This window comes from Pelecanus crispus, chromosome 12 (genome assembly GCF_030463565.1).
Source record: "Pelecanus crispus isolate bPelCri1 chromosome 12, bPelCri1.pri, whole genome shotgun sequence".
NCBI classification, from domain to species: domain Eukaryota; kingdom Metazoa; phylum Chordata; class Aves; order Pelecaniformes; family Pelecanidae; genus Pelecanus; species Pelecanus crispus.
In genome coordinates this window covers 6,491,134-6,744,981 of record NC_134654.1, presented here as the reverse complement: position 1 = coordinate 6,744,981, position 253,848 = coordinate 6,491,134, and the positions used below count along the sequence as shown (strand labels likewise).

Here is a 253,848-nt window from a genome sequence, read left to right as displayed (position 1 = left end):
GCGTTTCCTTATCATATTCTTAAATCCTTCTTACTTTGCAAACTCCTCACAGCAAGCACCCTTCTCCTAAATCATTTCCCTAAAGCACTAATGCATTTCAGAGAATCTGTTGTTATATTCTGGGATGTTGCCATCACTGGCACAAACGCCACTGGAGCTTGCTCACAAAACAGGCTCGTACACTAACAGCAACACCCAGGCACCCTCTCCTGTACTAGTGTTACAAACCGGGAACGCCGGACCCCCGCTGCAACGCTGTCGTCCAGCCCCAAAACCCTGCACAATGATGTAGATGACTTTTGCTGACTCACGTTGTCAGGTAGTTCCTTTCTGCTCCTTCTCAAGATATAATAGTGGTCAGAGCACAGGGACTGATGGCGTGCAGGGAGAAAAAATAAAAACAACCTCGGTCAGGAGAAAATTTAGCTTAAGTTTTGTTAAGGCAAGTTAATAAAGGCAAGACCCGCTGAAGTATAAATTTGGGCCCAAACGGGTGCAAATTCCCTCAGTCTGCAGTTGTTTAGACTTATCAATCATTTACAAATGTAGTTTTGCCTATTTCTGCAAGTTATAATCAGCTTCCTTCCTGAAAGCCCAGTGCCTGGGCACAAGTGATTGCATGAAACTAGCAGCTTTCAGAAAGAAAAATTAGCTCCTACAACTTGCTACTAGGAAATCTCAAATCCAGATCCACTCTAATGGCTCAAACACCACAAAGAAACATCATTTTAATCTCCGTTTTTATTTTATTTTTTCCAATTAGTCTCATGGTCTGGAAGGCCTGATTTCTAAGCTTTGAAAAAATTCAGTTTGGGAGGAATTCTGCAAATACTGTCATAAGTAATCTTTTTAAAATGCCCAAAACCTTCCAAGCCAATTCCTCCACACCTTCAGCAACGTGCTTTGTTGTCTTTTTCTACCCTGTTTGCCAAGGTTGAAGAGGAAAGGGATAAGTCCTGGAGAAGAAAGGTAGTGAGAGAAAGGACAACACTAGCAAAATAAATAGGGATTAATCATACAGAAATAAATTCTGCTTAGAAATTAGAATCCTTCGATCAGAGCAGTGCAATCCTGGAGCAGCTTTTGAACAAGGTAATGGGAACAAAGGCAAAACCAAAAGAAAATAACTAGTTTTCAAGTGGGTAAGTTTATGAATACAGTTTTAAAAGACAGCCGCTTCAAAAATGACCGAGGAGAAATTTCCACCCTCGCACAGTTAATCCAAGTTTATATAATCCTAAAGACTTTCACAGAAAACGTCACTTAGTAGTTTCAGCAGCTCTTTCATCAGCCACTCCCTCCAGCTCAGGACAAACTGATCCCAGCTGTACGCATCCAGAAGAAGCAATCTATCCTACTTACAACACAGAAAATTGCACTTCGGCCGCCTCCTCTGGGACAGGCATTTAAGGCTAAGTAGCTTTCAGTTTCCTCCACGCTTTTTTCTCCTCATTCAACTCCAACCTCTCTCCGTGAGAACAAAATAACTACCTGAAATTTTCGATCAGTTTTTTTTAAAAAAAAAAAAAACACCAAAACTAAATGCAACTTTTCAGCAATAATTAAATGTGACCAGGTTACCTAGTCGACATGACGCAGTCAGATTCTCCAGAATATAAACTTTAATCACAGTGGTGTACCCTCCCTAGCCTAAGCTCAATGCAAATATAAACCTCAGTCATAAACCACAGCTCAGCAATATGCACTTCTCTGTGCCAGCATTTGCTTGTTTGCTTTATTGCTTATGTCCAAGTCTACCACCAACTTAAAATGTCAACATTAACTATTTGACTGCCAATAACTTCAACGGATGCAATGCGAAAGGAGGTGAAAATAAATCCCTTTTGCAAAATGGAAATAGAACAGTAATTCAGAAGGAAGACAGTAAGGAAAGAAGGCACGATTTAGAAAAAATAATCACAATGATGACCATATGTTCCTACTGAATGATGAGTGTGACCATAAGGCACTGAATAAATTAAAATAACTAAAACGCTAGTTATTTTATGTTAGCAGGCAGACATCAAATCTGGTGGCTGTAAATTCATGCTAGAAAACCCAGTCTGGGGGGTTAAATATGTTACCGTGAAGCTAATTAACCATTAAAGCAGTTTGCCTATGGACAGGACTGGTTCCCTTAGGGTCTTTGCAGTGGATAGATTTATTTCTGCCAAAACGCCTCCGGCTGACGTAGAGTTCATTTACAACACCCTCTGCTCTGTGCTATGCAAGAGATCAGCTTGGACAACTCTGAAAGCCCTGCGGCAGGGAGGATGTATTCCAGATAATTAGGAGAATACAGGCTGCGAGGGTCTGATTAGACCCTTCCTTGTGAAAATTTCCTGGAGGCTGCTGGGGGAGTACAGCGGCAGACGAGCCGCTGGGGCAGCGCGGACCCAGGCGAAAGCGCCGTCCCACCGGCCTTAGCGCTTGTGCAATAAACTAGACTGGAAGTCTGACATGGATTAAAACTAACTCAGATTTTTTTTTTTTTTTTTTAAATTAATTCGGGTCATTTTCCCCGCACTGGTTCCACACGTAATCCCTCGCAATGGCCAACAGATACAGTGGCACAAGGCTGGGAACCGCGGGCGGGAGCAAGCGTTTCAGCAGCGGGGCCGGTTCCTGCCGCTTTTAAGTGCTCGTGAAGCTACCACCTAAGAGGCAAGTTAGGTGCAGTCTAAGGGCTCACCACCAAACCAAACACATCCCCTCCTTTGGACTTTGCCTCCCTGGCATGTGTTAACACAAGCAATTACACGTCTCGAAGCGGAACCTATGCAACTCACTACATCAGCAAAACGAACACCAGGAAAAAAGCAGCTGGTAGCTTTCTGTCAATGCAGCGAGCTGAATCACCTTATCATGGGATCAAGGCGAGTGTCAGACCCAGGGCAAGGAGGAAAGGGAGCACAGGTGCCCTTTTATAGCAACAGGCAGGTAGGTTAGCTCAGCCATGCGCAACTTCACCCTGCCTACAGGAAACAAAAGGAGGATCAGGCTAAGCATCCCAACCTTTGTAGGATACACCATGCTAACGCCACACCCAGCACAGGCTGCAAACAGGGAATTGCAAAAATCTGAGCAATCTCCATCTGACTTCAGTGCCTGTGGCCTTAGGAGCGCCTGTGTCTTCTCTCAAACCGGCCTTTTAGCCCGTAGTGAAATCACTGTCCTGCTGGTCACTCCTGCCTGAGAGGGTACAAGCTGACTTTTGCCGCTGCGTTTCTCAAACCCACCCTGAGGTGTACCTCAGCTCCAAGGGACTCATTCCCACACTATTTTAACCCACTCTTTGCTTTTAATCTCTTCTCCAGAGCCGTCAGCACAACAGTGGCTCACCGCCAGGAAAGGAAAAGCCGTCACTCCTGAATGGTGGGGACCAAGCCAGTGCAATTACCCAAGCCGTACTACTTCCACATGCCTTTTTCTTCTGTGTGATTAAATGCGGGGAACGACTTTCAGCTAGTGTAAATTGGTGCTGCTCAACGCAGCCTGCAGAGCCAGGTTTATGTTGGCTGAGGTTCCAGCCTTTCTTTGTATTCATACAACAGAGTCAACAAGACCAGAAAATACCCTTCACAAACAACTCCTGGGAGTACAAACGCACTCAAGACTATACCAAAGCGTTTCCTAAACCGAACTGGCAAGCCTCTGACACGTTATTGCGAAAGTGTAAAGAAATATTTTTTCTTTTAAATGATGCTAAATGCCAAAGGACAATAAAGACTTTCCTCTGCTTAGGACTTGGAGGTCTAATCACCTCAAAAATGAAAACCAAGACCTTTGCTCTGCACAACAAAATCCAAAGTACTCGAGTCAGTCTGAGCACATCGGGGAAATTTTCTTTTGTGACGGAAGATGGAGGGCAACTCTGCCACGAGCACAGTTCAGGGATGATGTGAACCAAGCAAGGAACCCCCCCCGCTGCTTTGTCCATCAACGGGTCTATGGCTGCGCGATACCCGGTACCCCAACATGCGCGAAGGAAGGAGTGTTACGCCAAAATTTCCCAGCCTTGATTTTCCCAGAGGGGCAACTGAATGGTCAGGGTTGGCACAGCAATTCCAGACACACAAGTGCTGCCGACCGCTGAGAGAACAGGCAGCACCTGGCAGCTCAGGCAGCTCTCACGCCTTCCTGGAGCATCCATGAGTGATGCAGGTGAAAACACCGGGAGCTCTCAAAGTGAATGGTCTTACATGGAGCAGGGAAGCTTTATAATAATCTGATTTAGAAAGAAAAGTCACACGATATAAACAAGATTTTCTGCTTCAACATCTAAAAATATATTTTTTAGTATCTTCCTCTGACAATGCATTTTTACAAATTAGCTCATATCCATTCAGCAGACCAGGAGACTTGCACTAAAACGACCGCAGGAAGCAGGAGCCGTATAAAAGAGGCAGGCATCTTTATCTTGGTATCAAGTGAAAGATGATTGATCTGCGGGTTCCAGAAATAGTTACAAAGCCGGGAACGGAAGAACGGGCAAGAACCAAATGGAAGTGGGAAGGGAAATTCAGATTAGATTCTGGAAGACAATAAGAAGTCTGAACCAAGAATGAACTTTTTGTGGGGAGGTGGCAGTTAAAACACATTTGTCTCCTGGATAGTATGACATTCTTCACTGCCATGCCAAAGCGGCAGGAAGGAAAGAAAAATCCTCTGATTTCTCCTCCACTCTACAGCCTGGGAAAGGGTTTGGACACGACATGGGCTAGACAGCAGAGCAGACAAAAATCAACTGTTTTATCCAGGGCCTCAATTCCTGAGGTGCGGAATGGGATAGCTCTTCTTTCCTTTTACATGGAGAAAGCAATAATGAAAACAACTGAGGTGGACCTGGACCAAGGGATCTTAGTCAAGCACTTGCCGCCTGCCAGCGAATCCCTGACAGATTGAAGTGCAGCCACTTAGGATCCTCCTCCCTTTTGCCACACTGAAAGTTAGCAGCGTATTTTGGACACAGAAAACTGTTAGCCAACAGCTGGGTTGGAAAGAGGGTTCCCTGACAGGCAGCTCCGTATCTCAGGTAAAAATCCTCTCCATCCAACCACATGGATTTAGCTGCGCTTTCTGAAGCCATCTGAGCTCAGACAATAATTTATATGACCCAAATCTCATGTATTGGACTTGTTTAATGAAAAAACGTAACAACAAAATGCAATGTTTTATTTTGCTTTTAATTATGTAAGCCCAATGAAGAGCGCGGCATTTCCCACGAGGTGGTAAGCTGTTCTGAGCAGGCAACTTGAGAAAAATCAGAACTGTCAGGTCAAATGGGATCAAAACCAGGTAACAACTCTGACGACACAGACTAGTAAAGGGAACAACTTCAACTCGCAAAAAAAGTTACCATGTCAGCAGCTGCCACTCAAGGACCATTTATAGCAGAATCAGTTTTTATTCTTGCTTCTTTTAGAGCAATACATCGCCAGCAAAGGAATGCCTGGAGTCAGGGAGCACTTGCCCATGCTCAGAACCTGGTTCTCTGTGTCTGATACTTCCCTCCCCATCCTAAAACACGTTAAATGGATTTAACTGTAGAACACACTATTCAAAAAATTATATTAAGGAGAGAGAATTGCCACTTCCTTGACTAATTTCTGTAAACAATTTATTTTGAAGTCTTCCATATTTTAAGTAGGGACAAACCAGAATACATTAAAACATAAAATAATTGGAAATACAGGGTAGGCAAGCTTATTCTTCTCTCACAAAGATTTGCTATGTCCCCACTAGCAAATTGCCTAGAAGTTAAAAAGTTCTGCCTCCCTCACTTTCCAAGCTAAGAACCATTCAACCTCCCACCTTAAAATGCAAAGCAGAATGGGAAATGTGAGCAATGTTATCACACTGTGTGCATTATTTTAAGTATCTATTAAATGCATGTAGGTCATGGGGAGTTAGAACCGTGAAAGCAAATATTTAATCTTTTGAAAAACTATTATGCAGAGCGTGGATGTTGCTGCAATTAATTATGACTCTTATGATATTAATCAATGACATCTGACAATTGCAGCATTTAGAATAGTAAGAATCCATGTCTAAGGAGCTCAAATGTAAATTAGAAATGCAAATCATGATGGACCAGAAACCAAAAAAAGTCATGGAGATTTGCATGGCAAGCAGGTATATCATTTGTTCAATGTTTATAACAATTCTATTTTCTAGACTTTTTTTGGAGGGGAAGGGTGAAGTACAAAGTGGGGGGTGAAGTATGTCACAAAGAAGGAGAAGCAATTAGTAGTGAAAAGAAAAAAGTAATTATAAGAACTGATTTGAAGGAGAAAAAAAATGTTTAGCCTTAAGAGGGGATGTTGATATTTCAATCAACAAGCCAAGTATAGAATACCAGTAAGAAAAATGAACTAGGCAAACCAGAAAGATCACCAAGGCTGGAAAAGTAAATACACTGAATGTCTATATTTAGGGAGTTGACATTTTTGCTCCTGAACAGATGAGAAAAAGCTGTTGCTCGTTAAAAGATGTTGCTGATCACAGTATACATAAGCAGTACTACCTGCGACCTCAAGTCACAGGCCTGTGCATCCCACAGTAGCTTCAGAAGACAAAGAGATGGCATAAAAAGCAAAAACTCAGATCGCTGCCCTTCCAAGTAAATTTTGCCATTAAGTTCCAGATCGGACCTAGCAAAACACTAGCCTACAGATAAGAATCACAGCATGCACTTGCTCCCCCTGCTTCCCAGCTTGCAGCAATGGGGTGCTGACCCTGCGCCCTGCGTTCCTTGGTAACTGCTGTTGTATTCCCCTCTAAATGCACACATCCTTCTGCCTCTCTCACTACCAAGACTGCGGGTCTCACACCCTTACTCTTGCAGCACTCTGCCCTTCCCCACACCGTATGTTCCCACCTTCTCCGCTATCCACGCCCCACACAACCATTTCAGACCATTATGTCTTTCAAAGATAGTAAACTTTCCAAACAGAACAAACACTCCAGTGCATTCTCAGGGCATGTGAAGGGCACTTCCACACCCACATGTTCTCTTGGAGAATATCAAGCACCACCCTAGACAACATCACTGCTTGTCATGCTCACGTGTATCGCATCTAAAACCCTTTCTCTATATCCACTGCTGTACAGAGGTTTGCTGGCTTCTACAGTCCTCCATGCCACCAGATATCCAAGCACAAGCCTCTCGAGCACCATCAGCTCCACCTTCAAATGTGCTGCCGCAGGGAGGGACTAGGTAGGTCCTCCGGAAGCTCTGTGCTTCCCTTCATCACTAAGACTCTTTCTCAGACAGTGGTAAACTAGACTATTCAGGAAAACATGCAAGGATCTCTAGATGGAGCAGGTATGGGATACTCCGGTCCCATGCTAACTCTTCTTCAACAGTGAGAACGCTTAAATCTACAGACATGACGTTTTCAATTCTTCTCTTCCTAAATTTGGTAAGTTTACCAATTAAAGCCTTGAACATCCTTATCCAGCCAAAAACTCACATACGCTCTTTTTTATAATGTTCCCTCATTCTTGACCTCAGCATCTTCCAGTGTCAGTGAATTCCCTGGCCCAAGTATGCATTGTAGGAAAATAATCTTTGCATCTCTTTGGCAACTTATAACTGAACTGAATGTCCCTCTTCCTATATGACAACACAGAAAAAGGGAGCTCACGATCTGCCTTTGCCATTATTGTATATTTTTTTTTTCCTCCTCTCTTACTCATCTCTTTCGACAGGTAACAATCCTAGCCTTCTCAATCTTTTGCCACATACTCATTTTTCTAAGCTCCCGGTGGTTGCCCTGCAACGCAGTACGCAGACCCAGGCTTTCTGGTTGCTGCTAAAACATGGACAAAGTTTTTCTAAAGTAAATACACCCTGGAGGAACTGAGTGGCAAAGAGTCCTTAAGCAGGTATTTCCTGCCATCCCCTAGGGTGGCAGTCACAGAGAAAGAAGCCCATGTCCCTGCGAAGGACACAAGCAGAGCCCAGCACCAGTACCCTACATTCACATCCTCATGTCCCTTCCACCCAAGCAAAAGCTCCACCCTTTCTTCTCCCCTAACGCCGTGCACGGCTTTCCCCCTCTTCTTCCCACTTTCTTAACTCCCACCTTGGCTTCCTCCTCAAAACATGTACCTCCTGGGATTTTTTTATCCTATTTCAACCCCTTTCCCATAACATTCCAATGAAGGGGTCCTTTGCAAAGCAGGCTGAAGCATTTCACTTTCCTGCTGAAACCTTGAAAATTTATCTCCCTTCTTCTCAGACTACATACACATCTGAAAGCTGCAAAACCACCAAAACAGTTGAATAAATCTTACCGCGCCTCTGAACTTCATTTCTGCCTCCTGCCAGCTCCCGCAGCACTTGCAGAGACTTAGTTTAAGCTGCTGCAAAAAGCAGGAATCTGAGGACAAGTTCTCTCTTCTGTCAGTTGCTTTTTTTTTTTCATGACATTTTCGGTGCAGTCAGAACTCCCTCCCTCCCACCAGCTCCTACTGGAGCATCCTGGAGAGGGCGTTTTCCAAGGAGAGGGAGAGGAACTCTCCTCCCCTCCCAAAGAGCAGAGACCGACGTGCCCAGATCATGAGAGGCAGGCCAGGAGAAGTCAGCTGTCCTCTGCCTGCAGCCTGCCTGCGGAGTCCCCGCTGCCCAATGACAGGGGAAAACGGAAAGAAAAGTAATCACAGGCACTGGAAAACCTGGTGCAGAGCCCAACACGCAAAACCACAGCGAACAGGACAGGAAGCAATATGCTCCATTACGGCAAGTTTTTGCACTGAAACAGCAGCAGCAGCAGCATCAAGAGGGCTCCCCCGAACCCACTCCCAACTCACCCCAACCACAGCAAAATCTCCTGGGCTTCCAACTACGCTTGCAGCCACTCTCTCAGCAAATCGAAGGACCACAAAGAGTCCAGGGGTAAGACAGTTTGCCTTGTCTGCCCTTGCAAAGACTTAGCATACTGGCTAACACCCACTCTACACAGAGGTCTTTGAGGTCCTCATCACAAAATAACCTGCACTACCAAGTAAGCCCCCTCCTAGCAGGACACAGTCAAGCCACTGTTGCCCTTAGTCTCCAGCCTTTGCAAACAGAAGTAGCACGTTTAGCTATCTCTGAGGCCATCAGGGTTTGGTCTCACACACAAAAAAAAAAATTCATGGCTATAGCAGTACCAAGAGGGTGAAAAACCACCACCACCCAGAGATAAGGGCATTCTGGCAAAAATCAAAATGTCTATGCAGCCTTTGTTAGCATTAGGTGGAAAGTGAAAGGACAAGAGGCAATGGACACAAGCTAGAAGAAGGGAATTTCCAATGAGATACTGGGAAATTTTTGTCACAACGAGTGCTGTCAAATACTGGAATAGGAGCCCCAAGAAGTTGTGAAACTCCATCTTTGGAGATATTTAAGACTCAACCAGACAATGCCTGAGCAATCTGATCTAAACTGGCCCTGCTTGGAAGTGGGGTTGGACCAGAGATGTCCACAGGTCCCTTTCAATCTAAAATTATTCTATGATGCTATTAATTATTTTGCTCCTCAATGGTCTAAGCTATGTATCCATCCTAAAACAAATTAACAGGCATAGCAAATAAAGCTAGAGGTCTGTTACAGATAGCACATTGCCCTAGCACAGGGCCCAGCCCAAGTACACCACCTACTACCTTCAGGTATTTCAGGTCACAAGTAGTTCACATTATGAGCATACAAAGCTGCTGTCTGGCAGCTGCACAGGAGGCCACGCAGACCCCTGAAGGAGGTGAGTTCTGCCCTGAGCCAAGGGACCTTCCATTTCCAAGCATCAGTGACTAAAAAATTACTCAGCCATTTGATCTCTTGTAGCAGTGAATGAAGATGATGGGTTTCTGTCCATGAGTCTCCCAACACAGATAATCACCACCTGCACAAAGCATATTGCCACCCATTTCTCCTCTATACCACCCTCCTAATGGACCCCTCTCCAAGTGATCTGTAATATGGGACTCTACAGTTAGCCAAGAGCATGGCCAATGGCTACCAACTAGATGCAGGTTTATCCACAGCGTACAAGGCCCTGCCCACACACACAAGGCAAAACACCAAACTTGCACTTGCAGTTAGGAGGTCTCAAACTTAGTCGAACACTACAAACTCATCAGCTGAATTTTCAGAAGTCATTTGCTCTAAATGCATGCAGCCACATCTGCACTGAGCAAACATCAGCCTGATCCAAACAACACCTGATTTTCCACCAGAACCTTATCAAAATTTATGGGAACATAATCCTTCCTGCTGTGTATCACCTTCTGAAGAGAGACTGCTGCAGACTCTCTCTTGCATCTGTTCAAATATTTCTAAAATTTAGGTATCACACTGAAGTCACTATCACGCCGCATGTCAGCTGTCATCACCAGTTCACTACCATACGCAGGTGAACAGAGGTGACAAACTGAATAATGCCCTTTCATCACCATAAAACTCTTTTGGAGGATATTATTTTTCTTTTCTTAACTGGGGAAGGTTTTTCTCATGATCACAGGATAACAGAAGAAAGCAGAAATAAACCAATTCTTTCTCTAAGGGCCAAAGAGCCTTTTTAGGTGTATTAGTCTCAGATCAGATAAGACTGCAGGACCCCAGGCAGCACACAGCACTATGGAGTAAGCCCTACTTCACGTATCTGCCCAGAACCAACATTTACAAGCACCTGCTGTTGGAATCCATTTAAAGTGGTCCCTCGTGGCAGTCATCACCCAAGTTTTGCAGCACCAAAAGGCAGGTTCTCTAACCACCGAACACACAGAGCCCTGAAATCGTTCCCAAGCTCGACTGCTGATATTTCATGACTGGCACTATCTGGAGTCAGCTCTGCTTAAGGAGGGTTGTTAGGTTTTGGGTTTTTTTTCTTATCAAAATGCATGCTTTTCAAATTCTATTACAGAAAGGGTAAAATCAAGCTTTAAAGTAAAAAGATTTAAATCAAAAAGCTACTTGCTTGACTTTAAAGCTTTTTAAAGTAAAACAAGACTGTGCATGGCCACTACTCAGATAGGAAGCTATTTAAAACCCAAGAAATGTAGCAGATGTTGTCAGTGGTTTGCTGCAGCACTCCTCTCTAATTAGCTCTGACCCAAGGCATTGATCCCAGAGAGCCTGCGCTGTGGTGGATGTCATTCGTCGCAGGAAGAAGGTGGCAGCGCTTACATGGGTTTGTGATGAAGCTTCGATAACGATTCTGAAGAGAGCTGTGGTGCCACCAGCTCTTCTGCCCTCATTAGATTCCATTTTGAAAAATTATTCGTAATACCTCTTGATTCTTGCACAACTATTTGGCATGATTTTTAATCACTTCTTACCATCAGCCAACTGAGGAGTTAGGTGAATTATTAACGGAGGCAGCCTCAGGACACATTTCAGAGGTGGGTTTAGCATTGGCCTATTTTAGAGCATTGAAAGAAATAGACAACACTCCAAAGTCCTGCTCCGTGCAGGAGCACAGGTAAGATCAAAGGTAATCTAAGCTACATTTCCCAAACTGACCCACATTAGCCATTACTGAATCACAACAGCAAGTCCTGAGCCAGGAGTTTTCCAAGTATAGAGCCGCCAGGCTACAGCTCTAATTCTTCAGGAGGAGAATGTCAGTCCTCCATCATAATTTCTCAAATCAGTCTAGTTGTAGCCAAACAACAGAGTCAATAAAACTCATGTTAAAATTGTACGTTATGTATTAGCACAGTTACCTTCACATTAACAACTTCCCTTCCCCTAGTTCACACCTCCTAACACTTTTCAGAACACATCACATCACTGAAAATGCCACGTAAGAGGAGAATATACAAGAGCCCAATATTCAGAAGTGCATTTTTTACACATTTCCCTTGGCTTTTTTTATGCAGGAGAACCCTTTTATTTATTTATTCACTGGGAAGACCTTTGCTCAAAACATTTTTTTTTTTTTTTTTTCTGTAGTCACACTACTGCCCAGCTCTTGTTGGCAAGGAAAACACTCCTGCGTGTGGGTTAGCCTAAATTAGGAAGGGAAAAAAATAATTGCAAAGCAGAAACAACCCAACATAATTTTTATTTAAAAGAGCTTGATCCCGGACTATTAAGGTGATAAAACCAGGCTCTTCCTTTCCAGCAACAGAGCCCAGCCCTTGTCTGTGATTTCTGCTGAGGATGGCTGGCTGGGTCTGTATCACTACTACAGGCAACTACAGGCAGAGGTATGATTCAAGTTTTCCAGGCCTCACCAGAAGTGACTCATATAAACCCTGGCTTAGAGCACTGGGATTGCTCTGCTCATTGCTGATAAGCAGCTGATTCCCTGCATACAATTTCACATTCAAAGCAAGGGGACTGGAAACCTTTCCTGTCAGCCCTGCTCCAGCAGGCTCACAGAGCAGTGCGTGACTTGCTAAGCTACACCCGCAAGCAGCGGCTCTACTGAAAAAAAGAGTTTGGCCCCATGAAACCGGCATCGGCAAACCAGTCTTCCCCTCTGCTGTGCAGATTCCACTGCGCAATATAAATCTGGAGGTCAGGGATGCTGGCTTGGGTTTATGCTACTCAAAAATCAATGTGGATCACATCTAAGTTATTCCAAAAGCAAAAGATTTAAGTTCATCTATGAATACGTTATCTTTTTTCTGGATTTTGATAATATGCATTATTTCTGCCTTGCACAAGAACTACAGAATAACACACATTCCATAATTAGAAAGCACTTGGCAAAAATACCATGGGAAACAAACCACCCTAAACAGGCCAGGAATTTGAGAGCCCTTCCTCTTGCAGGTCAGAGGAACATCTTAAACAAAAAATAGAAATTTCTTTAACCTATCACATGTGTCCTGCTGTCCAGACTGATCTAAAACTGATTAAAATGCCTCGCATTCCTAAGACACCCTATAGCAGAACTGGAGGTTCTGAGGGACATTTGGCCCATTGCTTAGGGAAAAAAAAAAAAAACCCTATTCCAGCAGGGGATGAACATCTGACTGCACGCTAACTGGATAAATCAATGCCCTGCCAAAGCACCAACTCTAAATATTGCAACAGGCTTGGTAACGAGGTAGAACATCTTCCCCATACCATTAGCTCTGCTAAGAATTGTCTGTATTCTACCCTCTTTTTGTTTATATTAATGCACCTCCTCTTTCCCCATGCAGAGAACCAGCTGTACCCCAAACAAGTAGTTAGGAGCAGAAGCCTGGACACAGGACATTGGTCCCTGGAGTCACAACATTCCCGGTCAGTTACGAAACTGCAGACCTGTAAAGGTTAAATCAAAAGCCCATTATACTCACTCAAAAGGTGTCTCAAGATGGTGAAGTTCCTTAATTTTACTGCAAACTTCATGACATCACGAGTTCTTAGATTCTATGTGAATGTGTTTGCACAATTATAGACAAAAGCCTAAAAATATGTTAGGTGTGGCCAAAAGGGTTCAAAAACCAGAAGACAATGAGTATTTAAATTATTAGTTTGGATTCTAATGTATGCTTTGTAATGCCTAAAACTGTCAATACTGGTTTTGTTTGTTTCAAGAAAGCTTCAGCAGTGAGAACACGAAACTTCTTTTCTTCCCAAGCTCAGTCTTTCACAAATAAACAATAGTATTACCAAAAGATGGAATATTACAAAAAATGAAGATGGAGATGGACGCCCCTCCTTGGACTCCTACACTTTCTCTGTAAGCGCTATTCACTATTTTGATAACTCCGATAGATGCATTTGAGAAACGGCAGGTTAAAAAGCACATACGCGGCGCTTGTATTTAGTTACGGCTCCCGCGCACACACAATAATTCCGGGTCTATGACGTGAGTGAAAACTGAAACTGGGTTAATCTAACAAATTAAGATAAATTTTCCTTGCTGTTGCTCTCTGCTGAACCACTGAAACAGAAATGGATGACCGGCTTTGACAGTGACCATGAGAACAAAGTCCCACTTTATAATTACCAGATGCCCTTAAGATGATGCCAGTTTGTGTCTCGCGTGTGGCTGCTCTCGCTTGTCCCACTCCCGCTGCCCTGTGTCACGGCTCTGTTGGTTGTTTTACAGGACTGCAAGACAGTCGCCTCTTCAGCTGATTTTACAAACACACGCTACCCATTCTCAATCTGACAGTAATTGTTGAACTAACTTCAATAGCAGAGAGTTTAGAAACAACAGTTAATTCAGTTTGATTGCTTTGCCCTTACTTTGATACGAGCATTTTAAGCAGCTCCCCTGCAGAGTCTGTGGCAGAACCAAGAGCCGCCGTTTTGACGGAGCTGTTAATACAAACAGCCTGACTCAGTTCAGCTGATGTGCATTCCTCCCAGCTGACTTTCTAAACAGTCACTCCCAGTGGCAGGACCTACATCTTCCTTTTAAGGGGAAAAAATGTTTTCACAGGAAAAATTAAGTGTTCAAAGCCTGTGCATATCTCTGTGCTTTCAGTGACCAGTCTCTCCTTTAAAAACACGTTCTCGTTGCACGCAAAACAAAAACTTCTCCCTCCTTAATATAAAGTTGTTCCTCTTTTTTAACACAGCCATTACCTTTCTGTCAACACTCTGGCAGACTCAGGTGAAACATCCTGTCCTACTATTTTTCACACAAGCCAACGTGAAAAAGAGAATTGGTTTTCCAAAGCATTAGGATGACTAAATCTGAGAGAGAAAAACACAGCTGAGAAAGAACAGGCAGAACTTACAGGCTGTAGACAACACTTCACAGCTCACATTGGTGGCTGACAGTTCCTATTCCTTCAAATTTCTTTTCCTGCATTTCTGAAAAGAGGTTTAGTGTTAGAAAGGGATTAAGACTGGAAAGCATATCATAACAAAAACTTCTTTTTCAATCAACACTAGATAAGGAAAGAGTGAACACTGGTGCTTTGCCTGCACGTTAGATGAAGGAAACAGGATTTCCCTCTGCTACTCCCTGAGCAAGATCCCAAGGAAATGTTTCTAATAATAGGAAATTACTATATAAGGCCAGATCAGCACTAAACTGTTTGCAGTCTGGAAAAGAAGAACATACAAGAGGACTGAGCAGGGACACCACTGGCAGAGCAGGGCTCTTCACACATCAGTATTCTCCGGGAAGGCAGCATGCAGTAACCTCAGGTTCCCCTCCGCAGAGATGGAGAGCATTTAACCTGTGACTCTTCTCTCCTGAGCAGAGAGGGGCCTCTCCCACAGCCCAAAATAGAAAACTAAACAGAAAACTAAATGTACAGATTAGAACCGCTATGTCCTTTTTCTATCATGCCCTTGGCTTTTCTTCATGGGAGGAAAAAGACAGAACAGACCTTTAAATGTACAAAATAGCACCTGCAAAGCAAGGCTGAGCACATCTCTGCTACGGAAAGGGCAGGAGAAGACACGGGCACGTCGTAAAGCATGACGTGGCCAGTGCTAATGCAGAGGGAAGGCTGACAGCTCCCGCTCCTCTACCTGCCCTTCCCGGGCAGCAGATCCATGGAGCACAATGGCTTGCTGCTGCGTTTGTGAACTGGACAGCTCTCTTACTCGTTTTGTTTTAAACTGTGAAGATGTTGGGCACCTGTGGAAGGAGCCTTTTAATTTAATTTTCCAAGTCTTCCCACATAATTGTATGCATTAACGTCTCACAGGCCAACAGTTTCGGCAGCAGTTGCGTATAGCTACAGCAAGCTGTGTGTGTCTCAGCAAAACTGTCAGACTGACTTCGGTCGGGAGCTGTGACTGTAGCTCCAACACACACTTTTTGCTACCACTTCAGCAGACACAAAACCTGCAAGCCCAGTTAAAGACAGATTTTCCTCCTTCTTATACAAAGGGAGTTCCTACAACGACGCTCACAAAGACCTCGTTTGGATAAAGTGATATAACTGGAACATTCCCCTGTGATCCCCAGTGAGGGCTATCTTTCCATCTCCGCTTTATCTTTGGGTAAGGCCAGAAGCTCTCATTTCCCAGTGCAGAGAAGCTTGCTGGGTAAAACGGTCCGACACAGTCCCATAGCTGCCACAGAAATGAGTACAATATACATTCCTAGACAGGTTTATCACCCAGACTTTTTTTTTTTTTCTGACAGCAACAGATGTTTGTGACAAAATGTACAAATAATTTTGTATCTAGAGCCCTGCTACATCCTCGCTCTCTTCTGTCTACAAATGCAGCCCCTGCAGAGTTGCACAGCTTCTGGAGGAACTTGAGGCCAAATCCCAGCCAAGATTTTCAATGTGTTAGCTGATAAGACCTCCTTGAGCCGAAACGGTCAGTTTGCCACAGCAAAGTTAGGCTGAGCGCCTTAAAAAAAAGCAAGCTAGGCTACCCTTATGAAAGACTCATTGATGAGCCAGTAAGACAGAGTTTTGACAGCAGCAGCGCTCTTCTACATCACAGCATCAGGAGCTTCGCAGTCCCGATGAGAACGTGGCCGAGATTTACAGTCCCCTGTAGTTCCAGAGGATTGCTCCAGTGTGACCAGGCTCTCAGGTAGGTTCTTCACCAGTTGCTCATACCTTGCCCTCGTCCCCGTACTACCTGGCCAGAAAAGGGTGCGCACTCAAGGGTGCGTTAAACTTTCCAGGGCATACAGCAATTCTGTCCCAAGAGGATGTTTCATATTTGACTTATCTTTAGGGACATCTTGATTTCTGAAGGTTTTTAAACTGACCTTTAATTTTTGTCCAATTAAATATTTCACATTCTTGCCTGCACAGCACGGGGGAAAACGAGTGCAGGCAACAGGCAGGTTTTTTTCAGAACCAGTAAACATAAGTGGTTATGACTCTTAGAGAAAGCCACCTACAAGAAAGCATCTATATTAAATACCCTTATGCCTCTTTTCTCATGTAATAACTGCTCCATAACAATTACAAAGCAATTCAGAAAGATGGCCTGTGCTGGTATTGCCTGTGGTCAGTGGTATCTGAGTTAATTAATTTTGGAAAAAACAACGTTTTGGGAACTAGCTCCCTGTGCATTTAAGTCAGTACGAAGTCTCAACTTTAAGCCCGGACCCTAACGCTGTTGTCTTCTCCACTTCTTTTTCATGCCAAGTCAAAGGATGCAGTCAGTAAGTTGTTTTTTCAGTTTCAAAAATTCTGCTCCAGGAGAAATAAGATATTTGTCTGGGCTCTAAAAAGCGAGAAGAATCGCAGGTATAAGACTAGGAGTCTGGAAGCAGAGCTCAACCATCCCTATTAATGTTATATTGATAGGATCCCAAGTTTCCCCCATACTGCCAATGATTCTTCTCTAAATATAGGAACTGTCTGTTTAAAACTGCTGACACCAAACCAGTAAGTTTAAGCTGCTTTATTTTCTTCAGTGGGTTAAATCTGAAACCTACGGAAGGCTATCTGAACGACGTGATTCTTAATTGTGTCAACACGCATCATTTTACAGAAATCCAAACAACAGATTTATCTACTATATCAGACTCCTTTATAGGAAACAACTAAACTTGACTGACTTGTCCTATGCTGTCCTTTTTAATTCACACCTTTCATCAATGCAGTTTTGCATTTAAAAAACCACACCCAAAACCAGACGATTTGGTACTGTGAAAAATAGTTTAAAAAGGAAATACCTCCCTCCAAAATAGCCAAATGAAATTGTTTCTTTTAGTTAATGTGAAGCTTTTCCTTTTCGTAAAGTCTGAATAAAGCTATTGTTGAACTCCTAGTTTGCTGTCAAAATCATGAACTTTTCTGCTATGCGGAGATGGGAGCACAGGTACTATCTAGATTATATTGGTATATTCAAGCTTCCAATGTCAGAAAAGTAAAGGACAAATGGCTAAAACTTACCTGACAAGCACAGGAGAAGGCATCACATATGGAATATATTTCCCCAAAATTTTTTTTTTTTTTTTTAAATAAAATAGCTTGTACATGAGTGATGCCCCAACAACTACTTCTACTCCCCTCTCCTGTTAGTGTAATAACAAAATCCCTAGTATGGAAAGTTTGTAGTAGCATAAAGATGTATATATCAGTATAATTTGTACCCCAAATTTAGGGAAATGTTGCTATGAGCAACATTTCGTATTGCTATAATGGCAGCTGTCACAGGTTTGTTCCATGTAACGTCTATAGGTTCCTAAAGGAAAAAACCCAACACACCAATCTGCAAGTATTCTTGCGACATTTCATTCTGATGCCAGAAGCGGGTGATACCTGGGAGAACCCGAGTTCTTATTTTCCTTCTGGGTGTGACTCTTTTTTAATGCAAACTTAGAAATGCTGTAAGCAAACTACAAACTACCAAGTGGAGCCAAGTTCTGTGAGCCCAGAAAAAGGGCACATTCAATGCTTTAGACATTCAAACAAGTGGAGTAGTTTTTAATTTGATGATTTATAAATGTAGAGTTTACAGGCACAATTTGTACTTCCACCACTTTTTTTTCCTCTGTCCCAAACTGACTTTGTTGGCCTAAGGCAGGCAGTTATTTTGGGACAGTGAAAAGTTATAAATAAGTTCTAATAAGACTATTAGGAACACATATGGTACTGAACTTCTCTCAAACCCTTCTTTGTAAGGGAACAAAGAGCATTTTACATTTATTGTGATGGCGTAAGTCCCCAATGAAAAGTTTAAGGAAAGAGTTTCAACAACAGTCTGGAGTAAAACTAGATCATGAACGCAAAATAAGAATATCCAATGATCTGTAGAAATTCCAGATTATGCTAAAAGCAATGGCCTAAGCAGTTTCCAAAAGCAGACGAGAGAAAAGTAGACACACAGTGCAGACGGGCTATCTGGCAGCGTGTCAGACTTGAGGCCTGGCAACCAAGAGGAGCACGTGGGCAGATGATATTGCAGCTGGCTTATGTCTGAGCTGCTTCCCTTTACCCTGCCTGTCCTGTTGCTTCTGAAAAGAAGGGTAAAAGCCACCAGATGAAGGGTATTGTCTGAGGTAATCTCCTTCGGACCAGGCCGACAGGACCCCAAAGATCCCACAGTGAACAAAGTCTTGAATGTTTTTGTGAATTGCAAACATTTTTATCCTAAAATACAGATTTCCTCAGTTAACAGTAAACAGGGAATGATGAGTTGCCATCATGCTGGCAGAAGTATTCCAGGACGCCTGGAAAATACAGACATCATTTCAGAAGGACATCCCACATCCACCGGCATCAGCTTGCACTCATCGAACGATCCAGAATATTGTTTTCCAACATTTTAAAAACTGATGCTCCTATTGAATCAAAACTAAAAAAAAATCTTGATTTAATGTAAAGTAAAAGAAGTAGTAATCACATTGATTTTTTTTTTTTTTTTAAGAAAAACCAACAAAACATTGGCTTGTAATTTAGTAAGCACTGTTTGAAGTGTAAGGAATATCTCCTCTCCAAGACATGGTTTCAACTCCCTGCTCACTCAGGAGAACTGCACTATCCTGCTCACAGCATTTTCAAGATTTTCTGCATTATCAAGGACATAGATTTAATAAAAAACAAAGACAAAATACACACTAAAGAATAATCAAGGAGCCCATTCCTTTGTGGTTCTCAGGAATGCATGTTCCACATCTGGATAAACATGGGCCTATGCAGTGAATGGAAACATTCATTCCCCAGCTGTGGCTAGGTCCAAATCCTTTCTTTTTCTCTCTCTGATTTACTTATAGTCCTACATTGGGTGGCTGAAAAACTGCGTAAATCCTGCTGGGGCAGACAAGATAGGTAGTCACAGGCAGGTCCAGCAATATTCCTATTGATCCTTTACATCTACCGTATAAACAAGAACTCCTTCTGGGCTGTGATCTCCAACTCGAATGAGAGATTCTGAAGCAATTCCCACAGCTCCTGTTACTTGGGTATAATCAGCTGGTTGTGACATTAACAGAAATACCAACAGCATTCTGTTCTCCATCAGAAGATGAGGACTGACACCCCTAAGAATAAGAGACAGGAAAGGGGAAGCATCCACTTGTGCCGATGCAGATGATGAGCACATCCTCGAAAAAGTGAAAGGCATCCTGCCTTGAGGCTACCAGTACGTAGGCGGGAATCCTTTCCACATAAGGCCACGTCCTTTGGAGATCTCATGGAAGTTAGATATCTTTTGATATTTTGTTCTGATGCTGCTTGAGCAAATCCTACTGTTCATGGCAGCCAGGATGACGACAGGAACTGTCAGAAGTCTCATCCCACTGGGAAGTAAACACTTTCTTTGCTCTGATTTGACATGCATAGATTCTCTAGGTCCCCTTGGGGAAAGTGATAGATCCAGGCCATGAGGGAATCCGAGCTTTAACCTGAAAGAAGGGTCCCAGAGTCTCAAGAATAGGTATCTCCAATAGAAAATCAGTACATGTTATCAAAGACTATAATGTAAGACATACATACAAAATGCAGGCAGCAGCTTTGGTTCCTTTCCTTAAATTTTCTGCTCTAACAGCTCTCAGATATTGCCAGGGCAGCATCATTTGCTATGGTAGCAACAACATGAGCCCAGCCTTAGCCACTCTACAATAACGAGACTGCAAAAAAATGAGAATGTGCATGGTAAGGCCTAGATTAACCCTGCTTCACAGAGGTCAGTGGGAGCTCTGCCATCAGCTTCAGTTGTGTTGGAGTACACCTGTGGCAGAAAAAAAGGTTATGCTCTTTTAAATCACCTAAAGAAAAAGCAAAGCATCAAAACTTGAGGGTTTGTTTCAGGAGCTATTGTTTGTATGGCTGAACTAGAAAAAGAGGGACTCGGGGAAGTTCATCGCTGTAAATTATTGATCCCTTGCTTTCTAGACATTGAAACTGGTAATTAAACAAATGGTAAAAAGATACTTCATCAATTATAGAGGTGTCACTTTAAATTACACTTGCTCCAGGATGAGTAAAACGCAGAGGTTAAATGCTAGGGGTACTTCTTCATGCTGGCTTCTTGTTCAAAATCCTCACTGCAATGCTGATTCTAATTCTTTTATATTGCTGCTTCAGAGCTGCATGCTCTTTGCACCTATTAAGCTAGATAAGGAGAAATGAGAGTTTTTGTTTCACCGATCTTTTTCACACAATGTCCAGAAAGCACAGTCCCATGGTCAGAGAGAAGATTTGGAGCTGAGACTAGTGGGATTAGTTATATGGCCATAAGTCAAGGCCACAGTGCCTGTGAAAACAGCCCTCCCTCAAAAATCAGAGAAAAAAAAAAAGTTTTGTCTACTAACAGTCGTGAAATCTGTGAAGTACTGGGCAGACGTTTGATACTGGTAGGTCTTATGGTTTTCAGAAAATATATACATGTACGCACCCTCCACAACCTGAAATAACACTGGAAGCTGCTTCTGAAGCAGTATGATGATGGCATCAATGATAACCTTTTAAGCAGAAATCATGTCACAACCGTAATGGCTGCTCAGATTTGATTTACGATGAATTTTTAAATCAGGGTGCATGCCTTACTGCATCAAGCTTTAAGTTGTCTCAATTTCACGTGTTAAATATTATATGAATGTAAAAATATACTTGCTCTAATACTCGTCTTGAAATAAAACCAACATCCAAAGAAGAGCTTGGCCATCTTGCAATTACTGGCACAGAGGCTCTCTAGAACCATTATTACATCTCTCAAACAGGTTTCACTCTGGGAAAGCATTTATTGAAGGCCGAGTTCATCAATTGATTGAAATAGGTCAGGGAGTATAAATACTCTAAGTGAAAGACCGCATACACAGCATAAGCAGACAGCTTAAAAGTGCATGCAAAAACCCCCTAACAGGTGGACACAGTTGGCATCCTTCACTGAGCAGACACAGCAGTGAAGCAATAATGCTAGGAGGCAAGATTAGGGAAACAGAAATTGCTGGTGGAGCCAGAACGATCCTAGAAGTCAAACAACTTGTGCTTGCCATGGTGAAGTGGGGAAGAAGTGATGGGATATCCAGGTGGGAGTTCGGTTCAGAGAGGAAAGAGAGAGGCCAAAGCGATGAACCACAGGAATATGCCGTGGAAGCTGGAGATGAATGCATCATCAGTTGGTGGAAACAAAGTGGGAGATGAAGGCTGGACAGTAGAATTTTTGTGAAGGAAAGAACACCAGCTCTTGGTATGGGGACAAAAGATTCAAAAGGCTGAGCTGACTCTCCCTACCACTCCCCAAATAATGAGGCTGAAGCGCAAGGAGAGCAAGCTCTCCTATGGGCCTGATGCCAAGTGCTCTATGAAGTTTTCCTTGCCTGTTCTAAGGAGAGTTAAACAACATAAGGCTTTATTCATAAGTGCCTGATGGCGTCCCGTGTACAACAGCTCCTACCAGCAGAACAGTGTTTGTGGGAAATGTTAGGAAGAGTGTCTAAGAGAGATAAAGCCTTTGAGTTGCAGACAAAGCTGCCAGCCCTCATTTCCAGCTTGTCAGAGCAAGTCCTTCTTGAAGTCAGCAGCCTGGAATGAAGAGAATCTGGCATTTGTGCATGTATGTATGGTTCAGACAGTCAGGGCGGAGCGGCTGACTTTAATCATACTTTCCACAATGGCTGGGGGGGGGAGTGGCAAAGTACGGTGAGTGATGGGCGTTATCTGCTATATATTCACAAATTCCTCCTTTGACTTTGTATTTCAAGCCTGACCTCCCTTCCTGCTTCACTAGCCCCTAGAGGAGGAGGGGAAGGGCAAGCACACAGAACTGGAATTTGAGAATCCTTCACATTCTCAGCATTCCTGGTGTCTCTGATAGGCAGCACACACTTGTCTGGTGATCTGACAAAATCCACGTTCGGGAGAATTACTGGAACAGCTGATGGGTCACAGGAGTAGCTACACGCAGGTACTACCCTTCCCTGCAAAGCTCAACCCCACTGTTCCTAAATTCACTAATCCAAGTGCTAACCCATTACTGCCTCTGCTGCTCCAGCTTGCCTGCTGGGTGATAACCTTTGTGTTTAGTATACACATTTTGAAGTTGTTTCTTTAATTGCCTTTTGCCAGAATATCTCTTTTCTGAGGAAGGAAAAATATCAATAGAGCATCTAAGAATATGGGCTTGCACTAGAAATTGCCAAGCTTTTTTAGCTTGTTCTGAAGCTTCTTTAACAAGAGTGGTAGTATGGTATCAAAAAGGAGTAAAGCTCCAAAATAGGTTAATCCAGCTGCCCACTACTGTGTTAGCAACAATACTCTAAAGAATTCCAGTTCAAACCACTTTTGGTTGCCTTCTACCCTCACAATAAGGCTACAGTCCACTAAATCACATGGAGCTGCAATTCTGTCTAGAAATAGCCTCTTGAAGTTTCTATTGCAGGATGGCATTCCCAAATTTTGTTTACTTGGGTGCCACTACTGGTGGTGACAGCAATAGCAGCTACAAATTGCAGGAACCTGCATGTATGCCCAGAAAGGGCACGGGTCCAGATCCAGCTTCTCGCACAAAAGGTTTTGGCAGCAAAATGAATTCCTTCTCCCTTACCCTTTCTGCCTGTGTCGGTCACAACGTCATGCTGATACCACAACACAGTAACCTTGTCCTACTACCCCACACATGCACCTTGCTAAAGAGTCCCACAGGGCCCCAAAGCCCTTTGAACCTTTAGACCCGTTGAAGAGCAGTGCAAAAGTGGGCATCCCTGCGTCCTCAGCTGGGCAGGGTGTCCTCCCTCCAGGTCCCCGTTGCACCGGCTCTCCCAACCTCCTTCCACAAAGGACAATGCCCTGGGAAGCGGCAGAGGTGTATCTGCTCCAGAGAGAGCAAAGCACACCAGACATCAGTGCCCAGCTGGACCCCTCTGACTTGGGCCGTGCTCCCCGCTTTGAACCCTGGCCACTCTGCTGCTCCTTAGGCACGAGGCGGAACAGACACCACATTCTCTTGACTCAATGGCTAAGCATGTTTACCCTGGCTGGCTGTACCAGCATTCATCAGTGCTGCTCTATTCCTGGCCTGACACCATGTTAATGGGCAACAGCAAGGCAGGCACTCCATGGGCAGATGGTTACTGTACTGCTTAGGAGCTATAATAAGTATTACAGCTTGGGAATCCCCATTACAAGAAGTGGAGTGGAGATGATAGTGTATTCTATTTGTAAATCTTAATAAAGCCAACATTTAGAAGACAACTAATTACCATTTATGTTCCAAACAGCTGGCCTAGCTCCACATCCACAGGCTGGGAGGTTTTAGTGCCAATCAGCCCACACACCAGGGCACAAAAGTCCCCCAGTATGACTGCAGAACCTTCTAGCAAACTCAAACTTCTCCTCACTACCACTGACTTCAAGGATCAAAAACCAGTAGCATAAGAAGAGAATGGCTACACGAGCCATCATTCCCACAGCATGACATTACAGACACTTCTCCAAGGTGAAAAGAGCACAGAAAGTGTCCTCCGGGTGCCGGAGTGCAGCCCCAGGCTGCTGTCAGTTGACCAACACAGCTGCCATTCCTGTGCTGCCGGCCATCCCCGTCCCCAGCTGTGTTTGTCCTGGCCCTCTCCCTCCTCTGTACTGGGCCCAATATCTGTTCAGCTCTGTGGCGACACAGTTCAGGGAACTAAACAAACAGAAAACTTTTTTTTTTTTTCTTTTTTTCATCATCCTTGTTCTCCAAACTTTGTTTCAATTGATTCACCAAAGGGTCAAATGGATGCTAGTGCAGGTACAAGGCAGGGAGTGGAGAACCGCAGCAAAACCAATTTAAATAAAACTTCATGTCAGTACAAGCTTATCTCAGATACTGGGGGAATACATCCTCCTGGCAGGCAGGTAAAGAAAGGGCATTTCATTGAGAGCGACGTGGATGAAGCTCTAAGACCCTCTGGCTGCTTGCTTGCTACCCTTTACACATATACATGCCTCCAAACGTTTAAAACCTTGAGAAGTAATGCACGTATATAATCACCGCTAGCAGCTTCCAGGACAAGGCCAGGAATGACACTAGAGGCTACAGGACTGTCAGCTGCAGTGTTCCACAATCAGGAAATCAACAATATAAATTACCTAACGATGCATGTGGGTCTGTATGTGACACCAGATTTGCCAGCAGAAACATGCCAAGCTAATACACTGGTCTGCTATCCCACAGGATTGTGAACAACCGACACTTTTTGGCAAGTGCCTTAGAAATGATGGCTGATGACTCTGCTTGCAAGCACAGTGGAGGGCGGGAGGGGGGAAGCTCCGTCACACACTCATCACTGTGCCCATTACTGACCCAAATGAACCGTCACATTCCCTATCAATCCGCAAATCTCAATGCTGCCCACGCTAAACACTGACTGATTTTTCTACTCTAACGAGCCACTGTGTCACATTTGTGTTGACTAACCATCAGTTCAGATAAGTGGTTTGCAATTAAGATAATTTGGTTTGCGGCCAGTGAAAGTATGGCCTGAAAAGCATTTTTGAGAGTTCAGCACAGTGCTAGAGAGATTAACCAGAGAAATTAACTTCTCCAAACAGAAGGCCAGGTACTAAGCTGACAGCTACTTTTAGACCTTTATACCAGAATTTACCTTTCCAGCCTATCCAAAATAAAAAGCAAGATTTGTCACAACACAACTTTTCCTCAGAAAGTAATAGCTTGCTTGGAAAATGCTCAGAAAAGATTTCTTTCTGGACACGCGCACTCAACCTGCAGCAACACTGATTTTCTTCCACTCAGGTGGAAGAGGCTTCCACAGAGGCTACCTATTTCTGATGGCAGACAATTAGTATTTCAGGCAAAAATGCATTCAGTGACAAATAGCCAACTTAATCAAAGCCTCTAGAAAAGAAGTAAACAGTTACATGAGCGCAGCTTTTGAGTTCCATGGACTTCAGCCTGGACATAGTTCACATTCTCATCCTACACAGAGCCACTTCGAGGAATTTTCCTCCCATTGCAAGCTGAGCTGAGAAAGTGGTTTGGATAGCAGCAGTTGCCAGGTAAATACATTCCGGGCTTAAGGTTGGAAGGAGCTCCCCTATGTCCCCACCTAGACACGGAATCATCAGAGCAGAAACAGACACTTGGCAACCGATCAGGTTTCAGTTTACAGACAAAAAGATCAACCCCCCCCCCCTCGCTCTGCAAGGTTTTTGCATACAGAACGTCACATCTCTTGCAACATTTCCTCTTCACATGGTGCCCTCATGACCAAGCTGCCAGAGCAGCACAGAAGCCCTCGCTCCCAACGCTCGCTACCTGCCAGGCTCTCGGCACCGCGCATCCCTGCTCTGGAAGCTCTCACCGACACAGTAGAGGACGGCCTCAAGGTGGTCACTGTCTACACTAACCTCCAGGAAGAGCTGCTCATCTTTGACTCTTTTTTCCTTATTGTTTTGCTCTCCTCTGCTTTATACTTCTGCCTTGTATTGGGTCACAATTCTCTCAAACCAGATTAGTTTATACTTGAGACAAATAATGTCTGAAAGCTTTCCCCAAATATATAAATGGCCCATAACCATCAACCCATGTGTTCTTTAATTATATGAGGCAAAAGAAAAGACATTGTGCTTGTATCATTATGTCATCACATGTTTTTCTTAAATGTTCCAGGGACTCTAACACACCTGTTTCAGAAATACCTCATAAATGCGCATAAATGATCCCTTCTATTATCCCAAATGGCTCCTCCTAGCTTTCTCCAATCCCTGCATAAGCAGTCATGAGAGCACTGTGTCTTCTGTGAATTGAGGAGACATCTTTTTGGTGATCTTAAAGGAGAGTATTTTAAGGTAGCCAACATCTAACTGACAGGCAGCGTTACTGCTCATCTGTACCTCTGTAACCACCAAGATTACAAACCATTTAAAGAAATGCTTTCTGCTGGAGACCAAAATTCTAAGTGCTGAAACTAAGCACCAACTGAAATAGTAAGAGAGCCAAGATACAGGCATTTGTCCTTAAGTTATTTCATAAGGCTGAGCTTTAATTTTCTTCAGCTCTGCTAATTATCTGTGGGTCCGCTACTTCAGGAGGCTGCAGAGACAAACTGAGAACAAAATAAAATCAGTTGGATCTATGATACAGGCTTATTTTGGCCTCCCAACCTTTTCTGCCTCCCACACCTTTTTATCCTCCCAAACTTTTCCAGCACCGCCTTCTTCTTGGCCTCTACTTTTCTTGCTGACCTCCCACTCCTTTTCGGTCTCTTCTTATCAGTCCCTCACCCCTTTTCAGTCTCTACTTTTCTTTCTGGCTTCCCACCCCTTTCCAGACTCCTACACCTTTCCAGACCTCACTTTTCTTTCTGGCCTCCCACACATTTTCGGTTTCTACTTTTCTTTTGGACTTGCACCCCTTCAGCCAGCACATAATGTTCAAATCCCCTTAAGGTTATGAATATGTAATTTCCCTATCCAATCAACAGTGTCTCACCTTGATATGTGCATCCATACTTTGACTTCTCCTTCTACACCCTAGCTGACCAGAAACAAGCTAGCTTCCGTCCAGACATCCTACAGTCGTAACAGCACGATTTTATGCCCAAGGAAACATGCTGGATCTCTCAGTAACTCCAAATCCTGCTAAGACTCTCATAGCATTGTACAGTTAATTGTGTTAATAGAGGTACAAAAAGTAAAACATGAGAAATTCTGAGATGGTAAAAATCAGAGTTTCAGAGAAACACTTTCGTAAGGTTTAGGGGTGAGGCAAACCCCCACCATGCTTGTTTAAACAAATAATAGATGTTCTAGCTTTGCTAACAGCTCCACAAGCTGCTGTTCCCAGGTCCTATTCACCAGCTTTCTGGACAGAAGATCAGCAAGATTGAAGTTAAAAATCATCTGCATTCCCACAGAGTGCTACGATCAGGCACACAAAAACACACTCTGTACTTCTCTGCAGAACTTGCTTTTGATCCCCTCCCCCAACTTTAAGAGCAACAAACCCATGCACAAATAAAATGGGGATTTTGGAAGTCATGTATTCTGTTCTTGCCCTCATTTGCACGAGACCTTAAGTTTTCCTTTCTATTTTCAAACAAAACTGTGGCCAGAAAAGCTTGTGACTTTAGGAGAAATCAGAAGCATACATTTTGAATACACTATTCAAAATGCAGTGTTTGCTTTACTTGAGAAATGTGATAGGTACTTTTTCATTTGTTGTTTTTGGATAGGTGCAACAGATATAAAAGCAGTTCTTCATTATACATTACTATGCTTTTCCAGTAATCATATTGCTCTGAATCTTCTCTTCCAAGGTGCAATATTTTTCTAATTACGTGGTACTTAGTAGCTCTGAAGGAAAAGGAAAGAGAACTGACCACAAAATTCAGAAATGGATAAATTCAAAAGGAAGATCTGAAATATCTTCAAAAGTTACATTTCAACAGTCCAAGCACTCTTCCCACACTGTCCCTTCACACGCAAGTCAGGCACGCTTAGCTGCCCCCACTTCATTCCCGCATGAACAAACCAATGGAGAAACCCTATTATATTGCATTGCGTGCACTTGGCATTGTTTGTTCAGTACACCAAAAAACAGTCAGGTATACAAACCCTGGCTGTTATTATAATCTTAATAGATGAATGGGTGGGTAGGAAAGCTACCTGTAGCATATTATTTTCTCATGGATGTTAACACAAAACAGCAGATAAACAGTCAAGAAAAGGCAGAAAACTGCTTGCAACTGAACCTCAGCGCTCACTTAAAATAAGGCAAAAGAAACATCTGGTTTGCCGTCTAAGCTCCAATTCTGTCAGAGAAAGAACTCCTGGCTTCCTGGTGCAAAGGTGTGGCTTTTCCTCCCAAGATGCAGAAGAGGTAATTCTGAACAGACTCCAAAATCCTAAGAGTATAAGACAACCTGTTATTTAAAACAACAAGATATGCGGACATAGAACAAGGCTTTCTGGTCTCTAATTTGGAAAGGTCAATAAAACTCTAGGAAAAAAAAACAACAATAATTTTGTGCAATAACCCTTCCTCTTCTCAAAACTGCATCATCGGACGCATCAGCCTTTGCTGCAGATCAAAACCTGAATTGCAGAAATACTACTTATGATGCAACATTGTGTGGTGTTGCAAATAGGTATCAATTTTTGGTTTTAAAAAATGATGATGATAGTGTGCTGCCTTATAATGCATGGAACTGCATATTTTAGTTATTAAAGTTAACAAACAAGTCTGGCTGTTGAAAGTCATTTCCCTGAGTAAACAATGACTCAGTGTGGACTGTATAATGTAGAAGTTATTAGTTACTGTTAGCAAGTTTAAAAAACACAACTCGCAACACTACACAAAGACATACTTCAGAATGGAAAATAGTTTTCCTCCTACTTCTATGGTTCCAGTTATACTGTTTCAGTAGAATTTAATTTTCTAAAAAGCTAAACAGATCACTATCTCCTTAATATATAACTGGACATTGACTTAACCGAACCCTTCAGCCATGAACAATAAGCACAGTGAGAGAGCCGAGTTTACCCTCTTTGCTGTTCTCAAGTTTGTCATAACTCTGAAGTAAAGATGATTTTTTTTTTTCTTGGACAGAAATATCCCATCTAGACTAGGCAGCAGGTAGTAATGAAAACAGACATAAAGACAACCACAAAGTATTGAGGATATGGTAATGAAGGGGAAAAAAAAATGCAATTGTAAGCTCACTGAAATCCTCTGGCAAACACTGGTCTCTAGTTGAATTACAGCTCCTTCAATAATCCTCCTCTTCATTAGGAAAATGGCCAAATACACCTGGTGATTGTCAGCTGGCGTAAGGCACCACAGATCACTCTAACTAATGAAATGCAACCTCAGCTGCTAAGACACAAAGGTTTCCCTGAAGTCTTAAAACCACTACAAAGGCTGTTCTCCAGCTATGAGTACAGACTGTCTCAAAGATTAGGACCACGTCTCCATATTACCTTTTGTAAGGGTGAAATCTCTGGTCAGACGTAAGAATACTACAACGAAATAGAGTCAAACATCCATGGTGAACTTTTACCAGAAAAGTGCCTCCAAAAGAAATTGCTGAAATCGTAATTTAAAGGCAGAGCCTTTTAAAGCAGCTCTAGCTTATAAGGTCCAGCCTGCATCCAAACAGCAGGCTGAATGCCGTCGTAATTGTCTTTCTGTCCACATGCACCTTTTTGCCTAGCAGCGATTTTAGAAAGCTCTTCTATGGAGAAAGAAAAAACCAAATCAAATCTGTTTGGGACAGTGTGGATGGAGAATTTTTTTTTTTTTGTCATTCATAGACTATCCATTTCCTGGCAAAAATCAGAACACATTTTGACATAACATTCTTTGCCACCAATAACTACACTGCCCATTTGGTTACAAAACTTTCCAGTAACTGCAGGCTGCCGTATGGTCCAGCCCCAGGACCTTACTGCCTAGAAGGCAAACACTGTAGCACTCCAAAGGTACTGGCAAATGCTAAAAACTCTATGTCCATTTATTATCAGCTGCTGAACTGAATTACAGGAAGGGCGGTGGCCAAGCTGGACCAAGGTCAACGTACCGGTTAAAGGGCTGCAAGTGTCCCAGTGAAGAACAGCTAGCTGGTCATTCACATGTGACCAAGTGCTTTCCTAAAGAAAAAAGCTGCCAGGGAGAGCTATCCATGCATGCATGAATGCCACAGAAGTTCTGAATACTAACCCTTATCACCTTCCAGTACAGGAATTTAATATAGGACAGACTGCACTGAAGATATATATTAAACAGAAAAGGTACTGGCCCTGCTGCTTCTTATTATATTGAATAGTATTTAAATAATGCAGGGCAGGGCTTTAAAGAATACTAGACCTTCCACCCCCACAGAGCATGACTCAGTTGCAACAAATTACTTGAGATTTGTCCGCTCAGAACCTTCTGTCGTAACAAACTTTTTTAGCCTTTCACATTGACTTCTGCTTGCTTACATCTTTATTAATGCTTCCTGGGAAGAGCTGGCCACCTACCCCACTAATGCATCAACAAGGAGTAAAGTATGCAGAGGAGGGCACAAAATGCACAGCAGGATATTTTCCAGCAGAGAGATCATTCAATCCAGACAGAGACACAGTGAAAGTGGCTCCCTCCGGGCAGAAAAACAACTGCGTTACAATCTCACAGAAAGACAACCCATGCAAACCTCATCCACTAGAAAAGATGATAGAAGGTTAGACGTATGGTTTCTAGTGAAGTCAGGAATACTAATCCTCGCCAAAGCCAACCACATCACTCACGAGTTGGTTATGAAGCAGTATATAACACAGTAAAACCCCCGATGGAAGACAAACACATGCTATAATTGCAATCGGTTTACGCCAGTACAAAGCACGGAGCAGTCCCCACCTGATCCCAGCCATTTCTTCCCGCACTGTCGTGTTCTTTGTGCAGGCGGAGATGTTCATGTGCTCGCACGGTGAACCGAGCTGGGAAACTGCTCCAGACAAATTACCTATTTGTTTTGCCTACTCAGGTTTAATTTGGATCAGTTCTGAAAAGTTAACCACATTTGACTGTCATCAATACAGGTAAGCCAAAGCACAATACAAACGGTTTTCCCCACAGCAACATTTTAGAAACATACAAATACGCCTTTATAAACGGTTCTTTAGCTTGTATGAAAGGACAAGTGCTTTAGTTACATTTGCATCACTTACAAAGGGCAGCAGGACACACCATCCTCGGGAAAATCTGCTGTACTTTAAGTTCTCTCCACCTCCTTTTCTGCAGCACCAGTAACACACTGCATTTTCCCAAATATAAATTTGTCCTACAGAAGGCGTTAGTTATTTGAAAGCACCCTGCGAACCATCCTCACTCGTTACTCCTTCAAACTGGGAGGCAAAGTGCTCTAGCCAAGTGATCCTCAACGTTTTGCATGCTGGAACTATTCAAAACTGCCAGGTAAGAGCGCTCGGCCGAGGGAGGGGGCAATGGGCCGAAACGCACGGGAGCTACAGTTCATAGGTTGCTCTGTGACTGTGGCCAGCTGCTGCAGTTAGTTACTCCTGCATTTGGTGCAGACTGTCCATTTTGACAAGGGTAAAGGAATTTGCACAGTTCCTAGAAAGCACGCAGTTCCCAACACAATAAGGCTAGGTCCTATAAGCAACATGACGCTATGAACAACAGAAAAATCCCCGAGGTCTCAACACTACTGGAGCAAGACTAATACTGTCTTACCTTTCCATAAAGGCATCCACAGAGTTTGAGCTTATTCATCAAAAGAAACACCATACTTAATCTGTTATTAAGCTTTCTTGGTCCCCAGTTTTTTACTGCCCTTCCTCCAGTGGGCTTAGATCAAATTAAAAGAAAAAGGAAAAGAAAAAAGTCTTCTACCTGGCTTGAATAATTTTGTCAGGATCTGTATAATTTCTCTTATCGATATTATAAATTCTGATGATGTATTATAAATTACAAGCTTCTTTGCTATTAGTTATGCAAAAGAGAACAGAAATTGCACGCTCTGGATCCTGAGTCACACGGGATCTCTCACTCTCTTAGTATGTTATGATTCAGACTTTTTTCTTTAAAATATCTATCCTTTATGTCATGATAAATTAGGATAGCATGCGTACAGTCTAGCACTCCATTGGTCCCTGCCAGGCAGAATAGAAGACAAGATTTATATTTATGCAGGCCCTCCCTAAACCACAGGATTATATCCAGTATCAAAACTGAAAATCTTCAAGCGTTATGACAGTGGTTGCCATACCAGGGCCTACTGTAAAAATTAAGAACCCGTCAGTTCTGTAAGCCTTAGGCAGTTTCTAAAAGAGTTTTGAAAAGGTGCTGACAGCTGGTAATTGTCTATTGCTCCAAAAGGAGATGAAAGAAAAATGCCTTTCTTCCCAGTTACTCTAAGATGTGGTTCTGCTTTCATGGCTTGTCCCACCAACCAAGCAAATTTTCTTATTTGTCACTTTCTAAAACTAGGCAGCTGCCATCTACAAGTATTTCCAGAGAAGCCTTCCATCTCAAGCAACTGTCATAGAAAGAATAAATACCAGAATAATCTGTGTGTTGTACCTCAGAATCATTTTTCTTCTGTAATCCCCCCAAACATGAGGATGCAAATAAGCCGGCTTACTTGGAAAGTTCAAGTTACTAGAATGAGACGTTCATTCAGCGCAGCCCCAGATTCCTTCCATAAATCACTGTCACTTAAAGCAGTTAACTCCAGGTATATTAGAAAAGGGAAAAACTTGCATCGAAAGTGGCACCACAGATGGGGACCCTTGGGTCTTAGTGGGGGGCCAGACCTGTGGTCTAAGCTGGAGAAGTTACGGTGTTTGATGATACCTCCACCTATGAGAGAGGACTAAAAATACCGAGCTTTCTTCATGAAGTGCTTTTAGGCACCTGTGCAAGCACTGGAAGAAATATTCCAGTGCGAACGTAAGCGCTATCTGCAGCGGGACGCAGCAGCACGAGAACCTACAGCACAGGTCCGGCGGGTACCGGAGGGCACCCCTCAGAAGGACGAGGGGGGAGCTCCCCGAGCCCCCGGCCGCCTTTCGGGGGCAGCAGCCCCCCTCTGCCCCCGGCCCCGGCTCCGCTCCGGGCGAGCGCTGGCCGGCGGGACCCCGTCCCCGGCGGGGAGCTCGCCGCGTCTGGGGCAGAGCAGGGAAGCGTTACCGGAGCGTGTTTAGGAACGTTACGGAAGGGGAGGGAGGGGAGGGAGGGACTCCTCCGGGCTGCCGGGGACACGCCGTGCAGCCGCCGGCATGCCGGCTGCTCTGAAAGGGTCGTTTGTTTCCACCGTGGAAATGTTAAGAGTTTCCGGGAAGGTCGCCGACTTCGGGGGAGCGGCCCGCTGCCCACCCCCCCAACCCCCCCGCCCTCCCGGGCGCCGTCCGGTGCCGCCCCCGGCTCCCGCTCCGCACCTCCCGGCGCAGCCCCCGCCAGCCCGCGGCCATGTGGCCGAGCCCCGGCGCCTTTCGGCGGGCACGGGGCGGCGGATCGCGGCCGCGGTCACCGCTCCCTCGGGCTGCGGCCGGCCCTGCCCTGCCCTGCCCTGCCCGCCGCCCCCCGCTCCCCGCCCCGCTCACCTGCGCTCCGCGCCCCGCCGGGGACGCGCGGCTCCGGGCCCTGCGGCGGCTCCGGGCGCGCCTGGGAGCCGAGTGCCCACGGGAGCCCGCGCCGCGCCGCGCCGCTAGTGAGCATGTCCGAGCGCCGGGCATGCGGAGTGCGGGCGGGGAGGCCGCGGCCCTGCCCCCGCCCTCACCTGCCGTCAGCTCGGCGGGGCGGGCCGCGGAGCCCGGCACCCCCGGCCGCGGAGCCCGGCACCCCCGCGGAGCTGCTGCGGGCAGGGTGGGAGCGCCGTGAGCCCTCCCGGGCCCCCCCGCCCGTCCCGGAGCGCAGGGCGCTGGGGCAGGAACCCGCCGGCAGCGATCGCACCGCTGGGGACAGCGGCATCCTGCTGATGGAGCCCCGCTACCACATGGCTTCGCGTTCCCGGTGCCTGGAATCGCGGGCGCACCTGGCTCCTCCGTGCACACGGATGAGAATTTGACCGTCCCCTCCCCACCGACGCCTGTTTGCGGGAATCATCGAAAGCCTGTCTTTCTGGGAAGGACGAAGGGTGAAGCTCCCTCCGGAGCGACCGCAGGGAACCATCCACTCCGCGCAGCAGCACGCATCTTGGTTCGTCTCACGTACGTGTGAAAGAGCTATCCACAGGGAATTCCGCCTATGATGGAGTTCTAACAGACTGAAGCAGACTGAGCTGAAATGGTAAAGCTCCGCGCTTCCCACTCCTGCAGCAGTTTAGTGTCTCCAACTAGAAGCTTCTGTTTGTAAAAGCACACTACACCAGAAACTACTTTTCTCTGGCCGCTCCCGCAGCACCAACAGCACTTGAGGAATACAGACTGCTGCTCTCAAAGTAGCAAATTACACTTTTATGGACTGGTAATGAGTATTTGAAACTTTTTAGAAAGCTGAACTAATAGCTTTTCTCTCTCTGATGTCTCCCCCAGGATCCTGGCACAGGCTATTCGGGATAAGGTTTAAAGGAACAGTTCCCTCTGGGAAAGACAATTCAGTCCAGCCCGTGGCCGCTACTTTCACTACAAATAAGTCAGCAACATTCCTGGACCATTTACTGGAAACCAAAGAATACCAGAATTGCCACTATCTTTTCTTCCAACAAGGCAGAGCTCTCAGGTTTTTCTGAAGCAAAATGACTCTACCTAACGATTGTGTAATGCACACAGCAAATGTCTTAGCTAATTTTCAGATCGAGTTTCAGATTACTTACTAGAAAGACAATGTTAGGAAACCGGAGCAACGTGCACAGATGTGTACGTCAGTACATGATGGCTCTGCCCAGAGCAATCTGCTACCAGAACTGAAGATACATTAAACAGTTTATAAGTACCTATAACAAAGAGATATAAATTCACAGTTGCATTTAGGTACATTTAAACATAAACATTTTAAAAGTTTTTACACAGTTCTTCCTCTTTAGACTCTTTTAATTAGCAAGTATACAACTCCAGTTAGGAAATGTGCTGAAGCAAAACGCACAGAAGGGCCACTCATTGCAAGTATTGAAAACTGAAATTATTCTTAGAAAAGTACTGTGTCTTTTTAACTACTTGCATCTACCATGTCAAACCAGAAATAATCATCTCATGGATTTTCCATTTGCTTACATACAAACCCTGAACCCAGGTCAATAAAAGTCACAAGTTAACAGAATACTCAGTTCCTCGAGACATTAGTAACAGTCCATTAATATGTTCCTCCACCACTGAATTTTTGATATGTGAACCTTCCTATAACATTCAGGGCACGAATCCACTGACAACACGAACAATTGATATTGAAGAGGATCAAAATACACTTTCTAGAGCTGTTTTCCTTCCTTTGTAGTTTGAAAGTGCTTCCAGAATTCTGATAGAATGAATACGGCCAGGCCAAACACCAACTGCAAGTCACGCCAACTTCGGTACACTGAAGGATTTCTACAGGAAATACACTTTAATAATTTTCTAAACTCCCAGTCACTTAATATTAACATTCATTGCTGCTAATTTCATCCTAGTGAGAGAAAACCGTGCACAACACAGCTACAGCCACTCCAGTGACCAACCAGTCTTGCAGAAGCCTCGTATTTTTGCGCTAGCGTTTCTCAGTTCAGAACAACGGTGACTAAGTTGGTTATCGCGTAACTCACACTACAAGAAGGGAAAAAGAGAACAATAAAAAACAGGCTTACAGTCTTGCGTTCTCCATTGCGACTAACCACGCGGATGATTTCTCCTGTAGGAATACGTTCGATTTGCAATTCCATTTTTCCAAGGTAAGTTAGTAAATCTCTCTATTCTTTACAGATCTGATTTCAAAGCACAGCAGCAGAACTCCCCGAGCAGTCTGGGAGAAGACCTTGACTAACTGCAATCTTTGGTTCAGAGCCCTGTTGTGAGAGGAAGAGATGAACCTCTGTATTTATACTAAGTGTAGGTGTGAGCTGAAACAACAATTAAGTTCAAGACTAGTTTCCACTAGTTACAATGTGTCAAGACAGTTCCAAGAAGCCTAAATTTATGTTCATGTTTATTGCCGCAAACTTTGTTGATGTTCCATTTTAGTCCCAACGGACTTAAAAAAGTCAAGTCGTGGCGGATGCCATTTCATAGGTATTAGCACGAAACAATTGTACAGTAGACTTCACAAATTTGCCAAGAGATTTTATGTAGCAAAGATTCTTCACCTTTGCCTCCAAGATACTTGGTTTAGAGACAGAGTAATAGAAAATACTGATTGCTCCCATGGTAACTACAGGAAGTTCTTCAAACTCCTGCAGAACTAAATCACTACTAATTGAATCCTTGAGAAGCTAACTTCATGACAAGGAAATTAACATGCACATGTTACTGCACAGAAATTCCTGCTATGACTATAAGAAAAATAATCTGGTGAACACTGGTTTAAGTGCAATTACAGAGCTTTACTATAGCCACGTCATCCGTTAATGCAGTATCTAGACCTATGACGCTCCCCGCCCCCAAACCCCTCAACAGAGGCAGATATCCTGCCAGTGACTGGGGGAAAAAAAAGATCAGGTTAAGTATCAGGTATTTTAAGGCTTGCTGTTCGGGGACAATTCCCTCTATCTTCTTGGAACAGCTAAATCTGAATTTTCAGTTCTACTATGAACCAATTCCAGATGATACCACTTGTCAAAAAAACTACCTAGATGTTAAGATTAACAAGTACCTGGCCATTCAAGAGCAGATACGTAGAACGCCATTCTGTTCAGTAACCAAAAAGAAATGGCCGGTCACTGTTCTGTGTCTGTATCTGGAATTATTCTTATACTTCCCTTAGCTGTTATAGACAAGATTGTTCCGGTCCAACAGTTGTTTCCTTGACCATTTACTTCCCAATATAGGCTTCTACTGAAAAAAAAAAAAATTATCACATTTAAAACAAACACCACTGTCACTTCCCCCCAAAAAACTGTCCTGCTCAGTAATATGGAGCAATACCTAGTCTATCTTATCTACCCTTCCCACAAAGAGAAATTACAAAGATTAGTAGTCTAGAACACAAGGGCTATTTAACTGGAATTATTTCTGTGATACAGATACCAGAATTATGTGGAAAAAAAACTGAAAATGGGCTACAAGTAAGTGAGAACAAGAGGAAAAAAGGAAAGGATAAAGAGGCTGAAGAAAAAAGTAGATATATATAAAAGAGAGAACAAAATAGAAGAGGGAAGAGAGGAACATGGTATGGTCTCTGCTGAGACCAAGCAGTACACCTTAAAACCACAGTTACAGTAAAGCTCATATTTGATAAACAATGCAGAAAAATTCCCTACTAGGGCTGATGCCTCTATTTGATAACTGCCAGTTTCAAACAAAGTGTGGTTAACAGGTTAAAATACTTGCTATTGTATTTTTCTTCTTTATGTGGCGCTAGTAAATTCTTATTTTCTGAATTTCTCCCGCACCTCTGCATTTCCTCCTGCCAGTTTGCATTCCCAGATCTCATACTTCTTCTGACTTCACTGTTTTCCTTCAGTGATTCTTCCAACCTGTGCTTCAAAAGCTCCCGCACAGGTCCTCTTGCTACTTTCTAGATTGCACATATGAGACGTTCTTACTTTTAATTGCAGAGACCTTGTAAGGGGAAGATGACAGTTCCACTGTAATACAGGGAGGTGGGATGTACACACAGATACATGACTTTTCTTAAGTTGAAGCAATTGAACAGACAAGTTCAGTCAGCATAGCTCCTGAATAGATCCGTTTCCAGGGTAACTCAATGTATACTGCATAGATTCATCAGGTTGTAAGTGTCACTGCCCTGGCTGAACAAAGCAGCCACACAAAGAGTAGCTTACTCTGCACTACTGTGTACTACACAACTCTAATGTTTGAGCGTCCGCCTGAAGAAAGAGAGTTAAAGATAAAAGGAAGCAAGCTGTGCATAGAGACAACTGGCCTCAAACACTTCCACCTTCACACAAAAATCTTTTTCTCCATTCTCTTTCAAGATTGGTATAAAGAAAAAACAGGTGCAAGGAAACTAGGATATTATCTGCTTAATGCATGAATTAAAGTTAAACAACATTGGTATTCATGCAGTGATGAGTACCAGGAACTTTCTGTGATCTCTGTATCTTGTTATTACAAAAGAAACTGCTTCATTTCAATCACTTTCAAATAGCAAATCCCTACATCCAAGGACAGAATGGGCCATCAGAAATATTCCTGTTAGTAATGCAGAGTTCTCAAAAAAGGCATCGTTTCCTCTCTCAAGGAAAACCTAATTCAAGCGTCGTTCAACTGGCCTTTCCACTGCAGTATATTAATTAAGACAAGTTCATCTGAGTGTCACTTAGTGTCCGAGAGCAGAGAAGGAAGTAGTGGTAGTAGAAACAATAGTCTTTATCAGAACATATTTTTAGGGTCTAACAAACACGCAAGACATCTTAGAAATATTTCCTGTTTACACAGAGCTGTACTATCTGTGTGCAATGATACACTGCACATCCTGAGGTTAGCTAGCAATCAGAAATATATGGAAGTTAAATAAGGCTACGCTGGACAACATTCCCTGGTAGACATATTTCCTATTTTAAAATAAATTCTCTAACAGCAGGGAATTACAAAAGTTACCCTTAGATGGAAAAGATTTGATAGCAAATTTATATTAAAACACAAAGTACAATGTAGCAGATCTTTCACAAAGACAAAAAGACATCTCAAATCATACTGTGAAAAAGTGAATTTAGAAGAACCTGTTCTTAAAAAGTAAGAAAGCAATTTAAGTGGCTTAAGCATCTTTACAAGGAAAATGTCAAAACCTCCTCAGTGGGCAAGGGGGGACAGAAAATCCAAACCAGAAGTCCATTTACTACTGGATTCATTTAAACAGGAAAAAAAAAAATTAGATGAAACTGCATTGTCCAAAAGAGAAACAGTACTTGTCCTTGCCCTTCTTTTCCAGTCCAAAGCCCTGCCGCGTATGTTATTACTGACATATTTCCATTCTAAAATACTGTTGTATCTGCACATTAAACATGACCAAAGTTTCTTGGAGAAAGGTTACCATGCACGAATTAATCCTCCCCACCCAAACCAATGTGTTCATTCTCAAGTTAACAGAGGCCATGTAGAACACTTCACTCCCAGGATTTATTTTAGTGGTACATGAAACGAAAACACATGAGTATAAAAACATTTCCAGTGATTGTAACATCCAATTAAAGGTGTTTTAAGAAAGATAAATTTCATCAGAAATTGCATCACTACAGGTCATGGAATAGTTTGAAAAGCTACCATAGGTAACAGTAGTAAACAAAAATGCTACTGTGTGCATAATACTTAAGAAAGAAGTATACAGTTCTGTGCAGCATCCTACTAACACACAAGCAGATTCAATCACAGCTGCTGTGGGCATTTTCAGTGAAGTCCCATGGTTCACAGGATTAGTTTACAAAACGCAGCTTCTACGTCCAGTGATTGAGAGGGTTATCCGCTCTCGTACAACACTAAGGATCTTGAGTTTCTTGCCCACGTAAAGCGGCTGTGTGGCTCCCCCTCTGAGCTGCTCATGAACAGCAGATGCACCCTGATCAGAAGAAACTGGATCTTGGTCCACAATAAATCGCCAGCTGTGGTCTGGAATTCAAAGACCACTGTTCTTTGAGCTCTCCACAGAATCTCCTTGCATGGAGTACGGTAATACAGTTACACAAGTAAAATCAGAAACAGAGTACAACTCAAGAACTGCAAGCTCTTTGCAATTCAGTAGGGGTTCGTCTGATGCCCTAATTGCCATGAAAAGTCACATATCTGAAAGATTTAGTGCAAAACAAATTCTTGTAAGACCGGTACAGATGTGAAAACTGTGTCTAATATTGTTCCAAAGTGTAATAGGAATGTACAAACTGTAAACCTCAAGGCAGTTTTAATCCATGCAACGAACACAGTATCCTCTGAACCTGCTATCGCTACTTACAACTGGAAACAGTTCCCAACACCAAGCATTAAGCTGGGATACAGCTAAATAAAATTTACAGAGGCCAGGTGTTCTTAAACCCCATACTGCTATCTAACCAGTTAACCTATGTTACAGTTTCCACAGTATACAAAGACACCAGGACCCCAGAAGATTTTATACAGTGAATGATATAAGCAAGTAACTGCAAAACAAATGTCATATCAAGGTGTTAACTTTCTATCTCAAAAGAATCCTGAAAAAACTAAGGCTTTGAGAAAAAGAGCAAAAAGGAATCCATTCCATTCTGAAGCAATATTCCAGCATAAACACACCAACATCCTTTGCTTTGCTCTTCCACTTGAACCAAATTTGCTCTTTTCCATCCATAACCAACATGACAGTGATTAGTAACTCACTTTACTTACCATACACAGTAGGTAGTTCGAAGCTGTGTATCTAGAACACGGGAGACTCACAAGTGCTCTTTTCCGGCACTGCAGTCTGAGATTCTGTGGAATGTTGGTGCCTCTTCCAAGCCTTTCCAAACAGCTCCATTTCCTCATCAAGAAACAAAACCATTTCTGAAGCTAACTACCTTTCAGGTTTTTAAAGATACATGACGTTTCTTATTCCATCTCCACCCTCAAGTGCATGGGATACATTAAGGTCTAAGCTTAATTAAGGTTAAGAAAAACAGAAGTTTTGCAGACCAATTGCTATAAATTGAATAGATTTACAATTTTGGTAGCATGGATTATGAACTTGTTCCACTGTAATTCTCCATTTATAATTCCCATCATCTCTGCAGTAAATGTAGCAATTATGTGGCAGGATGATATCAGGAAGTACTTAAATATGGCTTTAGCTTCCTAAATCCAATATGACAACAGAAAACAATCAGGGTTAGTACCATGATCACTGCCAACAAGTGCTTCATGAGCTGTGGTCTGCTCACCTATGCTAAAGCATTTCTCAACTTAAACAATTTCTTTCAGAAATTGTGGGATCCTGGTTAACTCTGAGCCAGGGACTAGTGTAAAAGTGGTTTTATCTTACTTTTTTTAAATCAGAGGGAGAAATGCAATAGGCAAATTGCTAATTTATTTTCTAAAAGAAGAATAAAAAAAATCAGGAGAAGTGTGTTTTGATAAAGGTATCTCAATTTGGAAAAATCAGAAATGGAAAATCCTACAAAAAGTTACTAGTAAGGCAGGAAGAAAAGGGATCTGCTACCAAAGGAGAATGTATACATTCCAAAGATTTTGTTTTCATGTGACTTGTTGCCACATGTGTTTCCCAAAAGGTAATTAGCTTACATTTTGAAGTCAAATAAAATTTTAAAACAAGCAAACTAGCTGTATCTAATAAATAATTTTTAAATAACTTCATTTAAACTCAAAATTTGGAAATCAACGATTCAGTGGTTACAGCATCGTAAATAAAATATCCTCTACAAAAAAGGAGGAAGCCTAAAAACCTATTACAGATCGCAACTTACTTAGGTTAAATCATTGTATTAGAAATGTCTATCACCTTAAAACATACAGCATTCATTAGGTGCTATTTTTACAGTTTGCATCCAGTGCAAGAGAGTTACTCCTCCCGTAACAATAAAAATATCTGTTTCCACAACAAATTATCTTCTATGAGCTTACAAAGTTTCTGAACGATCCTACCTGTCTTTCTTGCACTTCTAAGAGTAAAAGCTTATAATCACTAAGACATAAAGAATCATCTGACTCCTGAATCAGGACTACTAAATGCTCTTTCTGCCTTCAGAACTCATTATGCGATTCCAGATTGTCAGGTTTCTGCATCCAACTGTTCTCTTCCTGTGTCAGATCCTTTTCCATTAATGTTCTATTAGGCTGAACCTAGAAGAAAGACAGTAGTTAAAAAACAAATTAACACATTCAGAAACACTGTGTTGTTCTATACTATCAATATACCATTATATAAAGATGTCTTACATACTTGCTAGAAACAGAAAATTAGAAGTGACGCATCTATCCAGTAGTTATGAAATAATAATAAAAAAATAGTAAAAAACCACTAAACTGATATCAAAACATTAAGTGTCATGCAAAAAGAAAGGCATACGGTGTGTTGTATCCACATAAAAAATGACAACCATCCTGCAGAGTTTGTGGTAGATATGAAGCTCAGAGACAACTGAAAAACCAGACTCTGCAACATTTCTTACCAATATAGAAAGAAAAATATGAACAGTATCACTGAGATGTACCAGCCAGCCCAGCAACTTCCATTACTGTATCCCCCAAGGTAATGGAGTTTCACAGCCTTCTAAAACCCCTTCATCCAACAACAATGCAGAACTTCCACTTCAAACATTCTACAACACATTATTACAGCCATGACAGCATGGAAAATTATACACAAACAAAATGATTTTGGCAAAAAGTGCTTGTGTAGAAGCAGCAAAGCTTGGTCGCTTCACCTAGTCTGTGCAGGTTAAGTCATCCTTTCAGAAATTAAACAAAGCAGCCTGTTAAACAAATAACTTGAGTTCCAGTTGTCCTATCTTTCCCAAATTCAAATGACTAAATGTACAGGAAGCACTTCTGTGCAAATCTACCGCAGAACGGAGCACAAAGAGCTCACTTACAATCTGTCAGAAACTTGGCAGCGTTTAAATTGAGTTGAGTTCTCATCTTTACAGGAACTAGGGACCTAACTCACAGAGCCTGAAGTTCCAAAAATGAAAGCTGAGAGAGAGAAAAAAACTCTTATTTCATTACAACAACATGTTGCAAAAATAGCTACTCGGAGTCTTTTAGCATACCAGCAAATTCTTTTATGGGGTGTTAGCCAGCATGTATCCTTTTTGCAATTACTTCTGCTACCACCTCCCCCAGGATTAATATAGCTGCACACACCTCTGTTCAGACGCATATGAAAGCAGAAGAAATAAAAATCACATCAACATTAATCAAAGCTTCTAAATGTATTACCTGAAAAGGCTGGCTGATACCAACTATTGACTGCAAATTATTGCTATAATAACAAAGCAAAAATTCTCCTCCCATATCAGGAATTTCTGCAGCACTCATGTAAACCTGTCAACAAGAATAAGAACAGGCAATGGGCAATTTCCACAGAGAAAGAAGCTTACAAAAAAGTAGTCTCTGCCATTCAGGACACAATAAAATTTGGTATTCGCTATTTATAAGCAAATTTTTAAACGCATGCTAAAAAAGATGAGGACAGAAATAACTCATGAAACCATCTGAAAAGTAAGTCAGGGAGGAAAAGCAAATATCCTTCATCATGTCAGCAAGCTGAGTTGGTTCAGCAAGAAGTGAGAAGAAACCCAGCTGTTGCAAGGGAAGGGGCAAGGGCACACAAGCAGCAAGGAGGGAGATGACCTGCCTCCTGGTGGCAATAAGCTCTTACATGAAACAGCAGAGCAAACCCACCACCTCGGGTTTGCACTGTCCTAGAGATCCTAAACTGCAGCCCACACTATCCTGCTTAAACAACGCTCATAGTGCTTAGATTTTTAAGTTTAGTGATAGGAAAGCATGATATCAGAGAAATTTGTGATTTGGAATATTGATACAATACAATTTGGGCTCTTGCTGTAAACTTGGTGCTAACTTACATCATCTCTAACAACAAGTAACTGCTTTCCATTGCTGTCTGGAAAGTCTCATCCATCCTTCCACTCACTGTGTCTCCAAAATTAAATTTGAATTTCTGCTTGTTCAGATAAATACCTCTGGAAACAGATCATTCATATTCAAAATAAGTTTTGTTTGTTTGTTTGAAATCATTTTAGGTAATCACTACTAGAAAGCTATGTAACAAACAGCAGTTTTTAAAGAGGGACCAAAACACTCAATAGTCAAAACGAAGAAAAGAAACCCTAATATGTAGCTGTATTAGATATGTGGAACTAATTGTGTTAGTAACATTAGGTACTTACAACTGTAACAAAAATCACACAATAAATATTTAGGATACACTGAGCAACTTTGACAATCAGATGAAAAAATGGCCAGTTACTTATTTCAGTGGCAGAAAGAGACCAAAATATAAAATGACAGTAGTTTTTAATACAATGAAAAGTCACTACAGGAATAAAATGCTTTTTCATCAATTCCCTTAAGCAACATGATCACACCTGAGAAGGTGTGCTAGACTACCTGAAGATTAATAAGAATTAGGAAAAGGGATTTTAAACAATAATAGCACTCCCCATTAGCTTCAACTGGGAAAGAGGATACAGAACCCGTAAGAGGAAGGGCATATGGAACAAACAGACCTTGAATGCCACACTATGGAAAACTACATCAGAAAGAAATATAATTGGCTTACTTGTTTACTGTCTTTGTTAGAAGAAATTTCATCATCTTCTACCCAAGCATAAGTAACATAGTCATTAACATGCCTGAAAGCCACCTGCAAAGAAAGATGCAAACCATCAGCCTTCCGAAGGAAACAAAAACCATAGTACATGGAAAAGTCAAAGTTGTGAGAGAGATGTTTACTACTTCACTGAAGTAATTAAAACACTTCACATTTTGGGGGCATGCGCAAATCTTTTGTTTCTGAGAGGGTGCGAGCGCTCTGTTCTCTCACCCTTCCACTGACTTTTAATTTTGTTCTTTCTTTGCTGTATAAATCTTTTGAACAGCAGGCCAATTAACAGCAGGACAATTCCCTTTCACAGCTTCTGCACCATTTTACTTAAATAAATCACCACATTATCTTAGCAGAGAATTTAAAGGGTGTGAAAGAGCTCGGATGCTATGCAACTAAACTGTCGGCACACAGAAACTAAGGGCAATCAAGGATGCACGACTATTTCAGAGAGTTTTGCACTAGCAAGAATCACACTGTCCTGTGACAGAAGACTATCAACTACCTCCTCCAGTCATATTCACCACCTTCATTAAAGAGCCATGATGCAGTAACATTACCTTGAAGAGTCCAATCCAGTCCCAAGCACTGCTTGGGAATTCAGGCACTGCAGAATAGCTGATTAGAACGTCATGTTCTGCGCTCCACTCACCCTCAGGATGCAGCGTGACCAAAGGATCTGATAGAAGAGGCTTCAACTAGACAAAAGAACAGATTTTAAAGTCAGTCAAGTCTGTCATTCTTTCATTCTTTCAGTTATTCTTTTCAAGTTATTCTCTGCCACACCTGCTGTGGGACTCTTAACTGAATGGCAATAACCTGAAAGCAATTTGCTGCTTTCACTATAATCAGAATGAAACAGAGATTATGACCTACAAAGTTTAGAAAACCAGCTTCTCTAAGGCAAGTCTTAGTAAAACAAACTTTTTCTTAACAACAGAACTAGGACAGCACCTCAAGCCCAAAAGTTCCTGTAACAGGTTTGTGATCGCTGATGCCATAGCTCATGTGGCTGATATAGTTATTCAAAGTAACAGAAATTGTCTGTTCTTCTTCAGAGAATTCGCCTTCTTTTGATGCATGCCGGCAGAGACTTTTCACTCTCCAAAGAATTCTATCGGTCCACGCTGGCTTTCTTTTCTTCTCACTGCAAAAGTGTAAGATAAAAGTGAAATGAGAAGAAAAAACAGTTGCCAAAAGCTAAGAATACTGTGCAAAATCTACTCAAAGTTTAAAGACTGTCAGATACATATTAATAAAAGAAGGCAATCGCATCCAAGCTTCATTTTACAGCTCTGTTCAATATGCTTTACAACCAAGGTTTCCTTAATTTGAACTCAACTCCATTTACCACAGGTAAGTTTCATAGGTTTCTGAGAGGAGTAAAATGAAGGGGAGAAGGGCATTTCAATGGGTTAGTCAGCTTCGTACAGGAAATGATACTTTCTCCTAAAACATAAAAACATGCAAGAAAATTGAGATAACAGAGCAACTGCCCCAAGCTTCAAATGTATACTCATTCTGAGAAAAGGGGCATAAACTTAAGGAAGATATAGGAAGAGTCTGAATGATGTTTGAAATTATTCAAAACATTTGAGAACAAGTTTCTCCTAACAACAAAAAATGGACAAACTTAGGTAGCTTATACTAATCACAGGTGAGACAGCAATGCTTTATTTAAAGTTCCTCTAATGTGTGCTAGCCTGTATTTCAAGTCTGTAAGCTATTGCTGTCTCATAAAAAAGGCTTTAAAAATTCCATAATCAAGAAAGTTGCGTCTGCAACTGTGCAATACATCAAACTGTAATCATAATTCAGAGTTTCCTTTTATACCATATCAATAACAACAGAAGACATGAGCCTTTCGTGGTTCTCTCTGTAGTGGGAGGAAGACTTAACAGCAACTCTCTGTATGGATGTATCACTTCAAATTGAAATGGAGAAAAGATCATACCCTATGGAAGACGAATTAGAATGGACTGGATTGAATTATAAAAGTTAATGAGCAGGATGTGTAAGGAAAACTGTCAGTTTAATAACTTTGCATATCAAAATCATCATAAACTGGAAATGCCATTTAGTTCAATATTCAACATACTTTTGTTTTATCCCTTCCCATATACAAGTCTGACTTGCCTTTAATAAGGTGGAAAGATTTTAAATGACTAAGGGGCCATATCCCACTTACTCCAGTAATTATATAAACCGACAGAAATCTTTATGAGCTGCCATATGTCTGCTCTGCTGTGCAAGAAAATACCAAAAGAACAGTTTAAGTTAATACACTCACTATTTTACAGAAAACGGCATATTAGATGGGAAACAAAACCTCAAAATCCACATTCAAAAAGTATCAAAGATAACAAAATACCGCGTGCTCCACGTAAAGCACACTTTTCAAGGATGGGTGTCTTGAGGTCTACTGATCACCCCCCATCCATCTCTGCTAGCTTTAACAGCAGAATGCACACAGTATGCATAAGCATACTTTTTGCTCTTTAAATGAGCCAAAACTAAGCTATGAATCATTCTTAGAAAGTCTAGGTTTGGATTCTTATAAATATTTTTTGTTAACTGGATTTACTGATGGTCCCATTATATCTCTTCACACTCAATTAGGGAGCAAAATGTCTTTCGAGCCAAATGAATAAACTTCCAATATTAAGTGCAACAGCAGAGTAGATAACACAACAGCTTTCAGACAGGTTCAGAAAATCCCTGAAGAAAATCAGCTGTCATCTGATTTTCAAATATTTCATAAAAATCAAATCAAAAGCTCGGGAAGGAGCATTGTTTTGATTCTGAAATATTTACAAATCTATGAAATCCAGAAAGTTCTCTTCTTACTTAAACCAAAACAGGGACTTCTGCTCTCTGGAAGTAAAGAAAAAGATCAGTACAAAACCCCTATTTAGACAGGAACTTATCCTTCTGTCGAAACATAAGACTAATACTTAACAACAAACTTTAGTGTCAGAGAAAAACTCTGGAAACTTAAGATACTCCATTTTCAAGTTAAAAAAAAAAATCTATAAGGACACATTTACATTTATTTTCAAATACCAGCAGTATCAAATGGAATGCTTAAACAGAGAATGAAAACAAAAATTGCAATTACTTTTTTCCTTTTGCTTATTTCTGAGAACCAATGGGCACTTTTAGTATTAAAGAACAAAGAAGTGGCTTAAACAAGCATTGGTTTATTCTGCTAATGTGGTCTTTCAAAAAAAAAAAAAAATCCACCTGGGTTGTTTCACTACTTTCCTCATGCAATCAGCAGATTCAGGCTTCTTCAGTCAGAAATATTAATTTATTCAAATTTGACCACTGAATGAGCCTAACAGAATAGCACAATAGCCCCAGTTAACCAGTACATTCAGGAAATTCAGGTTTACTTACTAAAGTGATATTTAGTCAAGCACCACATTCACTCTAATATTCCACGTCTAAACTCATCTTACTATGCTTTTACCTTGTATCATATACATCCGAATAAAGGTCAAACTTGTAGGTGGGTTTAAACTGCAGGGGACCCTCTATGAATTCCTGAAGAAATGTTTCCTTCTTTTTTGCCATATTTAACTGCAGAAATAAAAAGTAACTTTTTAAGATTATGTTTAAAAATCAGAGCTTAAAGGGCATCCGGGAAAGGAGCTGAGAAAGCATCTTCCAAGAAGAATTCAACATCTCAGTCAGTACAACATATTTGGAAAGTGCCTCAGAAGTGCCTCTTTGTGACTGCCAGAAATCTTGACACAATCTGTTTTAAAAGTTTTGTAGAAGTTCTACTCAAAACAAATTCCAGAATAAGCTTCTCTTAAAAATAATTCTTGGGAGAGGAAAAAAGGAGGAGAAATTAAGGTGAGGAACAATTCACAAGCCATGAAGTTCAAAGAAAGCTTCGGTCAAACGCAAGCATTGCAAATGAGTAAGAAACTACACAAAAGCAGAAAAAGTTTGCAGTTAATTGGGACCGAGAAGTGAGAGAGCAAAGAGCTAAATCTGTTTCACCTCATGACTACACTGAATATGTGTTCTCCAACAGAAATTAGAAACTCAAGAGGTAATGTTAACTACTGTGTTGTGTTTGTATGTATTAAAAACAAAACAAACAAAACTCCCAAGCAGATTAAGACAACATACCTGGTCCTTTTCCCACAGCAGATTGTAACGCTTGTTATTTATTGATTCTCGGACAAAGTGTATGCCATAATCTGCTATCCGGAAGTTTAGATCTCCAAACCAGAAGAGAACACTTTAAAAAAAAAAAAAAAGAAGGCAAAAAACCCAAGGAAGATTTATAGGAATCCATTAACACAAGGGAAGAATTCAATAGAATATAAGCCATTACGCTAATTAGGCGCTCTAATCACTTATATTACTTAATCTAAACAGCTTAAACAGAAACTTTAAGTAGTTACAGATAAGCTTACACAGGGATAACCTGCTGCTAAAAAAATTTAAAGGAATTGCAATAATAAATTAAGTCTCCCTTGCATTCTTGCCGCTTGCTCATTACTGCCTGGGTATTAACTTATCCTGAGTCTCCTAACGACTTACATCTCTATTAGAGACAGATTTAGAATTAAATTTTAACAGTAGATAAAATAATTCACAAAATTCATGACCATACACCAGTTGGTTATGTTAATCCACTAACCCAGAGCTCTGGTTTAGTGCCTTGGGAAAGCAGGGATACATATTGGGTGTTCTATCGTTATTAGCAAAGAAAGTTATTATTATGAAGCACTGGAGTGTATTACCAGCAATGTTTTAAACAACAGGAAAGCTGTCTTTTCAAGTGAATTAAATTCTCTTTGAAAATCCCTACTTACAACGTTTTGTTCAGGGGTGGATACCCCAGACTTGATCTTATGGAAACAAAACTTTTATTTTAATGCCATTTGTAATTTCTTCTTAGAAGATGACAGTAGGTGATTTGGTACATGCCCATGCACATAATCAAGAAAATGAAACGCATTAAATTGAAATATCAAACAGTTATACTAAGGTAGGAAAAGTAATGATTTTGAAACTCGTGTGTCATACACTTTTACCTAATTTTAATGAACTCATTAACAATTAAAGTGATATTACATATCTATTCCAGATTTATCTGTCCTGGCAGTTTTATGGGTATTAAAAAAAAAAAACCACCACCAAACTAAAATGTTTTTCTCAACCCTTTTTTAAGTGGTTCTATTACCATCTTTAGGCTCCAGCACATGAAAACAATGTAACATACAAATAATTCCCAACAGAATTAAGGAACAACAGCTCAATTAGTGGTCAAAATCAGGTTTGTTTTGGGGTTTTTGTTGGTGTGACACCATATATTTCATATAGCTATGGAAATCATCAATCAAGGTTTTAAAGGCTGAGAAGCCCTCAGCCAGTACTAAAATATCACAACAGGAATAAAACAGGCCCAAAACATAACACAAATCTCCCCAGAAAAGGGAGGAAGATAAACATTTAATAGTGATCTAAAGGATTTTTGATATAAGCAGGCTTTAGCTTCTAAAGCTCTCCAGCACATCACATGTGCAGTACATATGCTAACAAATTTAATGTCATTTAAGACTGGAAGAGAACAGTCTTGCAAGATAGACCTCCATCTCTCAGGTTATCTTTTCCTCCCAGTATTCAGGGTCAAGGCTGAAAAGACATTTAACATAGAAGTGATGGATGAAAACTCCAAAACCAAACCCCTTCAGTGCATGAGTTTACCATATAACAGATAAAAACAATACAGACAGAATAGGGTCTGAACAACTCACTCATGATCCAAGGTACTTGGAATATTCTCTCCTTCAAACTGCATTTCCAGAATTTTCTCAAAGTCATCCAAGCGCTGCTCCGTGTTCTCCATGTGAGCTGGCAAGTGGCAGTTCATGAAACAAATCGTATGACCGTAGAGGGACATGCGAATGGTGACTCCTCCTTTATTCCCCTGGTATGGAATATTAACAATGTTCTCTGAAACTATAGTCAACACCTGCGAACGTAACTATTAACACTACCTATGAATTTTTAAATCTTGCCGTTTAGATTTAAATGAATACAATTTCTTCCTACATAAGTTGTTGTGTATCAGCTAATAAACTGATAAAATTACGGTCTGTGCTGCACACTTGCATACAAGGTTCAAACAAGTGAGCCTCAGTGCTTGTCAGTTTATTCATTTTTAAGTAAAACGTATATCCTTTCTCCCACCATGAAACTATTTAGAGGCACACACCACCATAAGCATAAGGAGCCAAGGCAATCAAGTCTCAGATACTTCCTTACCCAGTATCCATACAAGCCTGTGCGTGTGTAGTGGGTATGAATGTCCCGTATGAAAGGAAGGTGGACGTGCTTCACAAAGATCAGAAGTAGTAGTCCCTGCATGCGAACGGAGGAGAGCTGGAAGAGATATGAAAGAGGGAATGGTCATTTCCAGGGAGGTATTTGGAATTCCTTGGGTCTACTTCATAGGAGATTTTAGGTGAAGAATACCACAGCAGAAGTCATGCAATTCCCTCGCCAAGCCTGGCTTCAATGCTGTGACACAGTGAATGCAGACACATTTCAGTGCTGTAAAGAATACATTCTTATGGTAGACTTACTTATAAACAATTTTGATGAATCTCTCATCTGATTAACATTAGTTGTAACATTATACTACACATCTGAAGTTGACCTCAAAATGTGTGTATTTGCCCAGACATTTTTTTAAAGACCTTCCTTCTGCCTTGCCAGCCTCGTTTCTACCTTTAAGCATCCTGTTCATGAAGAACCTGATTTTTCACCTATAATGTTAATAGTGCACACCTACAAGTCCTCCAACAGGAGCAAGTTTTTCAAACTGAAACATCCTTCAGCATATAACTTATTATTCTAAATGCCATTAAAATGCCTAAAAAGCACAGCAGTTACTCCTAGGCATTTGCAAAAACAATGAGCTGCAAAGAGCAGTGACTCTTGCCTGCAATGCCTGTAAAAACTGATTTACCAAACACTTCCAAAGCAAAGATGCTTAGGGAGCACATAAGGCACTGTTTAAGCTTTAAGATACTGGGGGGTTTTGTGGTTTGGGTTTTTTTTGTGTGGGGGTGGAAACAGTCTAACAAAGATGTTCTTCATTAAAAATTTTTGAGCTTTACAATGTTCCTGGCATGAGACACAAAATTCATTTTAAATCTTTGTTTTAATGATGATTCAATTTAAAATTCAGACATTGAAATACAGTCATTCAATTTTATGCTGGATGAACTTAGAGAAAAACTACATTAGAATAAAGCCTGATATTAAGACTAACACTGACTATACAACTGCTGGAGAAGTACACAAACTCAGCCCAAAATTTAAACAGAATTCCTCCTTTCTTTACCTCGACATCTACACAAATAAATTATTTCAGAATATATGTTAATGTTTCCATTGTCCTTGAACCCAACGAAACACTAAACAGTACATTGAAACGATGGATCACAATTACTAGATAATGCATAAATATTTGTATCTGATCAGACATTTGGTGTAACCAGTATCCTCCTTTCCATAATTATGTTCGTGAGACACCAAAATCTTTCAGTCCCTTTATTATTTGCTACGTTTCATTCTGCTGTGGGCCAGTCCCCAAATATTTCTCAAGATCCATATGAAACCTCTTCTCTCTGTAGGTCTTGAACATCAAAACACAATGGATCCCTCCTCTGCTGGAACTAGCACTAGTCCCACCAATACGTAGTGCCAAATCAAGCAAAGGCCTTTCATAGAGGGGACGTGATTCTGTTTACGGTGAAGGAACTGACTGACTCCAACCAACTTAACACTCTGAAAATGCACCCTGTTATCGAAGGGACAGAATGCCCCAAGGATGACAACTACCCCTCTACACCCAACCTGGCCACAGGTCAGCAAAGAAGGCGTAACTGTTTGTCTCCTCCTCAGCCAACTTCCCAGGAAGTCTTAGCATAAGCTCTCCTCACTGCCTGTTTTCATTTTGACCTAGCCTGACAGTCCCCTCTTATTATTAGAGCTAATCAAGTCCTGCTGAAAACCATTAGGTGGCAGCATCCATTCATTAGTGTGTCCGAAGTGGCACATTTATAAATTAGAATTCAAAATCAACCATGCGTACCACTAGGAATTCTTTTTAACTGTCTGCATACAGGGCCTGAATGTCAGCCGACAGCCAGATTTTGAATGTTTATCAGCAAGGACTTACACTAGAATGAACAATGTTTTTTTTTCCTTTTTATAATTCCCAATGGGTCCTTTGTTTTCTTTAATTACAGTTAAAAGAATGGCACAACTACTGAGTCTAATTAGCATGCAGATAATGCAATCATCTCAGCAAAATCACCCTGAAATAATGCTTGACTTAGAAAACTAATACAACATTCAAAAGGCTTTTAATATTTATTAGAGAAATTCAGGATATCCTTCCCCGTTTGTTGTTTGCATTATTAAAATAGCTAGCACTTTAGCTGATCTTATGCCCCAAATATTACCAAAAATCATAGAACGCTTTGGGTTGGAAGGGGCCTTTAGAGACCATCTAGCCCAACCCCCCTGCAGTGAGCAGGGACATCTTTAACTGGATCAGGTTGCTCAGAGCCCCATCCAGCCTGACCTTGAATGTGTCTAGGGATGGGGCCTCCACTACCTCTCTGGGCAACCTGTTCCAGTGCTTCACCACCCTCACTGTAAAAAATTTCTTCCTTATATCTAGTCTAAATCTATTCTCCTTTGGTTTAAATCTTGTCAGTTAAACTACCATACAATGTTCTAGGTCTTCAATCAAAAATAAAGTCCTCAGAAAAATATATATACCCACTAAAATCCTGGTTTACATATATGCAATTTATTTCCACCTGCAAACAAGTTGGAAAAAAAAAAAAAAAAGAAAAAGAAACCTTACCAATCTTAACGAAAATCACTGCCATTGCTTGGGATATTTATAGTGAAAGCAGGTACTTAAGCAGACTACATTAGAAGCATCACAATACAGTTCCCCAATATTGCACAGAGCAAAAAAATTTTCTACAAACAAGAGAGAGATAGAGATATTGTGGCCACAAGAAACATGCTGTTGAGTGTAAGTTTACATCACATTTCATTTTAAATAATCTTCATTACTCTGTTCCATGAGAATGTATTCTTATTACAACAGGAATATTTTTCTATTTGTCACATGGTTCTACAGCACTTACACAGGCCATTGCCAGGATATCTGAACAGCTTCTTGCTGTTTGTCATCTGAGCTGCAAAAGCATCAAAACTGCCCAACTATTCCAAATGAGAAATGAAAAACTGTGCATCCAAATTTTACTGCTAAAATTAAGGACATTATTATTAAGAGAGAGATTAAAATTGCCTTTATCAACAAACCAGGGAAACACAAGTGTGGTGAAGAATCACTTCTAACATACATGTACCTATGGAAGTGACTGACACCATCAACTTATCTTTTATGGAGAGTTTGAGGGGAAAAAAAAATCTGGAGCTGGGGAAGACATTTTTCCTTCACTGCTGTGACACTTAAGAGATGTAAACAATTACCTTGATATATCCCAATGGAGACAATACAGTCATGAAAAAAATGCTCCATGGATCATCAAATGCCAAGTCAGACAGAAAATTTGTGATTCTTGAGTTCACCTCCTGTAAGCTGAATACATTGAGATTACTCACACTGTACCACCTGGTTTTGACAGAATTCATATCACCTTTTCGGAAAACAGACCACAACATCCTAACAGACCTCTCTGAGTGCAAGTCAGAAACTTCTTGCTGTTCAGTTTCTCATTTACAAGCAGTTTAACCCATCCACATATCTACACATCTAACACTGAGAAAAGCAAAGTTAAAGGAGCTTACGTACCCCCAAAGAGAGTTTAAGACAATGCTAGACTCGAGCTATGTTATGACAAATAACCTGACTGTCAGGTCTTTAAAATTTCAAGAAAGTTTGGAAAACTTGATGGTAGATTGTGCCTAATAAGCTTGCACCAATTTCTTTGAAACACACTGAATTTTGGATAACTTTCATATCAAAAGGAATACATCTCTACGTGCCAACAAATAAAACAGCAGCCAAAAACTTTTTGTACGTTTAGAAAAAAGATATTCTGTATTTTGTCACAGAACAACAGCAGAAAGAAGATTCTCTTGCTATAAATCATCTCTGTTTTAAGTCACTAACTCTAGTTAGACTTAACCTTCTGTTAGCAATAATGTTAAACCACCTCCCAGGCAGCGATCCACATAGCACAGTCCTCCCGCAACAGACTGTAAGCTGTTGAGACTTAGCAGTGTTGCAATAAACTTACAAAGCAAGTTCTCTAACATATACTTACCCTATAACATACATATCCATAGTTGGGCCCAGGGAATTGAGCTGAAGTAAACTAGTGACATCAGGAGGCGGAGAAGCTGTGCCCACATTCCAGGTAACTAAGTGTAGTCTGCAAACAAACAAAACCAACACAAAACCAATGCTAAAATTGACACGTGAACAGGTAGCCAACCCTAAGAGAATCTTATTTCCCACAGAATTTCCATCTGCAGAAAACAAAAGATTTTCTGTCACTTTTTATCAATCAGAAATCTATTTATTAGCTAGCATTAAAAAAAAACCCAACACAAAAGCAATCAACTAGAGGGAACAAAACCTGAATTCTTGCCGCTTATCCTTCAGCTTTTTCCCCCAGATAAGGAAAGCTTCATCTAGAGTGCGAGACACTTCTTCATGAATTTCGTCATCCGAACTGATGTCCTCTACACAAGCCATAAGCTGGGCTACCCGATGACGGAGCTGCAAGCGGCCACTGGACCCTGTGCTGCTGAAACTTGCAGAACGGCTGCGGAAGTTGTGCAGGCTTTCTAAATCATTTAGGGAGAGGGCGGCTGAATCTTGAAATGCATCTTCACTACTGAAGGATGCCATTTGCTCAAAAGAAAAGAATTACTACAATCTGAAGGACTAGCCCATTAAAATCCTAAGTATAAAAGAAACAGATGACTAAGGGTGTTCCAGATCAAGTTTTCACTCATGTGAAATTCAGCATTGCTTCTAACGCGAAAGGACAAATGTAGATGCAGCAATGCTGAAAAGAACTGTAGCATTACCATCACACTCAATGGGTTGTTACAAAAGCTGCAATCACATCCTACCTCACACAGTGAATTGTTTCTTCAGGATAGATTTAACGTGGTTAATTCTATAAGCTCAAGATTTAAAAGAATTTATTGTTTATTTGGATCAATCATGTGCCTCCATCTGTAGACTATTAGAAATATAATCTCCAGCTCCCAAACATACAAATACACAGTTCTGACCAAAACCAAGCAAAGCTACTGCTCCTCTCGAGCACGGTCACAAACATTTGCATGTGTCACAGGACATGTCTATTGTTTCTTTATAAGATGGTAATTTCAATATCAGAGCTTCTAAAAAGAGATTCACTTTACTGTCAGTCTTGTTACACATCAGACAGACTTCAACAATAAAAAGCCATTAATTTTTCATCCATCTTAGGGTCCTATAAGGACCTTATAAACACTGATAGTTAAATAGTGAATCCCACCAATACATCCATTATTAGGGCCATATTTTTATCCCTTAATCAACTGCCTGCTCAAGGTAACACACAATTTATGTGAAAGAGCTGGAAAGTGACCTTGCATACCAGACTAAAATGATCCATAATTTCTCTCACCAACAGTTTCTCTTTGTAAGACTACACTGAAGTCAGCCAAAAGCTATTCTAAAACAAATTTCGGGGGGGGGGGGGGGGGGGGGGGAAGGTATGTATGCTGCAGATCTAATTCTGCCATCAGAGATGTATCATTTGGGAACACTCTCCAGTTACTAATTTCGTAAGACAATTATCTGATTAAATAAAACTGAAATAAAATTGAAGTCATCAGTCATTACTGACAGAAATTAAATTTCTCAAAGTGCCCAGCAGCCACACTGCTGATAAGAACACAGGAGAGGCTGCAGTGCTAGAATTTACACCAAAAGAAAAAATAGTTGTGAAAATTTCAAGAACATCCTTAATAATGCAGTTGCACTGTAGGTTATGACTATATCTGCAGAAAAAACTTAATAGTGAGGAATGCACATGCACGTGCAAAGCAAACCACCTACAGCATTATGCAGTCCCAAAGGTCTACTGATGCTCCCAATTACTTCAGATGGCCGTACAAGTAGTGCCCACAGCGCGGAGGGGCGACCGGGGTGACACCAAGTTGCATCTGATGCCACAAAGACGGCCTTCACCAAAGGGAGGAGGATACTGCTCAAACTATTCTGGAAGCTTTGAGTACTACCGGAGTACAGCCTCAAGTATGCTTTCTGCAAACACATTCCTAAATACAAGCAAACTAATGGAGACGTTATTTAGCGTCACTGACTCATGAAATGATGCGATAGCAGAGAATTTTTTAGGGTCATAGTGTTTATAATACTGCGTTAAGATGACTTTCAAGACCTTTGAGCAAATGTTAGTGTTGTTTTTATTCTTCCTGTTAGACAGCTACTCGACTACCTTTTAAGTAGACTTCTCTAGTGAACCAAGCCCACAGCGTGCGACACCGCAACTTATCGCCACAGAAGACACAACATTAAGATGCAATGTAAAAACACCGCAAAGAGCAGAAACGAAAGACTTATTCAAGCTCCTTCCTTCTCACAAGCAGGGAATTTGAGGCACTAGATGCGTTAATAGCGAGCGCAGTAGCTCTCGCCCTCGTTAGAGGTAAGCAGGTCTCTGGGAAGTCCTGAGGACCCCAACAACACTCCATAAGGCTTCCTGGAACCCCTCGAGTACGGACCCCAACAATACTCCAGAAGCCTTCCTGAACCCCCCGAGCACGGACCCCAACAATACTCCAGAAGCCTTCCTGAACCCCCGAGCACGGACCCCAACAACACTCCAGAAGCCTTCCTGAACCCCTCAAGTACAGACCCCAACAACACTCCAGAAGCCTTCCTGAACCCCTCAAGTACAGACCCCAACAATACTCCAGAAGCCTTCTGGAACCCCTCGAGTACCGACGCTTTCAAATCCGAAAATCAGCTTTTCTTCTCCATTTCACATGACTACGTAACACCGCCAATTAGTCTAACTCCCCGTTAATAAGCAGAAACACAAGTTTCGCTAATTCTCCGCTAATTACGTAACGACTTAGCTACTTTTCTCCCGTTCTCGGCAAAGCCGCCCTCAGACCCGCGCCTCACGCCCAGCCGCTACTCCACGCCCGCCCGCTCACCTCAGCTCCCTCACGGCGCCGCGCCGCGCCGGGCCCGCCGGCTCCATGGCCAGGGTCGCGGCCGGGGGAAGCGCTGCGAAGGGGACAGCGGGGGCCCGGGCCCCGGCCTCGCCCGCCCCGGCCCGCGGCCTCCTCGCTCCCCGCGGCGGCGCCGCCCCCGCCCCCGCTGCCGGCAGCGCTCCGCGCCCATTGGCCCGCGTGACGGGGGCGGGGCGGGGCTGCGGAAGGACGGCGGCGCGCGGGGGACGCCGCCCGGCGCGCGGGAGGACCGCGGCGGCGCGTGCAGGCGGCTGGCAGCAGCGCGGCGGCCTGCGCACCCCCGGGGGGGGCACCCCGAGCCCCCCTCCCGGGGGGGGCCACCCCGAAGAAAGGAGGCGGAGGCGTAAAGCTCTGTCTAATATTTTATTAGATTTCGTTTCCAATATGCCTGTATTGGAAGATTAGGAGACAAAAAAGGCACAAACTCACATTTAAAGAAACGACGAGATAATCTAACCCATTCTACAAAGTGTGTGTTGCCAAAGGAAAGAGCACGATGAACCCATCAGAACGTGTCGGGGAGGTCCAGCGGGATGAACCCAGAGAGGTGCAGTGTGAGGGGGGGGCAAGCGGCCCCGCCAACAAACCGGCCTGACCTGGGCTGCGGCAAGGTACCTGCCTCCGGAGCCCCGAAACCCACCCAGCGAGGATCGGAGAGGGGGTCCCAGCGCAGCCCTTGCCCTAGAACAGCCCAACAGCCCAGCGATGACCCCTCCGGGAGCCGGCAGGTTGAGGGGTTCTTGCCAAAGCCAATGAAAGATACGGCACGGTAATGCTGCGCGGTCTTTGCTCTGCTCGCTAGCAGGAACCAAGCGTCGGGACTGAGAGGTCGTTGTAGGATTTGTCTATCCCAAGGCTGAGGGATGCTTTCACTTTGGATTCAATTGAAAGGAAAGAAAGCAAAGGGGCAGGGAGAGGGGAAGTATTCAGGCTGGAGTTCCTGCATATTCCACCCCCCACCCCCCCCCCCCCAGTTTTTCCACTAATCAGGAAAGCTTTGTGTAAAAGCTCTTACTCTGAAATCAGAGGATCAAAAAAGGATTGCACGGTGGAATGTTACAATCTGCTTCCATAGCGATTAGTGTCATTGGACAGAAAGCCTCTTGGATAACACAAATTGAAAGAACAAGTCTGCTATGTGTATTCTCAGGTTGTCCTCAAGTGTAAGAATCCCTCAAAACGTAACCGACAAACATGAACAGAAGCCAGTGCATAAATTCTCAGTTAAAAATACTTTAAACTGAAAGAACTATAAGTGGGGCCTACACTCCTAGAATACTTCTTGAACAGCTATAGAAGATGCCACGAAACATCCTGGTCCCAAATAGCCTCGCGGATTAAAATTTAGTTTCTTCACCTATTTTACAATAAATTTATTTTACTTCAGCCTGGTGAGATTGCTGAAAAAATCCCTCAAACCCCACCCCCACCCCGCAAAACCGTCTGAGGTCACTGAGAAGAGCCTGCCAGAGTTACTGGTACAATTCAGAGCTTATTGCACTTAGACATGAGTAAGGCAAAATAACAAACTAAAAATAAAGGGATAAACTGCCCCCTCCCCAGAAACCAAACGCCATCCTCTCCCTCCAGAGCATGCCTCGTCTTCCCTCGCACTGACAATAGTTCCGATCCCAGCACACACTTGTTCAGCGTGGCACAGGATCATTTCAGGATCTCCTGCTTGCAGGAATGTGAAGGGCTGAAGGAGTCGGATGTATTACAGAATGCCAAAAAGACTCCTCAAAAGTGGCGATACACCCACAACTGTGTTTGGCATTCAGTATTTCGTGTTAGTGCTGCCAAACATGGAAGTGGAAAATAAAGTGATTACTACTAGGGGGGAAAAAAAAAAAATCAAACATTGGGCCTTAGGCAAAAGTAAAGAAATTGTTTTTTTTTTCTCATATGTATTTAATAAAGCAGCATTTCTTTGATTCTGTTCTGCTTATTTGATTGTCTAAAGCTGATATCAACATAAGGATAGTTACAGCAAGTATTTCAGTTCATTAAATAACCAGAGATCTTTACATTGTTTAACAGTATCCTTTGTGACTTATAGTAACTGACAGATATACTAGAAAACAACTCAGGTCTTTATAAGTTGCTTTTTTATAGCACGAAAGGAGATATTTAGTCAGTCTTGCAATGGGAAGAATATTATTGCTGAGCAGAACCACCAACCCAGGCACCTGGATGTAATCAGATACCAAGACTTTACTTGTACACCAGCTCTTGCTACATCCTAATTTGTCCAGGGAGAATCACATTATTATTAGTCAAAATAATTTCAGCTTTGTTAAGTTATGGTAAGTCTTAGTAAATAAAGAACCAGGAAGTTGCAACATATGTCAAGCAACTTTTCAGAACAGTTTTGTAAGACTGACACGCACAGCTGAAGGACAACATAGCTACATGGGCCAAAGGGACCACGTACCACTAAATTGAAACTCAACAGTCATGTGCTGAAGGCCCTAGCATGGGGACGCTGAATGCAGCTTCTGTGCAGTCTTTAATTCATGTGTGCTAAGACAGAACAAAGTAATGCCGTGCAGAAGCCATATATCACGATTCATCACAGACCAAGAACTATATCTGGCTACTCCTGATTATGTATTCAGATTACATGCCATTAAATCTCTTACCCTGGGAGCAAGGGTCAGAGCATAGCATTTTGTGGAATAGTTTTGCACTCTAAAATACTGACAGTTTCCCTCTCCAAATAGACATTCAAAGAATGGTGAAGGGCTGGGCAGGAACAAAGGTGGCAGTTTATCCCACTTGGAAAAAAACAGGGGGGGGAAAAAAAAAAAAAATCTAAGTCACCACATCACAAGACTATTTTAGCTAAAAATGTCACTTGGAAATCAAACAGGGCCACATGGAAATTGGTCTGAACACAATGAAAAAAAAGGAGGGAGGAGTCGTAAATACAGCAATCTCTAAGTCACACATCTCCAAGGAGCTACCTCCTTCATGTATGTGCTAAAATTGGAGTGCTTAGTACCAGACAGTCTATTTGCTCACAATATTAAGGGGCATCTAGAATTAGCTATGGGAGATTTAAAATCGCCTGCCGATTGATCCAGAGATGGTCCGTCAGTCAAGAGTGTGGATTCCCCGGGCCTTCCTGATGACTGTCTTGCAAACTAAAATAAAGAAGACAACAGGAAAACATTTTAGAACCACTTTGGAAGAGCAGCGTGCCAAAAGAAGTGTCAGACTTCAGAAAGCAAATGGGAGACACACTGTCACCAGTGCAGACAACAGCAATACACCACTGCATCATTACATTTCAGCACTAATCCAGAGCAGAATTTCCAACACAGCCTAAAAATTACAAACAGAAATTGCAATTTAAACAATCGAACAAGTCCAGAGCCTACAATACAATTGAGATCACCAACTCATTTCTCTAAGAACTAGAGTAAATGTGAATGAAGAAACTAAAAAGGTTTAAGTTGCATTAAAAATTAAAATATATCTATCAGAAGACACCCCTTCAGACACTCCCTCACCTTGTGTTCCCCACTTACCACCAAACAACCAGCAGGTAACAGAGGACAAGCAAAGGTAAACAGTCAGTGCTTGATAAGGCTGTGGTTCTGCCCCACCCCATTCTTTCCAAGGATAGCTAGGATGGCATTTCACTGCCCTAGAAAAGTTGTGGCTAGTAAATTGGACTTCTCTACACAAATGGACAATTGCTTCTTTCTCCCCGCCTTCTTCCTTAATACTATACCACATTTTTGTACAGTGTCTAAGAAAAACCCACAAAAACCAAACCTCAAAATGATTACACAATTTAACAGAATAAGGTCCGACATTCTCAGCACTGCATACAGCCTATCATCCAGCACGCTGTCTAGAATATATCCTAGGGATCTGGCCAAAGGCAAATGCATATATGCTCTCCAGTATGATAGTCCCTCCCCTGCCAAGTTCGCATACGCATAGTGAAATAGATGAAAACCAAGTCAAAAGCTTTAAAATTGTCATTGCTGCTTCTCCTGCAACATGCAGGTGTTGCTCCAGGCCCCGGCCCATTAGTAAATACGGTTAACAAACAACATAAGAAATACATTTCAAGCATATTTGCAAGGAATTTTCAATTTCCAAATGTATTTATGTATTTGCAGGTCCAACTTATTCTTTTGGGACTGACAAAAGTTCCTCTGCCAGTCATGGAAAATAACGCATGGATTACAGCAAGGAGAATAGCACTAAAGTCTATAAAATGTTCTAATACGTTTTTCTTACACTTTCCACTCCGGCACTTCTTTAGAATAGTTCTGAAACAAGACAGTAAACTTACTCGTCAACTTGCCAGTGAAGCAGGTTCACTATAAAAACAATACCACAGATTTGCCTGCCAGAAGCTATGAACAGGATCGTTTCTTACATAAATGTATTTTTGCTCCTAAATAGAGCAATACAGAGTTTTGTCAAACTCTCTTGATACCTACAGTGCACAAGGAAGAAGTCATGTTAGTCATCTGCAGCCGTCATTCCTTTCACTGGATCTTTTTCTCTCATCTGAAAGAGAAAACACTATTCGAGTACCGATTCTCACGATATCTCAAAATTTATCGGTATGGAACACGTTAAGCTACCTCCTTTATGTAAGACACTGATTATATCTGAGCATCCCAAATCAGCGTTTGTGAGTATGCAACATGCAGGCACCTGCAGGTTGAGCTGCAGGTCCGCTAGGGATCTGGAACCATTATCCAAAGGACAGAGTGTACATGAAACTATAATGAAATATCCTGAGGCATGAAGGAATAGAAGGGTGCAGCGCAGGACGCAGATCATGGGACCATCATCATTACCAAATTCGTGTTTCTCATAGTAAGAACCCCATTACATACCCCCACTACCTGCTTATAATACTTAGAGCTAAAAATCCTTTTACTGAACTGGTTTTTGGAAACTAACGAGGTCAAAAATGACCATTCAGCTTTGGGTAAAAGCTAATAGAAGATATTAAAGTGGTAAATGAATCATTGCCACTCATACCCTGTGGTTCAATACATTTATTGGCGCAACAACAAACAGAAGGGGAAGTCCGTAATGATTAGAAGGAGATGCCAGCACAACAGAGTCACAGTCAATCATTCAAACCACAAGCAGCATGACCTAAATAGCAGGAGGACAATACACACTACGCTATGACAATGCAGCAGTCTTTCCTCTCTCTACTGTACCGGATAGAAACAGTTTCTCACACAACCCACACCTGCTCTGCTTTTCCACTGACCTCATCCAGCTGTCTCTTGGTCTCCTCCTCCATCCTACGAATGTCCTCCATAGTCAGATCAACCCACTTATCAAGCCAGCAAAAGAGCTGCCGATGGAAGTTTGTGAAGAGACGCTTTTCTTGCTGCAAAAGGAGGAGGAATAAAACATACAAGCAAGCTTACTCATAGGGCAATTAATATGGATCTAACCAGATCATAACACTGTTCAGAGATGTGTACACTGAAGAACCAGCTCCCTCACCCACCTTTCTATATAAGCTGCCACAATTGGGAACTGGAGCTAGCTAATTTTTATTCTTTTAACAGGATACCTAGAGCCTTGAATCCACAGAGAAATGCATTTTTTTTCAAGCCGAGACAGCAGCCTGCACAGTACATTGAAAGAATTAGTGAATGCTTTAGTAATTTCATTTGATTTGACAGTATTGTTCTGACTGAATAAAGTGCTCCACGTTAGGTTTACTTAGAACACAATACTTGGCCTGAAGGTGCAGAAGGAAGGAAAAAATAGAATAAAAGTATTTTTAAAATAATCCTTGACTTGCTAAAACCTGGAGGTTAGCAAGTGTAAAGGGTTGACATGCACCTATCTTGCTTTCTTCTTTTGCAGTGACCTGAAAAAAGCCTAAACTTGTTTTCCACAGCTGAAAACCTTTCAGCAGAGGCAACTATTGTGCACAAGCTACTTCAAGTTAGGAGCAATTTATTTCCATTTCATAGGAGATAAGCTGGACAAAATCATTATATTAGACAGTGGTATACAATGCCTTTTGGACAGTTCTCATTAAGGAAGGACACTTCAGTTTTACCAATTATGGTTTCACTTCTGATAACTTGCTCTCATCAAAAGCAGCTCAACTACTTTGACGCAAATGTGTAGCTGAAGAGACACTCATAAAGAGAAAGGGATTCAAGACACTGCTTTGTTCAGGGCTTTTGTTACAGGTATTTGAAGTCCTGCAGCAGCGTGGTCATTCCCCCTTAGAGTCCTCTTTAGATTATATCACCAGAGAATTGCTTTTGCAGAAGCAGCACTGTAGTTTATCAATATTAACCACTGAGAAGTCTCCATGATCTGAAGTCATAGGCATTTTATGAACATGGCATTGCCTGGAAAATTGCACACACCGATTCTGAGGTCTAGCATCCTGCTGCAGTTCATGGGTTATGAACTCTGCCACAGAAAAAGCTCTTTTCAGGATGCCAATTACTCAGCTGAACGTGAGCCAGCAGTGTGCCCAGGTGGCCAAGAAGACCAACAGCATCCTGGCTTGGATCAGGAATAGTGTGGCCAGCAGGAGCAGGGAGGTGATTGTGCCCCAGTACTCGGCACTGGTGAGGCCGCGCCTGGAATACGGTGTCCGGTTTTGGGCCCCTCAATACAAGACAGACATCGAGGTGCTGGAGAGTGTCCAGAGAAGGGCAACGAAGCTGGGGAAGGGTCTGGAGCACAGGCCTTATGAGGAGTGGCTGAGGGAACCAGGGTTGTTTAGCCTGGAGAAGAGGAGGCTGAGGGGAGGGAGACCTTATCGCTCTCTGCAGCTACCTGACAGGAGGGTGTAGTGAGGTGGGCGTTGGTCTCTTCTCCCAAGTAGTTAGCGATAGGACGAGAGGAAATGGGCTCAAGCTGCGCCAGGGGAGGTTTAGATTGGATATTAGGAAAAATTTCTTCACTGAAAGGGTAGTCAAGCATTGGAACAGGCTGCCCAGAGAGGTGGTGGAGTCACCATCCCTGGAAACGTTCCAAAAACAGGTAGACGTGGCACTTTGGGACATGGTTTAGTCTAGTCTACCCGTAATTGGTTTAGTGTGGACTTGGTGATGTTGGGTTAATGGTTGGACTGGATGATCTTAAAGGTCTTTTCCAACCTAAACGATTCTATGATTCAAGCTAATGATGTTTCCCACAATCTGCTTATTTTTTAACACGGGTTTTTCAAGCAGCAGACTGGGAGAGGAAAACATGACTAGAGCTCTAAGACTTGCCAGAAAGATCCTCAGCTGATTAGGATCAGATAACTGAAGCTGTAAGCTACTCCCTACAAAAACATGTCTTGCCCCTGACCAGAATAGCCCTAGTATACATGCATCATCTCATCATTCACAAATCAACTACCAAATGACTGCAATTCTCAGGCTGATCTATTAAACAAAGCAAAACAGCCAGTCTACCTTCATACATTAGAGTGAAAACAGTTCAATAGCCAATTCACAGAACAATCAGCCAGCCCTGCCCTTGGATTAGCAGCAAATTGAATCCAACTTTAACTGATTGCAGTACATCAGGCAGAGGCCTTGACTGTATTGCCTGAGGTGACATGACTGGGTTTCAAGTTAGTATCTCCAGGCAGAATACCCTATTAGAAGAAGCTGAGGTGCTAAAGCAGATGGGAGATGAAACACGCTTTATTTCCACATCTCTCCCCACCAAAGAGCTCACTTACCTTCTGTATAAAGTTCTCAACTTTATTTTGCAGACCCCACCACTTGAACTTGACTGTTACCAGTTTGTAAGCGCACATGTATGGACAATCTGTCTGTTTCCCCAACTCCTTCTGCAAAGACAAAGATATTCCCATCAGGACTCTGATCAAATGTCTCCAGGAAAGCAGCTCCTTTGGTCATAATTATGAAGTCTTTCCACAACTCCTCACAATCATCTTGCATCCTTACACCTTGCCTATCTTTTATCGACAAGTTTTGTGACATCTTTGCTCACCCCTTTTCCAGGGTATTTAAGACCATGATGAAAATAGACCCTAGTTTCCTCCACAGGTGGCCTTCCCTCCATTTTGAGAATGGACCATTCCTTCCTCTCCTCTGTTCTCCATTTTTTCTTTCATTAAATTTATGTCTTTCAGTATCTTCACTGTTATGCCATGGCTACTTAGTTTCCTTAAAAGTCTTCTGACAAAGTCCCTATCTAAAACATTTCAAAAATAGATTGTATCATGTGAATCATGTACATGATTATCAGGTGTTAAAGAAAACTCCACAAGGTTTGTAAGGTGGGCTTTCCTACTTCCTTTTACAAGAGCCATATCCACTCTTCCTAAGTGGATCATATCAACCCTAGCTTCTAAGTTTGCCTGCTAGAGATCAGACTTGCACACCCATAGCTCTCCAGATCTCATTCGGGGTCCCTTTTTAAAGACTGGTATCATATTTGCACTTCTAGAGTCTTCAGATTCCAATGATTTAAGTGAAAGGTTAAACACTGCTGCTCATAACTCAGCTTGGGTAAACTCTTGTGCTGAACACCAGACAGCTCTGGTGATTTCTTGGAACTCATTCTATCTATTTGTACTAAACTCTTCCATTTCCTTTAACTTCAGAACAGACCACCAGCCAAGTTCTGTGTTTCCTTCTACAGAAGTGAATCCAATGTTTTACATATGCCTGTGGCTCCAAGCCCGAATATCTATACTTCAGTCATGCAAGCTGATACAGTTCCTGAACTCATGCAATACACACCTTCCAGTTGGGACCCAGAGGTCCACGTCCAGTCTTGACAGATTTAAATTTTGCTGGATCTTCTTCTGCCTTGTAATCCTATTGGATAGACACATGAGATTAAACACAAATTATCCTACTGTTACCCAGCTGCTCACAGTCACAAAGGATTTATTTTTCTGGTGAGCAAAGACTAACCTCTAACTGCCTTCTCAAGAGCTACTGTTTTCAGACTTCAACATTAGGTCAGGCACTCTTCAAGGAAACATATTTCTCCCCCCTGTGCTGTGTCCTAGACCTATGTGAAGAAGTGGTAACAAACTGATATGACCTTTGGAAGGACTCCTTTGGGGTAAGACTATCAGAAGACCTGCAAACCCTCAGGATAGGTTTCCTGTAACCACTCGTTCTTTGGGAGCTAAGCACTGCTGCTGCAGGAAACAGCTATACTCTCCGGACCCCATGGTATCTAGTATTTTTCAAAGCACTATTTGTGTGATATGCGAATATGATGCTCGCATATTGCACACTAGAAAAAAAAGTACAGTCAAACTTGCAATACCACCAAAAAGAAAGAGACATTAGCTATCCCCCCTATTGCACAGCAAATGATTTGCAGCATTCCCTTCCTGCATGTTGGATTAAGACTGCGGTCGTGTTCTACTCCCACCCGCAATTCAATTAAAATGAAAACAACCTCAAATCGTCATCAGTTTAGTGCCAAAAGTGATCAATTGGTAGCATCTTCTTCAGGAGTCTTCTGCTCCACGTGAATTCTCCTTGCCATCTGGCAGCATTTAATTCAGAGTAGTTTGTATTTGCAGATACAGCTTAGTACCAGCCTAACCTATCAGAATCAGATGCTACTCACATTCTACCTAGTTCATCTTTATTGGAAAGAAAAACTAAAATAAGTACTAGTTCTGGTTTAATACCCAAGGCCAAGTTTGAGAACAGGTAAATTAGCTGTACTTGAATGGTATCAGAAATACTAAGTGGAGAAACTCAAATAACATTCCATCTTTATATGGTTGGGTTTTTTCCAATACAGTACAGAAACATCGCTTAGTTTCTTACAGTAACTGTAGTGATTCTTAGAACAAAGTATTAGTTACATGATTTCAAGACACACTTGTGAAGCCATGGGTCAGTTTCAAAAGGAGGCAGCTTAAAGATGTATGGAAAGGGCAGTGCCATTTCTTGTTATTCAAGCATTATAATCAGCTGCAGTGCTGCAGAACTACATATATACACAGTTACACGCACTGTAAGGCTAAGCAACACATTTTACAGACAGTACTGACACAGCTTTTAAAAGCACTCTTCCTCTAGCTTGCTTAAACACTTTTAAGGAATGCCTTTCCTCCTCTTTCCATCCTCTCATTTGTCCTATTACCTGTGACCATCCCTGGGAACACAGTTTGTACATTATCCCTCTTTTAGCACAAGGCCTCCCATACTAGGGAGCTCTTACCCACCTACCATACCTTGGGAAGTACTTGACTCCGATCAGCAATGTCTATATAAATAGCTTCTACGTTCTTCCATACATCTGGCTCCAGTTTATGAACCTGCAGTGAAAGTACAAGACTAACGTAACTAACGATTCAACTACAAAACACTCCCCTTCTAAGATCGTAAAATAACAGACGCAGATGCAGACACCCAGTGTTCCCCCTCCACGTACAGAGAGGACACCATGGTAAACACACAATGTAAGATCTTCTAAAGAAGCAAAGGTGCTCACACAGACCAAGTGTTTGGGGGACAATTTTATTCAGCATATATGAGGAGCTAACAGGAGAGAGTCTCTGCCTTGCTAGTGCAATAAGCCCTTCAAATCCAGGAACACAGCAAATAGACAGTTCCACATAACAGTTCTCTAATCTAGCATGGAAAGCAGCATTGTGACATTAAAGAGACGAATAAAACACACAAGTACTTACATTCTCTTGTGTTCCAAGATCTGATTTATGCCAGGTTTCAATTTTGATCAGGAAGTCATCCTTCATATACTCATTCTGTCATCAAAATAAAGCTTCTTGTTATTCTTTGGATATATAACTTGCCTTTTTATTAGCTAGACACACAGTAGGAAAGTCAACTCAAAGAATTCTAACTTGACTGGGGTTTGACTTAAGGAACTTCAGAATTATCTGTAAACAAATCATTGCTTTTAGAAAAATTGTTTGATCACTAAATACGTAAGATCAAATAAACCACAAGCTGTTCACTCAAAAAACATAAATTCCATTGTTTCAGTGAAACATTTGGAGTTTATAAATAGCTTTTTCTTTAAAGGACAATATCTGCCACTCTAAATAGTTTAGAAGGGGTAACAAGTTAACTAGGCAGAAACTGTCTTTTCAAAGACATTATTGATCTAGCACTGAGTACCTATTTGGATGCAACTCTTCAAATGAACAACAACATTGAACTGATGTGTTGAGAGAGCTTTTGCCACTGGAAAGGGAAGGGACAAGAAGCACAGTTCTGCCAAGTAAGCAAAAAACTTTCCGTTTCTCATTATTATTGTGAGTAGAAAAGGACTTCCAAAGGTAACTCTATCCTCCCTCAAGGGAGTAGAAATAAAAGCACAAGCCAGTGAAATACTCAGCATGTAAAAAGGAAATATCAAATTCAGAAGACAGATTACTCATAGGGACATAATGGTACGAGCTAACTTTCTTTTGATCAGTTTATCTATGCAATGGCACATTCCCATGTGTAAAGCTGAGCATTGCTGCAGTAAAGAAAGATCTCTGCCCCTAGTTACAAAGTGTTTATGGATATGCCACAGTTGGTAAGGGGGTTTAATCTACATGATCTTCCAATGACAAAAGCTAAAGTGCCTTTAGCTCAGACTAAAGAGCTTCTTATATCCAGAACACTTCATTTCAGACATTACGCATGCTTCCATAGATTATCAGTAAAAACAATACTTACTGTAATAACTGGTCCAAGAAATCAACACATGAAAAGAAAGAGATACAGTACTTTAGTGAAAAAAGAATGTACAGCAACCATTGCCCTCCTCCCCCTCTTAGCCAAACAGGGACAACTTCAGCTTCCCAGGGGGCTGCTGATACTACTGAGGAAAAAAACCCTGCAAGTCGATAAAAACAGCTAACTTCACCCTCTTCTCCTCTGGAAATTCTCAGACTTGAAGAAACCCAGAGGGGCAGCAATTAATTACGTACTGCCACTTCTGCTCTCTGGACTCCAGCCAGCTGGATGAGAAGATGGAATAAGTATGTTCAGCTGACAGCATTTTACCAATCCTTTCTCAGCTTGCCGATAAGAAACCTCTCCGTAGTTCTGAAACAAACACATGCTGAATTTCAGGCCAGTGCAGACCTCACCACTCCTGCACGCAGTAACCAGACCCTCTGCATCTCTACTGCTCATGGTAACTAAACTCCCTGGATAGTAAAACTCAATTATTCAACACAGAAAAGCAATTAAAGATCCTGTAACAGTCAGCATCTGTTCCACCTCAGCCAGAGTATGTTAGCAATTCTACTCTAAGAATAAGGATCTCTGAAGCTGGAGTTGAACTTTGGTGGTTTGTTCTGAAGTTTAACATGAGGGCTTTACTAAGAAGCCATTTTGTTTTAAAGATACTGTTACAATTTGTGAATCTCCAACCCAACACCCCGTAGACAGTACCATCCCTTATCACCTATCATGCACATCCAGCTACCGTAATTGCCTACTGCTGGGCTCTGGACTGCTCTAAACCCCTAACAATGTAAAAATTGCTTTTTACAGCAATTTACAGAAGGCTAATTATTTAGACTGACATGTTGGGGTGGAGGGAGAGAACAAGCAAGCAGAGCTGAGGCTAATTTTTAAAGGCTGAATTTCATCTCAAAGAACATTTCATTATTTCTGCAAGAAGGAGTTTTTTTCCTGCTAGTCCACACAAAATACTGAATAAACCAGTGGTAATTATAGACCAGAGCCTTCCCACTTTCCCATGACAAACTGCTTTTCCATGACTATGCAGCTGCCTAGAGAACAGGTTCCTTCACCTTCCTAATTTCTTCTCTGTGGGGAAGACTCCTCGTTTGTAAAGCAAACAAATTAATCTCTTTAGAAATGTCCATTAAAACTTAGATGCTCAGCTTGCTACAAATTACAGCCTGCACTTGAGGCATTACAGCAGCAACTCCTACACATTTCAGCTGCAGTTATAACTTCTCAATTTCTTGACATTTGGCCACAGGCATCTCACGCTGACACCCAGAAGACTGGAACACACATCAAACTGCTTATCTAAAAACATCTAAGTGACATTAATATTTAAGTCAGACTGCAGAAAAGAACCAAGAACACTGTTCTCCTTGGCACCAGCCCACAGTTATAACTATTAGGCAATCCTCACTTCATTTTGACTGCAGAAGTTGTAAATACATACAACGACTATCTCATTTACAGTTCATACTCTCAAAGGAGCAAAGCAAGGCTTCCATTCCAAGTACATAAAACCAACATATTACCGCACAAACAAGTGTGCAGAATTGCAGGAAGTTATAAGCTAGGCATTTAAATTCCCTCAGCCTTCAGTAATGTGCATATTAAAGTAATAATGGAGCTTTTCAGAGGAGATATAGGGAAATGTAAGAAGGATAACCTTGTATAATTAAAAAAAACCCTACCATGATGCACAATTAACTAGAAGTACTGCTTCATTCAAACTTAAAAGGCTCTATGTGATAGCTGATATGCAAGTAAGCAGTGCTCCAGAGAGCAGCACACTAATATCACCTTGGTATAGGAGGGCACAGGCAGAAGTACCACTAACTCCTACACAAACTAGGTTTAGTTCTTACTGTGTCCTTGGCTCTTAAGTTTCAAACTCTAGTGAGAGGACTGAAAGCCAGCATGGCATTTTATGTTGCACAAAGATTTCACATGAGGCCATCCAAGTCTTCTCACGTACGACCAAAATATCTGACCGTGTCCCAAAGTAAAATGATAATGCACAAGGCAGCCTACACCGCATACATGGGCTCTTCCCTCCTGCCCAGTACTAGCAAGTGAAGGTTTCAGCAACTTTTCTGAGCTTTTCTTGATTCACGTCAGGCTGGCAGATTCTCTAAACAGATTTGTCAGCCTCCGCATAAAAACTGCCTTCTGCTCCAACCCCCACAACAAAGCGCTTTCTATCTCATATTATATTGGTGCTTATTACAGCTGAGGATTTTTTTTTTGTTATGTTATCATTTCTAGCATACCAAAATCTGAAATTTCTTCTATTGCATTGGAAAGTCTTGTACTTTATTTTAGTATCACATTTTTTCCACTTAAGTAGAATGTTAGCAGTGTTTAATGAAGGATAAGTAGCTAAGAGTGACAAAGCAAGCTAACTCCACACCTTCATTTCAGAAATTGGTGGAGAAGAGAAAGAGGAGGATATAGCTAGGCATTATGTCTAACAAAACCTACTGGAGTCAACTTAGTCAGATCTGTTTCCATAATTTAAAGAATTAAAGAACTGTTTGTGTTTAAGCCAGTTCAGCATACTTAACGTGGAAATCAACTAGACATTTACTAGCTAATTTAAGTAATACGCAGCAAGAAAACAGCATAAAAATGAGAAAGATAAGTTGTAAATAATTCAAGATGCTGAAACAAAGTTATGTGACGCATTAAAAACTTACTCTGCAGTTGCTGATGACAGCATCTGAATTCTGTATTTGAAATACCCATTCCACTAGACTGCTACATGTAACTTCATGTACTGAAGTAATGTTATCCTCACCCACTGCAAAGCTTTTTCCTTCTTTTAAAACACTTGACTTAAAATTCTCTTAAGTAAATTGTTGAAAAATAAATTGTTCTATATTGAGTTTCAAGAATAGTTGTAATTTTTAAGTTTACAGTTCCCATAGCAACTGTACCACTACCAAAGAGCAGAAAATGTATCCGTCAAAGATACAAACAGCATAAAACACAGCCAAAAGTAAGTTTGGAGGCAAAGTCAAACTTGCAGTTCCTACAGCAACAAAGACCAGAAAATAGTAGTGTTAAACATTGTGGCTGATAACTTCAGTGAGTGAATAAGATACTAAACACTCCTGTAGGAAATGAGTTTGACATTATTTCACCACTTTGCACAGCTTCCAGAGCCTTATGCCAGACTTTACAGACGGAATCACTTTGCGCTTGTTGGGTGAGATTTAGACATCTGTGTCAAGCCCCGACCCCAGAACCAACTGTAGCATTACCTGTTCAACCTTCGCTAACCTGCAGTACTGCAATTGAGCAGATATCGATCGCATAATACTGCTGCTCCCATCAAACTGCACTAAGCAAGAGGCAACCGAGATCTTCCCTGTTCCCCTCTTGCTTCTTCCATTTTTTTCCCCACCAGACTATGCTGCACTTGAGTACATAAAATCATCCCTCATACGTTCATTTCACTAGTGTTATACATCTGTTCCTTTAGTAGGACTAACATTCATTTCTTGGTCTGTTCTTTTCCACTGTCATTCATTAGCAGCACATCAGGCAACAGCATTTCTTTTAACTCCACAGCACTGTATTTTGCTTTTCCTGACCACAGAAAGGGCTTAGAGAACAGAAATCTAAGATAAGAGCTGAAATAGCTTCCCTACTGCTTGCCTCCTTCATTATCCAGCTCCTACCCTCCCCCTCACCCCCAAGAAACCAAAAAGCCAGCAATCCTCAATCCTTCCCCACGCACTCACCAGTTCTGCAGTAGGGATAGGCATTCCATGCTTTTTCATGTATATTCAGAGCTCCTTCAGGGGCCAGCATTCTCACAAATGTTGGCACTTTGCTGCAGAATTTGGAAATACGAAGGAAGGCATTGATAAGAACGACATGTAATGACAACTATGGCCGAGACCCTCTGAGACAGACAGAATATCACCTGAAATGCAGAGACTAGAGTCTTGCACATGTGCACATTGGTGGAATTGGTGGGGTTCTCCCCACACCCAGTATGATGATTTCCAGAGACTGATGAATTGGACAGGTTAATCTAAACCTTCTTCACATAATGAAAGGAAAGAAAAAAAAAGGAAGTACATAAAATAAAAAAAAAAGAGGCTGAAACCAGGTTGAAATCTAGCAGGCATTTTGCTCTTTAGCCAAATTCAAGTATCTAAATACTGGGTAACAGGATTATATTTGCTTTGAAAAGCTTAGAGCCAGATTTTCTTGGGACAGCAGCCACGCTTACAGGGGCAGATAGGCGTACCAGTGATGCTCACTTCCAGCCGTACCATGTGCCAGCTGCTGTTATACTCCTGTCTTACCTCCACGTCTTTCAGCCTTTACGTAACCTGTGATTTACACAGTCGCTGCAACCCTATTGCTTCTTCCTCCAGTTCCTCTTGCCCAAGGAACCTTGCCCAACTCTGGGAATAAAATGTTCCACATACCTTTGTAAGTGGTAGATCTTGTGTGTATACTGCCCACGCTCTCCATCTCTTTCGTAGGGTTCGTTCACCAGGACCTCCACTCCTTCACCTCCACCAGTTTCATTTTTACTGGCTTCTGCCACAGAATACAGCTGTCCCACTTGATACTAAAGAAGTTAAAGACATATTACTGTGATAGCTATAATTTAGCAGAAGCAATAACTTTACCAGAAGCAGCCAAGGATAAATTTATTATCTGGGGAGAAGGCAGAGAAAAGGACATCCACTTGTGTGCCCAGATAAGCAGCTCATTTAATTTCATTTTGATACAGAAAGCTTGAGTGGTAGTTAGGAGGAAAGCACTGCCAATAGGATAGTTACCTTTAACCCTTAAATCTCAAGCTCCAAACCAACACAGACTGAGGAGAAAGTAAAGCAGATTAAAGGAGCATCAGGACAACATTTAAAGAAAACGCACGAGACCTCAGGCATACAGTAGCAAAATCCATTGTTTTTCAATCTTTTTGGCACACAGGTGTCCCAATTGTTCAGGTCAAATGGAGAACAATGCACTGCCAGTCCTAAATTAATAAGCATACAGTACTTTATCCAGAAGAATACCAAAGAACTTCACATTAAGTTTTTTGACAAAATGGCAGCATTATTTCCCAGGAATCACTCGAACTACTTCATACTACACAATTTCTTTCATCAGCAGCATGCTCAAATGTTTCACAGGGAAGAGTAGAGGAAAATCAAGAAAACGGAACATTCTTCGCTGCAGAGGATGTAAAGACTAATACACTCTTGCCTCTGCTCTGGTAGCTAGAAAAGGGGATGCAGAGCTCAAAAGAAATATGATCAAATGAAAAAAATTCACACAGGCCTTTTTGAGGCAAAGTCAGATGAGCAGACAAGGTTTGAGGATGAAGAAACTAAACCACTAAGCCAAAAGGAAGTGATCAAACTTAACAGTGTTCAGCCTTCAGAACTGAAGCGAACAAAACAGCAACTGTTGCCAAAGGCAGTACAGAGAGGCAGTCTGAAAGGGTAATCCACAAAGTGTTAGGCATCAGAAGTGCAATGGTTAAAAAAAAACCCAAACCCCAACAAAAAACCCCACCAAAACCCCCAAAAACTCCAGAGCGTAACTACAAAGCAATGGAACACTGTTTAGGCCTTCTTCCTTTTCCCCAGCACAGGGCTGCGCATCAGAAGCAGGAATGGCATGCACCACTCCTTCCACTGAAACCCAGGCTGGAAAAGTGGAATACTGCTCAGAGCTGACAACCCAGAAATACTTCACTGGGCTGGTACATCTTCAGCAATGAAGGAAGATTTCTACAGTGCTTAAGTTTTGTTGTCAGAATATCCAAAATAAAAAGAGTACCCAAGCTCTATGGTGTTTTGTACTATCTGGTGCTAACAAAGACCAAGAAAACATTTATTCCTATTGGAAGAGTAGTAGATGGTAAGCCAAAGTAATAAAGCTACATGTCCTGGCTCAGTTAATCTGCAGAAGGCAAAAAGCATACCAGAGGGATTTAAACAAGTGCTCTACACAGTCTCAAGTTCAACACATAGGCATATTAAGTAAGCCTGACTACCTGTTAGACTATCCCTGAAAACAAAACAAATGAAACAGCCATCCAGTAAAAGTAATCTATAAGAAAAGCAATCTACAGAACACTTTCAAGCTAAGAGCAACAGCTCTGCTCATTCTCTCCAGAAGGTACTGGCCTAGGTTATACAAGGACCCCTCACTTGGCTGGACAATTCCTGCACTGTCACCAGCAGATTGGGTTTCAGTCTGGATTTTGGGCTGCAATACAACTCTCTGCCTTCTGACATTTCATACACCACATTGCTTTCCTTATGACTCCCTACAGATGACCCATACAAAACAGAATACTGAACTCCCTCCAGAAGACCAAAACATGAGAGTTGTGAAATCTCAGAAGCAAGCTGATTTAGTAGAGTAAGAGCCACATGTACACTCATAGAGAAGAGAATTTATCATGACTTCGGCAACTACAGCATTAGAGGGGAGGACTGGATGGGTTTGACTGCTTTGCAGCGAGTCTCAGGACAGGTCTCCAAGGGCACAAACTCATTCCTCTTAGTAACACTCTCTCATTCATTCCTTCTCCCTTTTAAATACATGGGTCAAAGCTCAGATGCTAAGAGGATAAGCCCTTTGGTTTGGCACCTTCACCATTTAATCTTCCCTGTTATTTCTGATCCTCTAATCACATTGATAAAAGAGGAAAAGGCCCAAACAAAACTGTCCCAATGAACAAATCCCACAGCATCTGCCTGCAAAAGTTAGCAGAAAAACAGATTCTGGCTCCGTGAAGTCCAAAGTGTCAGGCACACCCATTCTTGCAGACCTGAGAGCTCCCAAAAACCTTCTTCTCTTCTGCAGGAAGCTTATCCCTCTTGATCTGTGCCACACCACTTCTTATACAGCTGACAGCATATCTTCATTACACCAAATTTCTTTCAGAAGGCCTGATCTCAATGTAACCATCTTCAAGAACAGTTATTCTCCTGAAAGCAGCTTTGAACACAATTAATAAATAAGAGTCCTTTGTGTTTGGCAAGCTCCTTCCCATGTGAGACGAACAAAGAGGCAGCACAGAATGTGTACACACAGCTCTAATCCATACCAGCATTTCAAAGCGGCAGCTGGCAAGACACCCACACAGCTGCTCAAGTCCATGCTCTCAAAGTTGGCACTGTGCAACGTGATGTTGGTCAAAGTACAAGAGTAAAGGTTAGCACCTAAGATACAAGAAGATTTTTTCTTTTTGCTCCCTGCAGTGCGACAATGTATAAAACAACACAGGAGTGCAGCTTGCAGCCTGCACTTGAGCAGGATCATATTTTGGCAGTGTTTCCTAGTAGAAGACAGTCTGCTACAGTGTAACTCCTACATCCTAGCCTTCAAATTTTAGTCATCACCAGGGCTTCTCCTCCACCATTTTGTTCCCATCTTAGTAGTTACTTGGCTAACTATTCAGCATTGATCTCTCTATTCATCAAGTCACATCTCCCCAGTGTCTTCCTGATCACTGGTTTTCTCTTGAATTCCTTACTATTGGTTAAGCTCCATTTGCTAGGAACACAAAATCCACTCAACACAAAATCCCCAGCATATCACAGAACGACACAGAAGACTCCCTCAGCCCTATTACAATGCCTCAAAGCCACGACTAATTTAATTCTCTGTCTTACGCATTAGCATCAGACTTTTGGCAGCAATTTACATGCTGAAGGCGTGAACTCTTAAGTCTTTTGAGCAAAAATTCCCTATATTGAAGTGAAATCAGAAGTCCTCTTGCTAGCCAGAGATGCTTAATGAGCAGCTACACAGTCAAGAGCCACAAGTCTCCAGAGCCCTATTTAAGAGTTTTGTGCACAAGGAAATCCTTGAAAGCAATGAAGTTGTAACAGCTGTTTTGTAGTACAGACAGCAGCATAGTGACCAAGTGATGCACAGATGTGTCAGCATCTTTCCACACAGGAAGGGGAATGAAGCAATACACAAACTCAAAGCAGTAGTCATCCTTTGAGTCAATACTGGAAATAACCTTTCTTCTTAAGCATATCTTTAAAACTACTATATCACATAAGTACATATGCAAAGCTAAGCAAACTTTAGAACTCTTACCGCTTAGGACCTGTTTCCTTGAATCTGGCCTATCACCTGAAAACCACCAGACCTTGAAAAGGGGCATCATTCAGGGGACATGGTGACAATGTGCAAGTTTGGTGAGAAATTAAGTTTAGTCAAGTTGGTGGTCTATCCACAATCCAAGAACATTAAGGTGTTCTCTCTAGTATTTTTGTTCCTTCTCTTCTAATTATGTTTATTTGCTCTTCACTTTATAGACTTTTCAGTAGGTTACTCAACTCTCTGGAACTCCTCCGATCCAGAGGAGAGGAATACACATTCTTAAACAGATGACCCCAGGGCATCCTCAGACAAGGAGGTTGCTAGAGACCGACAGATTTACATACTGCCTGAAACCTCAATTTTCCACACAGGCAGCCTACACACAAGGCTCAAATATGCCTGGCACTGAACAGCCAGCCAGGGAGGGAAAAGAGCATAGCGAGGGACTCGCTTTAACTGGATGAAGGTTAATCCTAGTATCAGAGAACTCAGAAAAGCCCTGTGCTGGGTTCCGTCCAGTCTAACTCCCTCAAGGAAACAATCTGCATAGTGATGCTTTGACTTTCTCTTTACACAGCCTGAAACCTAGGAGGCATATCACTACGAGGCAGGGCTCCTGCTATTCATGTGAAGGTCTTCCGTTTGTTTATCGAGCTCCAGAGTACCTTACCATTTACCCACCACTTTCTCTAAGTTTGCATCCTTTGCTTACTTGCTAAAGCTTATCACGTTAGTCCTTTCTTTGTCAAGGACTTCCCCACGCAAGTAGCACTCAGGGACAATAAAAGATCCAAACATACCTACTCTAATACTTTAGTCGGACTTCTGTTAAAACTGCTTGAAACAGATTCATGCAGAAAGCATATCATCTACAGGTAAGGAGTAGGCAGACAGACTTTTGGCATTAACAGTCTCATTAACATAGTATATAGACCTAAAAGCACTTTCTGATCAGAGGTCTAGGCTTTCTGTCAGCATGTGATGCCTTGTCACAGCAGACTGATCCACAGGAACAAGGAACTTGGCTTAGATATTGCTTTTCTTTTGCTAGCCAGTCTCATGGCTGTAGGAATACACTACGCCGAGTTCTAAACTGTGTTCTGTCAGAGGAGTAGAGAGTTATAAAAGGAATATGCTTAAAACAGTGCTGTCATGATCCAGCTCACCACTGTCTCTGCCACGGTAGCTGCTATGTTCAGGGGAAAAAAATGAACAAGCGTGCTGTTATCACAGCTCTCCCTACGAGTTAGAACAAGCCCTTGATCAGAGCTCACAAACAGAAGGCTTACAGCCAAGGATCACAAGGAAAAAAAAAAAAAAAAAAAAAAACCCAAACATCCAGAAGAAGGAATCCAGAATCAGTCATTTCAATTTCTCATCTACCTTGCTACTATGAACATTAAAAAATTGAAAACATTTATATGGTCAGATTCTCTGCAAGATTCCTGTTCAGTGCAGAAGGGAGGAAGGAAAGGTAAGCTGCAACTCCCAGAGAATACAGCACGGAATCGGCCACAGACTTTGCACAGCTATTCCATGGCCAGTTTGGCAATCAGAATGACCGCCTCCATTATAAACTACATTTCTTCTCTCAATTACAGCTTTACCTAAACAAAAAGAAAGTTTTCTTTCAGTAAAAGCTAGAGAAGACAGGTCTTAAAGAGTCTTAAGAAAGATATACACAATCTTTCTTTTGCTATACCAGCCTCACAAATCAGAAGAAATTGTTGCTCTTTGTCTAAGAGTTTAAAACAAAAGAGTTCCAGCAAAACACAGTTTAAATGGTAATGTGAATTTGTACTAAAGCTTTACTTTATGTTAAAAAAAAAAAGAGAACAATAGCATTAATCAAAAGGAAATTGCACTTTGGAACAGTTTGACAAGTCAAGGTTTGTAATCAACACATCTGAAAGTACTTTATAGGAGAGAGTATCAGTACCCTCAGGCTTAAAGAAATTCAATTATTTGGTCAAAATGATGGCGAATGAGTAACAGCACACAGAGTTCCTGAAGACAGCTATGTCCTTCTCTTGCATTTTCCAGTTTTTGTTCATACAAACTGCTTTGATCACAAGTTTATTTACAGTCCTAAAAAAAGGAAGCCACAAGAAAAGGACTTACCTCCTCCACAGACACAGGCAGGATAACACGGCTGAAAGGGAATACAGAAACAGAAAGTTAACAAATATCCCTGCAGCTGCCAAACTTACCTGACACATTCCTCACAGCAATGGTTACACTCTCTTCCCCCAGTATTCCAGCATCCACCTAGCACTAGCATCCTTAGCACTTATTCTTTAGTCCCAAGACTATTTATACAATAGCCTCAAAGAGAATCAATATATGATACAGCATAATTGCAATCCTATACCAAAACTGTGTAATTCTCATAAGACCCTTACTGTTAATATCTTACCAGCCTACAAATCTACACAGCATCAAAACAGTTGCATGTTCCTTCTCACTGCATCTTTTAAACAGTCACATATTATTTCACGTCAAGTTGTAGCGCTTCAACAATTTTGCAGATATCTGTGATAGTCACAAGCTATTGCAAGATTTCTTTAAATGTCCTATCCAGTAGGAAACAACACTAAATAGAGAACTATATGGCAGGCTTTCTCAGAGCTGACTGTGAAGGAAAGTATTGCCATTTCTATACAGGAATCACTTTTTTTTCACATTGTGGTTTCCTGAATGCCTCTTAGAATCAACTGACTATAGACTACAGAGCAAAAACTGCCAGAAGTCACACTGAGATTTTTTTGAAAAAGACAAGAATAAAACTAAATTTAAAGCTGATAAAGATGCATGCATGTTAAGGCCCTTAAAATTATTATATATATCTCTCTCTTCAAAACTGGATTTGTATTTGACCTCTGCTTTCAGAAAGGATGATGTTGAAACAAGGAACCAAAGCAAGATAAAGATATGAAATGAATACAGCTACTGTGGGTGGAAGAATTCCCAGTTCTTTGGGAATTAGTCTCAAAGAAATTAGGATATAATGGGTTCAGAAAAAAGTCCTCTTTATTAATAAACATTTTAAAAAGCAATACTGGTGAAATTTGAATTTTTTTTTCTACACTAGAGGAATGTTACCAATAAGATACCACAGGACAAACTGTAAGAGGGGCAAAAGTTTACAGATTATGCAAGATTACTTATGACAGCAACGCTTTATGCTGGCTGCAAAGTACTGCAGAAAGAGCTACCGAGAACTGCATATGAAGTTCAGTGTCAATAAAAGCAGAATAATGCACGACAGGCACTCATTTTCCCCAAACACGCGGGGTTAATTAGCCCCAAATTAGCTATCGCCATCAAATATCTTAGTGTCCTTATGGAAAAGCATCTGGAAACATCAGCTCAGCGGCAGTTCAAAAGTAAACACAACATCAGAAATTGGAACACCATACATATACACACACAAAAAAAGACAGTTACGCCACTATAGCCTCTCACGCATCAACATCTTGAATATTGCATATAGTTCTGGTCACCTCATCTAAAAGAGGATACCAAACAAGTGAGGGAAGGCAAAAAAGATGATTGGAGATGGGAAAAAGCTTCCATGTGAGAAGAAAGTAGTTAGACTAGGCTCTTCAGCTTGGAAGAAAAAACAATTAAAGGGTTAAGATATGGTAGAGCATTAGAGAGTCATGAATGGTGTGAAAAAGTGAATGGAGAAGGTACAATGACTATGTCTTACAACAGAACAACTCAGGACAGAATAAAAATCATTAGGCAGCAGACTTAAGACCAATCAAGTGTACTTCTTTACATCATGCATACTTAAGTTATGGGATTCCTTGCCAAACACAAGAAGTATAAGCAATTTTAAAATGGGATTTGATCAATTCATCTAAGTCCATATGCTACTTACTGGTAGGATACACTGAACAATAATCATTCTACTCACTATTTATATATTGTTTCCTAAAAATATCTGCTAGAAGGCAAGATGGAAGAGGACCTTTGGTCCAATTCAGTATGGTATTCCTTACATAAGGGGGAACAAAAACCAGAAAATGGATTTCCATAGGTAGACCGTGCCATCAAGCAAAACAATAGGTTAGTTAACTGGATAAAACTGCAGTAAGAATGAAAATAGGGATAGGGTGATAAGAAAAGGCAAAAGACCAAGAAACAGAAAAGAAACAATGGCTTTGAAATGGGTTCAATTATTTTTCTTTAGAAAACCTGGCATAAAAAGATTGAGGTAAGCTAATGAAATTCCATTTAGGAAACTGGAAGACACTAGATCTGAATATTTTCTTAGAGTTCAATGATCATGAATGGAGAAATAGAAACACAGAGTTAAATAGTTTACAATTCGTTTAGCCTAGCAAACAAAGAACGAAGGGGATGACTAACACAGGTAGTCAAGTGATAAAGATGGAGGAGGGAAGACTACTCAAGAGGATCCAGAGGAAAAGCTTTGCAGGAGCAGCAATGAGAACAAGAACTCCTAACTTTGGGACAGAACTTGATCAACTTATGAGAAATTATACAATGTGGTTGCCTGCCATATCAAAGGCCTGGAAATGATGAAGAACACTTAGGATCCCTTCCAGATTAAAATCTGCCTCAAATGACAGCAAAGGGAAGTACAGCTGCAGAGAAGGTCAGTGTCATTACCGTCACTTCACAGGAAAGGGAAGTGAGTCTCTAGGCTCTGATTCTCCTCAAGGTCTTCCGATGCAGTTTAAATCAAAATAGGGAGAGCAAGCAAGACCTCAACCAGCATTTACAAACCCTGCAGCCAAAAAAATACAATCTAACAAACGAACAAAACCCATGCAGCTTATCTGTAGTATGGATAGGTAGAAATAAAAGGTAAGTCTGAAAGACTGATAGGACATCAGATGACAATGTTAAAGCTATCACTGCACAACCATCAGTACAAGAAACGGTACAGAAAAGATGATACAGATTGTCTGACAATAAAAGATGTGATCAGGTTTTTGTTATATTGCTCTATTTCTGTAACACCTCCTAAAATACCTATGGAGCACATAATAACACCCATTTGATTTATCAGGGGATGTGACAAGGGGTCACAGAGATGGAAGAATAATCTGCTCAGATGACATGCAGTTACAGCTCACTTATATTTTTACCACCTACACTAGGTAGGCAGTAAGGTACCTGTATGCCGTGTTGGGGCAACCAGAACTAACGAAACAATAATAGCGAAGTACTTCAAATATCTAGGTCACACCAAAACAAGTAGTTTCTATGTGCCTTAAACAACTGTTTCCTGGAACACGAGATTTAGTCAAAAAACGTCTCAAATAGCATGTAAAATGGGCAACTTTCACATACAACATAAGGAAGATTTATACCAGAACTAATACAGTCACACAACTCAGAATGTGCAACTGATTGAGCTAGTCGGGAATCCCAGGAAGTCAAAAATAAATGTTCATTTCTAAAGGACAGAAGCAACCTTGACTGTCCTTAGAGCCACATGTGTCTTAATAAAAACACAGAGAAGGGAAGAAAAGAAACAGGACAACAGAGCTAATGACAAGACTTAAAAGGTTTGGTTGACCCTTCTGAAAATACAAATGGAAACCTGTAAAAAGAAACAAATTTAGTGATTCTGGTCTTTTAATCTTTAGTCGTAACATTTACACTTCACATTTTGTTTCTGGAACAGGCAGTGTGAAAAACCAGCAGATATGTTGATTCGGTGAGGTATATAATCATATCAAATAAAATGACTTTTGGAAGTGATGCTCATCAAAATTAATTTTTCATACTCTCAGAAAGCTGAAAATCCAAAGTACATGTTCCTATCTTTACGAGACGCCCTGTAGGCAGCATAGCTCACTGGCAAGTGAGCTTTACTGCAGTACAGGGCAAGAGATTGTAAGCAGATGCATGAAAAAGACACAAGAATGTGAATAGAAACAAACCAGACAGGTGCCGTAAGAGGAAAAGTACATTAACCAACTAAATTAATAGGAAAATATCAACAAAAAAGATGTTATAGAAGAACAAGTTAATTATCTTTTCATGCACCTGAAACTAAGCACTTAGCCCAGGTTTCTGTCTGCTATCCCGTTTAACTCTATGGAAGGTGACGGTGTCTCTGTGTTACAAAGACCAGCCGTGCTGCTGCTCTTAAATTCTACACCCCTATTGTTGGATAAAAATAGCAAGTGTTTAAGGATTGGTGGGAAAAAAAAAAAAAAAGATTAATCTTGATTAAAGACAACTACAGTGCTCAGTACAACCCCCCACATAGTTTTAATATTTAAATCCACACCATGATCCATGATCTGGCAAAGTAATTGCTATAAGGAGGACACTGTCATGTAGGTAAATGTATCTAAGAGAAGACCTGAAAACCCACTTTATCATTGGGATCACAGCTATCTTCCGTAAGGGGGAAAAAAAAGAAAAGAAAGAAAAAAAAGCCTCTTCCATCAGTCAAAAGAAGTTGAAAATGATAGAATGCACTTAAGTTAACTTTAAGAATTCGGGAAAGAAATATGTGCGGTGGTATGCGGAGCTGGAAGACACCTAGCCAAAGTGCACCGGTCCAAAAGAGCAAACCATATTAGCAAGCATAAAGCAGCCAAAGGAAAGACTACGAAAGGCGATGTGACTAATAGTTACACACGCACTCACGACAGATCGTCCAGCCCTGTTTTCCACCCCTTCTTCCCCATTATGGAGCAGAACAACCGCAGCAGCCTCAGGGACAGCAAAGAACTCCAAGTTGAGGTTTTCACATCAAAAAATATTTTGAAGCTATCTTGCTTCTGGCACATTCACTCTTGTTGGAGTCTCTAGTTAGAAATTGCACAGCTAAAGGAGAGGAGGGGGAGCAAAGCCCGGCTCGCCACTCTTACAAGGAGAGGGGGGGGAGATGCCGCTGCCTCGCACGGCACCGCTGGGCACTGACCCGGCGGCTCCCAGGCTCCGGCAAGGCCCTTGCCGCCATCAGCCCCCCCCGGGCCACCGGGAACACCCCCCCCCCAACGCCCCCCACCCACCCAGCGCGGGGCCGGCGGCGAGGACAGGGGGCCGGGGAGGCCATGCGGGGCACGAAGCGGGCCGCCCGCCGCAGGGCTCCCCGAGCCGCCCGGCCGGGCACCGGAGAGCCGCAGCGGCGGTGCGCAGAGGGGGAGAGCGGGAGGCGGGTGCCCGCCGGCTGCCCGAGCGGAGGGTGCCGCTGGCAGCCGCCGCTCCCGGGGCGCCCCCGCCCCGCCGCCGCCGCCGTGACCTTCACTCCCGCCCCACCGGCGCCGCGGCCCTCGCACGGCGCTCCCCCCTTCCTCGCCGCGGCCCCACGCCGGCCGCAGCGCAGGGCAAGGCCGGGCCGCCCCCCGCGGCTGGTCACCGCGCCAGGCCCGGGCGAGCGCCGGCGGGAGCGGACGGGGGTGACCGGGGCAGAGCCGGAGGGCTGAGGGGGGCCGGGGAGGGGGGAGCCCCCGCACTCACTATTCCTTGATGAGCACCATGGCGGCGCCGCCGCGCGCCTCCCGCCCGGGCCGGCCCCGCTGCAGGTGAGAGGCGCCTCCCGCCGCTCCGCCGGACCGGACCGCGCCGCACCGGGACGGGGAGGGGGGGGGGCGGGGGGGGGGGGGAGGCCGGGGTGGCGGGAGCAGGGGCGGGGCGTTTCTGCGGCAACGGCTGCGTCATGGCGCTACGCAGACGTCCTTACCTCAGCGGCGCGCGCGCCCGGGCGGGAGGACGTTAACGGCGGGGGGGGGGGGAAGCGGGCGCGAGAGCTTCCCGCCTTCCGCGCCGGCGGGCGCGAGCGTTCCCCTCAGCGCCCTCCCGCCGCCGCCCGCCCCCAGCCCGGCCTGAGGCAGACGCGCCCCCAGCACCGCCGGCTCCCGCTCGCCCCTGGGGGCTGGCGGCCCCTCTCTTTTCGGAGCGTGGGGAGGGGGGGGCTGGCAGGCGACGCGGGTGTGAACGCAGATAGCTAGGGAACAAGGCAAGGCTGCCGTCAGGTAGGGTACGTGCGTCTTCTGGGAACGGGGCTCCACCTTGTCACCGCGTCATGACTTACGGCGTTTTCAAGCCGTCTTTCATTTTCAGTGCTGCCGCCGAGCAGCAGCCACCAGAGCTGTACTTGGCATTAAGAACCCCAGATGTTGCTTAGAAGACAATTCCAAAAAACCCTTTTACGCGGCTTGTACTCAATAAAAAAAAAAAAAACCCACCAACCCAGCTAAAGAGCAGTAGTTTTAATACTTCGTCACTGGAATCAGAGAGCGAGGATTGTCTTTTATTTGATGGGAAAAATAAAACGCCATCCATCCAGCATCACCAAGCTCCGGCGTGGATAACGGAGATGTGCGGCTTCCCCAGACACCCTGCATCTCTCCTGTAGCACTCCCATCTAAGGCCACAGCTGTTCATCTTTCACTTTCTGCTACCAGTTCACCCTGTATAACAGCTTGATCTCTTTCTCAGCCTGCTGTCTACATAAATAAAATAAAGAGATGAACTTTTTCCCCCCTCAGCTACAGATGAGTTAAAATCTGGCTGTTAGCACCTAACCTAGAGAAGAAAAAGGTCAAGGAAACATTCAACGTGCAGCCAAGCAATGTGGCAGATAACACCGGGTACAGCATCCATGCTCGTTAGGAACCAAGCAATACCTTTATTATGTTCAGCCTCAAAAGGAAACCTAATGATTAACTTAACACCACATTTATTTTTAGATAGTACTGCAAGAGTGCACATCACCTGACACAGAAAAGATGACACAGGCCTGCTACAAGGAGCTTACAATTCAACTTCGACAAACACTACAAAAAAAATTTTGTGAACAGGAGGAGGTGGGGGAGGCTAATACGCTGTCAGGTTAAAAAGAGGGGGCTTTCTGAAAAGGGGGATTGTCCCAGGAATAAAAAGCGAGTGACAGAGGGTCAGGCACAGGGAAGTGACAAGCCGCAGTAGGAAGGATGTCAGCGTGGAGCACAGGACACTTGATAAAAACAGATTGCGCAGAGACAGGCTGGGCAGCACAGGTACAAAAACATGGACTCGTAGGGTTTATAATTAACACGTAAGAATGCACCCACATAACACATCATTGTTTCAGCTATTCCAGAGAAGATAACATTGTGAAATGTAAATCAGAAATGGCTTTTTTTTTAAATTAAACAAACAAACAAACAAGAAAACCAGTCCCTTTCCATCAGGAATCCTACTGTAATACTAGTTTCCATTATGAATACTTTGCACTTCTAAACTGGGAAGTAGGCAATACCAAAAGCTCTGCAGATGCAGAAAAGACTCAAAGGGAAAAAAAGTAACAAAAGTTGTAGTTTTAAAGATTTCATTCTTTTTACTGTATAGTATCTGCTTTATATTTTGTGGCATGTTTTCCAAATTAACCAGCCTGTCAAGAGGGACATCTCCTACTTTAAAATATTTTAGTCATTTGCTGACTTAGTTAAAATCTTAATATCCTACAATTTTCCTTTGTAGACAGAGCATAGAAGAGGCCAGGCTTTGGTGTGGGACTTCAACATTTCAATGGCTGTAGCAGCACTGCAGTTAAGTTGGAGTCTTAGCAAGATTTGTTGGGGTTTTTTTGGTTTGTGGTTTGTTTTTTTTTTCCCCCTCAGACATCTGTGTCCAGTTTCATCTCAAGGATCCAGATACTCTGACAGGAACTGAATAAAGTAATAAGTGTCCTATTAAGCAAAACAGCACAGATTTTCTCTGCTACTCTTGATAGCATCGTTGTGTTAGTGCTGTAAAGACTGCGTCAACAGGGCTTAGGTAGTGACAGATTAATGAAAGGAGAAAGCCGTCATCCTTCCCTTCCTCACTTTTTTTTTTTAAATACAGATGCATATAAAATGCATGTGAGAGTCGGTAGAAGCCAGGAACAGTGTTTCTAGAAGGTGCAATCACCTTTACACAGCAACACCCTCACCTCCGAGGGTCCCTACAAACAGCAAGTACTCACGGATCAGCTTTCTGCTTCATTACATTCAGTTGGGGATGCTTCTAGAGAGGAGACGAGGTCTTTCCCATGACCAGCCTCCTTGTACATCGCATATGGATGAGGGTAAGGGGGTGCAAGGGGCATAAAAAAACCCACCCCTACGAATTCTAGCATTTAGGAATTATGACAGTAGTTGAATACATTGACCTATATTTGAGCTATACAGGTAAATGCATTATTGATTTAAGCTGATGTGGCTCTCTAGTCTTTGGTAGCCCATTTATTTTTTCCACAAGGTGGCTCATGCACATAGAAGAGCGCATCAGGAATTTTCCTGGTCCTGCATCACTTGGCTAGAAAGCAGCAATGCTGTTCTCTACTCCAAACGCAGTAATCCACAACTACATTTCCATAAGCATCAAAGAACGAGGCAAACTGCCCACAAACTATCAGGTGTAACAGGACCATCCCAACAGTGTTTGTTTCCGCACCGGGCAAGACAACATTTAGAAGAGGCTGAAGCCACAATACTCTGTCCTCTGAGGGGCTCACCGCTGCAGGAGGTGCAGCATTTAAGCAGTTATGCCACAATCAGTAGAGTATTTGCACATCTTGCATGCAGATATAGGGTTTTTTTTTGATAGATAATTTTGAGACTGCTTTTAAAATTAGTTTGGTTCACAACTATCAGAGTAAATTAAACCCCACAAGATCAGACCAGTGTTTCACCTAGCCCAGCATGTATTTTCTCCATCTTTGACCAATTCTTAAGAGACAGAGCATGTAGAAAAGTAACTTTCCTTGGCATAACTTTCTTATTTACAGCAACTTAAAATCTCCCTGAGTTAGTGGATGCATCAGACCATTGTTTAACCAGCCCCTTTTTAAAAAAAGTTATACTTCTGTACGTTCTGCAGCAATGAATTCCACAGTTCGACTTTGCACTGCATGAGAATGCACTCCCATTTTTCTGTTCAACCCTGAACAACTAAAACTTCATTGTGTACCCAGTAGTCCTTGTGACTGCAAGCCAAAGGCACACTTTATTCTCAATCTGCAACCAGAACCCGAAGCTGTAACTCAAAGGCATGAGCTCTACTCCTCACAGCTGACCAGCAGCTTCTAAACACCATGGCACATCAGCAGAGACGCCAACCACATACCCACCATTTTATCAGATGAAACTGGGTTAGAGGATATTCCTAATAAAGGGCAGGAACTGGGAACTGCAGTAGGGAGGTAGACGGCAAGAATAAAAGGGTGTTCTTTGCTTAATTTAGCTGCACATACTTCAAAGGCAGCATCATCTCCACTGCGACTTCATGAAAATATGCCGCTCTGTATTCCACCATTTTGCAAAGACATTTATGTGAGGAATTCAAGTGACATAAGAGTGGAAGCTATCACGTTCAATGTTCTGAAACGGAGGTGGAAGTAATGCTGAGTTAGCACACTGACACCCTCCAACAGCTGTCTCTATTTTAAGACACTGTGAGTCTGAGGACTGTGGCTCAGACACTCACCTGTCTGAGGTCTTACTAAAAAAAAAGTACTTAATCTGTCATTGTCATGTCATAAATGTCTCAGAGCAATAGTAGGAATCATCTTCTCAAAATATTTAGAATTATAGTAATATGAAATGCAGAAATCTGCAGAAAGCCCTCTGGAAATGTAGGCAAGCTGTACTACTGCTGGTGGGTCTCTGAACATGTAGTTAAGAAAATGCCAGGTGAACAGGAAAATTAATCAAAACTCCGCCCCTTTAATTATTGCTTGACACAAAAGGAGCTGGGAAGGTCACTAAATCATCACCAAAGCCAGGGGCCGACAAAAGATAAAAATTAAGTTCTAGAAGAGTAAAATGTTGACAGCAGGCAGTAAGGCTGCCTTGGAACAAAACACATTTAATAAAGGCAACACATTAAAAAAAAAAATTCCACAACGTGTAAAATACTCAAGTGGCAAGTCATTTCCAAACGAGTGGCTGAAGACTAAAGGTACCGTGAGGTGGGGCAGCATCGGAACTGTGGGCGGGAGGCAGCGACTCGAGATGGCGCTGCTGCCCTGCACCGGCCAGGGGACCGCAGGGCTTCCCACCCTCCGGCGAGGCTCGCTGCTCAGGGAAGGTGAAGGCCTGGCTGGGCTGGGCATCTGCACGCTTCAAACCACCAGTAAGAGACTCAACACCCAGTTTCCAGGTAATTTCTCAAAGGAAGGTCCAAGTACGCTGTTGTTTCTAATCCCCGGCTTAGAGCGAATGGGGCAGGGATTGAGTCTTGTACTTTTCCAACCAGACATCAAGACGTTGAATGACTTACCCCCTGCCAGGCTTTGCAGGAACGCAGCAGTCGGCAGTTCAGAAAGCACCACCGCTACATCTTCAAAACTGTTTTATTTCTGCCCCCAACCTTCCCGCAGCCGCTAACTCAGCCCAGCCCAGATGTTCATCCTCAACGCTGCACAGTCCTGCTCCGAGCAGGTCCAAATGGTGCAGTGGTTAACGCTAGTCACAGGGCTACAGAGGCTGAGCTACCGACCTCAACAAGAAGGTTATGGGCAGAAAAGTCAACTTTAGACAAGACTTAGGAAAACCTCTATAAAAATAAGCAGGTTAAGAATTCCCTTTGTATTCCCTCCATGGTGAACAGGCCTGGGGCACGTTTACCCACATGTATTGCTCTGTAAGTCAGCTTCACCATACAATCAATCACCACATACTCTGTCCAGACAGAGCATCAACATTGTAGAAGGCTCTTAATACAGCCAAACCGGCAGCTTTTTGGTCAGTCACAGTAACCTGGTGTTCAGCAGCTTGGGGGTTATTGTCAGAACAATGTAAATAAGCTATGGCTGGAGGAAGAATGACATCACCACATCACCCTGCCATATGTCCACACGATCTAGTTACCAGACACAAAGGAGTGTTCTGCACTCTTGATTCTTTTCAACAGCAAGTCAGCTCAGGGCCTGTGAACACCAAGGTATTTGGAACCCCAGAACTCAGCTTCAAGAAGCTTCTCCACTTTAGTAAATACACACTTCTTCCCTCCAACATGACCCTTGGAGGGGAGCAGCAGAGACAAAAGGCAACAAGTCTCAAAGCACTTCATCGGTAAACAAGATCCAATTCCCATCTCAAAGGTTCCAGGACTGCAGACAGTTTAAAACACGTACAGGTGGTTTGCGGGCCAGCAGAAGAGGAATTCCAGGCCTTTGAAGGCTTGGTCTAGGACCAAGCAGTCCGCTAGGCTCTTCATTTCAGTGTGGAAGGCAGATCCATTGATCACAGTCTGTGTCGTTTGCAGTAATAAAAAGTTTGGGAGCTGCCAGTGCTAGCAGCCAACATTTAGCAATACACAGAAGCTGTGTTCATACACATAGGAATAAAATCCCCTTCCCTGCCTCAGAAACAGTCTGGGGTATGTCTGGATAGGCAGTAAAACTACCACTGGCTCCAGCAACATATCAAGCAGAAAGACCATTATAAAGCCTCAGGGAAGGAGGAGAGTGCAGCTTGCATCTGAGACAGTGTCAGCCAAGGTTGGGGGAAGAGGGGGAGAAAACAGACTTCACTGTGTTACATTTGCAAACTCAAATTACGGTCTTTCTTCCCTCTTCCCCCATCCCTCTATTCCTTCTCTCCCCAGTTTCCTATGCAGAGACTCTGCTGCTGGAGAGTGTGATTAAGGGATAATTTAAGACACAATATCTGTGTGGCCTTTATAAAAAGGAAAAGTGTCCTGTGTTCTGGAGTAAGGAGTGGGAAGTCTCCTCTTGCCATATATCTGAGGAAAGCTCAGTCATGATGTCTGTCCCTCACTCCAGTGAGGAGCAAAGACTGGCAGAGCCAGGAGATAAAAAGCCTGGCTTACACCACAGGTAGAACCCACGGATGTGGTAGGAACCTGTACAGGGGAGGTTGTATTTGAAGCACCAGTTTAAACAAAGGCTTCCTCATTGGGAGTGCCGTTGATTTTCAAGAAAAGTTTGCTATCATCCATCTTCTTTTTTTTTTCTCTCTCTAGCTTGCGTCTGTAGCAGACCAGGTAGATTGGAAGGCAGAAACCCAGCAAGCTCAGGCCAAGCAAGCCAACGTTCACCTGCAGGAAGGAAGGCAAAACAAAATTAGGCAGGCTAGGAAGACAACAACCCAGTCACGCATGCCAAAGTGTCAGAACCCAGCCCACATCGCCCAGCTGTGGGCAAACCAGAAGACACCCTGCTCAGTGTATTGGCAACAACCTCCACCATATTTATATTTATACCCCTGTGCCCAGAGCACCACGTGTATAAGCTAAATCCTGCAAGAATTTGTTGCTCTGGATCATGGCTGTGGGAGTCTTGTTCCACAGAACAGGCAGGGCTGTTTAAGCTGCAGCTCTTTTCCACCAAGTTTGCTGACTGAGGAGCAACAGCCTGCTGGGAGGGGCACATGTAGCCTAGAGACCAGGGACTCTCCCCAAGACCACCCATGTCATGATTTTAATGAGCTGCCCAGACAGACTCTCATAGAGACACCACATTAGCCCTGCCCTCAATCGCCACTTGACTTTTTGGACAGTAGCATCAGCAAAACAAAATTTACTGCTAATTGGAGCCAACAGCTCTCAAGGGAACAGAGTATTCCTGCTGCATTTTTAGGCCCACACAGATTCACTCGCTTTTACCTGACAGATTTTGGCTCACCACACAAACTGTTAGCAGGAAGCACTCATGCAGCCTTCTCCTTTCCTCCCTTTCCATATGGCAGGATAAGGGTTAATGGCTTTCCCTCCCAAAGAATCATTACTCACACAGGGAAGGGTCTCCTGGACAGCACCAAGATAACAGCAGACTGAGGGACATGTAAAATTCCAGCTGTTTTTAACCTTGGTCCATGCACAGGAGTCCTTTTGTTTTCAAAGAAATGAGCCAAAATCATCTTAACCACCAAGCCTTCACATTAAATTTTAGAAGAACTTGCCCAGAGAGGATCTCCTTCCAAAGGTCCCGTCAATGCCATGAAAAGAGGCTGCTGCAGAAGGGCGAAAAGGGCACTGATCAACGACTGCAACCCTGTCAAGCTGCCAAACTGAGTAGAGGGGTATCTGTCAACAGAGAAAGCAACAGCGTTATTATATGTCACCTTGACTGTTCACATCACCCAGATCAGATTACATTCCCAGTCAACTAACACAGAATACAGTCCTAAGACAGGCATAATATGAAAAACCTCCCTCTCCTGGACTTACGTATAACTACCTCTTTTTATAGAGTATTTCGCTCTACCCAATGGTGTGCACAATGCTCTCTAGAGCAGAATGCAGCTGGTGACAAGGCTGGAACTTTCCTCTCCAGACTATTCTCATCCTGAGCTCTCAAACTTAAGAAGTATCAGATCCAGCACTTGTTTTGTTTTGCAGCTGTACCATAGGCAGGTGGAAGCGCTTATACAGCTACTGTTCCTATTGCAAAGGGAAGAAGAGTATGGATATTTACAAGTTCAAATGCTGTCATCTAGATAAAGATGCCCTGCTTTTAAGGTGAGCAATTGTTTTCATCTGGTCACAATTTGCTCCCTTTAGAAGTGAGTGAAACCTGCACAACAGGTTAGTGTGTGTTTTCCTTTTTCAAGCACAAGTCTGATCCTATGTCAAACTAAACAATACTGTTGATTGGAAAGTGCTGAATATCAGATACTACTAATGGAAAAATAAATTTCAGGAACAGTCTAACATCTTTCTCTTTCCATGACTGAGCAGTGTTTAAAAAGGGTCAGGTTAAACTAAGCTTAGAAAGAAGTGGATCAAAACCTTCAAATATTCAAAGAAGTCACATTCGAAGCAAAAATACCTCACTCCAGGAAGTTCCAGAGAGTTGCAATGGTCAAACAGGATTCGTTTACAAGCAAGCTGATCTGTACAGCAACAGGCATTTACCTTGCCTAAGACAAAAATCTTTTGCTTCTAGCTGCCAGGGAACCAAAAGTTTATGCATTTTTGAAGCAGAGTCTTAGATGGGTTTTCTAGTCCGGATTCCCCAGACACTGGGACCAAAACCTTTGACAGAAAGATTCTGTGGAGTTGTGGAGTCTCTATCTGTGGAGATACTCAAAACCCAACTGGACAGAGTCCTGGGCAACCTGCTCTAGCTGACCCTGCTTGAGCATGAGGGTTAGACTAGATGGTCTCAAGAGGTCCTTTCCCACCTCAGCAATTCTGCAGGTCTCTGAAAGGCAACAGCTTCTTTTCTGTTCCTCTGTCCAACAGCTCGGGACAGAGGGGCAGATCTGTTTTCAAAACCAAAACCATTGCTTAATAAGGAAGAGAGTATTTAGGTTCAGCTATTGATAATTCTGGTAAGTTGGAAACAGGATGGATGATCTGTCCTGGGAAATGGAGCAGGCATCACTAATGGTATCTTGAGCAATGCTTTACCAATGTAATTTCAGAGCAGACCAGTAGCAATGTATTCAATTATGTTAATGTTTTACCTGGACACATGTACATAGCTACTCATTATAAGATAAAATGCCTTGAGTTTTTACTATATAACCTTAGTGTCGATAGCCTAGTCTCACCTGAGGCCCACATATATCTGGGCCTGTCTCACTGCAGTAGCTATGCCAAAGGGGTTAGCTGTTTCTAAACAAAGAAAGCATCAGCTAGGACTTCAGTCCAGCTACTGTCATATCCAGTGGTGACTGAGGAAACAAGTTGCATCATTTTTCCCCTCTGACGACAAAGACTTTGCTTCCTGATCTCCCTCTCACCTGGACATCTTATCATCCCAAACCAGTTTATCTGGCCAGCCACTTATAATAAGTAAGCAGAGACTTACACAGCTGCATAGAGGCCTCCCACAGCTGAGTGGATGAATCCTCTCACAATTGTGTGCAAAATGAAGGAAAGAATCTGGAAAGAGAAGCAGAAAAATGTCACATCCTCATCCTAGATACCACCCCGGTGTGCCAGACCCCAACATACAACCATCCTAAAAGCTCTTCTCCTTTCTAGTACAAAGGTGCGCTTGAGGAACCCAGAAACAAAACATGAAAGATCAGCACAAGGGAAGAAATTTGTACTCATCTCTAAAAGCACTGCTTTTCCTTACTTTGCAAAGGCTAACCTGTAGTGACCCCTGAGGTTAACCACACATAAGACCTATCTCATTTGTAGATGGCACCGCTGCAAGGACATGTCCCCAGCAACCTGTGGCCAGGGTTACAATGCTTTTTCACTGCACTTGTGGCCAATTTAGTTAATTTTCCACAAGTTATTGCGGACAATACGCAAGTATTAGCAAACTGTATCTGTTTGCCTACGTCAAGGCATGTTTAAGCATAGCATAAAATCACTAAACTCCTCTGCCAAAGCAGGTGGTGCCACAAAACAAATATTTTAACAGGTTTGCAATCCCACAGGTACCATTGGGCACAGCATTTGATGCAGAAATAACCTGCTGCATACATCAGTGTCATGCTTCTTACAACAACTCTTCTGACAGTCAGCAGCTTAAATCGAGCCCAGGTTAAATGCACAGGCACTGCTGAGAGGATCTCAGTAGGAAAACATTTGTTGTTACAGAGCTCAGCTGCAGAAACTTCTAAGTCTGAATAAACTATGGATCAACTCTGACATTTTAGCTATAGCTGATTCTTTAGGTTATCTCACAGAGATGTAAACTGCACGGTATTACTTGTTGCAGCTCAAAGACTGGGGTTCCCCAAAGCAGCACAGAGGTCTGCCAGCAATGCCAGAAAGCCCTCCTGCCACTAGCTGGTTCTGCTGGCTTGCAGGACCTCCTGGCACTGTTGTGCCTCTCATTTTGTCAGGACCCACGCTGCCAGCCCCTCCAGCACACCCATCCATTTGACCTATTCACCTGCAACGGTAGATTAGGAATAAGACAGGTGATTCCAAATCCAACCAGCAGGACATTTGTGAATGCAAAGGCATTGGTGGCATTGGTGATTTTCTGGATCTGACGATCACGTTTTTTCTTTTTCTTGTCACTTCTAGAAGGATAGCAAAATATATGTTACAAAAAGCACTTTCAGCAGCTATTGGAACTCACAGCAAGATTCTCCACATATCACTTCAACTCTGTCTAAACCACTTTGGCTAGAGGTCTGCCTAAGGAGGTGGTGGGATCCCCATCAGTGGAAGCTGAGGAAGATCTGGGCAATTATTTCAGTGCTGTTACTCTTACCATTAGGCTAGAAGGGAAGTCTGAGCCTCCCCTGCTACAATTTAAATTTGCTCTTCTTGATTGATCTTAGTGGACATGGAAGATAGTTTGGTCCTTTCCTCTGCAATTATCAAGTCTTCCACCAGGTTTTCTTTTCTATACTGAAGAACCAATATTCTTTTCAGTCTTTCATCACAAAACACATTACGTAGAACAGAGGGGCCCTGCTATGTAGCTGTATGTCCCATGTGGCGTACGCTACACACCGCTCAGCGTTGCTCTCCTCATTCTCTTCTGAGCCATCATCACATTCTTTCAGTCGCCAATCCATGATGTACCCAATCACAGGTGCTGTCAGCAAGCACAGCAGTTGCAATACCCCAAAAATGGAAGTGTAGAGAGCCACTGCAGAGAAGGGAGGAAAAAAAAAAGATTAAAAGTTGTCAGTCCAAGTGGTACCATAGCAGCAGCAGAAAAAGAGACTGAAAAAAACCCTGTTCCTCCCCATTGATCACTCTCTCATTAAGAGCCCAGACCCCACGTACTCACAGGCTAACAGACAGAGCTGAAGGAGCTGGGACACGAAAGTCCCACTTCATCATTTAGCCTCCCAGAGGCATGACATTAGAGTGGACATACCGGGCGCACTTGCTTCAACCATTCTGATCCTGTGCCAGTATTCTGAGCAGCATCAGCCCAAAACCAAATAGGGCTCCAGGAATGAGACCCAGCAATTGCTTAGTGCCAATGAGGTTCTTCGGGCTAGGACCAACAGGGAAAGTTCTTACAAGCAATATATCCTGCACAGCCAACCCTGCCTTAGTCATCTCCCCTCCTGCCTTGCTGGGAGCTCCAGCTGCATCTTTTCCAGCTGAGAAGCTCCAGCAAGGACAAGCCAGGCTGGGAAGGTGAGCACTTCCCATTTTGTGCAGAACAGACAAGTTTGGAGGCAGGGGGAGGGGAGATTAGCAGCAAAAAAACCCACAGCATCTAAGAGCAATCATTAAAAACTCAAACCAATGAAAATTCCCCATGTGTTAAAGATGGGAGAAGTGTCTGCGTGGCTTGCTAAGGGAAAGCTCATGCCAGCAGACTTAGAAGAAACTGTCCCCTCCTGTTACTGAACAGTTCCCCCACCCTGCAATGCTTTTTTCACTTCCTCTCTGCAGCCCACGTGACGGGATTTGTAGGCATCAGGCAGAAAGACTGGTGAGTCATGGTGTACCGCAGCTCTGAAATAAGGATGTAATTCTGAAACTGCTCATCTAAGCACAGAGTGCTTAGAAGTTACAGCTCTGTAAGCAAAACAACCAAAAACAATTTTAGTTTGTCCCTCCCAACACATTTCTAGATCTAGCCAATGCCGTACAGCCAGGACTTATACCAAAATCAACTTGGTAATGGAGAGAAGTTTCCAACAAGCCTTTCTCTCCTATGCAATTGTAGCAAATCCCAGCAGGGCTGTCTTGCTGTGCCCAGGCATGGCACCTGATGATACTTTCCTGGCTCCAGTTGCTGGCAAGGGAACTAAGAGGAACTTCCAGCTCCAACCTCCAAACTCACATTCATGCCCCCGTTACCTCCGCAAAGGCAAGCCCTGAAGTGGCCCCACATCCCATCTCATTATAGCAACTGCTGTAGCCAAGAGAGGCAGGTGGCATCACCCTCTACAAACACTCCTGGAGCTGATTTGCTGTTGTCTGGTTATTTTTTAATAGAGGGTAAGAAGCAAGCCACGCTTGCTCATGTTTTGCCTCTTCATGCTATTCTGAACACTTAATCTTGGGCTCTAAACAGCAAGAGCAGAAGCCAACTTGAAGCAGGGAATGAAATTTATGGGGTCAGCAAGAGGAGAAAAGGAGAGACAGTACCTGCTACAAAACAGGGCCTCCTTAATTTGTCTATCATCTTAAAAAACATTCTTTCTGGGGGGGTGGGTGGGGAAGAACAATACCTAACAAATACCAGCAGAAGTAGATATGGCAGAAGTAGAAGCCTGGATAGAGCAAACAGACAAAGGGCGCACATATGGGCACAACCCCTTATATCCACTGTTCTACATGTCTTTCCCTCAAAACTATCCTGAGCAAGCACCTCATACATCTGAGTTTTGCAGCCCACCCTGATTCTTCCCAAGGTCTCCAAGTATTACCACATTTGAAAGCAAGATAATTTATGAAAGATGTAGCCAAATTTCAAGTTCTAGACACAAGTCTACTCTCTCCTGCCTTCCTACAACACAATTACACAGTCATTTACAGAGCTACTGAACCCCTTAGCTTCTTCCCCATCTTTTGGGGGTTTTCAGAAGAAAAGTAGCCACAGGCTAACTGCTTTTGCCACCTCTAGGTTTCATGACAGGTCTAAGTCACCACCTGCACAGGAAGCAGGACTTTCAAGGATACAGCACCTCACTGCAACTTAAAGACTTTACTCCCTATCTGAATGATTTTCCCCACATCCTTCTCTCCTGTTCTGCTCACAGGAATATTTAAGTTTCCTTTGACCATAACACTTGCGGGATCGACTCCATTCTCTTCTTCCCTTGCTGAGTGCTCCTGAGAGCAGTTGCAGGTAGAGGGAGCTCTCTAAACAAATCACATTCAAGTAAATAAATAACTGCAAGAAGAATGAGAAATCCAAGGGAGCAGCATCCCATCCTCTCCTGATCTGCACAGATTACATTTCTAGAGAGCTGCACACATCTTAGAATTGCTCTTGCAGCCTGACACTGCTGCGACTAGACAATACCACTGTTTTGCTGATGCCATGGAAACAGCAAGACAGCGAGCAGACTTCGCTGCGAGCCCAGGCTACATTCAGGAGGAGGAGGGGGAAAATGGGAAGAAATCTCAAAGGTGCCACAGAAAAAACGCACTACACCCAAGGGGCACAATCCCTTTTTTAACACGGAGCTTGATTTAAACAGAATTGGCAGCATATATAGTTAATATTAATTCTAAAATACCAAGGAGGGGAGGAGAGGAAAAAAAAATGAAGGAGAAGTAACTAGAGCAAGCCAGGGTAAAAAGAAAGGAAAAGAAAAAAAAAAAATCAGTGTGAAAGAACTACAAGGTAAGCAGAAAACTAAGCAGGGTTGGGAAAAGTAGGCAGTGTGAAGTTTGTCCTGTTTGCCGTTTAATGTCTAAATTGGCTCTTGAGCCAGGAGATAAAGAGATGAATGCTGCAGGCTGTCAAAGGCTCAAGAAACAAAGCAATTCAGGGAATGCCAGGGCACTTGGAGTTTCCCGAGTTTCCTTCCCTCCCCCAGAGCTCACTCCTGTTTTCAGAGGAGTGCCTCTTGATTTATCAGCTTCATGCAATCCAGATTTAACAAGTTCAAACTGGATCTTACTACAAAGGAAAAAAAAAAAGCCTAAGTCTTGTTTTGCAATCCTGGGTATTTTCAACAACAGTAAACTAATGTACTCTTTCCTGTTTGCTCCATGTACTGAATCAGAGCTATAAATACAGACAAGTCCAGCGCAGTGAGCACCCTGAGCCTCCCCGACACACACCAAGCTGCACAAAACAGCTATGACTTCATTTCTCCCACCCCCGGTTGCTGGGCTGAGACACCTAGTCCAACCATTAGTCATGAGAGTCAGCTGCTCTGTACTCTGTGCTTGCTTAGGATAAGCAAAGCAAATACCTGATGAAATAGGTTTTCCAATTAAAAAGAAAAAAAAAATTATTGCAGTCCATCCTGAGAGGCTACTTTCAACAACCCATCTGGGGAAATAACATGGAATAGTATTTAACAGACACAGGGCTAAAATTAGCTTGACATTCAAGCGTCTACCTCGCTGCCCCTCTGTCCTGGGCCAGTTCCAGCCCTCCAGTAGACCCTACCGGCAGCTGTCAGCTGCACTCTGACACCACTAATTGCCATACACGGCGTATCTGCTGAGTAATCAGGCTCACTGGCCTCTCACAAGGACCAAATCTAGGTCAGGCACCAGTTCCAAGGTAGCAGATAAAAGTCTTCAGGTTACCCTACCTTGATCTTCATCTCCAGACAGAAACTCAAGGATGGTATTCATGGCCCCCATGTAGAAGATGAGCCGTAGCTGAGTGACACACATTGTGATAAGGCTGAGCAACAAAATAGGACTGAAGACACTCTTCATGAAGGAGGGAGAAGCTGCAGAAGGAATAATAGAGTCTCTGAAGAAGGCAACATACCTTCAGTTACAGTTTCAGAAGAGGCTTTGGCCTCTGGACTAGCAGGTCTTCTAGGCAGTCATTCAACACTGTGTGCCCATGGCAGCTCCAAGGAGTTCACAGTTAGCAACTACCTGGTGCCTTACAAACTTCCATCACGAACAGCTATAGATGGTTGGAGTTTGGCTACCAGTAACTGGGGCAAGGGGAACAGGAAGGAAGACTCGCCTAATTCTGTGGATTAGAGCAAAAGGAAGCTTCAATCTATTTCCTTTTGCCATACCCCTGAGTAAGGAAGGCTTGGTCATGATGGCAACGATCTACCTAAGAGACAGCAGTGACCAACTGCACTGTCCTTCTGCAGCCATACCAGGTACACATGCTGTTGTCCCCACCACTGGCAACAACATATGGTGTATTTAGGCAAGTATACAAGGACAGGGTTCCTTATATAACTGAATGCGTATTTAAATAATGGTGGCTGGCGTGTGGCCCTGGCAATGTATGGATCACATATCGCTATCTCATAAACAGGTCTGGAGCAGAGCAGAGAGGCCAACGGCCTTGTGCCAGCACAAGCGTCCCTGGGGCATTCATGGAACCACACCTGCATTGTCAGGCTGGCACTTCACTTCTAAGTCCACCGTAGACAGACAGAGCTTGTTGTTCTCTTGCAAGGCTGTCGGCTCCTTGGGGCCCTTCATGGAGCTCCCCACACTGAGACGGCGCCCCACAGTCGTTACTTGCTTGTAAAACTGCTTCCCAGTGATTTTGTGGTCAAATCCCAGCCAGCTGAACTTTATTTTCACCCTGTTGGGCAGTAAAGAGCATGAGAGCTGCAACACAGGGTGGGGAATCGGAGGCAGCAAAGTTGCAGGAGTCAGAAAGGCTATGTGTGGATTTAAGGCACTAGTTTCCATCTACAAACCACAAATGGTCTGGATCCAGAGCACAGAAAGATACTTCCCCTGGGCCAATTTGGCACAGGTTAATATAGAAATACTTATGACTACTGACAGATCATTTTCCTTCATAATTCCTACACTTTGGAAAGTTCAACTTTCCACAGATATTCACCAGTCAAGACATAACAATAATGGCAGACATAAATCCTCAACCTAAGAAGGAGTGACAGCAATAAACAACATGCAAGGGAGTTCCCCGTCCACTCCTCTAAATTAGCCACGCCAGCACTTTCTAGAGGATTAAGAATGGGATTAGCCCTCAAGGCCAGCCTAGAGGACACTTACGTATAGTCCATGTCTTCTGGTCCTGGGAAAGGCTCCAGTGGCCAATTGAAGAAACAGTTGAGGAAAACTAGTCCTGCACAGCTTGCCCAGACAAGCAGAATAAGGATGAAGGAGACCCCAAAGTCATATATAACCTGGAAATCACAAGGGAATATGGGTTTGGCCATAAGAGCAGAAAGATACTTCAATATTCTTTGAATGAGGTCTGAGAGGAAGCTGTAGGAAAGAACAACACGCTACATTTAAAATGGATTTAACTCAAGTGGTAACAATGAGCAGCTCTGGGACGTGCAGGCTTGGAAAGAGATGTATATGCACATCTTTAACAGCAGCTATAGCAACAACAACAACAACAACAGGATGTCCAGCTGGAATAGCATGCAGCTGTATTGCAGATGACTGCCATCAAAGGTTTTCATCTAGGACCTTCTCCTTGGAAAACCAGCAGGAACTTCCCTGCACACTTGAGACTGCCTTACCTTTACTATATCCCCATTACGCTAACTCCGCAATGAAACATTTCTGGTTCAGAACCACCAGCAATCTACCAAGGCAGCCCAAGTGACCAGCTCTCCTGTCCCTTCAGTACCATTGCTAGCTTTGAACTATGTTCAAAGCCTTCAAAGCCAACCATCGGTGACAGTCACACAGATTAAATATATACATGTATATTAAAAACACACATATATATACACACACTCCTTAGAGCTTAAAAAAAGCAACATTTCATTAAAAAAAATTACAGTTTTTCACTTTCACTTAGAACATTTAAATTTTACCATCTATTAGCAAACAGACCATTGTCTTTCAGTATTTGTTGCATTCTTGAGGCAGTCACTTGGGAAGTCTTCTGGCAGACAGGAACTGAATCTTGCAAATGTACATCTCTAAACAAGTGTTTTAACAAACAGTCCCTCTTTCTTGCCACATTATTGCTAAATGGTGCAAAACTCCAGTGCAACACCACCAGTCATAAGTCACAATCCCACAGCCTCACCTTGATTCCTGGAAAAGTCACCGCAGAGGAAGCATAGGAGCCAATCATCAGAGCAATGAACGTGGAACGAAGGTCACCAAACATGTTGGGCAGCTGGAGAAAGAAAAATTGGTTGAAACAGGCTGCTGCCAAGAGAAGGGAAGAAGAGGGAAGAAGGCTTTCTTGAGAAGACATAAAGCTAATGGCAGACATAAATCCCGCATTTAGGATTAAGACTTCTGGGTATCAGAATACAAAGCAGCCAGTTTCACTCAAGAATGACTTAGCTCTTCAGGATATTGCTCTGCAGGTTGCATTGGTGTCTCCAGTGTCAGGGAACATCTACAACCCAGGATTCATGTGCTTAATGACACTGCTTCTTTCCAGACTGACAGCATGCTTTGCATTGGTTACCTTTAACACAGGAGTGCTTGCTCCAGCCCTTGTGATTTCTTTCAGAGTTCCTTACCCCAAACCTGTAGCCACCACCTCTTTTCCCCTCCGAAAAATATGTGCCCAAGCTCTCTACATATCACCCTCTTTAGTCAATAGTTGTTAGACACAAGCTGCAATTGCTGCAGTCTTTAACACACCCTGCACCTTGAACTGCCAGGTTTGTTTATGCACCTTGGGTCAGCACCCAAATCTTTGCAGTAGACCAGAAAGTTCCTGTTTTAACAAGAAGGAACAGAGACAAACACGAACTGTGTTGGTGTTTGCAATTCCATTTCTAGCTAGGTCCCTGGCTCCATCTGTGAAAGCAGAATCTCTCTACAAGAGGGGCTAAAGCTGGTCATTTCTCCAACAGTTGGATGGCTCAGATGCCCAAGCACAGTAGCTTGGAGCTAGGTGCAGGAAGGCAATCACAAACACTAGATATCCAAGGCTTTATTGCCCGGTGCAGCTACAAAGCTGCTGAACTCTGCAGCAAGAAGCAGACAACAGCACCTCATGTTGCTATTCCTGCCACCCACCCCACTTTGCTGCCTGGGCTCCTGTCAGGTGTGATGGCATTGCTGAGAGCAGACCAGGCTGGTTCTGCAAGGATCTGTTGAGAAAGCAGAGCTCTCGGCAGGGGCAGCTAGAAGCAGCTCACAGCAGCCACTTCTGCCACCTCAACAGCAAAAGCACTCCCAGGCTGGCTCTCCAGCCCCTGCTTCCACTCAGGACCCAAAAGCAGATTGTAGCAGGCAGAAAGAGCTACGAGACCTTCCCACTTCTCCTGGGAAATGAGGAACTCCCCATTTTTCTAAACAACCAGATTGAACAAGTTTCCATTACCGACTAATGATGACCCACAAACTGGAAATTACAGGGAAAAGCTTTGAAGTTGTAGGCTACAGAGAGCTCAGCTGATACCTCTTGAAACTGGTCAACAGGCAGAGATTCTGCTGCAGGCAGGCAGACAGATTTCCCTTCCACCTCCTTTTTCAGGTCACTTACTCCCCAAATTCACTTGGGTATCACTACCACGTCAGCCTCAGAGGGCCTCAAAGCAGGACACTGTGGGTGCCTTCTAGGACTGAGAGCATAACCAGCATTTTATCTGTTTAAAGATGCTGCTGAACAAAATGATTCAGAGAACATTAGACCGAGTCTGAGCAAGCAAATGCTGTCATCACATTCCCCTTCCACTGCTGAAAAACAAATCCATCTTTCCCAGGAGTAGCATATAAGGCAAGCAAATCTGGCTTGTGTCACGGCAGGACCAGTGTGTTTACAACACAAGTATTCCTGTGCAGGAACACTCTAGGATCCATCTGGCTGTTTATCATCCCTCGGTCTCACTGCAGAGCTTCCTATGCAGTGCAGCCTCCAGGTCCTCAGATAACCCCAGCCAGAGAACAGCAGCAACGATGGGCCGAGCCTGATGCTGCTGGTGAACCCTGAGCAGACGCACACGGCAGAGGCAGAAAACACTGCACTCCTCTGCAGCAAGGATCCCCACACCCATCCCCAGATCCCTGCATGCGGGAGAGCTGCCAACAGGCTGCTTTCAGGAGCTGCAGACAGGAAATGGCAAAGGATCCAAAGGTCTGTTACCAGGCTCAAAAAATCTCTCCTTGGAAGCAGTGGCCTAAATACACACCCCAGAAAACAGCATCTGCAGATACGGTATCTGCAGGTTGCAAAAAGGCTAGTCACTGTCACCAGGCAGGGCATTCATTTCATCTCAAACACCCCAAACCTAAAATAATCTCCAGAAATTACAACAAACAGCTGTTCCTGCTGGGGAGCTCAGAGCAGGGCAAGAGCTCCACAAACACAGCTGCTTCTTGGCTCAGGCTGTTTTTCCCCAGAGCCCCAGAGATCACAAAAAGCCTTTTTCATACAGCAGACAAGCAACTCCCAGGTGGATCCTCCTGCTCTGAGGGCTGCTGGAGATACAGAGCAGGCCTGAAAGCAAGCAGTCGTGTCCAGGAAAACCCATGTTTGCTTCTGCCTCGACGGGCACAGAAGTCCTAGAAAGGCTAGAGATTTCCTAAAATCCTATTTGGCACCAAGCAAGCAGCTAGATTAAAAAAAAATTGGACCTAGGAGATTTAAGGTTTTGTCCAACCCAAATCAAAGCAGAAACTGCAAACACTGAACACTTTGGAGGAAAAGAAATCTGAGACTACCTGGAAGGGCAGAGGACAGGCGAAGTGAAAAATAGTCCATACCCAGACAGAAAACCTCTCACACTGCGAGTGCCAGCACTAGCAATGCCTGTGCAGGTCCCATCTAAAGACCAGCTACTAAAATAACACACAATATTTACTAAGCCATTTTTCATGCTATCTCTATAGCAGCAAGCATTGGAAAAAACGAACCATAGAGAAAAAAAACAAGCCACAGAGCAAGCGGGCTCCTTGTTTTTCTGCCACCAAAAAGATCTGATCCTCATTCTGATCTTATCCCTGCAGGCCAGAAGGGACTCCTCCACTAACTTCTGCCCATTCTGGTATGACAGCCCCAATTCTGCAAGACCTACAGTGACAGCAACTCTTAGGCCTTCTGTTTAAAGGTCAATAATACTCAATGTATTATTAACTTTACGCCCTGTCTGAAAGCTACTAACTTAATTTTGTCATACCACAACTGTCGTGTCGTCCCCCCCCCCCCCCCCCCCGAGTCCTTTATTACAGGTATGCAATCCTAAACTGATAAAATAATTTCCTCTTGCAGATTATTTTCTCATCTGCCCTATAGTGAGTTTAAGGCCTTCGATCATTTTTTACGATTTTTTCAGCTTTTTCCTGGAGACAATCCATATACAAATGATACCACAGTAGTATTACCAAACCCAGTTTTCCTCCTCTTACAAGGACTGTTTGAAAGAACAGTGGAAAAAGTCAACGGATTGAGAACTAGGCTACTGGAGAATGGTATTTTTGTTCAAGCTAGAGTTTGTTTTCCCTATGAGGGGTATATTTGGAAGTTATATAGACACTAAAAATATGTTCTTCAGGAAAGCCTCAAACTGCCTGCTTTGTCCAAAGCATATGGAAATTCCCGTTCCCAACAAACAAAAGATCAGAGCCCTAAGTTTTCCCCAATATTTCCAAGCAGAGAAAATCCCCCCGCCTCCAATTAAAGGGCACTGTTTGTAGCAGAAAATAAGAGCAAAGCAGCTGTAATTCTTTGAAAGGAAAACAGGACAGAAAACAATCTATAAAAGGCTCTTTGTGGTAATTTATCACACATGTTTATTTCTTTGCATGAAATAGCTTCGGAGCAGAATCAGCGCCAGATTCCTGTGTTGCTGTCAGAGCCACCAACACAGATCTGTTTCCATTTCCAATCTTCACTTATATTGGCTAAGACCAAGTCACAAGGCAGAAATCTCCCCTCTGCATTTTAACAACAGGCACAGTCTGACCTTGTTCCCAGAACTGGGAACAGCACCGCTCGCTCACTCCCCCTCCTCCCCAAGCCACAACACAAGGCACCCAGGAATGGCAGCTTGCTTTGGCTCTGCAGCTTGCCATGTGCTTTCATGATACCCTGGGGACTTGTTACTGAAAAAGACTTTAATCCCAAGAGGGAAAGCTTCGTGGAGTACCGTCCCAGGCTGTAATCCTCAGAGATCCCACTTATCCCTTGCACAGGCACCAAGGATCCCTGACTCCTGCCCTCCCATCAGATCACACCATGCCCACGCACACAGGTGTCCCAGAAGGTTTCAACAGCCGACGAAGCCCCACAAGCCGCAGCACCCAGGGAGCATCCCAACCCCACACGCTGCAGGGGCTCCCTTCACAGCCACCCTGCTACGAAGCAACAGCTGTAACCTGCCTGGGGTGGCAGAGGACCAGCTCATGCACGAGTGGGTTTGACCCATTTCCTGGAGCGCTTCAGGTCACTTGCGGCTGGCAGGAGAAGGAAGTCACCTTGCTTTGATTTGTGCGTGCACGTGTGCGCTCGGCAGTCAGTGCCTGTGTCAGCCAGAACAAGCTTACTTGGCACTAGAAGCTGATTAGCGCTCACCACCTCTGTGTAATGAATGTCCTTAAAAAGGTCTTCGAGTCTCCCCTTTCAGCACTTACTTCAGCCTCTCCTGGACACAATGCAGAGCACAGTGTGCGCGAGCCTCATCACCCGGAGCCCGCAAGCCATGGACCTGTCATCCCTGTGTCCCTCCCTTGCCACACTCCCTGTCTCCATGGGAGACACTCCATGTCTTCCACAGGTGGAAGGGACCCACAAGAGATCACCATGTCACCGCAGAAGATGGTTCTTGACACACCAGCTGCGAGCACCCCAGCCTGCAAGCAGAACCAGACAGGGACAAAACTGCTGCCAGTAAGATGCCAATGAGCAAAATACACCTGCTTTTAACAGTCACGACTACAGCTATGCTGTGATGTGGGTAAAGAAGTGCTTCCCTCTCACTTTATTTTTAATCACATTCACATGCTTCAGGTACTGAAATGCCTCTGTGCAGCTCTGCAGGGAGGTGCAAGCAGCTACATCTGAATCTGGATTTGAGAAGTCAGGCCTGAAGCCACCTCAGCTCTTTACAAAAGACACTGGTGTCTGGAGGGGATGGGCTCCACCTGAGGTCTCCCTGTGTGAGCTCACAGCATCGCTACTTACTTCAGACCTCCTCAAGGCTTGGATGTCTTCTTGGAAGATTTGACCTTTTTCCTGCCACTGTACTTCCTTAGTGCTGCGGAACTGTCTCACTAATGAGGGCGCTAATAAGTGGCTTTGCTTACTTCTGGTGCTAAAAGCCACAGTACAGCACATCCAATATATTTCTGCCCTATCCTTGCCCTCCCTCCTATCATCACCAGTGGCTCTAAAATAATCTGTGATCCCTTAATAACCACCCAGAGAGACAATGACCAGTGCTGGCAGCAGCAGGATGGGAATCCTCTCCTCTCCCACAGCAGTACTGATGTGCTCCTCTCTTCCTTGCTTTTATTTGAAGCATGGCAGGATGACATTTGCCCCATAGTTCTTTGGAACCATGGCCAAGGCTTCCAGTGAAGAACACTACATACAAAGGAGAGACCGACATCTGCACAGAGTTTTGAAAGCTTTGAATATATGAAAGCAACAGCAGCAGCAACATCACAGTACACACAGTGATCTGTAAACCCAGCCTCTGCCAAATTTAGGTCTCAGGAGTTCAGCCAGTGTCTGAGCCTTGTTAAATTAGAGGTAACCTTAACAGAAAGTTTTACTTCAACAGAAAGTTCAAGGTAATGCAGTCCAAATCTGAAATTTTTCAACCACAGCTCAAGAAACATCAGTGCTTCATAGACTTTTCTGAGGGACTTTCCACCCTGCCCTGTTTCAGCCACACTGACAAGGATCAGGGTAATGAGGTAGAAAATAAAAGCAGCTACTTGGAGGATGATACTGCTTCTGTCTCCAGGCAAAAAGAACACCAAAATGTAGAGATCCAGCTGACAGTTGTTGACCAATGCTTGCAATACAATCCCATGGACTACACAGATCTAAGCAGGCTGTGCAGATGGAGCTGGGTGCATTCAACAACGCAGCATTTCTAAGGAAACGTGGAAGGGACTCTCACTCTTCTGAGAGCAAAAGCTTTTGTGCTCAGGAACAACCATTTTCCTGGGGCAAGATGCAAACTGCATTTGCAGAAAGCTGGTCATACCCAGCTGCAAGGGTTTGTGCCCTGCTGATTCTTCCTGTAGTATGTCAATGCTAAATCCAGTGGAAACACATACCCAGCCTGTGCCAGGTAGCTGAGCACTGCATGTACAGGCATATGACAATTTGAGTCCTAGACAAAAACACTTCCCCCCCCCCGCTCCCTCACTTGAGATGCAAAGGGCAGGTAAAAAAAAAAGAGGACTGGGGGAAAAAAAGCCTTAGAATAACTACCTAGTACTCAGCCTTTCAGGTAAAAGAGTGACTGACCCTTTGTACCAAACAAAAACACATGCTATTCAAGCCACAGGCAAAAGATCCACTTTGTTCTTTCCTGCTAGCCCAGCTCACAGCTATAGTAAGAAATAAAATAGAGTCAGGTAATAACTCTTCACTCACCGTAAGCGATGTGAAGGTCATGCACATCCCACCAAAGCCGTTCAGAGCCAGCGCAATGAATATCAGCACAGACAGAGCTGCAACAATAAAAGAACGCCTTTAGCTTTTACTGGGGTGGACAGGGAAAGGAGACAGAGCCCTGAGGGCTTTGGTCCTGACACAAAAACCTCAGTGGATCAACACCCTCAGGACATGTCACCCCGCTCCTGACCCACCACCCACCTCCCCAGCCACACAGAGTGGGAGGACCAGGGCTCTCCTCCAAGACAGAGTTCAGGGATCATCTCTCTCCAGGATGGAAGGGTTTCTTGTCTCTAATGAACAGACTTGCTGATGCAGCTTGTCTGAATGGGTCTTAAAAGGAAGATTTACTTGAAAGAACTGGATTCAAAGTGTCATCTCACTATCTGGTCTTGAGGAGCAAGCTCCATCTGTCCCTGGTGAGAAAGCCAATTACACATCATGTGCTATTACCTATTTCCCAACTCTGAAAAAGCCAGTAACTTGTTTGGAATTGCTCCTTTACAGGACCTGGCCCTGCCCAAACACAAAGCCAAGAGACCTGGCTATCTCAGACATTTGGCCCTTGCTACACTGTCCACTTAAGGTTGTGAAACACCAGCCCTCTCCAGAGCCACTTAACCCCCACAGGCCATCAGATGCTTGGCTTGTGTCCTCAGCAAGACCCCAGCACAGCACTAGAGGTGTGACAGTCAAGAGCACGCAGTGCCATGGACGCTTGTCAGCTTCCCCAAAAAACTCCAAGCCACAGCTCCAAAGCTCTCCCAGCTCAGCAGAGAAAAGCCTACTTACAGTCTGGGTTACTGGCACCATACGCAATCAGCACACAGGACACAGCAAAGCAGGCGCTGAAAGGGAACCAAAACCATGAGTTTCTTACAGACAGCCTTACACGCAGTAAATTACATAGGCTTCTACCTCCTCAGCATCTTGTTAAGCAAGCACAGTATAATTTCTGTAAGAGGGAAGGAAGCTGGTGATTTGGAAAGAAAAATCCAGGGAAATACCCAAATATTACAGACAAACATTGCATAAGGGCTGAGGCAGCAACCTTTCCTCTCAGTACTGACGCAGCTCTTGCTGGACTCAAATTCCCTACTGGTTTTCCAGCATGGAGCTTTGCCAGCCCTCACCTCGAGGTGACCAAAGACAGCAGCAGCTTTTGTCCTGAGACACAGCTGTGGTCACAGCACTCACAGCCTTTACCTGCTCCTCTCTGGTAGGGTCTGAGTCAGAGACGTGCCCACTCTGCCTACAGGCCACTTTGGTTTCTGGTACAGTTCAGTGCATGAAAATTCAGTAGTGCTGGGGTCCACTATGCTGAACAAGTCATTAATCCCTACGTGCCGTGACAGAAGCAGCTAACAACCTTGCTATTTGAGGCAGAAGGCAACATACACCACATGGCAGAGAAGGGCCCTAGAAAAGGCAGGCAGGATGTGTTTATCCCCTAGTTAACTCCCCAGCTTGCAAACGATGATGTAACATCTTGGTTTTGTGCCTCTCAGGACATAGCTCCCAGCTCAAGGAAAAAACCTCCGTGACTCACAAGTGACTCCGCTCTTCTTCCAGGCTCCATCCGGCAAGGGAGCACAGAGCAACACTGGAGAGCTGAAGTGTGGACAGCGAAGTCCCAGGCCCTTCCCTTATGGAGCAATTCACTGTTCTGGCCAAAATCATCCCAGAGCTGCTCCAGTGCCCTGTGCGTGGCCAGCAGCTTCCAGTAGATCCCAGCCCCATCCCTCATACAGTTCCCGAGGCTGTAGGGACCCCGCAACAGGCACAGCACCCAAACAGCACCCATCTGCCCCAGACATGTGAATTCACCCCTCAGCCCACCTGGGGAGCCCAGGACACCGACCTGCCAAGCAGCCGCAGCTTGCGAGGGCCATACTTGTCCATGACAATTCCCAGGGGCAGCGTGATCGCACTGAGCAGGAAGGACCCAATGGTGAAGGCCAAGTTCAGCATTTCATCCTGGGCGTTGCAGGAAGGCCATTTCTGCTCTGAAGTGCTGTTCTCGTGTTCAGAGCTGCTGGTGGTGTTTTCTACACAGGATGATAGAGAATCATCATTGCAGTGTGTTAGGATGAGGCTTGCAGTGTTGCAGGAAGGAGGGAAGAGAAAAGCCCTGCACGCAGGGCGCCACAACACTCTGGGCATACACTCTCCACACCCCATTTTTTATTATAATCAGTGAGAAATGGAGAAGGGGAAGAAGAGCAGCAGCTGGGCAGTGGAAAAGGATGCACAGGCACCCAGGGGATATGTATCCCAAGCAGCAGCAGGGTAACAACCTAAGGACAGAGATTCATTATTTTATGAGAAAAACTATACAGCAAGGCCCTGGCAATTACAGGGGACTAAACCCAGCAGAACCTGAAGGGACTAATACAAAAATAAGGGCCTCCTAATCTACAACTGACATGTTCTCACAGATCTTTTCCCTAACTAAACTGGGAGCGATAACTACAACCAAATCAGTTATTTCAGGTCCAGGCACTGGGTTGACGAGGCCTGGCACAGAGCAACAGCCTGCTCAAACAAAAAGCTTCCTACCATCACTGCAGGCATCAGGATGAGAAATGGCTTTGCAGTAGCCACCCTGCTTCCTGACTGCCCTGGCTCTGAAAAATCCTTCCTGGATTTAACTACCCTGTTCCCAGGAGGGCTGGCAGCTCACCTGCCTTCTCCATTTGTTAAAGGATTGATGCATCTTTAACTTCTGCCCCATAATTAGCATTTTCTATTCTTTCCAAGTGGTTTTAGGTCATGCAGATCAATTATATCTCCAGCTTTCTGTTCTTGCCCTTACATGAGGAACTCTGCATGCAAGCTCCCATGCTGAACAGAGCCCATGTTGTATAACAGAGACAGAAACAGGACAGTTCAAAAAAAAAAGTATAGTTCCTTTGTCTTTGCAGCAGCAGTTTTACTGACTCATGTCAACTCTGCTCCTGTTACAAGCCTATCCCAAGGTGGCTTACAACTCCCCAAGCAAGCACGTGTGCCTTTAGACTTTCATTAACCCAGAGCTCTAGTGCATTCCACCTCTCCTTCTCCCAACGCTTATCTGACTGATAAGTAACCTTTGCTGGTATGACAAAGCACTTGCTTTCTAACTGCTGCTGCAAGCCAGTGACATAAACCACTCTCCTCCATATTTAATAATTGATCTGACAAAGTTCAATATTAAAGGAGGAATAGAGAAAAGTCACCTACGCAACCATCGGCATGAAGCGCGACTAGAGATTCCCAGCGAGCCCTGGTTAGTTAGTTAATTAGCAGGAATCCCTCACATACAAGTGACTTCACATTCACGGTTTGGTGCGGCTCATGGAGGAGATCCCCTTGGCTGCTCTTGCCCTCCCTGTGTCTCAGGAGATCACACAGCCCCATCTTGCAACTCCTTCCCTTCTACCCAAGCCTCAGCAACATTACAGTTACTGGTTTCACCCTGGTTCTCCTCGCTGGCCGAAACAACCCTCCCAGCTTTGTGTCCATTGCAAACAAATTACACTCCACCTTCCAGACATCAGGTATTAGCAGGAATTCAGACACTGGTATCTGAGGCTTACAAGCTGCCTGCAAACCTTCCTCTGTCCCCTCCCAGCACTCCAGGGAAGGTGCATTGCGTTTCTCTCCATTTACACAGCTCTCACCAACACCTTCACTAAGATGGTGTCAAACTGTCTGCAGGCAGTGATGACAGTTTGTTCCTTCCCTTTGCCATGTGCTCCTGATTGATAATTTAACCTGTCCCTTCTCTTGCCCTGCTAGTCACAGATAGCCAGAGTAAGCAACACAGATATCCCTAAAAGGCCACGTGTCCCATCAGCATCCCTTCTGCAGGGAGGACAGCACTCCAGCCTGAGGCTCCCAAGTGACATCCTTTAGAAATCAATCCTGGACAGACTTGGGAGGCTCTGCAGTTTTCACACTGCACCTCAGTCTTTTTTTTATCCATCTTTTCCTCACAGTCTCTTCTTGGTGTGGCCCAGGAACTTAAACACTGACTTCTGATAGCATCTCCATGAGGCAGGCACAGGCACACAGCTTCACCCACAGCATCAGGGCTTTTTGGGCTCTCCACAAAGATAAATTCATAGGAAACAGATGTGGGTGAGAGGTTAAACTTGGGAAAACAAGAGGGGGGGAAAAAAAAAAAAGTGTGACAAAGCAGTAGTGGTTTCCCTGTATCAGCACTCTACAGAGATAGCTCAGCTGTGAAGTGGAAGAAGGGTGGAGGGACATGGACAGTGCAGTGACCTTACAACCTCTGGCTGCACATGTTAAAGAGCCTGTCAACCTTCCCCAAAAGAGATCTCAAACCAGAAATATTCAGCATTTAAAGCTGGAGTAGATGAATTACTGTTAATGTATTGATGTGTACAGTTGCAACATGACCCCAAGGAGCTCCCACAGCACACGCCTGCTAGCAGACCCTCTGATGACATGCACGATGAGCAGCAACACCAAGAAGTGAAGAGGACACAGCTCAGAAACAGCAAGGAAAACTTGGCCCTCTCTGAAGACTTGCTGTAGCCAGGAAGGCTGGGAACAGTGCACCGAACTTCAGTCCCTGCTTGTACCAACCACCTTGTTTACAGCTGCTCGTCGCTAGCTCCAAGGAGGGGCCAGGCAACAGTGCTATGTGGAAATACAAATTGATTGTGAAAATAGAAGCAGCCCCTGAGCAACAAGAGAAGAGCCACTGAGGCGTAATGGAAATGATTCAAGCAGCCCTTGGCACCCTGACATCCTCCGATCCTTTGAGCCACCTCCATAAATAGAACATTTTGGAGGAGCTGCAGGTGTGTGCAGCATGCACAAGGTCCAGGCAAGGGCCATCTCATCGGGGAGCACAGATTCATGTGCCAGCAGGTCACCAGCACAGGAAAGCGAGTGGCAGCATATGACATGCAGCTAGGAGGAGATTAATGGGCAGAGAACCTGCCTAACTGCTCACCTACCTAATGCACCTGATTACAGCAAACAGCAGTTTCCCCTCAATCACAGCTCAGATCCAGTTCCAGATCAGTGCGCACCACACTGCTGGGGAACGTCTCCTACGTGCCTGGCTCCATCTGCAACAGTGCTCTGGGGAAGGGCTGTCTCTGTACTGACAGTGGTGCCCTTCCCAAATTCTCCTGCCAAGCCCACCTGCATGCAAGAGTGCCACTTGGGTAAGCCAGCAGCACAGGCTCAATCCATGTATGCTCACTGCTGTCTCACTGTCAAGCTAGAAGAAGCTGCAAGTCTTTATCAGCAATTACAAAAACATACTGCCTATTTTTACAGCGCTCCCCCTACAAGCAGCAGGATTTCTACTGCCCAATTAGTAGTTCAAGTTACTATTTAAAGAATGACAGCTTAGGTGAGAGGAAGGCTGCCTTGGTAATCATTTATGTCAAGCTCATCGCTGGGATTTGCTCAGGTTGTTACTGGAACATTTAAAGTCATCCTTTCTCCCAAATTAAGTGCTGTAGGTTTCATGAGAGGGTCAATCATTAACTACTCTTTGCTGACCCCTTCAAATCCCAGGCACAGACCACATTACCAGAGGAATGAGTCTGGCTTTTTCAAGAGTGCCTGCCATCTCAGATGGCAGAGAGGTTTCCTTTCATCTTGTTTCATGGATCAGACTGAGCCAAGCGGGCAAGACACCCCCAGCCACCCTGGCAATAGCTCTGTGGGACACAGCCTGCACAGCCTCACCTTCCTCTTTCAAAAATGAGGGAAAGAAAAAAATATTAAAAAAAAGATCAGGGCAAAAGAGTCTGGGAGCATTGGTTAAAAAAAAATATCACAGTGAAAGACATGTGCAAACAACTGATCTGCAGTCTGCCCACATGTTTTCTCTTTTCAGGATGGTGTCATACTTCTGGGAACTGGGAGGAGATGTTCTCGCTTTATACCACTGCAAATGCAATTAATCCGGGTTTCCCTCTTTGCCTGCCCACCCACTTGCACTTTCCAGGACCCCTCTCTGGGCACCCAGGTGAAAGCCTCATATAACTGAGGCACAGCCTCCAGTTAAACTCACATTCTCTCCCCAACCACAGTTTCATTTTGCAGCAGTTCTCACCCAGGGCTGCCACCTTCCTGTGCAGCTCTCCGATACTACCGACAGCTGCTAATCAACACAGCATACTTCCTGTAGAGATTGAACATTTATGACATTTACTCTTTTCCTGTTTACAGGGTCGCATGTGCAGCCTTTCCACAAGCCATCATCACATCTTACCAGCTTGGAAGGGACCTCCAGACTGCAAGTTCCCCACCACAGACCCGAAATAAGAGCAAAGAACTGTAAGGCACCACCTTCCTCCTATGCCCATGTTAGGGCACATTAACCTGCCCTAAGTGAGTTAGCTTATTGTCCTTAGCTTTTCTGCAGCCCTGTCTTAGAGGAGGGCCTCTGTCCAACTGGCTCCTTATCTCTGGTCTTTGTGAACAGATTATCAAGTTCAAGATTTTTTTTTTTTTTTAAACATGTCTCAGACCCAAGCCTCGAGCTTCCCAATCCCAGTAACATCACAGCAACGCAAAGACCCTGAACAGATCAAGTTCCCCAACAGCTGATAAGGCCCAAATCCTGATAAAGACTGCAGAATCAGCACTTGTACTGAATAAAAGATGCTGCTTCAGTTGGTTAAAGGCCAAGCAGTAGTGTAGTAAAATTAAAATGGGAACAAAGTGCCACTACCAGACTCTTCGTCAGCAGATTTCAAACATACCTCTCAGGATGTGGCCAAACCTGCCGCCCAGAACGGGTACAACCCCCCACTCAAACCCTGTTGCACAACTGCTTAACAAATATTTGTTATTTTGATGTGGATTTTTGTCTAGGTGTCCATCTCCACCCTCACACAACTGAGTTAAGAGTCTGGCGGACCCCACATGTTTGCCCAGTGGCTTGAGTAAAATCCAATACCAGAAGCCAAGGGCAGGCAGGGGAAGCGGGGGGGATTCAACAGGAAGACAAGGAGCCCTTCATGAATTGCAGTCACTTTCTGGGCAGCTGCTGCTACCTTCAGAGAAGAGTCTGCAGAAGGGACAAGGTCTAGTTTTCTCTTTCGTTGGAAGGCATCACAAAGTGCAAGAGCTTTTGCTGACAAACAAAAAGCCCTGCCAAGAACCTTTGGCTCATTAGGAAAAGTCTTTTTTTTTTTTTTTTTTTTTTTTTGCAATACTTACATGCACACAGCAGCATTAGGAACAAGAAGTGCCCAAAGGCTACTAGTCACAATTTGTTTGCACCAACCTGCCAGCCAAGCACCCACTCAGGCTGCAGGATTCAATAGGTTATGCTGAGAAGGGCAACCACTGGGCCATCCTAATCCCAGCAAAGGTCAAACTCAGCTTGGTGCCAGTCATTCAGTGGCCACTGCAGGGCAGCTGCAAGGGAGTCTGCTCTCCCCACACTTGGAGCGCTTCCCTACCAAATTGCCGAGATTATTATAATGAGGACAAAAACAGAGAAAGGAAAGTGAGTAAGCATGGATGAACGAGGAAACCAGCATAACTGGTCCTCGATGCTCATCACAAGCCATCGAGTTCAGCAGTTTGAGGACAAAGAGAACATTTGACTATATAAATTTCTTTTCAGGGATTAAGTTCTCCTGCCTCAAGGCACACGTTGGTCACTGGAAGGAAGAAACTGCCCCCAGGACAGCAATTTCACCACTATCCAAACATTTACATCTTCCCTGCGGTCTGTGGAACAGGAACTCCCAGAGGGAGAGCCAGACAGACCACAGATTGGCAAACATGGGTGAGAAGCCAGGGTGAATCTCGCTGATTTGGGGCAAAGGTGGACAAATTGAAAGCAATCAAAGCAAAGACTAGGAGGTGGGCCCCAAGTGAAGCGGAGCTTTTGTCAGCAGGGTGCATCTCAGGAAGCAGACAGGAAAACGGCTGCTTTTGGAGACAGTCAGCATTTACTTATCAGCTCTCATGTGTTTTATCTTGGTGGCAGAAAGCCTCCACCTGATAGGTTTAATGAGATCTCTTACACAGACCCATGACAAAGTCACCATGGCTTACTTAGCAAGAACAGAGCAGCCTTGAACAGAAGTCCTAAATGGTCTCCAGCTGCTCAGGACTCTCTCTCATGCAATCTGGAGCACCACTGGAGACCTAAGCGGCACAGACATGCTTGGAAGCATTGCACTATGAGCAAAGGAGGGGAATGAGATTAAGCAGCCAAGCAACAGCTAGTAGAAGACTCAAACATACATATCTGCCAGGCGCATCAACCCAGGCTCTACAAGACTGAGGCAACCGCCCACAGGCGCACAAAGGAGAGAAGACCGTAACAAGCAGCTGGTGAATGAGAAAAAAAACCCTGAAGTATCATCACAATTATTCATAGTCACTTTTTGCTTGGACTTTGTTTCCCCACATTTCAGATTTTCCCCACTATTCTCAGCCATCACCCACTGAGAGCTCTGGGGTCCAATGCTCTTATTTCCACCTCTTTCTTCCCCTACCGCTTCCTGCTCCATCTCTGTGCTCACCAGCCCTGAATGGGCTGATCCACCTTCTCATCTCATCCACCATCACGTATCTCTGGACCGAGCCCAAACACCTAGCTCCTGCCTCTCTGCACTCTGCTATTCCCTTCTCTGAGCACATGCAAACCTTCTGTCACTAAAGCAGCTTTCCAAATCCACGCCACACCTTTACCTTCAGGTTCCTTTTAACTCCGCTGCCCACCCTACCACACTGTGGGATTCCCCAGACCACAATCCTCTCCATGCCCAGTCTGGACATATATGTCCACCTACGTGCTGTTTTCCCCAGGGTTATCCTTCCCACACCACAAGATTGGCTCCTTCCCTACAAGGCAGTGTCTGCAACATGGATAACCACTTCCTCTGGCTAGGCCAGAAGGTGGATCTCAAGCCCTCATAGAGACACAGCCTGGCTTGAGCACATCCTAGGTGTTTGAAGAGGGAGAGGAACAAAGCATCAGTAGCATTTCCTTCCACAACTTCTCAACAGCAGCACTGGACTCCCCCAGTCTCATTTTCACCTATGCTCTTTTCTTTCCTGCCACTAAGGAAAGAGTGCCCATTGTTTCCTCCTGCAAACCCAGGACATCGTCCCCACAAATCACCATCTTCCAGAACCCACTGGGCCTTCCCTTGCAGAGATCAGCCAGGCCACCATGCAGAGGAAGAATTCGGGACACCCTTTTCCTCTTGGCCATGAGAAGCTTTACCTAATCTTTAAGGCTTCTTTTCCAATCACTCTGCAAAGCAAGAGCAACTACAGGCACCTTACACCATCACAAGGATACCATTAGTTTTTGAAAGGAGCACACATCCCTTCCTTGTACCCCAGGACTGACCTGGAGCTCAGCCCTACCCTAGCCAGTTCCACACCAGCAACCACACCAACAAATCTCAGCCCCAACTTATTTACACAAGTCTCCAGAGCATCCTTACCTGACTCATGGCACAGGTAGGAATAAAACCCTTCTGCTTTCAGCATGATGAGGAGGGACCCCCAGCCCAGCAGGACAGCAGAGAAGAGCAGGTTCTCAATGATGGCTGTGAATGCCATCCACCAGCGCCGGCGATGGGCGGTAGCGAGCGTGGGTGCCATCGTTGTGTAGGAAGGTGGTCTCGTTCAGAATCTCAACCTGCAGGGACCAGAATATCATAGAATCATAGAATCCTTTAGGTTGGAAAAGACCTTTAAGATCATCCAGTCCAACCATTAACCTAACACTACCAAGTCCACCACTAAACCAGTTAAGGGTAGAGTAGCATTTTCATGTTTTCTGGCTTGGTGGCTGGGTTATTTATAATGCATGAAAAAACTAGGAATCATTAAGATTAGAAAGCACCTCTAAGGTAATCAGTCCAACTGTTAACCCAACACCACCATGCCCACTAAACCATGTCCCAGAATGCCACGTCTACCCGTTTTTTGAACACTTCCAGGGACGGTGACTCCACCACCTCTCTAGGCAGGCAGTGAGTCCACAGACACAGCACATGCTGCTCAAAGAGTGCAAAAAAAGCATGGTTTAAGAAGAGAGTTCTCTACTGGAACTCAAGCAAGCCTGCCTGCTGAATTTAAGGCACTCAACTGTAAAACTCGTTTTTGCAGGTACCAGCTTGCCAAGTTACCTGGAGGGATGGGAGAGCACAGGTGCCCTTGGAGCAGCCCCTCCAATGCACACACCACGCGACAGAGGAGCATTCAAGGACTCCGTTCCACTTCCCGAGCAACAGGTATGAAAATGCAGCAAACATCAACTGCCTGGACCCCACTCCCCCATCACCTGTACACGGCAGGCAGCCCATTTGTAAGGCAGCAAGGAAACACGTGCCAGAGCAGAGGGCTTCAGCCAGCACCCCAATCTCCTGGCTGCTTGCAGGCAGAGGCTGGGACCGGGGAGGCAGCCCCACAGCCCTAAGGGTGGCTTTAGTGACCTACCGGGTCTGCTCTGCCCCACAAAGGAGCACAGATCTGCTCTGGAAGGTGAGCATGGGTCTATACATGCCATTGGTCCTATATATGTAGTCTATACCACAGATGGCTCAGCAAGGAGCACTTTTTGCTAACTGCCAGACCACCCAGCTGGGACACAAGGCGGGCCACATCCTGCCCCATCCTGGCTGTGCAGACAGCCACGTGCACTGGTCAGGACAGCCCAGGCACATCTCAGCACACTGGCATCCCTGGGCTGCCCCACAGATGCTGCGGCTGGATTAACTGTCTCCAGCTCCACCTGTCCCCATCCCTGGGGCCCACAAGAGTGAGCAGAAGATTCAGGAGCAGACCTGGCTGGCCAAGGGGCTGCTCCAGGGAGGCCAGAGGTGCACAGCACCCAGGGCCAACCCTGGGTCATAAGGCAGGTGGCCATTTTAGACAAGCTGAGCTTCTTCCCAGCCCAGAGCATGCCCCGATCAGGCGCTATGGGGAAATCAGCTGGCTACACACTGCAGCCCAAGACAGTTTCTCAGCACTTTCCATACAGCAGAGGCCCCAGCCCTGGGATGCTCTGGGGGGGCTGGAGTCTGGCCCAGCTCCCCGCAAGGGTGCCAGGAGGACAGGGCCACCCTCCAGCCACAGAAGCTGGCGCAGAGACCCCCTGCCCCAGGAAGCCAGCCTGCAGCCGTGCCTCCCCACGCACACCCACCCACCCACCACACAGGCCTGCTCCCCCAGCACAGCCCTCGACGCATTTCCTCCACCGCCTCCTCTTCCTCATCCCTGCACCCGCAAGCCCCCTCCCCACTCCCACACGCCCTTCCTCAGCACAGATCCCCTCCGTGGCAAGAGGTGCAGCCCCCCCTCTCCCCCACCAGTCACGGCCCCACGCACCCCACTCTTCCCCAACACACCCCCTCCCTACCCACAACCCCCCCACACCCCCAGCTCTCCCAAAACAGCCCCGCTGCACCCCACTCCCTCCTTCCCCAACGAACCCCGCAGCGCACCCCGCTCCCTACCCACAGCCCCCCCACGCACCCGGCTCTTCCCCATCAACCCCCCTCTTCCTCCCAGACATGCCACTCCCACGCACGACCCCCCATACACCCCCTCGCCCCCTGACCACCCCCCCCAACGCCCCCTGCTCCCCCGCTCCCTCCCCACAAACCCCCTCACGCACCCCCGCTGCCCCCCCTCCGATGCAAACCCCACCCCGCTCTCCCCCCACTCCCGCGCCCCCTCCCCGCCGCTCACCCTCCGCCGCGCCCCCGCTCCGCGCCGCCGCGCTCCCACCCGGGGTTTTTATCCGTCCTCTGAGGCAAACAGGCGCCGCCGCTGATTGGTCGTCGCCCCGGCCAATCACCGCGCCCGCTGCGGGGCCCCGAGCAGCGCGCGCCGCTGCCGCCGGGGCGCGTGCCGGACCGCGCGCCCCCCCGCTACACCACCCCCCCCCCCTTCCCTCCCGGTACCCACCCCCGTCCCCTCCCCCGGTGCCCCCCGTAGTCACGCACCGGGCTGCACCTGCCCTCTCCCGGCCGGGGCGGCCACACGCACCCCGGCGCAGAAACCGTTGTTCCCGCGGCCGGAGCCCGCGGCGGGGCTGGGCACGGGCAGGGCGGGAGGGGGGGGCACCCTCCGCGGGGAGCGTGAAACACACAGGCACCCCCCCCGAGGCTCCCCGCACCCCGGGGACCGCGACACCCGAGCGGCGATGGGACTCGCCGCCTTCCCGGGAAAAGGGAGGGAAACGGGGTCCCGCCGGCGGCGGGAGGCGATGCCGGGCGCGGAGCGGGACGAGGCCCCGCCGGCCCCGCCGCCCGCCCCGCCTGCCGGCACGGCGCGGTCCCGCAGGGCCAGCGGGAAATTCCCCGCGGGGTTTGGTGCCGGCTGCTGCCGGTCTCCGCCGGCCCCGGGCGGCAGCCGGGAGAGCCGCACCGCGCTCGCCACCGAACGGCTTTTGCTCGTACGGCCCCAGCCGAGCGCACGGAGCCATTTCGGTGACAGCGAACAGCACAACAACACCCCCGTTATTTCGCCGCCGCTACGGTTACGGGCACCGGACCCGTCCTGCGAAGCCCGCCCGCCCCGCTCCCCCGCCCGAGGAGGGAGCGGAGAAGCTGGCCCCCGTTAAAAAGCCATTTGGGGAGCAGGCAACCGACACACAGCCCGGGGCTGACCGCCGGCACGGCACGGCACGGCACGGCACGGCCGGGCTGGGGGCAACCAGCCCTGGAGATGCCCCGGCCCACGAGCACAGAGAGCAGTTTTGTGCAGTAAACGTAAAACCACTGCACGGCACGAGAGCGGCTTTGCATCCCAGCCCACCGGAGCTCTGCCCTCTTTTTATGCTAAATTATTTTTCACAGCGTTCCTCTGCGGGATTTCTAGTCCTGCTATAAACCCGTCGCTCGTCAGCGACGTCCTGGGCCAGAGGCGGTGGCCATATATCCCTGGAAATCATTACAGGGGATTTTTTCTCGGCCGAAGGAGATGAAAACAGCGCCTGTGGCAGGTACACATCTCTGAGTCACTCAACAAGGAGCTGAGAGCCCGGACAGACGGACATGCACCCGCCGCTGCATCCCTGAGAAAGGGGCAGGCTGCAGTGGGTGGGAGGAGGAAACTTCTGGGCCCCAGCTTGTGGGATAAGGGTCAAACCTTGCAACAGCTGGAAAGTGGATTTCAGCCAAAGCAAACAAACAAACAAAAAGCCCAAAGAAATCAAGGCAGCGTGGATCGGCACCGTGTTTTTAGCAGTGGTAGAGGAAGGCTGGGACAGCACGAGGCCCCGGGAGACCTCAGCACCCAGACCTGGGCACCGTGTCCAAGAAGCATGAACTGCGGCGGGAAGGAGCACGAGGAGGGCTCAGAGGCTGTTCGGGGACACGGGAACCCTTTGCTGCAGCGAGAGCGTGGGGAGCTCAGTTTTCCTATCCTAGAAGGAGAAAAGAAGCTATCAGGTGATCTGCTGCCATCTATAAATACACCCCGGGGACTGAGTAAACATCGTGGAGAGAAAAAACCATAAAGTGAAGCTGAAGAACAGCACTGGCACAAAGACACGTTTATAGAAACTGGCCGGGAATGAGTTTAGACTGGAAGGGAGGTGACAGCTCCTGCCTGGCCACGCAGGGAGGTCCTCAGCAGGCTCGGACAGAGCCACTGGGGTAAACGACGTGGTCCTCTTCGAAGGCAGAGCTCAGATGGTTTGGGAAAGGAGATGACAAGGCTGTGGTGACGGGGGACAGACCCCTGTGGCCACGGGGGATGGCTCGAACCTCTCTTCCTACCTCCAGGAGGCCAAGAGCTGCCCCAGCAGAGAGCACGGATGCCTGCATACTGGAACCGCTTCCCACCGGCTGGCTTCAAACCACTGCAGTGGGATTTGGAAAGTCAGACATCCAGCACGGGAAGACATTAACCCCTCCCTCACCCGCCAGCTCTGGCTCGCAGACCTTCCGCATCCAGAATTAAAACCACAGCAAAGCCAGCCCGAAGCATCCCTAACAAGAAGACACCAGCGCAACCATGCTGCAGGCGTGTGCATGGGCAGCCACACGCTGAAAATCCACCGCTTGTTTTGCTTGCACCGCCCAGACAGGGTGAAGATGCTTCATCTTCAGGCAGGGGAAACATCCTGCCTCACAGATCAGCCCCTGAACATGAAAGGTTCTTGCAGCAGCAGCAGCGTTTTCTCAAAGCTGGGTGCTTTTTTCAGCGTCAGGGAAGGCTGTTGGGCTGCTGTCAGCTATTTACACGCCGTACCCGCGGCAAACCGGCTCACGTGATATTCACTTCTGGCACAACGCTGCTCGGCTCACAGGCTGAAAATATCCAACCAATTAGGAAAAAATGGCTGCTTATAAATAAAATGTGGGACTGTCCCTGCCACTGTAATAAAACAGTGGCAAAATGGAAACTAGCCTGTGCAGAACAAAGGTCTGGTCAGGCTGCTGCTCCAGTCTTGCCAGGATGAGCATTTTTATTTGTATACCAGAATATTTGGTGTTACAGTCACGGCAGCGGGTGATACCAGGGAAGGAAGGAGCGCTGCATGCGCTCTGCAAAACTGGAAGCCTCACCCATGGGGGGATTTGATGCCTTGCACTGCGGAGAAGCACCTGCAAAAAGTCAAAGGGAAAAAGCAAAACCCACTTTGTTTTCTGAAACATCCCAAACCCCAGCTGAGCAGTGCTGGACCAGAAGGATTCACACGGAGCTCCACACATGACGCATGAGATGCAGCCTGCAACGTAGGTGCTCCAGGCGCTCACAGCCCACTTGCATTCCCTCCGGTCTCCAGTCTCCGGCACTGCTCTGGGCTCAGCTCCGTAAGTGAGAGTTCAGAATTCAACAGAACCAGAAAATTAAAAAAAAACCCAACCTGAAAGCCTAAGGCTGCTGACAGTTTCCACACAGAATGTTTCTGACCATGTCTTTGATTAGGAGGGCAGCTGGGAAACCCAGATCCTGAAGGGCTTTGGTAAAATTTAATTTTCATTCAGAGGCTTCCATGCCATGCAAAATAACAGAAAAATATAAAAGAAACTTCTACCACTTAGATACATCTAAAACCAGTTCACGCTGCAAATCCTCCTTGGCACCTCTACCTCCTTGCACGGGGGGCAGAGCCCTTGTGCCCGTCTCGCCCGTGCTGTCCGAGGTCCTCTGGCTGTGCTGGAGATGCTGCAGCACCTTCATTGCATCTCAGCCAGCCATGGTGACGTGTTGCAGCAGCAGGAACGAGGCGTGGGAGATAGCAGGAGCTTAGGGCACCCGCGGAAATGCCATTTTCCGTGCAGCCTTCGTCCTTATCAGGGCCAGCACAGCACCGGGTGCACAGGTTGACGGTCGCGCCCCAGCTGCCACATTTGCTCCTGCACAATTGCAGCTTGGTATCGCGTGGAGTTTAAAAGGCCGTTGATAAACCCCGTGCCATGCCACAAGCCTTTTCATGTGCTACGTGTGTACATAGACCAAAGGCAGCCAGAGCCTGCCACGAAAGCCAGAGCCACACAGATAAACCCCTGCAGACCCAGATACCCTCCGAGATAAGCAGCTAAAATTAATTTTCACGGAAGCCGTTTGTGACAGCCCATCATGTCTCCCCAGCCCAGCTCCATAAAATAATCCCCACCAGTGAGAAGCACCTTTACAGCAAAGGGTTCCGAGCAGCATGACCAGAGCTGGGACAGGGAAAGTGAAAGCTGATGGGGCGAAACTGGTTTTTGCCCGTGTGTTTCCCAGCTGAACTCCCAGCAGCCCTGCTCCCGTTTATGAGGAGGATACGTGTCCCCAGGCCCAATGCCGACAGGGACTAGAAGGTGCCACCACTGCGTCCAGAGCATCGCTGTCCCTCTGGGCTGTGGCAGACACAAAACGGGGCCCACAGGGCAGCGGGGAGCAGAAAACAGCCCTGAAGCACCGCAACGCCACGGGGCCGCCGCCGCTGCAGCTCGCAGCGTCTCCGGTCCTGCTGGCTGTGCCGGCCAGCGAGGGTCCACACTACCAAGGCAGCACGGAGGACAGGGGGGGCAATGGAAAGGCTTGATGCTTCTCCAGTTCACAGCTCAGAGGGGGACCTCAGCTCCCCCCATGCCAGGGTCGGAGGGGCCTCCCGGGCTCCTGCTGCCCCAGCCCCGGCGGTGGCGGCTCAGGTGGCTGCAGGGACAGCCGGTGGCTCCTTGGCAGGGCCAGGGGGTGAATTGGCACTGCCGCTGATCACATTTTCGTATTTTGGCTCTTCCTCCGGGGCAGCCTGTCCCTTCGTTTCGAGGCTGAGGACTAACTCAGGGCTTTTGCCTTTCTCCGTGGCACCTACAGCATCGCTGGCCCCATCCTGGGCCCCGGTGCTTTTCGGCGAGGGAGATGCGAGAAGGAAGGACTGTCTCTTTCCAGGGAGATGCTGGTGTTTGCCAGGGGATGGCTCAGCGGGAGCCCCCGGGACACTCTCCCTCTGCTTGCAGCTATTCACCGAGTCTCTGCACTGCGCCAGGGCCCGGCGGGGCGGTTTCTGGATGGCCTCGATGCTCCTCCTCACCTTGGGCTCCTCCTTTGCAGCCCACTTGCCCTTCTGCAAGCTGCCCAGCCGCTTGAGCACGGCCTGGACCGGTCCCTCACCACCCCCCTCTGCCTTGGGGTCCTGCCCGGTCGTTCCCACCATCATGTAGATGGTGGTGATGTTGGGCTCCTTCCCCTTTGCCTCCCAGCTGCTGGATTTTGCAGCCGCTTCGAGAGCCTCCACTCTCTGGGCCACGTGCCTGGTGCTCGAGACCACCCGCCGGCGTCCCCCCGGGGTGGCCCGGGGAGATGGCCGGTGGCTTTCCTCCCCCTTGCCAAGGGGCTCAGGGCTCTCGTAGCAATCGCTGGCTGGTCGTTCAGTGGGGGGCTCAGCTGCCACATCCCCCAGTGGTGGGGACAGCTTGGAGGGGCCCCATGGGGTCTTGGGCTTCCGCCCGGGGCTGGGGGTCTCCGCCGCCCCAAATTTTGTCCCCTCGGCAAAGGACACAGAGGGCCGCTTGGCCTTGGCGATGCTGGAAGTGCGGGGGATGGCAAAGGGCTGTGAGACGTCCTCGGAGTCGAAGGCAGATGGGTCCGGGAGCGCCTCGCCAAGGGGGGACACCCCGTCCTGCAGCTCGGCCCCCCCCAGCAGCGGGACGCCTGCGGGAGAAAGGGGCAAGGGTTAGGGCTGCCAGAGCTACACCCCTGCCCGGGGACACACTCGGGGACACTGGGACAGGGGCTGATGCAATAGGATTGTCCCTGGGAACGTTTCCCCGGCAGGAGGTTGTGAAATGGGGTTGCCCACACCAGGCACGTCCCATCACACGAGGCCACGCATGGCCCCAGTGTGTCCTTGCAGACAGGAAAATGAGGGTATGAAAGTAATTGCTGCCTGTGCCCAGCACCCAAGGTTAAAAACAGGGCAGGATTGACCCCAGGCAGCCCAGAAGGGCTGCGGTTGGCTGGGGAGAGGAGGAGCAGCCACGGACGTCACCTTCTCTGGGAGGGATGGAGTACTCGGGTCCCTCGTTGTCAGTGTCGAAGGAGGAGGAGAAGGAGCTGTCTGAAACCCACGCGGCTGACGGTGGCTCAATGAAGCTGGGGTTGAAGGGGATTTCTGTGTCGTGGTGGGAGACTGGAGAGAAGAAGACAGGCAGCTGAGCTCGGGCACCCTGGGGTGCTCAGGGCTGGGGTGGGAGAGCAACGCCTGCCCCAGCTGTGCAGTGGGGCGAGGGGCAGTGCAGGCTCCCCCCAAATGGTCACAATGCAAAGAGCACGGGGTGGGGGTGACATGCTGGAAGGGCTGTCGGCAGCTCTGGTTTTTTACCTGTGACTTTGGGAAGTTTGTAGCCACCCAGGGAAAAGCAAGGCATCATAGCGCTGAGGTTTGCCAGCACCCCCCGCACGTGGTGCTTCATGCGGGCCACGACGTCATCGTCCGGCACGGCCGCCCTGCGCAGGAGAGATGGGTGTGAAGGGACGTGGGAGACGGGGTTTTGCATCAAAGGTTGCAAAATATAACAAATACCTGTCTCTAGCATCCGCCGGGCCAGCTCCACAGCAACAGCAGGCGATGCAGAGCAGCAGCAGCAGGAGAGGGACGAGGATGGCGGCTGCCAGGGCCCCGTGGTCCTTAAAACCTGCATGGAGAAGATGGGTTGAGTCGGCGTGTCCTGTGGCTGCCGAGCCCATAGAGCTGCCCCGCACGGAGAGCGCAGGAGCTGGCAACTGGTGGTGGGGCCAGGAGGCTGCGTTGCAACCTCCCGGCACCTCCGTCCCCAGCAAGGATATTACAGTCCCTTGACCACTGCCAAGGAGTAAATTTGAGGTTGCTCTTACTCAACACGCAGTCACCACGCACAGGGTGGCAGGTCCCCCGGGAGCACTGGCAGGGCGAGGAACAGTTCACGCCAAAATAACCCTCCGGGCAGGTGTCGTTGCAGCTGGAAGAGAGAGGAAAGGAGGGGAAATGCCCCTGGGGAGAGCGGGGCCCCGGCCCTGCCCTGCTCCCGCATTACCTGGCTCCCCAGTGGCCCGCCTGGCAGATGCAATCTCCTGACACGGGGTCGCAGCTCCCCGCAACGCACTCGGGGCAGAGGAGCTGACATCCATTGCCAAAAGTGCCCGCGGGGCAGGAGCTGTTGCAGCTGTCAAGACAGAGAGCAAAGCATCAGCCCGCTGCGCCCCGGAGCAGGGACCCCCCACAAGGATCGGTGGCCCGATCCTGGGCATACCTGGGTCCCGTCCAGCCGGGCTCGCAGTGCGGGCAGGACCCGGTCTCTGGGTCGCAGACCTCCCCGCGCCGGCAGCGGGGACATGGCTGGAGGCAGTCCTCGCCGTGGAAGCCGGGTGCACAGGGCTCCTTGCAGAGGGTACCGTTCCAGCCGGGCTGGCAGGCCAGGCAGAAGCCATCCACAGGCGAGCAGGGCTGGCTGTGCTTGCAGCTCCCACAGCTGCACAGGCAGAGGGGCGGTGAGGTCTTGACACCCACCCCCGGTCCCCCCGAAATGCAGGTTTCACCCCACACCAGCATTCAGCATCAGTTTGGATCACGGGGAAATATTCTATAGCACTTAAGGCACTGTAGCAGCAACAGGGCAGGAGGCAAGCAGGGAGAGCTGCTGCGTTATCGCCCTGGGGAGCGGTACCGAGGATGAGCAGATTTTGGGGTGACCCCAGCGCTTTCTGCTGGCATTAGCAGATGTTTCTTTTGGGGCAGCACTGATGCTGCATCCAGCCAGGGACGCTCAAACCCCCCCAGAATGGGTCCTCCCTGCGCAGTCAAAGGGACAGACATGACTGTGATGACTTTCCCCCTAAGGTCTCACTGCAGCCCCTGGGTACCTGCAGGACCCCCGTGCTGCCCTTGGGTACCTGCAGGACCCCCCCGCTGCCCCCGGCTCACCTGTGCACACACTGAGACCCGTATTTCCCCGCCGGACAGGGTTCCTGGCAGCTTCTGCCCTGGTAGCCGGGGTTGCAGCTGCAGTGCCCGCTGAGGGGGCTGCAGGAGCCGTGCAAGCAGTTGCAGTGCCACTGGCACGCCGACCCCCAAAACCCAGCCTTGCATTCGCACTTGCCCGTCTCCTGGGCGCAGGGCGAGAGGTTGCAGGAGCATTTGAAGCTGCATCTCCTGCCCCACCAGCCCGGCAGGCAGCGGCAGTGGCCGGTGAGCGGGTCGCAGTGGGAGCTGGCGGGGTTGCACTGACATTGCTTCTTGCAGGTGGGTGCCCACCAGCCCGGCTGGCAGCGGCAGGCGCCGGTGAGGGGGTCACAGCGGCCGTGGGGGCCGCACTGGCAAGGGAACTGGCAGAGCCCTCCCCAGTGGTTGGGGTCGCAGGTGCAGCGCCCGCTCGCCGGGTCGCAGCGCCCGTTGGGGTGGCACTGGCATCTCCGCTTGCAGTCGGGGCCCCAGTACTGCTCGGGGCAGCCTGCGAAGGGAAGGAGACGGCGAGGATGGGGTGTGATGGGGAAGCCTGGCAGCCCCCCGCCGAGCATCCAGGCTGGCAAAGGGGGTGGTGAGGGCTGAGCCCTGAGGACATACTCACGGGAACTGCAGTCTGCTCCAAAGAAGCCGGGTTTGCAGAGGCAAAGCCCAGGTCTCACGCACACCTCGTCCACCCCGCAGGCATCCTCCCCCTCGCACAGTGCTGTCGGCGGCACGGCAGCCGTGTCAGCACACGACGGTGTCCCCCGGGCTCACACCACTCTGCCGGACCGCTCGCCACCCGGCCACCTCCCGCAGAGACAGCCTTCCCGGGGAAACCACCACCCCGCTTCCCGCTCCATCCATCCATCCAAGCCACAGCACCATTAGCAGCTTGCTCAGTGGGCGTTTGGGGGTCCCCATGGCGCAGGACCCCACCACCGCTGCTCGGGGAGAGCTGTAGGGCTTCCCCCAACACCCAGCGCCATGGAGGAGCCACCCGGCCGAGCGCAGCGACCCAGCTTTGGGCTTCGTCACCATCCATCACTCACCGGCCGTGCACTCCCGCCCTTCCTGCTTCCAGCCGGGACAGCACGCTGGGCCAGTGGAGAGCCTGCGGGAAAGACCCAGGGGCCGTCAGCTGGGGCGGGGGGTGCCGGGGCCGGCCTGCGTTCGCATGCAGCTTCGCAGCTTCGGTTAAGGCAAAGCGAACGCGGGTGCTCGCCCTGGCTGGGCCCGGTGGGTGTGGGGAGGCGGCGCGGCCCTGGGGGCATTGCTCCGGAAGGAAACCAGCAAAATAGAAGGAAATTTAAGAGGCTGCAGCCGGAGTGGGCGGTGGGGCTGGGCGGTGGGGCAGACCTGTCTGGCTCTGCCAGGAGACTGCCGCTACGGAGCCCGTGCTGGGTCCCTGATGCTCTGGGAGCAGCTCAAAGCTTCGCCAGCAACTCAGAAAAAAGACACTGAAGCGAAGGCAACCAAAGGCGCTGCCATTAATGGCAAGACCAACGGGAGAGGCAACGTAGCAGCAAAACGGAGGGGACGGCAGCTCCAAAAGCCCTTTTGGGGTTTGCTATGCCTGTGTTTCCCATCTGGTGCACGATGAAAGTTTTACCAACGCTCCCGCATCCCCGTTGCCCTGTGCACTGCAGGTGCATGAGAAATAACCCCTAGAGAAGGGGTCTGGGTGCCCCAAATACCTGTGTGTGCCCCAACCACACTCCCCAGCATCACCCCAGTCTCGGTGCCCACGCGATGCCAGGCTGCAGATCTCCGTCCATGGAAGGACAAACGGATGATGACCCCCTTGGGGCTACTGAGAGGCCCCAGGAGGTGGAGGGGCGTGAGCAGGGACCCCCATGGCACCTACCTGCAGACGTTCCTGCCATCGGGGTCAAGCTCCTGGGCAGAGCTCTGCACCCACAGCCACAGCTGGAGGCAGAGGATGGGCCGGGTGCTCCCCATCCTGATGGGGCACGAGGGCCCAAGTCCCGGCAGCTCCCCAGCCCCACACTGGCGTCCGTCTGTCCCGTCTGTCCCGTCCCTCCCGTGGTGCGGCCTCTTCCTCCCACCAGCCTTGGGTTTCTTCCTGAGGAAACGCGGGAGGAGGCGCCCCAATCCAGACGTCAGGGGTGCGGCGGGGAGGGGGAGGCAGGGAACACTGCCACACGGGCTATTTTTGGCCCTTGCTGCCACCCTGGTAGCAGGAACGGGTGGTCGGAGGCTTGGCACAGCTACATGGGTGTTGGCACCCACCCGAACACCTCACCTGCAGTCATCCTGCTCCCCCTGTGCCATCCTCCATTGCCCCAAAAAGTATTCTAACCAACGTCCCCCCCAACCCACATGAGGTGTCTGCTGCCTCCCCCTGCCCCGACCCCTGTGATCCTGCCCCACGGTGCTGCCGACCCCTGGCAGAGGCTGAGAAATGGGGTCCCCACGCCCCCCCCCCCAGGACACAGCATACCCCACGCTGGCCTTTGAGCCGCTGCTGGCCGCCATCCCACCTTGCTGTCTCCCCCAGAGCTTTGTGTCAGCAAATGCACAGGAAACACCTTTTTCCTACCCAAGGCCGGCTCAGCGGGGGGGGGGGGGGGCCCTGGGCTGGAAGCGCGCTGCTCCCCCCACCACGCAGGACTTAACTCGTCCGCGCCCAGCGCTGCAGCCCCTGTAGCCCCGCTCCCCATCGTAGCTGACACCCCCCCCCAAAAAGGGGGTCCAGGGTCTGGCACAGCACAGCCGGCCACAGCCCTTTGCATCGGCGCACGAAAAGCGACGGCTGCGCTGGAGAACTGCGCCCGAAGCCTGGCAGCATCACCCAGCCCTTCCCAAGCAAGGACAGAGCGGAGGCCGCAGCGGCTGCCTCGGAGGAGAAACAAGAGACATTTATTTCTGACTCCAGTTCTAGAGCTAGAAAGTACCTGACCCGAGGGGACCGACTCGCCCCTGTGAACACGAGGATTGTTCCAGTCTTCCAGTTCCCAGTAGCAGCAGGAAGAGGTCCCAGTACAAAACCAATTCACCCCACGCCTGAAAAGTGCAGGAGTGGCACTCGCGATGCTGATCCTGACTGCTCCCAGGCACGGGAGCACTTGGACACCCGGTGCAGCGTGCCCAGACCCTCCCAGCCACGCGGTGACCCTGGAACAGCACCCAGCCAGCCAGCCCAGGCAGCCCGACTTGACCTTCACGTTGCAGGAATAGCGGGGAGGTATGAGTGGAAAGGGGTGAAGTGAAATACCCCCGCAGGGCAGGATCCGGTGACGGGATCCTGGGCTGTGAGCAGAGGTGCTTGGCAGAAAGAGCTGCCAGCGGACGGAGAGAGCCCTTTGGGGTGCGGCAGCGGGAAGCGGGTGCAGATCCCCGCCGTGCTGAGCGGCATGGAGAAGCGGGGAGCGGAGGCACGGCTGTGCAGGACCCCCGTAGTTAAGCCGTGAGCACAACAAAAGGGTAGCCGATGGGCAGAGATGCCCGGAGGTGCCAAGCCGTCCCATGCCAGGCCAGCACCCCACGGCCGAATGTCCCGGTGGGTTTGCCGGAAGGCTGCCCACGCTGCGGCTTCGCCGTCACCAGGCTGTGAGGCCAGATCCGGCTCCCGTTCAGGTGGGGTCAGAGGGCCGGCGTGGCTCTGTCGGGGGAGCTGGCTGCCGGCTTGCTCTCTCCCTCTGGCTCCAGGTGTGTGTCCAGCGAATCGATGATTTCCCAGGCTCCAGAGCAGCTGGATGCGGGGGGGTCTTTGCTGCTGCCCTGATACCACAGCCCAAAACTGCAGGGAGAGGAGATAACAGCCGTGGGCGAGAAGAGCCTTCCCAGGGAAGCAGCCAGATCCCAACCTCCCTCCGCGTTTGGTAGCAGCAGTGGGACGCAGCTCGGCTGCGAGCCCCCGGGAGCGTGCAGCACCCCTGCGGCGGCAGCCAGGCCTGCCCATGCTGGCTTCCAAGGCAGATCCCCCCGAGCCAACCCCGCTGCGGCAGCATCCCTGCCAGCCCCACGGCGGGCAGCCCGGCTCCATCCCTGTCGTACCCTGCGGCACAGGCACCGGGCCCACAGCAGAGCCCCAAACCTCCTCTCCGCCGGCAAAGCCACCCATCCCCAGCAGCACCGGAGCATGGGAGCAAACTTACAAGCTCCTAATTTTGGATTCGGGAGGCTGAGCATCCACAGAGTCTGCACCGTGAGCTGGGAGCCAGGAGCCCTCATCTTCATCGCTGCAGCACAAAGGAGTGAAGGAAAAAACCTGCGCTGAGCCACAGGCTCGCCCGGAGCGAGTGCCAGAGCCACCCCGGGGCTCCCTCCCAAGCAGCGTCAGAGCCGCACGTGCGGAGGCAGCCGCGGAGCCAGGGGCACACGGACCGGAGCTGCTGTCCCCACGAATCCCCGCTGGGCTGTGACCTGCCACGAAGCCGCAGCCAGCTGTAGCCACGCTCGTGTCCCAGACACAGCCATGTGTCACGGCAAGCCCAGCCCTGGCTTGGTGATCTCTGCCACGGGGCTCTTCAGCTACCGGCTGCAAACCCCCGGCGCTTGGTCAGCGGACGCTGCGTCCCTGGTTGCCACAGCAGTGAAGTCTTTAGGCATCTCGCCCCACACGGCAAGCGCACGCTTCTCCAGGGGAACAACGTGACAATTGGCACCACCGGCCGTGGCTTGGGGCCGAGGCAGGTGACAGCCAGGCACCGAGGCAGGTGACAGCCAGGCCTTGAGCAGGGGAGCAGGGTGACACACGAGAGGCGACCACATGGCAGCAGCTATCCTCGCCAGGCAGGCAGGCGAGCAGGCAGGACCCAACACCCCCAGAGCCCCCCGCTGCCAGCAGAGACCCCCGACGCGAGCAAGCAGCAGGTTGCAGTAGCACAGAAGAGCTCAGCCCCCTTCAGACCTTTATTAAAGCCCCTAAAAGCCAGTGAGATCCAGCTCCCCCCGTGCCATACGGCAGCTCTAGCGCAGGCTTCGCTGCTCGCCGCTGACAGACACGCAGAGCCGGGGCTGGTGCCCGGCAGGGTCCTCCCCGCCCCATCGTGTGAAGTCTGTTGGAGCCAATGCTGCCCACGAACGTCTCGCGGAGCCTCCGAGGAACATCTCTACTGTCATCTTCAAAGGCTCTCTGCTGGACAGCCTCCACCCGTACGGCGCAGGGGCCAGCCTGCCTTGTCCCGTGGTGCCAGTGCCACCACCTCGCCTCCCTTTTGCCACGTCCATGCAGGGACGAGTGGCATTTGGCCAGGCCATGTGTGACTGGTGACAGGGACACGTGAGTGGCAGCAGAGAAAAGCCCAGCCCCTGCGGTGCTCCCAGGGCTAAGCCAGAGCAAGATATCCATTGCAGACAATAAACCTTTGATCTTTGGGAGGCAGGGAGGAGGCAGCTCTTGGCCTGGGGGAGTTCCCTTCCAGGGTGTCGCACCGCACAGAAATACCGGAGCCACCAGCTGGCATCCACCCTGCACAGGAGGCTCCGGTCCTCCCTCCTGGTGAGCAGGACTCACCTGCTCGCCGACTCCTCCACCGTTCCCAGCATTTTCGCTCTGATTTTTTTTCTCTGCCTTTTGATAGTCGACTTCATTGCATCCAAGAAGAAGCTGGGAACTCTCTCTTCGTTCAGCAGCTCCCTGCCAAAAAGCAGCCAGCTGGTTAACTGAGAGCCTGGCAAAGAAATCCGCCCCGACCGTGCCTCTGACGGGCCACGGGTGGTTGCAGGGACAGGAGGGACACAGCTCGCTGCCCCAGGCTGCCATGGCAGGACTCACCGCTGGTAATAGGCCAGCTCCTCCTGCACCAAGAACAGGTTGGTCTTGAGCTCGTTCCGCTCTTGCAGGATCTGCTGCAGCTCTTCCCTGGAGAAGCAGCAGTGAGCAGGGCTCCTGCCCGCGTCCACGTCCTGGTGCTGCGGCTCCTCCGCGGGTGACGGTGCTTCTTCCTGCAGGGACAGAGAGAGAGTCAGCAGGCAAATGGAGACCCCAAAGCCCCCGCCCAAAGGCTGGGTGCCACGTGCAGGCAGAGATGGAAGTCTCAGGAATGAGTTTGCTGGTCTGGAGCTGCCACAGCCCTCCACGGACCACGATGGCTCCCCAGCTCAGCCAGCACGTGCCACCCATCACCACACGTGGCAAACCCTCCTCATCCTCTGAGTCCCACCTGGCTTTTCCTCCCATCACCTCGCCTTGCTCGCTCCTGCCTCCACCCCTACCAATTTTTAGGGACAACGTATTATTGGCATTGCAGACACCGCACCGTTCAATTCACTGGTCAATTTTCAGCAGTGGGTCTTACTTGAGTGGCCGTGTCCTGCTGGCAGCCGGCAGGTCCAGGCGTGCCAGGAGCCCCACGCAGGACGGGAAGGTCGGATCAGCGTTAGCGATGCCCTGCAGCAGCAGGGCCAAGGGCTCGGACTCACCAGGCTGGGCTTTGGCTGCCGGATCTCAGAGGTGGTCCTGCTCCTCCTGCTCATTTCCCTCTGGGTTTGCAGCATCGCGGCCTCCAGGTCTGACTTCTTCTCCAGCGCACTCTTGAGCTGAGCCTGCACCACGGCCACCTTGTGACGCAGGTCCTCGTTCATGGCCATGAAGCGATGCAGTTGCTCCTGCAGCTGGAGGACCCGGGGCAGCCGAGAGTTGAGGCACGGCATCAGCTCTGGGCCCCCACCCAGGGACAGCAGCGCATGGAGAGCCACGGGAAAGGCATGTGCCCCAGCAGGCTCACCAGCCACTGCGACAGCCCCAGGGCGAGGTGACATCAAAGCAGGTCCCCAGGCCCTTCGCACACCACACCCGCGAGCTCCCACACGCTCACCGCCTCTGTGTCTCGGCTCTTGCAGATGATCTCGTGGGCCTGGGCACGAAGCTCATCCCTCTGCTTGTCCACCACCTCCTTCAGCCGCAGCATCACCTCCCGCTCCTTCCGCGCCGTCCTATCTGAGCCCAGACACAGGCGGACAGGCGTGAGTGGCCCTCGGGACCCGAGCACTCCCCTGACCCCACAACACTATGGGGTTTCTTGATGCTTCTGCAAAGCATCGCTCTACCATCGTTCCTGGTAGACAGCAGAGTAGGAACAGTGGAAAGAGGGGAGCTGAGAGTTTTAGGCTGTGCCCGACGCATTCTTGTGCTGGCAACGACAGCCTGCACCCTGTGTCTGCCCCCACCACCCTCCTGGGGGCTGCTCTGGGCTTTTGGGGTCCCTGTGGCCTGCAGAACAGGACAGCGCTCAGGCTCCCTGGTGGGACAGGTCTCCAGGGCTGGGCATCATAGAGGAGGTTCAGCCCTGTATGCAGCCCACTGTCCCCCATGGGAATGCCCCATGGTGGCAGGGGACCCTGAACCCACCAGGACACCCACCTTCCTGGGACTGGCTCTCCGCAAGCTGCCCCAGGAGCTGCTGGTTCTGCTCCTCCAGGCGGGCCAGGCGGCCGTGCAGGGCTCGCTCCCGGCGCTCGGCCTCCCACAGCCTCTGCTCCGGGTCCTGGGGGATGGGGACAGCTGGGTCAGAGCCATCCCAGGGGCTGGGGACAGCTGGGTCAGAGCCATCCCAGGGGTCAGGGACAGCCCCCGGGGACAGCCGGGTCGGAGCCGTCCCAGGGGTCGGGGACAGCTGGGTCAGAGCCATCCCAGGGGTCAGGGACAGCCCCCGGGGACAGCCAGGTCGGAGCCGTCCCAGGAGTCAGGGACAGCCCCCGGGGACAGCCGGGTCAGAGCCACCCCAGGGGTCGGGGACAGCCCCGGGGACAGCCGGGTCAGAGCCATCCCAGGGGTCAGGGTCAGCCCCGGGGACAGCCGGGTCACAGCCACCCCAGGGGTCGGGGACAGCCCCCGGGGACAGCCGGGTCAGAGCCACCCCAGGGGTCGGGGACAGCCCCGGGGACAGCCGGGTCACAGCCACCCCAGGGGTCAGGGTCAGCCCCAGGGACAGCCGGGTCACAGCCACCCCAGGGGTCGGGGACAGCCCCCGGGGACAGCCGGGTCAGAGCCACCCCAGGGGTCGGGGACAGCCCCGGGGACAGCCGGGTCACAGCCACCCCAGGGGTCAGGGTCAGCCCCAGGGACAGCCGGGTCAGAGCCACCCCAGGGGTCGGGGACAGCCCCGGGGACAGCCGGGTCACAGCCACCCCAGGGGTCAGGGTCAGCCCCGGGGACAGCCGGGTCACAGCCACCCCAGGGGTCAGGGTCAGCCCCGGGGACAGCCGGGTCAGCGCTGTCCCCCACGGGGACTCCTGGAGGACAAGCGCGGGTCGCTGCCACCGCGGAGGGGACCGCCGAAGGAAGCAGGGTCAGACGAGCCCCCCCGCCCCGCTCACCTCCGCCTCCTGCCGCCCGGCCGCCGCCTCCCCCTCGGCGCCCGCCGGGGCCACCAGCGCCTCCAGCAGCTCCAGCAGCCGCACGACGGGCGGCACCAGCCCGGCCACGGCCTCGGGCCCGAAGCGGCCGGAGAGGCGGCGCAGCTCGGCGCCCAGCGCCCCGGCCATGCGGTAGATGTGCGGCGGGGCCAGGCGGCCCGGCGGCGTCCGCCACAGCGGCTCCGCTCCCCGCCACGGCTCCGCCATCGCCCGCCGCCGCCCGCGGCCCCGCCCCGTCCCGCCCCGTCCGGGGCCGCCCCCCCCCCCGAGGCGGGATCTCGCCGGCAGCGCTCCCGTTCGTAAAAAATTTATTGAACGACTGGAGAGGGTACAACGACTGGACAGGGTGCAACGACCCGAAACGCGGCACGGGGGGGGGCACGGGGGGCCAGGCGGGCGTGAGCAGGGGGCGAGGAGCAGCGGGGCACAGACACTCGCTGTTGAATATCAACAGTACTAAGAGCGGGGGCGAGGGCAGGCCTAGGCGTAGAGGTCCTCCCGGTCGGCAGAGTAGACCTCCCCCTCCTGCAGCAGGGCGAAGTTGAGGAAGTGCGAAGGGCGATGGACCTCGTGGTAAAACTCCTTGGGGTTGGCGAGCTGCAGCTCGTACTTCATGTTGGGGTCGTGGCGAACACCTGCAAGAGAGAGTCCGTCAGCCACCTGAAAGCCCCTCCTGCCCCCACCAGCGATCGGGAGCTTAGCGAAGCCCTCTGCCCTCACAAGGTAATTTTTAAACAAACCATGCAGGAAGAGAGAATTCCAAACCCACAAAGTCATCACCCTTTGGGTTCCTCCCCCTAGAGATTTACAGCGCAATGCCCCCATAGCCCATTTCTGCTAGTCAAGTGTTTCATCTGCCCCTCTCCTCGTTTCCTGATCCCCCTGCAGCCGTCCGTGGTTCATCATACCAGAACCTCCTGTTACTCCCCTGCTGGGCACACCTTTTCCCTTGCATTTTCCATTATCATCTCTTCTGCCAGACAGGGATTAATTATTCAGTGCCAACAGACCAGACACCACAACCCAGAAAGACAAGATGTCTGTTTCTCCTCTCTATCAGAGTTCGCTCTCTTGCCACCAAAAAATCATTGAGAAGTGACATCCCGGTGCTGGTACCAAGGAAAGGTCAGACCATGATGCTGGTATCCCTGCCAGCCGCTCCAAGGAAGGCCAAGCTTGAGAAAGGGTAAGGAATGCTTCCCCGGGGAGCTATTCCCTTCTCCTCCCCAAACTATTCACATTGCCTCCACTCCTCTCCCTTTCCCAGGGCAGCTCACCCATGAAGTTGTAGTTCCAGGACCCTTGCGCTGGGACCATGAAGAAGCCGAGGAAGCGATCCGACAGCAGCATCTGCACCCTCTCGTAATGGGATGGCAGGTAGCCCTTGGGGTTGTTCCCTTTGTCGGTGTTCTGCCTGCCCCACTCGTAACCGCTCGGGGTCAGTTTGTAGGCTGTCAGCGTGCAGGAGCCTGGCGTAAAACTGAAAGAAAGGAGAGAAGGGGCAAGTCAGACTGATCTGGGGGGGAGGAGGGAAACCAGAGATGAGCAAATGCTCCCGTTCTGCCAAATTTTTCATTTTGAGACCTCAATGTGTTCCCAAGCACTGCACCCGCAGGCCCCCTCAGAAGAGGGGGCACACAGAAGCCTCCCTGCCTCTCACCTGCAGGTGATGATGATGGTCTTCTCCCCATCCCAGGAGGGGTTGTCAGCCATGACCTTGGCATGGGTGGTGACGTCCTGAGGCGAGAGCTGAGGGGACTCGTTTGGTTGGGTGTGAATCCACCCCAGAGGCTCCATTTCCTGACAAAAAGAGAGTGTTTTAGAGAGAAATAAAAGACGTTTAAAACAAGGCCGCTTCAAGCATGGCAAAGAGCACACAGGGACTAAAGGCTTCCCTTTCACCTGATCCCAGATCACGCTGGCTTCAGGCCGAGCCCTTTAAGTCCCACGTCTACAGCAGACCAAGGGAAGCTGCCCCAGCACTGAGGTCTCCGTTACGGGAGACGGTGATCTTCCACCCACACCACGAGCAGAAGCCCAACTCACCTTGAGATATTCATGCTGTGGCAGCTGCCCTGGGAGATGCACAGTCTGGTGCGTTCCCCACTGGGGCACCATTACAATGCACCGGATCTCCTTCACTTGGGGGTTATCGGGAGGGCTCACTCCATACAGGTAACCTGCAATCTAGGAACACAGACACCCGCCTCAGAACCCCAGAAGAGACCTCTGTGTAACCCATGAGAGTGGGTGGGCCCTGCCCTTAGTTCCTGAGGAGAGTATCTCTCGGCCAGCAGGTTCTCACGAGAGGAGAACATCATAGTTTTGTTCACTGCTGAGTTGTCCCCAAGTCTGGGCCGCAAGGAGCCATCAGGACCCAGCTAGAACTTGTGTGCTCAGCCGTATTGCCAGCATCTGTCTCGAGCACAGAGGGCTTCACACGGACAGCAGCAAGTTCCCAGCCCTTCGCCTGACTGCCCGGGACTGGTGCATGCTACAGCAGTGGGGAGTACGACTGTAATAGACTCGCTGCACACTCACCTGGGCCCGCAGATCTGAGATGCAGATGAATTTCTTCAACACGTTCTTGGGAAGAATGTACGTATAGCCCGTTTCCTTTATATCATCTGATGAAACATAAATGTGGTTTGTTCGCAGGTGGAGGTTGGCAGCAGAAATTGCTCTGTGAAGAGGAGACGATTATTAGAGGGCGCACAGATCCCTTCCTGAGCACTCTGACCTCTTCCTTGCACAACAGCCCCGCCTGCCTTCCTACCTGACTCGCCACTCAGTCTTGGAGGAGAAAGTCTGGGTTTCGTAGTTGCTGGTTGTGGAGGTGATGATTTCATCCCCGTGTTTGTTAACGGTGCGGGTCTGCGTGGCTGTCAGTTGTGACTGCTCCTTGGTTTGCTTCTCAATTTCTGCAATCTGCTGCCTCTGCTGAGAGGGGGCAGAGATCTCCATGCCCAGGATAATGTCTCGGATCTCTGACTGTGTCAGGGATGCAACGTTCACACTGGAAGAGAAAATCCACCCAAGTCAGGCATTTCAAAATACATTCTGGACCCTTCTCACCAAGGCACAAGCTCAGAACATCCACTCAGGGTGCTGTGAAAAATGAAACCACAACTTTTTAGACAAGAGGAGGGACCAAATCACATGATGCGCAGATCAGAAAAGGTTTGGTGCAGACATTTTTATCTGCCTTACTAGAAAGCTATTAATAGTACTAACCAGTTTCCCTACAAAGCTGACAGTTCATTGCCAAAGGCCCTTGAAAGCCTTCTGCTCTCCACAAGCAGCACTCTGGCCCCAAAGTTTTGAGCAGGAAGGAAAGGCTGACAGGATTATTGCAGCCGGACAGTAGCTTACTTGTTCTTCTTGCCGTAGTCAGCAAGGATGAGATCCTTCAGCTGCACCTCCACCTTGATCCACTCCTCATCTGTCAGGGTTGGCCAGATGTGGTGAGGCTCCGTTATGGTTGTCTTATCTGGTTTCAGAATAACTTTGGCTCGATCGTTATTCACATGTAGTGCCCGGAGAATCAGAATCAGACGAGAAAATGCCTTGCAGAAGAAAAAAAGTTAGTCAGAAAGTTAGTCACAAAGAAGGAAATCAAATAGATGAGGGCCTAGTACAGCACTCCTCTGTTTGGGCACACCGACACTGCACGGGAAGTGCCAGCGGAATCAATCTGAAGGAAAATCCAGGTATACTCAGAGCCAAGTGCTCCCAAGCAACAAATTGTGAGGGATCTCTGAAGCCTTGGCTCCTGCCTCATTTATCAGCAGCAAAACAAAATGCAGACTAGGCATGCTGTGCTTACCGTGTAGGAAGAGATGGTTTTCAGCCAGTCATCATAGAGATTGAAGAGAACCATCTGGGGTTCAGTAGCCTTCAGGATGAGATCACCAAACTTTTCCACTTTCAGACAGGCCTGGAAGGGCAGCTGCAACTCTGAGCCTTTGATCACAATATTGGGGAAATCCAGCAAGTGCACCTGGAGTTTATCGAGAGGACGAATTAGCTCACAACTACTGCAGAACACTAGTCCAGATAAAGTCCTTCACAGGAACACAGGACTGTTCTGCAATCTCCCAAAGATTTTACAATGTCCCCACAGAGCAGCATCTGCATTGTTACCTCAAGTGGGTCCAACATGCCCTTCCGAGTCACTATGATCTGCTTAGGCTGCTCTTCCACAGGAAGTGATCGAATCAAGGCAGCCACTTCTTCAGCAGTCTTCCACTTGGCCAGCTACAGAAAGACAGCAGGGTTACAGAATTACCTCTCTGCTAACAGCAGCGTCTCCGTGCCTTTGGGAATTAGAGAGACTCAAACCAAATTCTAAAAATATGACTACGGAATTTATGGCTTGTTCCAGATCAGTGACAAGGCCCAGCATTTCCTTCTTACTGATCACCGAGGGCAGTTCCCATTCCCTGGAGTTCAGTCACTCCTGACTGGCTCAGAAAAAATAGCCGGCTACACCGCCTCCCTGGCTTTGCCACCTGAGAGTCTTCTCACTGCACTGGATGTACGGCCAAGTGCAACGTGATTTGCTGGAACAACGAGCACAGCACTGTTTCTTAAGCCCTGCTTGAAGATATAGCTTCTTTACAGTTCAGAGCCTCAAAACCCTTGCAACATCAATGTCTGCACTTTTACTTTTACACCCCACGGCAATGCTTGCCTGAGCACAGGTTACACACTGGACATTGGAGCTCCAAACTTGTTAAGAGGCAGGAAGGTGAAGACCCTCATGATGTCTTCTGCTCAAGTGAGCGTCCCACGCAGTCAGAGCCCATCCCCAGCTCGCAGCCCAAAACACAGCAGGCAGCCAGGCCCTACCTGTCCTAAACGCTTCTGTCCTGCCCACACAGACGTATGGATGATCTTCAGGAAGAGCTGTCCAGTTCTGGGATTGAAGATGAAAATGGCTCCATTGATGGGTTTTGTAGTCAAATTCCCTTCAAAGGTCTGACAAAACAAGCAGAAGTGAAAAGTACAGGGGGATAAACGTAACCTATCCACACCTTTACACAACAGCTGACTCGCTGTGCGCTTTGAGCAGGAAATGTACAGGAAACGTAAGAGCTGCTCTCTGCACACTGCAAAAATTTGGGTTCATGTTGATTCCTGATTTTCCATCATGCATGCCTCCACAACCACCCTGAGCACGGGACATTTACAGTCCCTGTCTTTTCCCCCTGCAGATACACCTCTGGCCTCACCTTGTGAATGGTCACTCTGTACACATTGGTGTCATCCACAAACCAGATGATCTGGTTGGAGAAGAGCTCTCCGTAGTTCTGGGAGGAAAGGTACGGTTCTGTGGGCTCAGACGAATACAGCTGCAACCCCTTGCGGATTCGTTCTCTCAACACGTACAGCGCAGGATTTGCTTTCATAATTTTGGCCATAGCCTGCTGGATCAGAGGTTTGCTCCCAGGGAACCAGTTCCCATAAGCACTGAAGAAGAAAACAAACAGAAGACCTAGTTGTTGCCATCAGCTCTGAGATGAAGAGACAACAGCCATGCACAAGTCTTCCCATGCAGCAGCCAGGCACCTTTCTGCCTGGTGACTATTACTGTATGATTTCTTTTGCCATGTCCTTGGGAGCTGTTCACCTACGGCTTTTCTCTGTGGCTCCTCCCAGTGGGAAGCCACAGCACACACATGCTGCAGTCCCAGAAAAGCTGCACCTTCTCTAACAAGCACAGTGGAGCAGAGGCCTGCTTGCTGGGCCTTTCCTCCTAGTTTTGCAGTGAAGAACAGCTGTCCCCACTTGTAGGGGGCCTTGAAACAAGGCCCGTCCTTCAGCTCCAAGAACAGCCTGACAGAAATCTCCTAACAAAACAAATGATTAGTGAGCTGGGAGAACTGAACCATTATTATTGAATGAGCAGATATCGGGCAACCTGAAAGGACTGCCTAGATGCCCTATCCCACTCACTGCATACCTCCAGCTTCTGCCTTCTCATCCTCCTCCCTAGAATACAACCCAGTTCGGAGACGCACTAAGACACAGCCACGAACTACCAATTACAGCTAAAATACAGAAGGTGCAGATCTCACCTGTGCAAGTTATAGGCCAGATCAATGGCAATGAGCACACCAGTAGGAGATGGATAGATACTCATGTTGTCTGTAGTGTAGTCCAGGAACTTGGCTCTTGCATAGCGCTCGATATCATGGGAATCGTAATCTCCCCAGCGCAGCTGGATATCTATCCAGTACTTCTGAGTGGTGGTGCTGTCCATCACATCTCTAAGGAGAAAGTAAGCCAGAACAATTTAATATTGCACAAAACTCTGCTGCAGTTGCTGTGTGTCTTTGACAGAGAGTAACTGCCACCAAGCATGAACACTGAAGCCAGCTACTATCTGCACACCATCCTGAAAAGGGACTCCACTACTCTCTTCAAACAGCAGCTGAATGCAGAAGCTGTTAAGAGAAACCCTCAGCCAACGGGGTTCAGCTGCAGGTTTAAACAAAGCACAACGTTACTCCTCTGTTGTGTAGCCATGAGGGGCATCTCCCCAGGGGATTGTCCGGTAAGGATTCAGTCAAACTGAACACAGCACAGGTGCAGATAGTGTCCAATTCACTCCAGATCCTGGCCCTAGGACAGCACAGCTTTGTGGGGTTTCCTGAGGAACCCTTCAGAGCTCCTGAGCTCTGGCTCAGGGGAAAGGTCAACTGGAGGAGAGAACAGGAGCAAAGACAGTCTTCATGTTTTGCAGAAGGCAGTGCTAGGAGGTGCTGCAACCATCCACCCAAATAAGCCCTGCACTGTGCCAGGCATGACTGCGTCCTCCTGTGTCCCCAAAGACAACCAACCCTAGGTGCCCAAGAGACATGGGCTTTGGCTCAGGATGACAAGCTCAGCAGCTCTGCTCTGCAGCAAGATCAAGGAGAGGGAAAAGGGAAACACTCACTTGGAATCTGCGAGCAATGATGGACGTGACACGTTCCACTTATAGGAAGCAAAGAGAAGGATATCTGCACATGAGGAATTCATCTTGTATGACTTCCTGGGATGGATCGTCTCTTTCTGCACTGTCTCAATCTCCAGAGCATCCAGCTCTTGATCAAACACCTGGGGATAAGGCAGTCAAAGATGAGTTGTGTTCAAGCAGCCTACCTAAAGAATCTATTCTCAACACAGAGCTAAACCAGACACCCAGGAAAATCCCATTTCCTCCCCTTCCCTGTCAAATTGCTGGAGAAGGGGTAGACCTGCTACAACCCCTGGGACAATCTGTTGCTAGCAGGAAGCCATTGGTACACAAGGAGCACGCATGCACTGCACAGAAACAAACCAAGTTAACGTACTGCTCACCTGACACAAATCCATTACAATGCTCTCATGGATCTTTTGCCACAAGTGAGCTCGGAAAATCTGAATGAGAGAAATCTTCAGTGTGGGGATCTTGCCATGCATAAAGATGCCTGTCAAATCCAGCTGCACCTGAAACCCAACATACACCTGCAAAGGAAAAGCAGCTGTGAGAACATGCAACAGCACAACTGATGAAGTTTAGAAAACAGAACAGCTACTGTTAAGGAGGTTTAGTTCATCTCTAAGAGATGTTCTGGAAGAATTAGTTAGATCAATTAACTGCTCTCAATTACTGGAAGTTTCTTCAGGTACAAACTCCAGATACTTACATTGGCTCTGTTAATGGTAGGAGACCACCACAGGGTGAATCTTCTGTTTGGAATTTGGTTCAAACCCGATCTCTGGGCATTTGTCAGCTTCTTCCATTTCATGGACTCCTCAAAGCCACTGGCCTTCTCCCTAGAAAGGGCAGACAATCAATTGCATAAGATGGCCCTCATCTCCGCTGACTGTCATGTGCCACATATAATAGAGGCAGGGAACACACACACCGGGAACAGGGAAGATTATTTAATGCAAAGAAATTTCCATGGATTTGCATGCTGAAGTTCAGCTATAGCCTAATCCCAGGTGCCCTCACAACTGAACTATAGAGTGTGCTAAAGTGATGACTGAAAACCAGAAAAGGCTCAACAGAATCAGTACAGCTTGAGCCAAGGACGACTCCTGGTGCACCACTAAGCTCCAGTTCGCAAGACAAGGCCACATGAAGGTTTCTCTTACCAGAAGAGACCCTCCCACGTGGGGAAGTAAGTGCCCTTGAAGAGAGTGTGCTCCAGGATTCCTTCCACTCCACCAAGTGCCTGGATCATATCTGTGCGGTAGTTGTTCAGGTTCCAGAGTTTGCCATCATGGCGCTGATGTGTCCACCAGAACGGGTTCTGTTTCAGGACCTGGAGACAACAGCGCACTAGTGAGCAGCTTTGTATTCAGATCATTTAACCCGTCTGCACTAATTGTAGGAACCAAGATGATGTCAGCTAACAAGTAAAAAGCCTCATGCCCTCAGTCCTGGAGGACACAGCTCATCTACAATATGAGTTCAGTCAGTACTACCATGCAATTCAGACTGGGTAGAATCTAAGATGATGTTTTTATCTTTCAGGGACTGGCCTTCTACAGAGCCACCATTAGAGGCTTTAAATAATAAATTTTTCCACTGTTATTAAAATTTAAGATTTTGGAATGTTTGTTTTGGGACCTTTTTTCCCCCCTCTCCAGAACAGATTTCTTAATACTCAGCTACGCTCAGTGTGGTGTTCCCCAAGACACTGCAATCTATCCAAATGCTTCAAAGTGGCTAGCTACAGATTTTTGAAGCGTTTGGTTCTCAACAACCTCTACTAGTGCCAACACATGGCTCTAAGTTCTTCCTGCAGCAGAGAGACAAGGAAGTGCACCTGCAATAATGCAAGGTAAAAGGATATTGTCTGGAACAGGTATCTGAACCTCACACTCAGCCATAGAAATTCCCAGTCAATACCTGATACTGTTTGAAGTCAGTCCTGACTCTCCATCCTTTATCATAAGCTAGGGTATGCCGGTCCTTCTGGAAAAGGGTGTTAATACGAGGAATTCCCCTGTCCCATGAGTCTTCCAGATCCTCTAGCGTCAGACGCCTGAAGAAAAAAATCCCCATGCTTTGTTACCTCTCAATTTTACAGCAATGCATTAATGAATATTTCAGGTGATGAGATCACAGATATAATACAGACCTCAGGGCTCTGGCAAGGAGAGGTTCTAAAGTGCCAAGCACTCAGAGGCTCAGCAAAGTGTCTATAGCCATCACTAGGAACATGCTGATGTCGAACAGCCCAAAAGAAAAAGCCTGCCCTTGTAAGGGCCCAGAATTAACTGCAAATGGGTCTGATGTCAGCTTTTCCTGACACCACCTGCAATACCATTTCCCTCAGACTGTGCCACGGGCACACTGTCTGCTTGCAGAGTCCATAACCTCCTCCAGAGGTAAGACAGCAGCTTCGCAGGCGGCCTGTAGCACATATGACAGGGCCAGCAAGGTCTCCAGAACCCTGAGACAGTGCAAGACTTCACACCGCTGCCTGTCCTCATACACAGACACACACACAGAGATCTGACTGCACACGGAAGCACACCTGTTCTGGGCTATAGCCTCTTGTCGCTTAAGGGCGTACTCTGCCCATACTCTCTGAGAGTCAATGAATTCACTTTCCCATGGCTGGATGTAACGATACAAATTTGGGATGAGCTGGTCCTCCTCGTGACTCATTCCTGAGCGGAAGTGAGTGATGCCAACATCAGTCTGTTTGGACCACCTGCAGCAAAGAGGCACAAGAGTGAGGTAAAAGCGATAGGACTTCACAGGTCATGCTGCCAGACCTACTGTAAAGGCAACATATCCCTATAATGAGGCATGGTTTAGCATTCTCATATATTTTTATGGGAAAGAGTATCTAACAAAACACCTAACTCATGTGGGCATTAGAGCAGCACAACTCACCTCAGGTCAGACTGCGGGATGAGAACGTGGCCCATGGAGAGCATGCCCAGCCCTCCCAGCTCTTTAGGGGTGTAAAACACCACTGGCGGAAAACGGCTGGGCATTTTGGAATTCAGACCAATTTTGATTCGAGTCTGGATTTTATTTTCACACTTCACCAGCAAATCAAGCAACTCCTGAGTATTTACAACAGCTTCCCGGAAATACGTCATCAAGCCAATCAGAGCTGTATTCCACTTATTGACAATCTAGAAAGGAAAGCAAAGGATCAGTTCTCAGCCCATTCTCCAAGCATCTGCAGAAAGCTCTGTCACACATCTTTCTCCCACCTTACCTTAGTGAAGGTTGTGGAGCCAGATGCCATGAGGATCTGCCTCACTCTGTTGTGAAATCTCTGCATAGACTCATCATCCACACGCAGAAAGCACTGAGCTGTGCGCTCCTTGGTGACCTACAAGAGCACAGAGCCATCAGTTCCCTCCTGGGAGCCCTCTCTCCAACAGAGACAGTAAGGTGAGCTCTTGCATTTATGAATCACGGGGAGAGAAGAGGCTGAACAGCATCTCTGCAGTTTCAGGTTCCCCGCTCATCCACAGCCAAGGATTTCCCATCCCTCTCAGGAAAAGAAAGTTCATACCCAGTTCATTTTAACTCCACCTGCTAGTGGTCCCAGTTACACAGCTGGCAAACTCATGCTGCTAGGCAGCCCCTGCCAGTAGGTACAAACCCTGCTTTGATGCCAGGTACGGGCCAGGCAGGGACTGCTCTCCCACCCTGTCAAACCCTCACCCTACCTCATTCTGCAAGTTCCAGACACCGTCCTTGTGGGTGAACTCCTCATAGCTGGTGCGGCACTTGGGCAAGATGCGGCACTCAAAACCACACATGTTAAACAGCAAATTGGGGTTATCCTTGCTGTAAACGGATACGAAGCTATTCTCCCACTGCACTGTGGTGACTGATCGAGGCAAGCGGTTCTTGATATCCCAGAATACAGCACGACCACTGAAAAACAAGATGTGCACAGTGACAGGCTGTCTGTTATTGAAGTGAAATAGAAACTGGGCAAGTTCTCAGTGCTTTCCTAGCACTATAGTCTCTCACACCCATCAATCACTGTCAGAATTACAGCACAGACCCCTCACCTCTTCTGACTTTTCTTCTTGAGCACCTGCCTATCAGTCTCCAACAGTTATTTATTAAAACTAATTTTCCCACCCTCACACCACTTGTTTTTTCCAGGCTGTAGCACTTACAGGTTCACATCATGTTTCATGAGGCGCATCCGAGCATCCCGGGGCCAGCACTTCTTGTTGTTATAGCCTACAATGTTCTCGTTGTTGGGATCTGGATGCTCTGTCAGGTACCGCTGAATCAAGTCTCTTGCCTCATCTGCTGTAAACCTGAAAACACACAGAAGAGGACCTGGAGTTATGTGACCAACTTCTCTGAACACCCAGACAGACAAGGACTTGCTTATGGATAGCTGTTCGCCATAGCATGTTTGCAGGTAACTATCCCAATTCCTCTATCTTCCCACTGAAGGAGACTTCAGTTGCATTAGCACAGTCCAACCCATGACTGTTTGGGTTACCTTTCCATGAACAGACACCAAATTTTATGTCCACTTGCTGGGAAGCGAGAAGAGGCTTATTTACCAGTGGAAAATCTGTAACAATTAGACTTTTGACATAATTGCTTTTCTACTGATCCTGTGAAGCTGTAGAAAAGCTCTCCTCTATTAACATAGCAAACTGAGAAAGCAAGAAGAGGCATCTGGACACCCAGTTCTTCTGGAAAGTCTGTCAATTCAAATATTCCTGATCTTTCTTAGCAAAGGGAACAAAAGCCTTCAGTAGGAGCATACTAATTCCACTTGCACAGCATCTGCTGCAAGATGCCAGAACAAAAGTGCAGCTGAGGAAAGCAGGGCCCGAGAACTCTCACCTGAAGAAGATGTGAATACGGTCGATGTATCTGCAGAAGAGGCGAATGGGATGGGCCACCTCGGTGGCGATGTCTTGGAAGCTGAGGAAGTCATTTGGCATCTGGGGAGGCCCGGCCATTTCACTGGCACGGTGCAGACCCAGCACCAGCAGGTCCATCACAAGCCCATAATACTGGACAATGAAGGAAGCAAACTGCAGCCCACGAATAATCCCATAGGAGTTTGTGTGATTCATGTCCTGAGGAAATGAAGGGGAATTGTGAGAACCTGACTGTCACAATACACGAGAGACCTTTGACCTGAGCAGTAGCACTTTAACAGGACCCAGAAGGTTTTTTCTAACTCCCTCATTACTTCTTTCTCTGGCAAGTTTTGTGCCCCCTCCTCCTCCATGGGTCCAAAACCTCTCAGTTTTACAGTCCACCCACTCCCTTTCCTGACAGCAATCATTACCTTGTAGTTGATCACCACGTTGTTCTTGGCTGTCATGTAGTCAGCAATGTTGTGATCAACAATAAGACGCAACAGCCTGTTGAGCAACGTCAGGTCAATCTTCTCATACATCTTCTCAAATCGCGATTCCAGCATCACGTTGCATTCACCTTCACTCGTTTCCCAAACATCTTGCAGATTATTAATGCCTGAGGAGACAAACAAGCTTGCCATGTTATCTGACACATCAGAGTGCAGAAGCACCCTTCTGGACACAGGAAGTCAGGATATTTCCTGTAATGCCTGATTTTTCAGCCTCTGGTCCTTCCAGTCTATGCAGAAATGGGAATAGAAATATGTAATCAATCACAAAGGCTATGGAAGTTCTCCTCCCCCAGTATATACTTATATATGTTAACCTACAAAATATAGCCTGATTGTAATGACTATTGACTGCAAGTTACAAATATGAAAATTCAGCTCCCAAGGGGACTTGTAGGAAGCAAGCTCCCGATAAGAAAACTAATTTTTGTATGGAATACAAGACCCCGCTAACCTTGGCACCACTTGTACACCAACAGCGGAGGAGGTTCAGTGTCAGCAGGTTTGATCCATGGAGGGAAGAGTCGTCGCTTATCAGCCTCATACCACAAGTACTGATCCAGATAAGCATCTGTGATTTTCTCCAAGGGCTCAACATCATAAACAGGAACTAAGTGGCTGTAGAGATCCATGAACTCAATACCCACCTAAAAAAGAAGAGGCAAAACTGAGGTTTATACTTGACGGAGAACACAAAGTCCCCTTAGCGCCATTTAGTTCCCAAATGCAGTGTAACTTCTAATATTGTGTGGCTTTCACCAGGGTATTTACCTCCTTGAAGGCTCTCTGAGTTAAAAGGTGTCGTTTGATTCTAGACAGAGCTTCGTGAGGATTATCATAAGCCTGTTCAATCAAGCCCAACTCTTCTCTCTGTGACTGATTCAGGCGAGATTTCACACTGAAAGTGAGAAAGAACAGCTCACACACCCAAGCATGAACTAATGGCCACTGTTAATGCAGTGTAATGCATTAAGTGCACCAGTTTAATGACTGGTGAAAGACGCTGTTCAACCAAGCGGATCAAGACAAGATCTGTAACTCTTCACAATCCACATCCCCAAAAATGCCCGATGACCCTTACAAGCACGGTATTGTTTCTGCCCCAAGCGGCAGAGCCCACGAAGAACGCCCAGGCGGCCTTGGCAGTACCACAACCTACAGCCTTCACCAGTCCATCAGGGTAAATTTTACGGCATACTCAATTCCAGGAAAAACGAGTAACAAAATAGCTTCAGAAGCCTTTCCCAGAACACAGTCACTTCCCAGTGCTTACCTGTAAGCTTCCTTCAGCCTCTCAAGGGCCAGTATGAGCAACTTGGTGTCATGCTTGTAGGACAGTGGGGGGAAGGGAATGGGTGAGAACCTCCTGCTTTCCAGCCAGTGCACTGTGGTTGTGTACACAGCAACAGCCTCTTCTGCAGTGATGTAAGGCCCATCCTGCAGAACCACAACACCAGCATTAGTCAGCGAAAGCTTCCCTATGAAAATAGCACCAATTTGGACAACCTCAGGCAGGACAGAAGTACCTTCAAGTAATTATGCTGCCGTTCCTGTTCAGCTTTTAAGTAGAGCCTGGTCAGCCGGCCCAGATTCTTCTTACAGACGGTTTTGTCTACAGTGGCACCCCGACGGATCCGCTCTCTGTTGTAGTGAGCTGTATTTGTCCACCAGTCAGCTTTTGCCTTCACGTACCTCAGGATCATGTTTTCAATAGGAGTTGGCAGCCCTGGCACCTGTGGAGGGACAGTAAAATGAGGGAAGCAGGAGTGAGAAGAGCAGTTCTACCTGGGAGATGTTAAAATTGAACCAAAAGGCCAAGTGAGAGACTTGCCTTCCAGGGGATATTGGCCTTCCAGCACCGCCAGGCCTCACTCAGATGCTGCAGGATGGTTCTGGCTTTGTTCTGTTTGATTCCTTCTGGCATCATGTCCAGAATGTCATGCATAACAGCTGCCCTCAGCTCCAGGTCAAAGTGAGACTCCACACGCTGCTTTGTGACAGTCTTTGCTACACCCTTTGAATGACGGCCTGGAAAAAGCAAAATACTTCAGCAGTTCAAGACATGACCGGGCAGGACTCCTAATACAGGAGCGTCTTGCACACAGGTGCAGGATGTCTGAAGAAATTACACTGCCACAACATCACTGATGAGTTTGGAGTAGACAATCGGGAGGCTAATCTGGACCCCAGAGACCTAAGGAGCAGGGAATCTCACTGCCATTTGGCATCTATTCTGGTGGCACTGGTCTTGTAAGAGCTCTAAACCATCAACAGCTCTTGGGATTGACATGGAGTATGGATACAGACCACCACTTGGAACAGAAAATTGGAGTTCAAGCTGGCAAGTAAACAGTATTAATCTTTACCACACACTCCTCCCACATCCAAGATTTATACAACATGCTGACCTTCAAACTGCCTGGCCAGCAGATTCCCCAGCCAGCGTTCCAGCAGTGGCGTGATGCCCCTCATGAAGAACAGCCATACTCTCCAGCCTGGAGCCCAGAAGCCACAGCCAGGACCTTTGCCCACAGGCCCCTGGAAGAAGAGAGACACGGTAACAGCAGGTCACTGACACTCCAGAATCCCTCCCTTGTTGCTCAGCTTACGTGGGGTCACCATCACGTGGAAAGGTGGAACTTACTGTGTTAAACCTGTAGTAGATGAGATGTTTCAGGTCCTTGCACATACGGATCTGCCTCATCAGTTTGTACTTGTATCGGTACATTCCTGTCAGCTGACCCACATGGGCAAAGATGTACTGCAAGCCATCTGCCAACTGAAACACAGTGAGCACAATCAGAGATAACAATAAACACTACATACATTGCCTCAAAAAGCTAGGTTTATTTTACAGGCAGGAGCAGAGCGTATTAGGCCATACAAAGCTCCTAACACTGACTCATACAACGATCAATTCTTATAAACTAGTGTAAGAGCAGAATTTCACGCAATGCTGCATGCTTTCATTGTTCCCCCTCTTCTCCGTAATACTGCAACATTCAGTCATATTGTGCATCCTACATAAGCCCACTCAGATATTCCACTCCTCCTCTCACTTCCCCTCCTCACCTTTAAAAAAAATTTTTAAAAAATTGAGCCTACCTGAAACGCATCTACATTTCCAAGTCTGTATTGGACATGGCTGTCCACCACCAACTTAGTCAGCCGCAGAACCTCTCGGCACAGATGGAAAGCATTACCGAAACGAGATTTTTTCCTTTCCTGGGAAGAGACAAAAATCCAGGATTTATGTAACAATGTTATGTAAGAATGAAACAGCTCAAATTTGGTCAGCCTGTACAACAACTGAACAGTTGAGGCACTGTGACCTGTCTTACCACACTAGCTACTTAACAATCTTCAGGTAAACTTTACTCTTGAGTAAAACAGCTCATGGGCCAATACCTTAGTGGTGAGGGTCTTCACAGGCTTCAGGTTGAAATTGTAATCCAAGTGAAGGTAGTTCAGGTTCTTTCTGTGGATCAGCAAGTTCAGCATATTGTAGCCCTGGCGACACACCTGCAGGCCTACTTCCACCCAGTCCAGCTTTGTCGACTGGAAAAACTTTGTAGCCTTGAAGGAGCGGAACAGGTACCTGGAGAGAGCAGAGACTATAATCAGCTGAATCCTCATCACAGATCAGCAGTTCCCCACTGAACAGACCCCCACCTACCTCTTCTTCTGGGCCTTGGGAGGTCTGTGCTTGAGCGCATTCAGAACATAGTATTTCAGTAGCTTCTGATAGGAGACTCGCACTTTCACTGGCTGGCCTGCTGGGCAGTGCTCGCGATACCTAGGGATAAAACATATTTCAAATTTTCAGATAACCCACATTCCTTAGAAAACAAAGAGTCTCCAGAAAGTCTCCTAAAATCTCCACAAACCAGTCACCACAGGATCTCTTTATTTTATTTTCATTGTAACAAGACAATAATGTCACAATCACTAGAACACCCCTTCTCCCAGGAAAGAACTCACCAGTTCTTGACCAGCGGGATATCGAGAGCTCTCCGAGTCCTCCCAGACCTCAAGTTGAAGGGCCGTGGGGCCCACAGCAGGGCAATGCCATTGGCTGTGTTATCTGTGTAGAGCGGGGTATCCTTCAGGAAAGGTTCCACAAACTCTGGCAATTCAAACTCTTCATCATCATCAGGCAATGGTTCCTGACTCTGAAATGCAGAAACACCACACAACGTCTGTTTCCTGGTTGCTTCAGCTCAGTTTTCCCAGTTAACCAAGTAAAAATAATTTCTTTGCTCTCCTGGAAGAAGCGTGATGGTGCTGAGTATCAGAGAACCAGAAGCACTCTACAAGGCCCCAGTGGGCCTGAGAACTAACTTTGGCTACTAGACCCTGAGCTAGGTGTCATGGAGGTAACTCAAAGGAGAGCTCCACGAATACTCCAAGGGCAACCAAAAAGATAAATAACCTATCAGAAGACTCTAAAATAACACTGCTAATTATGCATTGGGCTTTATCCTACAGAGACCAAAGGAGACAGCTTTGTGCAACTCCAGAAGTTGAAGACCTCTGGAAAAGACTAAAGAGAAGAGAAAGACTGAAAGAAGACTAAAGAAAAGACTAAAATGGCAACTGTGGGCTTTTCTGTGAAAGGGCTTTTGCTTTCTCCTGAAGTATCTATGCATGTGCTGCTATCAGAACCAAGGTTGCAAGCCAAGTCACCTCCACACGTAGGGTTTATCACAGGCTCTCTTGGACAGTGACTCACCTTGACAGAATGTCTGTGTGAAATGGGGTTGATCAGTGGATCGAAGTAAAAAGCTGGGAGATCAGGATCTTCTGTTTTAATGAAAACGACGTTTGGAGTATGATACCTACAACACAAATTATGTATTAGAGGATTCTGACAGCTTTCCCCTCCTCTCCCTTGCTCTTGAGGCTGCTGCACTTACCAGGTCAGGTGGACATGGTGTGGCAGGTTATTGTACAGGTATGGGAAAGCGATTTTGTACTCTGTCCTGATCGGCTGCCTGATGATAATTTTGTTGATATCATTAAATTCATTCCAGTCTTCATCCCTCAAATGAGACAAAAAGAAATTGTTATATGAGCATTCAGGGGGACAGAAAGGCAAACATTTTTGACTGAAGACACGGTATCAGCGCTTTTCTTTTAGCCTTCTCTTTGCACTAAAACCCATTCAGTATCCAAAGCAACAAGCACATCACAGACTTAATGCTAAAGAGAGCGAACTCCCAGGAACAGCTCACTGAAGGCAAGACACTTGATAACAGATTAACCCTCCCAGCCCTTTTCCCAGATAACCACTTATCTTTCCTCCTAAACACAACACTTACTGAAGATTGATGTCTCTAACAAGAGGCTCAAACTTGGGACCTCCAGGAATAGCCATGTTCAGCGCCTTGGAGGTAAAGAACGCTTTCAGGTCAAACAAATAGAAGTAGTTGTCATCCACAAGATCAGTGAGCAGCTGATTGGCCAGCCGGTACAGCGTGGACATCATCGGGAGAGTGAACTGCCAACGCTGGTACGTGGAACCATTTACATACCTGCAAAAGAACAAAGCACAGACACTTACTACACAGCCAAGAGACAACTGGGCCTTTACCAAAGGACAAGAAATAACCAAACACCTTTCACTGCCCATCATTTGCAGAAAATACCAAGGACGATTAGCACATGGGCCCCTCTAGACAGAGAGAAAGGCTGCAGGACTGCTAAAAACCACTACAGACTACATCTGCCCAGAAAATACCGACCGCTCCAGCTCCTCTCCTCCTCCATATCCAAACTGATACAAATCATCTGCGCACTCCTAGCAAATATCAATTCAAATTCCAACTAGACAATCCAGGTTGTCATATTTATGGCACGGTAAGAAACGTCAGAGTTTTAGCAGTTAACTGGGCAGCAGCTTTCCTGGACAGAGAGGCCTTGTTTGCCCTCGTTGGATGCTGAAGACAAGAAGCGTAGCTTTACAACAACCAGGTTCTCCCTCCCATCCTTGAGGGAAGGTTCGTCTCTCCTCCCCAACATCACACATAGCCCAGCACAATGCAACCAAAGATTATATACTGCTATGTATAGATAATTCATGTAGTGCATTTGTTTTTCCCCCTCTCACAGTGAATTGTGCTACCGGAGAGGCACATACTTCTTGTTGTCTTTCAGTGGCTGGTGGTCATAGAACCAGTCCAGCACAGGGGCATCCTCCTCCGGATCCAGTTCAAGCTGAATTGCTTCCAGGGGCTCCACATCCAGGATGTTATCAGCATAATCCAGAGGGGGTTCTTCATCATCAAAAGGGGGGAATCTCATCCTCTTGAAGTGACGCCTATCCCTCTTCTCTCGCCTCATCATAATCCACATCGACCTGGCAGAAACCCAGAGACCATTAAACATTGTTTTTATTGTGGATGCACAAGCGTTGGCTCAGAATTTCCAACCAGGGCAAAGGAAGAAGACACTTACCCCCACTGAGCAATGTACACCGGCTCTATGACCCAGGGAATCTCATTCACAAAAGAGATGGCGCCTGTGATATGGTACAAGACCGGAACATCTCTGATTTGCTCCCAGGGCATGGGCATGTTCTCCAAGAGCTTCAGAACAGCATGAGGCATGTACTTCAGAGCACTACAATCAGAAATCAAGGAAAATCAGGGTTGGAAGGGACCTCAAGAGAACAGCCATCCATCTGCCACAAGCCCAATTACCTCTACACCTGCCACTCCTGAACGCTGCTCATCTAACCTGTTCATAAAGGCTTCCAGTGACAAATCCACAAACTTCCTATTCTATCCTTGTGCTTCATGCATCACACCACCAAAAAGTTTTCTACTGGTTTGGCCTCCAAGAAGTTGTTATACATTAAGAATGTTACAAACAAACATGAAAAATTTCAAATGCGTTTCTGGAGTTTTTACGGGTAACGGTAAGTTAGTGCAATGGATTGTGATGTGCATGAGATAGCTCTCTGAACCCCAACAGAAAAGAAGCACTCATTATGCTTTTTAATCTTGCAAAAAACATACGCTGGCTACTTCATACTTTCCCCCAACTTCTTCTAAGACAATGTGTTATCCAGGGTAATGTTTTTTCCTTAAATTCAAAGTAACAACTTCCTTCGCTTATCCTCTTCTGCATTGCTACACTAGTGGAGCAGATTATCCCATCCTCCTCGAGCTACTATGCTGCTGCTTTCTATGCACAACTAACACAGAATGCCCTTTGGAGAAGGGGCTCTGCGTTCAGCGTCAAGGCAGCAGAAGAGGACTCAGCTCGGCTCCCGGGGGGCCCTTAGCGGGGGGCTCGCTTACCCCAGGTAGACGCGCTTGTCGTGACGGAACTTCCTGTTGGTCATGTCGCCATGGTCGCGGATGATCTTCCGGACATGCTCGGGGGGCATGTCCTCCTTCTGCGCGTCCACGAAGCCGAATTTCCTCTTCTCCGCATAGCGCTTGGCCTGCAGCTGCTGCCACTTGCGGGCTGCAGGGACAGAAGAGGCGGCGGGGTCAGACCCGGTCCCGCTCGGGAGGATAGGGGTGCAGGGGCCGGCCCTACCCACCTTTCTCCTGCAGCTTCTCCTCAGACATGTAGTCGGGCAGCGGCGCCAGCGGGCTGGGCACCGGGGCGCAGCCGCCGCGGTACGGGAAGACGGCGGCCATGGCGACGCACCTGCGGGGGGGGAGAGGGGCTCAGGGCGAGGACGGGGCCACCCCCGGCCTCTCCCCCGCCATCCCCAGCGGCACCCCGCCACCCGCCCCGCCCGCCCCCCGCCCCAATCGCCCCCCGCCGGCCCTCACCGGCTGCCGCAAGGCCCCGCGCCTCCCCACCACAATGGCGGCCCAGCGCCGTCGCCACCGCGTCTCAGAGACCCGGATGTGGGCGGGGCGCGCAGCCAAGAGGACTGTCCAATCAGCTTTCGGGCAGTCTCGGAGACAGCAGGCGCACCCAATCAGAACGCGGAGGAGGGGCAGGAGGTGGGACCAAGGGCGGAAAAGGAAAGGAAGTTGTGACTAGAGTACACTTCCGGTGGGCTGTCCGGCCTTCTCCGGTCCCGCCCTTTGCTGCTTTCGATTGGCGGAGAGAGGCAACGGTGACAGCTCGGCGCCGGCTCTTATTGGACAACGTGTGGCGCAGACCAGCCCATGCTACCTGTAGGGGGCGCTGTGGGGCAGGCGGCGCCCCGGGGTGAGGGGGGCCCGTGTGGTGCCGCTTCCCCCACCACCACCGTGGGGCCTGGGGCGGGGTGGGATCGCCCGTGGGGCGGCGTGGGCCTGTAGTGCCCCCTCAGTGGGGGCAGTGCCCACCTCGGCCACCCCCGGTGTCCCCCCACGCCCAGGGCCTGTGCTCCCCCCCGAGCCGGGGCCCGCCCCGCAGCCCCAGGCCGGGCAGGAGGACGCTGCACCCCAGAGCCTCCGGGGAGCGACGCCTCCCCCCGCCCCCAGCAATGCCCCCACGGCCGGACTATGGCCCTTGACGCCTCAGCAAGTAGCCAGACGCTCCGTGCCCCCTTCCCGGCCCCCCGGCAGCACACAATCCCCCCGACCCTCTGTGCTCACCCAGTGACCTACGAAACACGAGGTCCAGCTGGCTGCAGGCAGACAAGCGGGCTCAATGCATCGCCATGGGCCACCCTTTAGCTGGGTGCTAGCTTGCCTTAGGGCTTTGGCAGCGTGGGGGCTCCTGGGGGGTCCCCATGGGGAGCAGGGCCTGTGCTGGAGGGGATATTGGTGGGATGTGGGATGGGGCTGAAGGGAGTGTGGGCGGGTGGCAGGCTGGGGCATAGCTCCCCGGTACTAATTCCCTGTTGGAGATGCTCCCTCTAGCCCTGTGAACCCCTGTATGGGGGGATTAGAGTGGCAGGTGCCTTCCCAAAGGCCTTCAAGCCAAGGCTGTGGCATTTTTCATCAGGACAGACAAGCACGGGGTACCCCCGCATCCAGCCGCAGCGAGCTGCAAAGCCGCCGCTTATCCCACCATAGCACTGTGGGAAAATCACATCTGATCAAAGGCTCCCAAAAGAAGCTTCCTGGGCCCTCAACCCCACATGCCCCGGCTACACAACGTCCACGTGATGGCAGGAATGTGGTAACACAATCCAGGCCTTGAGAAATGTCCCTGGTGTGGGCAGAGACCAGAGGACAGAGCCAGTGCCGCTGAGCGGGTGCAGAGGCTGTGCTAAGGGCAGGGATTGGCAGAGCAGCTCCTGAAAAACGGCGTAAATGGGTCAAACCAAAGAGAAAGCCCTGGCTGCCAGCTCCGCTCTGGCTGGGAGCCACGAGCGGCACACGGGCACATAACCACTGCTCGAGGTGAGAAACCCAAACACGGAGTGGGTGTCTCCAGCACCTGCAAGCTTCCTGGTGCTCTCCACAAATAGAAATGTAAGCGGCTTTGGCCACGAGTCGTCTCCAGCCTCACACTGCCCACACGCATTGCTCGTCTTTCCCTGCCCAGGCAGAAATGTGTCTGTTCCTTTATTTTCCCCCTTGAAACAAGTGCCACCCACTCCCAGCAGCGCGTTGTTTCAGCCCGTCCCCCAGCTTTTCAAACCAAAGGAGAGATTTTAAGTTAAAAGTTATTTGCCACACAGAAAGCACAACAGATCCGGTGGATTTCTCAAAAACAGTACACATAACCCCGAGTGGGATGATCTTGCTTTTAATACATGGCGCTGGGCTGCTGGGGAACAGTTCAGCATGTGGGAATCGGTGGGGAAAAGGAAATGTGGAGTAAAAAAAAAATTAAAAAATTCTGATTCCTTGTCCTAGGAAGCCTCCAGGGACAGGCAGAGCAAACCACAAGGATCCTAAGATCCTTGCAGCTTTGCCGCAAGCCAGCCTCCAGCATCAGGAATGAGAGCAGCGAAGCCACGTGCTGGGTGCTCTGCCTGCCGCCTGCCCTGTTTCACAACCGGCACTTTCCTAACCCTGCAGGTCACAAGCGGCTCGGTGCAGCAGGGCTAAAGGCAGAGCCACGGAAGGAGCTGGCACCAGTCCTGCTGCCGTTTAGCCTCCCAGTTGCCAGCCCTAAGGGAAGCGCAGCCTCCCCCTTGCCTAAGAGGGCAGGAGAGTGTCAGCCTTCATCTTCCTCCACAGAAAGGAGAGGGAGGAAGAAACCCCAAGAGAGGTAGACCGTGCCAGTGTACAGTGTATTTTTACTCCGCAGTGGGGAGACGTAGGATAAGAAGCACTGTGCTAAGCAGTGACACCCCTGGAGCAGGCTGGGATGCTGAGTCCCTTTTTCCCCTCTAAGCCACTTCCCCTCAAGCTGTTTCATTTGCAGCCATTTATTAAAAGCTCACATTAGTAAGAGCTCTTGCTGCTGGGTAAGAGTGTTACACTGGGCTCTGTAGCAGAACTTTTCATTCCTAATAGATGCCTGAATCCTAATAGATGCCTATGCCTATGCCTGAAAACTCCACATCTGGGAAGTGACCATCACACCGCATCTTCCTGGCTAGCGACTCACGCTCTCCCATGCTCATTTAAGGGCACTTAACATACCTGGGAACAAAACAACACGGAAAAAGCTCCAGTTGTCAGGAGAAGTCAGCAGCACGTCCCCAAGCACAGCGCCGCAGCACCTGCTGCCCAGTGCTCTGCCCCGAGCCTGGACCCCACAGCAGGCAGCATCCCACCTAGACAGGTCTCAGCCCCTCCCTCCATCACCCACCTGGGACAATCTCCTCAGGGAGGACCCATGAGTGCAGAATTTGGCTTTTACTGGCCCTGGCCTCGAGGGCGAAGCCTTGGAGCCTCTCTTGCCTGGTGGTTCTCCCATGGGAAGTGCCACAGACAACGCAGGGCTGAGCGCAGTGTCTCTGGCCGATGGGATGCTGCAGACTGTAGCACCGAAGGGGTTAGAAACACACTGTGGTGTTTGAATGTCTGGAAGAGCAGTGGGGAAACAGTGCTCTTCTGCTCCCTTCTCATCTCAGTGGTGCCTCGCGAGAGCTGTCAAGCCTTCTCTGAGCAGCTCCTGGTCATCCGACCACATCATCCAAAGGTGTGGGGGGAGCAGAGCCCCAGTGCCTGCTCCGTGAGCACCTTCTCTGCTGTGCAGGGCCCGGGATCTGCAGCCACAAGAAAAGCCCAGATGCTCTGTTAGTGTGGACCCTCCACACGAAGTACTGAAACAGCTACGTTCACTCTCCACTGCGCTTTAGCTGTCCTCCTCCACGGGCTCAGGGCTGCCCATGGACCCTGTGGGGAAGGGGGCTATTGCTCCTTCTCCTGCTGCACGTCCCGGCTGGACCTGAAGAAGTCACTACGCAGCAGGCGGTAGAATAGGATGATATTCATGGGCGTCATGATTGCCATGCCCACCGTGCCTACAGCATACGTTGCCAAGGGCACATTCTCCCGGTTGAGGAAGAGCCAGCGGGTCATCCAGGCCAGCGTGGCGATGCGAAACACCACGTAGGTGCCCAGGTTGATGATGCTGTTGAGGCGGTAGCACGTGGTGTGCACCAGGTTGGCCATGAGCAGGATCTGCCGCAGGTGGAGGAAGATGGAGTTAATCTCCACCAGTAAAGCCACAAGGGCAAACCCAACGTATTGATGGAGCAGCACTGCAATCCCAAAGCAGATAATCACCTGCAAAGGAGAAAGAAGAGAGGCTGAGCCTGGGAGCTGGTTGCTCGCAGCTACTGCAAGCCAGAGCCCTCCATGCTTGGGCGCAGCGTGGAGCAGAGGTGGAAATGGTTATCATGCCAGTGCCAAACCGTTGGTCATCACCCACACATATCTCCACAGCACTGCAGCCTCCAGCCAGCCGAGGCTGCAGCCTTGGGCACAAGATAAAGCCTGCCCACCGTTGCATGAAACCTGAGCGATTTTTTTTTTCAGTGGGAGGAGAAGGAAACACTTCTAGAAACTCCAGGTTGGCAGAGAGACAGAGCAGCCAGACCTAACCCTGCTTTTGGGAATACAGTTGGTTGTGGCCCAGCAGGTTTTTCCACACACAGTGAACGGCTGAACGGGGCAGGGAGACATGTATGGTTGCTGCTGGCTCAGGGATTCTCCCCAGGACAGGCACGCTGCAGGGATTAAACAGCTTTAGTGCACCGGAGAGCCCTGTGGGATGCCCCGAGCCTGGTCTGAAGCACCCTGGGGCTGCTGGGGGCAGAGGATGGGGCTGCTGGGGGCAGAGCGGGTGCGATTCCTGCCCCACACCCTCCCCGCCAGGCAGGGGGACAGGCTCTGCCTGCCTGCGCTTTAGCACACTCAGTCCTTTCTTTGGTTTATACCATTAATGCTGTTCTCTGTATTGGTTCTTTAATGAGATTATCTGCTCCTTGCTCGTTAAGTCGCTGTCTTGGCCTGAATTAGCTCTATTGTGGAGATGACCTTTTGACTCGCGAGCAGCGGCCGGCAGAGCCGCTGGGCTCTGTGAGACAGCAGGTCTGACCATCGCCTCCCCCACCTCATCCCAGGTAGGTCTCAGCGCTGTCCCTGTCCCCCATGCCCACGCCCAGTGGACCCCTGTGCCTCCCTTGCACCCCACGGCATCTCCGCTGCTCAGCTCCGGGCTGTGCCACCCCCCTGCCCTGCAGCATCCACAACACTCCGGCATCCGGACATCGGAGGCAATCAAAGAGAAACCCACGTTGGGTGCAGCCAGGAGCAGGGGAGGCAGAGGGCACTGGTGTGGGGCTCCCGCACCACAGCTGCTCCAGCCACCCCAGCCCCATGGCCACAGCTCTGACCCAAATGAGAAGAAAGCACCCCGGGGAGCGAGAGGTGGAAGAAGGCGATGTGCAGCCCTTCCTGGTAGCTGTTCCAGTGGCCGAGAGCTGGCAGGAGCTGAGCTGCTTGCCTGTGCCAGTGGGGACACCTGGGTCACTCACTGCCTGTCCACACCACTGTTATGGATCAGCCCCCTGGCTCAGCTCTCTGCCCCCCCTACTCTGTGCACACTTGGGGTTTTTTTCCTACACCATCTTTGGGTACCTTTCTGCAGACCCTTTTAAAGAGTATATGAGTCCCACAGGAGCAAGAGGAGCTCTGAGCTCTGCTGTCTGGGCTGCTGGGCTCCCCTCTCCAGGCAGAAAAATCCAATTTTGTAACAGGTAGCAAACACCCACACTAGCAACAGCAACTGCCCCAGCCCCAGCCTCCCTGATGGCACAAGCACCTGGGTCTGTCCCTTGGAGAGCAGCCAGCGGACTCACCACAGAGTGATGGAAGAGCAGCTCCCAGGACTGGTGAAATTTCTGATTGCACAACATGTCCACGAAGTCTTCAAGGAAATAACCTGGGAATAGAGAAGCTGTGAGCGAAGAAGCGGGACCAGGAAGGGCTGTGCCAAGGGACCCACCCCCAGCAGGCTCTGCGCTTGACTGGGCTGAGCAGCCCCTCCAGGGAAGTGGTGGCCCCAGCTCAGCCCCAGCCCCGTATGGGTGGTGAGTCACAGAGCAGGATCACACACAGCAGAAGGGAACTGCTGTGTTTTGGGTCCCTCCTGCAATCGCTCTGTAGGACATGCTCCTAGGGAGAGGCACTAACTGACTGATCATGTGGATCTGTTCCCAGAGAAGGGTGAGAGCGAAGGAGCACGCGGACCCTCACCTACGTTAACGTCCCAGGATCGGATCCCACCCCCCATCCTTTTAGCCTGGAGCCCTTAACAGCTGCAGGATTCACTGTCACCAAACCAACCCCACGCTGGCATTTTAGATACTCAAACCTCCTTGCAGAGCTGCAGCTGTGCCAGGAAGCCTGTTAGCACCGACCACAGGGCTGGTGACAGAGCTGCAAGAAGGTGACAAGGGGAGGGGGGAGGAAAGGCTTCACACAGCCAGAGGACTCAAAGCTCCTGGCCTCCATGCTGGCAGGTTGAGCCTGAAGCTTTGCGGGGGATCTGCATCGACCCCCTATCATGGGCACTTTTGGGATGCTCCAACATAAGAAGGACGTGAACCTGTTGGAGCGAGTCCAGAGGAGGGTCACAAAGATGATCCGAGGGCTGGAGCACCTCTCCTATGAAGACAGGCTGAGAGAGTTGGGGTGGTTTAGCCTGGAGAAGAGAAGGCTGTGGGGAGACCTTATAGCAGCCTTCCAGTACCTGAACGGGGCCTACAAGAAAGCTGGAGAGGGACTTTTTACAAGGGCATGTAGTGATAGGACAAGGGGTAATGGCTTTAAAATGAAAGAGGGTAGATTTAGATTAGATATAAGGAAGAAATTCTTCACTATGAGGGTGGTGAGGCACTGGAACAGGTTGCCCAGAGAAGCTGTGGATGTCCCATCCCTGGAAGTGGTCAAGGCCAGGTAGGATGGGGCTTTGAGCAACCTGGTCTAGTGGAAGGTGTCCCTGCCCACGGCAGGGGGGTTGGAACTAGATGATCTTTAAGGTCCCTTCCAACCCAAACCATTCTATGATTCTATGATTCTGTAAGCTCTGGCTGCCCCACGAGGACAGTGGTGGGCAGCCTGGTGCCCAGTACCTCCTGGCTGTGGGTGCCGTAGGACAGAAAGGAGCCACTGTCCTTTGCCAAGAATAGGGCGATTGTCCGGGGTGCCTGAGACATCGCTGCCCGCGACGTGGCTCGAGGGGCTGGTGTCAGGCACTGACGAGCCCCTGGAGACCCCCCCGGGAGGCAGAACAGGGGAGCAGCCCACTCCCCCCACCTCACCTACGGACACGGCGACCAGGCTGTGTGCCCCAGGCGGGTGCGTGCCCACCAGGTCCTCGGACAGCTCAGGGTGGAGGCAGAACCTGCGGGGAGAGGGGCTGTGAGTGCCAGGCAGTGCCTCTGGTCCCCCAACTCCCTTCCAGCGTCCTCAGCGCCCACCTGGTGCTGCTGACACCCCCCCTCCCGGAGCCCTCCGGCTCCCCAGATCCTCCCATGACCACTCCTGTCCTCCTGTGTCCCCCAGAGTCTCCCTGTCCCCTGCTGCCCCAGTGCCTCCCTGTCCCTCGGTGCCCCTTGATCCCTCCTCCATCTCTCAGTGCCCCCCAATTTCCAGGTCCACACCCTCCCCAATGCTCCTCAGGGTCCCCCAACACCTCCATCCCCCCCCCCCCCCCCGCCCCCCGGGTGCGCTCAATCTCCCTCGGTGCCCCCCTCGCTGCAGGTTCCCGTCGGGGTCCCTCGACGCCCCCATTCCCCCCTAGTGCCCCCGGGCCCCCCCGGCAGTGCGGTGCTCCCCCGGGCCCCAGGTGCCCTCCGGGACTCCGCGGTGCCCGGGCCGCTCACCCGGCCAGCGCCCCGCCGCCGCTGAGCACGCTGTGCGCCAGCGACGTCCAGATGTTGCGCCACTTCCAGCGGTTCCGCCGGGCCGAGGGCGGCGGCGGCACCAGCCGCTCCAGCCCCCGGTTCAGCAGGCGGAAGGCGGCGAAGGAACCGGCCACCACCAGCAGCCCCGGGCTGAAAGCCATAGGCATCCACCGGCGCGCAGCCTCCCCCGGCCGCCCATGGGCACCGGCCGCGCTGCCCGACGGCTCCGCCTCGCCCAGCCCCGGGGCCCGCCCTGCCGCCGCCCCCGGTACCGGCACCGCCCCGGGCACCGGCACCGCCCCGGCGCCGCCTCGCCCCACGCCCGCCGTGCCGGTGCCGCCCTGTCCCGGCCGGGATGCGCGGCCCCGGGGCGGGGACGGGACGGGACAGCGAGCACCGGCCCCGCGGGGAGGGGCCGGGTGGGCTGCGGGAGCCGCCCCGCTGCTGGCGCCGGCATTTCCCGCACCCCCCCCCCCCGCAGGGCCGCGGACACGCAGGGGCAGCGCTTCCCCGCGGAGCGCCTGGCTCAGGGAAAGGAGGGGAATGGGAAATGAGCACCCCGGGGTGCGCCTCAGCCTTCCCCGGGCACCGTGGGGCAGAAACGACGGCCGGCCCAAAAGCCGGCCGCAAGCGTGCCGCGGAGCCAGGGCCTGGGTGTGCCGGCACCGTGCTGGAGCTGGGGACACCGTCCTCGTCCCCCTGAGGTTCCTCCTCCACCTCGGTGGCACCGGGCGGCTGAGCGCCTCGCCCGTGAGATGCTGCGGCCAGCGGTCCTTCACCCCAAAGCATCACCGGCACGAGATGCCAGGGAAGCTCTTCCACGGTTGCACTGTGGGAGCCGTCCCTCACGCAGACACACGCTCTGCCAGATCTGACAGCAGCACATCAAGCAAGCAAGCAGGTCCCATTGCCCTGCCAAAAAAAACCCCGCTCTGCCCACAGCACTCTTGTCCTCCATCCCCCTGTCCTGCGTATGGTCCCGAGAGGAGCTCCCCGACGTCTGGGATACCCCAGCTCTGCTATCCAGGATTTGTGGGAATTCAGGCTCCCGTACCCACAATTTCTTCAGTTCCATCCTACAACTGCTGCTTTTCCAGCTTCCTGTAATTTGATCGCTCCCTTGTTGCTTTTTGATGTCTCCACCAGAAGCGTGGCTGCTGCACAGACTTTGCTTGTCTTCTGCAGCCGGGATGAGTCACCGCGTACACACTGATTAATGTCAAACTCTGCCTCCCCTTTGAGGTATTAATTTTGGATGAAATTTTCCCAGTCGCTGCCCTGGCTGGGGTGATGGACACTAAAACATCAACAAGTGATAGGCTGATGGAAGGGACACTGGGGAGGGGAGCGATGAAATCAGATCTGAAGGAGAGGGGTGAGATAGTCCCAACTGACACAAAAGCATCTGTTCATGCTGCAGAAATTTGCTTAAAAGCCAGAAAAGACAATGTAATTTCATAGTGGTTAAGTGGCAGGGCGGCAGACCTGACTGCTGGGGGATTATAAATAATCTCATGTATTAAGACTTGAAGGATTGCATAGGCTAATCTGTTACTGAGAAGGCCAAGTGCAAAGACGTTTCTGTTTAGCATAAGATATGCCGAGGAAAGGGAGACGTGCCTTGGAGACATGCCAGGCTGTTCAGGGCACCAAGGAGGAAAATCATTGAACAACTAAGTGCAATATAAAATTGCAGAGAGCTGATTCCTAATGAGGAATCACCTGCAGTGTTTTAGCCTCAGAATTCTCCACTGCTCCTTTCCGCAGTGACAACCCTGCCCTGCGCCTGCCTGCGGGAGAAGTCCCAGACCATGAAATGCCTGCAAGCCCGGCCCCGTTTATCCCAGGGGCTCCTCCATTCACGGTGTTATTCTTCTAAAGATGAGCATTTGGCCAGGCTCTGGTGAGGGACAGGAATAGTTAAAATGTTTCTGGACACTGGAGAGCTTTTACCTACCACTTCCATATGGGAGGAATTTAAGCCACAGATTAATCAAACCTCTGGTTCCGGGACTTTGATCCCACTGTTAAAGCACTAGCAACAGCTACATAAATACTAGGTTTTAGATCATTTTAGCCCAGATTTTACTTAATTTTACCAGGACTTGCCATTGGGCAGTGGTTTCTCACAAGCTCTGTTTCCAGCCTTTTCTCCTTGTCTTCCTTCCTCTGCAGCGATGGCATTAACTGGTGACAGTTCTGGAGCTGGAGACTTCCAAGCCCGGTTACAAACAGGTCCCCTGACGCCAGATCAGTCCAAATATTCAGCCACATGCCACAGGCTCGGAGGCCTGGCTTGTCCCAAAAGAAGCCATACAGGAGAGCAGGGACAGGAGCTCTCAGGTCCAGCTGCCACAAGATGTCCCTGCACGCTCGCTGGAGAGCCGGGCAGAGCAGCCCGGTCTGATGGGACTCTTCATTCACACCTTATTTGGAGATATTGCCTTTTTTACCCAAATTTCGAGAAGTTTTCCAACAGTTCCTGAACGGCCTCATTTTCTGCAGGGAGGCAGCTCAGCCTGGTGATGGTCACTGCCAGTGCCCACTCCCAGCCGGACAGGGGTCTCCTTCAAGAGATCAGCAAGGACGTGCCTAGGTCCATCCCATAACGCCGTGGGGACCGCAGCTAATCCCATAGCAGGGGCTTTACAGCAGCAGCCAGGGTGTAAATCCAGGGTGCAGCAGTTTTTTTCAAGAGCTGGACAGTGGTTTTTTTCTCCCTCTCTCAGGTTGGAGTTTCTCTGCTGCGCATATGGGAGAGAGAACTCATTTTCCACAATAAAGAGCCAGCAGTTTATTGGTAATCCCCCATATGAATTCTGCCAGATAAACTGTGTCCTCCCCCAGATGCTCCCCACCACTCCTGGACGGGGGGTGTGGGTGTGCTTTTGCAGCTCTGCCATCCCTTACGTGAGAAGGAGCCTGCTCCGCTCTCAAACACCTCCCGGGGCTTGCCAGAGCCAACAGATGTGGGAGCTTCTGACATGGCAAAATCCTTCTGGCAAAAGTCATGCTCCTGTTTTTGGAAAGCCTTGCTCCCTTAATCTGCCTCTCTCCAACCAGGGAGGCATAAAGCCCATCTGCTCATCTAATGCCAGACCTGGCTCACACCTAAAATAATTTGAGGAGTCCAAGGTCTCAAAACAAATCAAGCAGCTTGGCTTCCAAACTTTAATTAGCCGTCGTCTTCATCCCTATCTGAAGTGTGTCACTGCTCTATCTGCTAGGCCATAGGAAGTCAGACCATGTAGGAAAGCTTTATTCTGTATATCCACATTTTCATTCAGAAAGTCTGGAACTCCATAGTTATGAAAGAATCTACTGTGCAAAATGCATGCTGTGTATGGCAAAGCGTGCCCGGGCGTTGCAGAGGTAGCTGTGAAGAAAGCTGAAATCAGTGCAAACTTGAGCATCTACCCCTTCCAGCCAGAAACACCTTCCTGATGTGGAAGCTGGGTATTCTCCAGGTGGAACTAGGGATATACTTGCCGTAGCCACAGGAGAAAGGAACATCAGTCTCCGCGAGCGAGAGGAGCTGAAGGGTTTCTGCTGGCACTGACAGCGCAGAGAGTTTTCACTACTGTTTTCCCCAGCCCTTAGCTCTGTTTCACACACATGCACGCACAGAGCTCCAGGATTTAATGCAAGAAACGCCAAAGTGTGCATCACTTAACCACTGACCTCAGGATTTGATCTTGTCCGGCAGAGGAAATCATCTGGCTTTGCACCGCAGCCCATCCATTCACCCTGCTCAAGCCTTCAAGCTTGACCTCACGAGGGGAAGACTCTTCCCTTCCCTCCACCTCGCAGGTGTTCTGCCGCCAGGTTAGTCATCCTTCCTGAGATCGTTCCTTGAATAATGCAGTGTCTCCTGGGAGCTTCATAGCGCCGGGATGCGTGCTGCAGCCTGGCGTGCAGGAATGCCCCCCTCACACGAGAGCCAGAGCCACCCAGGCAGAGCCTGCTTTGCCCACATGATAAACAACTCCATGGCAGGTTGCTCTGGGTGCTCTTGCTTTTGGCCTTCTTCCTTTTTCCCAGGACTGGAAGTCTTTTTTTCTAAGGATTTGGCACAAGGGACCCGTAGGAGAAACCTGTGACAACAGTACAGCATCCCTAAGGATGCTGCGGGCTCAGCCGTCTCTCAAGGCCTTGGGCTGGACCGGCTGCCATGGTTTGGTTGCGCAAAGGATGTGCTCTTTCCTTCTCACCCCGTCTGCCCAGGTACGCCATGGGATAAAAAAAGAAATTCCATCGACAGACTGATTGACTGGCAAAACCCCTTCAAGCACAGCAGCATGGGCAGTCTTATATTTTCCCTCTGCTTTCAGTAGCTGGTATGCCCCAAATTTGTCTACTTTCTGAATTGTTTATCTGCTGCTATTAGTAAGGTTTCGGGTTCCTTCTTTCCTTGTGGTGAACAGCGAAACGTGGGGCCAGGTGTCCACCCAGCCTGTATCCCATCTCTCACCATCGCCAGACATGAATGCTTAGGAAGAAAATGTGAAACAGCACATAGAATTATTCTTACCCTGTAAGCAAATTAATTCCCACTAAGTATTTCCTTTTCCATGTCTTCTTCCCCTGTGGGATAAACATTATTTTCCCTGTTTAGCTCACCATTCTCAAGCTTAAGTAATTTTTGATGGACATCTATGTGCTTTCTGGATACATCATGATGTATTTATGACTGCACGCTTTCTTTGCAATTCAGACCGGTTCAGAATGAGCCCTGCAGGGTGGAAGCATGTCTCAGCCCCTACACTCGCTCCATGCAGCATCACACGTTGCTGAGCCCGCTTGATTCCTCCTGCGTTACAAATATGAGCACAGGAGCTTCCTAACTGCGTCTCCTGCTGCTGCCGGCTCCGCAGCTTGGAACAGGTTAGGTTCCCTCCTGAATTCTCTCGTTATTAATATCACAAACCAAGCTGTTCTGAGAGCGGTGTCCCATTAATCATTTTAGCTCTGCTGCAGTTTTCACCTCGCTTCCTCTTCCTGCGCCTGAACAGTCTTCAATAACATTCGACTCTGTGGGTGACGCTCGGTTAAAATCGGCAAGTCTGCGAGGGCAGGGAAGGACTCTGACCTGAGCAAGCTGGGGGCAAGCAAAGGTGGGACAAGGATACATCCACACAGCCACGGCTGCACTGTGGCATGAGAAAATGTGCTACACCAGCTGATGGTAGCAGGTACTTGAAGGGAGGAGAGCTACCCCCATTAAATCTTTGCCTCTAAATCTGAATTTTCCAGAGTGCTGACCTTACTGGAGAGACACAGCAAAAGCGAAGATACCTAATAAAATATGAGGGCAGCTCAGCAGCTCGTGTGAGTCAGCACCGATGCGGGTGGCAGGTCTGGGCAGAGATTTCTGATGCCTGCCTGGGCTCTGTTCGCATTTGAGGGCACCGCTTCCTTTTTGCTCTCTTCCTTCCTATGTTTAATCCTGCTGGGTGTCACAAGCAAAGGTCTTAACCACTCTAAGTATCTACCTCTGGGTTACCTGACAAAGGACCAAAAGATGCTTACAGAGCATCTTCCCAAAAATCTGCCTCTAGTACCATCCCCTTGCCCAAATACCTCAAGGGCGTATTGTGTGTTCCTAGGTGCTGGCTCTCAGAGACGCAGTAACACAGCAACCCTGCAGCTAACCCAAAACTTCCCTCTTATATCCAGCGCCCTTTTCAATTTTCTATCCTTTGCCATCATCTTTGCCCCCATCGGAGATGGGCATTTTGTTTTGCCTTTATCCCTTTGCTCGGCTGCATCCAGCAGCATCCATCGGCATCCAGCAGCCGAATCAGCTGCTCAGCCCCGCAGTGCAAACGCCACCGCACAGGACCAAGCTCCACCTGGCTCGTCCCAAAGCCTGCCACAGCTGCACACCTTTGTACCTGCCACTTTGCTGGTGCCCGGCAGCTTTCATCCATAAACAATGTTTTTCAGCGATTTCTGCTGAGTCAGAGAATGCCCCCACGATGGCTGCTGCTTCTCCACGTGGGAATGCACTTCTGGAAAATAATTACAGACAGTTTAAACAGGGACGCTCGGCAGCCAAATTGCTTCTCATTCAGGCTCCTGGCCAGGAAGGCAGAGTCCAAAAGCTGCTCATTGGTGCTGTGAGAAAATACCTTGCACCTGCATCCATCATGGGCATGCATCGCCTGTGGGCTAAGATCACCCCTTACACGGCAGCAACCCGGCACCTGGCACTGAAAGAAGGTGTGCTCGCGGCTTGGTGGGTCTGACAAAGTGAGCTGCTTTGCAAATAAACCAGCTTGCACTTCCTGAGCACCTCTGGGTGCCCTTTTCTCCAGGCCATGCCCACCGAAGGATTTTTACTCCCCCCGCAATGCTGGATTTGGGAACATGCTGCATGGCAGAAAGCTGGTCCCTGCGAAGCTCCGGTTCTGCAAGGGAGATGATGGCAGCACACCGCTAGTAACTTTTTCCCCCCTAAATTTTGAGGTATATTTTAAGGTTGTGAAACATATTGACTGTGAAATAGAGATAAGAACTGGAGTAGACACAAACAGTGTAGGCGTTACTCCCATTTTTTTGCGACTCCCACTCTGTTGCAAAAATAGTACCGCAAGCAGCACGCTGCTCCGTGCCATCCTTCACAGACCAAGTGACGATGGGACCACATGCCTGGACATTGGCGGACTGAACCAGAAGCAGAGCTGGCACCTAGGGCATGTGCAGAGGTGCCGAACGCTTCACATTCCTTGAAATCAATGGAGAGAGAGAGGCTCTGTCTTACAAAAAGATCACATTAAATAATTTTAAATGTTATAGAAAGATATAAAAAGTAGTGATATCATTCCAAAGTGCTGCAAAACCAGGTTGCACTGAGCTAGAGTGCTTTCCATCAGGAAAAGGGGCAATGGGAAGCCACAGGGGGTATCACTGCATCCACTCAAGTGTCTGCTCACATTGCACACAACGCACCCAGTCTTTAGACCACACCTGCGCCATAATTCCTACGCGCCCTCAATTCTTTGGCAATTTTAAACCCAAGCAAAATACGCTTAACTGGGTGCAGACCAGTTGCAGAAATCAGATAAAACTCTCTGGCAGGCGGCTGCTTTCAGGAGGTGCATCTGCTGATGGACAGGGACATTGTGCAACTTGGTGAGAGCATCGCCCAGCCGTGGGCTGGTGGCGGGGAGAGCACTCGCAATAAGACGCGAGGGTGTCACCTCAGTGGAGGAGAAACTTGCGGACGGTGGCGGCGGTGGCTTTCTGACTCGGGGGACAGGCGTCAGAGCCCCCCACGGCAGGACCGGGTGAGTACCCACCGATGCTTCTCCTAAGGGACCCAGGAGTGGGACAGCGGCACGGTGGGGATTTGCAGGAGCAAGTCACGCTCTGCGCTGAAACCTGCCTCGAATGACCCTCCTCTGCTCCATTTCTTGCTTTTTTTTCTCCAAAACAGAGGGAGATTTCTAATCAGCGTCTCAGCTGATTGCTAAGTCAGGGACAGTGCTAAGGACCAAAGTTTTTGTCTCCTTTCTAGCCCAGAAGGCATTTTGGGCAGGAATTACTGCTTTCATGGCAATTAGGGCTAATAACAACTCTGCACAAATGGTGGAGAGGTTTGGGAGAGGCTGAAGTGGTTCTTCAGACCCCAGTTTGGGGGAGCTGCGGGCTACGGTGGCAGTGCCTCGCCATAAATAATTGTATTGATTTACAACATGGCTGTCGTTAATCACTTTTGCTTGCTCACCCCGCACTGCAGTTGAGTTTAATGGGACAAGGGGCTGAACACAAAAAAATGGGTTAAGCTGAAGGAAAAAAGGGCAGAGAGAATGGGCTTTGGGTTTGGAGACAAAGTTAAAAAAGGAGGGGGCATGGGTTTTTTCTGCCAGTTGTGGGTTTTTTCCTACAGTACTGGGAGTTTGGGACCCCTTGAGCATGCTGTGCTAACCCACTCCCAGCCAGAGCGGTGGAGGCCCTACATTTTGGGGTGGGATTTTGCAGCGACTGCACAAGGGCGCGCGGGGAGGACCATCTGCCAAGGGAGGGGCAAAAGACAGCGCCTACAGGCAACAGCATCCATGGCAGCCAACCCCTCCCTCTGCTCGCCCACAGCATGGCCGACGATGACACCGTAACCGCCGAGGTCTGCAAGGAGGCTGACTTTGGGGATGGAGAGTGAGTAGACTTTGAGGATGGAAAGTGAGTACCCAGCGGGGAGGAGGCTGCAGCCTGTCCTGCAGACAGCAGGGGTAGCATCGCCATGGCAACAGCCGCCATGTTGGTGGCTGCCATGTTGGCAGCCGCCATGTTGTTGGTTGAAGGAGCTGCGAGGCACCAATCCGTGGCTCCCTGGGGCACCCATCTCGCCACCTTTCCTGCAGGCTGGGGGAGGTGATGGTGGCCGGCTACCCAGTGCTGCTGGTGAGGAACAAGAAAGAGTTCAATGCCCTGGGCAGCAAGTGCCCCCACTATGGTGCCCCGCTCAGCAAAGGTAACCCTGGCACTGGGCAGGGGAAGCAGCCATGTCAGGGAGGTCAGCTCTCACCACTCGGTTGGGGGGGGGGGGGGGGGGGGCACTTTTGCAGGTGTCTTCAAAGGGGAGAGGCTGCGCTGCCCCTGGCACGGTGCCTGCTTTAACATCAAAACTGGAGACATCGAGGAGTACCCTTCTCTGGACTGCCTTCCCTGCTTTAAGGTGACTTATTGTCTCTTCCTCCTCCCAGCTTAGGCCATGTCCTCCATACCACTTGCATTCATTCACTCCCACAAGCTCTGTGTTCCCAACACCAGCTGAAAGGATCCTGCCCTGGCCACAGCTCCATGATCCAGGTCACACAGAGCTACACATGGGATGATTTCTTGGGATCATGTAACTCCCTGTCCTAAAGCTCCTTTCAATCAAATGTGGTGCCGTACATCCTGATGCACATCACCGCCAGCACAGCTCTTTTGGAAAGAAAAAAGGATTTACATCTCTTCCTGAGTGCCCTTGGGATGAGGAGAAAAGCTCATGAGCTCCTCAGCGTCATCTGACATCCAAGATCCCTGCAAGTCACTCCCAGTGTATGAGAGACAGATAGCCCACTGGACCAGACCCTCCCAGGAAAGCTCCTACCACAACCCCATGAATGCAGCACTTAAATGCACTCTCCTTTCACCCCTGCAGGTAACAGTGGAAGATGGAAAGGTGTTTGTTACAGCAAAAAAGAAGGTACTGACCTTACCTGCTGTCACTAAGCACAAGCAGCACTTTGGGCTTGGCAGGATTTCAACATTTCTCACTTACTTTCTTGTAGGATCTTGAAAGCAGCCTGAGGGTGAAAGACACAAGCAAGCGATGCCTTCTCAACCGGAACACGATGCTGCTTCTAGGGGGAGGTCAGTGATCTGTACTGTCCCCTCCCCACAAATGCTGTGAGCTGCCACTCTCTTCTCCAGGGAGGACTTGCTGCCTTCCTCCTACTCCACAGTGATATGTAAGAGGGCTGAGATGAGCATCTCTTGTAGGTGTGGCTGCCCTGGTGTGTGCAGAGACACTTCGCCAAGAGGGCTTTACTGGCAGGATCATCATGGCCACCAAAGAGAAACATGTTCCATATGACAAGTCCAAACTGAGCAAGGTTCGTACGCGAGAAGGGCAGGACTGTGCCTGGGTACACTGTGTGAATTAGGGACGTGGCCCACCCTGAGGCCCAGGCCGAGCAATGGAGTGAGCCGTTCTGGCAAGGCAGCAGGAGTGCTGAGGCACCCACAAGGAAAAGGGGTATAACTTCCAGCTAACATCTCACTTCTTCCTCCCAGAAAGTCTTTGATCAGAGTCCACCATAAGCAAATGGTTTTATCCCCTTTCACTGAGTTCTTCCCGCTAGAGTTTGAGTTGATGGGTTTTTCTGAGGAGGGAACAAAAAGACGATGGGGATGGGGCAGTGTGGGGAGCTGTGATTTATTTACCAATGCAAAATTTACCTCTTATGCAAACTTATTTCCCAGTAAACACTGCAAGACTATTGCTGACTGCAAGAATTGCTTTATTTCGTATTTCTGTTTTGTTTCCAGAAAATGAACTTGAAAGCTGAGGACTTGTACCTGAGGAAATCTGAATTCCTCGATGCTTGTGACATAGAGCTCTGGACAGAGAAAGAGGTACAAGAGCAGCTGAGCTCAGTCCTCAGTGGGTGGTCCTGTCCCTGCCACGGGGAGAGGATGCCCACACCTGCAGGCATAGTGCTATATTTATAGAAATTAGGGCTCTGCCTAAGTACACGCATTATCTTCTGGGACAACACTCCAAGGCCAGTGCTAGGGATGGCGTGCATGCCTCGGGGGTAACACTGATCTGTGCTACCCATGGACGGATGTGCCCGTCACATGCAAAGAGGGTGGCCCTTGAAACTAGCCTTCTGCACACCCCTTACAAATCTTGCCAGATTTGGTGCTGTCATACTTAGTGCTCCTAAAGCCTAGGACCTGTAGGAAGTGAGGACTCCAACATTCCTCATCTCACCTGGGTGTCCAGGAATAGGGCATGCAGTCACAGGCAAGCAAAATGGGTTGATGTGGCAGGACACCAGTGGACCAGAGGTACCTGTCTGATCTTTGCCTCCTTTCTTCTGCAGGCAGTGTCGGTGGATTTCCAGAAACAGAAGGTCCACTTCATGGACGGGTGCTCTCAGAAGTACAACCAGCTGCTCATTGCAACAGGCAGCCAGTGAGTGCACAAAGCATTTGCCACACACAAAGTTTTAGACAGGACAAGAGGGCTTGGAGGTCTTCTAGAGGCGTGTGAGAGGGAGGTAGTAGGAGTTGAGATAAAAGGACAGGATGGGATGACACAGCCAAGAGATTGCATGGGTTTGTGCTCCCCCCCCCCCCCCCCAATTCTTTCTGTTTAATTTCTAATCATGATACATATCTGGATTCTCTCTCTTTCAGCTCCAACTCCCTCAAAGTCCCAGGTGCAGACCTGCAGAACGTGTGCATTCTCCAAACCCCAGAAGACTCTAGAAAGATCTTAGAGCTGGCAACTGGGAACAATCTGGTGATCATAGGAGCTTCATTCATAGGTACCAGGCTGGAGTCAATATCAAGTCATCAGCGACAGCCTTGAAACCCACTTCTGCTGCGTGTGCAGCTAAAGTAGAGGTCCTCAGGGAAGGGATGTTCATTCACTGCCTGGCTGGGTTCCTCCCCAGAGCCCTGTAGCTGGTGGGGGTATGCGTTACACAGCGCACACTCACTCTTTCCTCTGATAGCCAGAAACTTTGAGAGCTATAAACAGTTCCTGGACACGGACAGAAGGAAATGTGCCTTATGAAAAGGTCACTGTCCGTCAGAGGAGCTGGACTCCCCAGAAGCAGTGGGAAAGTGAGGGGGTAAGGCACAGAAAGGGAGTTATTTTGTACACAACCAGGAGCTGTTCTTTGCATTTCCTAATATCTGGGTCCATAGCGCATGAGAATGAAGAACAGGGGGGGCTAAATACCTCAGCCCAGAAATGCATAGAAGAGCACTTAAGCACTGGCTCTACATCAGATTTGTTCTCCTCACCTGGAAGGGGAAAAGGTTTCCAAGGAGAAGGGTGCAGGTTCATGCTTGCAGCAGGCTTATCTTGAGCATGCCTTTCCCTTGCAGGAATGGAGATAGCTGCCTTCCTCTCAGACAAGGCTGGTGCCATCTCAGTGGTGGAAAAAAATGAGTTCCCTTTCCAGAATGCACTGGGTCCTCAGGTTGGAGGTGTCGCCATGAAGGTTAGGAAAACCTGGTGCTAATTTCTAGGGGGGAGAACACATGCAATCCAAGCAGCCCTGTGATCCACAACAGCCCAGGAAATCCAGCCCCTGCGCTGAGTCATCACCCCGCGTGCCCAGCCACCTTGCTCACGTACAGCTTTCTGAAGGAGCTGTGCACACATGGCTGGTCCCAGCCTCCCTCACACACGCTTCCCGTTCCCCAGCTCAGCTTCATCCCCAAGCCCTGCTTCATCCTAGACCCACCTCACACACCAGTCCTGACCAGGACAGCAGAGCAAAGCCAGGCTTCCAGGCACCCTGCACCAGCCAGGGACACAAATGAAACCTCTCCGCAGCCTGGAGCAGCAGCTAAGCTGCCTGCCTGGGTTTTGGCTGGGAACAGCTGTTTTTACAGCAGTACAGCCTGGAATTTCCTAGTGAATACTCAAACCAGCTTCCTCTTCCTTTTCAGATGCTGCAAAATAAAGGGGTGAAGTTTTACATGAAAACAGAAGTCTGTGAGCTGAAAGGAAAGGATGGGAAGGTCAGTCATGCCACTGTGATCCCTGAACTGCTAATTTTAGGGGGAAAAGAACCCAAACTGAGGTGTAACCCAGTGGCTACATCTAGGCTTTCCTATCCCATGTCTAGACCCTCACATTTCTTTTCATTGAGCACAACTCTGGGCTCAAAGGGCAGCAGTATGTGTTTGTATCTCAGGGACAACAGCATGATTTTCTCTTACATTCCTGGCAACACACGTTAGCTGGACAAGGTGATCTGAACCTGGGGAAGAAAAAAGACAGCAAAGAATGAGGCAGCAGGGATGCTGCAGGAATTAGGACAGAGTTTTTAAGTCTTTGTTAATGATTCTTTCTTCCTTCCTAGGTCACAGAGGCTGTTCTTGCCAGTGGAGAGAAACTACCTGCAGATGTGGTAGTGGTGGGAATAGGTAAGAGACCCCAGGTGGGAGAGAGAGGTGGCTTCAGGAATGGGAAGAACAGCCAGCAAGCCCAGAGCATCCCAGTGCATTCCCAGGACACCATTTCCTACAGTCTCTTTCCCACTCTGTTATCACCCACCCCTACCTCTTGGCCCCAAACGCCTAGAGAAAGTCAGCAGCCCATGAGCCATGGCAGGAGGAAAGGAGCTGCTTACACTCTCAGTATGATTTTGGCACACTTGCTGGGCTCTGTAGGCCACCGCTGTGTTATCAGAGCATGCCTTGTTCTGGGCTCTGGTTTTATTGCCCTGGATTAACTCAGCGCCAGCCCAAGCACTGGTCACTGCCACAAGCTGCTCTGCTCCAAGCAGGCTGAGCAGGCACCACGGACACGTGCTTGCTGTAGGGCCGAGGCCAAGTTTCCTCCCTGCCCTTTGCAGAGCTTTGCTGCATTTGTCCTTGCTCCTCTCTCTGCAGGGGTCTTCCCCAACTCAGCATTTCTGAAGGGCACTTCCATCAGCAGAGATGACAGTGGTGCCATCCTGGTGGATCTGGTAAGTGCCAAGCTGAGTATCCCTGGTCCACACCCAGTACCATCCCTCTCATCATTGCACTAATTGCTTTTTGTCCCATTAGCGCATGCAAACCAACATCCCAAATGTCTTCGCTGCGGGGGATGTGGTCTCCTTTCCTGTAGCGCTGCTCAACGGGGACCAGTCCAGCATCCATCACCAACAGGTGGCCGAGGCCCATGGTGAGACAGCGCAGCTGCCTCGCTTTCCAGCTTCCCTCGGAGATGGGCATCGAGGGAATGGGGCAGAAGGGACAGCAGGATAACAAAAGGCAGTGGGCACTTCTTTGAGGACCTACGAGAAACAAAAGTATTCCCTCTGCTGGTTCATCACAGGTCACATTGCTGCATTGAATATGCTGAAGAAAGACAAGGAGTTGCACACTGTCCCCTTCTTCTGGACCACGATGCTTGGGAAAAGCATCCGCTATGCAGGTAGGAGGGGGCAGAGAGATGGGAACAGCCGAACCACTTCTCAGCCCATCTGCTCATCCACCAGCTGGGTCTGGGGCTTGTAAACACACAGTGGTTGCAGAGTTTACCTGAAGGAGCTCAAGTTTTGGACTGGCTGCTGTGGTGGGTTTGTGAACCCTGTTTCTGAGCTCCGGGCCTGCAGGTTACCCAGAGCTTTTGTTCTTTGCTGATCTCCAGTGGCTTAGAGGTCACAAAAGAGGAAGAACTTCCCTCTCCAAGCCAAGGAGAGGCTTGGGGTCATGACACAGTCTTGCACCTCTGAGTCAGTTCTGCTTGTCCAGCGCCTTCATGCCTGCTCCCCAGCCCTGTCCCAGCCCCAGCAAGCCGCTGTCCCCTCTGCCCCTACCTGCGATGGCACTGAGGTGGGATGGGTGGCAGCTGCCATACCAGGGCTCCCAGAGCCGGCTGCGATGCTCTCTCTTGCAGGCTGCGGGAAGGGATACACGGACACTGTTGTGAAGGGCAGCCTGGAGCAACAGAAGTTCCTGATCTTTTACATCAAGTGAGTGAACGCGTGGCTGGTCTGGGCCCTGACATGGCAGCGCCCTGGGAACAGGGCACGGTCCTCTCCCTTACGGCCTGCAGAGCTCCCGCAGAGGCTCCACATCACCTCCCACAGCTGCACGCTGCAGGCAGCTGCTGGCCGTTGAATCAGCAGCGAGATGGTTTCAGAGCAAACCAAAGCAGGGCAGGGAAGGAGAAGAGGATGAGCTTCGACAAAGACACCAGCTGGGCAGGGAGCCCGGGACATGTCTCCTCTCCCTCTGCCCCACTGCTCCCAGGCTCGGTGCCCAGCTCCCAGCAGCGCCAGGCAATCTGCCACAAGTCCCCGTGCACCCTGCAGTACCAGCCACCCTGCCCTGAGCCCTCCAAAATACAGCTGGCCTCCAGCCAGGGTGCCACGGGGATGCTGCTGTGCTGAGTTATGTACGCTGAAGAGATCCACATTCTTCCGCTTTCCCTTTCAGGGACGGTTTCGTGACTGCAGCTGCCAGCCTGAACAGTGACCCCATGGTGTCTCTGATTGCAGAAGTTTTATACTCAGGAAAACAAATCTCTAAAGAAGAAGCAGAGTAAGTGACACCCTGAACCAAGCTGGTGGGCAGCTCTGTACTGCGTTCCCCATGCCAGCTGAGCCCACTGAGAGACACAAAGTCAAGATGATTTACTGCAAATCCCCGACATACCTCTCATTCGCAGGGCCTGCGACATCTGCAATATACCCTCACCGGCAGAAACCTAAGCTTGGTACGTGCCCTGCCATGAGGGGCACAGAGTCAACCAAGTGTTAACAGCTCCATATCCTCCCATCCTGGCACAAGAGAAATAAAATCACTAGCAAAGCTGAACCCAGCACCTGCATTTTGCGTTTGCAGACAGCCCTGGGCTGCTCGCTTGCAGGCTGGGGCAAAGCAGCGCTTTCCCCTCTCTTCCAGAGGGGGATCTGGGCTGGGTAAGGAGGACGCCCATGTCCTGGGGCTCAGCTGAGGGTCCGAGCAGGCAGCAGCAGCCACACATTCGCAGATCCACCAACCCCTCCTGCTCCTCTCGCTGGCTGTCGGCAGGGAGCTTTCATTCAGCACACCGGTCACGCTGACCTTCTGCTTTGCAAAAGCGCATTTTCCCAGCAAGGGGAGCTGTGACCGAGGCAAGCTGCTCTCCCAGCTAGGAACTAAATAGTCTGTATGCAGGAACTAGCAAAATACCCTACCCCTAAGGACAGAGGGCTGCCATCCGACCTCTGAGTGAGCAGCACCTGCTGGCATTGCTACAGCCGTCTTGAATATTGCATTAGCTGCCGCAGCAAGCGCTTCCAACCCCCTGACAGCAGCCAGCCTCCAGCAGAGAAATCCCCAGCCCTGGTCATCATCCCCTCTCCTGCCGTGTCCCTGTGTGCTGGATGCTTCGAGGAGGCAGCTGGATATTGTAGAAAACACAGCCTCGATGCTAAAGGAAAGAGTTACTAGATTTTTTGCAAGGCAACGGCAAGCAAGACTGTGCTTTCTACAGGAAACACTGCACTTACCGGTCACATGGGGCTTTGCAGGAGGAAGGGTAAGCCCCGAGAGCTGGGCAAGTTCCCACAAGGACACTTACTTTGTCAGCCTAAAACCCCTCTGCTTTTACATTAAATGTGAGCTAGCCAGAGCCCGAGCCTGTTTGTTCAGCAGGTGACATACTGCAATGCTGGTTTTGTGTTAAATACACAAACTTGCACTCTGACACCTTCTCATGTATGAAAAGTTGACCTTAAAGGTGGCATTTTACATTTCCTGACCTCAGGGGCTCAGCGCTGCTGCTCAGGGCAACTCTCTGCTCTGAAATAGCCACAGCTTACCAGGGAAAGACCTGGTTTTCAGCAGAGCAGGTCAGTCCTTCGCGACGACAGGAGGAAGCAGCAAATCTAAACATTACCCATACACCAAAGCACGCAAGAGCAGAGACGCTGGTGGCCAGAGCATGCAGCTCCCCTCCATATCGAGCATTGACAGCGCTGTGATGCAATGCATGGGATGGGGAGCATGGCCCGGGACCTGCTCCTCCTTACCCTCGTGCATCCTGCACGCACACACATCCCCCCCACGAGTTTTTGCCCCCTCAGTGCACTCCAGGACTTGTTGAGCCCTGAGCTGGCGCCAGCTATTTCATATGGACTTGCAGCAGGGCAGCTGCAGTGGAAGAGACCAGCTCTGCCTCAAGCTGGAGGTATTCATCCGTGGTCCTTTCTGCTCAGAGAGCAATCCAAAGGGGTTCAGCAGCCTCAATCTCTCCGGTTGATGATGACCCCAAAGAAACTCGGCTTCTTGTAGCCATCAACAAGCACACACCAAGCAGAGAAACCTTATGTAAGAAGGAAAGACCCCAGGACAACAGATTTGCTCCACTTCTACCACTTAATGGACACCAGGCCACCTTCTGCACAATGCCGGGTGCCAAAATTAGGTAGCAGCCCTGCCTTGGGCGGCTGGAGCCTGGACAGGCAGATTTAGTTGGAACTCTGCAGTCTTATTTCAGCACAGGGCCATGCCTCCCTGCCCGCCCTCGGGGCTGGGATGAGCCGTGGTCTTTCTGGCAGGCCCTAAGCAGCAGCACCCAGATGCTCCTCTGCTTCCCAGCCACCAAGGCAGCCTGGAAGGCGGTGGTCCCGGCAGCCCCATGGGAGAGGCACCTCCGGGGGTGCAGAGGCTCCTGGGAGCTCTTGCTGGGTCCACACAGAGACATTTCACCCTGCACTGAGCCGCAGGAGAGCTATACAGCTCCCCTCTCACCCAGTGCAAGGCAGGGGCATCTCCATCCCTGGAGAGCAGCTTCCAAGTCCCCTTCGGGGCAATCTTCTGCTTCTGTCCACCAGCAAGGAAGACCCTGGACCACAGAGGAGCCTGGCAAGGTTCACCCAGGCCCCCCTCAGCGCTGCCGGCTCCAAATACCTGGAATCCTGGCGCTGCCCCAGGGCCAGTCACAGACAGGGCTGCCCGGCCTTGCTGGATGGCGGTTTCCAGAACAGACGTCTGGGGCTGTGCGTGACTCGTCCCTGAGTCACCCGCTCCCGGCAGCCCGGCCCCGCCACACCCAGCCCCGACCCGCACCAGGGCAGCGTCAGTGCAGAGCGGGCCCTCTTCTCTGGCTCTATCCCACTGCCTGGCATGTTGCAGGATTAACCCTGCTCTTGAGCTCAGAAGCAGGTCAGCCCTGCGAGCTACACCCAGCCTCGGGTCACCTCTTTTGCTTGGGACAAACCAAGGGGACCTGAAGAACCAACCCTCCACCCGCAGACCGCAACGCGGCATCGGCCAGGGGCTGAGCTCTGGTGCTACAGCCACCCCTGCCCAGCACCCTGCGGGGTCTGCGGCCCCCACCATCCTCCCACCCGGCAGATCCGGGCACCCCATGGGCAACAAACTTCCTAAAACTGAACTGTTGAGCAAAACAGAAAGTTTAATGCCTCTTTCAGTTTTCTCTAGTCATCTCAGCTCAGTGCCACCCCACCGGCGGGGGGGGACCCTGCTCGACAGCCCCGCTGCCAGGCAATCCCCCAGCCAAGGCTGTGTCTGGAGGCTGTGAGGAGATTTCTTCATCCCGGTCGGGCTCATCCTCGCCCCTCAAATCCACAGGACACTGCAGACTGGCTCATCCCGGTCGCCTGGGGCACAGGTCCGGCTGACATCCAAGGTCCCGGTGATGAGAAGAGAGTGGCTACATTCAACAGTTCTTCAACTGGCAGCTTTAGCTACTAGAGAAGGACATAAAGCTTGCCACTGAAGAACTGGTGCTGGTTAGCCAGGAGCGGGGCGGCAGGGCAGCGCCTGGGAAGGGAACACACGCATCAGAGCCAGGATCGAACCGCGCCGAGCTGAGCTGTCAGCCGCAGCAGCCACCCCAGGTGGCAGAGCTGCTCTTCTCCCCCACCCCAGCACCAAGTCCTGATCCACCTCCTCGGCCTTCCCCCCAGGGCAGAGATCCCACAGGATCACCCCCCTGTCGCAGGGGATCCAGGGACAGCTCCCACCTCCACTCTTCCCCTCCCTCCCCTCTCCCAAAGCAGCTGGTGCATCCACTCGGGCACCTGCAGCCGGCCCTAAAATGCGAACGACAGGCAGGGAAATCAAGGCCTTTTCTGCCAGAAAATAAGAGATAAGGTAACCTGCTCCGACACGGACCGGTGGCCGTGGCAGGGAGGCAACCGTAGGTAGGGGTTAAGGCATTCCCCGGCTGCTCACCTCGGGCATCCGCGCTGGCAGGGTCCCACCTGGCCGGGGGCCAGCCGCCGCCTGCCGGGGAAGACACTTTGTCAGGCGGCTGCTGCCAAGGCACCGCCGGGGGAATTTCGGGGAGCGCAGCTTTTTTCTGTGTCATTTTGTCAGAGAATGAGGACGTCAGCCCCAGGGCCTGGTGTGGGACCCCGCTGCTTCCCCTTCCACTCAGGGGAAAAAAAAAAACAAACCCAAACCCTTTTCCACACCGCCCAACGCTTTGGCCGTGGGGATTGAGTTCTGGGAAACCCCCGGGTGTCCGGGCCCGCTGAGGGGGACAGACAGCCCTGGTGTGGGGACAGACAGCCCTGGGGAACCCTCCCCGCCACCCCCCACGGCAGCTGCCCCGCAGCATCCTCCCACCAGCGTCACCCCAAAGGCACTCAGGATCCCGGCTGGCCCCAGGCCCCCACGGGCGGTGGGGGAAGGCGGGAGTCCCGGTGGGTGCCGCGGCGGGGGGCTGCGGGGAGGCTCACGGTGCGGGGCCGGTGGCCGGGGCGCAGCGGCGGCGGCGGGGCCTGGCGGGGATGCCGAGCATTCCTGGCGTGCCGGGTACATCTGGTCCGGATTCCAGTGAGCGGGTCCCGGCCCTGCTCCACCCCCGCCGGCCCGTGAATCAGCACCCGCCGCCGAGCCACCGGCCCTGCCGCCGCCAGGGGCTGACCGGGGGGGTCCTGCTGGTAACGGGGGGGTCCTGCTGGTAACGGGGGGGCCCCCCCAGCCCTTCTCGGTACCGACCGACCCCACCAGCACCGTGACGGGCCCCGGTGGGAGCTCGCCCAGCTAACAAAACCCGCTGTGCCCCCAGCTGGTGCCTCCCTCCCTATTTAACCGGGTCACCCCCCTCCCCCCAAATCTCCCCTCCCGGTAAAACCAATTCCCCCTCCCCCCCCCGGAGATAGACCCCCCCCCGCGCCGCTCCACCGTAAAGCCGGTCCCTCCGCTCCCCCCCGGGGCACCCCGCCGACCTCCCACCCCCTCCGCTGCCCGGGATGCTCCGGTTCGTGCCCATGGCGGGAGCGGCGGCGGGTCAAAGTCTGCCCCGCCCGGTCCCCGGAGTGAAGGTCACCCCCGGGGCGGCCATCGCCCGGCACGGGACAGCCCCGGCCACGGCCCCGCCCGTCCCACCGGGACCCCCCGGCGCGGGGGCCGCGCCCCGGCCCCAACACCCCCCCCCCCCCCGCTACCCCGCCCCGCCGCCACCGGGGGCGAGGCCGCCGGGCCCAGGCGGCGCCCGCGGAGCCCCGGGAGGGTCGCGTCGCGCCGAGCCAAGCCGCCCGCCGCCACCCCACCCTGGGGAAAGGTGACCTTCCCCGGCGGGACTACCGGGCGCGGCGGGGCTGCCGGGCCCCCCGACCCCCCGGCGGCCCCACTCGGGGCTCAGCTGCCCTTAACGCCCACCCCAGCGCGGCCCCGCCGGACCCACCTGCGCTGCGCGGCGCGGCGCGGCCCGGCGCCACCGCCCCGCTGCGGCGCGGCGCGGCGCGGCGCGACCCGGCCCGGCCCGGCCCGGCCCGGCCCGGCCCGGCCCGGCCCGGCTCGGTGCCGCCGCCGCCGCCTCCCCCCCGCCGCCGCGCGCGCCGGCTCCCGTCTCGGATCAGCTGGCGGAGTCATGACGCAGCCACCCACCGGCCCCACCCCCGACCAATCGCCTCCCGGCACGGGAGATGCGCGCCCCGCCCCCGCCGCGCCCGCCCCCGCAGCGATTGCTGCTCGCTCCCGCCAATGGCGACCCAGCACGGCCCGCTGCTCAGCCAATGGGGAGATGAAGCAGGCGCTCTGCCCCGCCCACCCCGCTGGGGGAGCGCTGGGCTCTCCCCCGGCCAACCGGCGGTTGCCCAGGAAACGGCCGGGCCCGCCCCGCCGCGGGGCATGCCGGGAGGTGTAGTGCGGCGCGGCGCTCCCGGCATGCCCCGCGTGCTGTGAGTTGGCATTTTCAAGAGGGTGAAGGAGGCGGCGGGGGGGAGGGCGGCTCTTAAAGGGCCCGGCCCTCCCGGAGGGCCCCTGGCGGGGCGCAGCGCTGTCGCGGGGCCGCCCCCTCCCGCCCTCGGGCGGCGCCACCCGCGTCTTTCAGCGCCGGGGCCGGTGACACAGCCCCGATTCCGAGAAGTTGCTCTAAGTCGGCGGCCAATCAGAAGTGAGCGCTCGCCGCGCGGACCAATCGGGGGCCGCGGGGGGCGGGGCCGCGGGAACTCGGCTGACCCCGATGACTTGGCAGCGCCGTGCGATGACTGGACAACTTCTTTAAAGGGGCCGCGCCCTCCGCGGGGAAGGGAGGGGAGCAGCGGGCAGGGGCGGCCCGGCCAGGGGCCCGCACCGCAGCCCCGCGGGCAGCCGCGGCGCTTCCGCTCCCGCCCCGGGCCCGGCTGGCTGCTGCGGGCCGAGCCGGGGGGGTGGCGGGGGTCGGCGGCTGCGGCGCCCCTTTAAGGACGTTTCCTGCCCTTCGCCCCAGTAACAGCTGATTGCAGCGGACCGGGGGGCGGGGAACCAATGGGCTGCCTCCACGTCCCGCCCACGTGACTCCCACGCGCTGCCGCCGCCGCGCCATGCGGCGCTGCCCGGCGGGAGCCCCTGCGCCCTTAAAGGGGCCGCGCGGGGTCCGGCCACAGGACGGTACCCGGGCAGCCTCCCCCGCGGGCAGCGCCTCGCCCGGCGGCCCCGCGCCTGGCGGGAGAGCCCGGGCGGCGGCTGCGGGACGCGGGCGGCTCACAGGCACCGGGCGCGGGCAGTGCCCGGCCGCCCCGCCCCAGCCCCGCAGCCCGCGGGGACTGCGCTGGGCCCCGCGGAGAGGAGGGCAGGAGGGCCCCGGGGCGGAGGGGGGCGGCCTGGCCCCGCTGCCCTGCGCCGGCCCGCCCGGCACTCACCTGCCGCCGGTGGGGTCCACCTGCCGCTGCCCGCCGCGGGGACCCCTTTAAGGCCGGCTGCCTCGTCAGCGCGGCTCGCCCGACTCCAGCTGACAGCCCGGAGCGCCTTTGACGTCACGGTGACCTCAACCGGCGGCGGCGCTGCCGCGTCATGCCCCGCCGCCTGCCCATGTATAGGCACCGCGCCCCGGCCTTGCGTAACCCGCCCCCCCCTCCCCCCCCGTCCCGGCGGCCGCTGGAGGGAGCCCGGCCCCGCGTCCCGAGTGCGGCCCCCGCTGCGGCCGCCCCCGGTCCGGTCCGGGGGTAGCGGGGCTCGGCGGGGTGCGTGTCCCGTGTCCCCGCGCCCCCCGGGCACATGGCGGCGCGGCGGCCGCATGTGACCGCCGTCACCTGACCAACATGGCCGGGGCCCGCGCCGCCCCCGCCGCCCGCCGCGGCTGAGCCCGCCGCCGCCAGGTAACGCGGGGCCGCGGGCCGGGCGCTGCGGGGGCCCCGGGGCGGTGAGGGACCCTCCCCCCCCCTCCGGGGGGCAGTGAGGGCCCCCGGGACGAGTCCTCGGGGCCGTGGGGCCCAGCCCGCGCTCTGCCCCCCTCCACCCCCCCCAACTCCCCCGGTAGCACGGGCCCGGTGGGGGCCCGGGGCTGGGGCCCGGGGCCGGGGGCTGCCTCTCCGGCCGGGGCTGGGGACGTGCTCCTTGCTGGTGGGCAGCCTCTCGTGTCGTCCCCCCCCCCCCGCCCCCGGGGCTGCCTGTGCCCCCGGCCCCGGGGCTGCGGGGATGGGATTGCGTCCCCCCTCCCTGGCCCTGGGATTGCAGAGGTCCCATCGTGCCGCCTCCCCCAGCACCGGGGCTGCGGAGGTGCCATCATGTCCCCACCACCTGCAGAGGTGCCATCGCGTCCCTTTTACCGGCCCTGGGGTTGCAGAGGTCCCATCGTGCCCCCTTCCCCAGCCCTGTGGCTGTGCAGGTCCCCTCATGCCCCCCCACCAGCCCCATTGTGTCCCCCTCCCTGGCCCGGGGGCCGTGAAGGTCCCACCTGGTCCCCCTCCTTGGCTGTGCAGGTCCCATCTTGTCCCCTGCCACCCAGGGCTGGTCCCTTCTCAAGCCCCCACCCCTCCCAGATACAGCATCTTTTGAGCAAGCTCCTAAAACCAGCATTTTTTTCCCCGGGGAGCAATGGGGAAGTGAGACTTGCTGTGTGGCGTCTGCTTGGTGGGGGAGCTGGGGTTCCTGCAGGGACGGTGCCGCACTCATCCGCTCACTCGCAGCCTCTCTGGGCCATCTTTCTTCCAGCAGAAGCCGATATGGCCTGCTTCCTCCAGAGTGTGGAGAAGGACCTGAACATCGACCGCCGGCAGCTGGCCGCCGCTGCCGAGGGGACCCACGTTACCGCTTTCGTCCCGGTGAAATGGCTGGCGAGCCTCAAAGAGCGCCGGGTGCTGCCCGGCCTGTGCCCGCGGCCAGAGGGGCTGAGCGACGTGGAGGTAAGGACGTTCCTGCAGCATTCCGTGCAGAAGCTGCCTGCGGGCTGGACCCGGGTGGAGATCCACGGGCTGCGGAAGGACCGGCTGGCGTACCCGCTGCGGGTGCAGTCCCCCGCCTCTGACCAGCGTAACGGCAGCCTGGAGACCCTGCACGGCTTCATGCAGAGCGTCGCCTCCCAGAATTACCGAAACCTGTGGTGCCAGGCTCACCGCCTCCACGTGCAGCCGTACCGACACGCTGATGCGCCGCCCACCGTGCCGGCCCTGGATGCGCTGCGGGCCGCCCTGCAGAAGGCTTACAGCTGCCCCGTCCTTCAGGTGGGCAAGAGCGCGCCCGGTGCTTCCCCCGCCAAGGAGAGCGTGGCGGCCACCAAAGGGGTGCCCCCCTGCCCCAACGTGCTGCAGGCAGAAGCTCTGCTGGAGTCGGCCAACATGCTGTATGTTGTCTACCCTTACGTGCAGTACTGTTTGCATGACATTGTGACTTTCAGCCCGGCCAAGCTCACCAACAGCCACGCCAAAATCCTCTTCCTCCTCTTCCATGTGCTGCAGGCCATGAAGGCTTGTCACCAGGCGGGTCTGGCTTGCGGCGCCTTTTCTCTTCGGGATGTGGCTGTGGACGAGAAGCTGTGCAGCCGGCTCCGTGTGAACTTCAGAGGGTATGAGGGACCAAAGAAGGAGGAAGTGAATCTGGAGGCTGGTCTGGAACAAACGAGTGAGCAAGGCAGCACTGGCGTGCGAGGGCAGGAGGGGAGGTGCGCCGCCTGCCAGAAGGACCTCCGAGACCTGGTGTTACAGTGGGTACACGGGCAAGTCAGCAACTTTGACTACCTTATGCGTCTCAACAGTTTGGCTGGGAGGAGAATGGGAGACCCCAATTATCACCCGGTTCTTCCGTGGGTGGTGGACTTCACTACCAAAAACGGCAAGTTCAGGGACCTAAGGAAATCCAAGTTCCGACTCAACAAGGGAGACAAGCAGCTGGACTTCACCTATGAGATGACCAAGCAGGCGTTTGTTGCTGGTGGGTCAAGTGGGGAGCAGCTCCATGTCCCCCATCACATCTCCGATGTTCTTTCGGATATCACCTACTATGTGTACACAGCTCGGAGGACACCCAAGGCAGTGCTGTGCTGCCACGTGAGGTCCCAGTGGGAGCCCAATGAGTATCCAGCCAGCATGGAGCGCATGCAGAGCTGGACGCCGGATGAGTGCATCCCAGAGTTTTATACGGACCCTTCCATCTTCCGATCCATCCATCCGGACATGCCCGACCTGGATGTGCCATCTTGGTGTAGCTCCTATGAGGAGTTCATCGAAGTCCACCGCATGCTGCTTGAGAGCCGGGAAGTTTCTCAGGACCTCCACCACTGGATTGATCTCACTTTTGGGTACAAGCTGCTGGGGAAGGATGCTGTCAAGGAGAAGAACGTCTGCCTCCATCTAGTAGACAACCACACGCATCTGACGACTTACGGGGTTGTGCAGCTCTTCGACCAGCCGCATCCCAGGCGCATGGTGGGACCTGCCTACACACCTGCTGAAGCTCCAGCCATTGCCCGGCCTCTTCTCCAGAACATCAGGGAGACTGTGTTTTTGGAGGATATCCAAGGCCAGGTGACAGATGTGGTTAATGGGCTGGTCCTGGAGGCTACTCCTACTGAAACCACCTGGTCTGGGGAGAAAGCCATTGCTGGTGAGGATGATTTAGAGCAAGGCACAGAAGCCCTGGATTCGATTTCTGCTACTGGTAGAGCTGCTGAACAGCCCTGTGCCGCTGTGCCTTCAGCACAGCCCTCCACCCTCCCTGCTTATGCCACCGAAGGCAAAACCTCAGGTGTCCGACCTCTCCGTCGGAGCAAGGCAGGCGCTGTGGATCAGGCTGACATGAAGATCACGCTTCCTGAAGGCTTCAACCCACTCCAGGCTCTGGAAGAACTAGAGAAATTGGACAATTTCTTGGTTAAAGGCTTAAGCAGTGAGATGCAGCTAATGGAGCAGCCATGGAAAGAGACACCCCTGGGTGTCTCAGACCTCTTCCAAAGGGACATGCAAGCTTTGGGCATTCTGGTAGCTGAGATTATATTTGCACCAAGGATTCGTCCTTCGAAGCCTGACGCATCACTGTTGGAGCGGTTCCTGATGGTGCGTAATCTGTGTCGCTACCATCCCAAGGAGATCCCGGCCCCGCTCCAGCACGTGCTGCAAGTCCTGCTGCAGCTGAGCGTGCCGGTGGAGAAGCTTCTGAAGACCAGGCTGGGCAAGGACATGGTGCAGTTGTTTGAATACAAACCCATCTCCCAGGGCCTCCCCCCACCCTGTCCCATGCAGCTCCTCAGTCCCTTCAGCTCTATTGTCCCCTTCCCCACATACTTCCCAGCTCTGCACAAATTCATTTTCACCTATCAGGCAAAGAAGATAGAGGATGAAGGTCAGGGCCGGGAACTTGTTTTCCAGCTGTGGCAGCAGCTGGAGGGGATCCTTTCTGAAATCACTCCTGAAGGCTTGGAGATTCTTCTGCCCTTCATATTATCTCTGATGTCCGAAGAGAATACCGCTGTCTACGCAGCATGGTATCTCTTTGAACCTATAGCAAAATCCCTAGGTCCGAAGAATGCCAATAAATACTTGCTCAAGCCATTGATCGGAACATATGAGACCCCCTGCTACCGCCACGGCAGGTTCTACCTCTACACAGACTGCTTTGTTGCCCAGCTGATAGTGCGCCTGGGGCTGCAGTCCTTCCTCCTGAACCTGCTGCCGCACATCCTGCAGATTCTCGTTGGCATCGAGAGCTCACGGGAGGAGAGCAAATCCCTCCTTGGCGCGGCTGAAGATGATGAAAGTGGGGGGGAAAGCCCAGTGTCATGCGTGTTTGGGGAGGAGATCAAAATGGATGTGGAGCACAGCTCTGCTGCACTTGACCTCCTTGACTACACCTCTGGTGTCAGCTTCCATGACCAAGCTTACCTGCCCGAGAGCGAGGACTTCCAGAGCGGCCTCTATGTCGGGGAGTCCCTGCAACCTCAGGAGCAGGAATCGCTCAGCCTTGGGCGGCTGAGCGACAAGAGCAGCGCCAGCGAGGTGTCCCTGGGAGAGGACAGACCTGCAGACGGGGATTCCCAGAAGGACAAAAGCAGCTTGAAGTCGATGGACAGCAGCCAGGACCTGAAACAGAGCGAGGACTCGGAGGAAGAGGAAGAGGAGCATGATGAAGAGGAGCACGATGACGCTGCAGTTGATGCAGAGCTGACGGTGGCTGTGGATGCTGGTGCCTCTGTGGATGTCACCCTGGCTGATGACAGCAGCGAGCCAGAGGATGGAGAGGGAGAGGAGCTGCCGGATCACTCCGATGACAAAGAGCAGACAATACTCCTGGGTAAGACCCTGCTAGTATTGAGCCTTTCTGCTGAGCGTGGTAAAACAGTGAGTGGGAGAAGGGGAGAGCCTGGGAAGAAGTGGGTCCAGATTTGGGGGGTGTCTATGGTCCCAGCTTGGGGACAGCGATGAAACCAGTGTAAAAAGCCAGGTCTCTGCTGAAGCGTGTGGATCTGAGACCCAGGGAGCTGCCTGCAGGGCAGGCAGGGTCTGGGCAGCAGCCGGGTGATAGCTAATCTGCGCCGTGCCAGGCTCTGTCCTTGCGAGTGTTTTTGTTTTGCAGACACAGCCTGTAAGATGGTGAGGTGGCTCTCAGCCAAGCTGGGCCCTACCGTCACATCCCGCTTCATCGCCAGGAACCTGCTCCGTCTGCTCACGTCCTGCTACGTTGGTAATGTCTGCTCCTCAGACCCCAGGGTCCTGGGGTGGGCTGTGCCCCAAAACAGTCTGCTGGGTGCCCTGTGGCTTGGGTGTAGCCTGCTGCTTCAGCTCATGATGTTGTCTCTGGGCAGGCCCCACCAGGCAGCAGTTTGTACCGAGCAACGATGAGAACAGTCCCCTGAGTACAGGAAATATCTACCAAAAACGGCCGGTGCTGGGAGATCAGGTGTCCAAGCCAGTGCTGGCCTGCCTCGTGCATGTGGCGTACCTGTACGGAGAGCCTGTCCTCACCTACCAGTACCTGCCCTACATCAGCTACCTGGTTAGTATCACCTTTTCTCCTCTTCTTGCGTGCGTTGGGGCAAGAGCTGTCTCTAGGCACAAAAGGAGGATGCACAGAATAGTCCAGCCTCACCGGGAGCCTCCTGCATGGAAATCTGTGCTCGGCTGAGCTCCGTCTGGGCCAGTGTGGGCTGAGCAGCTCTTGCTGTGTTGGCTGAGAAGGGCTGTGCTGATGCAGCCAGAAGAGGCACTTTCACCCCCAGCCAGAAGTTCTGGTCCGCTTCCAGTGAAGCGCACGGCTGCGTACGTGGGCTTTGCTCTAAAGAGCAAGCCTTGGCCACCGTGGATCTGCATCGGGCTGCCGCAGCCCCTCCTTCCCCATTTCAGCTGGGGGCTTTCTCTGTCAGCCCTTTTGCTGGCACGCGCGAAGCCAGAGAAAAAGGTTTTCTTTTGCTTTGCTGGGTGAGCGTGCCAAAATGGAGCTGGCACAAGGATGGCTTTGTGATAATGGGCAGGTGGAGCAGCTTGGGCTGCTGTGGGATTGCTGGAGTGAGTGTTTTTAGAGGTCTGTATGGGTAGATAGGGGATGAGCTGGGGAGAAGCTAAAGGGAGGTTTTTCAACTGTATAAAAAAATACTGGCAAGACTTACAAACTTTTCAGCTTGAAATTCGTAGCTGAATAGCAAGAAGAAAATGTGTGTAATGCAGCTGGTTGAAAAACAAACCAATTTTTCATAAAAAATGGTTTTGAATGTTTTAAACAGGCTTATTTTTCATATTGCTCCCTTTTTAGTGGTTATAAACACTTTGGTTATGGATTCTTGTTTAAATGGAAAACTTCAATAGCTTTTTGATAATTTAAACGTAGAGGAAAAGAGGCCACAGCTGTTCATTTAAAGAAAACAAAAAGGCATTGTCAGTTTTTCCAGTGTTGAAGGGGAGATTTTTCAGGAGAAAAAATCCCATTTTTCAGCAAAATCATTCTCCACCCAGTTGCAATCATAGCTCCAGCTGTTCTGCTTTGCTTTACTAAACTTATTGCCTGGGGGCGCTTTGGGGATTAATACCCCCATGAACAGCATTTGGCAACCTGATATTAAACCGACGAAACTTGCGGGTCACAAATAGGATAAAGTCAATCCTTCTTGCAGGATTTGGCAGAGTGATATTTTGTAAGAGGAAGAGCTTCTGTGATGAGCTGGAAGATGGCAGGTGTACAAGAAATATAGTGGAAACTGGGAATTGTTTGTGGTTTTTGTTACTGGCTCTCTTTTCTCGGGTGTTTGATTTGTCTAGGAGTTAGGAAATAGGACAATCTAGAAAGAAATCTTTTAGTGTTGCTGCTGATGTTGTTACCTCTTTGGCATTGCTGTAACCAGCATCGGTATGTTGTCAGCAAAAAGGATGTGCTCTTCTGCTTAATGAAGTTATTAACAGCTGGGTTTCTCCAAGTCAGCAGCAGGTTTGCCCATAATTTGTGCTTGGATATTTCATGCAAGGACTGTTCCTCTGCAGTCTGTGCATCCAGGCTCAACATAGTGTGGGATGAAGACACTGATCCTCGCTTTAAGCTGCGTGTATCTAATAGGTTTCCCCTCTTCTTGAGCTGGCAAACGATGCTCTGCAGTGTCGAGGCTGATGATGCTGTGGGCCAGTCCGGGGTTGCCTCTCTCCCCTCTGAGTTTCCCAGCTGCAGGAGCATCCTGCAGGAAGATGCCCTCCAGAGCATGCGTGCAAGCTTGGGATGTCGTGCCCCGTTCTCTTCAGGCTCACCTCTTGTGCTGACAGCTGTCCGTTAGTTTTCAGGCTCATCCCTTGAGTGCAAGACACGAGTTGCTGTTGAGACTCGGTGCTCAGGTTCCTCTCCCAGGAGCTGTGACCAGCACTACCGTGCTGGGTTTTGAGGCTGAGCTTGGGTGATCCTGGGATCGCCCTTGATGTGTCCTGCTGGGGAGATGGTAGCCCTGGCACTGAAAGGTTCCTTTTGCAGGTTGCGCCCAGTGGCGGGTCCGGCGGTGGCCGGCTGAACAGTCGGAAGGAGGCAGGGCTCCTGGCTGCTGTGACGCTGGCTCAGAAGATTGTGGTGTGTCTCTCGGACGCCACGCTGATGGACATTCTCCCCAAGATCAGCCAGGAGGTGTTGCTTCCAGTGCTGGGCTTCCTCACTTCACTGGCCATCGGGTAAGCGCTGCAGCCTGCCGTGCCTTCAGCCAGGATTGGCACAACTCAAAATTGGAGATTTGGAAACGAATTCTGTGAGGGCCTTAACACTCCTGGGGTGGTGGGGCTGCTCCTGCCCTGATGTGCGCCTCCTTGCACTGGTACACAGCATGCATGTAGAGCTTATGCTGTTCAAGACCTTCTGATAACACAGATAAAGCAGGAAGCACGAAGCAGAGGAGGGGAAAAGGGATACGTGGAGGGCGAGCTGGTAATGGATGTCCTCTTCAGTTTCCCCAGTGGTGCCCAGGCCCGTGTTGTCCTGTGCGTTAAGACAATCAGCCTAATTGCCTTGATCTGCCTGCGGATTGGGCAGGAGATGGTGCAGCAGCATTTGAGTGACACGGTGAGAAACTTCTTTGGGGTGTTCTCACTGCTGCAGGAGCTTCAGGACCAGGTCAGTGATGTGGGAGAGGTCCTCCTGCCATCCCCCAGTACCGAGCCGCAGGAATGTGGTGGGCATACCTGCATACACCAGTATTGGTGTCAGCAGCATCCATCCCAGGCTGTGTTTGTGTAATTAATTATGTGGTGAGAGTGTCTGATCTTGGGTATCTTCCTGTTTTTTCTTGTCCAGGGGTTGACGGCAGAGTCACTGAACAGCTGTGAGGTGCCGGTGATGGAGGTGCCCCTCTTGGATGGGAAGCTGCTGGCCCTGGATCCGGCTGTGCTGGTGGAGTTACAGAAGGTGTTTAACCCTGAGATGGCCTACATCACCTACATCCCCTTCTCTTGCTTGCTAGGTATGGCTTGGCTACCATCTCCTGGGATTTGTGAGAGAGCTCCGTGCGCTGCGCACGCATGCTGGACCTGAATTTAGGAGAAGTCAGAGGGCATAGGGCTGCTGGGGGAAACCCACAGCTTCTACACTGTGGCTTGGTCTGCTTGTTGGGTCAGGAGCCCACCAGGCTTCAGGCTGCATTGGCTGGGAGCAGCCTGTGGCTGGCTTGTGGGGGACGTGTCCCAGCCCTCTGCTGACTCTTGTTCTGTTGGCGGGGGGGTGGGGATGATGATGATGATGGGGAAATTCCTTTCCTTGGAGCTACATTCTCTCTCTTCAGGTGATGTTATCCGGATGGTTGTGCCCAACCACTCGCTGGTTGAGAAGCTGGCCAGCCTCTACCTGGAGAACGTGAACCCCAAGAGCCTGCAGGTGGTTAGCCTGGAACAAACACTGAGTACAGTGGGCTCAGACCAAGATACACGAGGGACCGAGCCCTTCTCTAGCCACCACGAGGACAGTCACTCTGGTACTTTTGGGAGTGTGCTGGTAGGGAACCGCATCCAGGTCCCCGTGGACACACAGCGTGAGGGTCTTGGCTTGCTTCGCCTCAGTGCTGGCACTGATGGCTTTATTCCCAGCTCATCCAATGAGGAGAATGCCCTGAAGCATGACCTTCCTCGCAGCACCCACATGCTGTGTGGGAACTGGCTGGCCTACTGGCAGTATGAGATTGGGGTGAGCCAACATGACCCCCGCTTCCATTTCCACCAGATCAAGCTGCAGAGTTTCTCAGGGCATTCAGGGGCCATCAAGTGCGTGGCACCGCTCAGCAGCGAGGACTTCTTTCTTAGTGGCAGCAAGGACAAAACTGTCCGCCTTTGGCCCTTGTACAACTACGGGGATGGCACCAGCGAGGTGCCACCGCGCTTCACGTACGCCGAGCACAAGAAGTCAGTTTTCTACGTGAGCCAGCTGGAGGCATCGCAGCACGTGGTGAGCTGTGATGGGACCATACACATCTGGGACCAGTTCACAGGTAAGAACGGAAAGGGTGAGTGCTGGCTGGAGTGAACTGGTCCAGTCCTTAAAGACAGAGGGGCCATGCTGAGTTTTGATGGCTCCTCTTAAACAGCGCAGAACTGGGGATTTGCTGTGTGCATTCTCCGTACATCTACTGCTGTAACTTCTCTGTTATGTTTCCACAGGCAAACTTCTCCGGACCTTTGATGAATTAGACAGCAAAGTCCCCATCACGGCTGTGAGCACCATGCCACCTCCCTATCACAGCATCTCCGTGGCCAGTGCAGACTCCGTCCTGCGTTTCATCGATCACAGGAAGCCAGGACTACAGGTAGGGAGTCTGGCGCTCTGTGAGCCACCCACCTCCATCTGTGTGCTTAACGATGGGATCATGGCTGGCCCAAAGCCAGCTGTGATGCCTCCATGAAAGCCAGCTGGGCCTTGTCCCCTAAATGCTGGATCCCCTAGATCTTCACCTCCCCAGTAGCTGGTCTCTCTCTCTTGCAGCACGAGTTTCGCCTGGCCAGTGGGGTGAGCGCTGGGCTCATCCGCTGCTTGGCTGTCAGTCCTAACGGGCGCAGTGTTATGGCTGGCTTCTCCTCTGGTTTCATTGTGCTGCTGGACACCAGGACAGGACTCATCATGCGGGGGTGGCCTGCCCATGAGGGAGATATCCTGCAGATCAAGGTGAGAGGTTCAGCTGGGATCAGGGTGGGGGGCCGCTTCGTTGGGCATCATCTATCCTCTGAGGTTGTGTGGAGCATCCTTCTGGCATGTGCTGTTTGGCAGGGCTTGTCTGCCCCATCCTCTGGGCGTTCGTCCATCCCTTGCTGTGTCCCTAAGAGGCTGCTCAAGCTCTCCTGCCCCATGGTTTGTGCTGCGGGCAGCTGTTCTTGGTCCAACCTGTGTTAAACGGAGATCAGCCCTCCCAGGTGCTGGTCCCTGCCAAGCAGGTCTGCAGCAGGGGCAGGGAGGAGACACATCTCCTGTGAAGAAGCGAATGTGTTGCTTTCTCCGCAAGGCTCTCAGCCCCCTGGGAGAGCGTCGCTCTAATGAGTAACCCTTGTCCATATTTACCCACCCTCAGGGAGCAGCACTGGGGCTCCAGCGTCCTCGACCCAAATGCAGGTTAAACAAAGTTCAGCGGTGTGGGTTGTTTACCCTCTCATTAGCTCTGCTCATAAGCAGCTCCAGGCTTTTCCTACCCTCGGCAGTATTTTCTACCATGAGAGAACCTCCCAATTCCTTTTCCTGAGAAAGAAAATAATTTGGCAGGTGGTTTATGGAGAGGGAGACCACTTGATAATCTCTTTACCCACTGCAGTAGTAACAGATGATAAATTAGTTGTGTTGAGTGTCAGGATGTTGTTAAGAGACACAGCCCATCTCTTGGATAATTTGATAGCACTAGAGGAGGTTGCCAGCTACCAGAGAGTCCTGTAGCTTGCAGTGTCCACCTGAATGCCTTGTTAATACTGCTCAGTACCATCACTTGTTTGGAAATGGCTGGGACTGTCCCAAGGGATTGCGCTGCAACCGTTGGATTATTGACAGCTACCTGCTAATCTCATTTGCAGGATGAGATTGGGAGTTTTTACTGCAGCAGTGTTGGTTCACTGGCCTTTCCTCTCCTGCAGGCTGCAGAGGGCAACGTGCTAATCAGCTCCTCTTCAGATCATTCCCTGACTGTCTGGAAGGAACTGGAGCAGAAACCTTTGCACCACTACAAATCTGCATCTGAACCCATCCACGCATTTGACCTCTATGGCAACGAAGTGGTCACTGGCACTGTGGCCAACAAGATTGGTGTCTACTCCATGCTGCAGTCCTCAGCTCTGCCCATCAGCACGACCAAGCTGAGCTCAGAGAATTTTCGGGGTACACTGACCAGCCTGGCGGTGTTGCCCACGAAATGCCATCTCCTGCTGGGCTCGGACAATGGCATCATACGTCTCCTGGCGTAGTGACCCCCAGCCCAGGAGCTGGTGGCTGTCCCACAGTGCTGGTGGTAGAGCTGAAAGCCAGCAGCGTCGCTTACGGAGGAGGCAGAGTTAGATGTTTCTGAACAGAGGATGCAGGGGGGAGGTGTACTTGTTAGTGAGCACTCGGTAAAGCATCTCTAACCTCTTTCTGTATCTTTAGAAAGAAAAAAGCCATAACTGAGAAACCTCCACTGCTGCTGGGAGAAATGCTGAGCGTTGTAGGTCACTGTCACCCCTGCAGGGAGGCCTGGAGCTTTCCATACCATGTGTGCCTGATCCGCAGGGGACTGTGAGCTGCTCTCCAGAGTAATATGGACCACAGGTATCCTCCCTCCTTCAGTTAAGGGGTAAGAGGTACCCCTTGACAAGAACACAACAGTATAGCTACTGCCATGTGCACTTACCCTTCACTTCCACTCCTGAACAGTCTTACTAGGATAGCATAAGCTGGGCCTGGGAACTGCCACCTTCGGAGCTGTGTGGTGCCGGGCATCTCCTCCTCCTGTGGTCTGTGTTCAAAGCCCAGAGGATGTACTCTATTAAACTTTAGGTTCTGCCGGCTGAGTTAGAGCCTGTATGGGAGGAGGAGAGGTTAACTAGAGCAATTCTGCTGCCTTACTGGTGCCAGGGCAAAGACTGGAAGAAAGTCAGCCAAGGCGCAAACCCCATCTGCTCCACCAGTTCATTTAGGAATGGGCTGCTGCAGATGGACAGTTTGGGATGGGAACGTGACCCTCTAGGGAGGCCAGAACTAGATGCTTCTGTGAGGATTTTGGCTTCTGGAGCAGTAGGGTAGGGATGGACTGTTGTTTGTTCCTGCCCCAGCAGCACTACATCCTGTGAGTATCTCAGGGGTGAGGAATGCCCTGTGTGCCACGCACTGGCAGTGTTTCTCAAGAAATCCTCCTAATCCTCTCCTTTGTGCTGGTCAGACTCCTGGGGAAGACAGGACAGCAAAAAGGTGCTCAGTTTTGTCCCCTCCTGCCCTCGCAGGGTGAGACCCAGGAGGCATGATCCAGCATGGTCTCCTCCTGACCTTCCCTTTGGGACAGCACCGTCTGTTCCCACTCCAAAGGCAAGGAGAGCGCTCTTTGACCCAGCAGTAGGAGCAGTTGCCTCACTTCTATTGCAGCCCTTTTCCCATCCATCCTTCAGCCTAGTCAGAGCCAGTATCAGGAGCGGGAAGCTCTTAGAGGGAAGCTCTTAATCTGGGGCAGAGGCGGAGCCTGCTGTGGGTTGTCCTGGGAGGGAAAAGGGTTTTCATCCAGCTGCTGGTTCATCTGAGCCACTTGCAGTTGGGAAGGCTGCCCCCCGCTTCCCGGGAGGGTGGGGAGGTGAGCCCTTGCTATCTCCTTCCCTACCCAAGGGGAGCTCTCAGTCCTGTGTTGCCTATTAACCATTTGCAATAGATGTAAATATTTACTTCTAATAAACTCTTTGAAAGAGATGCGGAGATGGGTGCGTGGGGAGGTCTGTGCTGGAGGGGCCTGGGTGCGGTGCGGTACAGGGCTGGGCATGCTGGCTGCAGCTCTCCTGCTCTGGCAGCCAAAGCTAAAGCTCTGCGTTCGGGCACCTCTCATGTTCCTGGGTGAGCTGGAGGAAGGGATGCTGTGAAGATGCCCTGGATGTAAGGTAGGACTCTGCTGCACAGGGACTTGGATCTGCTTTCCAAGGGGAAGTAGCTCCTCATGTTGCAGCGGCATGTCCCAAAGTAGCTTCTGGTTGCAGAGCTCAGACCTGTCTCCTTTCCACTCCTTCCCAGTATCTGGAGTGAGTTTGGGAACAAAGAGCTGCTGTAAGGAATGGATGGCTGCAAGCGCTACGATCCCATTAGCATTCCCCACTGCTCCTTAGTGACTCCTCTCGCACTGAAGACATGGACAGAGCTGGGAAGGATCACCATTGCTTCTGCATATGGCACAAAATCACACAGGACAGGACTGCTGGAATTCTGCCCATCCCTGAGACTCTTCCTCCATGCTGCAGCGGTGCGTGCGTGCCATGGAGCCCGGCACCACGGCCAACTCCCCCGGCAGGGCTGCGGTGCGTGCTGTGCCCCGGGGGAGGTACCAGCTGGTCTTGGCTCAGCCCAGCCTGAGCATCGCTGCCTCCTGCTCGGGTATGTGGCCACGGGCCCTTGGGCACCTGCTGTCTGTTAAAACCGATGCCTCGCGCTTGCTGCAGCAGAAGCAGCTGGGATACAGGGAGTAAATATCTGGGGTTTTCTGCAAAGAAAATTCCAAAACAAGAACGAGCCCTGTGGCAATAAATACCAAACCCTACATTTTCACTAAAGGTTATGAATAAAAGAGCACATTCCCAGCTCAGGGAGTATATGTAAAGCACAGCCACTACTAGGGATGACTGACTTTGCATGTTACTTCTGCTGATGGGACTTTTGGAGCTGGTAAACTCAGTGTTAACATTGTCTTGAGGGTACAGCAGCCCAAAGTGTCTCCCCGTCTCCAAATGCATCACAAATTCACTCTTATCCCCCAAGCAAATGGTTAAGCGGATGCTGTAGGTCAATATTTGCCTGTGAAATTCTCAAATAGGGGGTGGTGCCGAAGGTCAGTGCCGGTGGGTAGGAGGGGTGGGCTGGACAAGAGACTGTTTGCCCCACGCAGAGCTACTGGCTGGGGTAAAGCAGGTGCCAGCTCCAACGTGGATACGAACAACCTCAGGTAAGGGGCAAATAAATGAGGATTTGACAGTAAATTGGGGCTTCTCCAATAATCAACAGTGTCTCTCTGGGAAAGGGGGGTGAATTTGTCAGAGGGTTAGCGGATGGGCACCACCAGGGAGGAAAGGGTTGTTGAGAGTTATATGTGGCTGCAGGATTTGGGAGGAGAGGGAATGAAACGGCCTCAAGTTTTGCTTCTTTCACTTGGCAACTAGGGTCACAACCCAAAAGTTTCGGGTGAAAGCAAGGACTGCTCGGGGAGTGGAAAGCAGCACTAGGAATTAAGTGTATGGCAGCTCTGCCAATGGCTGGGCTTTGGCAAGGAGGCTTTATGTTAAGAAGAAGATAGGTTATTTCTGTTTGAAAGGGAAAAGTGGCTGGGTGAAGGGTGGCTGGGGAATGGGTGGGGTTACATCCATGGCCCTGGAAGCCCTCCTCCCGCTGTCCCATACAGGAACCAGAGTGCGGGGGTGGAAGAGGCTGGGTTTGCCAGCAAAGGGGGAAGGCCAGTGCTGGAAAGGGGAGGACTCTCTGTTCCAGGACATATTGCTGAGAAACTGCTCTGGTATTGCATTTTCTACCTGCAAAGTCCCTCCCAGACAGCACTTGCTGAGTGCCTGCAGCCCCTCTGAGGCAGGTTAGTATCCCTTCTCCCAAGAGCCCAGGGCGCAGCTGAGGATGCTGTGCCCATACCTTGGTGGTTTGCACAGGAAAGAAGCAGAGGCTCTTGTCTTCTTCCAGAGGCACCGCGTGTGCAGGACTGATTAGGGAAACACCATTTGCAATCCAGAGAAATTAGGGCGATAAGGTCAGAAATGCAGGATCCAAGCCGGAGAATGTCATGTAGGAACCTGGCTGTGGTTACAGCTCTGCTCCGGCACGGGTCCCTGTTCCTCTCTCATTTTGCTGCCTTGGCATTGGACCCAGGAGTCCTGTGTTGTTTCTTTGCAGCATTGTTCATCTCCCTATTGCTTTCTGCAAGCTCCTGCGCCAACCTGTTTGGCCAGGTTGATTATTTTCTCCCTGTAGACCTGAATAGGCTCAGCTTGCTGCTGCCAGGCAGCTGGAAATAACTTCTCTCTCGGCTGGTCCTTCTGTTCCAGAAATATGATGTTCCTCTGGGGTCTGTTGCTGCTCTGCCTGTCTGCTCTGCACAGTCACCTAAGGGTAAGTTGCTTCACTCCAGCGATGGTGGGGGCCTCTGCAGCGTGAGCACAGCCCTCTCCCCAGCCAGCAAAGGGCAAGGGGAACGAGGTGGCTCTCCTGCACCATTCCATGGGGCAAATACCACCTGATGCTTCTGCGTGAGAAGTCCTGGAAGGCAGACTGGTGGAGGACACTGCTCTGCTATGGGGTTAGCCTATGCCCCAGTGCAGCAAGGTTTCTAATCTTTTTCCCAGATAAAATAGTTGTGGATATTCTCATGATTCAAGGGGATTTCTGTAGAAAATCTTTGTAAACTTGGCTTCAACTCTATTTAGTGACCATGACCTTCAGGGGTTAACAGGAGGTTGTTTAATAACAGCTTTTTTTCTTCCCATTTTAAATCTGGATCCCCGTCAGATCTGAGATTGCAAAACCGCACTGCTCACTCTCTAGAGGATACATTACTTTGTACCCTTCTGGCCTGGTCCCTTTCTAAACAAATCCAGCATTTGCACTCTCTCCCAGCTCCTGCTCACTTCCACCTCCCCTCAGGGGACCCTGCTGCCTCTGGGTCTGCATCCTAAAGCCCTGCCCATGCTCTAGCCATGTGAGGACTGCTACAGCCAGGCTGGTGCCAGTCTCTGACCTGGCCTCAGGGGAATGTGTTAGGAGTGGGAGCAGAGAAGACTGACTCTGGGAATTCAGAGGCAAGTATCTGGGACCTGACTTCGTTTCTTTCTTGGGGTTTTTTTTTTCCCCCTACAGTTTTCTTCAGCACATGTCATTGAGCAAAAGCATCTCTTCTTAGACAAAGATGGGGAGCTGAAGGTAAGCAATGACTGGTTCCACCCAAGGGCACTGAAATTATGCTGTAGTATTTGCAATGGGTTTCCAGCTTGTCCTGAGATAGGATGAGTCCAGGCAGCGTAATCTAGCAGTGCCAGTGCAATAAGAAAGTCCATCTTTGTGCAGGCTTCCCTCCCCGCCTCACTCTCTGCTGCTGCCAACACTGTGCTCCTTCGTGTTGGAAGCTCCAGTCTAAATAACTGGGCAGCGTATGGAGTAAGCATCGGTAGCTGGTGTGTACAGGGACTGGCAGGTGGATTATTTAATTTCTGATTGACAAGGGAAAGATGAGGAAAACAACTGGCTATGAGGGTGACAGGGAGAAAGACCCATAGCTGAGGCTACCCATCGAGCTTGGCTCTGACAGTGCAGTGCTCCTGCAGTAGAGGAACATCATCCGGATGCCAGTGGGAACAGAGAGATCTGAGCAAAAAAGCATGTGCTTAAGACCATGCAAATGTGAGGACAGTAGCAGCAGTGCTATAGGCTAAAGCTTAGAAAACTGGAAAATGAGGAATTTGGAGAGAAAAGGGATGGACTAGAACAGACAAGTCAAGAAGAGACAGGTGCCTGGAGGAGGATTTGAGCCAAAAAGATCAAGGCTGTGACAGCTGTAGAGGGTGCTGACCGATGCACGAGGCAGATTGGCAGTCCTAAAATATGTGAGAGGACGTGGTGAAATCAAGGTTGAGGATGATGGATCTATAAACGGTGAAGGCACGGGAGATGTGCTGAGCAGGTGGTGGTTCTCGCCCTCAAAGCATGCCTGTTGGGCTCGTTTGCCTGGGGCAGGCCCTGAGAGCAAGTGGAGGAGGAACCACGGCAAGACCCTCACTCAGTCCATTTTCCCAGGATACAAGACCTTCTGTTTTCCATACTCATTGAGGTGCTTTCAACCTCAAGGTTAAAAGGCAAACTGAAGCAAATACACCACCAGAGTAGAGAAGCTGGAGAGTTTTCTCAACCCATTTAGGTGTGCAGTAAAACCTATGAGGGAAGGTAATGCCGTGCTCCTGCTTTCCCAGTGCTATCCTTCTCGTTTCTCCCCAGGATGTGAAAAGCGCTGGAGTTGTGCAGCCTGCTCTGCTGGGAGCCATCCCAACCCGGCCAAATGCAGAGCTGGAAGACTTTACCTATGACAGCTTCCAGGACATTGATGGACCCGTGTTACCTTTCACCACCACCCTGCCAGGCATGAGGAATGACTGGAACCCAGACAATGAAGCCATAGCTGGGGCTGTGGGCTGTCATGAACAGCAACCATCTGGGGAAATTGCCTCTTCTGAAGAGGAAAGAGAGGCTGAAGATAAAAGCTGTGAGATGACTTGGAAGAAGAGCCAGAGGCTAGCAGATGGCTTGATGAGATTCAGCATCGATCTCCTGAAAGAGGTCCAGCTGGAGTCCAACAGAACCAATGTGATCCTGTCACCCCTCTGCATCGCCCTCGCCTTGTCTCACCTGGCACTGGGTAACTTCTTAGTTACAAAAGCACAGTTTCCTGCCCTTCCCTGTTCCCCCTCCTGGAGGCACTTAGGAACCAATGTGCAAAATGCAAAGATTAAATACAGCACCTTCCACTTAATCTTACTCCTGCAGCTTTAACTGGGTACAATTACAATTGAGGCTGCCCTCCATGGCCCTGCTGAGGCTCCTACTCTCAGGTTTATCCAGCCTCTTTTGTAAGGCACAGTATGTTTCTAACAGGAGGCAGCTAGAGTAACGTCCCTGTTTTCCACTACATGGGCATGACCTAACAGGAATAGGACTTTGCTTTTTAGGAGCAGCAAATCAGACAGAGAAGCATTTGCTGGAGGCGATGCATCTGGAGTCAGTGCCCTGTCTCCACCACATGTTGGGCACCCTTCACAGAAGGATCGCAGAATCCACCCTTAGCCTTGCGTCGCGTCTGTACCTGCAGAAAGGTGAGAGCTGGCATGGGGGGGTCTGTACTGGTGTAGAATAAAACTCTCGGTGACAGAGAGCGATGGAAGCACACTGCCATACTGGGAGATGTCTCTTTCCCTAAGCACTCCTCCTGGGGAGTGTCATGCCACTGGCTGAGCCACTGAGCAAATTTTTTTCAACGTATGATGACTTCATGTAGAATTCTTCCCCTCTGCCAGGATTTGAGGTGAAAGAGAAGTTCCTGGAGGATTCAGAGAAATTCTATGGAGCAAAGCCTGTGACCCTTTCTGGGATCAGTGAGGATGACCTCGTAGCCATAAATGAGTGGGTAAAGGAAGCAACTAATGGGCAAATACCCACCTTCCTACAACAACTCCCTGAAAACACAGTGATGCTCTTGCTCAGTGCAATCCATTTCCACGGTGAGCTCCACAGGCCTTACTTTTCAAGAGGAATAGTTAGAAATCTACTAGTTTTCTGCAAGCACTGTAGCTGAATGGCATCTCTTTTCATTGCTTCCTGCTAGTCAATCTGCTTGTTCTTTTCTTGTACATCTGCTGTTCCTCTTGCTTAGATTTCTTTACAGTAATGATTCCCAACTGCTTCACATGTGCTAAAAATGTTACTTGACAGCAGAGCCAGAATGCAGCCTGCAGTATTTTTGCCTCCTGGTTCAGGATCCCAGACAGTGGCACATCACTGCTCATCTTAACCAGGTCACATGCAACTCACTACACACCAACCACAGAGCTCGGAGGCAGCTTCTGCGGATTTCTTTCTGACTACAGCACAGTGGTCAGATACATCTTCCTCTTCTAATTCCCTGAGGGTTGTGCGTCAAAACACAGACCAAACGCTTCCTTCCAGTGTAAATCTGCAAATGTTTTAGCTTGGTCTTGGAGCACCGTTTCAGTCTACGCAGCACAAAGGCAATACCCTTCATTTTTCAAAGCGCAAACATCCATTACTTTATCTTCATAGCCTTCAGTAATCTCCCACGCTGAGGTATGAGGATTAAGCCTCGTTCTTTTTGTTATTCCATAGTCCCTCTCTGGAAGATAAGAGCTTCCTGCTGTTAGGGCTCTTCCAGCCTTGGTAATGACTTCACTGTATTTCCACTTGCCTGGTCACTGTCTGCCTTGTTGGAGAACTCATGATGGGAGGAGTGTCAGCTAGGCAGTTTCTGTTTTCCTACCCAAATTTAACTTTGTTGGTTTCTAAACTTTTATTTTGAAAGGGTTTTGGAGGAATAAGTTTGATGCTAGCTTCACTGGGCCAGATGTATTCCACCTTGACGACGAGTTCGTGGTCCCAGTTGAGATGATGAAAGCCCAGAAGTACCCCCTGAGCTGGTTTACACTGGAGTCCCAGGACATTCAGGTAGGGCTCTATTAGGAGCACTACAAGTTTTGATTGGAATTTCCTCTTGCTATGGTATTTTACTGACTGCAAGTATCCTCTCCAAAAAACAAATGTCTTTTAACAGGTATAGCACACAAAAATTTAATAAGCATCCTTTGTCCTTGCTTCTAGCAAGAATGGTGAGTCTTCATTCTCAATCTCTAGGAAAAACCACAAAGAGGTATTCCCACTAAGTGGGAATTAATGGAGTTTTAAAGCCCTGAGTTAAAGATAAATGGAAAGGAATTCCCTCAGACAATGTACTGTTGGAGCCTTTCAGAATACGGCTACTGCCAGAGTGGGTACAATGTTTGTGCATGTGGGCTTCCGCCATGTGTTCAGTCTTTACCAGTCAGTGGCTAAATACTAAAATCTAATGCTGTTATTCCAACAAACTTTCTCCTCTGAAGAAATCAGATACCTCTTTCCCACCAGGCTGTTTTCATTCGATAGCTAGACTGGCTCTGTAGACCAATTAGAAAAAGCATCACTTTCTGGACTTCCCTTCCTCTTCCCTAAATTATTCTGGTTGGTTTTATTTCCAGGTGGCCAGGTTTCCCTTTAAGAGTAACATGAGTTTTGTGGTCATTGTACCAAACCAGTATACTTGGAATACCTCTCATGTGCTGGAGAACTTTCCTTATAAACAAGTGTGCAGGCTTTTCCCCAAAGAGGTACCCACCACAGTGAAGATCCCCAAAATAAAACTGGACTACCAGCTGGAACTCAACAAGGTTCTCAGTCAAATGGGTAAGGCCTCTAACAGGATTTGCACAGAATAAGCGAAGCTGATCAATCTATATGGCATCTGTTCGCTGACACTAAAAACTGCCATCCTTGTTTCTAAAGCTGTGCCTCACAGCTTGCTCCAGATAACATCCAAACTCTTTCATCTCTTATCCCTCTCCTCCTCCTCCTCCTTACTCTTTGCTTGCCTAGCACCAAATGTTTTGCTCCAACAAGATGATACTATAGAGAAGGCAGCATTCACAGTTCCTCACAATCTTTACGAGTTCTTCCTATTCCCCTATTTGTAGCCAAGACCAACTTCCTCTCGTGCATCAACGTCTACCACTTACTTTTTCATTTAACATAGCATCCAGGACATAGAAATTGCCAAAAGAGAGAATGCAGATCACAAAACCTGGAACTGAGAGCTTACTGAAATAAAACACCATGCACTGCATTTCCAGATGAGAATAAATTAAGAGTTCACTTTGTTTTGCAGAATTACTTAAAAAAATAACCTCTCTAAAAGTGTTTCTAGCCTAGCAAGAAAGAGCCTTCAGACTTGCCGCTGCTTTTTAAGGAAGGCTTTAAGTTCTTACACTACTATTCTAAAAGAGATGGACAAAGCTTGTGAAAACTGTTCTGGTTTTGGCACCCTCAGCTCTTCGTACAGAGAGGGACTAGGGAACATGGCTGGACTGCAGCTTTTGTTGCTGTTGCCTGCCAGTTTTCCAGTCCTCCATGGTGGACAACACATGTAGCAACAGATTAGGGAATTGCTTTCTTCGGACAGCTTTGAGAAAAATCAGAGCTGGTGGCACCAACTGGGAAAGGTTAACTTAATCTCATTTCTCTGTAGGCCTCCAGGAGCTGTTCACAAGCCCAAATCTCCAGAAGATCACAGATGATCCTGTCTTCGTATCCAGTATACAGCATCAGTCTACCCTGGAGCTTAAAGAAGATGGGGTGGAAGCATCTGCTGCTACCAGTGTTGCGATGTCACGCTCGGTCTCTGCCTTCAGTCTTGACCGGCCCTTTGTCTTCATTATCTCTGAAGATGAAACAGGCATCCCACTTTTTATAGGCAGTGTCCAGAACCCTAACCCCAATGCTGCTCCCCAGATAAAAGAACTACGGGACTCACATGAAGCAACAGATGTCAATGAGTACCCCATGCCCAAATAAGAGAGGAGCAGAGCCTAAGTGTTCTGGGACTGCTACCTGACCCTTTGGACCAGCTAAGAGAGGCCTCCTGTCCTTGGAGACCTTCCTCTGAGGCCACAGGAGGCAATCCCTTGCTGCTTTCCTTTACAGATCCCTAGAGACCAGTCCTGGGATAGCTCATTCCAGCCTTGATGAGCTTCTCCAGGCTGGGGTTCCCCTCTGTTGAACCTGAAAAACTTGCTCTGCCTGGATTTCTCTTCCAGGACTGAGAGCCCTGGAAGGGAGACTTCCTTGTCCCCAGACTCTTATTAGAGTCTTTATTAAGCTCTTAGAGTCCCCCGTAGCCTGGAATCATCATTAGCATCTGGCAGCTTGGACAACAGCCAGACATATTAATATGGCTCTTCCTTCCACAGTTCCTGTGAACATGTCTCCCTCAAAGTGTTCCTCTGAAAACGGTCTGTACCCACCCAGAAAATGACCTCTAGATCAACTGGACTAGTAACCAGTTGTCTTCTCTAGGATGCGTCACAGCCATTTCCAGGCACAGGCTCTTTTCAAAGATTCCTTTTTCCCACCCCTCGGCTATTTGGGACCTGATGTGGGAGGGTCTGCAGTGGGAAACCCCTTTGGATCCTTATCTCCAGCCCTTTTCCTGGGAAACTCTAGGTTCTTGGGTAACGCTAGATTTTTCAAGGCATATTTTATGAAGTGTTTTTTAGTAATTTTTATGTTGGCAGAATAATAAAGAGTAAAGCAGAATATATTTGCTTAAGGTGTTGCGTTAAAAGACCCAACAGAGAAAGGAAAAAGTCACGCAACTTGAATAATTGCAAAGATTGGGAGGAAGAAAGTCTGGGTGTGACAGAGGGAAAGATAGGAAGCGCTCTTGCAAAGGATCTGCTTTTTGCTACACCTCATCACAGAGGACAACAGGGGCTGTGAGGTGAAATGGCTAATGTAAAGACTGTCCGAGTCCAATAAGCTTTGGGCATCTCACCTGCAGAGTGTGCAGCGAACACTCACTGGGTCAGAGCTGGCTTTGTGAAATGGGCAGAATTCCTTGAATTAGGGCATGAGCTCAGTGGCATAGGGACAGGAGGGTATTTTGCCTGTGAGCAGCAATGCAGTGATAAGAGGGATGTGACAGTCCTTAACCCTTCTCTTGGGCAAAACCTGACAATTACTGGTATCTACTAGGAGGTTTAAAGGTGCTGATCTGGCATCTGCTGTCTGCTATTTGTTCTTCTACTGAGATACTCCTGGCTCCACAGCACAATGCTATGGATGGTTAGGACAGCTTCCAGGGGAAGGAGGGGTGGATTTTGACGCCTGTAGCTGAATATCACTGCTTCTGCCCTGTTTTGGCAGAAGGCAATGTCCCGTTACAGCTTCACTTTCGTCTGAGATGGGCACAGCTCCCTGGGTCCTTGTTCTGAGGTAGCAGTGCGTGTCTGAAATAAGCTACCATGAAAGAATCCTCCACCCAACCAAGCCATCCTACCACTTAAAAATATTAGTCTAACTCACCGTAGCCCGCCATGCTGTAGCTATTTCTGTACAAAACAACTGCTGTCCGTAGTAGATTCTGCTTCCAAACTCCCTCAGCTTCTGGGTAAAAAGGATGGTGCTCTGTTTTTGTGAAATAGCAGTCACAGAGCACAAGGGCCATCCTTCTGGCAGTATTTTCCTCACTCGGGAAGTCTGCCTTCCCTCAAAGGAAGGAGCAGAATGCTTCTGGGAGCTTCCTTCCCTGAATAGTCTGCACCATCTGCTGGAATAAGAGAAGGACTGACTCACTAACCATGAATTTTGGGGATGCAGGAGACTTTGGGGAATAAGAAGTCCTGGCTTAAACCTGCAATTACACGTTTCTTGCAGTCTAAAAGGGGAAGAATGGCTAAAGATAATGTCTACCCCTCTAACCAATGCAATGACACATACCCTTCAAAAAGAGGGTGTAATTATGGGGCCACGTAATTTTAACAAGTAAACCCACAAGAATTCAGCCCTATTATGAGGGCATAGCTCTAGCCCACAGGAAACATTTTAGCTTATTTATTTATACAGATTCATTTCTAACATTCAGAAATACCATCCCATGCCTTAGGTAAGTCTTGCTTTGGCTACTGCGACCTCAGCGCTAACCTCCCTGAATTTCACGCCGTTGCACTGCAACCTGTGCAAAATTTGAAGTGCAACTCTTCCTTTTCATGCCTCTGCCCTCCAGCTCCCCCTCTTCTATAAAGTTTTTTCCCCTCACTCTCGGTTTCCTGAATAGCTTAGTTCTTACTCCTATTTTCCATCTTTCTGTCATCCCTCCTCCTCCAAGCTATTCTTGTCAAACTATTAATTTCATCTTATTTGACAGGATAGCAGCCCTCCATGACTGTGCTTTGCTCAACAAATTATCAGTTACACCAACCTTGAGACTCTTTTTCACTCCATCGACTCTCCAGAAGAGGCAGTTTGTAAAATGCAAAGTAATATTAATGTCTGTGCTCAGGAATTTCCACTTTGCATTGCTAAGCCTTCATTTTGACTGAGCTCTATTCTGAAAAGACATGACTAGCACAGGGCATCTGCTCATCTGCACCACTGGCTGAGCATATCAAATCTCAGTATCTTTAATATTAGATGTATTTTTTCCTTAGTAGAGCAAATTTGTGTGAATATCATCAGTACTTCCATAGCAGAGATGAACACTGTTCAGACAGCATATTGCCTACTGTCTTGAACCCAAACCAGAACAACAATAAAATATTTGTATTGATTTAACAAAACTGACTTAAGCCCTTGCATCTAGTTAGATGAGTATAATGCACCGTTTCAGGGACACCCTTCACCTACAGGAATAAACTTGCTTTGGTCTATAATAACATTCTATACAACTGCCGCTCTGATTTAAATGGTTTAAAACCAAACCTGTATTCAAACAGATGGGCTTTCATTTTAAGATACAGACAAGATGTAAAAACTTCTCTAGCGGTCCTTCCATAAAGGGCTTTTTAATACCACAAATAAGGTATCAAAGAGATGAAAATCACCAGAAGATATCTCCACAGCCAACACTCCCATTCATGGGCCGACGATGGAAGACTAACAAGTACAAACATCTCGCTGCAGATGATTTCTCACAGAGCAAGCTGAGAAGCAGTTGAAAGCAGAGCTGTTAGTCTTCTTGTTGGAAAGGGTCACCTTTGAAGCACTGACTAATCACAGGGCAGACTACCTGATTTGCTTTTCCGGCTTGCAAAACCAGCAGCTAATGCCTCTCTAAAACCATCCTTTCCTCTTTGCTAAGGGACTGTATGAGCTCAGTGCCAGCATGCATGAGTAATTCCTCATTACCTGCTAGCGGCAAGCCTGGCAGCCCAAAAAGGAGATGTCCCAATGCAAGCCTAGACTCGGGGCACTGACATTGGTGGCTACAATTTACTTTCAGTGTTTCCAAGTAGACAAACAGCTGCCCTGGATCAGGCTAGCTATGTGACCAGTTAGCCCAGTATCCTGGCTCTCCCAGTAGCCAGTAACAAATGACCAGGGAAAAAAAGCCAAGAATGACAAGGGACAAGGAAAAACAACTGTTCTCTGGTTGTATGGCCCAGCTGCTGAGTTTGACATTACATCTGACTACTGTTAGCCTTCAGTGGACCCATCTTCCACTAATTTGGTTTCAGTTGTTGTTTTTTTCCCCAAAATCTATTTATCTTTCATCTTCTGCAATACATAGTTACAATGAGTTTTACAGTTTAATTCTTATGAAAAATACACTCTCTTGATCTAAATGTCCACTGATGGGTGCTCCCCTAGAGTCTTCTACTGCAAAAAATAATGAAACCCCTGTGCCCCTTTCCCTTCTCCAGATCATTTATCATTCTGTAAGCTCCTACAATATTCTGTTAATTCATCTTTTTTAGCAAGAGTCCTTGGCTTTTTAGTCTCTTCCTTTTTGGCCAAAAAACTTCAAGCCAGTTATTAACATAACTTCTTGTTAACTAGTAACTATCACTGAATAGAATCATTTCTGAACGTCTTCCCCTTAACTGCTTTAAACAGCAACGGAATCCCGCTTACCACTTCCCAAGTCTCTCCATCAAATCTTGGACATAAATCCATAAAACACTGCTGCATTAACCATACCTCTGAGACAGAAGAAATTCCCTCATGTGACATATGGCAAAACTGTGGGGATAAGAGACTTGCTCAAAGAGCGCAGGGAGCATTTGCCTCTCCGCCCCGTGCTTTACCCGCTTGATTGCTCTTATCACAGGGAGCACGTTTGTTTTGGAAGGCAGGGTTAAAAAGTTCGTGCAATTCAGCGGGAGGGTGGCAGCAGCGGAAAATGGGAGCAGAGCACTTTAAGAGAGCCTGGGGAAGCTGTAACCTGAAGCCTGCCGAAGGCTGGGCTGGGGGAAGCAGCAAAAAGCAGATGTGGCTGCACCAAACCCGCACTGTCCCCGACTCGCACCCGCTGGGAGCCTGCGACGGCACCGGCCGAGAGGAGCCCGAGGTGAGGGGCAGCTCAGCCGGGGCCGCTGCCCGCGGCGAGGGGAGCAGAGGGCAGGGGCTGAGGCTGGGGAGCGCTCGGGGGACCTGGGAAACGGGAAGAATGGTTCTTCTGCAGGTGTTCAAGGGTGGGATTCCCACCAAGTGAGAGACCTCACCAAGGGTTGGGAGCCAGCAGCATCCTAGGGCACCTCTTTGCTGCCGGGGCTGAACTGTGTTGGGAACCGGGGTGGGTTTTCTGCCCTTCTAGCATCTGTGTTGCAGCTGGGAGCACGCTTTTTCTTTGCGACGGTAACAATTTTGGTGATAGTCAAATCCTCTAGAGCTAGTGGTGTCAAGATGCTTCAGAAGGAAGCTGTGCTTAGCGCTGTGGGGTGGAGCAGTCTGAACTTGTGGGTGATGTTTCATAGCACCCCTAAAATCAGAAGTGTTTATAAATGATGTGAGACTTGTACCGCTATAGATGGAACGCAAAATGTTTCCTTTGCACCTGCAGGCCTGCTCAAAGAGACAACTCCCAGAAACAAAGTTCCTTCTCGGCTCATTTCTCAAAGTTTTCTTCCTGTACCTTCCTGACTGTAACATCACATGCTGCGTGCTGTTGCTCCTTCTATTCTCTTTAAAGGCAGCCACAGATTTTAATATCATGCCTGAAACCGTCCCACCTCTGCTCCAACCGAATTCTTTTCTCTGCATTTTTGGCTGTGCACTAAGAGACATGCAAATCGAATCCAGATGTTCAGGCCAATTCAAACGCAAAAGGCTTTGTCTTTCTAAAATGGAAATTGCTTTTTGGCAAAGTTTGAGAAATATGAAGCTGGTGACAGTACTGGCAAAAACAATACAAATCTGCAAAACCAATCTCCGCTCTCATGCTCCCAGGAGCTCGGTGTAGTTGGAAGCAGAGGTTGTGTTGAGATTATTATTTTTTTTTCAGGGAACAGGTTATGCTCCATGGAAAACCTTAATCTCTAAACTAGACTGGTCCAAACCTCTTCCGCTCAGCATGCAAGAGTACTGCTCAGTGCAGGCATCCTCACAAAGCCCTCGCTAAAACCCATTTAACTTAGGCTTACGCGGGGCTTCTGTCATCTCTCTTTCAGCATGGTGCCTATTCATTGTAAAACTCTGCAATGATATGAGCAATCCCAACGTCATATCCGCTATTGTACCACCAAACGCATTGGTTTGTTCCAGTATAGTAAATCCTCTTGATACACATATTCTGCACCAGAATACCTCATCTACTCAGCAGCTAGGATAGCAGCAGGTCACAGGATGCAAGTGCACAGGGAAAAGAGTTCTGTGTTACACTGTCTAAACATAGTTGAAAACTTACAACCTCCACTCTGACTCCCTTTTCTCCAATGCAGAACTACCTCTAGGAAAAAAAAGAGTTTTGGCAGGAAAGGGAAACAGTGAACTGCCTTTCACTGAAGTAAAACCTCTGCCTGAACAGGCTGGGTCCTGAGCTGGGGCTGTTGTAGCCACGTGGCTTTAAGTTGTATTTTCTACCAGCAGGCATGTTTTCTTTATAGCTGAAGTTAATCTGAAACACATGTTCTTTCTCCTACTCCACTGGATGCCTGGATCACAGGGGTTAGTTAAATACAACCCTCTTCCTTTAATTTCTGGGAATCTATATAAACATTGCTTCAGACCAGCCTCAGTGGCGTCTGTTCTCAGGGGCATGACACTTCTGCAGTAGCTGTGGTTTACCCACAGTGAAACCCTGGGTTACACACTGCCCTTTGGACCAGACAGATCTGTCTGGAAAGGCCACATGTGCCAATACTGGAGTGATTAAAAGTGGATGCCACAGAAGGAACAGCTTTGGGGATTTCAGTACTTTTCTCCCCCCTCTGTTAAAAATGTTGAATAAGCCAAGCTCTGTCTTTCACTTCTCTAGATCTAGCCCAGTGTTAGGTATTTACTCCCAGGCCCCTTCCTTACTGTCTTTTAAGAAAGCTCTTCTACTTTTACTGTATCGAATTGCAAATAAGAAGCAAAGGATGCATGTAGGCTGTACAGCCTTCCAGGTACATGCAGACACAAGAAACATGACAAACTACTGCCTAAGGCAGGTAACTTGTGTAGCAGAGCAGTAACCAGTCAGTTTCATCTTCTGCCCCATTCAACAATATGGATTTGCTACCTTTTATAAGTGAAGTATTGAATTTTTTAAAGTCCAAAACTCAGAAGATATGATTTAGCGCTCTTCTGGACCTTGGCACTCAGTAAATGCCAGCATCAGTACAGTTTGGGCCACACACATCTGCTTTTGTGCTCAGGCACACCCAGGCATGTGTGCTTGCCCAATTTTAAAGTCATTGGGGCCAGGCTGGCTGAATATTTCAGACTAAATTGGGAAGGACAAGCGGCAGCCTGTGTCATTGCAGTTCCTGTCACAACCAGGTACAGCAAATAGTAGTGGTAGAAATGTATTTGCTTGGTTGCTCAAACTACCTCTTTCATGTTCTTACTCTGTAGGTTCAGGAATGCAGATTCCAGTGGTTCTCCTTTTCCTGGGTCTCTTAACTGTCCCAAGCAGATCCCAGAACTCGGCTACTGAGCAGGTGAGTAGGAGACAACATGCAGAGAGTGAGGGAGAGATACTTGAAGCAGGTAATTTAATTTTAGAGAATCTTATGAAAGGGTTAAGCACAGCCCTCCTAAGTTACTAGGATTTTATTTAGCAACATAATGAGACTAACTCCTGCTTTACCTAGATAAACCACAGTAGTTACATCAGGGGATGACTGTGAGGCAGAAATAGTGGATTCCAATCCGAGTGCTGCCTTCGGCTTTACTGGGACACTTTAAAGTAAAGTAACTTCCTACACTTTCTATGACTAAGATTAAGCCAGTATTTCTGTAGATCATAGGACAGTATCTGTAGATTGCTTGCCTTTGAAATGTTTATCACAACTGTACCTGCTCTTGTAAACGGCAAGTCTGACCAAAGCGCTCCCCATACCTGCTAGAACTCTGCCACGGGTGATGGAGCTAACACTGGCGACGTCGAAGAGGAAGATCCATTCTATAAGAGCCCTGTAAACAAGCTGGCAGCTGCAGTCTCCAACTTTGGCTATGACCTGTACCGTCAGCAGTCTAGCCGGACAGCCACTGCCAACGTGCTACTGTCTCCATTCAGCCTGGCTACTGCACTTTCTGGTCTCTCACTTGGTGAGTTCTTGCCCCTTTTCCACATGCACTGCTTGGCTTGACAAGGCCTTGCCTCATACTGCTGTCCTTCTTGTTGTCAGGGGCTGGAGAACGAACAGAGGATGTGATTTCTCGCGCACTCTTCTATGATATGCTTAACAAAGCTGAGGTCCACAACACTTACAAGGACCTACTGACGAGTGTGGCTGGACCAGAGAAAAGCATGAAAAGTGCCTCCCGTATCGTCTTGGAGAAAAGTAAAAGTCCTTTTTTCCCTCTATCAAGTTTTACCTAAATAGCTAGCAGCAGGTAGAACACACTGAATAACACCACACTAACAGCTTTGGCTCTGACATACTGTTGAGCCAGGACACAGACAGTGCATGGAATGCTGTTGCTGCTCCAGAAAAAGCCTGGAAAGTTTGTATGCACATAAATAAAAGACCAGACTTATGCACACAAAGATACTGGTGACAGAGCAGCTAACACACAGAAGACCTAGAAGAAACTTGCTGAGAATTTTGCCTTCACTCTAGGTTTTCTGGCAGGTGTCGCTAACTTCCAGGAACCACAAATCACATTTACTATTTATGATAGCATTCAGCCATATTCCTCTGTTTAATTCCTTGCAGAACTACTTGAAATGTCTGCTTTCAGCATGCAATAAACATCTGCTGGGAAAGCTAAGAGCTATCTTTTGGAACCTGCTGGTTCCAAGAATTCAATAGGTTGAGTAAGCCATACTCATAAAGCAAGCTGGAGAAAGAAGAAAGACTGATGTAGGAATAGCTGTGTCCAAGCCTTCTGTTCTTATCTCCTTTCTTTATTTTTCAGAAGAGAGTTATCCCATACTCCAGCATGGGTGGCTATAGGATTTGGATCAGTTTCCTCCATGTGCCTTCAGTCATTCTTCTTCAAAGCAGGTTTCTGTATACCCACAGATGTTTTATGAGACAACTGCTGCTGGGCTATGGATTGCGATCTGCTGCCTTGAGGTTGTTTTGATAAGGGAGCTAGCTGCAATATCGATGTTTTTGTTCCCCAGGACTGAGGGTGAAGCCTGGTTTTCACAGCCAGCTAGAGAAGTCCTACAAGATGCGTCTGAGGGCGCTAAGTGGCAATACCCAGTTAGACCTGCAAGAAATCAACAACTGGGTACGACAGCAGACGAAGGGAAGGATTATGCGCTTTATGAAGGACGTGCCCACAGATGTCAGTATTCTTCTTGCTGGGGCTGCTTACTTCAAGGGTAAGAACGTTGTGTACTTGGTTACAGAGGGTCTATTAAGCACATGTTAGAAGAGATGTGAGGGAATGCTCCCTCCCAATAGAGCAAACAGACTGCCAAAGAGACAGAGTGTAAGAAGAAAGTGTTTGATAACGTTTAGTAAAGAAGAACAAATGCACGCTACCTGAACAGAAATAGTCCTTGAGGAAGGATTATTACTCTTGGGAAGCTGAATCTTGACATGTTTGCAGTAAGAGACCAGAGAAGAAACTTTAAGCTCACAAAATGCCACATCAAGAGACAAAATATTACCATTTAGGGAAGACACAGCTTAAAGAGTGTACTGAGCCTTTTTACCGCTGTAGAGGAAATGGAGGGAGATACTAGAGAGGTGTTCTAGAACATGCTGTAAGCCAGCGTCCTGGAGAATTATTGCTTAGAGACAAGGAGCAAAATAAAGGGTGGGGAGAGAAGCACTTTATATGCATTGACACAACTGTTACCCTTTAAAATAGTTTTGTAATTACATAAGTAGACATAACTTCCCAACAGCTACTCCACCCATACACTGGCTTGATTTTTTATTTCCCATTTAGCAAATCCTCAGATGAAAAGGAGGGCCAAAGAGTGGCAGTAAATCAGTAGCTCCAATCAGCCTATTTCCATCTCTATCATAATTCAGTTATGCCTCAACTCTTAAAGCACAAATACTGTACATATAAAGTGCAAGATTACTCAGCCACAGATGCAAGCCTGGCTTCGTATGCTATTATTCCAGAAAATCCTCCATTTTATCTTTTCAAAAATAGGGACATGGAAAACCAAGTTTGACACCAAGAAGACTGCCCTGAAGGACTTCCATCTGGATGAGGACAGAACTGTGAAGGTGTCCATGATGTCAGACCCCAAAGCCGTACTGCGATACGGTTTTGACTCAGAACTCAACTGCAAGGTCAGAGAGCAAATATTGCACAAGATCTCCTAAACCCACTGAGGAACAGGCTCAGCTACATTTACCTGTTAACACATTCCAGAAGACAGCCTTGCTCCTCCCATCAGGCCAGTTTTGCAATTCTTATTTTGAAAGGCCTTATGTTGGTTCGTAGAATATCCTACTTCTACATTGGGTATGTGATAAGCAGTCCAGAATTTATATAATGCATAGGTCCTACTAGCCTGTATGGCTTGACCTAAAGTTGGGCAAGAAGGGTAGGGCATACTCCTCAAAACTTTTCCATCTCTACCTCTTTCAACAAGTCTTTCACTGTAGCACGAGCTCAGAGGTGTTCCAGCTGAGAATCCCCCAAAGCAATACTGCAGTTCATTACAGGATTCAACAGGTGAGAGAGAGCACTTGCCATGTAATAGCAGAAAGAGTGCAGCGTGGGTTGATGAAAGCCTGGGCACCAGAAAGTTCTGGAAGCATCATGTCCGACAAAAGCAGACAGGGAAGAAGACTAAATGTTAACTGGAAAGGCTGACCAGGCAGTCAAGATTCAGGCCTGTGCCTGGTACGGGATGGGTAAAACTGTTTATTATTGATGTGACCCTTTCTTATTTATAACTGGCCTTCCAGATTGCCCAGCTGCCATTGACAGAGGGAATCAGTGCCATGTTCTTCCTGCCTACGAAGGTGATCCAGAATATGACTCTGATTGAGGAAAGCCTTACTTCTGAGTTTGTCCATGATGTAGACAAGGAGCTGAAGACAGTCCATGCTGTGCTAAGCTTGCCCAAACTAAAGCTGAACTATGAAGAGGCGCTTGGCAGCACGCTAAAGGAGACAAGTATGTACATCACACACCCTCTACAGACTGCCAGGGCTCAAAGCAGTGGGCAAGTTGCTTCCTGCTCTGAGAAGAATATGAAGTTGGTGGGTTATTACTTAGGTCCTGCTGTCAGTCTGTAGAGATTTCACCAGCAACTAAATCACCTTGGTCCAGGACTCCTCAGCTTGTTATCACATCTTTCCACCAAGCTCATACAATGCTTCCAAGATTGAGAGGGAGAAGCTCAGTACAAACAGATGTAAGCTGCTTCTCCCTGTTACGCCCAATAAACTCTACCAGAGCAACTACGTGCCCTCCTGGATCACAGCATTAGCAGTACTGCTCCCCCACCTGCAATCTATGCTTTCAGCTAATGGAATTTTCTTTCTTTCCTCCAGGACTCCAATCACTTTTCACATCACCTGATTTTACCAAGATTTCTGCCAAACCTGTTAAGCTATCTCATGTGCAACACAAGGCAGTTCTGGAGCTTAGTGAAGATGGGGAAAATTCCACACCAAATCCTGGGGTGAATGCTGCTCGTCTGACCTTCCCCATAGAATATCACGTGGACAGACCCTTCCTTCTTGTACTGCGAGATGATGCCACTGGAACCCTCCTCTTCATTGGCAAGATCCTGGATCCCAGGAGTGTTTAGATCCCTTCACAATATCTGCAATGGTAGGGCCCAAATGGAAAGGGTGGTATTGGGAGGGATACTGGCTCCCTGCTCTGCTGCACAAAGACACAACTTGCAAATCTTATGCCTTCATGCTGCAATAAAAGAGCTTTTGCTATTAATCTCAGCAAGCCCCAGTATTCCTCCCTTGAAAGATTGTCTGCCTACATCATATGCCTTCACACTCCCCTTTTGCCCAGACTGAGCCAGAATGCAGTTCTGTGTCCTGTATGCAAGCATCAGTCAGGTGTATGCTGCATTTTCCCCCTATCCTGTCTTCCAACCTGATGCCCAGCTGTTTATACTGAATCCCTCATCACTGACAGGTCTGCGCTGGTATCCCTTCACGTTCTGCAATGGCCCCTCTTACAGCTTCTAAGTTTGCACTTCCCAGCCTGCTGCCTCACCCATTCCAACCATTTATGTTTCACGCTGGCAAGAAGAAAAGTGCTTCATAGCATTAGAAATAAAAGGCAGTGTGGTCTGGATGACTGCATGTTCATAACCATCAGGGTCCCACACATGGGAGATTCACATCTCTAGAAACACACGCATACACAAACATCTCAAACATTTGCTTCAAACCCACATGCAGAAATGATACAACAGCATCTATTCCCACCATACCACACACAGACCCCTCATGTTAGAATTGGTCATTTTATTTACAACAGTCTCACTAAAGAGCATTTCAGATTTCATTCACGTTGTTGTTACATATGATTTTCCAGCTTGTACTACATGACTACCTTACCACATGAAACTTAGCTTTGATGAAAGATCGCATTGCAGCTTCCTTTGACAGGGAAATTAAGTCCTCTGAAGGATGCTTCTGGGAAGCTCTAACAGACAGGTCTTCATCTCCTGTAGTTCCTGGATCTGAGTACTCTGAGGACCACAGTGCACTGACAAAATCTCCTCTGCTCTTTGAATCGTGCTCAGAGCTTCAGAAACTGCAAATCTGAAATAGGAAGAGAATAAGAACAGAGTATACAAAATACTTATGTCAGCTCCTTGACTTACACAACCTTTAACCCCTCCCCAACAAAACCCTAAACCTGTTCGTGGGTGCCGATCCTACCCTCCACTGCCTTTCAGCACCTGGCAAATAGTGTGCACTTCAGCTGCACAGGGAGGACAGGAGGACGGGGGTGGGGAAGGTAAGGAGATGGACAAAAACTTAAAATACTACCTTTGAGTATAGGTACCCACTACTTCCTCGCTGCAGCCCCTGCTAAAATTAATTCAGTTAAAGGGAGGTGCTGTGAGAAGATTTTAAGAAGAAGTCAGGGGATTTGCTTGCCAAAAGAGGGCCAAAACAGAGCAAGAGGATTTTATTTTGTCCTTTGAAAAGATGTCAGCAACATTATACAACTGAGGTGTAAACACCAAGGGTGACTAGTTGTCAAAATAAAACAATAAGGGAACAAATGGAGCCAGGGAGAAGAAAAGACTAGACAGGCACAAAGCAGAGAAATGGGTCCAAAGAGAGTCATGAGGTATGAGTGAATCCCAGTGGGATTAATGAACTTGTACTTGAGTAATGGCCAACTTTTGTACCTGTGCCAGACTGCACAGGGTCCTGCGAGACACCCTGCAAGGTGCCAAGGACCACCTGCCATGATATCGTGTCAGACACACAGGAGTGGTGCAGGGAAGGGACAGAGAATGAAAGCAAATTTACCCATTGAAGAGAATTTGTGCCAGCTTGAAAAGTTCATGACCTATTTCTACACTTGATGGCCCGTGATGCATTTCCACAATCTCAATACTCCTCTGCAGGTGTCTGGCTGCTTCCTGCCACTTTCCTGATAGAAGACAAAACAAAACAAAAAATGAGTCATGAATAAATACTTTCTAGAGCTACTGCTACCCAAAGAATCTGACAGCATTATGCAAAATGTGAAGAACTATGTCCACAGCATTCTTGGGAGGCTGCTGACCTCAGAACCAGGACAGGGAATCTAGAAGAACATGAGATCACATTAATTGTTCACTGGCTGCTAGGAACGCAGTTTTGGCTAAAGTAGTCTTTCTGAGAGCCCTGCTGTCAAAACTAGAGAAATGCAGTAGGAGAACAGTGAAAAGGCTAGCCATGTTAAATTCAAAGTTCAGAAAACTAAAGATAATGAGAAGACAATGACATACCAAGAGTAGCATAGACCTGTGCCAGATGATCCTCCATCTCTCCCATCAGCAAATGCTCTGGAGACAAGAAATTCTGAGCATCCATCTGACACTTCAGGAGCACTTTGATAGCCTGATCTATAACAGAACAGGGTATAAAATTCATCCTACTGGCCAGTCTCCAGCTTTCCATGATCCATGAAATAAACTCAGTCCAATCTCATCTTTGCATCTTACACAGCTAGATTTGGATTTGGTTAGGGTTAACATCGACTTCATCCGCAACCCTGCTTATTCTAATGCAGTGTTGGCCAGACTCACTCCAGGAAAGCAAGGCCTGCGAATGCATAACTCCAATGTTACCCTGAGTTCTTTTAGTTACTGTGGAACAACATGTGACTTAGATTAACACCCGGATCAGGGGTATAAAAAACCTAAAGCTCAAGTCCCCAGGGACACCAGGCTGCATGCCAGAAGACCCCAACTGTGTAAGCAACAGTGCCATCTCATGGCTAGAACAACGTCTCCCGACGCATACTCATTAGCTGCTGACCTTAAAGCAGAAAGCTGAGCCTTACCAGCCTTCCTGTCTCTTAGCAGTTCTAATGCTTTCTGGATTTGTTGCTGAAGGTCCCGTAAACGACGTGACAGGCTATCCGTGCTGACTGAGATTGCACAAGCTTCATTTGAACAACAAAGCATGTCTTCCCCCTGTGGAAATCACCCCTGTGATCATTCCTGCTCACGTTCAACTCAAAGCTTACTTTCCATCTGCATTATCTCTGTATTGTGTTACAGAGATGCTAAATTGTTTCTCAGCTGCATTCATTAAACAAAGTGACTTGCTTGTAAATTGCTATTAGCTTATTCGATTTTATGAGAAACTTCCAGGAATAGCTATGACTATGTGAGCTGTAGATTAGGCCAAAGCAGGGTCATGTGGTACCCAACTAATATTCATACAAAATACATACTATGTTGATTTCTCCCCATCTAACCCACACCACATGCATGTATATACCCTGTGAACTGCAGAGACTGTGACTCTCTCTACATACAGCCCCTGTATGTACACCTTCTGTTCTAGACTCCAGGCCTCCATTTTCTTTCCTAAATATCCCCCTTCCCGAAGTCCATGGCCCTGATATTCTAAAGTTCCTTCATCAAATTCAAAGGGATTTTAACTTGCTGTTAAAGGCATTATTTTCCCTATAATGCTGGAAGACTGACATACAAGAACATTACAAGAAAGCTGCTAAGAATAGTGAGATACTGTCTTGACTCTACAGGGGCTTTTGCATTCTGAGCAGAGATCAACAGGCTGAGGTCTTTAACTCTTGACTTTCCCAGAGACCCAAACATTACACATCCATACACACATAGTTATACAATCATAAGTATGGAAGAACTACCTGCATTGGAGCCCGGCAGCTAGGACAGCAGAATGAGTTTCTCATGGACACCACACTCTTGACATCAGACTCTAACTCATCAAGGCATGCCTGACAGCGACACTCAAAGAAATACTGACCGAGAAGCTGTTGTCTCTCAGCAACCCTCATTCTGCACTGGTGAGGCCCTGCAAAGGGATGGCAAAGGTAGAAATCTCTAAACAGGTACAGTTCTTAACATCAGACTAAATCTATCTTTGTTGTAATTGAGACTAGATATATCATCTTTTGGAGAGGACGTAACTGGAGACTGAAAATGTGACAGTGGGCTCAGGAGATAAAATCTTGTGTTGATATCTTTGACCAAGGTTTATATATAAACAAAGACTCTAGCAAAATTATACTGGGAAATATGATATTAATAGCAATCAGTTAGTGTGCCAAGTAGAGGTGAAAGGATGTCTGTGCCTTGAGACAAACAGAGAGTTAATACTTACCATAGCAATGGAAAATCTCTTGGCCGCTTGGGATTGGCTGTGATGCCCTGACAGTGGCAGCTGTCCCGCTAAATGACACGCTGATATTGGGACAGCACGAATGGTTCAGAAGGCTGAGGACAGGAAAGAAGGCTGTCGCCAGGCGCACAGGCTTCTTATTTACGACAGCACCATCTCCGGACCCTAAGGACAGAGGAAAAACATGTAGGTTGAGAACGAATGCTCAGTAACCCACGCAACTTATGCAACGAGCACTGTGACCAATTGCAGATAGCAGTAGAAAGGTTTCTGGTATATTGCTGCAATAAATGATAGCTAAATACCCTAAATACCTGTGCACTAAAGAACAGGCCAGCATGGGACAGTCCATTAAATTTTAAGCAAGTCATTCCCATCTGCAATGGGAGCTTTTTACAACTGGTAATTCAATCTCTTCACACAAGCTAGATGAGCATGGACAACAGAGAAAGGCTTAAAAGTTTTTATCTTACCCGACTCCTGCATTACAGTGATCGCTTGTGCATTACATTGCAGCTGCAACACATGCCTCAGCATTGCTTCTGCCATAGTCTTCAGCTCTGGAGACAATTCACCCGATGTTTTTTCACATGTCTTTGGTTTGGACCACTTCTCAGATGATTCCTGATTCAAAACAGCAGCCTCTAGGCCAGCTTCTTGCAGTTGTTTGCATATAGCTACTACACTCAGCATGCAAAGGAACTTATGTTCAGGGCTATGCTTCTCAGCATGTGGCAAAAGGTTGAAGACAGCTTGGTAAGAACTCTGGTACTGACCATTGTCATTACAACCAGGGATACCTCTGGTACCAGCTCTCGTACCTGGTGCCTCACCGAGACGTTTGCATCTTGCCTCAGGGTTACGAAGGTCCTTGTCACTGTCATGGGACCATTCCACCAGCCTGCTAACCTCTGCAAATCCTGCCAGCAGAACAGTCCTCAAGGCAACGTGGCAGAAGACCCCTAATGTGAGAAGCAGCGCTCCCAGGGAGCACTCTGTCCTGTGGTACTGCTCCCATGCCATGTCTGCACAGTTCTGGCTGCAGTACTTTGCATAACTGCACCCACGGCAAGGCACTGAGGCTAATAGCTGCCTCAGACAACGGTGGCAATAAAGATCTGCATTAGTGACTCGAGTATCCCACACCGTTTCACTGCTGTCCTGGAGAAGGTGGCTCTCCCCTGGGCAGAGTACGCTTACAAAGGCCTCCTCTTTCAACAGGCTCTGTCCTGGCAGGATGTCCTGGGAAGCCACCAAGTGACGTCCTCTCTCTATATCAAAATTCAAGCTCAGAGATGAAGATGCGCCTGAAATACTGTCATTCTCTTCCCAGATCTCCGACTTTCTTTGAATGTCACCACGTGCTTCTGGTGCAGGCTCTGGACAACTCTCTCTCTCGTGTATTTTAATCTTCAGTTGACTTAACTTTTTTAGCAGTGTCTGGTGTGTAGGACTAGTCATGACCCCATCCATAGCAATTTTATTCTCCACCACACTGAGGGCGTCTGCTGCATCCTGTAACCTCCTCAAACACAGCAGACATTCAACTTTCCGCAGCAAGACCTTGGGCAGCAGCCTGTCTGGATAGCCATGACTTTCAGCCCTGGCAATATCTTCCAAACAAACCTAGAAACAAAGACAAGGCCTTTTAAATGTACTTGAAAACCAGCTGAGACTCATACTCTTTTATTCCACTTAAGATGCAGAGTATTTTAATAGGACTATGTTCAGCCCCATCCCTAGAAACATTCAAGGTCAGGTTGGATGGGGCTCTGAGCAACCTGATCTGGTTAAAGCTGTCCCTGCTCACTGCAGGGGGGGGTGGGCTGGATGACCTCAAAAGGTCCCTTCCAACCCAAAGCATTCTGTGATTCTATGATTCTATGAAATTCCATGTGCATAGCCAATCAGTTGGTCAAATAAAGCCTCCTGACATAGAACAAGAAGGAAAGCAGGAACCCTTCAGAAAGTTTAAGTAACGATGGATGCTTTAAGCACAGCTTCGGGAGCACATCTGATCTACAGTCTGTTGTTCTAACAATCAAATACCCATTATTGCGGGGTTTGCAGAAGCATCCACCTGAACCCTATGTGCAAACATCGTGCAGTAACAGCTCAGATGGTGCTCGGGCTCCTCCCTTGCCCCAGTGCCCCCTCCCGCTACACGGGAAGCCTCAGGGCACCCTCTGGGTGTGCAGACTTGCTCGGGGGCACCCAGGAGCTCGGGGGGGGGGGTTCGTGGGTCCCGCTGCCCCACCACCACTTACCTCAAAGCGCCCGAGGTGGAAGAGGGCGGCGGAGCGGTTGGCGAAGCAGACGGACACCTCGGGGCTGCCGGGGAGCTCGTGGGATGCCGCCTGCGGAGACCAGAGCGCCGCTGCCTCAGGGCGGGCCGCGGGGGCCCCTCAACGGGACCCTCTCAGCGCGGGGCTGCGCGTCCCCCCGCCCCGGGGATCCCCTCACGGGAGCCGCCCCTCACGCTGGGCCCGCCGGACCCCTCACCGGGAGCCCTTCGACGGAGGCCCCGGGCCGTGGGGGGCCCGCCCCAGGGCTGCCCCCGCCCCACCTACCTGCGAGTAGAGCCTCACGGCGGCACCGTAATGGCGGCGGCCGAACAGCCGGTTTCCCTCCTCCCGGTAGAAGCGCGCGGCCGCCGGCTCCTTGCCCGCGCGCGCCCGGCGGCACAACCGCCGCAGCGCCACCGCCTCCGCCTCGGGCCTGCGGGACACGGGGGTCAGCTCCGCGCACCGCCCGCTCCACCCCGCCCCGCCCCGCCCGCCGCTCACCGGAGGAGGCCGCAGCCCAGGCGCAGCGTGTCGTGCAGCGACGCCGCCGCCAACCGCTCCCGCAGTGCCGGCTCCAGCGCGGCCCAGCGCCGGGCGGCGCACAGCCGCCACTCCTCCGCCGGCAGCGCCATCACCGCTACCTCGATGGCAGCGCCCAGTGGCACCTGCTCAACGCGCCCGGGAGCGCTTCCGCCGTACGGCGCCGGGCAGCCAATAGGAGCGCCGTGCTGCCGTCGGTGCGCGTAGCGATGACGTCCGAGCGCGCCGGAAGGAGCGGGCAGGGCTCCGGGCGGCGGGAGGATTTGGCGGCAGCGGTGGAGCGCGGCGGGGGATCCAGCGCCATGAGTGTGCTGCTGAGCGAGGGCGCCATCGCGGTGAGGGGCCGCGGGGCCGGGGCCGGGGCCTGGGCCTGGGCTCGGCCCGGCCCGGCCCGGGCTCGGCCCTGCGGGGTGTGGGGGGGTGAAGACTGCGTCGCGCCTGGGCCCGGGGAGAAGGGGGCTGGGCACCGAGTCCGGCCCGGTCCTGAGGGGAGAGACCAGGCTCGGAGCTGGGCCTGGTCCCGGTAGGCAGGGAGAGCCCTGGCCGGGTCCAGCGCTGACGGCTGTTGCCGTGTCTCTGGCCGTTCCACGGCAATTCCTCCTCAGCTGTGGCTCTCGAAGCGTTCCTGAGCGAGGTGGTGGCAACCTTCTGAGGGTCCCTTTTTCTTTTCTCCAGGCCATCATGCAGGGGGAGAAAGTCTCCAAGCCCGTGCTGCAAGTCATCGTGAGTACTCTCCCTTACCTCTTGTGCCAGTCCATTAATGACTGTGCGTGCTTCTGTGCAGGCTTCTGAGCGCGGCCAAACTTCCTCTGCAGAGGAGCCAAGCCAGGCTGATGTACTCTTAGTTTCGTTTACTGGCTTGTGTTAGGCTGTTGATATCGGTGCTCAAAAAAAAAAAAGCTGAACAGATAGGTCATTTGCCAACGATGTCACTTTATGTTTTTGAAGAGTTTCTGAACAAATGAGAACTAATAATCTGTTGTTTCCACATAGAATACACGGGCTATTGCTACAGGAAATGGGCCACCACGTTACCGAGTGTTGATGAGCGATGGGGTCAACACACTCTCCTGTAAGTATGGCAAGCTGTAGTGAGATTTTTTTTTTTTATAAGTGTGGAGATACTAGTGGTGCTAAAGTTGCTAGTCTAGTCTCTAGGTGCATAGCGATGAAATGAGTATTGAAGGAGAATGTGGCTTGTATGGGGACAACAGACTGAAGCATGCAACTGCATTTTAACACTTGGACAAAATTCTTCTCTTCTGGAACTTTCTTTGTGAGCTTTAAGCAATTAACTCATTACAGGGTATAATGAAAATATAGAAACCTATACATGTTTTTGCAACAATGATTTTAAAGTAATTTAGCTTAATCTTTCTCTGATATATGATCATTCTAGCTATCACTGCGCTCTGAAGTTTGGGGAATAAATACAGTATAGTTTCTGCTCAGTTTTGATGACTCATTAGCAGTTACACTCTTTTCTATGTGTTACCTAACTGAGCAAGTTGTAGATCTAATGCAACACTAGCAGACTGGCTGGAAAAGTTGTGGCCAGCCATGGCAGCCCTGTTTAAGGTTGGCATGTGTTAATTGCTTCATTGTTTTTCTTCTATTTCTGCAGCATTCATGTTGGCAACACAACTGAACTCTCTGGTGGAAGAGGAACGCTTATCAGCCCAATGTATTTGCCAGATTAACAAATTCATTGTCAACAGCCTGAAAGATGGAAGGTATATATGTTTCTTAAAGTACGATTCTACAGAAAGGCAGCTGCACTAGGCCTTTGTGACTAAGCAGAGGCCAAATGCTTTTGATTGGGATTATCTAAAGTACTCAGTCTTTAGGGTGCAGGAAGGAAAGTACACAGCACAAGCAATAGCACAAATAAAAAAATTGCAGATTGTGACTGTGGTGGGTTCAGATATGACTAGTACAGTGATTTATTAATTTAAAGTTTCCAGTTGGAATACTCCAAATTGTACAAAATTTCATTAAAATTCACTTAGAATTATCTGCTGTGGAAAAGAAACAGTGAAGATTTCTTGTTACTTAGGTGTTGTGGAATCTGGTCTTTTATGAAAATTTGAGGGAAGGGAGGTAGGATACTGCAAAATGAGAAGGGATCTGATTGAAGTGATTACAGAATAACTATGTGTGTGTCTAGGAGACTGTGAGCTGAGGTTCCGTGTCTTTTCATTCATTGTTTTTGTGGAGGGAATATAACCTCTTTTGAGGCAGGGAATATATTCTCTCTTGTAAAATCTGGCATAGTTTTGATACTTTTAAAACACTGTGTTGTTTCAAGCCATTTCTGTGTGCCCATTCAGCCTGCCATCCGCTGTCCTTGATGAAATGTGATACTGTTTCAAGCCTACTCAGGCTTGTACCTCAGGAGAGGGTTAAGTTGACAGTGGAGAGCTTTTGTCTTCCAGATCCCTCCTCCAAAGAATCAGCCCCTAATGGTTGGTTCTCTTATCTGCACGCAAAGGATATTTAGAGTCTGATAGACTTGCTGAGGGAGTGAAAGTCTTTATTGCTGTCTATTCTATGTTTGTAGGAGAGTGGTTATACTGATGGATTTAGATGTTCTGAAAACTGCTGATAAGGTTGGTGGGAATATTGGCAATCCAGTGCCATACAATGAAGGTGAGTGTCTTCTGTAAACAAATACCTTTCTGAACAGACTGTCTGTTATGATAGTCTTTCAGCTGTCTGTTTCGTTTAAAAAGAAGCAGTCAGACATCTTCAGCTTTCTTATGCCTGGAACAGTGATGTCCAGATCTTGAAAATCCTTTCTATTTGTGTAACACAAAATGGGTTTTGTTCATAAACTCTATACCATGGCTGAAGCTTCAGTCTCTACATGGTATTGGGAAGTATCTATACCTTATGACAACATTGACAGGTTTTTATTATACGTTAGTGGTCTCTGCCTAGAGTTCCAGTAAGTATGCGGAAGCTATTCTATGTCTCCTCATAATGAGTAATCAAATAGATTATAATTTCTTCTGTCTGGAAAGCAAACGGCAGGAAGAAGATGTAATAATGATCTCTGAAAATATAAGATGGCATGGAGGGGATGAATAAAGAATGATGAATCCGTCTTTCTTTTCTACGTTTGTTTGATGCTCTTTAGTTCTCATATTGTCAGGTAGTGGTTTTAAAACAAAGGCTGTACTGCACCCCCAAACATTGCATAGTTAAGTTATGGAACTTGTTAAGGTAGGTGCCAAAAATTGGCACAGGTTCAAAAAGCAATTAGACGTGAAAGAAAAAAATCCATTAAAGGCTGTTAAACATAACAATACATCCTCTGCATGAATGTTAGGTTCAGGAAGCACTAAAACTTAGATTGCTCAAAGTGCATAGATGAGATACTGGTATGAAAACACGGCCAGCATACAGACTTTCCTAAGCACCCATTCCTACCCTGCCATCTGAAAAATGATGATGCGCTGGGTGGACTTTTATCTGACCTGCTATGAATCTTTTGTTTTTATTATGTTGCATAAGTAACTGTGTTCTTCATTTTCGTGTGCTGAGCTTACAGTTCTCAGGCAAACATTTTTTGAATTAATATATTTTTTTCCCCCTGAGATATGTTCAAGAGTATGTTCTGTTCTTCCAGTTCTGATCTTTAAAAAAGAGAGGATAATAAGCACTTAAAGAAAATATTTGAACAGCTCTGTCATTGACGTATATACTACAGATAATAGCTGAAATTTAATAGCAAATAGCTCTTCTTGAAGATTTTTTTTTTTCTTTTTTCCTGGTGGAAGTGAATTAATATGTTTTTATTATGAAGACCATGCACTAGTGACAACATTTTTCTGTATGTTTTGGACAAACAGTGGTGGTAGGTACACTGCCATTCTGGTTAGAAATCTACTTTACTAATCGAAGTATAAATTATAGACTTTGTTGCAAAGGCAAAGACATCTTTCTTCATTAACTTTTCTTTTTCCTAGGGAATTAGAGGGGCGTTTGTTAAATGAGCCTAAAGAATCCTTTGTTCCTTTGATAGTTACTTAGCTAATTGCTGTTTAAAAAATGTGTTGACATGTCAGATTTTATGGTTTAATCCCACAGTTGCTGTAGAGACCAAGATTTTCAGAATAGCTATTGAGCAGACTGTTTTGTGTCTTTCTCCCATTTCCCTTGCTTGTGTGATAAAAGAGTTTGTGAACTATAGTGGTTTTCAGTTATCGTATTGTTGCTTAGAAACGACTGGGAATCTGATATTTTACAGAACCGAGCTGAAAATATACCTTTAAGAGTATAAATTTTGTTAAAATTACCATGACTTTGATCGAAGTTGTGTTCTTCATTTGTGTTTACAAAAGTACTCAGCAATGAAGTTTTCAAGTCTAAATGTCTTTGGAGATGTTACAGCTCTATGATCACAGTAAGTGTGGTCTTGCACTCAATAGTGAGGAGATGCCGAATTTGATGTGATGTGTATTTCATTTTAACACTGACATTATTCTGCAGACTTCATACCCTTTTATTTGATACTAAATAAGGTTTCGGTTACAGAAGACGGTAATAGTTTAGATTAGGTACGCTTAACCCAGCCTTTCTGCTCTGCAGGGCTGCCTGATTTGTCATGAAGGCCTTGATAAAATGGCAGAGGCGTATTTCAAGTTGCAGATTCTTTTAAGTTCCTGTATATTTTGAGAGACTGTATTTTTGAGGAACGCTCAGCTAATGCAGAATGAGTATCTAAGAGTGCTTTGTGGTTTAGGTGGAAAAAAATTTCAGGTATTTTAAAAAGAATGTTTAGTTCTACTTTTGGTCTTACTTGAAATACAGATCTCAAATTGCTAGACCTAGGATTAAGGAATATTCTTTCCTAGACTCTAATACCACAGTAGGACCCAGGGAGTGAGAAGCTGGCTTTTGTCCACTTTACGCTTGAGCAGTAGGAGGTTAATCTGCCTAACAAGGAAGCTGGAGACACAATCTTCTTAATACATATTGTAAAAACTTTTCAAGCAGCATTTCATAATAGTATTGAAAATTAAGATTGAGCAGTTTAGTTCTTGGTAGAAAACTAGACTGTAATGTTATTACTGTCATTAATCTCATATTACTCTGATGCTGGACTTTCTTCTTACTATGACAATTACTTGCTACTTACGTTTAACTTCTGTCATTAATCTTTGAATGTTGAAATGTTTGTATACTTACACGTTCACCTGACCTCTTCATTCTTGCCCTTCCCACCATTGTGATTCGGTGTGCGTTCTTTCAAAATACATTTTCTTCCCTTCCCCATGCTGCTGCTCAGTTCTGGGACAGGTCTTCTGTCACCATGGCCCCGTAGCAGTACCTCTTGGTAACAAATTATTGGAAGCAGAGGACTATTGTTATACAGCTATTACATTAGTGTGGGCTGTGTGGCTAGCTTTGGCCAAAGGTCTTGGGTTTGACTAACCCAGTATATATAGCAGAAATGTGATCAGGTATTTCAAGTGTTGTTTCAGCTTCTGCTAATAAAAACTAACAGCAAAAAACAGGCAGAGGAGTCAGTTTTCTGAGTGCCTTAAGTGATCTGTAGGCCACCAGCCGCCAAAAATCATAGCTTAGGAGTCCCTAGACTCTACAAGCGAGAAAATTGGAGAGATATTTCTGCTACTTCTGTATTTGAACACATGCACAGATGTGTTAGTACATTCTTAAACTGTTGAGAAACACCAGGCTATGGGTGGGCAGCCATTAAAATGTGAATTTGTGTTTCATAATACACAAGTGTTCTAATGTATGTGGTGGTCTTTCGTTTGCGTGTGGCAGGGTTTTTTAATTAAAAAGTCCTAGGGGAAAAAACATTTGGAACAAAAGTAGCAAGGAAGTCTTTTGCTGTTTCATATGCACATTCCTGTTCTTCAATATTCTTTCCTTGACCAGATATATTTTTCTTTTAATGTGTTTTGTTGGGTTTTTTTCCTCCTTCTCCTCTTACACATAATGGTTTTGGGGTGTTGAGCACTGACCCTGACTGGGTTCTCTGAGTACCTGAGGCAGATGAGCAAGGGTGAAATCTGGCTTCTCCATCTAGCGGATTCTGCAGCAAATACACATTGCTGTTTGACGTCACTCTGTTGCCAGGGAGACTGCTGTCACCAGTTCACTGATGTGACTCTACTGCGGCAAGTTAGAGGAGCAGATTGGTTTTGTGCAAGGACCTTGTTTTGGATTGAAAATAACCAGAGGGTTATCTCTGTAGACTGCACAACATCAGGCAACACTACATCAGGGTATCCTTGTGTTGCTTCTGCTCCTTTACCTTACTTCTGTGCCATCCTGCCTTGCCATTTTGTTCTGGGATTCTCTGCTTTTGTTCCTTGTGATGCTTATGGGCTAGGTCTGACCTTCTTTTCCACTTTCTCTGACTATCTTACTCCTCACACCCCAAATCAGGGGGTCTTTGCCTGCTCAGGCCTGGGAATTCTGCAAACTGATGGCTTAAGAGTTAGTTGCATCCAAAAAGACAAAAATGTTGGATGTTTTCTTATCTGGAGGCAAAATATGATAGGACAATTGTTCTGCAATGTAATTCAAATTTTTGAACTGTAGATTAGTCTTCCAATGTACTATTTCTCTAGATATGTCACTCTGCTCTTTCTCTTGTAATTTATCATCAATATAAGGCAAGTAAAAGTCCTGGAATCTAAAAAAAAAATGTACAATATGTACTTACTATGGCATCACTTTGCTCCCTATGCAATATACTGATGTGTCCCAAGAGGAACCCTGGTGAATGCTGAAATTAAGACTCTTGTGATCCCCACACTAAATATCTTCATATTTTGGAAATAAAATACAGCAGGTGTTTTCTTTGTCTTGTCTTAACTTGACTTTACCCAGTGGGTTTTTGGCCCTTTCTGAGTTTTAAAAGGGAATTCTCCTACAGTTTTTATCTTAGCTGTTAGGTGGTAGCAGAAACTACCTGTCAGAGCAATAGAAGCCTACAAAAACTGAGAAGTTGTCAAGATTGCTTCAGTGCTGTCCTTTTAAATAACTGTCAACCCTGAATTCTTTCGAAGTAGAAAGCAGTTGCTTGAGGAAAGAGATCTGACTGAAATGCCTCCATGGTTCAACAGATAGCTTGCTACTGCTGTGTCTTATAACACCTGAATTTTACCATGTGTTCTCTATGTTTTAAATTTTTTTTTTTTTCATGCAAGTCTTATTTCCTAAAAAGGCTTAAGGTTAGTTTTAATTAGTGTGCTCCCTACTGTACTATATGGTCTCTTTCCATTTGATTACCAGGGCAAGGGCAGCAACGTTCTTCAGCTTCAGCAGCAAATCCAGCACCCAGCAAACCACAGCAACAAAATGGCAATTTTTCAGTACCAGGTAAGAGTAATCCTGGGCAGTAATTCTGGTTTCCATTTGTGCAGTGCAAAACTACAGCTTAAATTTAAAAACATCCTTTCTATAATGGTGTTGCACAAGAAACACTCTGTTAAAGACTAACCCATAGCTCGACAAGGTGAATTCTCTCAAGAGGCTACTGTACACTTGGATTTAATAATAAATTTTTAAAAAGGGGAAAAAAAATAATCTGTGCCCCTTCCCTCCAAAGGAAACAACTTTGACAAAGCAGTGTAAACTGAACATCTGGTCTGATGCACTTTTGCATTCATGAAACGGTGTTCTGTGGACACCCAAGTAGGCTGTGGTTTGGAGCTGACCAACAGGTGTGTTACCAATGCTGAGATATTGAGGCCAAACAGTTTAGGTGGTACAGTACTGAAATTATTTGATAGTACATCTATAAATACAGGTTTTTGATCAAGACCTTAAATAGTGAGATACTGAAAAAGGCAGTCAATTTAAATGTCAGCCTGTAGACTTTTCTTGAAGCAAAAAAGTTGTCAGTCCTAGCTCTTGGTACTGCTTTAACCAGTCTGTATTCTTTACCCCTGCGTTTAAGAAGTATTTTGAAATAGTAAAATTTTGACGCTCGCTGCAGCAGAAAACAAGCTCTTCTTTCCTGTACTTAAAGCTGATCATAAGAGTTCTGTGCTTATACAATGACAAGATTCAGTTTAGAATTAGCAATATTGCTTTATGTCAGGAAACTATTTGATTGTGAGGTACCATTCCTTAGTTGTTTCCCCAAATGGTGTAGCTCTAGAGCCTGATGTACCATATTTTAGAGAATTTACTGCTAACTAGTTGTTTCCCACTTAGACCGTGTTGGAGTGATTGACTGTGGACACATTTCCACTTCCTGTGTAAGTGCTCTAAAGGTCTAAGAGTGTCTCTTCTGCAGCCGTTTGCAGCCTAGAAAATACTTGTGACCAACAGCAGAAGTGATTTAACAAACTTTCATCCACTCTGTGGTGCCCACATAGAACAGTGAATGGAGCTTTAAGTGCCTACCCAGTGTTAAATATAACTTTGCCTTCTATGCAACTCCCCATAGCATGGTGGGAAAAGTTCTGCCTGACCTTGCACCACGAGTTGGTTTTAACCTGGCTTTTGTCTGCAAGGCTGAAATTCTTTATGCTTTGTTGTGGTTTTTGAAAGGTCCTGCTGCTCCAAAGTACCATGCTCCCTCAAACCAGTTTGCTAAAGCGAGCGCTCCCAGCTCAGCGAAGACGCCGGGGGGATCGCAGGCCAAAGTAGTGCCGATTGCCAGCTTGAACCCATACCAATCTAAGTGAGTTATCGTGGTCTGCCAGGTATTACTCAATGTCACAGGCATGAAGGAACAGTAGCTTCTTTTTGCTTTCTCCTGTATGAAGCTGTCAAATCATTCTTTGAGTTCTTTTGAGTTTATTGGTTAACTTCAAACAAACAATCCCAGCAATAACAACAAAACCACCCAGAGAAACAAATAAAAAAACCTACCATAGAAACAGCTGTACAGATTTTGGGTTGGTTTTGTTTCTTGTTTGGGTTTTTGTTTTGGTTTGGGGTTTTTTTTGTTGTTGTTTGATTTGTTTTTAATTTCATCAACGCTCTGACAATCTGAGATTTGCCTTTGCATTGTCTTGGTGAAGTTACCCTGCTGAGCTTGATCAGTTTTTAATATTTTAGTTGAAAATCAATTGACTTCTCTTTTTTCCTAAAGCAACCTTCTTTTTGGTAACTTAATGACAAAACAGCTCAGTAAGCCATTCACTTCGGCTACTGTTCTGTTGAAAAGCATGAGGATGTAATTATTTCATGAATGACATTTTTAAGTTATGCAAACTGATTTGATTACCCCAGTTAAATGTGAATCCTATAATTGAGCTCTTGAGTTCTAGCATGGCTTTTCAGAACAAGGAAACTGCTGTATGAGAAACGTACCCTAGAAGAGTAAAAGATTTGAGGCCTTCTATGTAGAAGGATTGTTCGCTACTATTATCATACTAGATGCTTTATCGCTGGCTTTGTTGCTGCTTTCTCTAAAACTTTCTGCCTTTAATGGTCTAGGCCATTAAAATAGAAAGCAGCAGAAAAGCAGGTAGAGTTGCTGAGGTGCAGTGGAAAGATTCTCCCTTTTAAATAGTGACATTCCAGTTCCAAAGGTTTGTAAATTGTCTCTTCTTAAAAAAAAAAAAAAAAAAGACGACACAGAACAGTGATTTCTTGCATGATTTCAGGTGGACCATTTGTGCTCGTGTTACCCAAAAAGGCCAGATCCGCACGTGGAGCAACTCCCGTGGTGAAGGAAAGCTCTTTTCTATAGAGCTAGTTGATGAAAGCGTAAGTGTCATATGTTGAGAAAAAGATAATGTATGTCAGATGCTGATGAACCCTTCATAAAGACAGAATGTAGGAAATAAAGTGTACTATAGGAAATGGGGTTTTTTTTATTACGACTGAAGCTTGTATTCCTGTATTCATTAAGTTGAGCATCAACGACCCAGTTTTTATCCAGAACGAAGTCTTAAATGTATAGCATTACTGATTATTTTTCATCAAAGTCTATGGTGTGTGACTAAATTTTTGCAGCTTCAAAATATAGTTGTTTATGGAAACTGACAAGCTAATACTTAGGTTTGTGGTGGTTTCCTGTAGATTGAGAATGAGGTCTCATCCTTGCTTAGATACAAGTTACAAAACGAGGAGCAAGAGGAGCATTGCTCCAAGTTACAAGCTTTCATTTTCATGAGGAAATCAGAGTACAAATTATTGTAATACTAGGAAATTTCATCTGTGGTTGGTTTGGGGAACGGTATCTGGTTAATCTAACTAAACTTGTAGTTTGTCAAACCTCTTATCAAATTACAGCCTTCTGTCATGAAAACAAACAAGATTCTGCTAGATTTTGTTTAGTATAAAATGTGAAGTTAATAATGTAACATGTTGTCATCAGCCATTTGTTTTCTCTGCATACTGTATGTGTTCAAAATTTTTTAAAAAACCAATATTTATATATAGTGAGTTTATAATTGTTACTATTTCTTACTTAAAGACTTCACATCATGTATGAGTGGGAGATACCACAATATACTGTGTGCTAACTTGTGGAGCGGCATGATCTATTTGATTTTTTTTTTTTTTTTTGCATGTAATGGCAATTAATACCAGTTTTACGAGTACCTTTTCAGAGGTGTGTGTATATGATATATGTAGTTCTCATGCATTTCGTTCTGAAGCTCTAGATATACTAATGAGACTTGAATACGAGATTTGATGGTGAGGTGTAGAATATGTCCTTTTAACTATAACTACAAATGCAAGGAGAACGTTGTTTGTTTCTCACACGCCTGGAGCTAGCCTGGTAGACCACGCTGTGTCTGTATAACTGATGCCACTTAACATTGCAAAGATTTCTTTTTATTTTTTTCATGCCGAATTTCAGTTCTGACCAGCTCTCCTATTTTCCTGCAGGGTGAGATTAGAGCTACTGCATTCAATGATCAAGCAGACAAGTTCTTTCCACTCATTGAATTGAACAAGGTATGGTAGCATTGTGCTTTCATAGACTGACGTGAGCTAGAAAAGAGGAACTTCAGCATAGCAAGGATTTTTAAAGGTGAACACAATCTATTTTCTCTGTCTGACTTCTGATAATATCCTCTGTTTCATTGCTTTCTCCTGTAGGTATATTATTTTACCAAAGGCAATTTGAAGACTGCTAACAAGCAATATACAGCTGTTAAGAATGACTATGAGATTACATTCACTAATGAGACTTCAGTTGTGCCCTGTGATGATGCCCAGCATCTTCCGTCTGTTCAGTTTGAGTTTGTATCCATCTCTGACTTGGAGAACACACCCAAAGACTCGATTGTTGGTCAGTCTAAGTAGCAAAATGGCAAGCTGTAAAGCTCTGAAGTTTCACTTTTGTGTCCTGAATACTGGGGAGGTAGTGAGCATACAATGCTTTGAGTGTTGTAATCTCTTAAATGAAGTTATCCAGTAATGGTTGCCATTAAAAATATCTCGGGCAGTTTTGCTGTTAAGATATCTTTGCCCTGTTCTGCTAACAATGTATAATGATTTTTCTTCAAACTTGTGCTTCAAGCTAAAGACAGTAAATGATACTTGTTTATTGTACTATGATCATTGTTTTCCACAGAAAAGGGCTGAAAGAAAAATGTCCTTGCTCAGCACGTGTGCATTTCATACCTTCCGTGGTCTTGCTTTCTTTCACTATCTAATTATCTCTGTAGTGATTTTGGCATAAGTCATTGCATCCAAGTCCAAGTTGCATGACTGTTTTGGCTTGCTTTGTGAAGTATTGGAGGTTTGTTTTTCTGTAATTTGTTGGGCAGAGTACTCCGGAAAAATCAGAGGCTTGGGTGGGGGCGAGGGTTCTCAGGTTTCACAGGCACAAGATGCCTGTGATTCAGAGGCATTCAGCTAGGAATTTTAAAGGTAGATCTGTAATATTAAAAATGGTATATTTTTAGGGAGTACAAAGGGGATTGCATTAGCTCTTACTACCCAAACATGCAGACTTGTTTAAGCTGCAGCTTACGGTTGCAGGGCCACAGTGAAGGCACCAGCCAGCTGCTTCGTTGTGTTACAGTCACTTTGAAATCCCTTGCCTGAGAAACTTGTGCTTAAGCAGCAAGAGTGTGGGTTACAGGATCAGGGCTGAAGTTCTTTGACACAATGTGGTTGTGATGGGGAAAGATAGTGCAATGCCTTGATCTCGCTAATGTGGCGAGGCTTGCATTCATGAATATCTTAATGAATTTGTCAACAGAATTAAAGCACTGAAGAGTTCTGTAGTGGAGCATTCCTACCATAATACACTTAATTTCCATATCAGATTTGATTTGAATAGGGAGCTAGGATACAAGGTAAAAATCTGACTCTAGGTTTGAGTTCTTCTCTTGTGATCTTGTATTCCCCAGTTGTGACCCCTGAGTAAGTCTAACTAAACTGTAACTGTTTTTCAGATGTAATTGGAATTTGTAAGAGCTATGAAGATGTCACTAAAATTACGGTGAAAGCTAACAATAGGGAGGTATCGAAGAGGAACGTGCATCTGATGGATACATCAGGGAAACTGGTGACAGCTACGCTATGGGGAAACGAGGTATATGCTCTTACCTGTCCTTAAGGAAAGGTTCCTTTGTGTAGGATGAGGAAATGAGTGTGCTGTTGTCATCTGAGATGGGCATAGCACTGAGACAGAGTCCTGGGTGTTTAAGGATCAGGGGCAAGGTGAAAGACTGTCTGGTTTCATTCAGGTGTGATGTTCTTAACCTTTCTCTGACAAACTGCTGACATGATCTGACTAATGTGCTCTGAACAACTTGCAGACGTTATGTCTCAAGCCCAAAGACTGAAGATAACAGGCTTCTAGTTTAGGAAAGGATATGAGTTGCAGTTTGATTATGGAAAAGCCCTGTGGCTATGGCTGTCTTATTTGAGATGAGTTTTATTTGTAGGGTGGGATACATGTTACCCTGCATAAATTGCTGCTTAACTAGGGGGTTGAGAGGCTGTATCTCAGACTAGGAGTTTAAAGCATCAGAGCCTTGGAATTGGAAGTTTGAGTAGTTGCAGTAAACTGCTTCTTTAGCCTTTCAACAGGCTACTTTGTTTTCCAGCAGTGGTGAAGATACTTAGGGATTTATCTTCCAGTCTATAAAATGGGAGTGATCCTGCCAGCATGACAGTGATGCTTTATGGCTAAATGATCAAGTGCACTGATATTGTAGGTAGTTAAACACCATTAACCATCTGCTGATATGAATGAAGTAAACTGAAGTCCAATATCACAAAGTTTTGAGGTTGAACCAGGTTGTTATAGGAGAGGCTACTGGTCATCAATTCCTGGCATAACTCTTCCAACAGAGAGCAAGGCCTGCATTTTACAAAGTTAAATCTGTTTGCTTGCTTGTAGAAAAGAGACAACAAGCATTGAGGGGAAGTGACATATGGCTTGCAGCTGGCACAGTTAGGGTTAGAATTTGCATCTCCTTTATAACAGTCATTGCCCTAACTGCTGGGATATGTTTTGTGTTCTTTTTACATCTCATGGATATAGTGAATGCTACTGCTAACTCCAGCTCATTTGTCATCTTCAATCACGTGATCCTCCTCTTGCTTGCTAAGTGGTGTGGGGTCCAGAAAATCTATACCTTTTAAAACCTCCCTCATGCCAAGAGGTGCTCTGTTAATGTCAGACTTTACTCTGATAACAAAGCGATGGCAATTGAACAGCATTAAAGCAGCTTTATGAGATTAAAACCAGAAAATGGAAAGTTGAGAAAAAGTGTTTGGTCACCATACCTACACCTACTTTTTGAGTTGTAGTAGAATAGACATGATTGGCTCAATCAAGCCAGGTGAGTTGTTTCATCTCCTGAAGAGTCTAATCTGACCAAATAATTTCTCCTGTTTGGAGAAACCTCCATTCCTATAACCCATCTCCCTTTCTAAAATCCTTGTGTAAAACTAATGGAGGGGACCAATCCTTTTTTTCCAAACCAGTGGTATGACTTAAGGATTCTCTGGTTCCCCAGGAAATGGGGTGTTAGGATTACAGCTTTAATTGTTAGCTGCCTTTTCTTAAACCCCTAGTGATACCATTTAAAACCTTACCTTCTAAAATACAGTAAGATAGTTTCAGATTTGGTCTCTTGTCATGATCTGTGAGTTATGACCGCAAGTTCAGTACCTTTACTGTAGCATGCTACTAACATTTTCTGTTTTTTCACATGTGCAGGCTGAACAGTTTGATGGTTCTAGACAGCCTGTGGTAGCCATCAAAGGAGCCAGAGTCTCTGATTTTGGTGGTAGAAGCCTGTCTGTCCTATCCTCGAGTACAGTTGTCATCAACCCTGATAGCCCAGAGGCTTTTAAGCTCCGAGGATGGTATGAGTGTGTGTTTATGTTGATTCATTCCAGCCTGCTGCAGAATATTTGTTTTATTCTGTTTCTCTGTACTTGAGCAGTCTGTATAGTACTGAAGAAAGGTAGGAGAGGATACGGGTTCTGGGGTTACAGCAGCTTCTCTTCCTTGAAAGCACTAGAACCTGAAAGGCTGTCCTTTTTAAGTTGTTCAATTCAGAAACTTATAATTCCATGACAGACCTTGAAAAATTGAAATAGGAGTAGTGCACGCTGACCCAAAGCCTTGGAAGGCAGCATGAAATCAGACTTGACCAGCTCTACTTTCTGAGGCATTATCTGAGAGAACGATATTTTTTTTTCACAGGCTTTTTCAATTGTGTGGAATCTGATACGCACTCTGTTAGCATAGACTGGAGGAACTATGTTGACTTCTTCCAATGTCTATTCTTTATCAGATATTTTTCAGATAGCAAAATAACATTTTTATTGTTGTCAGGAAAACAAAGTGATTTCTTGGTGGCTCGTTGCTTCTACTGTAGGTAGTTGCTAAATTGTCTGCTATAACTACTAATATGGTAAGATGTGGCATATATACGGATAAGGTTAAGAGCCAACAGCATCAGATTCGTGAATCCTGGGTTTTCAGATTCTAGTTAAATCACCCAAACATGGATAAGATATAATGGCATTCTCCATTTGTCATTGAGCTGTGGTTCTCCCATACTTCACAGGGTTGTTGAAGATAAAATTGATTGTGGGTCTTAGCTATTATTGTCACACTTTAAGTTCAGTTTTTGAGTCTTGTTGGTGTGTTTTTCAAATCACAAAACACACCAGAATGGGTTGGCAGTACAACCTTTTGCTGAAAAGCCGGGCTTTCTTATTTTAACAGAGGAAGCATAATCTGTTCAATGCTATTTGCTTTTTCTTTCGAAGCTGCTGCGAAGATAATGGTACCATGTAATTTAATTTTAATTATGGAAATATCTTGATGCCCTTAAATCTTGTTATCTGCCTGCCTTTAAGAAGCATGCAGTGCGTGGTTTGACCACTAGCTGGCAAACAAATTGCAGTTATATAGAACAAAGCTGTCCTCCTTTTGTGGGTTTATAAAATACTGTGCTAATTAAGTCGGACTATTAACTTATTCTGAAATGCTGGTTTTGTTTGCAATATACACAAATTACTGTAATTTTTTCATTTGCAGTCATTGATAAAAAAATCCTTCATATATTAAGCACATGAAACTAAATGTAAGCTTTTGATAAGTCTGTATGGTCTGCTATCTGAAAATAGAAGTGCATCTTTATGGTTCCAGGTTTGACTCTGAGGGGCAGCTTCTGGAATGTGCCTCGATCTCTGATGTGAGGGGTGGGCCAGCAGCTGGGACGAATACCAACTGGAAAACTTTGTTTGAAGCCAAATCTGAGAACTTGGGACAAGGAGATAAGGTAAAGTATGGCCACTGAGTACAAGCCTTGTGTATTGGGGAGAAAATAAAAAGCTAGATTATGCAGGCATTCTGCTTATTGAAGTAGTCCAGTTGTTGAGCGGTATGTGCTTACTCTGTCAGAATTCATGCTATTAATTTTTTTTTTTTTCCAAATAAATTCAAGATTGTTGCTGATGTAGCAACATGATACTATGTTTGCAAGAGAATTCTAGGCCTTGTATAAATGGTGGGGGGGGAGTTCACCCCAAAGATGTTTATATAAATAGCACAAAGTGTTCTGGGAGAAACAGGTGCATTAGGAGGAAGTGGTTTTCAAGGGTGCACACTTGGTCAATAGAAAAGCTAGGAATAAAACCCAAGTCTCTGGCATTCCAGTTCAGTAACCTCTGTAGGCTTATACTGCTTCTTGACTTATTTTTAATTTTTTTTTTTTTTTCAAACTGAAGTGCTAAGCCATTCGGGATATGCAAGAACTTCCATCTAAGGAAAAAACTTTACCTGTAATTCAGCTATTTTCTGTGAGATTTTGTTTGCCCATGCTTCTTAAGCAACCTTTGTTTATCTGTTGAAAGACTTGACCGTGGTCTTAAACCATTAGGATGATTATTTTAGTATGGTGAGTTGTATTTTGTTCTGTAGGCTATAGTTTAATCAAATGCTTATCTGTAATACTACACAGTAGGCTTTCTGGTTTTTGTATTGGCTCCCAAAAGAAGCATAGGAAAGTGCAGAATCTTAATCCTGTGAAAAAGTAGAGATTTGAACAGACACAATAGAGGAGCAAATATGCTTTATCTAAAGAAAACCTAGCAATTGGAGTTTCCTGCAATGGAAACACAAAATAATCTTGCTGTAGGGGCTTTATTTAACATAATGGAAGTCTGAAAATGATTGCAACAGAGGGGTTGATTTACAGTTTCCCAATAATCCATAGCTGTTAAGCTTTCTAATCCTAAATATCCAAGTATGGGTGCCTTGCTTTGTAGTTAATTCAGAATTGGAAAACATTGAGTATTTTGAGGCTAATGTTGCACACTCACTCTCCTAGGCGGATTATTTTAGCTGTGTGGGCACAGTTGTACATCTGCGCAAAGAGAACTGTATGTACCAGGCATGTCCCTCTCAGGATTGCAATAAGAAAGTGATAGACCAACAAAATGGACTCTATCGTTGTGAAAAGTGTGATCGTGAGTTCCCCACCTTCAAGTACCGCATGATGCTTCTGGTAAGTAAATGGGTTAGACAAGAGCATGTTTCTCGCTGTTTTCCTTGTACAGTCCAAATAGATATCTTTCGAGAGAATGGGGTGTTATAGTGCTGTTTGTCTATCTGTGGTGCCTGTGGGTTAGAGGATATTTAAATTGCTTGTAATGCTGTACCTGAGTGAGGGATGTTTCATTGAGCTGATTAGCAGTTTGTTTTCCTAGTGCTCCAATTAAAAGCTTTTCTCTTTGCCAAAAAGTTGATGCTAGCTCAGTTGATTCTGGTTTCCAAGTGTACTATGCAGTGCAGGGTACAGATGGCCTACGCCTCTTCAGTAGGGAAGATAAACTGAAGTAAAATGGCATTTCTGGAGAGCAGTAATTGCACTTTTACAGCTGCTACCTATATTTAGTACATTTTTTTGGTAGGTATTGTTCTGTTGCATGCTTTAATGGAGCCTGCTTCAGAAAGTTGTCTGAGGATTATTATTGTGATGCCCACTTACACCACAAGCATCAAACCTTCTTCTGTTTTACATTATAAGTTAGAGTTGTATCTGCTTCTTGGAAATGCTGTGCCAGGTGGGCATGCAGAGAGAAGGGAACTATCCCTGCAGTCTCACTAAAACGCAAACTGCTTCTGAATAATTTCTAGCAGATAACTTCTAGGAATGCGTGAACTACTTTACATAGCAGAATCATTCTTGTAGAATATAAAGGGGATACTGATGGTACAATTGTGGCCTTCAGAACAGCATGTCTCCTGTTTTCCCATTCCTAATTGTCAAACCAGCCAGGAAATGCATGTGAGGCTAGTACTTGATCTTTTTACTGCTCTGTCTTGTCCTTGAATGTTTTGTTAGTTTCCTCATAACATAGTATTATATGTGTTTATGCTCAAGTACTAGGGTATTTACAAAGTAAATGCAGATTGCTGTTTTGCTGTTTTTTAAAAAAGAAAAGAAAAGTAGGAAGTCACTGCCTTCTACCCTTGGTGGTGGAAAGTACCTATGGTGCATAGGGCTCTGATAGTTACTGGACATTTAAAACGCTCTTTAGCTGTGAAATAAAACTTTCTTTTGTACTGTCTTTTGTCTTCCTTGAGGAATAGGCAATTGGATGAAGTGACCTTTTTTTTTTTTTTTTTAGGTGACCATTGCAGACTGTCTAGAGTATCAGTGGGTGACTTGTTTCCAAGAGTCAGCAGAATTCATTCTTGGGCAAAATGCAGCTTTTCTGGGAGAACTGAAGGAAAAGGTCAGTCAATTAGCTTATTGTATTTTTAGTAAATGTCTGGAAGTTGAACTATGCTTTGTACATCTTGTTCTGGGCTGCCCTCAAATTTCTTGGCTTTTTTTGATCTTCCTGGTAAGGAAATATTCTTATAATGTTGACTATGAAGGCAACTTGGAGAAAGATGTAAGGTATGTGTGGAACACCAGTGCTGATCCATTAGAGAGCATGATCTCATCCCTGTGTGCGCACGTATAGCACTCCTAAGTCAGCAGAGGTGGCAAAGGCAGTGGGTTATGTTCATGTAGTTGCTGTGGAAATCAGCAGCATTATTAAAACAAATACGAAAGTGCCGTATGAAAGAAAGGGATATTCTGCTTCATTTGGCAAGAATTTGATCTTGCCCATTCTCTGAGTGATAGGCCAGCTCAGGGGCCTGGCAGCGCAAGATTGTTCTCCAGATGTTGGACTTCAGTGTCTTTTACAAGTTCACAAATCATTGCCTCTCCCTAGTCTGAAGTTCTTGGCAGGGACTTGTTTACTCTCCTCAGGATTATTTTCCACGGGCCATCTGCCTGGAGAACAGAGATTTGCCTCGTTTCCCCCATAGTTTGCTCCCACAATCAGTCTGTCTACCTCTGAGCTCTTTTGGCTGCTCAAAGCTGGAGATCAGCCTGTCCTTATCACCTGGACCTCAAGAGACAGCTGACTACTTGTCGATAGTACTACAGCCTTTAGAGGGCTGACAGCTTTAAGACATGTTGACTCCAGTAGAAAGGACAGGCTGTTTTATCATTGTACCTAGATTGGAAGAATCTGCAAAAAAACTGTTTTAGCCATGAATGCTAACAACGTTATGCCTAATGTGTTCCAAAAATTTGTTTACAAAAGCAAAAAGTTCCAGAACACTTTGTATGTATCTTTGTAAGTAGGCAGGAAGCTTTTTGAACTAATGTGTGTTAGCCCACTTCTGAAGGCTCTTTTTTTCCCACCAAATATCATCAGAAACTTTGTGGGTCATATGAAAACCATGTCTTGTAAAATAGGTCATTGGCAGAGATGCTTAAGTGATCTTCCTTTGACAGATTAGAACAGTTTTTAAGGTTGTAAGCCATTAAACACTGACAGTATTTTCCTTCCTTTGTCACTATATGCTTCTCTGCTGCATTTTTCCTTTCTTCCAGTCAAAATAATGTTTTCCTGATTTTATTTTTTTTAACTTGTCTACTATATAAAATCTATGTGTTTTTTGTTTGGTTTTGTCTTTTTTTAAATGATGATGTGGAAAGTGTAATAAGCTCTTGAATTGCGTGTGAGCATTGCTGCACTCCCAGGCTGAGGCTGGTTGATACTAGGGTTCCACAGATGCACCAGTTGTTGGTTAACCCGTTGCTTGAGCTGTGGGAGGGAAATGAAGCAGGAGGGTTGTTGAGGCTGTAGTCCTGGTTGTCCTGAGACACTGCGATAGACCTCATCTGCTTCTGCAAAGCAGGGCTAGTTCTCCTGTAACTTGCATACAAGAACGATTTTTGGATATATCTTAGAGAGCTGAAGTCCATGAAAAGTGGTACAAAGCTTGTACTTCTGGGATGCTAAACGTTTTTGTGGTATTATGAAGGCTGGACACCTCTGTTCTGTAGGAAGATGTATTGCTAGGGCATTCTAATTAGATGTGCTTGCACTTTTACATTTCCATTTTCAGACATTCTTAACTTGTCAATATTTTCTTACTTAGGTTGTGCTTAATCTCTGCTAGAATTCAAACAAAATTTCTTAGTCACATTTAATGCTGAAGAGAACTGGGTGGGGAAGGAAAGACGGCAGATCCTGTGTAACAGTACAAACATGTAATGTCTTTTGAAGAGCTGCCTAATGGAAATGGCTGAGGACAGAAAATGGAACATAATATGGAATGAGCCCTTGAGCAGGAATGCTTTGTGTGCCAGGAGAAATTGTTTTTGATTTGACACTTTTATGAGCCTTTAAAAATGGTACTTGATGCATTTTCAGTAGGCTTTTCTTAGTGGTTTTTCTCTGAAGACCTGATGCAGTATCCTGTGAGGTTGGTGGGGGTCTTTCCGCTGCTTATAGTATGTATTGAGTCCACGTACAGCCAGTGGCCACGCTAAGCATAGATACGCATGCATGGTTTTTCATCTACTTCTCCACTGTGCTTGTTACCAAAGGAGGTAATGTAGGGTAGCAGTGACTGGTATGCTAACAGCATTTTCCACTCACTAATGGTTAGCATAGTTTGTGGCAGGGCTGGAAACAGAAGCCAAATGCTTTATTAAGCGAGTTTTCTTATCCTTTAATCTATATGATGGTCAGAAGAAGGGGTTTTTAATATTCAGGAAGGGTATGCCTAAATTTTGCAGTCTGTGAAACTAGCTAGTCCTGTTCACCTTCATTTGTTGTGCTTTTCTAAACCTCAGGAGAATCACTGTGTAGTGTAAAATAGTGCTGCACACATTTAAAAACAGCAGATGTAACGCTTGGAATATGAGTGAAACTGAGGTGGGTTCAATTCCAGATCAGATGCTCTGTCTGCTGCTGGAGTGACTGATCAAGTCAAGTGCATCTGGTAGATAAATGCATTAATAATTACTTGTCTGTAGCATCATGGGGCTGCAGGATTTTTGTGGAATGTCAGTAGAGGTTTTTACAACTCAATTTTTACAAAAATAAACTTTTTGCACAGTCTCCACAACTTGTCTGCTTCTTTTCTACTGTTTTGACAAATTGTCTATTATAAATGATGATGATGTTTAGTGTTCATATGGTAATTAGAAGCAGCTTATGTTATAAATATGACAGAGTCTTCTAATGGTTATAAAAGCATGTTCAAAACATGCATCCACTTTTTATAGAACATCCTCTTAGATAAGCCTGTGTCAGGATGTGAAGGATACATACAGCCTTGATGATAAGCAGAGAAACAGAATGCCTAATAAGACAATTAATAGGGAAATAGTTAAGTCTGTCAGTGTTTGTGATCATAGCACAACATCAGAATTAGCCAATTAGCCAGCATGAGAGAATCTCATGTAGATTTACAGTATTTTCAGTCTGTACACTTGTTCGCAGATTCAATGCAACTGTACATTGTTTTCTTTAGGTAGCTAAAAAGTTTTCACCTTGAACTAAACTTTTTCTTAAAAACTAAGTTAATGGTTTTGGCATCTAAAATTTGATGGAAGATTCAGCTCTGCCTACATGATCCGGTTAGTTCCACCGTTTTGCCAGCATCAGCAAAAGATGAGCTGTTCTGAAAGTTCATGGTACTACCAGAAGCCTGGAGTGTCTGCAGCTGATATCTGTCTTTGTCCTTCTCACAGAATGAGCAGGCATTTGAAGAAGTGTTCCAAAATGCAAACTTCAACACGTATGAGTTCAGGATCCGAGTAAAGCTGGAGACTTTCAATGTAAGTATCCCCCAAAAGGCAAATAATGTAGCATGTGGCTTTTGTAGTTTGACTTGCCTCCATAGGAGGTGGCTTCCCCCTCTTACATTTGTGGGGAGAAGTTTCCAAAGATACTTGCTCACACAAATATTGTCAGACTTGAGCACTGAAGGAGGAATCCATTGTCATTAATTAACACTGCTCCCTCTCAGGTTTATCAGGCCTGGCTTGTTTCAAATGAAAACAATGTAGCTGCTCTGGGAGTCAACTTTGCACTCCCAGCTAACCCTGATACCAAGAGCAGTAGGTTACTGGGGCAGAAGGAGGTTAGAACCAAATGCCTGGAGTGCTTAGCATTCTTCTTCTACATGCCATATTTTTCTTGCACAGGATGAATCTCGTATTAATATTTCTCTTGCACAGGATGAATCTCGTATTAAGGCTACAGCAGTGGATGTCAAACCGGTGAACTACAGAGAATACAGCAAGAGGTTGATCGCAAGCATCAGGAGAAATGCTCAGCTAGGGTGAGGAGGCTGGTGCTGACTGATTGAAGCTAGAGCTTCCAGGAAAAACTCAATAGATGATACTACACTGACTCTTTCCCCACCCCATGTGTGGCATTAGTTACACTGTGCATGGTAGTCCAGTGTAGTGGGCTAAGTGATTTAATGTGTTTCTCTGAAGATATGCCCCTGGTAGGTAAGAGTACACTCTAACAGCCACGATATTGTAGACTGTTGTGGTCTATTAAGCTGCGACAGCTCTAAAGAGGAATCTCTAGACAGATTGCCAGGGTCTTTAGACAAACCATTCAGAACGTCTGAAGTAACTTTGCTTTCTTGCTATATGTAAAGCTGAATTATATAACCATTGTGTCTTCTTTGCAAGAAAGTAGTGACAGCCTTGACACTTTGACTTGTTCAGCAGAGGGTAGGAGGAAGAGTGTCATACAGCTTTCAGATATGGACGAAGGAGAACAGGTCTATTAGCGCAGGTTAGTTCCTTTCCATAGAATTCAAAGGCTTTCTCTTTTCACAGGTGCCATGCAGTTGTTAATGCTTGGAATGGCAATATGGTAGAATTATTAATCAAAGACATATCTCTTATATCTGAAGAATATCCTTCCTTCAGGGTTTAATAGACTGAGTCAGATGGGTCTGATATTAATCAAAATTGTCTCTTCTGAGGAAGGCAGATAAGCATTGACTCTCCATCCCCCAGGGAAATCCAGGCAACTACAAAGCATTGCTTTAGTTTTCTCTTCAATTAATACTATGAGGTTTTGACTGATTTTTAGCACACATTTCCTGCCTATACATATTTTCTATGTTTGTGTGTTCAGTTTCTTTGGTTTTATTTGAATGATGTTAATCAGAAACAGGTCTTTAAATGGGGGGAGCTTTGTTTCAATAAACACTGTTTAATTCCTGTGTAGTGAATTTTGCTTTCTTTGAACACCAAAGACTTCTCATTACTGGAAAGCAATTAATTAGCTTTCATAATAAGCATTCACTTGGGGGAGATGTTACCTTATTACAAACTCTAAGGTTAGACTGAAGAATGGAGACTTCTTTGCCTGATGTTAACAGCATGGAAATGCAGTGATATTTTCACCATTTCTGTGCCTGAGAATGCTGATGAGCTGGCACTTCTGGGATTTTTATTGACGTTTACACAGCAGTCTAAAACTAACCAGGCTTTGAGATTTGTTCAGACATAGAGCTAGTACAGAAAACAGTAATTATGCTACTGGGCTTTTCAGTCAGCAGAGCATGCTAGCTCTGTGTGCTCCTAATCACATTAATTATGTGTTCCCTGGCTGCAGCTCACAGCTTGGCATTTGCTGCACAGTTCCAAGCATCCAGGCAATACTGAAGTGGGTCTCTGGTAGCAAACCTGAAATTTATTTATTTATTTTGCTGTGTGGAGCACTGTTTCTTCATGTATTCAGTTGGTACCCTTTATTTCCCATCATTTCCTGTTTGTCGTCTTAAGTCTTGATGTTTAAGAACTGTAAATGCCATTTCCATTGATGGACGTGAAGAACGTTATTCTGAGCCCATAAACAACCCCTTCCTCTCCTTTGGATTCTGAGGATCATGACTTGGTTCTTCTGCTGATGTCTTGAATTTTTTATTGAAGTATTTGTTCCCTCTGACCTTGCTTATAAAGCATTGACTATAAAATTACAATCTTCAGCACAGTTCTGGATTGACAAATGGTAGGTTAGTGGTGATAATCTATCTTTCCACTCTGCTAACCAGTCTTTTAGTTCTGCTCCTCCCTTCCTGTCCCTCCTTTCCCAGTTTGAGGGGACGGGTAACAAGTGGTAATGCTAAATGTTCCTTGAGGCTATTTCCAATTCTCAGGCCCATATACACAAGGAAGGATTTTATGGGCATTTGTGTTAGCATGTATTTGCTGGCATTGCAGCTTTATGAGACTGTGGTGCACACCTGCCTCTGTTGGGGCAGCTCATTCTCCCAGAGGGAATCACTGTGCATCCGTATTGCTGGGTTTACTGTGCCATCAGCCAGAGCACTAGAGACGGAAGGTATCAATACTCAAGGGTATTAAGGTATCTTACAGGATCAGCTGAATGACCTTGAGAACTGGAACAGAAAATCAACTTAAAACAGTTTGTGTGAAAAGTCATTTATTTGAGGACTAATAAAAAAACCAACCCTGCTCTAAAGTGGATGCTCATTAGTGACTGAAGAGTTGGAGGGTTTTAATCATGCTTTAATCAGCTAGTATATGATAAAAACATAAAGCTATGTAAGGCAAGGTATTTCTAGTATAGCTATACAAGTACCATAGGATTATATAAGCCTCTGCTGTGAGATCTCATCTCAAATGCTATGTACAGTTCTGGTCTGCTACGTATAGAGGCAAAAAAGAATCTCAGCTGGGGCGAGTACAGAGGAGGACTACACTGCTGAGTAGGAGAATGAAGATCTTTTTTAGGAGGGGCCTGGAAGAGCTAATTTAGCAAAATGAATCCTGAGAGGGGGGGATATGATTTCCCACATATAAAATATATATGCATATATCTATATATCTTGCTTCCTTCCCCTGATCATAGGCTGGAACTGTTGATGATAAATGGTTAATAAATAGTTTGTCAATCAAAAGAAAGTGAGGTTCTGAAGCAGCCATTTAGCTGAGGAGTGAGGGCAGGGAAGCTATGGAGGTGTCTCCATTCTGTCCTCCCACCTCATTGCCAGGTGGCCATGGCCATCCAAACCCAGTAGATCACTGTAGGTACTGACACGGGCCATGGAAAACGGGACTCTTCAGAGGGCTCTGGGCTCTTTTGACTGTGCTAATTAAGAAGTGAGTGGACTCACAGTGCTAATTGGGATTATTGGCAAACAAGCCTGTGTCTTCCTTCCTTTCATCATAAATCTCCCCCTTCCAGTGTCCCAAGTTATTGCTGGATGGTTTCAACCATTATTTGGGCTGAATATGTATTTGCTCAATTGAGAGGATGCTGGAATACTTTGTAACTAGATCTCTGTGAGGTGAAGACTCCTGTGACTGCTAATGTTTTGCTTCAAACTAAATGTACAAAGCAAAGATGAAACTGGGAGGCTGCTGGTTTTGAACAGGCAGGTGTAAGGGCAATTACATGAGAACATCAAGTTCTGCATGGCCGAGGGAGGATCTGGAGCATGCTTTGACGTGCCGTGTTCAGGTAGTTTGCTGTTTGTGTTAATTTTTGCTGTTAGGATTTAACTATATTTTCACTGTACATTAATTTTAAATTAATTGTTAGTGACCCTTACAAGCCTTTGGAGGGGACATTTCATTTGAGTCAGATCTGGTTTTTAAGATGCATCAGGTGGTTTGTGTTCTCCCCCCACCCCCAAAATAAAGCTTTGAGGAGTAATATAACCTAAGACCTGTTGTGAAAAATAAATGGTGGTCTTGCACAGATCAGAAGCGACTGCTCTGCGTGTGTTTAGTAGCTAGCTGGTTTACGCTGTGTATGCTATGCCTGGCAGCTTGGATGAGTGTGTGTGTGGGCTTCCGTGTTCCAGCATGATCGGATTGTCCTTTTAGTGCAACGGGTGTGAGAGTGGAAGTTGATGAGTCTGATGTTTTGATTCTTGGTGATATTTGCATTTGCTGCCCAAGATACAGCATAACATCTTGAGGAGGGGAGGAAGACGTACTTTCCTTCCGTGTCCTGTTTCGTCATCTTTCCTTTCCTTTTGCCTTCTTTTTTCCTAGCCCTTGAACTAACTGCTTTGGAGAAGAGCAGCCACCCTGTAGGGCTGCTGCTTCATCACTGCTGGCCTCGCTGGCTGGAGGAGTTGCCTCTCAGGCAGCTGTAGGGCTCCTTAGGTGACTCAGATGGGAAAGACAGACAAGTTTCATATCACTTTTATATAAAAAGCTCATGAAAACATGAAACGGAGCAGGCTGCCTACTTCCGAAGCCTGTGTTCGCGGAAGGGAGTGGTCTGCAGCATATTATACATTATAAATATTGGAGTAGTGCAGTAAATACCAGTAATCTTATTACAGGGAGTGGAAATTCTCTTTCATATGTTATCTGTGAGGATGCAAGAAGCCCACAGGCCTTCTCTCAGTTTTTCAGTCTGTTTTTCATGTTTACATTTTTACATTTCATTCATATGCATATTTAAAAAAAAAAAAAGGTGGTTTCAATTGCCAGATGGATTTTTCATGAGGACTGTTACACATTTTTCTGTGTATTTTATTTGAATACTTAGGTGTCTGTGTTTGGGGGGGTGGGGTGTTGTTTGTTTTTAGTTTTTTTCCTGTTTATAGTGTATTGATTTGTTGTTAAATTCAGCCTCTCTGCCATGCCAAAAGCATGCCTTTGGGAGTGTTTCTAGGCTGCTTGTCGTACTTTTCTTTTTCCATCCTTGTGTATAACTGTTCTTGCAAGTTATTTAAAATAACTGGACACTTGCAAAGGCATTTTTTTTTAATTTGTCCCAAACCTCTTGCCCTTTAAAGGGAGATTTTTAAAAGAAAAATCCTCCTGAACTTCTTTTCTGTTGCCTGGTGTGATTTTCTTTGGGCTCAGCCTGGCTGAGCTCAGTGAAGGTCCCACACGAGTCTGTTCCTTCTCATAGGGATGTATTTTCCAGGGATGGTCCCAGTTATGATAAAGGCACCTCAGAAGCTGCACTGCAGCAGACAACCATGCAGGGATGCACCAGAAATGGGTTCTTTGCTCTGAGAGTTTATCCTCGGACAGTTGGCTGAGCGGCACTGGGTTGCTGGTTTATCTGATGGAGAAATGAAAGATGTGAATGTTTGTCATGTCCACTCTGACATCACTGTTGAGCAATTAAGAGAAAGAAATCTAATTATTTTGCCATCAGTTTAGCTCTTGGAATTCCCTCATGGCTTATTGTGCAAAAGGCTGAAAAATAAGAGTAATAATCCGATTTTTGTCCGTTTCCAGTGTTTTATGTTTTCCATTAAAGCCTCGCTGGTATGCTGCACTGACTTTTTGAACTGCAGGATCAAAAAATACTCCTCCCTTTTTTTTGGTGAAGACTGTCTCTGAAAAGGATAAATATTATTGATTGAGGTATTTAATACACTAATGAAACCCACTATTATTGACTATGTAATTAATATACTGTCTAAAAGTAAAGTTTGACAGCGCATATAGAAAAGCTATATTGACTTGCGCTTCTTTGGCAACGTGCCTCGCAGGTTTTTATTTATAGACATTGAAACACGTTCTTCTTCAAGTAATGATTCAATCCCACTTTCTGCTTGCCACAAGCTAGAAGGCTGCCGTTCTTCTTGCTGACTGTAAGGCTTTCATATTATCTGTGGGGAACTAAAATTTTCAGCGTTTAGCTTTGCTGCCTATTGCATTAGGTTTCGGAGCTGGAGCGTCCGTGTGCATGGTGCTGTTTCTTGCAGCTGGGAAACCAGACTTTTCCAAGCAGTTTTCTGCTTTTTGTAAGCAAGTTTGCAGACTTTTTTTGACTGGCTTTTGGTTTTGCTGACCTTGGTGAGCGACGAAAACATGGGAAGTCCAAGAGACACCTTGATAGACCTGAGAGGGTACTATCAGAGGATTTCCTATCAGCATGGCCACGTTTGTGTTTTTAAAGCAGCCCTCGTGTATGCTTGGAGAGTGTACGCTCCGGTTTAGGCTCAAGGTGATACGTGGTTTTGTTCTAAGCTAAAGCTGACTTTTTTAAGCCTAGCAGCAAGATTGAGTCTTTGCCCTGAACTGACACAATCTGCAGCCCAGTGTGCGTTCCTGCCTTATTCCAGGGTTCGGTGGTGCTGCATCCCCGTCGTTGTGGCTGACCTCGGGCTGGCAGCTCACCGCATCGCCCTTAGCCTTGCTCGTCTTCCCAGCTGGTTCAGCTTGCAGCCCAGCCTTGCGTTCTTTGCTGCTGCTTAAGTTGCCCTAAACTGTGTTTAAATTGCCAGGAAGCTGAAGCTACATTTATAAATGGCTTTAAGTTGTTCGTGTGCCCTGTGAAATGTTAAACTTCTTAGCACCAGGTGAAGTTATTTACATCAAACTCAGAAGCTGATAATGAAGGTTTTTTTAGATTTCAAGTGATTTAAAAAAACCTTCCGAATCCCAAGTGTATCAGCTATCTGGTAATTGGAGCTTGTGCTGTCATTAAAAATGACAGCTTTCTCCAATAACATTCTTAGTGCTTGTAAAATGCAGCTAACATAACCTATATTTAACTTGTATTAGCTAGAATTTCCTTTCCATGCTTGCTTACTTTCAGAGCTTTGGTGTGAATACCGAGGTCCTTCTCTATTCATGAGCCATGTATTATTTTACCTGGTTGGAAGAATCGAAAGCTTTTAAGCAGGACCGGACAGCCAGGTATTTCTGTCATGGTTTCCCCTGTAGAAGTATTTTTCAGCCAGTAAGTAGAAGCCATTCTTTGAGCAGAAATAAACCTTAAGCAATAATATGTATTGCAAGAAAGCCCAACTTTGCTGAAGGTTAGCGGACAGCTCCTATTCCTTAACCCTGCTGAACAAACAAAGCTTTTCTTTTTTTTTTTCTTTTTTTTTCTTTTGGTTTTTTTTTCCCCCTCCTCTGCGGTCAGTTAAAAACATTTGGAAGTTGAATCGTTAAGGCGCTGTCCCATAATTGAGATGCTGGGTAGCAATCTGCTCCCCTCCTCCGCCTGGAAGTGTTCCACACAGAGCCCTCTAATTAAACAGAAAATGGTTTGTCATGTGTAACTGCCTCTTCTGAATGTAACAAACTCATTTCAAGAGATGCCAACACCATCTTTATAGCTGTTTTAATAATCTTCTCTTGAATCAGAGAGGGCTCTAACCTCGTATTTCACTTCACCAGCTGTTTATTTAGCTGGGTTTTTTTTCTT

The 253,848-nt window shown here is 47.6% G+C and overlaps 13 protein-coding genes across 20 annotated transcripts; 5 read left to right on the top strand and 8 right to left on the bottom strand.

Moving 5' to 3' along the window:
- Positions 1-41,037: 41,037 nt before the first annotated feature.
- Positions 41,038-57,959, bottom strand: INPP5K (inositol polyphosphate-5-phosphatase K). Of its 3 annotated transcripts, XM_075719658.1 has the most exons (12): positions 57,926-57,959; positions 55,006-55,113; positions 54,209-54,317; positions 50,948-51,064; positions 50,437-50,609; positions 48,800-48,911; positions 48,129-48,238; positions 45,611-45,803; positions 45,217-45,354; positions 44,612-44,695; positions 43,246-43,350; positions 41,038-42,147 (listed from the first exon to the last, which is right to left on the bottom strand). In XM_075719658.1, exons 2-12 carry the CDS (start codon positions 55,023-55,025, stop codon positions 42,049-42,051), a joined length of 1,260 nt encoding a protein of 419 aa, XP_075575773.1. In that variant the 5' UTR covers positions 55,026-55,113; positions 57,926-57,959; the 3' UTR covers positions 41,038-42,048. The 3 variants fall into 3 exon arrangements, with proteins under 3 accessions (XP_075575773.1, XP_075575772.1, XP_075575771.1); XM_075719657.1 differs by lacking the exons at positions 55,006-55,113; positions 57,926-57,959 and adding an exon at positions 53,568-53,689 and having other exon boundaries at positions 54,209-54,246; XM_075719656.1 differs by lacking the exons at positions 43,246-43,350; positions 57,926-57,959 and having other exon boundaries at positions 55,006-55,075.
- A 2,993-nt stretch (positions 57,960-60,952) lies between these two features.
- PITPNA (phosphatidylinositol transfer protein alpha) lies at positions 60,953-74,119 on the bottom strand. Its single transcript, XM_075719698.1, has 10 exons — positions 74,091-74,119; positions 73,392-73,483; positions 71,037-71,044; positions 68,622-68,696; positions 68,163-68,246; positions 66,697-66,774; positions 65,667-65,777; positions 63,222-63,344; positions 62,428-62,497; positions 60,953-61,110 (listed from the first exon to the last, which is right to left on the bottom strand). The coding sequence occupies exons 2-9, from the start codon at positions 73,459-73,461 to the stop codon at positions 62,450-62,452; spliced, it is 597 nt and encodes a 198-aa protein (XP_075575813.1). The 5' UTR covers positions 73,462-73,483; positions 74,091-74,119; the 3' UTR covers positions 60,953-61,110; positions 62,428-62,449.
- Positions 74,120-90,906: 16,787 nt separating this feature from the next.
- Positions 90,907-118,378, bottom strand: SLC43A2 (solute carrier family 43 member 2). The gene is made up of 13 exons (XM_009485614.2): positions 118,219-118,378; positions 110,625-110,811; positions 109,556-109,611; positions 108,743-108,819; positions 102,257-102,349; positions 101,260-101,393; positions 100,617-100,819; positions 99,846-99,989; positions 96,112-96,250; positions 95,540-95,672; positions 94,496-94,569; positions 92,640-92,763; positions 90,907-91,776 (listed from the first exon to the last, which is right to left on the bottom strand). The coding sequence occupies exons 1-13, from the start codon at positions 118,376-118,378 to the stop codon at positions 91,615-91,617; spliced, it is 1,686 nt and encodes a 561-aa protein (XP_009483889.1). The 3' UTR covers positions 90,907-91,614.
- A 6,493-nt stretch (positions 118,379-124,871) lies between these two features.
- Positions 124,872-130,109, bottom strand: SCARF1 (scavenger receptor class F member 1). Its single transcript, XM_075720013.1, has 11 exons — positions 130,015-130,109; positions 129,200-129,261; positions 128,770-128,871; positions 128,127-128,652; positions 127,456-127,674; positions 127,240-127,368; positions 127,061-127,164; positions 126,750-126,861; positions 126,549-126,673; positions 126,216-126,356; positions 124,872-125,878 (listed from the first exon to the last, which is right to left on the bottom strand). Exons 1-11 carry the CDS (start codon positions 130,107-130,109, stop codon positions 124,872-124,874), a joined length of 2,622 nt encoding a protein of 873 aa, XP_075576128.1.
- Positions 130,110-131,753: 1,644 nt separating this feature from the next.
- RILP (Rab interacting lysosomal protein) lies at positions 131,754-136,679 on the bottom strand. Its single transcript, XM_075719992.1, has 8 exons — positions 136,434-136,679; positions 135,478-135,601; positions 134,933-135,054; positions 134,538-134,729; positions 133,891-134,060; positions 133,630-133,752; positions 132,269-132,352; positions 131,754-131,910 (listed from the first exon to the last, which is right to left on the bottom strand). Exons 1-8 carry the CDS (start codon positions 136,677-136,679, stop codon positions 131,754-131,756), a joined length of 1,218 nt encoding a protein of 405 aa, XP_075576107.1.
- A 192-nt stretch (positions 136,680-136,871) lies between these two features.
- PRPF8 (pre-mRNA processing factor 8) lies at positions 136,872-156,492 on the bottom strand. The gene is made up of 42 exons (XM_075719462.1): positions 156,393-156,492; positions 156,145-156,313; positions 155,297-155,461; positions 154,980-155,198; positions 154,162-154,374; positions 153,757-153,882; positions 153,573-153,678; positions 152,822-153,012; positions 152,517-152,636; positions 152,249-152,438; positions 151,946-152,065; positions 151,485-151,619; positions 151,249-151,378; positions 150,672-150,868; positions 150,367-150,573; positions 150,114-150,277; positions 149,612-149,738; positions 149,295-149,487; positions 148,760-148,947; positions 148,306-148,544; positions 147,615-147,761; positions 147,153-147,363; positions 146,693-146,809; positions 146,359-146,606; positions 145,994-146,173; positions 145,363-145,498; positions 144,603-144,772; positions 144,149-144,278; positions 143,820-143,966; positions 143,416-143,576; positions 142,553-142,744; positions 141,707-141,944; positions 141,324-141,452; positions 140,616-140,729; positions 140,299-140,472; positions 139,845-140,038; positions 139,249-139,488; positions 139,014-139,155; positions 138,519-138,659; positions 138,133-138,272; positions 137,750-137,952; positions 136,872-137,107 (listed from the first exon to the last, which is right to left on the bottom strand). The coding sequence occupies exons 1-42, from the start codon at positions 156,490-156,492 to the stop codon at positions 136,953-136,955; spliced, it is 7,008 nt and encodes a 2,335-aa protein (XP_075575577.1). The 3' UTR covers positions 136,872-136,952.
- A 3,558-nt stretch (positions 156,493-160,050) lies between these two features.
- TLCD2 (TLC domain containing 2) lies at positions 160,051-164,221 on the bottom strand. Its single transcript, XM_075720231.1, has 4 exons — positions 164,034-164,221; positions 163,470-163,552; positions 162,006-162,088; positions 160,051-160,428 (listed from the first exon to the last, which is right to left on the bottom strand). Exons 1-4 carry the CDS (start codon positions 164,219-164,221, stop codon positions 160,051-160,053), a joined length of 732 nt encoding a protein of 243 aa, XP_075576346.1.
- Positions 164,222-172,149: 7,928 nt separating this feature from the next.
- On the top strand, positions 172,150-178,996 carry LOC104037070 (apoptosis-inducing factor 3-like). Its single transcript, XM_075720116.1, has 18 exons — positions 172,150-172,211; positions 172,418-172,527; positions 172,622-172,731; positions 173,203-173,247; positions 173,333-173,414; positions 173,544-173,656; positions 174,093-174,179; positions 174,653-174,744; positions 174,969-175,099; positions 175,668-175,783; positions 176,238-176,309; positions 176,654-176,717; positions 177,186-177,262; positions 177,345-177,462; positions 177,616-177,714; positions 178,180-178,255; positions 178,722-178,826; positions 178,954-178,996. The coding sequence occupies exons 1-18, from the start codon at positions 172,150-172,152 to the stop codon at positions 178,994-178,996; spliced, it is 1,602 nt and encodes a 533-aa protein (XP_075576231.1).
- A 7,657-nt stretch (positions 178,997-186,653) lies between these two features.
- WDR81 (WD repeat domain 81) lies at positions 186,654-198,282 on the top strand. 2 transcript variants are annotated; one of them, XM_075719761.1, is made up of 11 exons: positions 187,269-187,287; positions 187,403-190,229; positions 190,512-190,619; positions 190,741-190,931; positions 192,882-193,072; positions 193,343-193,508; positions 193,689-193,854; positions 194,173-194,871; positions 195,041-195,186; positions 195,363-195,542; positions 196,493-198,282. In XM_075719761.1, the coding sequence occupies exons 2-11, from the start codon at positions 187,406-187,408 to the stop codon at positions 196,817-196,819; spliced, it is 4,998 nt and encodes a 1,665-aa protein (XP_075575876.1). In that variant the 5' UTR covers positions 187,269-187,287; positions 187,403-187,405; the 3' UTR covers positions 196,820-198,282. The 2 variants fall into 2 exon arrangements, with proteins under 2 accessions (XP_009489582.2, XP_075575876.1); XM_009491307.2 differs by having other exon boundaries at positions 186,654-190,229.
- A 654-nt stretch (positions 198,283-198,936) lies between these two features.
- Positions 198,937-207,352, top strand: SERPINF2 (serpin family F member 2). The gene is made up of 9 exons (XM_009491304.2): positions 198,937-198,956; positions 200,624-200,687; positions 201,432-201,494; positions 202,563-202,980; positions 203,291-203,434; positions 203,636-203,839; positions 204,655-204,797; positions 205,364-205,568; positions 206,407-207,352. The coding sequence occupies exons 2-9, from the start codon at positions 200,628-200,630 to the stop codon at positions 206,730-206,732; spliced, it is 1,563 nt and encodes a 520-aa protein (XP_009489579.1). The 5' UTR covers positions 198,937-198,956; positions 200,624-200,627; the 3' UTR covers positions 206,733-207,352.
- A 3,787-nt stretch (positions 207,353-211,139) lies between these two features.
- On the top strand, positions 211,140-218,052 carry SERPINF1 (serpin family F member 1). Its single transcript, XM_009491305.2, has 8 exons — positions 211,140-211,224; positions 213,711-213,796; positions 214,205-214,406; positions 214,487-214,642; positions 215,431-215,634; positions 216,423-216,565; positions 217,190-217,400; positions 217,781-218,052. The coding sequence occupies exons 2-8, from the start codon at positions 213,719-213,721 to the stop codon at positions 218,038-218,040; spliced, it is 1,254 nt and encodes a 417-aa protein (XP_009489580.1). The 5' UTR covers positions 211,140-211,224; positions 213,711-213,718; the 3' UTR covers positions 218,041-218,052.
- Positions 218,053-218,705: 653 nt separating this feature from the next.
- Positions 218,706-225,011, bottom strand: SMYD4 (SET and MYND domain containing 4). The gene is made up of 10 exons (XM_075719757.1): positions 224,881-225,011; positions 224,665-224,812; positions 224,362-224,451; positions 222,568-223,720; positions 222,077-222,259; positions 221,601-221,767; positions 220,767-220,899; positions 220,210-220,326; positions 219,746-219,869; positions 218,706-219,022 (listed from the first exon to the last, which is right to left on the bottom strand). The coding sequence occupies exons 1-10, from the start codon at positions 225,009-225,011 to the stop codon at positions 218,872-218,874; spliced, it is 2,397 nt and encodes a 798-aa protein (XP_075575872.1). The 3' UTR covers positions 218,706-218,871.
- A 195-nt stretch (positions 225,012-225,206) lies between these two features.
- RPA1 (replication protein A1) lies at positions 225,207-247,984 on the top strand. 5 transcript variants are annotated; one of them, XM_075719525.1, is made up of 17 exons: positions 225,207-225,254; positions 225,595-225,642; positions 225,913-225,991; positions 226,544-226,652; positions 227,480-227,568; positions 232,195-232,281; positions 233,461-233,593; positions 234,525-234,627; positions 235,759-235,827; positions 235,972-236,164; positions 237,279-237,418; positions 239,057-239,205; positions 240,503-240,635; positions 241,686-241,862; positions 242,989-243,096; positions 246,411-246,497; positions 246,900-247,983. In XM_075719525.1, exons 1-17 carry the CDS (start codon positions 225,222-225,224, stop codon positions 247,005-247,007), a joined length of 1,845 nt encoding a protein of 614 aa, XP_075575640.1. In that variant the 5' UTR covers positions 225,207-225,221; the 3' UTR covers positions 247,008-247,983. The 5 variants fall into 5 exon arrangements, with proteins under 5 accessions (XP_075575640.1, XP_075575641.1, XP_075575642.1 ...); XM_075719526.1 differs by having other exon boundaries at positions 227,480-227,574; XM_075719527.1 differs by lacking the exon at positions 246,900-247,983 and adding an exon at positions 246,240-246,296 and having other exon boundaries at positions 246,411-246,439.
- The last annotated feature ends 5,864 nt before the right edge of the window (positions 247,985-253,848 follow it).

Excerpts from the sequence above, each read along its gene's own strand:
- RILP (XM_075719992.1), bottom strand. The coding sequence starts at position 136,679 with ATGGCGGAGCCGTGGCGGGGAGCGGAGCCGCTGTGGCGGACGCCGCCG. Across the intron at positions 135,055-135,477 it reads GGAGAGCCAGTCCCAGGAAG|ATAGGACGGCGCGGAAGGAG; the intron begins GTGGGTGTCCTG and ends GTCTGGGCTCAG. Across the intron at positions 133,753-133,890 it reads GAGCTGGCCTATTACCAGCG|GGAGCTGCTGAACGAAGAGA; the intron begins GTGAGTCCTGCC and ends GCTTTTTGGCAG.
- WDR81 (XM_009491307.2), top strand. The coding sequence starts at position 186,671 with ATGGCCTGCTTCCTCCAGAGTGTGGAGAAGGACCTGAACATCGACCGC. Across the intron at positions 190,620-190,740 it reads GCTCACGTCCTGCTACGTTG|GCCCCACCAGGCAGCAGTTT; the intron begins GTAATGTCTGCT and ends GTCTCTGGGCAG. Across the intron at positions 195,543-196,492 it reads GAGATATCCTGCAGATCAAG|GCTGCAGAGGGCAACGTGCT; the intron begins GTGAGAGGTTCA and ends CCTCTCCTGCAG.
- TLCD2 (XM_075720231.1), bottom strand. The coding sequence starts at position 164,221 with ATGCCTATGGCTTTCAGCCCGGGGCTGCTGGTGGTGGCCGGTTCCTTC. Across the intron at positions 163,553-164,033 it reads GGCGGCGGGGCGCTGGCCGG|GTTCTGCCTCCACCCTGAGC; the intron begins GTGAGCGGCCCG and ends CTCTCCCCGCAG. Across the intron at positions 160,429-162,005 it reads TGCTCTTCCATCACTCTGTG|GTGATTATCTGCTTTGGGAT; the intron begins GTGAGTCCGCTG and ends TCTCCTTTGCAG.
- SLC43A2 (XM_009485614.2), bottom strand. The coding sequence starts at position 118,378 with ATGGCACCCACGCTCGCTACCGCCCATCGCCGGCGCTGGTGGATGGCA. Across the intron at positions 99,990-100,616 it reads GTGCCAGCCTGACAATGCAG|CTTCTCCCTCCTTCATGAAG; the intron begins GTGTGGTTCCAT and ends TTCCTTCTGCAG. Across the intron at positions 96,251-99,845 it reads GTCTGGAGATGAAGATCAAG|TGGCTCTCTACACTTCCATT; the intron begins GTAGGGTAACCT and ends CCTTCTCTGCAG.
- SCARF1 (XM_075720013.1), bottom strand. The coding sequence starts at position 130,109 with ATGGGGAGCACCCGGCCCATCCTCTGCCTCCAGCTGTGGCTGTGGGTG. Across the intron at positions 127,165-127,239 it reads GCGGGCCACTGGGGAGCCAG|CTGCAACGACACCTGCCCGG; the intron begins GTAATGCGGGAG and ends TCTCTCTTCCAG. Across the intron at positions 126,862-127,060 it reads GCGTGGTGACTGCGTGTTGA|GTTTTAAGGACCACGGGGCC; the intron begins GTAAGAGCAACC and ends TTCTCCATGCAG.
- SMYD4 (XM_075719757.1), bottom strand. The coding sequence starts at position 225,011 with ATGGCGCTGCCGGCGGAGGAGTGGCGGCTGTGCGCCGCCCGGCGCTGG. Across the intron at positions 223,721-224,361 it reads TCCACCTCGGGCGCTTTGAG|GTTTGTTTGGAAGATATTGC; the intron begins GTAAGTGGTGGT and ends CTTTGTTTCTAG. Across the intron at positions 221,768-222,076 it reads AGAGATTTTCCATTGCTATG|GGCCTCACCAGTGCAGAATG; the intron begins GTAAGTATTAAC and ends ATCCCTTTGCAG.
- PITPNA (XM_075719698.1), bottom strand. The coding sequence starts at position 73,461 with ATGCTGGCCCCTGAAGGAGCTCTGAATATACATGAAAAAGCATGGAAT. Across the intron at positions 65,778-66,696 it reads CTCTGGGTCCCAACTGGAAG|AAGGAGTTGGGGAAACAGAC; the intron begins GTGTGTATTGCA and ends TTGTCTTTGCAG. Across the intron at positions 62,498-63,221 it reads CCAAGAGACAGCTGGATGAG|ATGAGAGAAAAAGATCCAGT; the intron begins GTCAGTGGAAAA and ends TTTCTCTTTCAG.
- PRPF8 (XM_075719462.1), bottom strand. The coding sequence starts at position 156,492 with ATGGCCGCCGTCTTCCCGTACCGCGGCGGCTGCGCCCCGGTGCCCAGC. Across the intron at positions 150,278-150,366 it reads GGCAGCATAATTACTTGAAG|GATGGGCCTTACATCACTGC; the intron begins GTACTTCTGTCC and ends GTGGTTCTGCAG. Across the intron at positions 146,174-146,358 it reads ATCCCGCAGTCTGACCTGAG|GTGGTCCAAACAGACTGATG; the intron begins GTGAGTTGTGCT and ends TCTTTGCTGCAG.
- LOC104037070 (XM_075720116.1), top strand. The coding sequence starts at position 172,150 with ATGGCCGACGATGACACCGTAACCGCCGAGGTCTGCAAGGAGGCTGAC. Across the intron at positions 175,100-175,667 it reads CATAGGAGCTTCATTCATAG|GAATGGAGATAGCTGCCTTC; the intron begins GTACCAGGCTGG and ends TTTCCCTTGCAG. Across the intron at positions 178,256-178,721 it reads TTCCTGATCTTTTACATCAA|GGACGGTTTCGTGACTGCAG; the intron begins GTGAGTGAACGC and ends TTTCCCTTTCAG.
- RPA1 (XM_075719526.1), top strand. The coding sequence starts at position 225,222 with ATGAGTGTGCTGCTGAGCGAGGGCGCCATCGCG. Across the intron at positions 225,992-226,543 it reads TGGGGTCAACACACTCTCCT|CATTCATGTTGGCAACACAA; the intron begins GTAAGTATGGCA and ends CTATTTCTGCAG. Across the intron at positions 237,419-239,056 it reads CTACGCTATGGGGAAACGAG|GCTGAACAGTTTGATGGTTC; the intron begins GTATATGCTCTT and ends TCACATGTGCAG.
- INPP5K (XM_075719658.1), bottom strand. The coding sequence starts at position 55,025 with ATGGATATGTATGTTATAGG. Across the intron at positions 54,318-55,005 it reads ATGGATATGTATGTTATAGG|CTTACAGGAGGTGAACTCAA; the intron begins GTAAGTATATGT and ends CAATGTATTCAG. Across the intron at positions 42,148-43,245 it reads GTATCAGCCAGCCTTTTCAG|GTTCAGCCTAATAGAACATT; the intron begins GTAATACATTTA and ends TCTTTCTTCTAG.
- SERPINF1 (XM_009491305.2), top strand. The coding sequence starts at position 213,719 with ATGCAGATTCCAGTGGTTCTCCTTTTCCTGGGTCTCTTAACTGTCCCA. Across the intron at positions 215,635-216,422 it reads TGGGGCTGCTTACTTCAAGG|GGACATGGAAAACCAAGTTT; the intron begins GTAAGAACGTTG and ends TTTCAAAAATAG. Across the intron at positions 216,566-217,189 it reads ACTCAGAACTCAACTGCAAG|ATTGCCCAGCTGCCATTGAC; the intron begins GTCAGAGAGCAA and ends CTGGCCTTCCAG.
- SERPINF2 (XM_009491304.2), top strand. The coding sequence starts at position 200,628 with ATGATGTTCCTCTGGGGTCTGTTGCTGCTCTGCCTGTCTGCTCTGCAC. Across the intron at positions 202,981-203,290 it reads CTTGTCTCACCTGGCACTGG|GAGCAGCAAATCAGACAGAG; the intron begins GTAACTTCTTAG and ends TTTGCTTTTTAG. Across the intron at positions 203,840-204,654 it reads CAGTGCAATCCATTTCCACG|GGTTTTGGAGGAATAAGTTT; the intron begins GTGAGCTCCACA and ends TTATTTTGAAAG.